Genomic DNA, 287,314 nt, shown 5'->3' with positions numbered 1-287,314 from the left:
CATCATTAGTGCTGCAGTGCTGGAGATGTTCACCTGTGAGCTCCTGTGGGCCCATATCCAGACTGGTAGCCTAACAGGTGAGGAGGAGCAAGGGGTAAGGACTTTCAGTCCAGAATAAGAAGGTTTTTCAGCTTTCATTTATGTTGGAAAGGTGATAGGAAAGGCTGGCAGAAATCTAACGAACTAGGACAGCCTCATGTTACCAATTTAAAAAGAGGCAGAGAAGCTTCTCCCATGTTTTTAGTGTCCAGCGCTTCATGCAGACTGGCAATTACCTCTCCAGCTGTCCTGAACACATGATCTGATGAGCTAAAAGGGAGCTTTACCCTGCTGTGGCAGCAGCAGCTCTGCTGCCTCAGCCAAGGAGAAAGCATGGCCAAGACATGGGGATATTCCAGTGCTGCATGGGGCTCTGTGGCACCCACAGAGCACCTGAGTATGGAGCAGCTCTTGTTTGCTACCCAGGAAAATGGGATTCAGGAAAGAGCATTCTTCCAGAATCCTAAAGCACTGACAGATTCCTGTACTCTGCAGGGAGAATAAAAGGAAATTAAGAAGAAACCCTGGCAGACAGATGACAAAAAGCTACAGCAAGACTGAAACTCTCTACAAAAGTAGAAGAAACCTGGAGGAAACTCCACCATTGGTTCCCTGGTATCTGTTAGCAGCAGGATATAGAAGCATGGGGGAAAGCTTCATTCCTGACAAGAAGATCTGAGGCACTCGATGGACCTAACACTCTGTGGGTAGCTAAGACAGAGCAGGCAAACTCCAAATCTGCAATCTACAGCAGCAAGCAGTACTCCTGCTGCATGAAAACAAAGTGTAGTGCTTCACCTGAGGGTAAGGATGTCCGTGCAGCCGACCTCTGCAGCCCCAGAAAAGCACTGGAAGAGCATGAGAAGAGGCTCAGGATGGCATGGAAGAGACACAGCAGCTTGCCTGCTGCGAAACAAAGTCATAAGTTACCTGTAACTGAAATAACGTAGCAAGGAGAGGAGTGGACGCAGCAAGGTGGACAGGTAGGTGGGAAAGAGCCTGAGGCCATCACCAGCTGGCATGCCTGATGGTCTGCAAACAGTCCTTGGAAGGGAGGGTTAAAAAGGGAAATTGTTGCAGAACCAGAGATTGCTCCCAGGCAGAAAGATCTGAGGCACGTGGGCTGCCAGTCTCGGGGAAGAGTTGGTGACACCTTCCAAGCCTGTGCTATTCCAGTAGCTCAGCTGTGCACAGCAGATACCTCTGACAACATTAGAGGCATTAGACAAGGCCAGTCTAAAATATGTAGGGACCTTTCTGACATTAAAATAATGTCTGTGCATGCTGTTGACCCCTGAGCTCAAAGCAGAAAACAGTTTGCTACCTCTGGTAAACGCTATTCCTGTAGGAGAAATGCAGTTTTCTCCTCCTGCTTGGCTGAATGATCTAACTAAGCAATCCCAGCTTTTGTGAAGGGTCCCTAGCCAATACAGAACCACTGTGGGCCCCCACTGCCTGATCCTTCTCCTGTGAAGTACCTCATTCCTGACCGATGGACCAAATCTTGCTGTAGATTCAGCTTTGGGGCTCCTCCTCCTCAGAGGCCTGATGCCCTCATAAGCCACCCTGGCTGTGCTCATGTCCTGTGCTTTATGGTGCGAGTTTGATGGTCCCTGCTTGCTTTACAGCCTTGCGTCCACTCCAGAAAACAACACAGCCTTGCTGCAAGCGAGCAGCATCCAGCTCCTGCTCCAGCAGAGCAAAGAGAGGTCACAGAAACTAGTCCTCTGGCACCTTTTCATCATAGCCCCCATTACAGCTGGTTAGAAATCCCAAGTGTCTGCAGGGCAAAGGAATGTGGCTATCGCAGGGGACTTCTTCCCGTGATGGTGGCTAGGAATTTGAAGCAGGCTGTGGTTATTGTATAAATAAGTCTCATTGCAGGAGGGAGCTCCAAGAACACCAGCCCTAAATACAGTTTAGGGGCCCTAAATTATTTTAGGAGTGTTTGTTTGAGGTCTTCTCCTCCTCCCAAGAGCCTTTCCCGTGGGTCTGTCCAGACCCTGTTCATAGTACTGGACTCTCTACCTTTCCAGCCCCTTTTCACACTCAATTTCCAAAGTAGGAGTCCAGCCATTTGCCATTTCAGGTTCCTAAACTCCAGCACGACACCCTGCCTTTCCAGCCATCCCAGCACTGCTTTCACATGGCTTCAGGGTAGCAGGGAGCGGCAAAAGCAGGGCTGCCCCACAAGGGAAGGGGAGTCAGGAGCTGATTTTGGTAACTTGGCGGCATGGAGGAAAAGAGATGGAGGTATCCGGGCAGCTGCTTGTCTCTAGTTTCACAACTGCTGGACTCTTTCAGGCAGAAGGAAGCTACCAGCATTGTGCAACCATGGCATCTCTTGCCTTTCTGTGGGCTGGCTGGATGCCAGGCCAGCTAGGCAGCTCACATCCCACCACCTCTCGTTGCTTGCTGCGATGGGATGCTGAAAAATGCACTTTTCCTGTCCCTGTTCTTACCTGCCACCCATCTCCTAAACCAGCCTGCGGAAATTCGTTTTGAGACCGGGGGTGATATTCAGCTGGGCTCTTCTTTCCTCCACAAACATGAGTATCTCTTTATGTTTCCTTTTTTGAAAAAAAAGTCAGGCACCATGAAAAACAACCTCTCCTCTCCCCCAAATGATGCTTAAGTAGTTGGAGATACCAACAGTGAGGCTGCAGCCTCCTTTCGAAATGTCACTGGAGTAGCTTGCACCTCTGTTCGCTTTCTCAGTGGCTGGTTATTCTTTACATTTTACCCTTCAACTCTGAATATGGCCCTGGAAACAACTCCTTCAGACAGCTAGTCCCCAGCAGCTCAGAGGCCACTGCTGCCTGTACAAGAGCAGCTGGACCCCCTCTGCATGCCTGCAAGGCTACCGTGGGCGGATTATTTCATGGGAGAAAATGGGAGGGGAGAGACCCATGGGGGCTTAACCCCTGCGCTGCTGGATCTCCCACACTGCTGTTGTGCTGGCAGCCTGGCCGGAGTGTGTGCTCCGTGAGAGGCATCCGTATGCTGCCTGGATGCAGTCCATTCAGGAAGAGCGCTTGGTAGGGTGAAAAGGGGCAAGTAACGCCAAGCCTGTGGCAGGTACCACGAAAAGTGGTACCAAGCAGCAAGGAAAAAATGCGGTGTCAAAAATACGCAGCTCCTGCAAGCATCCAGGAGAGAGAGCAGTCAGGAACCGGGGAGGGAGCCCAGTGGGGTGAGGGCTGCCAGGGCTGCCAGGAGAAGCCGGTGTGTTTCCCAGCCTAGGGAAAGAGATGCCAGGGCTGGGTGTCCTTCCTGAACCAGCCGTGTTGTGGTCACACGGCTTTTCAGCTGGAGTCTCCTTTGCTCTGTGAGTCAGGAATGTCCTTATTCCTGGAGCAGGTGACACACAGGACCCAGTGCTGTGACCACAGGCATGAGCACAGCAGCAAGGGAAAAGTCCTCTCCAGGGCCCTGTATGGTCCTGAGGGGTCTACCAGGCCCTTTGCTCGGCCTGTGGGGAGCAGAAACACTCTCGGGGACTCTGGGGAATTTGCTTTGTGCCATTGTCCACTTTTTCTCATTTCACCCCTCTGTCTGGTGGACTTTTCACTATCCTCAGCCCCAGCCGCTCGAAGTAGCTCCCCTCTCTGACACCATCCATTTCGCTTCCCCTCACCCCCACCCCCTTGCAACTCTACCCTCCAGCTGTGTGTTTGCAAGAGTGTGAGCGCAAGCTCTAAAAAACTGGTATGTGATGCTTTTCAAGGACACTTGTAGTGTCCTCCCCTTCCAGGTCACTCTAGTTCTTGCTCTCAGATACTCCCATTTGCTCCTGTACACCATGACGTGAGCGGGGCCAGTGTGTGAGGAGCGCAGTGTACCTCCAGGTAAGGAAAAGCAGCTCCACGTCCTATTTGCGGACGAGGGCTTTCCACCCCTCTGCGCTCTCCCGGGCCATGCCAGCCAGCACTGCTCCTCCCGCTGCCCGGGTGCTGGGATAAGGCCGTTCTGCCGGGCGCCTTTTCCTCCTGCAGGGACGGGAGGGGATGCACTGCAGAGAGCTCAGCCACGTGCCCTCCTCCTCTGCTGCCTGTAACGTTGCTGAGCAGCACCAGCGTGACAGGAGCTTTTGAGCTAAGCTGTCACAACAAGAGCAGGAAGCATTAGCACAAAGGGACTCGCAGCCCATGTGTCTGCCCACCCTTCCACCCAGCCCAAAGCTACCTCCTCGCTCCCTCCCTACCCAGGCTGCGGCTTGCTTACCGCAGCCGTTTCGCTACCGTCAGTGATCGGAGCGAGGCAGAGAGAGAGATGGGTGCGCAGGGGACAGATTGCCCTCCAGTGTGTGACCCAGAAGAGGGTAGGTAGCGACCTGACACTGCTCTGGGCTGCGTGGGCCTGAGCGCATCTTATATAACGGCTCTGGGATGGAGCCAGGGTGCTGTTGGTGAAGGGGGGAGGAAAACAGACCCCAGGAGGAGAAACGCCTCCTTGGGGTGACACCACAGAACGGAAGGAGGTGGCGCCCTCCGCAGCATGCCCCTTCCCAAAGGGAAGTTTCGGCATGTCTCACTCAGATTTCTTCACCGTCAGCCTTATCCGGAGTCCACTGCACTTGATGGAAATTGTTCAGCCAACTTTGGGTTGGACCTATGGTCAGCCGGGATCAGCAAAGCCTGACAGATGAGGTGGGAGATGCCAGCAAACAAGTACGGCCCTCTGCTGTCCCATCCTTCCTTTCTGGTTTCCAACCAAGTCATTGCTGCCTTTGCACTTTTTTTTTGCCAAAGATATCCTTCGTCTCTCCCTCCACCTCAGAAAAGCAAAACGTAGAGCGTCCTCCTGGATGCCTCCTCTCCCACGGCAGTTTGCGAGCCGCCACTGTTACGTAAGGCTTGGCATTTTTCCTTCTCCGCCTCCCATTTTCTTCTAACAATCTCTAAAATCTTGCAGACTCATTTATTTCCTCTGCTGCGCACCCGGGCAGAGATTTCCCTGCTCCCTCTGTGGCTGAAGCCTGAACGGACCCTGCCCGTCCCCTCTCCTGCACCAGCACTCCTCATGGTGGCAGCCGGACCCTTTCTGTCTGCAGCACGTCCTAGGCCGTATTTGCAGCTGCTCTTGGCCTGGTACTTTGGGCGGTACGGACCCACACTGGTGCACAGTGGAAGGGGAGAGACCTGATTAGTTCAGATGTTATTCAGTTAAAGGGCTTTTAATTCCACCACTGGAGTCCTGCAGCAATGAATGAGTCTCAGACTGACACAGCTGGATGCCTGGTCTACAAACACAAGCATAAGAGGTGAATTTCCTAGGTTCAGGTAATTTTTAATACATTTAAACACCAGCTAAGGTTTTATTTATTATTTCCCAGCGAGTGGTCTCATTTAAAAGCAAGAGAACGCTTTTTGCCATTTATTGTAGTAGTTAGAAAATGAGAGTGTGATGTAGGTTTGGAGGGCCAGGTTGTTTTCTAGGAGGCAGGGAGCTAACTCCCCGCCTAGGTCTCCCGTGTGAATACCGAACAGTCTGCAGCGAAGAAACCGCATATTGTTCTGCATATTACTCACCCACGAGGTATCTTTGTTGATGCACAGATTTCCAGCAGACAGCTGTCTTTGGTAATCCCGGCAGATAATGCTGCGGCCCAGGTTGTGCGGCATCGTGGCCATTTTCATTAACGAACACTTTCTGTTCAAGAGCGAGGCTGGTTCCCTGTAACATGGCACTAAGGCGAATTGTTCCAGCAGCAACCGATGAGGCCTGAGAAAACTCTGCACACTCGAGATCAGGTGAAATACAGGAATCCCTGACTGTGTATATTTTGCGCATTTTTCTGCCAGCTGATGCTAAATCCACATTAGTGAATAACAAAGAGGGAAGAGGTTGGCTGGCAAAGGGTGAGGTCAGGTCTCCCACTGGTCTGCCCTTGTCCTCGCTTGCAAGTTTGACCGTATTGTTGGAACCCTTAAAGCCCTTCTGTTTGCTTTTGGCAACCGCCACGGTCCAGCCCAGAGGGAGAGGGCTTGCTAGCTGAGCTGGAATAGGATTTTATTGTATTGCAGCTGACTCAGCTAGTTTATAAGGATGAATTCGGAGCCTAATTTACCTGCTAATGTTTCCTCAGATGTCTGGGGAGTCAGAGCGTGGGGGCAGAGCATCTGTCACCCCCAAATCAGAAGAAACACTTGAAAAGTTCACTTGGAAATTGAAATGTTCATAGGCTGGGGTCAAACCTTGGACTCTCTTACACTTGAATAAGCCCATATAGATTGGCACTGGCAGGAACCAGCAACCTCTAGGGCACATAGGCATGCCACATGATGCATCTGAAATGCACGGCCATGCATGAAGATTGCCAGTGTGAGGAAGAAACAGCTGCAAACAGAAGCACCCAGTTTTGATGGAGTATGTCCCATCCTTGATGGGATCAGAAACAAACTCACTGGGAGGAGGGAGGATTGCCCTCTCCGGTGACCTAACTTGCTACAGTAAAATGATCACTCCTCCTCCCACCAAGGAGGTGAACCAAAACATGGCCACAGAACCAAGACCCCAGAGACACCTGCAGGGGTTTTGCACGCTGGGATGAAGCAGTCCCAAGGACTGTCAGAAGCATCAGGGCACTAGCTGCAAGGAGAGAAGAATTATTTCTGAGAGGACGGCAAAACTTGTACATCACTGTTGGATTTGGGACTTTCAGCCGTGCTATGACGGTATGAGCTCAGGAATTGTCAGGTTAAGGGGAGCTTCTGAATGACATTTGGATGCCTCTTTTTTCTAAGACTGCCCCACCTGGGATGACCAAGAGGGGGTTGATTAGGATTCAAGTCTGTTCTGCTCCACCTGCAGAAGATGTAGGGTGCAGAGGGCAAAAAAAGGTGAGGGCTTACCTCAGCTGTGGCTGGATCTTGAGGAGGGGTTGATTCCTTAGGCACTGGTAGGGGGAGAATTAGGGTAGCAGCAGGGGCCTTACTAGCTGGATGAGAGTGTGGCTGGAGACTCAGTAAGTGATTTTAAGCCTTTGGTGTCAGGGAATGTGATGATAGTCATACGAAGAGCAGCTTCCCTATGAAAGATGCTGAGGTGTGGGGAGCTTGTCCTGCCTAGCGGTACAGGGGAGTGCGATTTAGTGTGAAGTTTGCTGCTTTTCCTTTAGGCCTACAAAAGGGCTTGTGTGTCTTCCAGCTTCCTCTTCAGGTATGTTAATTTGCCTAATGCTGCTTTTTCCTGCTGGCCTTGGACTGATTATAAGTTTCATGTGTGTGGTCTCCTGCTAAGCATCTGAAATACCAAGGTGGTGTTTCTTTACCCCTTCTTTCCTCCTCCTCCTTTTTTTCCCTAACCTTAAAGTTTAGAAACCTGTATTATTGCTACTAGGTGAAAGCTGAAGCATCTAAGGCCTTCTAGACTAAGAAGCTGGAAATCCACACCCCAAAAGCCCTACCGCATGACTGTAAAATGACTGGAGTTGGCAATGCTGCAGGTAAGGCAGGCCTGAGGCATCCAAGTTGATTTCTGAGAAGTTCCTCTCCTGAAACGCCTCCTCCTGATTCCCTTGTCGCTCTGCCGCATTTACATGTGAGGTTCCTGGCTGCTCTGATGTGAACGATCTTGATTAATGATGGAGAACAACGTGAGAAGACAAAATCGGCAGCAATCCCTAGGGATGGTTCAGTAAGGTAACAAATGCTGGCTTCCCCTGAGGGTTGTGTCTCTCTTGGTGATGCTGTGTGAGGAGGCAGAGGAACAGCTGGGGAGGAGGAAGGCTCTGGTGACACGTAGAGCGGTAAGCACCTCGGCTGCAATCCAGCCAGGCGGCTTCTTGCCTCCTTCTGTGTGGAGGGGACAAACCAAGCTTTTTGAGCAGTTCAGCCCATGAAGTGGGGTTTCTCACAGATCTGTGTATCCAGGTTGGCTTCTCTGCTCTTTAACAAGAGAACTGAAATGCAGGTTTTCAAATTGTAACACCCTGTGTAGGTTCCCTTCCCTTTCATAAGGGATATATGCATTTTGCCTCTCCCTTCTCAGTGGGGCTACTACCAACATCCTCTCTTCTTGTCGTCTCAGCTTGTAGGAACTCGGCACAGGAGGTTACAACTTTTCTACCCCACAGGCCCCAAATATACTCGAGGGTAGGACCATAAACCTCACTTCCCGAGGAAGCCAGAGCAACAAATGCACATTTGCCTCACTATGTGAGGGTTAAAAGGAAATGCTTGCGCCAGGAACCTGTTCAGTGTCAGATCTATGGCTGCTTTACCAGGGAGACGCAGGCTGCATGGAGAGGCCTGGAAATCGCAGACATGATCTAAACACACTTTCCATAGTAATTTATTTAAGATGCATGAGATCCTATGAGATGAAATGATGCCCTCATTAACTCACTCTCCCGTTCTCTCTTCACATTGGATGTGTTTCAGTGCTGGGAGAGATAACGGTGCGATAAAACAGCTTCTCAGTGTGGGCAAAATGGCAGTGCTCCTTTCACTGCAGAAGCCTGGCTCCTCTAGGATTCTCCTTTCCCCCTCAGTCCTGAATAAATCCTTGGACCTTTGCTAATGCTGCACCTCCCTGGTGGGAGCTGGTCCAAATGGCCACACTTCCACCCTCCTGACATGCCTGTGCAGACCATGCTGCTGCTCCTCTCAGCTCCTCACGGCTGTACTGGGAGCTTGTGATTCCAAGGGCTTCCCACCTCAGGCTCTACTGCCTGCTTTGGGAGGCAGCCCAGAATAAATGGTATGTGCATGGGATTGTCCATACGGAGTACATGACTTGCAGCAATGCATGCAGGCAAAATGGAGCTATGTGAAAGGCAGCACTGCCAGTGTGTGTAGTGGAACAAGCTCAAGTGGCATACGCGCAGTGAGGGCTACCTGTCTGAATATGCAAGTGCATGTATATACTGCATGCAGTGACATATGACTCTAATGAAACTTGATGTGAGCGCCCCCCCCCCAAAAAAAAAAAAAAAAGTAGTAGCTCTGCAGCACAAACCATTGGCAAAATGAAACCAGTTTGAAAGCCCAGCTGGAAAAATATGGCCAATAAACATTTCAGTTCTCATGTAATGAGTAATGTCTCCTGGCACCTAGCAAGCAGTTGACATCAAGCTAGCAGAAGTCAGAGTGGATGCTAAATAATCCAGTGTTCTGCAGTGATGTCAGGAGGTGATAATTCTGGAGGCCAAAAGAAGGCAGCAGTTTCCCAAGAAGACTAAAGATAATAATTGACTTTCTGGTACTCCATGGGTGGGCACCCATGGGCTCAGTGGGTTATGCTTCCCAGCCATACAGAGCAACTGAAATCCCAGGGCACTGAGAATTGTACAGTAAGGGGAGTGGAGAATTACTTAGATTTATCTGGCCATCCACGGCAACAGACTGTTGTTGGCTAATAAACTCTGCAACCCCTTTAAAACACTTACCTTTGTTACTGAGCATACTAATTGGCTATGTTACCACTGAACTTGCAGGCTCCAACCTGAAGGAGGGTCTTGCTGTGAAAACAACTAGTCTCTGTTTTGGATATCTTGCTGTCTAAAGAGATGAGATGGTCAAGAGGTGGGAGAAGTACAGAGAAGAGAGCTGAGGCAAGGTGAGGTGGCTCCAGCATACTGTGAGTGAGTTGTGTCTGTGGGTAGCTGCTTTCCAAAAACTGGGCACATCTGAGGTATCTCAAATTGGCAGCTGAAACCTCTGATCCCTTTGGAAATGCTTGGCATGAAAGGTGAGTGGGAGATTATAAAAGATGTTTGTAGCAGTGCTGGGAATCAAACTCAGATCTACTTGGTCCTGAACTGGTCTAGTGGGTACAAATGATACCATCTCCCTAGCATCTGGAAACATCACAGTATTTACTATGCCTGGCAACTGTACAGGCAAGCTCATCCAAGGGCCTGAGAAGGCCATGGAAAATTCTAAAAACCTCTTTGAGCTACTCCCATTTTCTCAAGCTCTTGAGCCTGACTGAACTGTGTAAATGGATCTTCCAAGTCACTTCTCCCTGCAACGTATTCCTTTCTCGTCAGGGTGTGACCAATCTGTATAACACCTCTGTGAGAGAAGGGCCCTGAAACATGTCATCTTGTAAACCTGAGACACACAAGGGGCTCATTTATCTACTTTTTTTTTTCTACGTTCCTCTGCACAATCTGCAGTGCAAGCAGATTTCTCCATAGCACTGTTCTTCCTCTCCTTGGGACTTTGCTCACCTGTAACACAGGGCAGAACTACTTGATCAAATTTGATTCCTATTTTTGGTTCTGGGTATTGCTGAGGGTGTTGTGGGATAGGCATTGGTATCTACTGTTTCCTCTTCTCTTTTGGTATAAAATTACATGCAAATCCAGCATCTCACCAGCTCAGCCCTGCAGCTGCTGCAAGAAGTCTGGCCTGTTAAAGGCACACTGAGGAAAGCAGTGGTCAGGCCAGAGGTTGGGGGATTTCACCACGGGGTTTCCATCACTCTGCTCTTCCCAATGCTTTCAGGTGGGAGGGAGGGCCCTGGTAGCCCTGATAAGGGAAAGATGAAGGTCCTCTGGAGTCGGAACTGCCTCATGTCAGGCTTCTGCCCAGAGCTGCTGCCTCTCGGTCTTGCTGCTTTCAAAGGATCAGTCTTCGGCAGTCAGTTGAGCTTCTGAAGTGAGATCATCCCTGAAGCCACAGGTTTGCTGCTCCTGCAAACATGTAAGGGAAGGCATGTCCCTGCTGTCAACATGGGAGCTGAGCAATAGCTTTCTTTGGGGAAGACACCCACCAAGCAAAGTGTCTTCCTCGTCTCTTTTAGAGGCCTCTTAGCTCTTTCAGAGGGGAGCTTGTGGCCCACGAACTGGTGCCTGGGGTGTAGTTATTCCTCTGAAGGGTGCTGGCCCTCTCTTGTGCTGGCTCTCTCTTGCTTTGGGGGCCAGGATCTTTCAGCAGCTCTTAGATTATTGGTTCTCTTGTTCTAGTCTTCTGGTCTTTGTAACCACCCCAAGGTTAACATATTTGGATCAGGAGGCTTTTTAGACACGAGCATGAAAAATGTTCAGGTTGGGAGGGATTGGTTTTAATTTCTCCTTCTGCTTTCTAGTGTTATCCAGAGATATATTTCCATTGGAAACTTTAAAAAAGAAAAAAGCTATTAAAAATGGTTTGTGATCTACTAAAAATCTAGGAGGTTTTATCTAGAACTTCAGGTAACTGTGCTTTTGAAGTATTTTCTAACTTGCTTGCTCTGCTTAAAGTTTGATGTGGCTTGAATGATGTAGTGAAAAACAATTGCTGCACTTAGTCATTAATGAAAAGAGGGCTGTATATCTCACTCATTCAGCTCATATGTCAGCACAGGCTGCTTTTTTTTTCCTTCTCTCCAGTGTTATGTTGTTACTCAATGCATTGTGCAACCACTCAGGCTTTAGAAGGACATACTTTATTAATTCAAATAACATGGTGCCAGCCTTGGAGCAAGGGGAACTAAGGACCTCATGCAGTGTCAGCAGTTTGTGTGCATTGTTTCCAATGCCAGCAGCTGTGAACATTGTCTGGTCAGAATTAGTGATGAAACTTGCTCTATTTGGGTTCCTTCTGGTGACCAAAAGAGCAAACAAGTAGCATGTATCCGTATTGCTTCATAGTGATAGAGAAAAGAAAAGCCTGCAAGTATATTTGTTTGCTTAAGCATTTTTTTTCCTGATGTGATTATACTGCTTTTTTCTGTGCTTTTGCAATATGAGGGATGTCAAGTTCTCTCTTATTTCTCACTGTTGTTGGAATACTTGGAAAGTACCAGAGGGGAGACCGATGTACAGCTATGATTCAAGGCTCTAAACCAATTGCCAATTGCCAGACCTGAATAATTCCCAGGTTCCTCTTCCTGTGCTCTCTCTAAATACAACTCTAGGACATACAGACCTTTGATACGAGCTCTGCTGGCAGCACCACCTGCTCCCTCCTCACCTGCTGCTCTTTCTCTCTTGGCATGAAATGTCTGGGTAAGGTTACGAGCACCAATGACCTAACAGCTGTTGAAATGGCTTATTACCTACAAGCAAAGGAGCTACGGAAGTAGAGGGACCAGTCCTTTATCTGTATTTCTTTCCCTCCAATCTGGGAAAAGCCATGAGAGTAAAATGCAAGAAAGGGAGATTTGTTTGAATTATTGGCTTTGTATCATGTTCCGTCTCCTCTTCCCTTGAGAATGTTCAATCTACATGGCTTCTGCCAGCCCAAAGGTGGTTCTTGGTACGTGATAAAACAGAGCTTTTCCTCTACACCAACAGAGTACAGCTGCCTCCACCTAGCTAACATCCTCTATAAAACAAGAACAGAACAGGCCATAGTGTACCAGTATGGGTTTTGACAATGTCATACCTGGGAGACAGCATCACATCCCTAACTGCTCTTCCCCTCTTAACTCATCCCCAAGTTGTTTTGGACCTTTTTGCAACCAGTAAAACAGGGTGTTTGTGTTCAGCCTGGGTTCTACCATGTTCGCCACATCCCCAGTCAGGACACCGCCTGTCTTATTCTCCCCTCCACTTCATACTCCCTCTTGTTAGTCTGGGACAAAACTCCTTATTGCTTGGTGTCTGTCCTTCTCTGTGGTTATATTAGTAAGTGTCTTGATTGAATGGGCCCGTGGCCAAGTAATCCAGCCCATGCCATATGACTCATGGTAGTAGATACTCCCCTGTAGCTTGTAAGGGTTTTTGCAGGATATGAACCACCTGGCAGTACTGTGCTGCCCTTGGATACAACTTTCAGACAGTACAGTATGATTATTTGCCATCTCTTCCTCCCTCTCTATGCTCTCTGAAAAGCAGATTTAGTCTGACTACCACAGCATTCCCTGCAGACCTGATGGACTTTGGTATAAGAATATTTATAAGGGAATCATTCAACAACTCCTACTTAAACTCTTCTTTCCTCTCCCCTCACATTCCTGACCTCTCTTATTCTTCCTTCAGTAGAGATTTCCCTCTTATCTCTAGCAAATACCCTTTGAGCAAGCCAATGGCATTGGTGAAGAGAAAGCCTGGATCAATGGAGTTTCCACACTTTGGATTTAGCAAACACAGAGATTACCGAAGGGCTCAGCCTGGTGCAGCAAGCAGGAGAGTTTACGTGTTGTCTAGATTACCACAACATATCTCCCCTTGATGGCTGGGCAGGGTCTGCCTGGAGCGTCCCAGTTCTGCGCCTGCAGATCAAGGAACCAAAAGGACTGGCCATTTCAAGTGTACTTTAAACCTAGCTATGAGCAGAAAGAGTTCAGAGACAGCAGGGCCACATAAATCAAGAGATGACCCTGGAGACACCTCTGGCTGTCTGGTTTCTGCATATGCACAACTAGAGGTTATACCTGTGGACAAGCAGAACTCAAGGGTCATCCTGAGTCAACGTTTGCCAAGAAGTGCTTGTTTTCTCATTCAGGGGGAGCTATGAAGTCCTGAACACAGGTGCTAGCAGATGGTAACCCCCCCCCATATAGTAACTGTGTATTTAGGAGTGTTTTCCAGTATAAATGCCTACTTTTTAGCACCATTTAGGAAATAACACTTAGGCTGCATGTAAAGAACAACAAACAGTCTGTTATCCTAATGAGAACAAAGCATGAGAAGCCAAAGAAAGCAAATACCCGTCTACTTATTTAGGGACATGTATATAATTTTGTGTGTGTGTTTTTGGAGAGACTGTTTTTCCCACCACAATTTAGATGTGTGGTTCCAGGGTGGAAAACAAGTAATGTCTTCAGTCTTTGAGCAGCTGAGTGTCACGTCTAAAGAATTGACATTTTTAAGCAGTTATCATTAGGCTTCAGAGTTAAGTGACCTAGTTATAACTATGAAGGCAGTACACATTTTCTGCCAGCCTGATCAGGGGTCGTCTTTGCAGCTGTAAGGTCAAAGTAGGCTACAGAGTTACTGTCATTATATGTGTTCATTTTATATGCCCTTCCTTAAGATCTCTCCAGGCCCTAGGCTACTCTCCTGTCTGACGAGATACTTAGCTCCTCTAAGTCTTGTGGAAAATAAGCAGTCCTAGAGAAGTCCAGCAGAAAGCATAGCTCAGTCAATGCTTGTGGCTTACTACACACCTGAGAATCTACTCATAGTCTTTAGGTCATACAGATGTCAAGGCAGGTCCATTTGCCGTGAATCCAGCATGATAGGGAACCTTGCAAACAGCCCGGACTGTAGCATGAAATCCAGAGCCCGCCACAACTGTGCACTAGCAACAGACAGCCGAAAGGATCGGTCACAGGCCAAGACTGAAGCATTCTGCCTAGGGAACAGAAGTTAAAACTATTAAGTAAAAGGTCAAAAGTAGATGTGCAACTTACTGAGCAGCTAAAATGCCTCTTCTGCCACTAACTACATCAATCAGCTGGCAGATGTGGTCTGCTGGCTTTTTACAGCCAAAGGTACCAGTGTGCTGTCTCTGGCATGGATGGATGATGCTTTGAACCTTTGAGCGTGTCTTTCAGACTGAAGAGCTTTGCAAGCTGTGCACGATGTATCACTGCTGTCCACACTGATACATGCAAACAGAGAGGTGCATGGGGGTGTTCAGAATGTCTCAACTTTACCCCAGGAATTGGTGGCAACTTGTGGGGCAGTGAGTAAGGCTCCCCTGCCAGCATGATACACCGTCCAACCACACCTGTGTTACACCATCTCCCCCCGCTTCATGAGGGGCACAGATATGTAGAAGTACAGCCAAAGGAGAGCAGGATTGTTCTTGCTCCCAGCACAGCTCTAAAGGCATCCTGTGGGACGTGAGGGATGCTTCTGGGGCATTGCTGCTCCTGCTAGAAAATGGACCACGAAACCAGTGAGCAGTGCAGATGTTGCCGACCTGGGGGCTATCAGCTCGGAGCAGAGGGGGTGCCGTCCCCAGGAGCTTCCCTGGCAGGAGGAGGCTCTGCAAAGCTGTGAAGGAGAAGACAATGACAGATTCCCTCTGCTGCTGGACTCAAATCAGCCTTGACATTCGGGCAAAAGAAATGAAACAACTTGAAATGTTCACCTGAGTGAGACTGTCTCCTACCTGAAAAATACAGGTGGAGGGGCAGGGTGGGGCCTCTTGTTAAATTGGCCATTATAACTGGGAAGGCGTAGACAGAGAAGATACAGCTCGCTGCAGGAGGGGATGGTTCTCCACCCTCTGTGCACCTTGTTTCTATCTCCATCCAGCAAATATTCCTGCCAAGGGCAGGACGTGTGGTAAGGCGGAAGCGGAGTGAGTGTGTGTGTGTGTGTTTCTCTGTCTCTGTATTGCCATCTACTGGTGAAACTGCCAGGAGGCTGTAGAAGATGACCTGTCACAGGAACATTAAGACCCCTGGGATATTAAAACAACAACCTCTACTGACCTGGCTGAAGATCTCTGTCACTAGTCAACAGGTCTACCTCTCAGGCAGCTGCCACTGAGAGGGAAGTATCCCGGGAGCAGTGGTTGTGGCTAGACAGGCAAGAACTCTTTGCGGTGGTCAAGTAAATAGCTAAGACAGGGGCCCTAGAGGGTCTGTGATAGCTGTTTGTGTGTGTAAGTCAGGGACTGAAGCCAGCATCCCTCAGAAGTGACACTGCTGAGTGGCCCACGTGGCGGCTGAGCGGTGGCTGTGGTCCAGCTAACAGGTGTGCGCCCCTTAGAGCGGCTTTATGGGTTCATGGAAGGACGGTTGTGATACTGGGAGGGCAGCTCCCTGTCCCCTAATCTGTCGCCCGTGCAAAGTGCCTGTGTGGGCACTTGTGTGCGTGCGAGGGCAGGCTCAGCCCCAGCCTGGGGCACATGGAGGAGGGAGGTCTGCAGGGCACTGCAGCTTCGCCAGATGATAGTGGGGCTCATTCCCCATGAGCTGATGCTAACTGTGAAGGCAAAAGAGCCCCTTAGTTGGCCTGCTGTTTTTGCTTGTGGACTGTGAGGGTGCACGTGCACAACTCGAACATTATTGCTTTGCTTCTGGGATGGGGACGAGGGCAGAAGAGAAAGCCAAAGAAAGTCTTAAGCGAGATGGGTGAGTTGGTGTTGGGGCTTTTCAGACTGAGCTCAGCTCTGCTCCCCTCTTAGGTTTTATTCCCCAGTAGGGGCATCTCTGTTGCCAAAGGAGCATGAGGGGTGGCATTTATCAAAGACATTCATTTTGTCTGATATCTTTGCAATGGATTAATCAAGCAGAAAAAAAAGCAGTGAGGAGAAGAAGCTTTAGCTCTTCTCTCTTTTCTTGTAGGCTCCGGAAAGGGGAGTCAGTCCCTCTGCCACCCTTGGATGTGCGTATGCACCCCCTTGTCTAGCCTGATTTCCAGTCAGTCCCACTCCCCCACTGGTGTTCAGGTAATCTCCTTCCCCTATCCCACCATCCCAGGCAGTCCTGGGATTTCCTGGGTGGAGGCTGGGAAACCAATAGCGTCCTGATGGGCTGCAGAGGAAACTTGAATCCAGCATGTGCAGTGTCCCCCACTGTAATTGCTTCCTCCTGCCAGCCTTAGGGTGGTTACTGAACCTCGCCACAGCTGGTATCTGTCCCCCACACTGAAGGGGGAAAATACATAATCAGCTCAGTTAATGTTAAACAGATTGTTGTTTAGGAAACTAATCACCAGAAAACATGTTACTGGTTAACTGCCCTCTCCCACACTGGCTATACCTGATCTGAGGACAAGGAGGGAAATGGCACTGTGTACTGCTGTTCTGTCTTCCCCTATCTAAAAGAAGTAGGTGTTTCTGCTGATGCTACATCATTAGATCAGCTACCCCTTCCTCCATCAGTACTTTCACTGTTTGGACTGCTGTGTGATTTGTTTCGGTTGATTTTTTTTCTCTCTTTTTTTTTTTTAATCTACAAGTACAGACTATGTGATGGCTTGTTAATAATAGTGTCTGTCTCTATCTAGGGAAGTCTCAGGACTTGTCTGAATCCAGTCAAAAGGCATATTTTAAAATAACTATTTTATTTTATTTATTTATTTTTAGCACAACAAACCAAAAATACTTCTGTTCCAGGCTGAGTTCATTTGCGCCAAGTTTCTGTCCACCTCACATTTTAATATACGAGCTATAAACCCTGGAGTGGAAGGGTGGTGGGAAGAACGGTGTCTCACAGAAATGCCATTAGACATGTGCCTGACAGCAGCACTGCCAGGCATTGCCGTAATCATCTTTGTTTCTTTGAGTTATGTAAGTAGCTACAGTCTCCTCATTCTCTGCCTGTCTAAGGGCAGGAGGGTGATGGTTCAATGGATGCTACTGTTGAGGCAGTGAGCAGAGAAAAAAAACAATGCAAAATTCATTGGCAAATCCAATGCCTGCACACAGAGCGACTGGGAAAAGCAAAAAATCTACAGCACTGTTTACACAGCGTTCAGTCAGCTCCGGCTTCAGCTGCCTATAATGTTCAGGTGTTCTTGGCAGGGGATCAAGGTCCTGTTTTGTGGTGTGTGTGGAGTGAGGAGGAGGGAGGGAGAAGGAGGTCTGAAGCAGGAAGCATCGTATTTGACTTGAATACATTGCACTCCGGGAATCGGGTAGGGTGCAAAGTCTGCTTCCTATTTGATGGGAAGGTGGCACTTGAACTTGATTCCTTATTGTGACCTGACCTCAAAGCAGGACAAACCCTGCTTGCAGCACAAAGAATACGTGCTCAGGTTGCAGGTTATTATTTTTAGGCACTCTTTAATTCTTCAGGTCAAAACTCCTCCCAGCACGGCTCTAGGCAAACATGCGATTTGGTGACTGCTCTCATTAAATTTTTTTTTTTTTCCTTCCGGCTGGTGATTCCCTGTTCCCTTCCACCCAGCTCAGCAAGACACTTTTTCTGCTGTTTGGATTCTTGCTTATGTTGCTTTTCCAGCTTTGCTCTCTGAAGGAACTGCCTCTTATTCCCCAAAACACCCTCTGCATCAATTTGGGCTACCCTTCAAAAAGGGAAGCAGCCAGTGCGAAGCATTCAGAAATCCCTGTGGAAGAGCTAAACACAGCAGAGCAGAAACCGGGTCAATAGCAGTTCTTAGGAGACTTTTAGCTATGTCCCTGGTATGGCACTTCTTCTCTCTCTCTCTCCCAACCCTTCTACTCCTGTGTATGGTCATACCTATGCCAGAAGGAGAGGGGTGCTTAAAATCTTAGTGTGGACAAGGCAAGTTGTATTAACCAGTCAAAGCATACATTTAGCTTTCCCTTAGAGAAAATTCATCAGTTAACACATTTAAAACATCTCCTTTCTCCACCCCTCCATTAGCAAAGATGAGGCCTGTCTGGTTTTCTTCAGGGTGAATTCTTTAGGAGTAAGGACCAGCTCTTATTCTGTATGTGTACGATATCTGTCACAAGGGGTCCATCTACGTGCTTCTACAAAATCAGTATGGACATTGCAAACCACAAGTGGAAAATAGCATATGCTTCCCCCTTCCTTCTAATTTTGGAGCCACTGTGTCATGGAAAAGTCCAAATGTTAGAACAACCCGGAAACTCAGATTTGGCATCCTTCTCTGGGGAATTTGAAGGGATTCATATCACAGGCTCCAGTTCTGGTTTGATTATACGTCCCTGTGATGTATAGTGGCCCCACTTACCTACCAGAGTGTAGGTCAGGCCACACTGATGGAGTATAGCCACTGACTGCAGCCCAGAGATTAGCTACGGCTGTGCTGCCACCCAGGCATCACGTGGACATCACGTTTGCCATGGGTGAACCATGCATTTGTATTCACCATGGTGATTTTCCACGTTGCAATGTGGTAGCAAGGTAACGTCATGGGACTGTGGTTAGACACCTCTCCTGAGCTGCTCTCCGCCTTGTGCCACAGCCCAAAGGCTTCCTGTTGGCTCCAGCCAACAACCAGATGTAGCTGTGACCACATCTTGGGCTCCCTGCTGCCTGGGCCTTGCCTTAACAGCTTGCTGGCGCCTACTTCCTGCCTTATCTCTTGTACAGTCTGTGGCTATCTTCAGTCCCAGGTTCCTTCTGCCCTCAGCACTAACTTTCTCCTTGGCTCCGTCAGGGGTCTACCCTTCAAAGAGGGTGGTGGGAGAAAGAGCCTAGCTAGCAGTTGCACCAGGAGTCAATGCTAGCCAGTAATGAGAAAGTGAGTTAAGTACAGGATGTTACAGTCAGTTGTGCCGTGGTGTCAGGTACAAAATATGTCTGAAAACGCACTGCTAGTGATATCTTTCCTGCTGCTTCTTAGCTGTGAGGAATTAATGTATGTTTTAACTTGTGCTTCAGAGATTCCCATGGCTTCAGAGAGGCAGGATTTCTGGCCAAGCGCGCTATCCATTTTTCATGATGAAGCTGCAGTAAAATGATGCCAGTGGGACAGCTGTATGAGTTTGAACATAACTGGAGAATCCTGATGGGTTGTGAGTAATGTTATATCTATGGTAGTAACCTTCAGTGGCTGTATAGAGCCAATCATTTTTAGCTGTTTGTATGCATTCAGTTCTTCATAGTAACACAAAATGCAACTAATTAGATGCTCTGTCCTATAACCAGTTCCTTAATTTGGTGCACATTGCTACAATTGTGATGTTACATGAGAATCTCGGCTTAAAAATAAGTTTATGAAGAGTATTTGGAATATTAATTATGAAATCTGACTTCTAAATGACTACTGTCAGTGGTTAGGAACGCCAGTGCTCAGACATGAGGAGCTTAGCTCACTGAAGCTGATTTGCTTTCTGGTGTTTCTACTTTTAGGGGCACTTGCTTTGCATTTTCAGACCTTTCCTCACACCAAGGCATTTTAAGGGCATTTTAAAATGATAGTCAAGATTCTCTTGCAGTATCTTGGTTCAGGAAGCTAGAAGGTTCAGAAAATACTCAAAACTGGAAGAGCTGGCAACAGTCACAATGTGGGGGGACTGGATTTAGGGCTGTGCAAGATGCAACACAAGAAATGAACTGTGTCCCTTCGAGACTGTCGTGCCAAAGTGAGCCATCGTACAGTTGGCTGCAGGTAAGACTCTTTCCCCAACTAAAATGCTCTTTGTCTCAGCCCAGGGCTCCTTGCTAGGAAAATCTGTACTCCTGCAGTGTGTGCTGCCTCGGTTCCACAGAGCAATGGTGCATATTCCAGTACTAAAATTCTGCATACAGTTTAATTCCCAAGCAATGTACTTCCTTATCACCTCATTGTCTTTAATGAAATAGCCCCAAAGAACCAGCATGGTCTTTTTCTTTTCATAATATGATTTTTTTATTAGTAATTTATTCAGCCCAGCAGATGCCAGCATGCAAACTATGCAAAGAACAAATCTCTTCCTCCAAGTGTCAATATTTACAGAACATATTCAATGGTATTTAGTACTCCGCAAACATATTGTCAACAGTTCTATCCAGACTCTTTCCTAATTGCAGCCTGAGAGTTGGCAGAGGCCTGTCCTCTGTGAAAAGAAGATTATGAAAAAAAGATAGTGGGCTATACAGGCTCTTGGTTTAATTTGACTGGAGTTATTTCAGAGGTGAATCTGGCCCATAGCAAGTTGTAGTAACTTGTAACTATTGCACACGGAGTTGGGGGTTGGATTCTCTCTTTTCTAGGGAGACAGGAGAGCAGCTTTCTCCCCAGCTCTCCCCCATCGGGGTGCGGGCCTGTCTTGCCACTTAAGTAAAAAGGCCATTACAACACAGGGCAGGGAGGTTCAACCTTCCACGTGTTTTAAGAGACCTAGTTACATCTTTTCTTAGATGTAACAAGAGGTATGTGACTATTCCTTGCATTGCATCCACGGGCTAGGTTTCTTTGAATATTCCAGAAGAGCAAATATGCTGTCTCCCAATCACCATCAGTTTTTAAAACAGAGGTGTGGTGTTTCTTAAACACAGACTTGCCTTTTGGTCTCTAGCTCAGGCAGTGCAAAATCCCTGAATGGGTTAATGTCTGGAACATAGCTTAACTTTATTGGAGCCATTTCTGTTTAAACCAATATCCTAAAATCTCCTTTACTGCACCTCCAGCCCAATCCCTTTTGATGGCATTTCATCACATCCCATAATCTCTGCTCTCTTGACAATTTGGAATAAATACAAACCAACTGAAAGATCAACAGTGGCTTAGCCCTCATTTATATTCTACGAAAACCTGCTATTGCCAGCATGTCCTAGCACCCCAGCTTTTCACAGGAGGCATGTAGAGTTGCAAGGATCTTTAAAGGCATTTCAAAGTAATGTCCTCTGGGCTACTCAAAGGGGAATAGCATGAACGGCAGACATTTCCCTTGCATCACAGGGAGAGAGGTGAGCAAGGGCGCTTTCGTGCCATTACGTTCTCTTTGTTTGCTGATCACGGCTCTTCCTCAGGACCTCTATTTTCCCCGGACTTCAATTTCACACCTGGGCTTTTCCATACACATTTTCATTTTTTTTCCAGAGACTTTTTTCCCCAAGAATGTGCTCATTCCCCACTACCCCAACCCCTAGGACCATCTGCCCTCCTGCTTGCTTACGTTATTTGCTCTGTTCTCGTGCTTGGTCCCATCAGATAATCTGTCCTACTGCACACAATCCTTCCGCCCCTTTCAACTGTCTCTTCTAATTCTCTTGAACTGTGGAGCTTCTCCCTTCCTTCCCCCTTCTCTGGGAAGGAGGGGGGGAATATTCCAGTAGATGTCACTATCTTACATGAATGATGGAATGATATATTGATATGATATATACAGACAGACACACTTTAAATTGAGATCTTAATATATAGTGCTGGCCAGCTCTCCATTTTGTCTGCTTTTTATTAACTGTCATTGCAGGGTATCAGCTCCGCCTCTGCCTCACTGCTCATTTCTAAAAGCAAATTTCTGTGTTCTAAAATTACATAGGAATGTGTGAATGATTTCACCATCACTTTCATCTATAGACAGACTAGCAGTAGCAGCTGAAATCCTTATGTGATTTGAGATAGCAAGGGCTTCTTCTTCACCTGTTCGATGTCACCGTCGCTATATAAAGCATCTCACAATATGGACTGTGCCTGTGCGCAGAGGTGTTCGCCACCCCTCGAAGATTCGGCCCTGGGCCACCTGCAAATAACCCATGGGAGCTGAATTCAGGGGGCAACGTGCTTGATCTAAAACGGGCCTCGAGCGCTTAAAGTCCTGGGTCTTAAAGTCCATAAGTCCCACACATTCTGGCATTTCATGGAGTCAGCCCCCTGCTCAGATGACACACACACATATACATATATATCTATGTGTGTGTGTGTATATACACAATTATATATGTATCTGTATATACACATATATACACAGCAGTGCATGAAAGGTTCAAAGCTCTGCTGGTGCTAGCGCTTTCCCTCATTATACACCAAAGCAGCTGGAGATAGGTGGTGTGCAAACTTCCAGCAGAAGCAGGGGCAGCATAAAGCAAATTCACTAAAAACAGCGAAATAGCCAACAAGGAGCTGATTGATGCTCTGTGTTTCCACACTGAATTCAGCAGCGCTCTCCATTTAAGCAACGCTGCTGCCACGGATCGTGCCTACCGAACCGGAGACTGGCCCAGTTTAAGGATTACGTGAGAAGAGTTAGGTCCAGGTTAGAGCGGCATACTTGGTCACTGGTGCTTAACCGGGACAACCGTTAGCGAGGCCGCCGCGGCCGTTGGTGACGTGCCCCAACGGCCCCCCGGCGCATGGGGTGGTCGCTCCGCCCCGCCCCGCCCTGCCGGGCCCAAGCCCCGCCCCCTCGGCGCGCGCCACTTCCGCCGGCCGCGCTCCCCCTTCGCCCCGCCGCGTCGGTATTTCCGGGGCGCCGGGCGCCGCTCTGCGCGCGGGGACGCCCCGCCCCCCGGCGCGGCGGGCGTGGGCGGGGCTCGGAGCGCGGGGCGGGGCGGGAGGGCGTGGGGGGGCGGGGCGGGAGGCGGGCGGGCCAACCGGGGGCGGCGGGGGGCGGGGCCGGGGGCGGGGCGCGGCCGTGGCATGTGGCGGGGCGCTGCGCGGCCGCTCTCCTCCCCGCGGGCCGCGCCGGCACCGGGCGTGCGGCCGCCGCCGCCGCCGCCGCCGGGGTAAGCGCCTGTCCCGGGGCCGCGCTCGGCGGGGCTCCCCCGCGGCGGGAGCGCGGGCGGCGCGGCGGGGCGGGGCGAGCCCGCGGGCCCGGGGAAGTTCTGAGCGGGCGGCGGAGGCGGAGCGGCCCCGGTCTCGGCGGGACGCGGCGGGTTTCCCCGCGGCGAGCGGCGCTGCCGGTGCCCCCCGGCCGGCGTCGAGGTGGCGGCGCCTTGCCGCGGCCCGCGGCGCAGTGCGACGCGCGCGGGCGGGTGGTTTTGTCCTCGGGGAGCCGCCGGGCCCCGCCGGGGAGCTCAGCGGCGGCGGCGGCGTGGCCGCTTCGGCCCCGTCTGTAAGGCCCAGCGGCAGGGCGGGTTGCTGGGAAGTTGAGTGCGCGCCAGGCTGGAGGCCTTGAGGGGCGCGGGAAGGTGATCCCTTCCTTAGGCGGAGGAGCTCGGCGCCGGTAGTGCCGCCTCGGGAGCCTGCGCTCGCCCGGCTTTGCTGCCGGCCCTGGCTGCTGCTCTTCGAGGTACCCGTCAGTGGTACGGGGAGTCTTTCTCCTTTTCCTTCCTTACAGAGCGCCTCCGAACTATGGTGTCTGTAGCAGATCGCTCTTACAAGAGACTCTGCATGTATGTAAAAAAACTCCTGTATCTAAACAAATACTGTAGAGAGTGTAATACTGAGGTTACCTTTGTAAATGGCATCCCCCTTTGCATGATACCGTACAGATGTTTTCCATCTTATCGGACCCAAAGTAAAGGTTTTCAGTAGGTTTGGTTGTACCCTGGGCACGCTAACGTGGACACGCTGCTGGATTCCAGTAAATACAGTTCTCTGAGCAAGCTCTCCCGTACAGCACCTCGTGGGGAGCGCCGTGTCCTTTGACATCTGCCTCTGCTCTCTCCCAAACTTTCTCTCCTAGGATTGGCAAAGAAAAACCCTGTCTCAGGAGCCCTTCAAGTGAGCTGCCTTGATGTCCCGCGTGTTAGCTGAATGAATGCCTGCCAGGCTTGGCCATGCAAGAGCGCTGCTGCTTCCTGATAAGGTGAGTTAACCGACTGCTTGCTGGAGAAACCCACCCCTCCTCCCTATAGAAATACTAACTCCCCACCTTGATCTAGGTTGCTGCCTTGCCGAGAGAGGTAAACTCGGGGACATTGAGTATTTGGTGCCCCTCCGACTCCAGAGGGTTTTGTGGCTGTTCAGTAGCTTTGAAAACTAGGCTATAAGATGCATGTTGATCACCTAGTGTGCATCTCTCACAAAGGCATGTATTTCTGTTCCAGTCATACTTTATCCACAGTAATCATGCACTACTCTATATGTTAATGCGGTCCATTACATGGCAATGGCTGCTTTAGAAGTGATCTGTCCATTTTTATTAAATTTCATGTCCATAGTAGATTAATGCATTTGCTGTGCGTGTCTGCTGCTTGGCTCTAGTTTAAAAAATAGATATGTGTATACACACCAAGGCATGCATGCACCCCTTTTGTGTTTTTCTGGGGACAATTTCAGGCTGCATGCCTCTTAATGCGTTGGTGTAGACATCTTCATTTTTTATTTTAGATGTAAATTCCCTGCTGAACTTATAAAACCATCTGCCAGAAAACAGACTTTGCATCTGGTTATTTGCTATTGAAATTCTAATTGGAACTTCCGTGCAACCTGCAGCCTTTGCCTTCTAAATTAAGTCTCCTGGCACAGACTTTTCAAAGGTGTTGGAAGTAATTTGCGGATGAAATTTCAAGCTTCAGTGATGAAAAACATCCATGCTGAAGGCCTGATAATGCATTTATAATCCCTGGCTGCATAACCTGGATTATAGGGCATGTGCCCTTTTAAATGTAGTAACTGACTTTTTCAGGAGTATGGGACTGACTAAATTTTCAAGGGAAACTGTTGCAGGGACATTTAGGAATGGAGATGCTTGTGTTTTAAGCAATGTTTGCTAGAAATGTCCAAGACTGCCTGAAGAAACTGGGAAGACGTGGTTTGTTAAGTAGTTTTTCTTGCTTCTTTTTATTTTACAATGGTACAGATAAAACTTTTCTCTATATAGCTTTAAGCATACAATTTTGCTGACATCCCCACTCACTCTGACACCAGGTAAAACCATAGCGTTCAACTGAGCACGTTCCGTATAGCGTCATCCACGCTCGAAACAGTTTTATATATTGAAAGCTCTGTAAAGTGGATCCAGTGAGGACTTATGCCACCATATTTACAGTGACATATCATGGGAGAGCTGGACATGAGAGGAATGAACCCGTTACTCCACTGTGCACTCGCAAACCAGAGGAGCAGGTGTATTCATCTGCTGCTTCATCCTGGCTGGCGTGCATGAGCTGGGCTTGGAGCGGTGCTGCGCTTACTGTTCAGAGCAGTCACACGGGTGGATGGATGTCTTGCACGTGTATTTTCTCTCGGCCCTAATCTCCCTACGGTACTTCTACGTTGCCTGCATGGGCGTGGTAAGCTGCCACGCTCGACTCCTGCTCTGACGTGTTACTAAATTGGAGGCCTGCTCCCATAGCCGGACCCCACACGTGAGCCTGTTCACGTCTGTTTTAGATTTATCCTTCCCCTTTAATTGTTACTTTACGTTTGATACAAACTTCTAATAGCCAGAGCAATTACGCGCTGGGAAAGCTGGAGGAAAAAGTGGTCAATTCGCCAGCGCTTGCGTGCAAATCCTCAGCAGCTGTAGATTGTTACAGCTCCCTTGCAGAGCAGTGACAATCTGCACCAGCTGAGTGTCTGCCCTTTGAAGTGTTTAAATCAAGATCAGATGTCTTTCTGAAAGAGATGTTCATCCCTATTAACACGCAGATGGCACAGAGTTCATTTATGTGGTAGGTGAGATGCCCCCACCCCTCCACACACTGAGTAATTGCTGGATGAAACTCCATGGCTTGTGCTGCACAAGCTGGATGATCTACGTGGCTTTTTTTTTTTTTTCTTCCTACCCTTAAAAATCTGTGACTCTAAACCATAAAAATGGGGTCAATGGGAGGTAATTCTATAGGAGAAAAGTGGCTCACAGCAGTATGGGTAGTCAGGAAAAAGCTGCAATACTCTGACTGCAGGCTGAACTTGGCAGTTACCATCTTCCCGCCAGCGTGCTGTGGCTGAGGAGCAGGTCTGCTTTCTCCTGGGCCTGGGAAGGGGCAGCGGCTGAAGAACCGGGAAGGCAGGATCCCCACTGCATGTGCTGTTGCCGGATGTCATCTGTGTACTCTAGCTTAGTGTGTTTGCTTCCCTTGCCAGCTCCCAGTCCATTCTGCAGGTGTAACCCTTTGTCATACCCACCCTGTCAATAATACCCAGCAGGTTGGATCTAGAATAACCCCCAGGGCACTGTTGACCTTGTTGGCTGAGAAGCCAACTAAACCTCTAAAGTAAACTGTGATGTTCCTTTAGCCCTTTTTCTTTGGAGTGTATGGAGTTTGCAAGCACTTAAAGTGCATTCGTTCCTTCTGTTAATTTTGCTCCCGTGGGCTGAGGTTACTGTTCCCTTTCTGTGAATCGGACTCTCAGGAACTGGTGGAGCTTGTAAAGCTGGCAAATTTGACTGCTAGGGTATAAGGATGTTGCTGGCTCTGCAGGGACAGTAGCAAGGCTGAAAATGAATGCAAGCAGAAGCTAGCTGTGTGCTTTGGAAACATCAGTCCCGGTTCCTGTAGCTTTTGACTGCTGACAATCCAAGAAGGTCGCTAGACCCCAGAGCGCCTGTGATAAGTTGCCCTTTCCTGGATGAGGTGCTGCATCTTCATCTGGTGTGATGCAGAGGCCTCCTCTCCTAAGGACCGTCTGCATCAAAGTAAGGGTCCCAGGGTGGCTTTTTCTTGCGGAGAGTCATGAATTTATGAGCTCTGGTTTTGGCTGTGTCACCAGCTTTCTCTGTGGCCTTTAGCCAGTCAGAATACGGTTCCCCAGTGAATTTGCTGTGACCTGAGAAGTTTCTGCATCTCTGCTTGCGATCTCTTCAATGCTGTTGTTTGGTGGCGTGGTGGGCTGGGTCAGAACAATGATCTACTTCGAAATACACCCTTCTTTTTTTTGCTTCCTCCCATTATGGCATGTTCCTGTGAACAGTTAATCCAGGCCCTATCAGCCTAAGCAGGTGACAAGAACTGCAAAAGTGGGTTTTCTTGTTCAGTGAAACTATGTTTTCACCTCACTGGTATGTGGAGAGGAGCTAGCACTTAACTGCTTGCTGTGGTGCTGCCTGGCTTCTTTGTTGCTTCAGTTCTTTAGGCTTATTCTTAGAAACTTTGCGCTTAGCTGATGGCATTGCTTTGTTGCCATTGCAGTTATCACTGAGATGAGACTTCTTCCAGTCATTTTGGGATGCAAATCAGCGTAGCTGCCAAAAATTCTGGCAGTCTTCTGTCACCTTTGCTGGCTTTGTTTTTTCTTTGCCGTTGCTGGCTGTGCCTCAAAGATCAGATCATGCCTTTCAGTGCTCGGAACCGGGGGTGTTGCTGCGCTGGCACTGAGCTGATGCTGTGCAATGTCATCTGGTGGAATGGGATCGAAATGTGCTGCTGTGCCATAGCTGCTACCACCTTGGCAGTGACGGCGTTGCCATGGTGGGAGAGCTGGTCTCTGAATGCGCTTTGCATAATGGGCTATGCGTGGAATAAAAGGCATTATGTGAGACTGGCTTTTCCATCGTGTCCGTTCCTCCCAGTTCAAATGAAGACTCGTTGAGTGCTTGAAAAACACATTAGGCATTTTCTTCTTCATTCGCTGTTCTGGTAGGACAATGTGGTATGAAGGGAGGAACAGGGCAGAGAGCCAGAAATACGGATTCTCAGCTTGGTTCTCATACTGAAGTGCCAAGCAAGTCAGGTTGGGACACTTCCACTTCATCTTTTTGGCAAAGTCCACGTTTAACTTCTCCCTCTCTAGATTGCCTACCTCTGTACTATCGGAGCCAGACAAGCAGCTGAGAAGATTGTTTAATGAAGCGTGGGAATTGTTCTACGCTGTTGCGATAGCTGACTCTGAAGGGCTCTCTCCTGTCTGGCCTAAGGAATTGGCTGTAGCTTTTTGGGTAATTTGCAGCAGAAAAAAAATGAGATGCAGGACCAAAGAGTTTGAGGAGCAGTGACAGAAAATGCAGTTTTTATGCTGTTGGATTCGAGGTCTTTGCCACTCAGTGTCACTGTCAGAGAGAAGATGGAGATGAGCCTGCCTCTCCCGTGCTAGAGGAACGGGCGGTTTGCAGCCTGCTGGACCATGCCTGATACTTGTGGCAGGACCTTGCAGACCAGTGGCACGTCTCGTCACCTCTGCCTGAGGAACCAGCTGGGGTTTGGATCTGATCCTTCATTTGGAAAGGAAGTTAGACCCAGGCAGCCAGTGCTGGTTGTAGTGGTGGGCCCGGTTTATCTCTGTGCCTTATTCCAGCTCCAACCTTTGCGGAGTCTGAGCTGAGCCTGTGTCCTGTAAAGGACAGCTGAGCTGTGCTCTGCTCTTAGTAGATGTGGCTAAGGAGGGCTGCGTTACCTACCCTGGCTTGCTGCTGCTTATTGCTGACTTGAAACTTCTTTTGCATCCGACTTCCTTCGATTTTGTAGTTGGCCAGCCCTCACAGCTACTTCCTTTATTCCCCAACTGTACAGAAAGGGAAGGGGAGGTTACCTGTGCTAAAGGACCTCTTTCCCCCGCCCCCTTCCTTCTTTGAGACACTCAGCAAGCCCTCTTCATGACCATCGCTGCTTCTGCTGGTGACAACCCTCTCGCCACTGCCTTCCGAGGGTGTGCGTGCTGGCGCAAGGCAGTCCCCGTGCATTACGCAAAGCGAGGCGAGGCTGCGCCCTGCCGCTGCTCTTCCTCCTTCCTTCCTCTCCCCCGAATGGGAGAGACTGTCCCCCCCTGCCGTGGACCTGGTACGTTTGTCTGCTTAGCTTGGTTGTGATCAGGGACTACGTCTGTGTATGCAGGCAAAGTTGGGCAGAAAGGGGCTACGGTCTTCACCGATTTATGTTTGTTTAGCTTGGGGAGAATCCACTTTAGCTAAATCTGTGTTTAAATCCACTTAAGCTAAACCAATACAACTTTTGTGTGGAGACCAGGCTGAAATCTCGTTAATTTTAATAGGATTAAGCATGTTCTTTTTGCTGGATCTTCTCCTCTATCTTTTTTTGTCTGGCTTCTCTGTATTAGAAAGCAGGATAAACCTTTCCTCTCCTCCATCTCTTTGTGAAAATGCTTTGACAGTCTCAGAGGAGTAGCTTTCTGGTTGTATACAATAATATTTTACACATTTTTTCCCTTATGCTTTCAGCTGTAGCCCTTCTGTGTCCAAGTTTATATTGGCTTTTGTTTCCCCTAAAGGCCCAATAACTCCTCCTGCCAGCAAGAAAACAGTTACAAGCGTTTGCCTGCTGAATTTCCACCCTCAAAATGATTTTTTTGTCTTTTATTTTGCTCCATCTGGGCTGATTCGAAACTGCTGTGGAACAGTCCAATAGTAAAGGGAAATCTTGTAGAAGTCAACAGGAACCGGGTATGTGCAGATGGGTGAGGGCGGAATTTTTCCCCATTGATGAACAGGACCTTTATTCACGAACGGGCAAGAAAGCGCCTGGTAGGAGCGTTACTGACTGCAGACTGGTTGAAGGGAAATAAGTATTGGGGGTCTGGTTGAGATCAATCAACGGTTAATTGGCGAGCAGGCTACTTCATGCATTTTTTGCTGCCTCTGTTCTCTTCGTTCCCTGACTTCTCCTTTTACGTTATCCCCCGGATGCTCTTCACCACTAGTTTTCCTTTGTATGTGTATGGGATTTATGGTTAGTTATGCAAACACTCCCTTCCCCTTCTTCCTCGGAAAAGATAAACCCCGCAGCACATTTTTTGTGGGTGTTTCTCAGGTGGATTTAATGACATTCTTAGTAAATGCATGCTTTCATGTGAAAAGTAGACTGTCTTGTAGCTCAGGCACTAAAGCTGCGTTTCAGGAGGAGTTTCTAGTTTCCAGCTCTGACCAGTTCCTGCTATAAACTATGGTCAAATCACTTGGTTTTCTCATGCCTCCTTTTCCCCACTGTGAGGTGAGGGAGGGTTGGTCTCAGTCTCACCTACGCCGTGGTGTTCTGGACTGATGCCCTGTCTTGTTATGGACTGACCTGGGTTACAAAGGTTACGCTGGTGTGTCTGTGTCAGCAAATCTGCTTGGTGAGAACGGTTTACATCATCAGCATATCTTTCCTGGTGGCATAGTTAAACGCCTTCCCTCTCTGACAGAAGGTGTATTGGCAGTGGCATCTGGACCTAATTTCCCATGTTTAATTAACAAGCGGAGCATGCAAAAATATCATGGAAGTAAAACTCTCCCGTTTCTACCTAAAGACTACTGGGAAATTGGCTTCCCTAAATGGGTTAAGAGTGGGAGTTTCTAATGGGTGAGAGATGTGCTGCGATAAGTTGAAGTTCCCAATGTCAGTGCAAAGAGCATACCCGTGTAGTCCCTAAGTCTCTACCCAGGGTCTTCTGGATGCTGGTCCAATTGTTAACTTAACGGTAAACCATAAACATTGTTCTAAACATTTTTTTTCTCCTTTCTCAGCTGTGTTGATCCAGGGCTTTTTCTGCTGAGACCAGTTTTCTTTCAGGTTATCACTTCCTCCTGTTTCTAAAACTGTTCCTATCCTAGCTGGTCTAGAAAGACGCCCTTGTCAACAAGAATTTGCAGTAACTTGTGTGAATCGTTGTGTGGGTTTCTGTCACTCCTTAACCTAAAGAAGCTTAATAAAGGAGCAGTGTGCTTCTCTGCATTTTCCTTAAAAAAATGTATTTTCAGGTTTCATTTTTTTAATTGCTGTTGTTTGGAAAATACCTCATTTGTGAACATGTGGAAAAGTGCTGGGACCGTAGGCATGCCCAGCTGGTCTGAATGTGAAAGCTTGATCAGCTCTGGAATGAGCAAACATGTTCTCTCCCCAAGCATTTTTTGGCATTGATCCTTTTTGCAAATGAATCCCGATTGTTATCTAGAGTGTTACAAAATGCACAAAACCTATTTAATCTTTTCAGTCTCTTGTATAGTGAGGCTTTTGTGGGATAGGTCTCAGTAACTTCCTTGGTTCGAGGTAGACGTGATGTAGCTTCTTTGTAATGCTTGTTTAGGCTTATGTAGGACTGTTAAGCCTGATGTATCCTCAGATGCTTTCCATGCCCGGCAGTGTCTTTGCTTGCAGGAACAGCAGCTCCTGCGTTGTCTCAGTGCAGTACTGCTTTGAAGAGGTCTTTCAGGAACAAGACGTTTAAGTGCTGTGAGTGGAGACTACTTCTCATTTTATAGTGAGGTGCAGTATATGCCCTTGAACTTTGCAGCTCTTCGTGACCATGCATTTAAGCCCATGTGGCCATTGGCGCAGTCCGTATGAATTCTCCTTCACTTCTACATTTGTTGAAGCTTCTATTCTTGGATTGTGACTTGTGTTTTGGGAGGAGTTGATGTATTTTTTGAATGCTGCTTTTATGAGGGAAGCCACAGTGTCTGTGTGCACAGAGGAAGTGCTTTGAAAAGGCAGATTTAAGTCCCTGAATTTTTACTTACTGCTAAAACTAAAGCCCCAAATAGTTTCTTTACAGCTATGCAGGTGCAGGGGCAAGTCTCAGTATGGTGTATTTTATCTATTTGAAAATGTGCAGACAGCTTCTCTAATGTCTAATTATAAGTCATCACTCTGGCCAAGCCACTTGATGTAAAATAAAGTTAGTTTACCTGTTGTGAAGTTAAAATCCCTACAGAGCTGAGACAGTCAAGAACTGTGAACAAGCGAACAGGAAAGAAACCTCTTGCAGGGTTACTCTGTTGCTTCTGCACAGAGGAACAATTCAAATTACCTGCTGTGCAGGAAAGGATGCCCCTCTCCCCTCTGAGCTGGTGGCCTTGCAGGAGATGAGGTAGATGCCCCTGTGATCACTGCCATGCATGCCACGAGTTCCCATTATTAGCCAGTCTCAGCACCACTCGCCACAGCAGCCAGCCTGCTGCAACTGCTTTGGTGTGTTCTTGCATGCTGTTGTGTTAAAAAGGGGTTATGCTTTCCCCTGCCTTGGCATCCAGCTGAAACCAGTCTGCTGCTAGGACCTTGAAGAAGTTGACCAGTAAGTTGTGCTTGGAGATACTTGTAGGGAATCCCTGAGGTGCTACATCTCTGCAAAAGGTTTTGACTTTTGCTACCTGATATGTCCACACCATCGTTTCTGGGCCTTTATTATAAATGTTGCAGTGGACCTTGAGTCAACATCCTGTAGGACTTCACGGTCAGTCAGCTTATTGTGCCATCCTAACAGACCTTAGGAGCACGAGACTGTCTGCGTGCGATAAAACCAAAGGTCTGTCTAGTCTAGTATTTGGTCTTCAACAGTGATCACTAGTGGTGGCTAGAGACCTCATCCCCAGGCATTTGATATCATGAGACCCTTTGGAATTAGTTGAAAATCTGATATCCTCTCACTCTTCCGTTTCTTCAGAGATCTTTGTGTGTGTGTAATAGCAGAGGCTCCAGCACAAGTCTCTGGAGCTTTGCTGGTAGCAACTTGTCATTGTGAAAACTGACTGTTTCTGATCTTTGTTTCCTATTCTTTTAACCCATCATCAATCCATGCAAAAGCCTTTCTTTGTATCCAGCAGTATCTTGCTTTGAAATGGTCCCTCACCAAAAACACTTGCAGAAATCCAAGCGCAGTACATCATTCGTGGGTTTCGCCACGAATGGCTTCAAAGACTTCTTTGGGTCTGAAAGACTATTTCTCGCTACAAAAGCTGTGTTGACTCTTCCTGAAGCCACCAAGCAAGGCAGTAATCAGCATTGACAGTTATATCTTTCTCATTAGCTTATTACAGTGTTTTTCAGTGGATGGCCTACAATTTGTATTTTCCTTGTGGATATGGCAGTGTCTATGCGCTCTGACTGCAGCGACCATCTCTGAGACAGCAGACTTGGCTAAACTAGACACCTGGTAAGGCTGGAGTGCATCACTGACCTTGTCTGGAGCACACCTGGCTAGTAAGCACGTTTCAGGCAGCAAAGCCAGCAGGGCAGCTTGTCATGACTGATTATTGCCGAGCTGTTAACAGGGTGGAGCGCTGACCCACAGCCAAAGACAACTTTATGGGCCAGCGGGTGATTCATGCGTGTTGGCAGTGTCTACTGGTGCTGTACCCTGATCCTGCACGGGTTATCTTGCACCAGTGAGCCCAGGCTTTGCAAGGCGAAGGGAAGGCGATGCTGCTGCACGTCACCTTTGCACATTGCTGCTTCAGTGAGATGCCGGGGCTGAGTGATAGAGACCGGTGCCAAATCTGGTCCAGAGATTCAATCACTGGATGCTGAAGGAGAAAGCAACAGCATCCTTCATGTCCATGTTTCCTGTTTCAGGTGGCATTTCTCACCAGGGTGTGTATATAGAAACAGTGTTCGTTTGGGTTTTCTTTTTCAAAAGGAACAAAAAATTCTTGCACAGCTAAGTAACTTGCATATTGATGTGACAACGAAGTGTACTGAACCTGCCAGCAGTTATGCGACTTCATTTTATGCAGTTCACAGGTTGCGTTGGTTCTGCTAGGCTTACTCTCATGTCTCGAGTTAACCATATGCTTCGTGTGTTTGAAAAACTGGCACCCAAGGCGACATGCTGCTGTGGAAAGAACTGATAATGTTCTGCTGGGGCACTTACTGCTTGAATTTTAAAGGAGCGTGTGGCCTGAATGGAGCCTTAACACATACTGCTTTTGCTACCAGCTGGCTTCAAAAGCGAAAGCGTAGAAGTTGGGTTGCATAGCACTGATTTTATTTTCTCTTTAGCAGACAGCTTTTGACCCCGGTGTATTTATAGATTCCCACTTGTTGCTCTTCCATCAGTTGCAAAGGGAACAGGAGTTTCTAGGCTTTAGAAATCTTGTAACATCTGGAAGCTGGACTTGTGCTTTTTGATTGCTACTTTGGAAGTTTGCCCTTGAAAATTGTAACTTTGTCCACAGATGTAAGATATTTAGTATATAATGTTTGCTAAGTATATACCACATTGCACTCAAGCATGCGTGTTTACGGTTGCACTTGAGCAAGATGCAATGCAATCTGTTCAGTGACTGCACAGCTGTAACAGAAGAGGATTTCATATGCTGATGACCCATTCTCGTAGGGGACGTCTGGAAGAAAGGGAGAATTATAGAATTAAATACAAACAAAATACTGATTTTCTTTGCCTTTGCCTTGCTGCTGGAGGGTTTGGCACTATTAGCAAGTTCGTTCTTTCTCTGTGGTAGGTTCTCCAGTTGGTCTTTGACCTCTCTGAAACCAGAAACAGATGTCACACAAACTGTTGTGGAGTGGGCAAGTTGTCCCCTGGGAACTGGCTGGAAACTGCAAACCCTTGTGCTAAATGAGCTCTTAGGTTATTGTATGTCTTGGGACAAATTCATTTATTTGCAAAACCAAATGGAAAGCAGATTACACCTGTGGAGATACCTTCTGGATTTAAAATATATGGTCTGAAATTGAGATTCATTAGGTATATACCACAGTGCATCCAAGCATTTACAGTTGCTACTATCCAAGATGCAATGAATTTCATCCAGTGAACATACAGCAATAACTGAGTGGATTTCATATGCTGATGATTCATCTTCATAAAGGATGAATGAAGGAGAAAATCTGTAAATAAAATACATGCTCAAATTTATCTTAGTGTTTTCTGTAAGGTGATGTGCAAGAGGTGGTGGAGAGCCCACAGGCAATTTCATTGCACTTATGTGTATATTTTCTTACCTGTCTTGTCACCTTGATAACAAGGTTAAGATGAGGAGGAGTGAGTGAGCAAAGAAGAACAATTAGGTGTAAATAGCTTGATTTAGTTTTTTGCAAACTAAAGTACAAACCCTCTCATTAGACAAAAATAAAGATTTTTTGCACAAATGTTATAAGAAATCTTAACCTGACCATTTCTATCACTGTATTTCAGACGCTGTAAATGACCTCTGTTACAGCAGCTTGGAGTGAGTTCGTAATGCTGGTTTAAAGCTAACAGTTTTATTTCCTTGTGCCACTTTATTAAAACACTACATACCACTAATTTGTCCTTAGTATGTCTGGCTGCTTCACTGCTACTTGAAGACATTAGTGTCTGAAGGACTGAAGGTGAGTGCTTGCAAAAAGGCCATGGTGCTCCCTTCTGACCCTTGTGCTCCAGAGGCACAGGGCGGAGTTAGGGATTTGTCTTCAGGTCTTTGGTTCACTTTTTCCTCTCGTCTTCTGGAAGGTTAATGCAAGAGAAAAGTGAAGGATTCTTTTTGTGCAGCACCTCTGAAAAGCAACAACTGAAATGGTGGGAAAATAGTTTAAGTGGTTATGGATTGTTTGATGTTGTAGACAGTAATATGTGGAAAGAGAGCACTTTCACTCTTGGCCTGTCTTGGCTGGAGGATTTGGTAAGCAATAGTATTCCACCCATGACTCCTCTTCAGGTGCCTGTCACAGTAAGTAACGTGGTGTGAACGTTTAATCCTCGCTGCAGGGCACTTTTTCTGCTCTGTTCTCTGCTTGGGCAGATATACCTGATAATGCAATTGAAATGAAAGTGCTCTCCTGCAAAGTGGCTCAAATGTCCAAGAAATTGAGTGCTGAGGAAGCAGTTGGATTTTGTTGGGAATCTGATGGAGGTAGAAGTGCCACTTTCCAGGGCAGAGGAAGCCTTTAACTTCTCCATGCTTTGCAGTGAAGCTTGTTTGAAAAAAAGCTCACTCCAGTGAAGATCTTCCCGTTGAATGCTGAAAGTACGAGTCGCTTGACTGCTGGGTTTCATCCACCCTCTCAGGAAAACGAGTGCGTTTAAAGTGTGAGTTGTTAAAATAGCTTTGTTAAACCCTTCTGTGGACACTGCCAGGGCAGATGACGTCTCCCTGCCCTGCTGCAGCTCTTTCATGCTCCCTTGTGGGACACCCCTCCTCAGAGCCTGTAGCTTTGTGTTAGCTGTGTTGAAGAGGAGTGAAAACTTCCAGTAACTTGGGCAGCGAGTGAGGCAGGGAGGGGGAGAGAACAACACTGTTGTTTTGTCTCAAATCTGAGACATTTCTCTTCCAGCCATGTTCTGCAGTTGCAATTTCCCTACAGTATAAAAAAAGCATCTTTGTTCTATGTTGATGAAATCCATTGAGCTCTATTCATCTTGGTGATTGTTTTTCAAAGATCAGACTCCTTCAAATGCGTATAGCTTTTAAAAAATGGACCCTCTTTTCACCTGTGAGGAGGAAACAGTCAAACTCTGAAGCTGTAAAATTCTGCTGTGTTGAAGCAAAGCTTGTAAGGCGAAGTAACGTCTTTTATTTGGTCATGTGATACAGTTGGGATAGGAAAGCAGACAAGATTTCGGTGATATAGAATCTTTTTATATTTGTTGATGTGCTGCTGGGTAAAAACTGAGGACTGAGACAGCATGGAGTCATCAAAGGGTGCTCTAGAAGGAAAGCTGCATGTGGACCCCATCTGTCTAGTAAAATGCTGAACACACCATGAGAGAAGGATTATGGGTGAAATGCAGCTTTTCACTTCCGCATGGTACGAGTCAAACTGGTGTCCGTAGTGGTTGCAGTAACCCGTTATGGTCAGCTGCTCTGCTGACTGTCTGTAGATGCCCGTGGCATGCAGGTAACCCCGTGGAACAGCTTTGGTGTCCTTGTAGCAGAAGATGAATAAATAGAGCTTCCGGATCAGGCTCAGAAAGGGTCACAAGAACCTATTACTGCATGTGCGGCTCCTCTTCCACGAATAAAGGACAAGTACAAGGACCTTTTTACCGGGAAAGCATTGAGGAGCTCAGGTTCAGAGCAGCAGCTAACTGCAGGCGCTCAGCACCGTCCTCCCTGCCTGTGTGAGGAGCTTACCAGTACTGAGCTAGGCTGAAGCAGTTCTTCAGGTGCCACCTCAGCGGCCACAGAGATCAACAAGAACTGTGTTCACTTTAAAAACATGTCAGGGTTAGAATAAAGAGAGTGAGGGAGAGGAAAAGGATGTTTTTCCTCCAGGTTTTGATGACTCTAAGTTGCGTTTAGATTGGTGCATGGCTTGGAGAAGACTCTTCCTGGCTACGAAGAACCTATAGCTGGGCAGGCCAGCAAGGGTTAGGAGAGCTGCTGTTGCGTTCGGTTCTCCCTTTGTTTGGGAAGAGCAGACTTGGCTAAGCTTCGCCACCCACCCTGCCCTGTGATTTCCACATCTCTCGAGCTGTATAAATCACAAAGCAGGGAGGCGTGTGGCCAGCAACCTTCATTTGTTATTGCTATAAATGTCTTCCCAGCTTTGAGAGTTTGGGAGGAATCTTTTGATTTGTGCCAATATGTATATGGTGAAAACCTCTCTAGTATAATACCAGCTTGTGATAAGCTGGGATGTTTTTTTATTGCATCTCACCTGGCAGCCCTTCCATATAAAGCTGCTACTTTTTTTTCTTTTTTTTCCCTAAAAACAGGGTTGTTGAAAAAGAAAAGAACCCTATAATCTCGGTGTCTCCAGGCTGTTTTATTTGGGGGAATAACTGCAGATGGAGGCAAGTATCTCCGATTTAATTCTCTGTTTCAGGATTTGCACAAAGGTCCTGCTTCCCTGCAGAGAGGGGAAATGACCAAAAATGGTCCAAAAGGTCCTTGCTCCCAATTCTTCTAGCACTGAACATAAGTTCCTCCTCAGTCCTTGCACTGGGACCATGTTCTGGCCATTTCCAGGCTGCCTGAATTTTTCTTCTCTGTTTCTGAGCTCTCCCCAGTGTTGCCTTATGCTTTTTTTTATTGTAGGTTGCCATCTCTTCTGTGCGTGGCCTTGCTCAAAACCATGCACAGGCTTAAATTCCTGAGCAAACTTGCTGAACTCTGTGGATGGAGACACATCCTATGTTTCTAAATGCCCCAGGTGATTATTATGGCTATATGAACCTGTAGAGGAGCTTCATGATTTCTCAGAAATCTGAGCTGAAAGATAGCATTTGAGAATATCAACTTAGTGAAATGTAACCTGACCTGTATTGGCAGGAAATTGCTGACTGTGGTAAAATTCTGCTGGGCTGGAGTAAGGTGAGGTGACCAGACTTTAATGCATTTCAGTTTTATTTGCTCCAAAAGTAACACTTGCTTAATTGTACCTTCAGGCTGAAATCACTTCTTGCGGAGGCCTCTGTTAACTCCAGACTTGGCAGCTTTGAATTTAACAGCAGCTCAGAAGCAAGTTATTCCACTGTGAGTGTGCACTGTGTTTTTCCTTGGGAGAGCCGGTTCTGGCTTCCAATGCCATCTCTCAGCAAGCGCAAAGCATCAGTGTTGCAGAGCATCTGCTTCTGCAGGCACGTTAAGAAACCCAAATCATGAGCTGGCCTCCCAGCCCACTTCATCTCCTCCCATGACGCTTGCTTGGTGGCTGCAGAGTTCATACGGGGGCCTGTGGGGGTGGTTCCCTTGGGGGGGTTTGCTGGAAGTCGTGTTCAATTTGAAACATGCAGTGTAAAATGCCCTACATGTGATCTCCTGTTCTCGTGAGACAGGAGCATGTCTGAAAATTTGCTGGCTTCTTTTGGTGCAGATCAGACCAGAGAAGGTTGCAGCTGAGCCATAGTGCACATTTTTATTCCTCGGAGGTATTTGTGTTGACAGATTTATTGTCCTGTCCCAGCTTTATGCAGTTAGCCTTTGGCAGTTCATTTTTCTTTATATTAAAACTGGATTGTTTCAGATATTCCAAAACAAGCCACATTTTCATAAATGAAACAGCTGCCTGGTCATTTTTCACAGGGAAAGTGTCCCACTGAATAGTACTTCTCACCATCTGAAATGCAGAACATAGAAGTGAGCAGGGGTGAGGGAGGATGATGGATGATGATGATTTTTTTGTTTTTTAGGCCTTAACATTTATTTTGTCAGAGGCAAAGTGTGATGGGCACAAAGCCTTGCCAATGCCAGTGAGCTCTCTGCATCAGTGGCGTAAGAAATGCATAGAAACTTAGCACTGAGGATGAGGTATTTTCTCATCAGTTTGCATGTAAAGAATGGGAATTGTTGCTCCTTCTTCTCCGTCCATCGCTACCAGCTGTTAGGAGAGTGGTCAGTGGGGTTTTTTGTTTTTGTTGTTTGTTTTTCTCCTAAATGCACTTGTCGTGCTCAAGCTCTGTGAAGGAAGTACAGGTGGGGAACTGAGTCACAGAAAGATGGAGGCAGCCTGTGATCTGGGAGATGGGTAAAGTTGATAAACAGCTTCAGAACAAAACTAGCTAAAGTAAAAACCGCCCACAAAAACCACTGCAGCTAAATCTGTGCAAGACTGTGAGTCGGTTGCCCTGCATTGCTTCCGCAGGAAGCTGGAAATGGAGAAGGGACCTGAACTCAGGTCTCGGCAGTTGTTAGACATGGGCTCTGACCACCAAAACCTCCTTCCTCTCTGGGCTCTTGATAGGAAAGGAAGGTCAAGCAACTTGCTGAAACCCCTGAAATTAAAGGGTGAAGTCCTTTAACCTCTGCACGCCTGAGGTCAGCTGCTCAGTTTGCAATTAATCCACCTGTTGTGTGCGAAAAGGCTTTCCAGGCCTTTTGCAGGACCGTGGTAGTATCGGTCTTGTGCAGATGCTTCTCCCAGTTGCTGTCCCCAGGGAGCTTGGCCCTGTGTAGTGTAACGTGCCTGTGTCACTGTGGGAGCCTCAAGTGCTTTGTAGTTGTGAAAGCTTCGCGTGTCAACCAAATCCCAACGCAAACACGCAGTTTCTCAGCACGCCTTGTGAGGTGTTTCGCCTCTTTGAAGGAGACTTTAAGGTGTTTATTCTTGTTCTGTTATTTTTGGCATTCACAAGCAGAAGAAATTACTTTCTGCAAGAAAATCCTGTGTGGCAGCTGAAGAAATACCGATTTTTAGCAGCTGCAGACTTCCTTCAAAGAGCATCATTCCTACCCCAAACTCCCGGGGAATACAGCAGCCAGAGCAGCCTTCTCGCAGGTGGTCCCCTCCACGATGCTGGTTTGTCCTTTGCTCTCAGGCTTAATAACTCCCACCTAGGACGGTCAGCGTGAATCCAGAGTGTGTTGGATGCTCTGAACAAGGATGCTCGGTTCTTCCGAGTTCATCCTTTGCAACTGTTGGCATGTTTTGGCTCTTCCCCGAAGCTTGTAAACGCTGCCGCAAACATTGCGATCGGCTTTACTGTGGTGTGCGTGTCGTGCAGACTGGTGGGAGGTTCAGCCATAGGCAGAGACTACGCTGCAGGCTGAGGGAGGTGGCTTGTGTTTAGGGCAGGAGAAGATGTATAATTTTAAGACTACTTAATTAAAATGTTTTCACTTATTTGGCTGTTCTCCTTAGTAGATTCCTTTTGATGAAGTTTGTGTGGACTCTTTGGCTTTGCAGGATTTTTGTTTTTGCTTTTTTTTGTGGTCATATATAGGGAAAGAGAGGCTAAACAGGAGAAACATCAGAAAAGGCAGAGCAGACTGAACCAGTGGTCCATCTAATACTATGTTCTGCCTGCTGCAGTAAGGAGTGCCAGCTGACATGGAGGAATGTGCCAACCCTTCTGTATTACTTAGCCAGCTGTGCAGTATTAAGCTTTAAAGAAATTGTGTGATAGAAGCAGTATAAATGATGTTCTTCCTGACCTGAGGAAGGTCATTTTAGCCTGGATTTTCTGAGGAGGTCGGATGCTTCACACAGTGTCTTGGGAAGCACAATCCGAGGAACTGTGTCCAGACCAGGGACCTCCTGCCCGGTCACCGGTACTGCTCTTCCTCCCCAGTAATCTCCAGCGCGCTCTCTGCTTCGCGACCTCTGCTCAGTTTGTCCTTTGCTGTTTGTAGCATGTGACCCTTGGTAGAAACAGGTTGTGCTCAGACGTGTGGCTGGTGAGTCAACAGGAGAGATGGGATATTTTAACAGCGGTTTTGAATTCACAGTTGAAGCTGTATTTACTTGCTCTGAGGCAGGGTTTTTTGCATAATGTAGTGAAATCATTTGCAAATGTTCTAGAGGGCCGGCTATTTCTGCTTTTAACAGTGTAACAAAGTGGTGGTGTTCTTGCGCGTCCCCAGGCAGCCTGCTTTGGCATTGCGTTGGGGCTGTTATAGTTTGTACGTGCCAGGCACCATTGTAGAGAGAAATCATGAGCAAAGCTTTATACGCTGGGATAAGTCCATGGTATTCTCCTGCCATTGTCCCCATCCCTCCTTCTCCCCCTGCTTACGCCAACGCGATTTGGAAGTCGGCCTGATTTACCTTGGTGCTGCCGCTTCTGTTTCCAAACCTGTGCACGTGTGCAGCTTCGCCTTAAAGGTAAGCTCGGAAAACTGAATGCTTCCCAGGATTGCAGCCCAGATCCTTGGCTCCTGCGTTCTGGCCTTGATTCACAACACAAAAAGTGCTTGTCTGTCTGTAGCAAAGCCTGCTTTAATTCTGTTTTCTAAAGACCAAATATAGCACTTTTTTGAGAGCTGACAATATAACGCTTTTTTTGCAGAGAGCTGACAAGCAACTTGAGACCAGGCCTCATGTCTTCTCAATTCGATGTGAGAGTAGCGTCACGGGTTGTGGAAGTGTGTCCCAGCCTTGTTTTCCCTGCTCTGTCGTTACACTGAGGCCCCTAGGATCCTGCACTGCGTCCTCTCACTTTATATCCCTGTAGGGCAAGGAACCACGCTGCGTTGCTCTCTGCGACTGGCCTGGCCTGCGGCTCCTCGGGAGCGTGGGCTGCGCGGATGCCTTGCTTGCAGCGAGCGAGAGCGTGCTCCCTGCGGCTGTGCAGCGTGCTGGGTCATTTCTAGTCCGTGCACCCTTGTAAGTATGAGTCTTTGGGCAGTGTCTGCTGGCTCCGCGATCACAGCTCAAAGCATCATGTGTTGCCCTGAATGATTTCCGTTCCGGTTGCTCGCTCTGTGCCTGTGATCTCCAAAGCACGCTCCCTCTCCTTCCTTGATTTTTGTCTAGTTCTGCCTCTCCCCTTTCAGCTTGCTGGGCTCCACCTGTGTTCGGCCACTGCGTGCACCTTGTGCCTGCTTAACCGGGAGCCACTGAGGCTGGCTGGGAGGGCACGGGGAGGAGGGTTTTATATGCCACAGATTTCACTCTCCTCCTGCAACACCGTCCCAATCACGGGCATGTTGTCTGAAGTAATATCTTGAGTTTTTTTGCGCAGATTCTTTGGCCTGAGAGCAGGGAAATGAGCACGAAGGGAGGAAGGCTTCCGAAGCCTGGCAGGCAGTGCCCTCTGGATGTGTGTGTACATTGCACAGTCATCAGTCATTCCGCTGTTGACTCAAAGTTATTCTGGCTTTGCAGTGTGCCTGCTCCCTGCTGAGTTATAGCTGCAGATGGTGAAAGTAGGCTTTGCACTCTTCTGAGTGCTGCCTTTTCCCAGGTGTTATTCATTTGCTTTCTTTTGCGGTTTGGTTTGACTTTTAATTTCCTTGGGGATGCTCAATAGATGAAGCAGGTTGCTCTCAAAGAGCGCGTTTTGCTCCAGTTTTCAGGAGCTTGCTGCTGATGGGGATGCTAGTGTTTATCTGCATTCGCGTTGCCTCTGACTAAGCCAGAGGATGCTTTCTGAGGAGCAACGTGGCCTGGATGGAGAGGAAGCTCTAGCTAGTCCTTCTCTGGGTTGTAGCTGTGTGGGGCAGATGCTCTGTGGAGTTACTAGGAGTCTCTGAATACAAACGGAGCCGTATGGGACTGGCTAGAAACGTGGGAGGGGAACGGGGAAGAAAAAGCCCGTTGCTTGTAATTATAAAAGGCAGTGGTTAAGTCAGGAAAAGCGATCTGTAAGTAATAATTGCAGCTCTTGTTCTGGACGTACGGGACTGTGCTGAAGTGGAGGAGGCAGGAAAAAACTTCTACTTGATACAGCATCCGAAGTGTCATCTGGGTTGCATTAAGGTATGACTGCATCTGATTATCCCTGTGCTGGGCTTGGAAAGGAGCTGTTGGCTTGTCTCTTGTATTTATAGTCAACGTGTTGTGTTTGTGTACTTCACACACACGCTCTGTAAAATGTAAAGGGACTACTATGATTTGCTAAACAACCTTTAACATTATTTTAAGCTTGTAAGTATGTATCAGTACCAAGGGCGGGGGGGAAAAAATGACTTGGAAATTATGCATATAGTACATTAAGCCAGTGCTTTCAAACAAAATAAGTAAACAATTTAATCTCCATTAAATAGGCCCTGCTCTGCCCTTTCCTCCAAACTGCTCCTTGCTTACCAGCTTCTGAGGGTCTGAATGTGTGCGGAGGGAGCACGTCTGTACTGTCTGTCTTTAATCCCGGGTCAGCTGAGAGTGGCTGTGGCTCTTTTCTACGGATCAGAGCTACTTTGTAGTGTTTCGGTTACCAGGACCCGTGTGCTGGGCACCAGTCATGTTTGGAAAGCAGCACTGCTTTTGGGAAGGGGATTAAGATTAAGTTACTGGTACTCATTTCAGCAGTTTAACACTTAACAAGTAGAAGGCTCCTTGGCCATAGCTTCCCTCTGAGAAGAGCTCGTTGTGGGCAAGGTGCTAATTTGGATGCTGAAGCCAGATAGACCTCACGTCTGTCCTTAGAGCTTCCCCAGTAACTGGTGCTTTCCTAACCTGGAAAGGCTGCCGGTCGCCTTGGAAGAGGGAAGAGGACTTTGGGCTTTCGCGCTCCCCTGGAGCTGTGGCGGTTAAGGGGGACCCAAGTCAGCTGTGATGGGAAGGACTTCTGGTGGCTTAACTTGGTTGGGGAATAGTGTGCATAGTGGGCAGACGGCTGTTTTAATATAACAGTTTCTAGACCTCGAGTGTGATCAACATGCGATCTTACAAATGTATTAGTTCTTGGGTCAGTTAAGATTGATTAGGATGGCTTTATTGGTCCTGAAGGGCTGAGATTTTAACTGTGAAATGCTGTGGTGTCTGCATTTGCAAAATGTAATTGGAGATGTTTATCCTTTGGGGGGTAGTTGCTATGACTACAAAGATATTAGTAAAGCAAGAAACAATCTATAATAATAAAACTCTATTTGTATTCATGAATTCATAGAAATACTGGATGCTGTACGTTAGGCTGATGAAGGCTATAAAGTATTATACATATAAGTCTTTTTCTGCTGAAAAGGTATTGCAAACATAAGCAGGACTCTCTTTAAAATGTAAAACTTGCTCTTTGTGCTGCATTTATTTATTTTTTCCTGATATTTACTAAATCTCTGCCTGTGGTCTGTGAACTTAACAAAAACTGCAGTTGTTTCTGCATAGCCTGATGGATGTGCAGACTGATAAATGGTGTTCTGACTGTCTTCGTGGGATACCTACAGTGTCAGTGAAGGAACTCGGATCGCTTACTGTAAGTTGAAGGATTCAGAGTTGAAAGTGCAAACTTGCTGTCCGTCAGCAATAAGGATCTGTCAGCTCGAGGAGAAGGTCTCTTTCAGACAGAGTATTTCCCATCCTCCCTTCCTGTCTTCCGTGTCTTCCCAGTTGGAGTTTGCAATGATTAAACTACGGAATATGTTAGGCTGACGGCAATGCAAAACGCTAAGGCAAACTTGTGGCAGCATCTTGTAATTCTTCTGAACAGTAGGGAAAAACATGAAAGTTTCCTTGGCTGAATAACTCAAACGCACATTATCCCATTGTAAAAGCGGGGCTGCTTTCCTGAGCAGCCGATCCTAGTGTACCGTGTCATGGGGGGCTGTGTTGTGTGTGTCACACAGGTTGTCTCCTCTCCCGCAGCAAATCTGTTGCAGCTCCAGCTAACATTCACTTGGAAAAGCAAGTGATGAGGCAGAAAGAGTAAAACGCAAATGTTGCTTTTCATTTTTTTTCCCATTGGTGCCTTTGGATCCTTGTGTTGGCTCTTGCTCCCTGTCTTAGAGGCAGATAGGCTGTCTCCATCTGTTTCTCGTATAAGAAAAAGAGAAAATCCGGAAGTCTGTGGTCCCATCAAAGAACTCCACCCCGTTTATCTAAATGCACGCACCTGCTCGGTGTCGGTTTGCCAGTGCTGTGCCTTGCATGGGGGCAGGTCGGGGGGTTTCTCGCTGATGCAGCGTGACAGGGCCGGACATTTGAGCTGGTGTGAGCGGGTCTGCACTGCGCATACTGGTGTGGAATGGGAGTGGGATCCTAGTCAAGCTGGTGCTAGCTGGAAAGCAGGCGCAGTCCCTGGCACGCAGGGCTAGATGGGGCTGGTGATCTTCCTTTCCCTGCCAAGGCTTCTCTTGCCAAGTCAGACTCGGAAATGTTTCTAGCTGCCAGGTGGGAAAACCAAGGCATGAGCCTCTGGCTGGAGAGAGACCTGCTTGCGCAAAGCCAGTGTGATGCTGCTGGTATTTCCTCCAGGGAGAAAGCCACAGAGCAGTGTGCAGGCTGAGGTCAGGGGTGCAAGTCCCCCACCATCCTTTCCTTTTCAGGCTCCCCTGATCTTTGGGAGTGCAGAAGATGTAGAAATGCTCAATACGTTTTCAAGGGCTTTTGGGTGCAGAATAGCTCTTTTTACCAGAATAAATTTAAGGTTGGCAGGAAGGCAGCTTTGGGGAGCATGTTGCACTTCCTTAGGGAACAAGTAGGGTGATTAGGGATGCTGAATTTGAGGCACTGCAATTTAATATCAAGTTTTGTCCCTATCTGTGACCTGGATAGTCCAATGTGGACTTGCATGTTGTGTGTCCTCTGTGAAAACTGGGCTAAACCATTTATACTTTGCCCTTTTCCAGGCAGGGTAGTTCTGAGGCTAAAACTCTGTTACCCTGTTCAGGGCTTTATGAAGCAAGGCAAGGATAAGACTTGGAAACAAAAGTTCAGTGGTTGAGACATCAAAATGTGGCAATTTGGAAATCGAAGCTGTTAAGTGTTACCTGGACTTTATTGGAATCCAGAGGCTCTAACTCAGACTCTTAAATTCACAAGTACAGTCTGGGCCAGAGAGAGCGCAGGGCAAACCTTCTTGCATGGATGGCTAAATCAGGGTCTTAATTGCCTAAGAGACTGGATGGTTTTTACTGTGCTATTTATACCATTCGTACATGCTGCTCATTCTCTGTGTTATGAACTGTGCGTCTTCAGCTGCAGAGTCATGTACCCTTCTGAGCTGTCTGGCAAAGCTGAACCTCAACACTCTTTGAAGGCCATGAGATTTCTTTTCCCAGCTGCAGCATGAGGACTGAGGCTTGCTTCGGTGAGGAGGAGAGTTGCCCTTAAAAGCTCCTTAGGGAAGAGACCAAGCAATTAGTCTGGTCCAGGCTGGACTGTTTGGAAGTACTCGCTTACATAAAACTTTAAAAAGTCTTGAAAACACCAGGGTAAATCCAGGCAGAAGGTGAGGATCTGCTCTGAAATGCACTGAAGTCCATGGGAGCTGCTCCAATGGCTTCAAGGGCGAGAGCCCATCTGTGGGGACAGAAGTGTCTTGTGTGTAGTGGTGATGAAGGAAAGACATTGTGTATTTACTGTGTTGTGTGGGGAAATGAAGACCACTGTGGGTGTGAAACTTCTTCAGTAGCAGCTGCTGCACCTGTGTAGTCGCTTAAAAGACATGAGTTTTTGGCTTTTGCTTGTTTTGAATTAAAAAGTTTTTAATAGCTTTTGCAATCAGCAAGAAAATCAAAGCAAGAATGAACCAAGCCTTAATGCTTGGTTTGACTGATTTGGTGTAAAAGCGGGGCCAGGTTCTAGGTATATTCCAAGCTTGTGGATCCCTGTATTATCAGTGTGCTCGAGCTGGTGAAAACCCTTCTGCTGAACCTGGGAACAATCTTTAAGAGCAAACCAAAAGCTAAGCCCCCCAGCCTGTCCGACTCTGAAGCCCTGATTAGCCATGTGCAGTTCTGCACCCGCATTAGCTGCCTCCTGTGTATTTGTTGTGTCGAGGTGTCAATTAACATCCCAGAAATGTGTGAACCAATTTCAAAAGAAGTATCCTCTTTCCACCTTTCACATGCTGCTGCTCCTCCTGGTGCTGTTTTGTAGCCCCACTAGGATTTGGTTTGACAGTAGTCAGGTAGATCCTCCAAATGAAATCGGAGTAACAGACAACAGAGCTCTTTCTATTCTGGATGGCGTTATTGACTGTAGAAGATGCATCGTGTTTCTTTAAAACTTCTTCACCTTGGGATCTTGGGGAAGCTAAAGGAAGACAGTATAACCTACTGCCTGCAGCTTTTGAGTTAAGAGTTGTTCTCTGTCGGGGTCTGAAGAAGGGAGAGCAAAGTACCCTTTCCAAAGAAAGATCCTCTGTGTGAATTTGGGAATAGTCTTTTCCGCTCTCTGCTTCATTGCCTATATATTGTATGTAATAATACTTGCCTTCGTTTTGCAAACCCTTTCATGCCTATTGATAGAAGTGGGTTTAATAAAACACTTCAGGTGCAAACTTTTGGTATAAATTGATTATTTTCTTTTTTAAAAATAGGTATATCACACTGGATCCAAGAGTGATATAGGAAAACATCCTCCTGTACTACCGGCTCCTGAGAAGAGAAGCTTCCCTGCAAGGCCAGCCTTGAAGATGTGGACTGCCATTGTGTTCTTCCTGCTGATTTCCTTCTGTATATGTGAGAACAGAGTTTCTGTCCTGAAAGAGAGAGGAGCCTGCGTAGTGCAAATAAACAGGCTGACAACAGAAAAGCAATGCAGGCAAGCTTGTAAAGGCCCAGCTGCTTCAGGTGAGGCTATTGCCCTTTAGCAGAAATTCCAGCTGGGTTTTTTTCTTCCTTAAAGGTCCCTTCTGCTCCCCTGACAACTATCCTTTCTAACTCGGGTTGCTTACAGGCATTTACAATTATGGCTTCTGTGTGCAGTCCTGTGGCACTAAATAATTTCTGACAGCTTTAGTTAAATTGAATCCAGAGCAACCATTTCCCAGGGCCTTTCTAGCTTCCGTAAGAAACAGCATGCATGTGCGCTTGGTGTGCGCTGGTAGCGTGCAAATGGTGTTAGGTCACTTAACTTAAAGGCTGATCGCTCCATGCCACCAGATGTTTGCAAGTGAACAGCGCTGTAGTAGACAGCTGTACTGGAATGAGTAGTCTTTTCTCGCTGGTATTTGTGTCCTTCTGCCTTAGAAGAAACCAGTTGTTAATTATCCTGCAACTGAGCCAGGGGTTAAACAGGACCAGGGAGATCAGAGTCTTCCTCTAGTCTTCCTCTGAGATGTCTCCCTCTGAGTTGTCTTTAAAAAGCTTTAAACTCTTAAATGAGTCCGAGGTGTTCTTACTAAGGACCCTAACTTACCTAGCCACATGGGAAGACTTCTAGTACCTGCAAAGAATCAGACTGCTATGGTACAGGTGAGAATTTAGCTCAGGTGGATGAATGTCTGACATTTCTTTTAGAACTCAGATTGATAAAACATCATCAAGATGCCTTTTTTTTTAATGCCCAGAGTTTTCAGACCTTTATTTTAACAATGTGGTTTTCCTCTGTCCCTTTGCAGTGGAAAGCACCATGACAAATTAAGCTTCTAGTTTAGGAGGTTAAATAGGAATGGATTTGTCTCCCAGGCATCAGAGCTCAGAAAACTTTAGCTTCTGCTTTTTCAAGTGATAAACCAGACAGAGATCACATGTTCATGCTGACTCTACTGACATGTAGGGTCTGTAATACTACATGTTTGTGTCCTCCACCTGAGAATCTGCAAACACTGTGCAAATGTCATCTTAACCTCACAGTATTTTTGTGAGGGTAGAAAAGGTGCTATCAGCTGCCTCTGCCGGAGGAGGAAGCTGAGGGACATAAGGAAATTAGTCTGATCAGGGTTGGGAAGGGAGACAGTCCGAGTACACGCTTCACCCTGTTGCTGACGTCAGCTGGTTTTCCATACTCTTCACCTTGTTCTCTCTTGACTTGGGGTTTCTTACAGAATGAGGCTAGCTGAGCGTTAGCTTCGGGCAGAGGTGGGTAAGCCTGTAGAATTAAGTGACGTGGGCCCCTCTTTAGGAAGCAATTTAAAATTAAACCCCAAAGTACAGCCTGTTCTTACCAGGTTTTATGTGCTGTATTGAACCAGCTGAAGCAGTTTCATTCCTGTCTGTTGCCCAAGGTGGTGTCTGAGGGAAGACTAATAAGATACAGACTCCCCACACAAATATATACCACGTGCTGAGAGATCATCTGGAGAGAAGGGCCTGGACTTTTTTTTTTTTTTTTTTAGGGTGTTTTGGTTTTTTATGATTAGCTTTAGATTTTAAGATCAACTTTATGGCTCTCATGCTCAGCTCCTGCCCTCCCCAAATGTGTTTATTTTTGTGCCTTTTTGCTATTTCATTACAAATATGAGGCTTGAGAGTCCTAGACATCAGCACTGAAACATATGTAACTGTCAGTAAAGGAGCAGTGGTTATTATTTTTAAAGTATTATAATTTTAAGTTCTAGGCCAAGTTTGTGTGGGGAGATGTCTTCATAGTTACGTTGCTTAGAGGAATGGAAAAATAACATTCCTAGCTGATTAAGCTCCCTTCAGTAGATGTAATATGCATCAGCAGACCCCTGGCTGATATAATATATCTAGCTTAGAGAAGAACTATAAGTATCACGAGAAGAGCCTCTTTGGCCAGTGCATCCACATCTCCGATGTGTGCTGCAGACAGGGGATGGTTGCTGTTCTAGCTATTGCAGCAAAGTCTTCTGATAGCCACACCGGAGGCCAAGGGTACCTGACTTCAGAAGCAGCTTTCTTTCCTTACAGAGACAGGAAGATGTCACAGTACAACTGTACCCATGTCATGAGACAGTCTGACACTTCAATTTTATGCTAGCAAAAGCAGCAAAACTCTCTAGGGCTGACAGCATGGGTAGTAACTCTGGGACCGGTATATGTTGTCTAACACAATGGATCGAAGCCTCCAGATGCTGCTAGGGTAAGTGATATGTGATGGAGAAAGTGCCCTTCTTGGCAAGGGTCTGGCAAACCGTAATTCCCAGATGCCTAATGAGCACAATTGAAACCACATTTGGGAAGTGGAGTAGGCTCGTGCTCTTCCCTTTGCATCCCCGGCTGTATTCAGAGTTCTCCCAAGCTTCGTCTGTGGTGACCAGTCTGGGTCTGTATGGGAACATCTCAGAGAGCAGAGCCACCTTGGTAGTATTTTTGGATCATCCGGTACCCTCTGGGGAAAATAAAGGGACGATATGACATGTCTGCACAAGCAAATATCCTTGCTCCCACCTTACTGCAAGACACCTGCATGCTTTGCATCCACCTGCCTGTGGGAATTTTTGCTATCCTGCTTTGGAAGCTGAGACTTCTTTGCAATAACAGCAGGTCTAAAAATGAAATAAAGTTAGCAGCAAGACCCTGGTGTCTGTTGCCCACATGGTGTCTTCTCAAAATGTCTTGGAATAGCTTTTGTTGTCCTTCCAGTTTCTTTTTTCACCCCACTCTCTTCCTACTTGGAAGCGAGCAAAAAAAGAATGGCTGGATGACAAGTGTCTCGCAATGGAGATATGATTTGGAGCCTCGCCCTGGATTTATGTCAAAGGGAGCATAGTCAGTTCAGCTGTAAAGAGATATTTGGTTGTTCTGGGAAGCAACCGTGAGATCTTGGGCAGCTGGATACAGTCCTGATGGCAGCAGAACCTGGGGTGCTTTAACCACTCTGACCCCATTATTGTCTTGACCTTTCTGAACTTAGATATGTAGCCAAAACAGAAGAAATGCTGCTGTTTTTTTGGTTTTGCCTTCCCAAGTGAGAAATGATATGATTTACAATAGATGGCCTGTGATTCTGCACTTGCATGGCTCATAAAGCGTGGGGTAAGGAGGTGGCATTGGAAATCAGAGCACATCTGAACGTATTCATTTCTATATGAGAAATGGATTTTAATTTGTTGAGGGCTGATGGTCTGTCTCCTGCTCTGTGCAACTGCTGAAGTTCTTCATTTTATTGCTTTTGACTTTTAAGTACCAATTCTTAAAGGGTTTGAATAGTTTCAGTCACTTGCTTAACCTTTTTCCAAGCCAGTAAAATTCCACTTTCCTGGTTTCTTTAGGGCTGTCAAAGCAGAATGCAGTTGGTGGTAGGGAGATCTCTCTAAGTTCATAAATTTTCCAGAAGCACTTTTAATAACTGTGGTAATGTAAATGTTTTATTATGAAAATTTCAAGCTCCCCATGGCTTTAATCCTCAGTGAGGTAATTGGCTTTGTAGATAAGAGCTTTAAATATAGCCAGATGTACCACATGTGCCTGTGCTCTGCCCTTTCTCACATTTCTAACAAAACACAAAAATGAATTTCTCCTACCATCATACACTCGAGTCCCCTGTAATCCACTGATGGGTGGCCACTTGGACACACATCTGCTTCATCCCAGACTGATCACTGTTATCTTCTCCTGTGTTTCCTTTTTACAGCACATGTTACTTCCTAGTACCAGAAATTAATTATATGCTGATAAGATACTGCATAGAATCACAGCATAATTTAGGCAGGAAGGGATGTTTTGAGGTCTCTGGTCCCTGCTCAAAGTAGAACCAACTTAGATCAGGCTGCTCAATGCCTGATGGAGAGTGTCCGGCCTCTCTGGGCCCCTGGTCCAGTGTTTGACCGCCCTGGTGGTGGAAACATTTTCTTCCTTATGTTTAGCTGGACTTTCCTGTGTTGCAACTTGTCTGTTGCCTCTCACACTATCTCTTTGCACCACCAACAAAAACTGGGCTCCATCTTCTCTCTTGCCTTCCACTAGGTGGCTGGGGACAGCAATGGGATTTCCTCTTCGCCTTCTGTTCTTCAGGCTGAACTTCTCTCAGGCTCTTCTTGTTCATCGCATTCTCCAGCCCCCACAGCTGTCTAGGTTACCTGTGCTGGACTCACTCCAGTGTGTCAACAACTTCTTTTCTTTTCTTTTCTTCCCCTCCCCGTTGTGCTGGGAAGCCCAAAACCAGGCACAGCGTTTGAGATACCATCTCAGCAGTGCTGATTAGAGGGGAATTATTCCTTCCCTCAAAGTTTGGTTGTGTGTGTGCAGACGCATACTGAAACAAATTAACAGATTAGAAGGGATGCCAGGAAAGGGAATTCCTGCTGTGATGACTTACATGAGCTGATTTAGCTCATGTTGGGATCTGACATACTAAAAGACAATTTCTGTGATGGCATCCCTGGACAATGGTATCGATCAGCAGATGAGAAATGAATTTCTACCCAACTCCAGGCACTGAGGTAAGAGCCATCTCCCGTCAGAAGAGATGGGTGTCACCTAAGGTTCAGCTCACTTTCTTTTTTCTTCTCATTAAGACATTTCAGATAAATGCAAGCATTTAGATGGAGTCTATCCAAGCTGTAGTGCTCTGTCTCTTTGTCCCTATCTGTGTGAGCAAATTGCCCTCTTTAGGGGGCATTTCTCCCAAGGAGAAAAGTAGGGAGTTCTGTAGATGGACTTGAAGCTGCTGTTGATTTCTTTGCTTTTTCAATTATTTTCACCAAGCTTGAGTCAAGATCCTTTAAGGACAGCCTTCCAGCTGTCAGCTTTTTCATTCTTCAATTTTTCTTGGTGTCACAGCCATGAAGTAGAGCATACTTACTAAACTGTGTGTAGCAATCCATTTTCTTATTTTGTTTGAAAGAGTGTTCTTTGGTCAGGTATGGCTTTTAATAGCCCTACTAAGGTAAATTTTATTTTGGCATATGGGATTTTGGGGGTTCAGTTTTGCTTAGCTGCTTATTTGCCCTCTGCTGTTTTTAGGTAATCGCCACTGCAATTGGTCCGTGCCCTACCAGAATCACTGTATCCTCTTGCAGTGTCGCCATCTAAGTGCGTGTCAGGATGCTGGAGAACAGGACATCAAAGATCTGCTTGGAGGTAATGCCATACTGCAGGTTCCTGCAGAATCTAAGATCCGGTGCTTTTACCTTAAATGCCTACACTTAGACCCTGGCTAGCTTCCAGCTGAGGGTAGATGGGTCATGAAATGCCTGCAGGATGATCCTGTAGCTAGACTCGGACAATGGGAAGAATTGCTTTTCTAGCCTTGTTGTAACTCTGGCATTTACATGTGTATGGTGTGTCTTTGAGTCACCTTTATTGGCCTCTCCATGTTAAAGGCATCATTTGTTCATGCCATTTACGCCCTACACTCTGTCCTTTGGAAAATAAAGGCATAGCAGATGTATTTATATTTTTAAGAGAAAGGGAAATGGCTTGGTGTTGGTTTTCCTGAGACTTCCAGAGGCAGCAGACTGCTTGTATAATCAGAGCGGGGTTAGTAGCAATTGTTCATTGTGACTTTCCATACCAGAGTCTTCGATTTTAATTAAAAGTGACACAGTAGCAAAATGGAACTTGTTGGTAATTGGGGAATCCATCTTCTGAAGTATGTTTCAAGAGTTTGCTGTACACAAGCTTTAAAACCAAAAAGCGAATGAGAAAAAGGACAGAGCTTGTTCAGGGTTCTTTTGGGTTGGCAGAGGTTTCTCTGGGACTTTGCAACTAGTTCTGTGATAAGTAGATGAGATTGTCACTAGAAATCCAGATCACTAGTTCTGAAGGAAATTCTCCTGAAGCGTACAGGTGTAAGTGGAAATTTCCAGTTAATTTTGAGGTGAAAAGTATGAATCGAAGGCTGTGTTGGTGCTATGTAACCATACGAGAGCTTGAGGAATCATCTCAGGAGCTTTCACAGGTCAAACTGGTGTTTGCAATGCTGCTTCTGTTGAGAAAATGCTTCTGCGTTCTAGCTCTGTAGCTCATCACACCCCTTTTGGGAATTAATTCCCTAGTTGGGAAAATGCCAAAGGTCTGTGGTGTAAAGGGTAACCCCAGAATTATGCGCAATAAAGGCAGGGGTCTGCGTTTTCATGTTCTTGCTGACTTCAGGACTGATTTATTCCAGTCGTGCTGCATCTTCTTCAGAATGTCTGTTCTGGTTTGCGTGTGGGCATGAGATCAGATTTGGACTTGAGAGCTTTATTAATTCTTCTTTTGAAACTCTTTGGTTTTGTCTTTTTAAAGAAATTGCCTTTAGGAAAAGGAAAACAGACCTGTTTCATCACCAAAGGTATCCAGAGCAGACAGAGGAGATGGTGAATGCAGTGGTTGACCAGCACAATGTAGAAAACCTGCTTTCCTCAACCGGTTGGACTCGCAAGATTCACTCAAGGCGGTTGCTTAGGGTTGTAAGAGATGCTAGAACAACAAACCCAGGGAAAACAACTGCAACTAATGCTGCCACCACCACAGTGACTACCAGCACTGCTGCAGCCACAATTGGTACAAATACAACTGTCTTCACTACAGCTCCTGGAACAAGTGTCAAGGCTACAAATGCCACTGAAGGTTCTGGTGGCGCCCTTACTAAAGCCATGCCTTTCACTGCCTCTTCTCCCACTTATGATAGTGTCGCTGCTTCCATATCCAACAACATTACCAAGCCTGTGACCACCACGGAAAAATCAGGAAATAGTTCAATATCAGAATCCCCTTCTCCCCTTGCTGTTGCTTCTGAAGCAGGTACTCAAATGCCTCCAACGGAGCAGTTCAAGCCAGCTACCACCACAGCCAGCACTACCCCCTCTGGTAGTGTCACCACTGTTGGAGTTGGCCCAAAGGTACAGAGCACAAAGACAGCAGCAACCACCCTCGTCCCTCAGGATGCCCAAACATCGTCGTCTGCTGCTGCTGCTCGTACTGCTGCGCTCACTACTTCAGCGAGTTCACGTTCCAGTAATCCAGTACCTGACATCACGTCACTAAATCCAGAGCCAGAAGAAAGTACAGCCACAACATCCTTGAATAAATCGACTACTTTTCTGGGCTCTACGACAAGTGCAATGGTTTTAACAACTGCACCTACGATAGAAGCTACAATTGGACATGAGATCAAGTCAATGTCTCACGTTCCCTCGACGAAGCGTATGACCACAGCTCCAGCGAGCGCACCTGTAACAACAGCTTCAGGCCTTGCAGGAACTCGGGATGCAGACAATGAGTATCTTCTCATTGCTGCTGAGCCTCTGACTCAGTACTTGGTAGACAAAAGTTCGCTTCTTGCAGTGCTTTTATTTGGTACGTTGTTTTTCATAACTGTTATAGTTCTCTTCCTTATGCAGGCCTATGAGAGCTACAAAAAGAAGGATTACACGCAAGTGGATTACTTGATTAATGGAATGTATGTGGACTCGGAGATGTGAAAGGGTGGGGATAAAACACGGGACAGAGATGGAAAGGAGATTGAAAGCCTGTCTGACTTGTTTTTCTTTCCCATTTGCCTATAAGACAAACTGAAAGTGCTTCCAAATTTACTTCTGGTGCAATTTAGGAGAAATGCCATGTACTGTATTAAGAACAAAAAGTATATATATATATATATTTTTTATTCAACTGTGCAACAGGTTGCGGTAGAAGAGTAGTCATTTATAAAACTTTTCCATAATGCAAAATAGCTTTGGCCATTATTTTTCACTGCAAAACGACCCTAACAAGAGGTGAGCTGTCATCCTCTGAGAATGATGTGGCTCTTTTTCAACTCTTTACACTGTAAGTTCCCTGTGTTTTGTTGGTATCACGTGTGCTCCCCTCTGTAAAATGGAACAGAGGGAGTTCTCACCTTTTGTGAAGTGTTTTGAACTTGCCGGATAAGATGTGTGAAGTATTGCTGCGACAGGGAACTTTTAATCCAGTGTGCACCATGTTTCAATATGCTTCCTGCTTGTAAAGAGATCTGTTTACAAGGTGCTGTAAACACTCTGTTTACTGCTAACCCAAGGTGGCTTTTCACCGTGGAGCGGATTATTGTGCCTCTGCACTCACATGATTATTTTTGTATTCACTCAATAAATGGGGCCCTGGAAGGGCATGTCTTGTTGCAATTCTGTTTTCATTGCTGTCCCTGCCAGTTTAGAAGCAAGAAAGAGGGATTTTAGGCTTGTGCAAATTAGCTCTACTTTACTGTAGACAGAGGCATTGAAGACAGCACTGGAAGTGCAGGCATGTCACAGAAGATGCTGATCTTCTTTCAGGGTTGGGCTTCTGTTCCTTGAGACCATAATGCTGCAAAGTCTCCCAGGTACACGGATCCATTCACCTTAGCATAGCTTATTAATTTTCATGCATAGACAGTCAGGCTTTCTTTTCTTTCTTTTTTTCCTTTTTTTTCTTTTCAGTACTGGCTCACAGTTGCTAGTAGCTGGGAATCCCTATTACACACACGTTCCAGCTGACCTCCTACTAGGATCTGCAGTTGAGAGAGAACAGAAAACACTCGATTCTTGGCAAGTATTCTGCAGTGATTACTACATCTTTTTTGAGTGAAATATAAATATAAATAGCAAAAGGCTGGATCAAGGTGCGGTGTGTGTGTGTGTGTATATATATATGTATATTTTTAAATAGATTTGATAGCCTTTGTCCTCTCTGAATGAGTTGCTTTTTCTACTTTATCAGCCTCAAAATTACATGGGAGCATGATGATAATAGGCAACCTGAAGACATGGAATCATTGGGTTTTGATTCAGTTATTTATCCCAAATCCCTTGGTTGTTTAGAATTTGGATGGAGTTTTACCCAGTGGAAGCTACCTTGTAGACTTCTAGTTCATCTTCAGGCTGAAAGTGCTATAAAGACTGCTGCAAATAGCAGAAGCAGTAGCAGAGGCAAGGGATAGTTCAAAAGAAATGGATGGGAGGTCGTTTCCTGAATCTCTTCCAATTTAAAAGGTGGTTTTGGGGACAATGTTTCAGGAAACGGAGTAGGGGGTATGTAGCTCGAAGGTGCTGAGGAAAGGGAAGAGATTGCTTTAAAAGTGAGCTGATCTGGTTGTCAGTGTTGGGTTGTGTTTTATGGTGCTCTTGTACTGGATGCATCCACATGCCAACAGGTTAGAGCACCTCTCCAGGTAAAAGGATAGTGTGGTTTTGGGAGCCTCCCTCCTTGGAAGACTTGAAGGGTAAGCCCCAAAATTCACACTGCTTTTCCTGGAAAAAAGTTTGCAGAACTGAATATATATGTATTTTTTTTATTGTACTGTACGGCTTTTTGGAATTGGTCCCTGTTTTCTGTGGCGGGGAATTAAACCCTGCTTTTCCCCATCTTCCAGGAACTGCCCACGTGCAGTGTCTGATGCAACCAAGTGTTGGGAACATCCCTGAGAGCAGCTGAGGAGTTACGCCCTGTTGAGATGGCTGGGACTGTTCACTTCTGAGCACAACCCTTTTAAGCTGTTAGCAGAGGTCAGGCAGATGCTGTTCTACAACCACGAAGTCCAGAGACTTACCTGTACGTTAATAGTCTCAGGCTTCACCTTAATTGCATGACTTAAGCAGGTGAGGCACTAAGCACAGACCCCTAAGCATGTGGTCTTTGCACTTTACTCCAGATACTGAGATAAGAGTTGACTCCTCAAGTCTCTGCCGTCTTCCAAGAGATGGGTGTTACCTCAGGTTCAACTCATTTCTCTCTCTTATTTGGGCATCTCAAATAAATGCATGTAGGTATGGTGGAGCCAGGCAAGGGCTCTCCCTTTGCGCTTTCTCCTGGCTGTGCAAGTGAATTCCTCTCTGTAGGAAATGCCTTCCTGTGAAAAGGTTCGATGCTGCAGCTCTTCTGCTAGTGCTCTGCAGTAATTTTCTAAAGCTCAGCTCTGAGCATCAAACTTGTAGTTGCTTATCCTGGGAACAGGAAACTTTTGTATGAACTTTTCACTAACTGCTGCCTTATTTCTTGTGGTCTCCATGGATTTCTTCATAGCAGAAGACCAAAATTTGGACCAAAATTTCCAGATTCTGTGGAATGGAGCAGAAGTCTGTGAAGTTGCGTTGGTCTTGTGTTCTCCTTTTTGAGGCAGTATCAGAGCCCTGTGCTGATATTTTGGGAGAGGGGAAAGAGAGAAAGGGTACATTACTTAAAAACAAAACAAAAAACAAGCAAAAAAAAATCAGTTTTGTTTAAAACAAGCACTTTCCAAAGCGTGCTTTTTTTTTTAAGCTTCAGGAATGATTTGAGTTTGTATGATATAATTACATAGCTGGAATAGGGTTACAACTCTGTTTACAAGAGTCTTAGGGAGTTTCTCATGAACACAGTGAGAATGTTACAACTGCATCACAGCTAAAAGAAACCACCACCATAAAAAAAAATCTTTGTGGCTTCTCAACAGGTCCTTACAGGAAGGTGAGTGCTCATCAGAAGCTTGTTGCAGTTCCCACAGCCTGCTGTATTGTTTTTAACTAGGTCTCCTGTTCAGATACTGGCACAGCCTGTCTTTTTTGTTCTTATTTGCGTTACCACACTTCCAGACGTGGATTACTGTCTCAGCAGAAACTGAAGGTTTTAGTGCAAGGCTGAGCACCAGCCCATGTCTCGCTCCTCAGTGCGTTTCTGCACACAAGGCAGAGATCTTCCCACTCACCGTAATGGTGTTTAAAGTGCAGTGCCAGGTGGAGAAATCGCGAGCAGGCTTTGCTTTATGTCTCAGTGGTTTTGTCTCAGACTAGCCCAGTTTATGCAATAAAAACAAAACAAAGTTTAAAAAAAAAAAAAAGGCAGGGGGGAATATTGGGCTGGAGCCTGGCCTCTGAAAATGAAGCTGTGTTTTCTGGCTTATGCATTGAAACCAGTAGTAAAGCTTTGCTGGTTCTGTAATGCTTTTGCATGTGGTACTCGTGGGTTTTCAAGAGGGAGGGCAGAGGGGTTGAAGATGGGTTGCACATGCAGTCCTCCAAAGGGCTTTTCTCTAGCAGTAGTTTGACATGCGAGTTGGAAGGAATTTGGGCTTCTTCCTTGCTGGCCCTCTTTGTGTTGGGGGTCACCAGTAGTCATTTCTACCTCAAACCTGTTGTTTCTGTCTGGAAAGTCTGCCTCCCAGAAAGGCTTATTTTGCTTTGGTTTTAAGGCTGCAAATGATGGCAAATCTACTGCGTTTCTTGGTATATTGTTGCCATGGTTAATAGCTAGTAAGGGGGACAAGGAAATGCAATACCTTTGAAAGTTCGTTTGCTGAATTCACAGTACAACAATAGACGGAGCCCTACCAAGTTATCTAGAAGACATCTGCCAAGGGACTGCCAAAAACAACACGCTGCTGCTGTGAAGCAGAGTACATCTGACGCACATTGGGTTTCAACCTGTTGCATAGCCTCTTTCTCAATAAAACACAGGAACATCCTGGAACTAAATTTAGATTTGATTATCCTGAATGCTACCTCCCTCTTGTGTAATTGCCTGTATTAGAAATATGTTGTTCTAGATAGTGGAGAGGAAAGGAAATAGTGGAGGGGTAAAACACTTGGAGGAGTAATAAGAATGAAGAACTCTTAGACTGAAAATCTGAGTTTGAGATATACCAAGTGGTGTCTGGAGAGATGGGGGGCATATGCTGAACTCTTAAGTGTGACCTTTAAAACAGCTAATGCACCTTGTAGGCGAACACTTGGGGAGCTCAGGAAACAGGCATCCATGGAATTGGTTTCTCTGGATTTGGCTGGTGGTTGCTCATTTCTGGCATCATAAAATCAAAACAAAAAACCTGAGCCCTGCCTGCCTGAAGCATTTGTAATGGCTTTTTCCACGGTGGGTTCTCTAGTACATAGCAAAGGCAAGTTCATATTGCAGCATCTCCCTTGACCAGGGCCCTCCTCGTTGTCTCCTTTCCGTGGCCTCTAAGTCTTGGGAAACCTTTGGAACTTCATTATCTTGGTTGCACTTGGCTAGAGTTGGCCAATGGGTTCGGAAGCAAATATTTTCTTTTCCACAAGGTGTGAGCTTGCAAGTTTGTGCTTTTTGAGGGGGAAAAAAAACAGGCTGAACAACAGGAAAAACCTAGACCAATACTGATTGCTATCTGTTAGAAGACCAAGGAGTTCAGGGTTACAACTCTGCTTGGACATTTTCGTCTTACTGAATAACTAGTTACTGTGGATAAAGCTGGTCTTTGCTCTACAGGATTTTGTTTTCTCTCTGTAGCTGCAGGTCCTTGGACCCGATAAAACGAATTTCCTGCAATCACTCTTCTGCTGTTCAATTTCTCTATCCAGCCTGTGTCAAAATGCCAGAAGCCAACTGTGGTTCAAAGGGGTTCAGTGGCAGGTTCTCCTCCTTCAGTGTTTCGTGTTTCTTAAACCCTGGTCTGTCTGTCTGTGCTCTTGCTAGGCTTGACACAAAGTATTTAGAGCAGTCCTGCTTTGGCTGAGACATGCCAGCAGGCTGTGCTGTGGGGCAGCTCTTTTGGAGCTTGTACTACTCACTGTCCCTCTGGCAGAGAAACCTCAAGGGGTCTGGGAAAAGAAGTGTCTCCACCTGAACTTGGATGTCCTGGTTAACCCTATGTGATGTTCATCTCATGCCTTGGCTGGCATTGTTTGAATTACAAAGTATGTTTAAATGAAGGGTCTTTTGCTGTGCATAGAGCTTACCCAACCTCTTGCTGGTCCCAATTAAAAAGAGTAAAACTATTTGGACAGGAATGTGCAATCTGTTTGAAAAAGCAAACAAATAACTTGTCTTCATGCAGGGTCATTGAATGTTTTAACCCCTTCAAGCTGGGACAAGCAAAGCTGCACTAGTTTGAGGGTCATAGACTTAGGTAAGTGATTGCTGTTCTTCAGTGGGAGCAGATGAAATTGCAGAACCTGAGCTTGTAAGGCTAAACACCATTAAATCTTCCAGTGTGACTCTGAAAAGACTAGGAAATGGAGAAGGAGAAAGGAAAGGGGAAGGATTTATTCAGCTGATGGGGAAAATACTCACATTTAGAGGTGACCGTTCATAGCTTGCTCAAAAACGTGGTCAATATTTAACAAAATTCCAGAGTTAATTGTAAATTTTGCTTTATAGCCTTGAGATTTCAGCCACTGCTGCTGATTAGAGGGTGACAATTTTCAAAAGTGCCTAAAAAGGGGACACACAATCCCAAAGTTATGTGTGATTTCTCGCATGTGCCTCCCCTTGCTGCAGGCATATTTCTGAGCAGCTTTGCTTGCTCTCGATCAATGCAGCTATGCTTACGTGTCAGTGCAACCAGGGCCTTAAAAAATTTCCCACTAAATATTACTGCCATTGCTTATGAACAGAAATATAAGGGGGAGGGAGTTTTTTTTTTTTTCCTGAGAAGCAACAAGCAAGTCTTGTTTTGACTTTTTTCCCTTAAGGTTTATGTTGCTGTCTTAATTTTTCTTCATTTCTTCTTTTTTCAACTTCAGAAGCAATAGAGATTTATATACTCATGGTTCCAGGACTCCAGTACTTGTGCTTGTGCACTGATGTGGTGGCAGTGGGATTCTTGCTTTGGAAGAGCAGGTAATTAGGAGTGGACACATCCCTGAATGTGCCATCCTTGTGATGCCCTCGGAGTCTCTGCAAGCCTGAGCTTGGCTCTGGAGCTGGAAGAGTATTAAATAAGGATTCCTGTTGGTAACAGAAGAGAGAGTGGTGTTTGTCCAGATGACTTAGGGAGGAGGCAGTCTGAATTCAGGAGCTGAATGCTGCTGCTGATTATTGTAAACTGCACCATGGGGCAAAGCCCTGTGAAAGTTCATCATGCTGTTGGGAAACTGAGACCCCTTTTTCTTCAAAGGGGAAACAGGGAGGTGCACAGTGGCTGCCAGCTGGGGTGGGCACCCTAGTGGGATAGGGGAGTAAGAGTAAGGAGAATAACCCTAATATGGTGTGATCCAGGTGCTGTCAGTAAGCAGCTGGGCCTGTGAAGCTCCAGGAAAGAGTCTGCTCAGAGAGGAAGCTTTGCCAGTGTCAGTGCACAGAGCATGACTGTTGGGGAGAAGCAGAAGTCCTTGTTGATGTCTTCATGCAGAACTAGGTGAAGCCTGTTATGCAGGTATGTACAAGCATGGCTTTTGAAGGTGCATGGGCTAAGTTGAAGATGCTTACATGCGCTGGCTGAACGTGCAGTATAGTTCTGACCAGCTCAGTTACCTGTTACTGGTAGAAGATGCCTCTAAACCGATTACCCTGGGCGGGTCCTGGTGAATATTCCCATCACTGAGAGATCAGCAAGGCTCTGTGTTGCAAGCAAAGTCTAGAGGTCCCAGCCAGAAAGGCTAGAGGGGGTGAAAACCAAGATAAAGAGGCATGTGCAAGGCCATGTGGCTGATCTGTGGGATAAGAGCCAGCTGTTCTAGCTTACTGTCCTGTTTGCTGGGTCAAAGTGTAGTGCAGGGATGTGGTAAGAGATGAAGGCAATTTTGTTTTTCTTTCTTATTTATTGATTTTACGTATTCCTAAATGTCTTCAATGTTTAGACTGTGCTTAGGATTGGCCTAAAGATTCTTCAGTAAAAGAGCTTCCTTTAAAATGCCTCCCTGGAGTGGGTCACTTTTCACTGGAGCTTTCCCCAAACTCCAGCCTCCAGTGGGGACTGGTGTCCCCAGTAGCTCAGTGGGGGCCAGGCAGGTTCATACTACAGTCCAGAACTGCTTCAAAAATTGCTGTGAAAAGGTTTGCACTTTCCTTTCTACTTCAATCTGAAAGGAGGAGGAGGAGGGAGACTGTTCTGTCCTGCAGAAGAATCTGGTCCCTGAGCAGTTTTGGTGACATGCAGCGAGCATCCCATTTTGAAGGAAATGGCAAACCTCGTTAACATGGTCTCCGTGCTTCTCCTGGATCACAGGCAGCCCTGGGGTCTGTTTGTAGCTGAACATAAAACTTTTTCAAAAGATGATCTCATCCATTTAAAACCACATGTATGTGAACTGAGGCAGGAAGGGGAGCAGTGGCTGACAGGGGTGGAGGGCCCCACATGGGGAGCACATGCACAGGGCTTACGCTGGGACAACCCATGTGTTCCTCCAGCCGTAAGCCGTGGTTCTGCCATCAGCGCGTGCAGGACTGGAAAATGTCGGGCTGTTGCAGCGAGTGCTGTCAAACTGTGTGAGCATCTTCCAAGGGAAGGAGTAGCAGCCCTGCAGGAGTTCGAAACCTTGAAGGCCCTAGCTAACGTAGCATCGGGAAAGTCCTGAGGTTGAACAGGATGACCTGAGAACTCTTCTGTGAAGAGGTAATGAACGATGGAAGAAATCAAGTTAGCTGGAGAGAACTGCGTATGTGGTAAAGAAACAAAGGAAAAGAAAAAGCAGACATTCTCATGAAGGAAAGAGTAGCTTTTTTCTTTTTTTAACTGGATTGGGCCTTTAGTCTTCATGCTTCAGGGCATACCTGATTGCTGGCCAGGTGAAATTCAAGAAATACCCCTCTGCATGCTTTGTTACAGAACTGCCTGCTGAGGGAATTAACAGTCAGAATAGAAACATTCTTTGAGGTGTCTGATGTTAGCACTGGAGAGATGTTGTGAACCCCGTTGACTCCAGTTGCTAGCAAAAAATACTGGGCTTTGCAGGTCGCTCCGTACAGCAGGGTCACAGAGCCGGTTTCTGGCTCTAGGTTCGTGCAAAGGCTTGCTTTGATAAATTGTGCTTCTCTTAGCTCAGCTTGAAAGCACCTTCTTGACTGCCTCTCACTAGAGAGAGGTCACTGAACAGGAGAGCTGATGTGTCTGTCTCTTGGCGAGCTGCTAGCCCACCCCAGCCACAAGGTGAGACTGCCTCGTGTTCCTACTCCGATACGTGTACACCCACGGCAGCCGCTCCTTCCCGCCCCGCAGCATGTGGGCACTCATGTGTGCATCTGTCCGTCTGGGAAGTGTCACCCCACAGCAGCTTTGAGGTGCATGTACTTCACCCATTGCCAGCACAGATGTCACTGCCCTTTTCAAAGGAAAACGAATGCCTCTCCTGTGAAAGAGGCATGTGTGAGATGTCTCTTCTGCATCTCCGAGTCTGTTTGGCTCAAGCTCTGAAGCCTGAGGTTTAATATTCCTTCATGTCTTGCCACTTCCTGCCAAAAGTGACCCGCAAGGTGCCATAGGGAGGCTAATCCTTATTCTGAGCCTGCATTACACCACCAAACCCCTTTACCACTGCTAATTACAACTAAATGCCGCTCATCAAATGACCACGTATGTTCTGCAGGGCTGCCATAGACTATCTGTTTGCTTGCTCCCTAAGAGGGTTTCCTGGTCATTCCAGGGAGCTGAGGAGGTCCTGCTGTAGATCAGACTAATAATAAACCTGCACCAAAAGCAGCTGCCTCATGGAAGAACTTTAAACCTAAGCGAAAAGCAGGCAGGGACAGTTTTAACCACAAGGCACTCTTTAATTGCAGCCTGGGCTGGAACTGACCTGCCTGCCTTGTGATACTGCGTGGGTTGGGTGGGGATTCGGGCTGCATTGTTAACCTATCCCTGGAATATTTACATAGATGTTTTTAGCCTCTGACAACACAAATAAGAATTATTTCCGTGCAACCTTTGGCTAGGGCCACCCACATGCCATGGGAGAGAGGAGGTCCCGGGAGCCAGCAATATTTCTCCATCCGAGTTCTCACGCTCCTGACAGGTAAAACAGTCACTGCGCAGGGGAGAGAAATACCTCAGGGGAAGGTGTATTTTTAATTCATCTCACCTTTTCCTTTGCTCTTCCCCTGGATAGAGCAGCCTGGCTGAAGTCATGCTTTTTCCAGTGCGGATTCTCCTCTTTTCCTGTGCTTTCCTCTGAATTACACCTGCCTCAAAAGTGTCTAAAAGTAGTGCCTCGAACAGCCAGCTTTGAACTGCACTGGCAGAGGCGGGGAAGGACTGACAGACGGAGCAGAGTCTGCTGCAAGTCAGCACTGAGATAACCTTGGCAGACCAACTGGAAGCCCACTGCCCTGAGACTGCTATATATATATTATTTCCAAGGTTTCCAAAGCACCTGGCCAGCCCATTTCAGCTATGACTACTATGCGTTGGGGATGTGCTGCAGCATCACCTATTTCTGAGCCAGCAGAGCTGAGAGGAAAAGGGGACATCTTGTAAGAAAGCCCACTCTAGTGAGGTCTCTGGGGCTGACTTGCCAAAACAGCTTGGGAAAATGAAGACTTCAGGTGCTGATTTCATTGGCACCTCCTGAGCTTTCCCCTCATTTGTGGGGAATGTGGACCACAAGCTAAAGCAGAAGGTTTCCCAGACACAGCTGCTTCTCTGCTTTGAGCAGGGCTGAGTGGTGGCTGCCCCAGCCCAGCAGCAGCTGTTTCTTATTTCTGGGGCCAGATAACAACTTCCTTTTCTGTGTGCTCTGGTGGCTCAGCACTTGTGGGGCCTTAGCTGCTGCTGCCTTCCCCCTCTGTGCTCTCCCCCGTGACCAAGCTGTGTGTGCAGACAGCTGAAGGCAGGGTGAAAAGCTGATTTTTTTTCTAGCTTTGATGCCAGGCCAGGGTTTCTCCTTTTGGCTCAGAAGAGAAGTGGCTAGGAGAAGAGGAGAGGGGCTGAGGGAGCTGCTGTTTGCTTTTGGGCCAGGTGGCAGCTCAGCAGGCAGAGGAAATGCTGTTCTTGCTCTGTAGCTCTCCCAGCTGCACTCGCTGGAGCCAGGGGAATGGCAGAAAGCAGGGAGTGTTCAGCAGGCTGTGATAAAAGTAGGAGAGCAGGAGGAAGAGGAGACAGGTCCCTGGAGTTTTACTGAGCACCCTGTCTGTTGTACTTTGGCTACCCACCAAGGAGGAGCCCGCCTTGCAGATAACCCAGCAGGAGCCAAGCAGCAGGAAGGTGACATGGGTTAGCAGCATGCTGCGGCAAGCAGGTATACATATCCATAGGGATGCGATACGCTAATGCCATTCCTCCAGAGGAGAATATTTCTTCATCTTGTTTGTAGAGCATTTGTACAGCCATTTAGCTCTTCTGAACTGAGGGGGTTTGAGGGCAGAAGCAGGGAGTGCTGACAGGCTGATGAAGAGCATCAGGTCTCTTCTGGCTTGTAGGAGTGCCTGAAACCATCAGCCTGGGCAGCTGGCAAAGCAGTGGCTGTGGGATGGGGGAGAGCACTGAGGGAAGAGCAGCTGCACCTTATTCATCCCAGATGTGATGCACTGCAATCACACACACTGGTGAAACTTGCTTCCTGATGGAGCATTTGCCAGGATGTGGTGCATAAAGTTGGCACAAGCCCAAGAAGTTTAGGTGTGCCTGAAAATGCCACTAGTGAGCTGTGCCGTGTGTCATGGTACGGTTGCTGTAGAGAATCCAGGCCACGTGAAACCAGGGGAGATCACCCTGTTAGCTTAGTGGAGTTGCAGCCAAGGCCAGAGAGTCCCTGTGACTGTCATTTTCAAATGTATTAATGGCACTGCCAGATTTCTGTAGGGCAGGTGCCTGGAAGTGTGCAACAAGTGAATTCAAGAGATGAGAGCCAGCTTTGCTACTCTATGGAGCACTCTATTACACCTTAGCGGTAGGATCCGTGCTCCATCCTTCTGTGCTGTCACTCAAAATCCAGAGATATTTATAGGTTTTTGGGATGGAAGAGCAAGAGATGCCTCATTAATACTGCACTTTCTGTTGTGTTTGACAAAGGGACAACTGTGAATGTACTCCAAAGCATTTAGCCTTCAAGTACATTTGGAGCAAGAGAAGCTGACCAGCTCCTCCAAACCAGTATGGCTTTTCTTAGTTGTTCTTTATTGATATCTTAAAAAAATATTTTAGCCATGCTTCCCATTCCATCAGGCCAGAAAAAGATATACAATGAGAGGGTGTCCCTGGCTTGAAGAGTTTGTAACCTCTATGGACTAGACAGATTTAGGGTAGAAAGAAAAGTGAAGTGAGAGAGAAGCAGCAACAAACGTAGAGGTAGAGGAGAACAGTGGTGAAGTCAAAAGAAGTGGATGGGCCTCTGGTTTCCAGATTACTGCTTTTTCTTCCCCCGGACTATATGGCTTCTGTTGTCTTTACACAAGCAGAAAGATCAGTGGTGAGGGGGGAGAAAACAGAAGCTCTCATGCTCTAGAGGCAGGTTTAGTTCTTCTCTGAAGCTTTCCATGAGGTGTCAGCTCCAAATAAAACTGTCCCAGGACATTTCCTCAGTGTGCTGCTCCGCAGCAGGCTGCGTTGGCTGTAACACCGAACAGAGCGCTTGGAGTGGTTTGGAAGAGCAACAAACTGGCTGCCAGGAAACACGCCTTCATTTTGTGGTGGGCCAGCAGAAAACTTATACAGGGCTGCAGTTGTTTTGCATGCAAGCAGCACTGGGCATTTTGATGAACCACAGGAGAGAGGGAATGTGGTACCAAGGCTCAGCAAGCCTTAAAAGGACAGTCCCTGGATGGTCTGCTGACTACAAAGTCCCTGAACAGAGAGATTTTCATCAAAATCTGTTTCTAATCTTGTCTGGGATGTGGGGAGCCAGGACAGGGGATGGGATCTTCTATCTCCTCTCCTTCTGATAGCTGGATGATAAATGTCTTGGGTTCAACCTGTGATTTCGTGCTGCTGTTCTGTCAGCTGTAGATCCAGTTTGAGGTGTTGCTTCCCCAGACGCTCGTTCCTCAGGGGTTACTGCGACTCCTGTTGTGCTGCTTCAGTGGTTTCTGCTGCTGGGCTCTCCGCTGAATTAACAGTGTGCCTTCTTGGGGGTGAGAGGGCGTTGCTTGCTTTTTGCTTTTGGGGGGGGAGAAGCTTTAAAATAAACTGGAATTGGCTCATTTCACCAGCGTGTGTTACAGCCGAACTGGCCTGAGTGGAGCTGTTAGCTCTGGGAGAGGGGCATGGCAGAGGAGGAATCAGGGAGTGGTAGTCAGCAGCTTGGATAGCTTGGAGTAACCTCTCACACCGAATCACGCACCAGTGGTAGCAAGCTCCAAAGATATAACAGGAGACATTTGGCTTTTCCTTCTTCTGCCAGTTTTCTCTTTCATGTTGGACTTCATCTCTCAGAGGTTCTCTGGCACTATGAGCTCTCTGGGTTGAAAGCAAAATATTGCTGTAGTCTATTATTGCCTGTTCCTGGTTTGAGATGATTCAACAGCCACCTTGATAGTTTCCCTACAAGTGTTTGCAATAACTCGCTCTTCCCTACCAGAGTCACCCCATCATCGGGTGAAACCCATCCACTGCAGACAGGTATCTCTCTGGGGTGGACTAGAGAGGAATGCCTTGTTGGCTCTGCAAAGCCTTGGGTGTGCTGTACTTCCTTATCCCAGGAGCAGGCTGTTCTCCAGCGTCATCCCTGATGGATGCAACCTTTCCTCTCAACTGCCTTCCTGTGTCTTGAGGAACAGGCTCTGCAAACTGTCTTTTCCAGCATTCAAGGACCACAACCTTCATCACCATTGCTGCTATTGAGTGATTATTGTTTCAAAAACTTGTCTCTGGATTTGCTCCTGGATACTAAGTAATGGATTCGGGGTAGTTCAGCTCGGTAGGCATTGACGTGATTCTGCTAACGAGATGTGTTTCCATGGAAAACTAGCACGTGCATGTCTGAGCCAATGTTAAATGTTCTCTCCCCTTCTTGGTGGAGTGCTGGATTGCTCAAGACAAGATGACAGATTTTTTTTGTTTGTTTTTTAACTTTTAAATAATGGCAACAGTTGTATTTTTCCCCGCCTACTCACTGCCTTAAAACTGAAAAACAGCTGAACCAAACTTTCCAAAAGTATTAGGCAGAAGCCAGAATGGCAAAATTCCAGCTGAAAAGGTTAGTCTAACAAAGTTGCTTACAACTGAAGAAGGCCATTTGAGAACAGAAATGATTAGGTAGCCTTAATGAGAGCTGTCCATACATACTTCTCCTGTTATAAACATTAATAGTAATGAGGGCTCAGGGTGGCCAAGGAGTGTTTTATTGGCCCTCCAGGTACCTAAGGAGATGCCTAAACTCTTGTTGTGTAGACAGGTCTTAACAGTATATGACAGTATTGCACAACAGCTCTTCAGAAGTGGAGAAAACTGGCTTCTGCCGAAATTTCAAGTTCCCTTTAAGTATGTAGAGGGAACTATAATTACTCCAGCTGGAGTATGGCCTGGCCAGTAGACCTTTAACACTTCGCCTGCTGTGAAAAGTGTCAAAAGTAGACAGGTCTCCACTTTGCAACTGGTGCAGGAGTGGAACCTCCTACAGCAAAGCTTTGCTTGGCCTTGTGCAAAGAGGCAGAGTTCAACCTGGAAAGGGAATCATCTACTGAAATGCAAATGCCACCTCTGGCAGCACTAGATATTTTTGGCGGCTGTTTATTCAAGTGTTGACTCAGACTAGCTTTTGAGATCTGATAAGATCAAGAGCCCTAAAAGGCTATGGCCATGGGCGTTAATAAGCAATCTTGCTAAGAGATAATTAAGTCACATTTATTAAATTCCTAATTAAGAAGCCAACTGTAAGTTTGCTAGGTAAGGAATGCTCAGTTAGGATTATTTGCTTTCCACACCCTTGCAAAAGGTTAAAATGGGGGGAAAAAACAAAAACAATCCCTCACCCTCTGAAATATAATTTTTATTTTAGGTGCAGTGTTTGTGGATAAAGCAAAGAATAGATCCTCTGCCCAGCTGAGATGTGCTGATTAATGACTGGGGGGACATTTCTAGAAAGTTGCCCTCTTTCTCCTGGAGAGTGATTGCACAGTGGGAGCAGGTGGTACTGCAGAAGTAGCTCTGCCTAGGTGCTGTTCCTTGGGAGCAAGAGAAATGCAAATATTAACATAAAAAGGGATCACTTATTCTCTGGTTGCTTTGCCTGGTTTCTTAGGCAGCTTGAGTTAAACTCAGCTCCACTGTGAACCCATAACCTTGCTGCTCTTCTAGCAGTTTCTTCAAGTCTTCACTAAGATCAGAACCGGAGTTGAACTGCAGGCTGTAAAAGCTGGACAAAAGGGGAGTGGAGAAATGAGATATTTTACTACCCCTGTGCAGAGGAGAGGAAAAATAGAACCTAGGAGGAACTAATGGCATATCTAGGATGACCTAGGAGACCATAGCTGAAAAATCCCTTTTAGACAAGGTATCCTCCCTCCTTCCTATGTAGACTGGCTTGTCATCTGTATGGGACACCGTGGTGTCCTCAGAACGGCTTTCTGCTCTTGTTTCCCATTCACTTCAGCTGTTCTTCATGGAATCCAAAAACAGGTCCATTCTTCTCTGGTTAAAATGAAGAAGAAAAAAAAGTGTGCTGCTGCATTGGTATTTCCTGGCTTGGGAACTTGGAAATCCAAAAGACAAATCTGCCAGCATTATCTTGGGTTGTGTGGTTTTTTGTTTTTTGTTTGTTTTCTTTTGACTATGTAGAGAGGAGGATGACGGGAGAGGGCTCCACCAGTGCAGGAGAACCTCTCACGAGGGCGCGGCGATCCTGGCGGGTAAGGCCGCACCTAAGGGAGTGGATGGCACGCAGCAGCGCAGTGTTTGGCCTGAGGCTCTAGGGCAGACTTCTAGGTGGAGCCTTATAACCTTCCCTTTCTGTTCCTCTTAGCTCCTGAGAGCAGTCCTGGAAACTGCGCCTGGCTGCTCGTCGGTCTCCCAGCCTGTGCTCCTTGCCTGAAAGCACTTTTGGAGCCCATCATTAAGTGTTTTGCTGCAGGGGTCCCCTTCCCTCCCTCCTTTATATCCATCTCTCGGAAGAGAGATGGACACATTCACAGCTATAGACAGCTTGTATATTTGGGCTGATTATGGACAACCTTGGAATTTGTTTTCTGTTATTTGTCTGGTTCAAGCTCCTTTGTTTCCTGGAAGAAGGAGATCCCAGCCCTGTCTCCACTGTGCCCACACACATACTAATGACCTCTTTCTTTTTTTTTTTTGCACGCCCCCTTGGTGAAATAGCTGGCTGGAAACAGAGATTTGGCAGCAGGCTGTGGAAGGCATTGCCTGGACTGAGTGCGTGTTTCTTTATCCCCCGCCTTTCATCGCAGCCAGCGCGTTTCGGCAGGGCGAGGGCATGCTGAAGTGTGTGTTCTGCGAGCGCCACCGTCAAGGCAACAAAAAGGCTGATTGAGCTATTGGGAAGGTTAATAGTCTGGGGCGCTGGCTGAGGTCCAGGTTTAGCTGCCACTGAACTGAGCGGCCCAGGGCAGTGGATTCCCGTCCAGGCTGTTTAAATACCTGGCCTCGCTGGGAGGAATTGTTTCTTTCGGCAGTCCCAGAGGAGCATTTGGAAATAGGAGTGTAAGGCTTCCAGACCAAACGAGGGTTATTTTCCTTTCTGTGGCTGGCAAATCACATCCTGGGCTAACGCAGATCAAAATCCTAGCTCGAGGGTAAATGCGACAGGCACATTATGTACCCAGTGATAAATGGTTTCTGGATGGTCTCTGTTCTTCTTTCGTCCCTTCAGCCTTGCCTAGTGCCTCTGGTTTCGCCCCTGATTCTGCCATTTCAGGTTCCGTGACCTATGACAGGACCTATAGGATTAATGATATTTTCAGCCAGAGCCAAGTCTGCTCCTTGCTCTCCTGAATCCAATAAATTGCTGTTATCAAGTTTCAGGCTTTCTTCGTCTTGCCAAATTTTGAGAGTCGCCTTGCTTCCAAAAACCTTGTACTTGCAGGCTGCGTTTTAGAGATGGCACTTGGCTCAGGGTGCTCCAGGACTCTTAAACTCCAGCATGGAGCTCCCTGAAGAGGGCTGGCGGCATGGAAGAGCTTGCCTAAAGCAGGCTGAAGCTCAGAAACATAGGGCTTTAGGCCATGTTTCCAGCTAGTTTTATGATTTTCAGGATCTTTTGCCCTTCAGCATTGTAGAGCATGCAGTTCAAGGGGGCTGGTCTTGCTACTTTGTCTTACCTTTCCCTGCCCAGGTGGTCTCAACAGAGACCTGGGGTGGGATGTGACTGGTGTTCAGAGCAGTGCTTTCTTAAATGTAGCGTGTCAGCGTCACATTGGTACCCCCAATGCCTATTTTTATTTCAGTCACGCAGCAAAGCAGTTAACACAGAGGTGGGATCTCAAATGGGATCAGTCTCTTCACCTATGGCTGTTCAGAGGCAGAAATCATTCTGAAGACCTGGTAGTGGCCACAAAATACTCTGTCAGTCTTGTCTCCCATATTGATCTAGGTCCATAGCTTGGTGAGAAGGGAGAGCCTCCGGTAGGAGGCAGAGTCGTCTCTGCCGTGGCGTGAACACTAGCCAAAACTGAAGCCTCCCTTCACACGGACATAAACTTATTAATCTGAATCTGTGCTGGCAGAAGTTGCTGGTCAGCTATGCAGCTGTAGGTTCACAAGTATAGGCTCACTTTTACATGCAAATAGTACATTTTTTTGCTTTCTCTCTTTCTCCTGCTTGTTTTCTCCACACAACTTCTTCTGATTTACAGAGATGCTCAGTCTGACTATTAAGAATCCTTCTTCTACCCCCTCCTCTTGCCTCTCTCATAGACTAAGCCAAAATATTTGTCTGCCACAAGAGATCAATGCCAGATTTGTTGTGTGGGCAGGACTAACACTGAGGAAGGGATAACAATGCAGAGAAAACTGATGCATTACTAAAATTAGGCCAGCTGCAGAAGGTAGAAACTGGTTCCTCATGTTGAAGCTAAAGGATAATTAATTGAGCAATTGGGATGAATTTGGAAAATGACTCTTGGTGAACCACATCCTTCCCGCGCTCCGTGAGCGTGTGTGCTCTAAGGGACAGGAGGATACAATTTTTTAAGTAAGCACAGCAGGGGTGAGAGGTGCTGTGTTTGCAGCTGCTGGTGACTAAAGCTGTCTGTTGTTCATTGTAAGAGGGCAGAGTGTTATTGTCCAAAGAGCCTGTTGGTAACTTCTGAGACCTTCCTTTTTGAGTGGGAAGGTATCGATGTGGAGCGTGGTCTCAAGTGCAGCAGACAAAGTTGGCAGAGACCGGGGGATTTGACAAGGTTTCTAGGCCTGGCCTGCTCAGTGTGTTCCCCTGAGCAAGCTGAAAGCATCCTTGTCTCTTCTCCTGCTGTTCTTTGCCCATCGTGCCCACTATCGAGGGGCTGTCGCTGTTCAGACAGTGCCAAGCACTCGTTTTAGTAGGGGTGTTAATGCCCCAAGGTAGTGGACGCTATTGGTCCGCTCCAGTGATGCTGAAAGTAATTTAGACTGAATTCAGTGCTCTGCACTTTGGATCAAACCCTGAAACTTAACTCAGTTATGCTATTGCATCCACTGAAAAATGCTCCATAATTTCATCCGTTGTCCTGTAGCTTGTGGTCTTTGCACATCTGAGTCTATTAAATCTCTAACTGTGGGATGTTTTCATCATTTTACTAAAACAGATCGTAGCAACTGATTACTGAGGCAGCACTTGCTGTTTAATTATAGCTAGTAGATTGTTAGCTAGAAGCATCACAGTTGCCAATGTGGGGAAAAAACCTGTGCCGGGAGAAAAAAGCCGTTCCTGACACCGGAGAACTGGAGGCTGTTGGAGGATGGGGCGCATACCTGGGTGAATCTGGCATAGTCTTGAAAGGAGAAGGATTCCAAGTGAGAATAAGGGTGAAATGACCTAAAATGTCCTCAGATGGAACAGCTTCACACTGCTTTTTTTGATAGTGTCCATCATTAATATGGTCACATATGTAACGGGATGACTCTGCGAGGAAGAGGGGCCCTGCTGCGGGGAGTTTGCCTTTCCCAGTTAGGCAGAAGCATAGCCAGGAACGGGAAGCACAAGGGGCTGGGGAAGGAAGAGCCCTGAGAAGAGCTGAGATGAGCGCGGTGTTCCTCGTTGACTGGAATGATGAGGCCAGAAGGGATTGCTGCATCTGTCTCATCTGGTCTCCTGTGTAACACAAGCCTGTGTGAGTACATCTATAAATTAGAGCCTGCCTTCTAGAAAGTTGTCCAGCCTTGATTCAAGAATTGCCAGCAGAGGAGAATCTACCACTTCTTTTGCTAAGCTGCAAAGTTAATAAATCCCCTAGTTAAAAACGCATACCTCCTCGCTAGTCTGGATTTCAGCATGTGGCTACTTGATTTTATTGTACCTTCATCAGTGATGAAGGCCCTCTATTATGAGATGTAGCTGCATGTAGACTGCTGTCAAGTCATCCCCTAATCTTCCATTTGACAGGCTAAAGGAAAGACGTGGCCAGCAGAAACCAGTAGGTAGACCGGTCACTACTCAAATTGTTTTTTTTTCTGTTTGTCAGCAATGAGGGAGAAAATTAGGGAGAAGGCTTGACATCTCGATGGTGGCAAAGTCCATACAAATCTAATGAAACCACTGGATAGGCAGAAGAGAAGAACACAGATTAGTGCCCTAACTGGGGAAGAGACCAGCAGAACTCGGTCGTGGTGGCGTCCCAGCAGCAGGTTTGCCAATGAGCAGGACGTGAGCTGACCAGCTAGCACATGTGCTAGGCAGCCGATCAGCCTACGCTTAACAGCAAGGCATTATTTCTTGCCTGGTGGGCATGAAACAGGGGAGCTGCAGGGTTGTTTACTGTGGAGGTCTTACAGTGAACATAGGATGCAGATCCCTGGAAAGAAAGCTGCATCTGTTCTGCTTTTCACAGAACAGCTTGTTAGCTTAAACTGCAACTTTCCTTCCCCTTTTGCTACTGGCTTCTTCTAGAATGGTTTATAACCGTTGTTTTTAATATTCTTACAAGGTTTTAGAAATACCGACTTGGTCAAATTTACTGTCTTCTGGGAGCAATTCTGACTCCCCTTGTTTATTGACACTTCTGTGCTTTGCATTCTTTGGCCCTCACTAATTTTGTCATTGGCATCTTGAATCCATGAGCTTGCTAGCCATGCAGGCTGGAAAAAAAAAGATAAAATCATGCAGTGCTTTCCTTTGTGCAGAGGTAGTATCAAGCGTACGTAGATCATCCCATAGACCATCCTGACAAAGATTTGTCTAAATCTGTTCCTGAAGGTCCTACCTGAAGAAGAATCTACAATCTATTTCTATTCTGCTATTACTACTGTAATCTGTAACTAACTTCATAGCTATGAAGGTTTATTATACTGATTAACTGAAATCCTGCTTATTATAAATTTAGCCTATTATATTTTGTTCCCCTCCAGATGGAGAGCAGCTTGAACATTGTTCTTTAATTTATAAATGTTACATATTTGAAGTGTTTTCTCATATTCTTCAGTCTTTCCTGTGTGAGGCAGAAGAAGTGTGTTTTTCCTAACTTTCTTGCTGGTCATACTTTCTAAACTATCAATATTATTCCTTTTCTTTTAACTTATTCATATTTTGGGTAAGCGAGAGACTGGGAAAAGGTTAAAATTTTGCTAAGGTAGAGCTCCATAATTGCAGAAAGGCACTTTCGTACTGAGTCAGACAAAACAGTTTAGGCCAGTATCAGATGTCTCACAATGACCAGTAATGATTGGGGAAAATAAAAGAATTGGATTACCAATACTGAAAATAAAAGAATCTGTGTTACTCTGTAACACTCTTCCAGCAATCAGCAGTTTTAAAACACCCTGTACTGGAAGTTGCATCTGTATCGTTATGTTTAATAGCCCTGATGGACTAATTTAGTTGGTTGAAAAAGAGGTTGAACAAATTTATATGGTTAATCTTCAAAGCATCTGGTGACACAGAGTTCCTCAATTTATGTGCTATCCATGCAAAAACCACATTTCCTACAGCTTGTCTCAGATGTGTTTGCCTGGCAATTTAACCGCTGCGCTCTCCCTTCTTATCCCCCATTAGCTCTTGTATTGTGAGAAATAGCAAGTGTTTGCTAGAGCTGTGGCATGTTTCTTTTCCAGTACCATACGTATACCACCCCTGTAGTCCTACAGTGAGACTTACCTTTCCTGGCCAAATTGTGGCAACTGATCTGCAGTCTTGTCTCTTGTTTGGTTCGTCATTTAGTCTGTCCTGACCCTTTTCTGCAGTGCCTTGCTTGGTCAGTCAGCCCCCTTTCTGTCTCGGTGCATTTGTTTTTCCCCTTGGTGTAGCCCTTCACGCTCTTCTTCCCCGAATTACATCTTTCAGGATTCAGAGTTATCCTGCAGGTGGAGACCCTCAGGAAGCAGCACTGTGTGTCTTCCTGGAGGGCACAACCCCATGTCCCAGGACCCAAACTCTCTGTCTTACAAGTTATGTTTAACCAACATTTTGCTTTGGAGTTCTCTCTTCTTAAACTGTCTGTGTTTGATGGAACAGAAGGAGAAGTCTTTCTCCATGAAGAAGCAACCTAAACTGAATCACTTCATCTGTGCCAAGGAATAAGAGCATGCACCTGGACAGTTACTGCAGTTTAGCTGACACGGTGATTTGATTTTGTGCCTGAACTTGGAGAATTCAGGATTATTGGTTCTACCACACTAGATGTTAAGAACTTCTTTTGTCCACTTTGGTTACTGTTTTCGCAAGAGAAAGCAATGATTAAATGCTGGCCAAATTAGTCTGCCATACTTGCATCATATTTGGTATTTCACCTTTAACAGTTCCAGCCAGCTGCACAAATAGAGTGATCACTTAAGAATCAAAGCTTTCAGCTTAAAAAGGCTAGGCCTGAGTAGAAGTGCTGGGAGATGTGGCTCCTAAAGGCAAATAAAAAAGCCTCTCATTTTCATTAAAAATTTGATTTCTTGAAAACTTGAGGAGGTAATGCTGAAATTTGATTTGAGTAAATTGCATTCAGATTGCTGAAATCCCTTCTTGGGATGCACTCGCATGGAGTCTGCCACCTAGGAGACTGAGCTGCTTGGTTTCCAGTGGTTGCCTGTGAGATCTGGATGGTCTGGTAACCTCTTGCCTTCTGGTACCACCTTCAGGCTCTGTAGCATCCTGCTGCACTGAGCCACCAGAGGGAGATGGAGGGTAAATTTATTAGCAGACCTTGTTTTGATTTTTTTTTCTTCAACTTTTCTGCAACTTTTCCAGAGCGCTGCTGCACATGGAGGACAGTCCCTGTGTTCTGCCCCAGGGATGGCTGCAGCTGAACAGAAGGTGCCAGGTTGATGATGCAGGTATTTCGTGTGCCTATACACATCACATAAAGTTGTAAACCAGTAAGGTGGAATTAGAGCTACAAACTGTCTACAACACAGGTTCTTGTGGTCTTTCACCTTTCTTCCTACTGTGGCCTGACTTAATGGCATTGATTGTGACTAAATAACCTTTGGCACTTCCAGAAGCGAGACCTTGCAGCTGAACAAAGCGGCATAGGTGTTGTTCAGAGAAATAAAACAGCCCTCCCCCCCCCCCTTTCCTTTCCAGGAATGGTGGTGCTTTCTTATTCCTTTCATGTGTTTTATCCTTCATCCTTATTTGCAAGTGTGGCCTTCATCCCACTGCTGCACTGAAATGCATTTAATACATCAGTTTCAAAAACTTTTTAGTGGGACTGAAGTGACCTGCAGTTTAATCATTGCGAGCTGCTCCGGAGGACTGAAGTGGTAACCACTGTGCAGGATAAGCCCTACTTTGTAGACTGTGGTTGGAAGGGTATGGTAAATATATTTTATGGGATTTTACAAGGCTTTAGGAAAGAGGTAGTTCACTGTGTAATTTATGAGGGTAATAAAAAAATCAGGAGGTCTGCTATGATTACAGTTTGGAGTGACCAAACCATTGTCATTTATGGAAATTTTGACTACTCCTTGACCCATTCCAAAACTTCTTTCCTCCTGTGTGCTTTTTCTCCCAAAATACAGTGGCAGCGGCTGCTCCTGCATTCTTCAACCCCACAAATCTCCTACTGAAATAGGAGGTGAGATGCAGCAGTTTCCTGCACAAATTAACCACAGCCATTTCAGCTGCTGAAGTAATTGCCTCCAGGGAGGGACAGCATGTAATTGGAGAAAGGATTTGCCTTCCTGACTGTGGGTAGTCCCATGCCTGAAGCCGGGAACTCAGGAGGGCTAGGGAATACGGCTGCACCTGCACTTGCTAACCTCCGTGTATTCACATCGTTCTTATGCAGGCTTGCTCACTGGTCATTTCTTTCACCTCAGTTACGTTACCGGAGGGGGTTACTGTACTACTTCTTCATCCGGAGTGATTTACAGTCCCTCATTCTGTTTCAGTAACTTCATGGGTCTGGCTCAGTTTAAAAAGAAAAACAAAAAAACATTTTTATAATGACAGCTCTATAAATAGTGTGAAAAGGTTTTGCTCCTCTGCCTCTTGCTGTTTATTCCACATATCTGACCTCAGGGAAGTTACCAGGAATCTTCCAGAGTGCACAGCTGGGTGCTGGAGATGATGTGAGCAGGGGGATGTAAAAACCATATAGTGGCCCTACCTCTATATTAAAGGGTAATAGAGTTGTGTGTAATACAGGAAATAATAGGCCAAAATGTTGACCACTATATCCTATGTAGATTTTACTGGGATTGGCTTCAATTGCCAACTGGTGACCAGAAACTAGGTCTGACTCAGTCGTTCTCTAAGGCCACCCACCTGGTGGCTCAGAGGCACTGGAGTAGGCAGTTTGCTTGTGGCCACAGCAAATGCTCTAGCTCTAACTCAGCTGAGCAGGAGACAGCATCTCCCTGCCAACGCGGAATGGGCTCCCTTGATCCCATCTTCCTGGTAAATTCCTGCTAGGTAGGAAATGAACTGGCTCCAAGTGCTGCGGTACTAAAAAATTTATATGTATTTTTACTCCCCCTTCTATGAGAAGAGTGCAAGTATCGGGTCTTGATGCTAATTTGTGAAACTCTGTGGAGAGGGCGAGTGGGAGGAAGTATTCCCAAACCATCCCTCCTGGCAACTTCTGCTAACAGAAACACCAACTCTCTGCAGCAAAGAGGCAGAGAAGCCCGGTGGGAGGCGAACTTTGAGATGCTTGCGGACGGTGTTTGGATCAGCTTCCATGCGCAAAATGCAGCTGCAGGTGCTCTAGTGAGTCCCGTGAGAACTGGGTTTTGCTGTCTAGGTACTCTGGGAACCCATGAGAACAACCTTTCTGGGATATGCGAGTGACTCACTCATGGTCAGGCACAGGGAGGGTGCAGCAGGGGCAGGATTGCTCCATACCCAATCTGTGTCATGTGCTTTCTCAGTTAACCACTGCAAACCACAGAATTCCCTATCGGCTTCTGTTTGCAGGAAGAAGGAGGCTGTGTGAACCTTTAGTCCGACCTAGTTCAGCTGTCCTTACGATATAGTTGGAAAGGAAAGGTGGAGTGACCGAGACAATGCGTTCTTAAGGAGGAAAAGGGGTTAGCTGAAACCTCTGAGAAGGAGTTTAGTGATAGGGTATTCTTCTCCTTTGATCTAAGATATTGAAGCCATTTTGGGAGCAGACTTGAGAAGACAGGGGATCCTTGCGCTCTTCCAAGCTAGTATAGTCATGTAGTAGTGAGCCCTGTACCTCTAAGCCACTTGTTTCTGTGCTCGAATGACCTTTGCCTACAAAGGTGACAGTAGAAATAGCATTTCCTTGTGAAAACTGAGGTTTGCATGAGAGTAATGGTTTTTAAGGTAAGAGGAAGAAATGTTAGCCCTTCACAGCCTTCCCAGGTTTGCAGGTTAGATGCACATGGCAGCTCAATTTTATATCAACTCTCCTGTATGGAGCAAGAGAAATCCTGGAGGCATGTATTTCCACTTGTGCACCCATCTACTTTGGCAAGGTGCTTGATATAGCGTGTTGTCCATGTGGCAATACTGCTGGGCTGAGCAGGAGAGCCAGGTAGGGGTTAAAACGCAGGGAAACTTGTTCTTTGGCTGTCAGGTTGACAGAAGACTTGTTTTTCTAAGCCACAAGAATTCTGGTGTTACGGGAATTAGTACCTGGAGATAGTCTTAATATGTACTGGCTATCCAAACAGTACTGTCCTCAGTAAAGGTCTTATGGGAAAAGAGCCTGCTCTTTGGCCTTCCTTTGCTTGGCTTTGCTTTCAGACTCTCCCTCAATTGTTTATATAATGCTAGAACAAACTTTGATAACTTAAATTGCTGGCCTGGGGCTCAGGCAACTGGAAGTTTGGTCAGGAAAGAATTACAGTGCCAGTGCTTTTCCCTGGCTGGTGACCACTGCTTCTCCTTAATTCAGGCTGTTGGTAGCTCAGGTTGCTCTTGTTCTTGCAGCAAAGCTTGCTGTGTGATAGCAGGAGAATTGAGCAGCAGAAAGGCAGACAGACGGACCTGATTAGCTCTGAAAGTCACCACATCGCAACAGGACACATTGAAATGTATTGCTGATGCCTGAACTCATTCTGCATGTCCTGGCTATGTCAATGGCTTGCATATGGGTTGTTTTCCTCTTGTGTGTAGCACAGACCACAGAAGACAACTCTCTGGGGCTCTTAGAGATGTTCAGATCAATGCATGTTGTCCCTGGGCTTCTCAGAGTACAGTCCACAAAAATCACTCTCATTGCTTTTGTGCCAGCACAGGCCAGTTCAAGACATGACTTTTGCAGCCAGACTAAGAGGTAAAATGTTCACTGGTCTTCTGCTCACAGTAGTTACCCAGCACTTTCCTTTGTGTTGAAACCTAAACTGAATCATGGGCTGAATCTTCCCTTGAAACCTAAACTGAATCATGGGCTGAATCTTCCTGAGTTTGCAGAATTGCACCTGAAATATCGTCAGCCCGGGCTTTCTCACTGAATGTTGCCATAATAGTTTCTGGGCAAAACCAGCAGAAGATATGATGCAAAGTAAAACAGAGAGAGGAGAGCTGTTCTCTGCCTTCCTGTTTCAAACAGGGTTCCACCTGGCAAAAAGTTCTAGCACTGTTCAGACAGACTCTTGTTTCATCGCAGTGATTTTTTCCTATCTCTACTTCAAACCATTCTCTGTGGTGTTTTTTAGCGGAGGAAGAATGTGCTGCTGCGCTCCACAGAAGCTACTTATAGCAATGTTCATGGTGCTGGAGGGCTGTCAGCTTTGCTGAGCTGTGGGGCAGGGGGGAAGCAGGGACTTGAGATAAGAATAGTACGTGAAATCTCAAATTTGACAGGCCTGTCAGGGAGGAAATTACAGCCTGGAGGAGGAAAAGTGGTTGTGTTTTGAATTTTCTGTAGTAAATATAAAGTCTGGGGGTTTTGGCGGTGAGGAGGCAGTTCCACCAGGAATGTGTAAAGCTTTGTTTGGGACATGCCTGCCACAGCTGTTTCCCATTATAAGTGAGCAAGCAAAGGACTTGGTGACAAGGAGCCCTTGTATACTATGGTGGAGCTGGTGTAAAAGGCACGGGGAGGGAGGCCGGAGGACACTGAAAAGCGCTTAAACAGCCCCGGTGGTACTTGAATGAGTTTGGCGTGCGGTTCCCCTTTCCTCCCCATCTCCACCGAAACAACAAATTGCTGCCTTCACCTGGCAATAACTGCAGCGCAATTCCCAGCTGTGCCAGCGGCTGGACTCTTGTCTCTTTACCGTCTGCGTTCAAGAATGTTGCTTGCTTTTTAAATTTTATTTTGAATTCTGCTCTCGGGCCAGCTTGAGCTTGTACTGTGGCAGAAGTGCTATTATTCGTGGCTGTTGCACTGAGTTTCTGCAAAGGTTTCTGCCACAGGGAGTGGAGGGCAGAAGGGGAGATGAGCAATGTGCAGAAGAGATCTGTTGTCCCAATTTAGTAACATGCCTGCAGGCATGCACGCACCATGACCTGCTGCTCACAGCAGGCAGAAAGGTGAGATGAAATGCCCAGGGCCACACAGCGGGTTGCTGTCAAAGCAAAAGCGGTGCAGCAGTGTCTCAGCCCCTCCCGCTGGACTGAGCTGCCCCTCTGGCTAAGCAGTCCTAGCAATCCCTCTGGTTCTCCATGTATAATATTTGCCTTTGGAGCATCAGCTTCTTTATTTTGTATGTCCAGTCTGCAGTATGTGTCCACGTAAACTAAAAGCAGTTTGGAATGAAAACAGAACAGAAGCTCACCCTCATCCCCCTCTTCCCAACCAGGTCTCCGAGAGTGTTTGATGCCATGGTGGTGAAAAGGCCACCAGTGCTATGTTCTGCTAAGAGAGGATTTGGGACACTAGAAATGACAGTACTGCAGTCAAAGGTTGTTGTGGGCCGTGTCTTTGAGTCAAACTCTGTGTGTCATCACTGCATTGGAGCAAAGTTGTCCAGGACAGCGTCCAGGACAACGTCCAGGCTAATGCTGAGATGCTTCTTAAAAGCTCACTATGCAGAAGGCTTCCATGAGGGGGATAGGAGCCCTGTTCTCCAGCTCCTGGGCAGCTGCTTCATTTCAGTTGAGTCTGTGTTTGTACTGGCTTCTGCGAGTTGTCTTCGCCTCAGCAGATATGGGCTGGCTTAGATCGTGGCAGAACCTTCCCGAAGGGAAGAGGGGACATTTCCAGATGGTGCAAGTGGTAGCAAAGTGGGGCCAGGTAGTCTAATGCTGCAGTCTAGTAACTGAGCCGGCTTGACCTGTGCAGATTCTCTGAAGTCTAATAAGAGCTCAGGTCCTGCCTTCCTTTTAGTGGGAATACTAGTAAGGTTTCTCTCCTCAACCAGCCCGTCTGTTTCCATGAAACTTGTACAAACTTGGTATCTTTGAGCTCTCTTCTCTTCTGTCAAAGCTGACAAGCAGGTTAAAAGATTTCAGGAGGAGGAAGAAGATGGCTAGTTGACAGGCACATGTAGAGTATGGTCATGTAAGCTGAAAATACAGTTCTATTTCTGACCAATTGTGGCCGTTTAAAAGGGATGTGACCCACTTTGGCTTGTGAATGTTAGATATCAGGATATTCCACTTTACTCTTCCTAATTGCCCTTCTGTTTTAAGAGAGGGGGTGAATGATTTTTGCTTCTAAGCAAGACTCTTGCTGAGCGCTGGTGATGTCACGCAGTAGCAGAAATACCAATTTACTTATGAGCTCTGTCTTTCTATTCAAAGCTGTTTGCTCCCAGCTATTCCAGGGTGAACTGTGCCCACAATTTGTAAACTCCTCCAGAGACCTTTTGGAAGACTTCTTACAGCTGCAGAGCGAATACAGGAGAGTTCTCAGTGCAGATGGCAGGGAAATAAGAAAATTAAAGCCAAAAGCTGGACTGCTCCCTGCGGGGACATTGGCGTGATAATGGGGAGCAGGGTAGCGGATGACTAACCGAGGGCAGTGCCAGAAAGCCAGCCTGATGGCCACCGCTCCTACCAGGGGTCTGGTGTTGGCTTCTTGAGGTGACATCATGGCGCCAAGAGCTTGGGCCAGGGGCAGTCAAGGAGCCAAAGTAAATGTTTAAGCAATGGCTGGTGAGCATTGACTGCCTCTCTAACGTCATGGGTTTCTTGGAAAATCAAGTGAGAAGAACTTAAGCTTTTTCATTTCTACCATAACAACCAAGTCAACTGCTCAAATATCTCCTCCTTCCTTTCCTCTTTTCCCCTGTCCCTCCTCCCCCAACTTTTTTCTAGGGTCCCAAAGCACCATTATCAATCACTCACAAGGCCTAAAAGTAAAGGAGAGACATGGGAAGAAAGCATCCAACTGGTGTGGGCTGGAGCACGGGGTTGGGCTTTGTGTCCTCTCTTCAGGTGAAGACAGTGCAGAAAGGAGGGGCTGGTTATGATGCCAAAGGAGATGGCAGTGATAAGGCACTGCTGAATTTCAGAAGGATAGTTTGAGAGCCTGGCTGTCATTAATCTGCATCTTTACTCTCTTTTGACCCCCCCGAACCAGGTTGTAATATTTAAGTACTATAGCAGATGTGGTTCCCATTTACCAGGCAGCTGAAATTGCATGGGATGTGGCTTCTTGCTTTTCCTCTCCTGTCCTCCAGAGACCAGATTTTCATATTCCAAATACAGCCACTTCGGAGAGGAGGCACAGGCAGGTTTCCCCGCACCCACTCTCTCCGAGCAACTTTTAAGTGCTCTCCCTTTGACCAAGCAGTAGTACGCCGTGAGCACGTTCCACTGCTTCTTGCTAAAATTAACGGCTGTGGATTTAGCTATCGCTTGCTTGCTTTTAATTGCAAATTGCTCACAGAGACTAAGACATACCTGTTAGTTCAAGAAGGAGGAGCACTGATATTTTATACTAAGTAAACTCATGACCGTATTTCAGCCTGTAGTTTTCAGAGACTTGGACATGAACACTTGGCTTTTCTCAAAGCCGAGCTGCTTAATAACCTGTTATAGCCTATGCCTACTAATGCTCTCAGACACAGCGCTCTTGCTGCTTTATAGGTTGTTTTTCTCCCTGGCATGCCTTCTTGAGGTTGATCTTTCAGACTTGGCAGATAAAGCACAAGCTTTTTGCTTGCAAGTAGCCACTTTAAGCTTTCCATTTTGGCTTTTTACTGCCCAGTTGCTAAGAATCCTTTATTCCTGTTGTGTTTTGCCTTTGCTTTCCATTTGGTTTTGGTAGTTCCTAAGCTTATGGTGTCATCTTATGATAATAACAGATGTCAGCGTGGCTTCTCTCCTGTCCTAGACTGCGCAGAGCAAAACAGTACTGCCCACTGTTGATTTGGGCCTGTTCACATGAGCTGCTAGCTGGGCAGTACATCATAAAAGCCCTTTACCATTTAAGAGAAGATGGAGGCAGGCTGTGATTTAGATGCAGGGCTGCTTTTGCCTGCCTTACTGATGAACTGATGAGACTAGCGTGTAGCTATTACATAGTGTTCTTCATTGGTGGACTTCAAAGCGGTTCAGAGGAAAGTAAGATTTATTCCCCCTTTTATAGGTGGGAAAGCCAAAGCACACAGAAGGCAAAGTTATTCAGCAGATGAGCTGCTGAGCTGAGGATACAACCCAAGTCTCTAGTGTCTTAGACCGTGCCCTATTCATTAGGTGATCCTGCCTCTGTTTTCACACCATCACTGTCCTCATCTGCCTGCTGGTGTCAGGGCTCTCGTTACACGAGCATTTTGTGGGCTAGCAGAGCTTCCCTGGCTTTTCTCAAAACAGCCCTCCCACAAGTCTCTCTGGGAGGTCTCGCTATTTTAAGCATTGGCCAAAGTCTCTGCTCAAGCCTAAACTTGCCTCCTGTCCAAGCTGGATACAACTCCACAATTAGACACACAATCAGTGTGATTTCTGGACAACATTGGAGCCTGTCCTTCTGGGGTCGCTCTGCTGGTTGGGTAGGGTTGGAGGAAGGGGTGGAAGGATTAACGTACAGATAATGCCCAGGGTCTGGAGACCGGAGCCCTGAGACCGCAGAGGCAAGCGTGTGCCAAGGCCCGATGGACTTGTTTCACCTCACAAATGCCAGCCCTTTGGAGCGTGACAGAGCTCTTCCTGACACTGTGGCTTGCCTCTCCCCTGTGCAGAGAGGATTTAAGCAAAAGGATGATAAAAATGCTGGGAGGCAGCGCTTATTGCTTCCGTGGAAGCTAACATTGACATGTGGTGATTTTCTGAGGTTTTTGTACAGCAGTGGGGGAGAAAAACAGGAAATAATGGAGAGGATTAGAATGTGATTACAAAGCTGTAGCACTGACAGCTGATCAGGGTGATGTGGTAATATAAGCAGAAATGCTTGTGAAGGGAAAGGAGGGCCTGAGAGCTGCTCAGGTGGGAGCAAGGTGAATTGCTCAAAAGCTTGCACTAAAAGGCACGGGATTGCTTGCAGGGGGTACAAGATCACGTGCAGGAGAAGGAGGGATGACGCGGGGGGAATCCTATAGCAGGTGCCACAAGGAGTCCTGAGCCAGTCGTGCGAGAGGCGTCTCGAGGATCTGAGCGAGGGAAAAGCAGCGCCGAGTCACTTGTGGCAAGTCCAGGGTCGCTCAGGAGGGGAGAAAGGAGGCTCCTGGATCAGTGGTTGGTACCTGCATGGGGTCATTCTGGGGCACAGGCACGGAATAAGAATGCGTTGGGCTCCCAGAAGTGGAGGAAAGAGATGACAGAAAGGTAAGTTTGGAGAGTCTTGTTTTTTCTCACCCTTCCCCTTCCACCCCTGCATCTGCTCTGCCCTCTGAAATGGCAGAGAGAGGTCCTGAAATTACTGAGATCTCTTGTTTTCCTTGCAGGGTATTCTAAGAGATTGTATTTGGAATTGGTATTGCCCCTTCTAAAAATATATTTTTACTGAGGACTGAGGTTACTAAGGTCAGGTCTCCTTTTTTTTTTTTTTTTTTTCTTTCTGCTGGTGAATATTAGATTATTTTCAGTCTGGGCAAGAGAGAGAAGCTTGCCTAGTCTTTTAAAACCTCTGGCAGGAGTGATTCCTCAATCTCCTTTAGCATCTATTCCAGCTATCCTTATCACTATAATGTTTTTCCTTGTGTCTAACCTGGACCTTCCTGGCTGTGATTTGAGCCCCTTGCTTCTCATTCTGTTTACCAAGGCATGGAAGATGGATTATTCCCTTTCTCTTTACAGAAGCTGGAAGATTCTTCTCATGCCTCTTCTTGGTCCTCTCTCTTTTGTTTAGACCAGCCAGTCCTGCCTCCCTTCCCTCTTTCATCGTAGGTCAGGTTTTACTGGACCTCTACGCATTTTTGTTGCTGCTTCTGGAAAATCAAATGGGCCGTGTTACTCTGACATATAATACCCAAAACTTGACATGAGATTCCAGTGGAGGCTTGTACCAGTTCCGCACAGAGAGGAAGAGTAACTCCAGTGCATTGCAAGCAATGCTTCTGTTTACACTTTTTGGTATGATGTCTGGCTTTTTTTAATAAGAAGCTGATAGCATTGATTCATGTCCTGTTTGTAAGCCACTCAACCCCTGATCCTTTTCTGTGGAGCTGTAACCAAACCTGTTGTTTACTATCCGGTGTTCATATAACCAAATATTCCTGCCTAACTGCAGAACTTTGCGCTTTATTGTATTGAATGCATCCTCTGTTTTTGAGACCAGTGCCCCAGTTTAGGATCTTTTCTCATGCCTGTCCTGCAACGTGCAGGCAGCCCCTGACAGCTTGTTGTCGTCTGCAAGCACGTCATGAATATTCTCTAGTCTGTCTTCCAAGTTTATGATGAAAACAGTAAAGTGCCAGGTCCCTGAGGAACTTCCCTTAATCTGTCCTTCCATTTTGGCATCGACATATTGATAACTACTTTCTGAACATACTTTTCCAACAGACATTGCAGCTACTTTGTAGTATTTTCATTCAGCCCACGGTTTGCTAGATTGCTTTCTAGAAGGTCACAGGGAAATAGTGTCAAAGCCCTTAGCAGAGTCAGACTGTGGGTTCCCTCATGTTTGTCCTCTGTGTACAAGGCCTGTTTCCGAAAGAAATTTAAACCTATTTCAGGTGATTTGTTCTCAGCAGATATGTGTTGGATGTTACTTATCTCCTGATTACCTGGCAGGTACTTCCAAGTGGTTGGTTGGTTTGTTTTTTCTTAGAATTGAAGTTAAACTAAGCAAGCCATAATCCTGACTCTTCCCTTTTCAAAGACACTGTCTTTACATTTTTTTCTGTCTTCTGGAAATATTCTGGTCCTCCGCAAGCTGTCAGAGATCACAGCTGATGGCTCTAATGGTTCTCCTAAACTTCCTAGGATGAATTTCTTCCAACTAAAAACTATGTAGCTTATCTATTCTGTTCTTTCTGAATTCTAGCCTGAGGTTTTCTCCTTTCTTGCTGATGTTATTTGTATTGGCTGTCTGATCCACAGTGATTTTTTTTTTTAAGTAGACACTGAAGCAAAAAATTCATTAATCACTACCCTTTTAGTTACATCTGTCAAGAGCTTTCTCTCCCTCTTAAGTAGATCAACTCTTCACTTATTTTCCTTTTGCTATTAATGCACCTATGGAAGCTCATTTTTCTCCTCTGTGCTACTTATATTTCACTTTCTGCCGTGGCCTCTGATTTTTATCTCTTCACATCTGTACTATAGTTTATAAACCTCATTTGTAATTTTATCTCTCTTTCAGCAATCTGTATGCTTCCTCCTTATGGTGAAGGTCATTGAAGAACTCATGATTTAGCCAAATTTATCTTTCTTCCTGTCATTTCTCTGTTAGGACAGTTAGTGTCTTTAGGTAAGCTTTGTTTAAGGACTGGCGACACTTTTGAACCTCTACCCCTTCCACTTCTTTCCCATCATTTCTCTGAATTCTGTTCATTTAATTTTGTGTTCTTCACAACAGTTTATTTAGCTGTTCTCACTCTTTCCTCTTCTAAGACTGAGAGTTTTGATGGTTGGTCTCACCCAACTTACTCTTCTGCTTTACAGTTTCAGTGTGTTCCAACACTGCTACAGTCAAACAGCACAGACTTCGCTCCCCTGTGTGGTTTCACAGGACTGTGCATCTGCAGCATTTCTCCTCGCATACTACAAGAACTTGCTGAACAGTCTGTGTTCTGCGACGTTCCTGTCGCTGTAGTCCCTTCCTTCTCCTAGCAATTACAGGTAACCATTAACGTGCTTCAGTTTGGCTAAAGTTTTGTAACTTCGTTTCTAAACTGTTCTTTTATTGCCTGAGTTTACAATTTACAATTCTTCTAATCTCATAGAAATCCAGAAAGTAATGAAACCTTAACACTTTTGTTTCCTAAACAGAACACCGTATGTTCTCTATTTGTCATGTTGATGCTTAATTAATACAGACATTAGTCTGGCATAAATTCTTGTACATAAGTTGTGAACTCCTGAAAATTTAAGCTTATGATCAAATGGTGCTTCAGCATCATGGTCTGATGCCTATGTGTTGTGCAGTATATCATTCCGTCAAAATGCATGTCCATTATGTATTTGTGTTATGCAAGTGCTATATGTTTATGTTAATGCATACTCTTGGTATTGGAGAGAGATGGGTGAAGAGAAGATGTGAAGAGTCCAGAATATGCCAAGCGTCTGACCAGATTTTCAGCTTCTCTTCTGGACATTAGAGATCTGTAATGTGCAGACTGTGCAAAGAACTACATAGATGCTAGGAAGGGAAAATCCAGCCCAAAAGCCCGTTCATAAAAATAAACGGTTAGAGGACGGAGAAATAGTGTTGTCATGTCTGCTTACCAAGGTGGATGCACTCGCACCTGATCAGTTCTGCAGTTTTTGCAGCACAAATCCTACAGGTATCTGCTGGCATGGGGGAGCTTGACATTGAAATGAACTCTGAAGTGATAACCAGTGGTGATTGTTGTTTTGTATGACCAAAAATATGCTGGGTTTGTATCTAATCCTCCACTGGTCAGCTTCATTCAGTCATTGTGTCCACTTAGACCAGATCCAAACCAGAAAACGTCTTCTGGTATAGACCTTCTGCCAAACTTTGTGGTGTAAACTGTATCTACAGCAGGTGAAGGCATGTGATCTTGTGTGTAAGCACTTGAAGTACACTCTGCTGCAAAAGCGTCCTACTAGTATAACTGCATCAATGTCAGTAACTTTTGTCAGTGCACAGATCCGTTACAGAAGAAAGTGCCCACTCTCTAAGTAATGCTGACAGAGCAATGGATTGGACCTCACATTTTGTCTTCTCTAGAATCTTAATTTATTGTGAATTATGAATCTCTCAGGGATAGCAGCAATTTTTATTATAGCTAGATGGTGCCCAGTGCAGTGAGTCCCTTACTGTTCATCGGAGTTCCCATGAGCTGCTGAAATAATTCTGGTTTTGTTCAGACCTCTATTGCTGCCAGGCCCATGTGCTTTGTCTAAGATGGATGAGAGAGAAAAATCTTAATTTTTGAAGAATCACAAATGATGAAAAGTAAATTAATGATGAAGAAAACTGCTTTCCGCAATCAAAGGTGCTACAAAAACTTCGTATAGAATCATAGGTGTTAGGTTGGCTATTTGGAGCTGTGGTTTAACTAGTGGTGCTCACCAATGCTGCCATCTACAGGATGTTATTCTCTATTACGGAGCTTCAGACCCATTTCACACTGTTGCATCACCAGAGAAATAGTTTTGCTGTATAGGAAGAGCATCAGTCATCTGATTTGCCACATAGCAAACTCAGTGACAGGCATGTTATAGGTACTTATTTCTTAAAAAGTGCAGACCAGATACTGTGCAAGATCATACTAAATGCAGTAAGCTTGTGTGTGTGTGTATTGCTGTGTAGTAATATTTAAATCTTGTATGAAACTTTGTAATCAAGAGACTTTTTTCCCCACAATTACACCTGTCTGCAACTTTTCCTTACATAAGACAACTTCCTTTTTTTCCCCCCCTCCCTTAACTCCCATCTCTTTTCCCTGGCAGCCAACAGGAACACGCAATGTAATCCCACCAAGAACTGCTCCAAGTGCTGTCAGCAAGCAGATGGCAGGTACAGTTTACGGACCGGATTGCGCTCTAGATCATTTTCAACATCCACTATTTTAATATCTAAATAGTCCCAGCACTGAGCCATATCATGGGGCCTTTCCCACTGCCTGCAAGAAAGATTCCCATCTTGTCAGGACAGAGCAAGTCTTGCCTGGCATCTTAACCGCCCACAAAAATTAGTCAGCCGGTAACTAGTAGAGCATGGCTTCACCCCAGCTTACAACATTTTTTATCTTGGGCAGCATTCAAAGGTAAGAGACACTTCTTTTAATGTTGAAAATGTCAAAGAAACAACCTTAGTCTGTGGCCTTAGCTATAATGAAGTTATGGTAACGTATTACCACTGGGTTGTTTTCATACTATTCCTACATCTTTTAATTCTACAGTACATGACCTCCTGACTTGGGGATGTGTTTAACAGTGGAGGAGAGCTTTGTCTTTTAAGGTATGAATGAATGAATGAATGAATGAGAGGCATATGCCAGTGCTAACAGGTCATGGTGTTTTGGAATGTTTCTTCCATAAAACCAAGTGCTCGCTGAAAGGGTAATCATGCTGTAAAGGCTGCATGCTCAGTGGCATGCCACCCACATTGTAGAGAGTAGCTGGTTACCATTATTTTAGATGTGCATAGCAGCCACACTTGGGTTGGGGATAAGTGAAGACAGGACTTGGCTATTGTATGAATAAGTATCTCTCTGAAAGAAGCCTGGTTCCAGAGTTGCCTCCTGTGCTAGTAGAGTTGTGGATTACTCAGCTGCTCATCTATGACTGTGTAGGGTTTGCCTGTTTGCTACCACCACCGTTAAATCGATTTGCCACCTGTAACAAACCTATGGAGCATAGAGAAGAGAAGGCAAAAATACCCAACATAACCATTTGCTGCAGTGAGTTGAACGTCATGATGCAAAGCCAACTACCGTGAGTGGGTGGATGGGAGTTGTGGAGTGCTCATTTACATGCAGTTATTGTATAATGCTTTTTCTGTAAGCAATGAGACGGGGTTACCCGGCTTTCAGGTTCTTTCAAATTAATCTTTTCTTGCTCTACTTGGTACCAGGCACCAGTGCAGCGCAGAGCTGCTTGGAGCAGTGTACGGGCATGTAAAGATGCTACCCTAAATCGTGGCATTTCTCCATGACCTTTTCAGCAGCTGCTCTTACATCCTCATTATCTTAAGATGAGCCCTCTCTCTGACTGAAGTATCGATCAAAGTATCTCAGTTTACTCATCTTCTTGTGTTATGACCGAAGCTAAACTACTCTTAAGGGATTCCCCTGTGCTGGATAGCACTTCAGCGAGATTTAGTACGTATCACTTGCTGACTGCTGTAGTGAGCCCTCAAATAATGTCTTGTAGCAATGGGTGTGTACATTTTGGTGTTTTGGATCCCTGCAAGCACTGGGGGAAAGGGGGTTCCTAGCTGTTCAAACAAGCCTACTGGATTGGTTACGCAGATGCAGCAGAGGCTAGATTGAATGATCTCACAGCCTGGGAAAGGGAGAAATGTAGGGAGGAGAGGATACAAACCATATTTTCTTGTTGTGCTCAACTTCCTTTATTTGCATTTTTTTTATGGGTAGTGTATTTCATTTGGGGATTTTTATTGTTACTTTAATACGTATCATCTCTGTGCCTGCTGTTTAATTTTTGCCTTGGAGTTGCTTATAGTGAGAGATGGTTCCTCACAAGGAACATAGGGCTGAGGAGCTCCGGGGAGTGGACTCCTGCTTTGAGAATCTGGAGATGGCAATCTGCTCCCTCCTCTGTGGCTGACTTTCCATGTCCCTTCAGGCAGAATCACTCTTCTTTTCTTTCATAGTTTCCTTATCTCTCACTAAAGGGATATTTCCTCTCTTTGATACAGAAATGTGGTGACTAATAGGTAGACACAAAGTGCTGCTCCAGCACCAAGAAGGGTTAATTTTGTGAGCAGCTCTGCAAAGATAGCTGACCCTGACGCTTTAAAGAGAAACTCTTGCTTGTACAGTACAGGGAAATGCAATGACCGCTCTTCTGGTGGCTGTAGCAGAGAGTTTAGCTGCGACCAGAAAAGCATTCGGAGTCCAAGAATCACCACCAAAAAAACCCGCTGAACTATTTTTATGTTTTCAGAACTTTTTATGGTGACATGTTTCTCTTCCTCAGGCAGTGTCAGCCCCTCTGTTCCTGAGGCTGCTAGCCAGCAGGAGGCTTTGGGAACAACTCTTTACCCTCGCCACCTCACTAGCACAGTAAACCCTTAAACGGCATTTCAAATGATACTAACAGGACATTTTTCATACTTTTTTTTTATATCAGTTCTCCTCTTGCAAGCCTTTTATGTCAGTCATCTCTCCTTAAACTCACTTCTGCCAGGAAGTCTCTGTCCCATAGCACTCTGATCTCTTGACTTGCAGTGTCTCTAGATTTTCCTGTATTTGAATTATTGGCGTGCGTGTCCTATTTGTCTCTGTTAGAGTAGAAGCTCCTGGCAGATGGACTCTGTGTATTGTGGAAAACCTTGAGCACTGGCAGATTGCTCTTCTCTGTCTTTTTTTCTTCTGTAGTCCCACCTAGATTACTTGCAGCACTTCCCTCCCCTAAAATCTAGCATGTCTATCTGACAAAACCGAATTTTTGGCTGGCTCTGAGCCCTGTTTGTAATTGCCATAACCTCACTAGGGTCATGACACTGCTTGGAAATGGCTGCACTAGAAATGCCAGGGTTGTAATCCTAGGCATGGCATAGGAGCTCTGTCCATGTAGGAAAGTTCTCCAGTTTATATATGTATAATGCACACAAGCTCTTCTGCATGGCTGCCTATGTTCTGGATGAGTAGCTTCTCTGATGTTTAACCTCAAACCTTTCCTGAGCAACCTAAGCCTGTGGCTTTCAACCTTTTTCAATGCTTGAACCCTTAAAGCTTTCCCAAGAGGCATATTGAGTTCTGTACAGAAAACTTAAACGCACCGAAGGTTGGCTTGTTTTTTTCATTGTTACTGTCTTGAATGTCTTAAAAGTAGCATATGAACCATAGACTGAAAAGTCACTGATTTAAGCTCAGCTGAAAAAAGGTCACTCCTTTTTGTGTCTGCATGGCAGGTTGCGCTGGTTTAACTGTTCAGTTCATGTTATAGCTTCTCTGGGGAAGAGGGAGAAAGAAAAGAAAGGAAACTGCTGTGTAGACAAAGTCAGGTTGCTGAGATATCTGAGGGAATAATCTCCCCGAACAAAATTCGCTGTTATCCTTGTGCAATGCCAGGGAAACTGCATGTATAAACAGAGGTATTACTTGTCTTACTGTCACTTTTGCCTTGGATAAAGAGGTGATAATGGTAACGCTTTACCACCCTGTCAGGCAACTTAATTAGTGCCAGTGCAGTGATTTAAGGTTTTAAGCATTAAGTATTGTTTAATACTTGAAAGCCACCTTTTTTTAAAGCAGTGCCTAAAAGCCCCATGCGACTTCAGGCCACTATTGCAGTAGCCTCTAATGAGAAGAGAGGGATGTTCTGAACAAAGCAGGTAATGGAAGAGTGAAAATGCAACATATGCAGGTAAAAGATGAGTAGCTGATGTTGGAGGAGCTGCCGAGTGATGCCTACAGAGTCTGTGATGGAGCTGGAGACTAAACCCAGATTTTCTGAAGCATGTCCTGGAGAGTCCATGACCAAACTCATCCATGCTAATGATACTCCTGAATGGATTTTCTTCACAGGGGGTTTGTAATCTTAGTTGTAGCTGTTATGTGTTCTCCTTAGCATGACTCTTTATTGGAGCAGATGAGGGAACCTTTATCCAGGGGGATGGTGCTTTCCTCAGTCATTTCCGACTCATTCTAGATTTCTTGTAAACTTTTTCTCTTGTGATACAGGATGAGAAAGAATAAGGATCCCTAACAATGTTTAGTTTGAGGCTGCTTTCTAGTTGGAAGCTGGTTAAGGAGGTGTGAAGAAGTGTATCTGAAACACACTGGAAAAGGAAAATGATGCTGTCCCAAGGCCTTAGAAGCAGAGAATGAAAATGTTTGGTGCTTTGTTTTCTACTGTTCACTTTACCTCCCCTTTGCAAAACACTAAAGTACATCTTCAGCCTATCTGGATCTAGTGACTTCATTTTGGCTAAATAGTGCTGCCTCAGAGATATATAGAGAGAGATATGTCTTGGTATTGATATTCATCATAAAATAAACCTGAATGTCATTCATAAGGCAGTAAATTTGCTTTAGGGGCTTCTGCAGTTGTCATTAAGCGTTTCCTCTACGGGAGCTCAGACAGCTCTGGCAGCTGGGAGAGAAGGATGCTGTAAACTGGGGTGGGTGGGGAAAAATCCACAAGGAGTAAATATGCAGAAAACATTTGGAGCATTTCAGTCAAGCCAAGTTTTCCAGCTGTAGTGGGATGGCTAGGTTATCCTGGAGGACATGCCTAGGAGCTCAGATACAGCTGGGCTCTTTGTTATCCCTCCTATGGCTCTGCACTTCCCTCCTTTCTCCATCGGTGATGACAACGATGGCAGAAAGCAAGAATTGGCTGGCTTGAAACTTGGAGGGGAAATGCTGGGCTGGCAGTCTGGATTTTTCCTCCCTCCTGCAGCCAGGTCCCCAAATTGCTGCAGCTTCCTGTACACTCCATGCAGAAAGGATGGAAGTTAGGAAAATTATTCCCCCTGCCCTGCTTATGTAGCAGAAACTGAGGAATGCTAGACTGACTTACCCGGGATTACACAAGAAGTCTTTGGTGAAAGAGTGTTGGCTCTGGTTTTGGAGCCCCATTGGGTGCTGTGAACATATGACCTTCTTTAAAAGTAATCCATCTTTTTTCTGTTAAGAGAAAGGGAAAGAAAAAGTGGGGCTCACACTCAGTTTTTGCTTTCCTAGAAGTTCTTTTTTTTTTATTTTATTTTTTTACTGTTCTTTACTTTATTACAAAAATGTATTTACCCAAGATTTCAGGAATGTCAAAGCCTTGCCTTCTCTAGTTTTGCTGAATGATTTTTTGCAGGACTGGAAAACTGGGGTGAGAGACAACCTTCTCAGTACACAGGTCTGATTTCTTTCCAGAGTTGCTCACATTTAATTTTCTCCAAATACTCTTACAATATATTAAGTGAGTTTTAAGATAGCTGGGTCCAAGGAATAATGCATAAAACTGTCTTCCCTGGTTGCTTGTTTCCATGGGCTGGTCTCACTCCTCTCTTCTTTTTGGCTTTGAGTCTGTTACCCAATCTTTTAATTGGGGTAGGCCCAGTCGGGAAGGAACAAGATACCAGACAAGAATGTTACACTCTCCAAAAAGGAGCTTTTATTTCAGATTTTGCTACTGTGAAGAATGAGCTTCGATGTGATAATGAAACTCTGCAGTTTATGCCTGTGAATAGTCACCTGTCACAGCAAGGCTGGTGCGTGGCTGTGATCAGTCACCAATGGATCTTTCTGGTCTCAATAGCTCTTATGGCAGATACTGTCTTTTGAAAAACGTGCTTTCTGTTCTCTGGCGAAATGTCTCAGTCTAAATCTTTGACAGTCAGTCTCTTCTTTATCTCTTTTAGTCTCTTTCACTTTTGTATAAAATATTGCTTCTCTCTATGCTGTGGCCAGTCACACACTGCTATTTCTGTTGGTATAAAATGTTGCCGAGCCTAAATTTCCCGTGCAGTTTGACAGTGCCATGATGCAGCCTGGCAGATGCGGTGATAAGCAGCACTCTGGATGGAGCAGGGATAACAGCAGCCATGCTACATCCTGCTTTTGGACCACAGGCCCCAAGATATCAAGCGTTAGGAGCAGTTGCCAGCCTCAGGAGAGAAAGTCCCTTCTCTTCTCCAGCAAGCTCACCCACCGGTGCCTTGTTGCTTGCTTTGGTGCTACAGGTGAGTCATCCCGGCCCTGTGTTCCCCAGCCCTGTGAGGGCAATGAAGAGGACGGGGCAGGGAACCCGACTGCCCTGGTGGCAAGAGGAACTCGGGTGATGTTGGTGCTGTCCTGGGACAACCCAGCTCTCCGTGGAGGCTCATGAAACAGTTTTGTGTGTGGGTGCTCCTCTTCTCCGACGTAACAGCTGAAGGGGGCTCGAGGTGTTGGTCTCTGTGCACAGTCTTTGCCCTCTGCCTGCTGCGAGTGCCACTGTTTCCTGTGCCTGTCCTCTGGCTCTGATTTGAATTACCCCAGTTACTGTGATGCCAGAAGTACTGGGTGATCTCCATGATGCAGGAGGTCAGACTGGTCAAAAGTTGGCATGTAAAGCCCAATTACTGTCTTAACAAATCTTTCTTCTGGTTCCTTGTCTGGTGTTGAACAGTTGTTTAAACAGATTCGAAACAAAACCCTTAATCAGCTGGTCTTCGCGCAAAGTTTTGCCGTTAATGATTTACAACAGCCCAGATTTGGGCTCCACTTTATTACAGGCCTTCTATCAAGAAAGACCAACTTCTGGTTTTCCTGTCTTCAAGGAAGTCCAGATTTTTCTAGGTTTTAAATAATACTGAGAATGAACCCTCTTTAAAATAAGTGTTCTTTATGCATTAAAGAAGCAGCAAGATAGAGCAGAAACACTTTATTTTCCCTTGCAGGTCAATTTTAAGGTCAGTGCTTATAAGCCCTTTAACTCCTTGAATTTTTAAACTGCTTTCTTAGGTAAGTTGACTACCACTGACTTTAAAAAAAGAAAGAAAGAAAAAAAAAAACCCTAACCAGAATGATATGCCCTTTCCCCTTCCCCACCAAGTCTGAGGAAAGTCTGCATTTGGGTAACTAACAGGACCTAAAAGAATTATCGAATACTTGATCCTGCTGTTTGAAATGGGCAGGGATCCATGGGGCACCAAGAAGTAATCTCAGCCATTGCTGTAGCACCTGCAGCAAAGCAGCTAAATTAGTACATTGCCAGAGACAGGGAAACCTGAAACTTGCTCATCTCTGAAATGAAGAGCAACTATTAAACGAAGCACCCATTTGTTAAAATACGGGCTTGTGATTTACAGCCCCTGCTCCTGCTCTGAGGCTTGCGAAAATGTTTTAAGGGGATGTCAGACCCTCTTCACTTCCGTCTGGATACAAGGCAGTCTAGCAACTTTTTTTCCTGTTGCAGAACTGTGTTAGCACTAGGGAAAGGGGAGACCCCAATGGAGCCCCTTGGCCATGCTGTTTCCATTCACAGCCCGGCTGAGGCGGTGGGTGCAGCATGTACAAGTGGGGTGAGAAGGGTGTAGGACACGCCACGTCAGCTGGGCACTGCTCCGCTCATTGCACTGCTGGGGAGAGCCCGGGAAGGCCTGGGGCCCCAGGGCCTGGAGCTTCTGCCCCCGTGCCCTGGGCTGGGGTTTCTGTGGTGAACTGGGAGCAGGTTCAGGAGGGAAAACAAACAAGGAAACATTGTTGCTGAAATACACCTTTCTTTGAAAGGTAATGCTTTATGGGAGAGTTGCTTTTTAAGAAAACACTTGTTTGTTTTGGTGTGGGAGGAGGAAGGGAAAGACAAACTCAGATCTGGGAAGAAAACAACCCCCCTTTTTTCCTGCGGAGGGAAAAAGGAGTGAAGATCTGCACACCTGATTTTTAAATCAATTAAAGAACTGTTTCTTTTTAACCATTTGGTAAGCAATCTCTTTCCCCCCTCACCTGTTCCTAATTTTGGAGTAAGGGCAGTGCTAAGCTGAGGGGCCGGGGCTGTGCGAGGGTGGTTCCCCAGCAGCCTGCCCCTGCCCAGGTGCCGAGCGCTGGCCCTTGGTTCCCCTCGCGCGCGGGCGGCCGTTGGTGCGCGCGGGCGGCTGTTAGCCCCCTCCCCCCGCGCGAGCGCCGGCCGTTGGCGGCCGTTGGCTCCCCGCGCGGGCGGGGGCGGGAAGACCCGGTGGGAAGGTGCGCCCTCGCCCCGCACGGGGAGGGGAGAGGCGGGCCCTTGCCGTCCGCTCGGCTCCTCCCCGAGCTCCGGGTGCGAGCGGGAGGATCCCAGCCCCCTTTCCTCGCGCCGGCGGGGGCACGGAGCGAGCGCACGGAGGAGGAGGAGGAGGAGGGTCGGCTGCAGCGCCTCCCCCCTTCCCCGCCTCCCTCCCCGCCGAGCGCAGCGCCCCGAGCATGGAGCCTGCCTGAGACACTCCGCGGGCTCCGGCAGCTGCTGCTGCGGCACAACATGGAGGCGGCGCCGCCGCTCCCGCTGCTGCTGCTGCTGCGGCTCTTGGCCGCCTCGGTGCTTCGGTGCGAGCCGGGCTCGGTCGGCGGTAAGTTCTCCTGGGCGCCGGGCGTCGCGGGGCCCGCGGCGGTGGGGTCGGCGGGGAGGAGAGCGTTTTTGCCCCTTTTGTTGTCGGACTTCGCCAAACTTCCCCCTGAAGTCCGCCGCGCGGCGGCGGCGGCGGCGTGCGGGGGCCGCGCAGGCGGGAGCGCAGAGCCGCGGCGGGGCGGGGGTGGGAGCCGGAGCCCCCTTCGGGGCAGGGGGCGCGGGCGAGGCTCCCGCGGGGGGAAGGACGCGCACATGGACGGGACGGGACGGGACGAGCGGGGTCTCATGGTAGGGGAGGAAGAACAGGAGGGGGGACGCGTCCCTTCTTCCCCCCCCAACTCTTCCTTTTCTTCGCCCCTCTTTTTTGTAAGAGGGGCACGTGGGGGGGGCAGAAGGAAGAGGAGACGAGGTCTCCCCACCCCCTCCCCTTGGGGGCACGTCCTGGCAGCGAGTCCGGGTGCAAAGCTGCTCCCTCCCTGGGGACGGAGTCGGCGGTGGCTCTGGCAAACGCGTACAGTTGCAAAAGAGAGACAAAAGTTGCTCCCCCCGCGCCGTGCTTCCGCGGTCTCAGACACGGATTTCTCCGGGGTTTGGAGGAGCTGGTGTCGGGTGTCACTCACAGGCGGAATCAAACTCTTGGCAGGGCCGGGAGAAGGGGGTGGGGGGAAGGGGAGTGCACCCCCCGCATCTCCGTTTTAGGGTTGGAGCGGAGGGGTGGGGGGCACGCAGCTGGCCTCGTTGACTCGGGGAGTTAGCGCGGCGGCGGGAGGAAGCGGCTGGGAGCAGCGGGGGGGGGGGGGGGCGGCCCGGTTCGGAGCGCGGGACGCGCGCCCGGCCCGCGGCGAGCCCCGCCGGGCGCTCCCGGCGCTCGGCTTCCCCGTTCCGGCGGGACGCGCGGCCTCGGACCCTGCGCTTCGTGCCGGGCACGAGGGCGTGCGGCTTTGGCCGTGCTGAGACGTGGGCACCACGGCTGCTCTTGGCTTCCTCTTCGCAGTACTCCGCAATACTGTTTTGAAATGCATTAATCCTTTAAAAGTATAAATAAACGAAGGGAGGGTCCTGCCCGCAGCATCTGCGGAGAAAGGTTTGGGGTTCGTTCCTTTCCTTTCCTTTCTCGGTGCGTGCTGCTTCAGTCTTGAATTTGTACCACTGGCGATGAGGACCTAGAGCTGCACGTGTGAAACTTCTGGTTTATTGCTGCTACGTCTGGTCTGCTCGAATACATCACCTCAGCGCTTAGCAAACTGAAACCTAATTGTTGCAATTTCCTAGGTAGTTTAGAAAACTCGGCAGTGCGGCCAAGGCTGGCAGAACATCACCTCGGGCCCTTTTTTATTAGGCCACCCACCTTTTCAAACCATCTGTAATTATCAGAACTGTCATTTAGCGCAAGAGAACTGACTGATTTCTGCCGGCATCATCGTTCTCTATTTTTAGTTGGGATTCTTGGTAGGTGTATATTAAGCACTGCTTATTCTATCACAGTTATATGAAAAAGATGCCCTTTGCATCTGAATGCACCATCTCCGTACAAGTTGCCTCAACCTTTTAAAAATATTTCAGAAAACATGAAGTATGATTTGTTCCTTTCTGAGCGTTTGTTTGTGTTCCTACTTGACTAAATTGAACTATGTATTTTTAGGAAAAACAATCAGTTTGTAGGAGTCTCAGAGAGAACACACTGACAGTATAGCTTGCGTTTACTCACTGATATAATGGATAGTTATAAAAAGGAATATTTAGAAAAAGAAAAACTTTACTTTTGGAACTCTTGGGGAAATAATGTGATTCAGTTCACATTAAAACTAAGACATAAGTTGTAACTTAAAGTTTGATTTGCATTTATTTCAGTTTAAGGACAGTGGTTCTTTTAATATAGTATGTCCTGTATTGATAGCCACCTTTCGCTCAAATCTGCATGGAAAAACTCCTCTCTAAATGTGCTGTCTTTTAGTAATTAGCTGAAGAGTCTTGGTTATAAATCCTAATGACATTGCTTTCATTCTGACTATTTAGTACGAAGGTATGTGATTCTTTGTTAGGTTGATCTGGATGGTGCTTCTAAGGAGAGCTCACCTGTCCCTTTAGGATGAGCGAGAATGTTCTATGAAAGGCTCTCTCCTCATGTTTTCAGTGAAGTAGTCTTTTTTTTTTTTTTAATTTTAATGATGGTATATGCTATACTGTAGTCTGTAATATGTCCAAAAAGTGTAATGTGTACTGTATTTCCACCTTCCAGGCATTTTGTTTGTAAAACTGTAATTCCTGTAACTTCAAAGAATTACAGCTTGTTTTGTATTTGTATGGGACAGACTGGTTGTGAACATTCCTAAGAGGCTTGTGCTTTAAGCTTCCATTCCTGAAGACCCTGCCTCTGTAAAAGCTATGCAGGTGCCTGACTTTAAGGGACCCTTTATCTCTTAAAAGTATTTTGATGTCCTTGTCTTACAAATATGTAAATATCTCTCTCCAGTATTGGGGATGGGCTGGAACTTCTTTCGTGTTAAAGCTTCGGCTAAGTTTAACATATTATGCTAGATTCTGAATACTTTGACTCTGAAATAATTTCGCTGTGGAGCAAAGTCCTTGCTCTATAGGTGGAGATGTCAGGAGTGGCTTTATTTACATGGCTTAACATAGTGATAAACCTGGTTGAGATACCTAGAGGTAATGGGCTATACTTAACTCTCCTTTCACTGAGATGAGACAAAATGATTGTTGCATTTGGTGCTTCCTTGAGGGGAGGAATCTCTTGCCTGCATGAAATATTCAGGAACAGGACAGTTGTGGCAAGGACATGTTTTTGTCTGAAAATATTTTAAGGTCTGAACATTTACTATTGCATAGCAGATGTTTTATGTGTGGCTCTTAAAACCTAGAAGTAGTTGAAATCATTCTTCTTTGTAATTGCTTGCCTAAATTCACAAAAGTTTGGTTAGCTGTTGTTTGTGGTATACTAGAATGTTTCCCCGAATTATGAAATTGTATCTTAGTTTTCTATAGTGGAATAATTCGTTGCCTGATATTAAGACCTATAACATAAAGGGGAACAGAGAAGAATGATGGGATCATTACAAAGGTTTGAAACTAGTGATGCAGCATTAAATAAAAAGATATATTTGAGCACAACTTCAGAATGGCTTTTCATTCGTAATGTTTTTCCTCTGGTAACCTAAAGCCAATGAAACATTGCATTCTATGTTTAAACATGGAAGGTAGCAAGATAGGACACATGCTTATTTTAGGAAGGGGGAATGTGTTATGTAGGAGTCCTCATCTGAATTTCAGTGCAGTTTCAATCTGTCTATCATAGATTTAGGGGTCTGTTTTCCTAGTAACTACTACTAGCGTGATGTGAGGGTCTGTCACAAATTATGGTCGTAAATCCTCTGAATTAGTGAGGAAATGGTGAAACTTCAGACTGACTAAAAAGTTTAAGTTGATATTTTAAGAGCACTGAATATCCTTTCTCCAGACAAAGGATAATGGCTTTAACTGTCCTTTAGGAATGATGTGTGAATTCATTTGTTAGTTCTGGATGCTTTAAAATTACTCATGCGGTAGATGTGTACATAGTACGTAAATCAGTATGACACACAAAGTCAGCACTTCAGAAGAGTGTGAATGTATTTCATCAATAGCCTAGTGTAAATTACATCGTTGCCTCTTGCTATTTTGAACCATTTTTTTCCTCAGCTGCTTTAACTTTTAACTTAGGAATTTGTTACTTGTTCATAATGTAGTAGTTAGTAAAATGAGCCTGGTTTTGTTCCAGCTGTAAATTTTATTCAAGTAACAAGCAGGCCTGAGAATGCATTCTCCAAGCCAAGGTAACTTTGCAATAAACACAGAGAATTGTTTCTGAGAACATAGTATTGCTTGTTGTTACCACAACTTCGTGTACCATCCTGGTAGTATAACAACAAATAATGTTTTACACACCACCCGTGGACTCGTATACTTAGTTGACTTACAAAAAAGCCTCAGAAGAGGGTCTAATATAGCTGTGCTTCTTGTTAAAACTTAGCCAGTAACACAGAGTTAAAAGTAGTTGCTCTCTTTTTGTCAGAGCAGAACTAAAAGAAGTCTCGCTGTTCATGAAGTAGTTAGCTTTAATGACAGCAGTTTAGTTTGTTTCGTGTTAGGTCAGTACTTTGTGTGCACATACAGCATTATTTGAAAGTGACGTGCAATCATAAAGTTAAGAACATTGACTAGGTTTTAAATTCGTTGTTAGAAAGAAGCCTCTGCATTGTAGATAACTTTATTGCTTTTCATTCTAAGAAATCTTTCAATTTTTCTTGTCTTTAACCCAAGAGCTATTAAACATTCAAAATGTTTGGCTTATGCAAGTTCATAATTTCTCATGGGAGTTGATATGGCTGAAAACGCACAGTACTGAAAACACTTGAAGGAAATAGAGTTGCTATTTTGTGCTCAAGATCTCTGCAAAGAACTCAAATAGGTGTCAGCCCGAGCCTTGAGTGAAGAATGGCGGTGGAATAGGTATCCTCTCTGTTCGTAGCACAGGCCAGCAACAATGCAATGCTGTTATGCACAATGGAGTTATCATTTTGTTTAGAAACTTGAGGCGTGTGGAGAGTTTTCCTTTTAAACTTGGAAACTCTATATTGCTTTCCAATAGAATGTGTCCATCAACACTGAAAGTTCGCTTAGGGCATGGCCAAATAATTAGAATATTGGCTGCGGACGTTGGCTGGCCAAAGCCACGTGCTGTTTGGACACTTGGGACTTTCTGAAGAAGTCACAGATGTGCTGTCTCCTGACAGTGCACAGCTGGGACTTCTGAACCGGAAAAATACTTCTGGAGAGCCCTATACCCGTTAGGTTAGGCCGTGGAAAGACACATAATAAAGGATATGTCAGGCAGTTTTTGAGATTTTGGGTGATGAAACAGTCCTGGTGACAGGAGGAGAGAAAATTGGAAGTAACTGTATACCCCACAAAGCATGGTTCAGTACTGTTGTTTGTTAGGAGTTTATGGGCCGACAATTCTTCCAATTCCTTCCCTCTCTCGGAAAAATTAGAATGTGGAACTCAACAGTGTTTCATCTTTGTGGTTTCTGTTTACTAAAGAATAGATGGAAAATATCTGTCAAGCCACAAAATTCTACTGGGAAGCTCCAAGAAGTTTAAAGAATGGGTGAGGGGTTAGTGAGGGTGTTGAGGGCCTGTGTAATAAACAGGTTTTCTAATTTATCTGCTGCTTCCTTTATTCTTGCGTGACTTATGCTTCACCTGCCAACATGGGCAGCCATAAAGCTGTCATTTTATACTGACATGGTTAAATCTGTGGGTGACTTTTGTAAGGACACTAGTAAATTGATGTATACTTGGTTTATATTCGTTAGCTTGCCCTAAGTACAAAGGAGTTAAATCAACTGAAACTTCTTTTAAAACCAATAAATACTTTATATGAGTGTGTTGCATTAGATTAGCTTAACCAGGGCAGTCTTGCATACAGGCAGGCCTGTTGGGAGGGGGAATGTATTGAATATGCATCAGCTACAGAATTGTTGTAATTCTAACAGAAGAGGTTTTATTGCAATAAACAGCACCAACAGCAGAAGCAGCAGTGAGTTCCTGGTGCAGCTGTCAGTGGTCTGAGAACCTCAAATGCTGGCATATATATTTGCTAATGCCCCTGCTGTTGTGACTTAATATAATAGTTGTTGAATACGGTTTGACACTCTGGGTTTCTGAAGTGCTATATAAGCATTAGCTAATTCTAAATATTCTGCTAACATACCAGCTATTATTTATCTTTTATACATAAAGAAATTGGACTATCTCAGGTTAAGTTGACTTCCTTTAAACAATTATAAAAAACCCCAACTGTCTATGTAGAAGGCAGAATTAAAATTTAGAGCTTTTGTGTTCCTCTTGAGACTGTACAGGTAAAACAGGTAATTGTTAAATAAAACTATGCAGTGTGTTGTTCCCAAGCTATCATGAAAAGTGATGTAACACACTGTTTTGGGAAAATGCAGTTGCGAATGTGTTAGCTTGTAATTCTCCCCTCTTCTGTGAAAAGTGGAAAGGTGAAAATTGTATTTCTCCCTTTGTCATAGCAGAAATGGGTAGTGCAGTTATAAGATGGGCTTGATTTCTGCATTTTTCTCAAGGATTACTGTTAAAGTGAATGTACTGTCCTGTGAAAGTGCGGTGCTCTTACTCTGGTTGTTCTGTCCTGCTTTCGTTCTTACAGGACCCCAGTTGGCCTGAGAACATTTTGTAATGGTGATTCAAAAGGTTCTCTTTTCCCCTTTAAGTTGTCTTGAGTGTATATTGACTTAAATTTCACAGTGTTGCCACGTTAAATTTATTAATACACGTTTAAATTAATGTATCGCTTTTTTTTTCCAAGCAACTCTTTAGACATGATAGTGGAGATGATAAATTAGCCGTGGGGGACTCTTGATACTCAGTCTGCAAGAATAGGTTAGATCGGAGGTAGGTGGCTATAAATGAAGACAGAAGCTTGGCCTTTTCTTTCCGTGAATAAACAACGATTACGGAATGCCTAAATGACAAAATATCTTGTGGATCAACCCAAACAAACTGCCTTTGGGAGAATTATATTGCTCCAAATTAGCCAGTGCATAGGATATGCTGACCTAGAACTTTTAAGCCCGTGAACTGTGCTTTATTATGTCACACTTCTGGCATTCTGTTTTATTTAGATGCTTCTTAAATAAAGATTTGGGTTTGGCCTTGCTGTAAGCGATAAAATGCTTTTTCAGTGACATCTATGTGACAATCCACTACAACAGCGATGTTCCAAAGTACGTGACCTCTGTCACTTTCTGACCCAAGCTCTATATCTGTACATTGCTGTCATTGCCCCTGCCCCATTTTTGTTTTGTACGTGCTCCTGGAGTAAGGAGCTGGGTTTTGTGTGGTGTAGGTAAGTGTTTTTGCAGAAGCGTGATACATTTCTGTGAGCTTTTGACCTTCTGGAGTAGCTGGCATGTGCCATCTGAGGCTTGCTTTCTTTGTAGTGTGGATTTTTTCTTGTTTTTTCAGACTTCCTAAATAAAGTACTGGTTATGTCTGGCCGTTCAGGTAAAACGGAAGGCTTTTTTTGCCATTGACTGAGTGGCCTGCCTGGCTGTTCTGAGGTTTTGCACTTTCCTGCACCCTGTGGCTCTTGAGCACTTTGTCATGTCCTTATCCATCAACGTGTCATTTCTGGGATGCTGTGTAAGCAGTGGCGTATTCCTTGGTCAACAGACTTTGACTAAAGAGACTGTTGAGGGTTGAACTCTTAGTGCTTAAAATTTTAGAAAGGCTTCTAAGGTGATTTCTCTAGCTTTAATTTTACAAGTGGTATATACTCGATATTTTAGGTGATCTGAAAGGCCCCATGTCTTTTTTATTGTTATCCAAGGAATATATCCAAATAATTGGTGAAGGGACAATTTCAATAACTTTATGCAGTTATAAAAATCAGCCCTTTGGGGCAAAGACTGACTGCTTTAACAGGAACAATCTCTAAGCCATAGCATTTGGAGTAACCTAGGGAGTGTTGCTGCTGTGTATGTGCCTTCAGATACTGGTTTCTCATTAATTGCTTGGATGAGTGTCTTGGTGAAGCCACAAGTATGTTCTGAAATATAAGTGTATTTGCATATGTCTTATTTTTCATTGTGGAGGAGGAGAAAAAACAAGAGTTTGACTTTTGAATAGGAAACTTTCTCAAGCCTTACGCTGTTGACAGTGAATAATTCAAGAAAGAGGAGTGGAAGGTTATCAAATTTATTCTCTGATGTGTAATTAACTCTAGGGGATGTCTGTGTGACATACTTAACGTTCTTTCTTAGCACTTGTAGCTTAATACAAAAGCCAGACTGTTGTTTCTAGAACTTTTTAAAGCAACAGAATTTAAAAAACCTGATCCTTTGTTTTATAGGAGGTGTCGCCTTTGACAGCTGAATCATAAATTGCTCGGCGTTAGGTGTGTTTCAGTCGCTATTTGTATTGTGCGCATTTTGCTGTAGTTTGAAGTAGCTTCTGAGGCTCTAATTTACATTACTTCAGTTATTTCGAATAAGGTGTAGCTTGTTTCTGAAGTCTATCCCATTTTAAGGAAGGCCACTCACAGCCATAGATTTACCAATGTTCTCTATCACACTGTATTTTCATTTCAGTCATTGAAAATTTTCTGATTCCAGAATGATTGAGAAGCTCAGATGAGCGTTGCCTGCCCTACAGGAATGAATTATGCATGTAAAAAAGTTTTTCTCTTGCTCTGTGTTTTTTCTCTGGTTGCCTCTCCTATTTGGGAGTTGGCAGTGTGAGGTATGATATATTTAAACTTTTTTTTTGTTTTTTGTTTTTTTGAGGGGAAGATGCATTAACCTCGGAAATCTATATTGGTGACTTATCTGGATGTCTCTCTTGCAAAAGCTATGAAAGCAAATTAAACTGCTGCTTTAGTGTTCATATTCTCAAGTGAAAGCCAAGAGGGTGAAAATGCACATGGGTAGCGTTTTCCACTTAGAAGGTCTGAACAGCTGCAGATGATGGGAGAAAAAAAAAAAAGTCCATACATTTTATGCTTCTTCAATAGCTGAGTAAAAGAAACCTGTAGCTGTGGAGAATTTTTGTCTGTCTGGGTTTTAACAGCTTGTTTTTACTGTCTGGATAAAGTTAAAAATATTACTTACTCGTGTTCCAAAACTCAGTTTGCAGGTGTTCGCAAGCTAGAAAGTGTACATGCAGAAATAGTTAAACATCTGGACCTACTTAGGCAAGCTGCACAGGGAGATTTTAGGTAGGGTGTGGCAAATGCAGGCAAAACTATAGTGAAGCCTCAATAAATTGAACTTTAATCATTTGCAAGTCTTTCCCTTTGCCTCCCCCAAATACCTGTATGATCCTGGATTTTCATCTCATCTAATCTACTTCCTTCAAAACTCCCTTCTTCCTCCCCACCCCGAGCCACAAAACCCCACTATACTAGATAGCAGCTGTGACTTTGGAATCTGTGTGCAGAAGGAGAATATTTTACCTCTGAGACCATTAAAAAGGTGTGTTTTTCAATTGAGAAAGTCGGATATGGCGACTACTAGAAGTGCACGTGAACCATGCAACCCTCAAGAGTCAGGAAATATTCCTGGAGCCTTTTTTTGTACAGCGTAAATCAATTCCAAGGGAGCTCAGTATAACTAATGACATGGCTGGAAGAAATGCACACAAAACAGCAAAAATTTAAGTGAACATTGGCTGATATATGCAGTAAGTAAACATTTATTTGGAGGTGTTCTGAAAGAGCTATCGTCAACCAGGCGAATAACTGCAGTGAGCTCAGTTAACTTGCCCGCAGAGAGGATACATACCATTTGAACTTCAACTTGTCTGCTTGAAACTTAGTATATGAACAGGCTGCTGCCAGGTCTTATTTGCCTAATAAACTTTGACAAACAAGTTCTACAGATGGTTAATATTTTTTTTCAGAGGAATTGCTGTCTGTTCACAGCCAGTTTGTGGCCAAAAATGTGATGTATGTTGCGAGTACATTTTCTCTCTGAAATGTTTTCATGGCTCTGGTCATTTCTACTGTTGTTACTATCACATCTAACTGCAACTGAAAAATAAAATGCTCAGCTAAGAAAACTTTTTTTTTTTTAAAGGGCAGAGAGTTGGCCATGGAGTTACCCTGGGCACTTTTCAATTTCCCTTCCTCGATCAAACAACAGAAAGCAACATGTTTGAAAGGTTGAAGGGGGCTAACTGCTGTGCTTGAAGGAATCCTGAATGGTTGTGACAAAATCCATGTGTTGGATGTCTGTTAATGCTGAGATCATTCTGCTGTTGCAAATTTCAGTGTTTTACAGAGTCTTTAAGACAGTTGTACAAAGTGAAGATATTTTGTATGACCCAGAGGACTGAAAAATGCCTGGATTTTACTTGGTGACTAGTAGTTAGTCGGTGTTTAAATTTGCTACCAGAGCAGTTAATTCCCCAGAGCAGAGACAGATTTGCTCATAGTTCCCAGAAGTGCTGACATAGGCAGAAACAGTCACTTAAGGGATGCTGGCTAGCTTATGCTAAGCTATGTACTGTGGAAGGATGAGAGAGATTGGAGTGGGGGGAGCTATGTTTTTTATATATATGTACTTAAGCATTTGGTTAACTAGTTTTTTCTGCTCAGACTTTTATTTCATTCTAACAGTTATATTATTGACTAACCTCCCTTTTCTGGAAAAAAAAAAAAGAAAGCTTTTTGTCTAGACTTTTAACTCCTGCTGTTAGTTCTTGATTCATAATTTTAAGGAGGAAGGTTTCACAGCCACTAGGTATGGGGGTACTGGAATTCAGTATGTCTGGGATTTGTTCTTGGTATTGTTACTGAAGTATGCCCTTAAGTCTGAACTCTTAACTTTTCATGTGAGAGAAGCTGACAGTAATGCTTAAATGATCTCTCTACGTGCATTTTGGAGTGTTTTACCCGAGAACCACCTCAGAGTAATGTTTTCCTATTTTCAAAATAGCTTTCTAGTAATAAACCCACTTTGTTTGACTCTGCTCTCTCAGTGAATGGTGCTTCATTAGAAGGGAATGAAGTTGTAAACTGGCAGAATGGTAGGTAAAGTATCACTGAATAAGTAGGGAGACCTGTGTTTTACTAGTCAAAAATTCTATACCAGATAATTTTGTGCACCTAAGTCCTTGATCTTGCCCAATCTCTGCTTTCCATTCCTTATGCAGTCTTCTTATTTTACCATTTCTGCATGTTGTATCTTTCTCCTGTTTTGACAGTTTTTCCTCTCAGTTTGTAAGCTCTTCTAGGCAGGGATCATGTGTGTTGTTATTCTTTTCGCCTGCTTGCTTTCTGGTTTTTTTCCCACTGTCTGAAGAACCAAGATTGCTAAAGGCTGTAATGTGTGTAGGTGGGTAATTAAAAACAGTGGTCAAGAGAACTCTTGGAAACTGGTTGGGTTACTTCTCTAAGTATGATGATGAGGCAGCATCAGTCAGTGAATCTCCCCCCCCCAACCTCCCCAAGTCCTCTTTTCTGGCTGTTTCAAGAGACTGCCTGCTGTCCTCTTAGCATGTGGCTCCACTGATGTTGTCTGCCCACAGTGGAATGGTAAAACTGGAGTAGCTGCACCTTAGCCTCTGTTTGAGGATTACTGTTTGGCATTCAGCCTAGTGCACAATGCCAAGAAGATGAGCAGGTAGAAGTACTTTACATTTGTGACCTCTGTTCCAAATTATCTCTCGACTTACATGGTCCCAAATTAAGGTCTTCGCTGTTATCTGCAAAAACTTTAAGTGATCTAGGATTCATTTACCTTGGAGATTATCACCTCAGCACATCCAGGCCTTCTCCATCCTGCTATAGTAATTACAGCTGATGGAAAATAACTCTGGTTGCTGATCCCCAGGGTGTGGAGCTCCTGGCATCTGGAGATAGAGCACATCTGGCGCTGGTCCTCGGAGGCAGAATTCAATCAGCCAGAAGCTTATTGCATGTGGGGAATGATGCAAGTGACTTGTTTTCTCTGAACAATGGCTATGGGATCTTTGTAACCATTGGCCTCTCGCCTGGTTATTCTGAGTCTGTGTTTTTTTTTTGTTTTGTTTTTTCTTTTTTTCCTGAGGAAGTCTGTGTGCAGTGAGGGAGGATATGAAGTACTGTGAGCTCTTGGTGCAGCCAAATCAGTACTCCGAATCGTACTTACTCCTTGGGGTTGTAGCTCTTAAATATGCAAAGTGTGTGTGCGTGTGTGTGTAAAAGCTGCTGTGTTGATTCAGAAAGCAGTCGGTAGATGCTGATGCAGACTCTGGCATGCATTTGTGCTTTTCTGATTCCTAGGATTCTGTGGGATCAATGTTGCAGGGACATGGAAGAAGGGAGTTTTCTTTTCAAAGAAGATGCGGTATAATGCCAGACTTTGAGGAGTGTGTTGGGATCTGTTTGTATCACCTTGCTTGTGAGATTATGAGGCTTCTTTAGGTAACAAAACTTGCCTCATTTGAGATAGAATATGAATTGAAACTCTAACAAGTATTCCAGAATAAATTTCCCAAAGGTGCTCATATTCTGGAATGATTTCCACACAGAGACCTGTTCTGGGATACCTTATTGCAGTCCTTTCCCAGGATTAGCCTTGGAGCTCATTTACAAGTCTGCTGTATGAATTGTGGCTGTATAACAGGATCATGTTAGTGAATCTGATCATCTTCTGGTCACATCATGATTCATTATCGTGGCTGTTTATAACACAACAACTATCCATCTGCTTCTTGACAGCCTTTGTCAAGACCCTTTTGTCCACAAAAGCTACTTTCTGAGGGAAGATGCCATCTTTATGCACTCCTCCTCTTAACAGCTTGCCAGGAGACTATAAGAACCATCTTTTGGGTCATGCGGCAAGAGTGTTGTCTTGATGCATGTTTTCTGGGGTTTGGTACTTGTTAGTACCCTTTGTCATTGCCTGAGGTAGGTGGGAGGAATGTTGGAAAGGATGACAGTAAATGCACTGCTTTGCTTTGGAGCCTGCACTGCAGGGCAGGTGCACTCAGACCAGTGAAATAATATGTGATAGAGTTTGTTTTTCCACTTGTAAATTCTGCTGCTCTTCAAGTGCTTTAATTACTGCTAAATTCACCAGCTGTTTGTCTGTATTGCAGTTTCCTGGCTATTTATTTGTAGGAAGCTACTTTATACTTACTTTCCTTTGCTTCTCCTGATACTTTAGCAGCAGTTCCTTTTCTTCTTGCTATAAATAAAATCTTGCCCTGTGTTGGAAACCAAAATGACTTCAGACCTCTCTTTCTGGTTGTGTGACTGTCATTGCTATTGCAAACAACTGTGTCGACAAACCCCGCCATTGGTGTGGTAAAGTTCATAGCAATCAAGAGACTATGTACTAATGCTAATGAAAAGCCTTTGCACGGTTTCTGGAGTCTTGGGCATCAATAGGCACGTGTGGAGCTTGACGAAATAAAAATGTTAAGTTGCAAGCTGCTGCACTCTGGATTATAGCTGTATGCAATGCTTTGTCCTGCACGACTCTCTGCAGCTTTATTGTGAGATAGAAGCAATATATTGAATTTTACAAGAATCCCCCAAGCAGAATTTTGATAACTTTTTTTTAAACTGCAGTGTTTGTATGCAAGAATAGAGCAGTCAAGTACAGTGAGAGATGGGTAAGCATTACGTGCACACAGTTACAATTGTAAAAAGAAACTTTAGCACTAGTTTGTTATTATAAGATCTGAACTAATGCTGGCTGTTTATCAAAAGGAATGGACTTTGCAGGTTTTTTTCCCTATTTAAACATCAGCAGGACACTGGGAACAGATTACTGTATCTGAATAAGTCATGTTTTCTTAGTGTGCTTGGCAGCATTCTTTCAATGCAAGCTTAACTTTCTGAGCCATCCAAGTTCAATTTCAAAACTTTGCCCTTAATCAGGAAGGTAAGATGGCTGGAAAAAAATCTGTTCTTTTTGTGATTATTGATATGTATGATGTAGATTGTCAGATTACAGTTGCATATGTGGCCAGAAATGATTGTGTTTTACTATCTTTATTTAGAAAGACTTTTTGAAACAGGGAATGGCAACTTATTCAAAATGCTGTCAGAAATGCTGCTTATTGCTGAGAGAATAATTTTTGCTGGAGTGTTCCCAAAACATTATCAAATAGGTCAGTCTACAGCGGGTAGCATTATGTTCCTGTCTTTCTCCCAGGGTCTGCTGAGCATATGCCAAATGTATGATGAGACTCTCTTTGGTAGATACCACAGATCTGGCTTCAGTTCCACCTGTTGCACTGGCTTCAGTGATGCATCTCTAAAGCACTAATGTTTTCAAAATGCTTCCCAGTGTCTGAAACAGCATGAAACTTTCTAGTTCTAACAGTTGTAAACTCATGTTAAAAAACTGGTCTCAAAACAAGAATTCCTAAAACTTGACTATTACTAACCTCGGAACATGTCTTGCCTTTCAATAGAGTATAGTAATATTTCCTGAAAGCTCTTGGCACCAACAAAAAGGCTGTATTTGAATAGTACACAAAACTTTACAGGCAAACCCCAAATGGCCCAGAATTTGGTTTATCTGCAACTTACTGTTTAGGTTTTAATTAATTTTTTTCTTCCCCAGAGGCTGACTTGATATTTAAATTGAGCTCAACAGTCGTTCTGTTATTACTTCCCAAGTCCTGTAGAAGATTGATTTTTTTTTTTTTTTTTTTAATGACTGAAACAATATTTGGGCATAGGTCGCTGCAAGTGAGGTTGCAATAGTGTAATTCCATTTAGTGGATTTACTGATTTCTGTAATCTTCTTGAAACCTTTTCTTGACTAACTGTGTGGCTTTAAGCCCAAATGAAGAGGAATTTAGTTGCAAAACCTGGCTTAGATTAAGAAGAGCCTACATTTCTAAGGGAGTATTTTGTCCAGTAGTTCTGGTTTAAGCAGCATCCAGTTTCCATACTGTGCTCCATCCAGTGACAGCACAGAAGTGTTTTGTGTGACTATATGGTAAACTAGATTAGAGGACTGACGGGGCTGAAAGTAACTTTTTGTTATAAAGGTTACCTTTTGTTTTGTGGGGTTTCCTTTTCTTGTTAGGTAACCCCCCCCCCCCGCCAAATCTTTTTTCCTGTCTTGGTTAAGCAGGGTCTGCAGAAAAATATGACAGCATAACATATAGTTTGGGACCAAGAGCTACTGGGTGAAAGGTGGTTCAGCCGCAAAACTGGCTATGTGTATTGAGTATCTCCAGACTGCAGGTCCTTCCTTCTCTCTGCCACCCACCTTCTCCCCAACTGCCTTTTTTGCTTCAACAATAATATATGGACTGACCAAGTCACTGTAAGCTGATGCAAAACATTGGTTTGAGGGGAAGTGAGGTGTGTCTCTGTATGCACGTAATGAATCACAGTATAAACATGTTTACACCTCTCAAAGCAGTTTACTGTAATATTAAAGCCATACAAGGCTGTAATAGGATACTGGTATTGCTGCACAGAAACTGTTATCTGCCTTGTTCAGTTCTCAATATTTACCGTCTTGGAAAGAGTATTTATAAACAAAACCAGAAAACCCTTGAAATCAAAGTTCTGAGAATCTTTAAATTACCTTTCCTCATTGTCCTGATATACTATGCATCATTTATTGTTGGTGAGCAATTCCGTATTAGTACTGAGAGTATTCACTAACATATCCATGGCACAAAAACACCTGTAATTGAATGACTGAATGTTGCAGGCAGATGCCTGTGACTCAGTAAGAATTTAGGAAGATTATGAACAACAACTGTGCGTAGAGGTGAAAACTTAGCTTAGAAATGGCCTACTCCAGCTTTGCCAGGTTCCCATTGCATCCTTTCAAACTTAATTTCTGCGAAGCAAAGGATGATAGGCCATATATAGCTAGCCTACCCTTTCTGGGAATAAGAGATGCCATATTTGCCTTGTCAGTATTTTGGTGGTTGGAAAGCAAAAGCAGTACTTATGGTGTGAGTACAGTCAAGAAGCCATACATCAAATGTGTTATTAGTAAACACCTGCATCAGTAGAGAAGGAGGCTGCTTTATGATACAGGGTAAAATATGATTTAAATCAGTTCTTCTCTAGTCTCATAAAACTGTGATACTGAAGACCAAGGGTTTGATGAGTCTGACATAGTCAGCTTTGAAGGAAGGGTAATGCCACATGTTTCCATACAGTTCAGATGTTACACAGCCTATGATGTTTTGTTCTCTGTGTTTTGTTTTGTTTTTTTTAAATCTAAATTCAGTGTGTTATTTTTGCAGATCTTTAATTGTTTGTTCTGCACCTCATTAGTGACAAGAATAGTATCTTGGAGAATCTTCTAAGCATCACAGAAATGGAGCATGTGTTCGCATTTATAGTGTGGTGTTACAGAGGGTTAATTGTATGGATTAACAGTTATGCAGGAGTAGATAGATGTTTTCTCCTTTGATGTTGTGTTGTTTTGCGGTGTCTGTGGACAATTACTGCATGAGATGACATTCTTAGTTGTGAAGCTTCAACATAAATAGCCTTAAAGAAATGGCCAACAATGTTTGGTGTCATTTGATGTCAAGTGTTACCATACATACACGGACACACACAGAGACACATATATGCACATTCTAGCCATAGTAGGGTTTTAGAAAGGAAACGACATAATGCTGTAATTGGTGCAGCACGTTCTTGAGAGGTTTTCGATGCCCTAACTGCCTCCAAGTAAAACACAAAGTTGATGTTTTTCACATGTTGAGGATGTAGAGGAAGTAAGATGCATCTTCTCACTTCAGTGCTTCATGGTCCAATTATTGAGAAGAGGAAGTAGGTTGATGATAATGATGTCTAGTCATTGGCTCCTCAGTGACTTGTATGAAATGAGTGGGTGATTTTGAAACTCATTCCTGTGGAGTGGTTATGTGTATCACACAGTACCGCTCTACATCACAAGTAGTAGTTGCAGCAAAGGAGCCCAAAAAACTAAGTTGGCCTCAAAATTGAATTACTTCCTCTCATGCAGGTGAGGTCTGTTGATGGCAAGATTGACCCATATTGTACATGGTAATTACTAGAAGATTGATATGAGCAGTGGGGTTTGGGATTTTAGGTCCTATTTTTTAAAGCAGAAGAAAACCGTCATTTCCTTTTGCATCTTCTTGTGTTTATTTCTGCACTAGATGAGGTTGAGAAAGGAATTGAGTTATTCATTTTCACTCGGTACTACTTTTGCTCTTAACATAATGTTACAGTGCTTTCTGTCAGCAGAAAGTGAAGGTTGCTCTAACTCTCAGCAAGTATTTTTTATAGTAATGAGATAGAAAAGTTTAACATAGAAGTGAGATGCTTCTGTCACTATGCTTCAAGTTTGTGTGTGCTTGGTATGGAGTTTTTGGGGGGTTTTTTTGAGGAGGAAGTGGAGTTTTGTAATACGAAACAAGGAATAGAAGTGCTTTTGTGGTTCAGTTCAGTTTACATCTAGTTTTTAGGGAAGGTAGCTTTTTTCCTCTTGTTTGCCAATACTCTGGTTGTTTGGTCTTCTCTTTCAGACTGCTTCTAATGCTAAGTGGGCTTGAAAGTGGAATCATACAAAATCTCCATGCAGAGACCATGCTTGCTTTTCTTGCAATTTACTGATGAGACTTAAGGTGTCTTCTATTTTTTAAATTAATCATGTAAGGCTTATAAGGGGGTCATAATATATATTTTTAAAGATGTCTTCCACCTTTAGCATATAGAAAGAACAGCTGTTCCCTTTTGCGTGTAAATGTGCGGGTTAAACTGAGTTCATAAGCTCGTTGTAATCTAAGAGGGTAGCCGTCTGCTTCTGTGTTTTGCTGTTATAGTTCATACCTGGAGGGGAGTTACTTAAACGGACAAGGTCGTTTCTTGCATATAGTTCATGTTTATTTACAATTTGCTGCAGAGTGTTGTTCAGAAAAAGTTAAAATGTAGTTTGTTAATTGCTGATAGTGTACAAGTGTCTGGCGTGTTGAATGTGCCATGTCTGGCACATTTCCAGATTTGAAATGTGATTTTAGGCTGTGGGTCTGTAGCTGTTTCTATTAACTGGCATGCGGTGATTTTTGTATGTAACAAATCTGCATGTGTTGCTGTGTAGGGCAGAATCCAGGACATTTCAACCCCCCAAACAGGCTGCAACAACTGGAAATAGAAGAGATGTAAATATGAATTAGAATAAGCTTACTGTGCTTAAAGGGTAGTCGTTAGAGAGGGGCTCAGGGCACAAATGCTTGGTCCAGCTGTGAGTGACTATTGGCATGTTAAATGTTAGGCAGTGCATTGCAGTGCTGGGTGTATTGACTGTTCTGCCGTATTTAATATTCCCTGTCTGAATATTCCCTCCTGAATCACAGCAGTTTTTGTTTCTTTTCCTCAACTACAGCATAGAGTTGCAACTGTTTGCTGAAGTGTGCTTGGTTGTTGTTTGGAATACCATCTCATCTGAAGCTGGATGTTTTCCAAACACAGAGGGAGAATGCTTCCTGCTCTGAAAGGCAAGCAGTCCAGGGTCATGTCTTAATTGCTAGAACAAGTGTAATTATTACATTGATATGGCAATCTTGCCATGAAAATCCTAATAGAGACAGAGCCAGTGTACTCCAAGCTACATGTAGCTGATGAAATTTCAGATGAGGAGTGAATAAGAGTCTGGCTTTTACTTGACATAAAAGTTTCATTTTGTCCACTGGTGCTTATCTCAACGTAATTATTACATCCTTTTCTTTAGCAATGAAGCCACAGCCAAATAGTGCAAATGAAGGGTGGAGGAAAGGGATCCAGTGCACAGAACAGTACGATCAGATCAGCGACAGCCGCACATTGTTTGAGTTAGCTCTGTTTTAGTGCAAGCAAATGCATTTGGCTCTGTTCTGATACTGCTTCCTTTTGTAATGTTAATAGGCTTGTAGCTTTCCTTCTGCAGAAATGAGCGAGTAGCTTGTGGACTAAATTAAATAAAAAAAAAGCCTTTTGTCACCTCATTTTTTGGGCAGTTTCAGAATTAGTGTATTTTAATTTGTTTGTAGGAGAAAAATGTCTGTACTCCTGGTTTTTCTGTCTATCCTTCCAGCAGTGTACTGCTTACATTAGTGGTCCTCTGATTTTGGAGCTGAGCTGTGAGTCTTTTGCGTCTCTAAAGTGACAGCTCATATCTTGGATTTTCTTTTAACTGTGACTGTGGCATTTTTATCTGTTTTATTCTGTATTTGAACCATTTCTGTTATAGCATGGCCCTGGAGTTATTTCTTTTGGCACTTAAATTTGTTGAAATTGGGGAGTGGAGAAGATGGAAAAAAACCTTATGCAACGTGGCTAGAAATAGGACTATCAGGAGTCCAGTTTATTATTTGCAGTGCACCTTGTCTAGGCTGCCCAAGGGATGGGAGTGCTGGAGTGGCTAAGATTGTTCCTAATCCATTTGCCGTAGTAAAATGTGTGCCTTTCTTGCTCTGTTAAAGCTCATTTGTAAGGTAGTGTGACAGTAAAAAAAAAAAAAAAAAAAAAAAAAAGGCTGTAAGTTTATTCTGTCTGGAGAGAGACTATGTGGCATTATGGTTCAGTATTCTACTTTGTACATTTGGGTTCTCAGCTTGCCTCCACCGTGGATGGCATGAGTAGCCACAGGCAAGACCCTAAATCAGTCTTCCATGTTCTTTCTTTCCTTCTTTGTCCTGTGTATCTAGACTGCAAGTTCTTCAGCTGTGACAGTCTTTCACTATGTGTCTACATGGTGTCTTCCATGGTGGGAATCTCAATTTTGGTTTCTGGGTGTTACCATAATTTAAGTGATGACTATATTATGTAAAGCTTGTGTCTTTTCCCCACATAGTTCTTTTCTAGGGAACACATTGACTTTCCTCTAATTTTGCACCTCTTCCATGAGGAACTGAAAGCCTTTTAGACATTCATCTCCTTTTTAATTTGGGAAAGACAGATAGTGTGTTGGGTTAAAACAGTAATTAGGCTCGGCTGTTTATACAGGTGAGGAAATTCTGGGCAGAAGAAACTTACTTCTCCGAGTGAACAGGGAGGATAATACTTTTTCTCCCTTCTGCCTGCTGCTGAAGTTGAGTTGCACAGAACGTTTTAGTCCCTTTCCTACTTGCTGTTCTGACACTTAGGTGTTTCTGCAACATGAGAGTATTTGACAGCATTGTGACAGCTTCTCTTGCTTATGCAATAAAGACAGTTAATCTCTTATGCCAGTAGGATGTTATTGAGACTCAAATGAAAATTTCAAGAGTTAAATAAGCACAACCTTAAAACTAAAGATGACTGATAGTTGGTTGTAGCTCTACATGGAAATGGTTTGAAATCTGAAGTTTGTGAATTTTTTGGTGGCTACATCTATGCTAGGAGATCAGGCTTGGGTTGTCCATACCTGTTCAGACACTTCAGAGCAATTAATTCACCCGTCTCCTGAGCTTGTTATACAGCTTGGCTAGTTTTAACTGAGACACAAATTTGTTTCTTGCCTGCTCAGACAGCATGCTTGTTGTATTGATGTATTCTGATGTGGGACTTGTGAAATGAATGGCTTCAACTTGATATGAGTGGTGGTGCTTGTGTGCGTGGCAAAGTCCACCCTGTTACTCTCTCTTTGCAAGGTGGTGCAGTGTGCAGGAATTCCTAATAGGATTGTGTTTCTATGTTTGACCTAAAGAGCTAAGTTAGGAATAGATATTCTTGAGGTCATGGGACTGGAAAGAGGCTTGGCAGGTTAGGAGTTGATTTCCAGACTTACCAAACCATCCTGTGGAACCACTGTTGAAATATTGCACCTCTTTGCATTCGTTCTGTAATACTGACTACTTTCGCTGTCCTGTCGGTGAAACAGGTTTACCTTTTGATTAAGGATTTTTTAAAACACATACTAGTATTTAATATATTAAGGCACTAGTTTTAATTCCATAGCAGTGTTTACCATTTTCAAACCACGCCGGAGCTGTCAGCTGACTCAAAACAGTTTTCTCTGTGAGAATTAATACGGCACTGTGTTTGTAACCACAAAAAATGGAAGCAGCCTGTCCGTTGAGATTTCTGGTATTTATTGATTTTTCGAATGAGCAGAAGTGGCATTGAAATAGTGTCTTACGTGGTATTGCAGTTGGGCTTTGCCAAAATGGGTAAATGCAAGGGCAGTGTTTAAAAATAGGGATGGGGGATGTGACAGAAGAAAACCATACTTGGATGTTTCACATTCTAGGATGCAGAGTACATGACAATAATTTTGCTGTTGTTATTTTAAATGTAGTAGGCATGGATTCTGTTCTCTCCCACCCTCCTGTTACACTCAATGGAATTTTAAAACTACAGAAAACATTGAAGATTTGTCTTATTTAGGCATAAATGGGATTAGAAAAATGCAGAGGAAGGGGTTACTTCCTTGAACACCTAAGTCCTTGTTTTATTTTGAAAATGTTTGGGTCAGTCCATGAATAAAATAAATTAAACCCACAGTTGTGTTGCCTTTTTAGATTCTGGATACCACATGCGTGTGAAGGGAGCAAGGTTCTTTTCTGTTTTTTTGCAGTTTATTTTATTCTTCCTTGGTTTGGCAGATAGCTACTTAGCCAATAATAGTAGATTATGCAACGATGATGGTTCCAAACTTTTAATGGATAAAATAGGGGTTCTACATCATTTGGAAAATTTGGCTTGCAAAATTTCTCCAGGACTTGGACAAATACAGGCTTGACAAAGGTATGCTTGTTTCTGATTTGCATTGTTTCCAATTTCCAGTTCCAGTTCCAGATGTTAGGTTCAGTTAACTCCAAAGGACACCAATCTTAGGAAAGCTAGAAAGAGACTTTCCAGTTCTCTCTCCGCTAAATGTATGCTATGTGGCCTTGAAAATGTAATACGTCTGTAAAATGTAGAAAACCGTTCAGAAGCTGCATGTGCCAGATTTCACTGGGAGCAAATGTTATTCGTTGGGACAAAAGCATAAAAGCAAGACGGTTGTGGAAGACTGAAACGCAGGTTCCACAACCTCCTGTCTTTTTCTTCTAACAGTTAAGAATCTTCCCATCTAAAACCATCTTGTTAAAGAAAACTTTCCACATCGTGCTGTGCTTTAGAAGGTGTGGTGCTGAGGGAAATTTTTAGTGAAAAGTTGTGAACAGGACTTCCAGTATTTATGCAAGTCTCCTGACTGTCTTCTAGCCAGGCTGTTGGAGATGTGCAGAAGCCATAGTGCACGCTTTCCTCAAGCATGGTGAATTTTAATTTTCAACAATTGCAGCACTGTTTAAAACAAAACCTGTTTACCGACATTCATGATATTTAAGTTTGGAAACAGAAGGTAGAAACCTACCAGTAATGTGAAATTCAAGATTTGTTTTTCCTGACGGCTTGATATGAAGGAGGGTAAAAAGGAGATGAAGTGAAAAGAATCATTTAAGCTAATGAAATCTGTAATATTTTGCTTGTATTTATATCACTGCTTACACTTAATTTGTCCCCTCTGATGTAGCAAATAAATACAGTAATCTACTCCAAGCTTTGTAAATCACTTCTTGTTGGAGATAATTCTGCTTTAGCCAAGAACACTGATTAAACTAAATTCATTCCTTATGGCTCCTTTTTTCTCTCTAAGGTCAACAGTGTTTGTCCTGCTGGAACTACATGAAGGGAGATTTTCTGTTCTCTGCTTTATTATTATTATTCTATAAATCTGACTGTTCTTCAGTATTTTGGATGAAAATGCACTGGAGCTTCTAATAATTTCACTTTTTCTCAAACATCTGTTCAAAGATAGTGGATTTGCTGGGAGAAAAAGGCATGTTCAAGATTTTACTAACTTTTCTTTGCATTGTTGAAGTTTGCCAATGATCTGAAAAAAAAAAAAAGTGACTTATTATTTGATTTTGGGTTAAAGTGGTCATAGTAAATTGTAAATCGCATAGAAAATTCAACTACTCCAAAGCCTGTAGGGAGTCCAGTGTTCCTTAGATTAAAAAATGAGTCAGTTGGAGCAATTTTTGTGATTTAGATGGGATTACCAATTTTCATTACTGCCTTGAGTTTCTTTGCTTTTTCAGAATGCATTAAGTCAGTGATTGTATGTCCATTTATTTTACTACAGTTGAAAGAATGTATGGATTAATATTTAAGATTGTAAAGATTATTAACTCAGTTGTTACATCTGTAGCAGAGGTCTGAAAACCATACTGCAGATGAAAAAGTGGGGTGAGGGGAACAGCTGTTATTTGGATTGCATCAATTCTTGCATTGGCAGATGTGTTAAGTGTAAAAAGGCATTGAGAGGACGTTATCTGTATGATTTCTAAAGCAGAATTATTCAAGTCTCTCTCTCTCTCTCTAGTTAAATTCCAGACTTAAATTTTTGTTAGCTTTATGAATTGCAGGTGCTCCTATTAGTTAAAGGGGTGTCACAGTGCCATTAGATATAACTGTGTTGATAAAGTGTTTTTATGGGTCTATGGTGATCAGTGTATGATTTTTATGAACATAATGAAACAGGATTCTATGCTCTTTAGGGCATGCCTGCACTGCGCTGTTAATGCAAATTAACTGCAACATTATCTTGAGTGATGTTACAGTTCACACGCATGCAAAGTGTTTGGTTAGCTCCAGTTTAACTGAGTAATGTAGGTGAGTGAATACTGCTCATTAACTGATGTATTTGTTTTAGAGTGTAGACCACAGGCTATTATCATTTACCTGGCAGCCACGGCCTGCAACCATGCCACGTTTTCTTCCCTGGGTCCATAAATCACGGCTAGGGTCTCCCACTGGTGGCTACATTCTACTTCAACTCTAAGAGCAACAGGATCTTCCTCGCAGGGACTCTTAGTACTGAACTAGGATTTGGCAGTATGTTACCGTCAGAAGAGCTTGAGTGATATTTCCCTGTGAAGTTGTTTTGTAATATCTGCAAATTCATGAGGATCAGTCTTGACTTTAGACTGGAAATAGGCAAAAGCTAGTCCTTCTGTTATGAAAGTATGCAAAGAGTCCTTAATAAAGAGCAATAAAATTCCAAGTACAAATGCCAGAAGAGCTGAAGAAATATTATAAAATAGTTGTCTGTGCTATCCGTCCCTCCAAAGTGTTGAACTTAAGGACATTTCAGAAAGCCAGTTGTCACTTGCATACAGGAGGCTCTCCAAATTTGGCCACGTGTAGATAATGCTGAACCGAAAGCAGATTGTGTCAGTCTCCTTGTACCTACTTCTATAAGCTGGTAACCTGTGTGTGCAAGAAGGGAGATGTGTTTTGGAATGTAGTCTCGGAATGTCTTATTTCCTTTCTTAGAAAAGATTTTGGAGTCTAGATAATTAGATAAAACTAACCTTAACTAAAGCAAATCTGAGAGAGACTAGAAATTTAGGGTCTTGGGGGTCTTAAGAGATGAGTTACATAGGAACTATTTAATAGTTCTGGTTCTGTTGTTTTTACAGGTGAATGCTGTGCATAATCTCATGGTTATGAATTGTTATTTCTTCTGGTGTTTGCAGACTTGCACCTGTAGTGTGATTATATGAATGAGAACAAAGCCCAGATATAGGTGGCATGAGAAAGCTGAGCAACACTGAATTCAAAGGTGACACTGAGACTTGGAAATGAATTTTAGATATGCTGGGATGTGACTGGTAGAAGAGGAAACCTGAGGCCTTTTGGGTGAGGCTTTGGCACTGGACTCAGTTGCCCTTCTTCTGTCTGTGTTTTCTCTTACCTTTGTCCTGTCGAAATAGGCAAGTTTTTCTGAACAAAGATTAGCTCCTGTTTGCGCTGCAGAATGCAGAAAGGCTTCATTTTGGTTCATTTCTCCCATATGATATTTTTCTTCAACACCTAGGGTAAAAAAATAAAGCTATCAGCATGTTTGGGTGTATGCTCTCAAAAAGGAGGCTGAAAGCAATATGGAAGAAGTGGTGTTACTGTGTACTCAGGGACGACTGTAAAAGTTCAAAAAGCAGGACAGTTGGAGGGATTCCCCAGCCCCCCCCAGGCAGTGCACTCTGTAGTATGCAGCTCCTGGCCAACACGGTATTCCAGACCAAACCGTGGGCTGTGTGCAAAGCAAGCTCCAGCCACTTTGTGAGAGAAGGCATCTTGATTTAAATGGCCTTTGTATTGGGCTGGGTCAAATGTGTTTTGTTCTGCCTGAAGCTCTGTCTGGTTGATTTTTTTTTCTTTGTCTTTTTTTTTTCTGTTCCTGCCCATTTCCAGCTGCTTGTTGCTCTCCCTCCCCCCCCCCCCAAGTCCCTCTCCTGCCTCTTAGATGTTTCAGTGCCCTGAAATCTGTCAGCATGACTGCACACGTAGTTGCTCTCCTTGAGCTACTTCTGTCAAAAGGATCCAGATTTTAAAAAAAAAAAAAAGAGGAGACAAAAAATGTGCTAAGGCAACTTCTTCACCCAGCTCAGCTGCAGACAGAATATTGTCTGGTTGCAGCCTTGCAGAGCACTGTCTCTATGCTGCTGTGTCTTGTACACAAAATGCTCAGTGGAGAGAACTTTGTGGGTGTTTTTGTGCTAAAAAATATCTGGTGGCATGCACAGGTTTGCTTTACTCCTGCAGGAAACACAGGAAACATTTTACTGTTGCAGTACATTTATTTTGAAATTACTATTTAGTTTTTATTTAACAAATGCTTTGCAAGCTGTAGTAGTGCTGCCAGTGCTGTAGTCTCATAAATGGACCTTATACCTGACCTTGAAGCAAATGTGCCTGCCATCAGCGACGGTATTTTATGATGATGTCTTCTCAGTGACTTGCTGAATGACTGTTTCCTCAGCCTTCTGAACTGTGTTTCTAGCTGAGGAAGGGTCACCGTCGGCTATTGTTTGAGAGAGTTTAAAGAAATGCTCCTCTTCCCTCGGTGTAAGTAATTTGCCATTAAAGATTGCCTGTGCAGCTATTGCTAGGTTTTGGACCCGTGGTTACAACCTTGAGTGCTTGCTGCATCTCTCATTCTTACAGATGGCACATTAAAGATCATGGTTTTGTGTAGGCAAAGGAAGTGAGATTTCGATGTGGTGGTCTGTGGAGTATCTGGAGCTGTTTACTCCTTATATTTTGAGACAGCAGCTGGTGTATGAGGCCTATGACAGCCTTCATTGTATCATGCTTTTCTTAATTTAACATAGAGGGGATTTGGAGGCTAGCTGCAGCTGGCTGTGATTGGGGCCAGTGTTTGGCGCGTGCATACGTGATGGTTCTCCTCTGCTATCCGATTCCTTAGTTTGGATGCGGTGACAGGCTCAAACATCCAACTGCTTTTACACAGGACTAAGTGGAGTTCGTTGCTCAGCCCTTGAAGCTGCTGTTGATTCCTCTGGTGTGCAGGTATTCTGCTTTGTATGAGCGTGCAGCGTGGAGGACAGGAGCCAGGCCCTTGGGGTCCAGATATTATGATCCCTTGAAGATTAAAAAAGCTGCAGGGTGAAACTGGAAAGGGGCCAGTTTTAGAACAACTTAAAATGAAATTTCTGCTCAGTGGTAAAAAGGCATCTACGATGAATTAGGTAAAGTATAGCAGAGGACTGGAGAGAGGTTTTTTTCTTTTTTTAATGAGAGATTGTAATCAGATATGTGTTGGTTTTTAAGCTAACGTAGCTCCATCATTATTTTTAAAGGTGTCAGCCGTTCTTTTAGGCAGCAGTAAGTATCTTAACTGATATGCTAGACCTACGAGGTACTTTGTCCAGTGGTTCATAGAGAGTCCGTAAAGTTTTTCAGCTCTCTTGTGGAATGTCTGGAACTTACTGTCTTCATTTAGACTGATTTTCAGTGGAGCCTGGGAGCATTGGAAATTTGATGGAATTTATCAGTTTAAAGTCTTTTGGGATTCATTGGAAATTCTAACCTCTAACCAATGCCCATCTCAATAGCGGACTTTTAAGATTGGAGGGTGCTCAGCTAACAGTGGTTCTCACAGTGCTGGTCTTGAAAGCTTGTTTTTGATTTTTGTTTGGAGGAGAAATGTCTTAATCCCAAGTAGACAACATATTTGCATTTAAGCTGTCTGGCGCACTGTGATTCTTGAGCAGCAAAGTCCTATTATGCTGTCCTAAAAAGTTTATGTAATGATTGCAACTTCAGAAATACTATGCTTAAAGTGACAAATTGCAGCAGAATCCCCAAAAGAATGAACAAACTGCTATGAATAATATAATTTTGCTTTTAGTATGATGAAACTGGGAAAATCCTATGGATGTTTTACCCTCTGTAAATGCTCAGATGGAAAACCTGAGGTCAGGAAGAGGTGGGGATTTAGACAGATACTATCTGTTTAGCATTAGCTAGTCAGAATTGCATGAGGCTGCAGTCCTCACAACTGTTTGGCTGAATACCAGTTGTGCAGTGCATAGGGAGAGATTGCCAAGAGCCAGGAGTTTTGCAATAACCTTTAGAAATTTCCTCTATTTAACGAAATAGACCAGATGAAAATTACTTTATACCCTAGTGAATTTGTCTTTTCCTTGAAATAAAATGGTAAATGTGCTGGGAGTCTTATCTGACAAGTATCTCAGCAACTTCATAAAAGTGCCCTCAAACCTCTGCTGATACTCTGTTTTTTGTTTAGTTATACAGCAGATCTCTGAACATGTTCTGTATGCCGCTTGGTGGTCCGTGGATAGTTGGCTGCTCTCATGGACTTGGCTGTCCTCATTTCCAGCTGCTAAACTGTGTTAAAAGAAAATGAAATACGTTGTTCCATGTAACCAATTTCAGTATTTGCTACAAGGATATTAATGACAATGTGAGAGAGCCATTGCCTTGTACACCAGGAGGGGAGTTCTTGTGGCATGCTTGATGGGTGGTCTGCGGAGGAAAAAAAAATAAAAAATAAAAAGTTTGAGGAACCCTCCTTTTAAGTAATGTGTCCATAGAAAAGTGATCCTGAAGACCCATGAGAGAGCTGTTCCTGCCTCTGCAGTGGTGGAAGTGTACTAGATTATGCACACTGAATCCAGTCATTTGACTTTTCTAGTAGCTGAAGGTTTTTACTTGTAGTAGGAGATGCAGTTAGGAGCAGGACAAAACAGGAATGAATAAGTTAAGAGTGTCCTGTTGGAGGGTTTTAAAACGTTTTATTGCCATTGCACAGAATCTGAACAAATCTTAGAGTTTTATTACTTGTATAGAGCACCTTTGGTGGACTTTTTCAGAGCATACTCTTCAGAGGAATCCTTTGGCATCTGTCATCCAAGGGAAATGAACTAATTCAGGCCAAATGAGATGAAATGCTATATAATCAGAGTGCTATATTTTGTTGTAAATAATAATGTTAGCAGTAACAAACTGCAGGCTGCCAAGGAAAACCAGAACTCTGAAGTAAATCTCTCGTCTTCTTAAAACCCTGTCATTAGTGGGGGGGAAAAGCCCTATACAACTCAGAAAATGTAACATGCACTTTTAAAAACTTACTGCCTATTTATTAAAAAAAAAAAAAGGTATCTAGTAGTTTATGTAACATAATATTTTAATGTTAGTAGTTGATAAGGGTACTAAATTCATCTGCTTCAGGAAGGTAAGAGGAACAATGATTTGAATATTATGTTACTGGGAGCTTTTTTTAAAGCTGTTTTGTTTAAAAACAAGCAGACGAAGCAAGCCGCACCGCACCACTGGAATCCAGATTTTCAGCAAAGCTATGTGGGGAGTTCTGTCCCCTTAGTTCCTTTAAGAGTAGAGTCTTCTCCACCCCCCCGGGGACCTGATTTAATTTATTTTGAAAATAAAAAAATCAGGCTGGATCTCAAGAAGCCTAGATGGAACTCCTTCACTGAGGCAGGATTTGTTTGAACAAAAACCAGGTCTGGGGAATGGCTCTCCAGTTGCTGCTTTAAGATCACCTGTTGCAGGCCATTCTGCAGCTTCCTTAGTGTGTTCTAGTGTCTTCAGCGCCTGTTTCTCTCTGTGCTCCCTCCCCCTCACAACCCCCCCCCAAAGCCTGATCTCGTCTGATTTCTTGAGCGCATCCTTTCTCCAGTGGCTGAGGAGAACAGTTGATCTTCACCCTCTGATAAAAGCTTTTACTGGTTGGACGCTGTTACTTTACTTCTCTTTCTCTTTCCGCCCCAGCTCCTCTCCTAGACAAGCAAAACAAATTCCTTTAACCTTTCTTCATATGTTCTCTGAACCCACTTACAACTTTTTTTTTTCTTTTTTTTAACTTTTTCTGGACCCTTTCCAACTTGCTGATGCTAAACCAGATGGACTTTAAACTTGCAGCTGATTTGCACCCCCTCATCCCCCCAGCGTGTTTGTAGCTAAAGCTGCACCGCATGTTGTAGGTATGTCGCTGAATGAACAGACTCCCTTTTATCGCAGCCTATTGGCAAATAGATCACCGAGATCCAGGCTGTCTCCTAGTATTCAGCAATATGACACTCAATATAATACTTAGCGTATATAAATAAAACTGGCACTAAAAATATTTCATATTTTGGGATACTAGTGTGGATTGGATTACTTTGCGCTGGTTTGTGCCTAGTGTAACCATGTAAACAATTTAAAATATAGGCTGTTAAAGAGTAAAATTTACAAAATTGCCTGACATCTGCTACAAATTCTATGTATAAATATGGGGTATTCTTAGTGGTTTAAAATAACACCCCTGTATCCCCCTGAATTTTGAACCTTGATTCCACCTAAAATAAGAGAAGTTGTAAATGAATCCTCCTTACTTGATAACCAGAACATTTTCTTTCACGGTTTGGGGAGGGGAATTATCATCAAATGGATTTAGCTGGAGGGTTAGAGGAATGGGATGGAATGTGGGGGAAGGACTCTCTTTTCCTCTTGGAGAAGGTCTTTAAACCAGCCATCCCTGAATAACTGTTTCTTTTTAGCTCATTGCCCCCCATACTCCCTGATTCACAGAGAGGAGTCTTGGTAGTGGCAGGAATGAAATTCTGAACATGTCACGGAACCTTCTGCTGGATGAGCTTGAAGGTCCTTGTGAGCAAGCAATAGTTAGGCTTTGCAGCACCCTTTGAGATAGTTAGCAGAAGAAGGAGAGGTGTGTTGGCTGTGGGTGGAATGAGTCTCACCAATGGGAGTGATAAGCAGGCTGCTGAAGCACTTGCCCAGGTTCACTGAGGTGGGAGTAAAAGTGAGGAGTGCTGATTTTCAGTCCTGTGCTCTACAAACAACCACCTTCCTCTGTGTTGCAGCAGAAATATTCTATAATTTAGTAATTACACTGGGAATTCACCTTATCCAGAATAACGTGTTTTGAGGATGAAAGTAATAGTTCTCTATTCTTTGGAGGACTGTACCTGGCAAGTTTAAACTCGGGTTGAATATGTGCAGTTATTACAAGAAGATCAACTTTTAATCTATCTTTTGAAGTTGGTGATCAATGGATTTCAGATTCTCTGCAGCAGCAGCAGCTGTCAGTAAAAAGGACTGGGGTGCAGAAGACAGAGCTTAGGGTTTTAAGAAAGGGAAACTTTTTTGTGCTGAATGTGTAACAGTTGTATTCAAAGAGCAAAAGAAGCTTGTGTGTGGTTTATGTGGTTTGTACATGCCATATTCCCTTCTTGCCTAGTGAGGTGTTGTAGAATGGGTTTTTGGTTGTGCTTGGTTTTAGGAGACAGGTTTGGCTAACCTCTTGATTCCCTTTGTTTTCCTTCCATGTCTGTATGTCACTCCTCCTTACGTTCTCTCCTTGGTCTTTATGGCTGCTGTAGTGATCGGTGTGTTCTTGAATGTGGTCTGCCTGCTGCTGACAGCTGCTGGCTCCCCTAGACCTAAGCCGTGAAAAATTGGGATAACACCCAAAGAGAGGACAGCACATGGAGTAAATTATTTCCCTCAGTGTTTGGAAGAGCCCTATGCTGAGCGTCAAAGGTCTAGTCTCCTTATGTTCCTAAAGTTGAGGAGCTGGAAAAGAAGATGGATCACTTTGTGCTGTAGAACTGGTTACTCTGATGAATTTAGAGGTGGTAGGACCCTACCTACCTGCTCTATTTCTGGGCAGCAGCTATTTTTAAAGTATAGAAAGCTGTTGCATGCTTACTCCATATCCTGTCTTAGAGTTTCCACGAGACTGTACACCCTTGGGTGCAAAAATTTTGACATGCTTGTTTTTACCAACTTGTGGGGGGATTGTTTTTGTTCTACAGTAATGAATGTTTGTGTGGTTTGGGGCATTGACTGCTGCAAGAATTATATGCTATTCTCTCTGTCCAGCAGTACAGACAGCTTAACCACAGAGGTCCCCTATGCCATTGTCCTGTTAAGAATTGATATATAATATTTAAAATATAAGTTGTTGCACGTACTAAATTTTTGGATAGCTATTTTAGCTTGTATGCTTATTAAAATGAGGTCTTCGTGCTGTGTTGTGAACCAGGCTCCCATGATCCTTGGTCACTTTTGTTAAAAGAGCAGCTAAACCTTTCCTTGGCCTTTAGCCTAGTTTGCTGTTTTAAGAATTGTTAAGTAAGGCTTTTCTTCTCTGCTATACGTAGCATTTGTGTGTGTTCTGCACTTTCGGTGCTTTCAAGAATATCGCTGTAAAAATCATGTTCATGTCTAGTATTCTCATATCTTTCTACTTCAGCTTTCAAGGGGAGCAGACGAAATGTAGGCATTTCTACAAGTATGAATATCACTGTTTAAAACTATTGCTCAGCTTGTCTTAGGAGAACTATTGCAACTTTGCAGCTGACCAACTGCTGGTAGCATATGCTCTGTCATTATTGCTTTGTGATCATTTTAGTCTTAAACTGTAAATGAGTCGAGCTGTGTGGAACTGGTTTTCAGAAGTATTATTGAAACTAATAGCAAATGCAGTTTCTGAAGATCATATAGGACCATTTTCAGTTGTTTGTCCCATGTTGCTTCTGCTAGGGCTAATGGCTGTCCATGAAGCACTTCATAAACTTTAAATGCTCTAGCTAGGATTGGTAAAATTAAAACAAAAATGAAAGTAAATGACTGAATTCAGAAGCAAGTAGCAGATGGCTGTAGACTCCCCATACTTCATAGAGCTTATTTTCTTAATAAAGATGGATGGAAAGCAGAGGAGAACAAAGATTTTTACTGCCATTTTAGGTATGAAGCAAAGTGCAGAGGTGTCTTAAGCCTCTATGCATTTAACATATATGCTTATCTCCATCACTTAGGAGTGTGATAGAGATAGCGGTAAGGGAGCTGATGTAGACGTGTTAACACTGATACTGCTTATAGTGGCCAGTCTAATGAATTATATATGAGGTGTAAAAATGCTCTAGTGTTATGTCTGCACAAGAAGGCTTTCCTGATGCAAGTAAAACGATGAACCTGTAGTAGTTAAACCCCTCCTAACATAGACAAGGCACGGGAGATTTGTCCAAGAGCGCTCAGGAAATCTAGAGCAGAGCTGGAAATTGAACCTGTGCTTGAGTCCTGACCACTTTGATCAGGATTGTTTTCTTTTCTGCAGTTAATAAACTGATGAGGAGCTGTATTTTCACACTGTATTTTCACCCTGGCTTATTGTGGAATAAAGCTCTGTGTAGTTAGCTCCATCATCAAGCTAAGGATGTGTTTTCCAATTAGCAGAAAACCACTGGAAAATTAGTGTTTTGGGTTTTTTTTCCAGATATAAATAATACCACTTTCTAGAATGAAGCGTTGTTGATCAAGCACTGTATTATCCAAATTAGACTGTTGAATTACTACAGGAAGTCTGTAACTTTCCACAGTTTAGGCTGTTATCTGTTTAGAGTTCATTTGATACAATATTTATGGGCTTTCAGGTTCTTTTTTTTTTTTTTTTTTTGTTCTGTCCAAGAACTGTGAACTCCAGCTATGTACAGAGGTTTTAAATATTGCCTATTATGGAAAAATATGAAGTGTTCTAATTTTACTGAAAAAAAATACATTTTTTTTTTTTGGTAACAACATTCAAATGTTGTCCTTTCAATTGGGTGGTAATAGGCTGCATATAAACGGTTTGTCCTCCACATTCATCATTCATTCTGTTACTGTTTATTCTTTTCCCTTTTCAAAATAGAAGTCGGTTTCCCTTTTCAAGCAATTTGCAGTTGTCAGGAGCATCGCTGATCAAAATGGAGCATAGAACCAAGTGTTCCTTTGAGAGTCTGGTAACTTGCTAACCATGAAATAACTTCTCAAGCAGGGGATGTTGTATCTGGTGGTGTAACAGAAAGCTCATTTGAAGGTCAGCAGTAATCAAAGTTGTTGCTAGTTTTTTGGGGGGAGGAGGGAAGAAGATTTCCCCCCTCTCCTCCAGCTTCCCTTAGTAGAAGTGTTAGAGGTTTCAGAAGAGCTGGGAGTGGGATGCAGAGTGGACTGACCTAAGGCAAATGGGTTTTGGATACAGCCTGTAGTTACAGAGTTTACAAATTGTTGCTTTCAGTCAGACTGTAAAATCAGGAGAAATGCATTGGTCTCACTCATTCAGCATAATAAACATGACAGTTTGTGGGGTGAGGAGGGAGGAGACAGTGATGAGAAAAGAAACTGGTATTAACTGACTTTCCAGTTTGCCTTGTCAAGAGTTGCGCAGTAAAGACTTAAATGCACCAAGGATAAAGTGTTCTCTGAACCATCAGGCCCAGTTCAGGATTGATGCATACTGGCAAGGCAGGATGATTCGAAAGGAGATTGGTCTGTACATTCTTGGAAATGAACCTCCCATTCCACATACATGTGGGACTAAAAGCAAACAAACTTGCACCATGTATCAGTGGGATGATCTTGAATCTCTGGGATGGTTTGCTGATGGCACAGCAAATCAAATTTATGGTCAGCGTTGTTTGTTTTGTTGCTTTTACAGCTTTCTCTGGTTTTCTTATTCTAATGCCTTAAAAAGCCTGTTGGTTTTCATGCTCACATGGAGTATGAATGTATCTTTTGAACTGCTAAACTGTTGAGTTTAGTAATTTTGTGAAGCTAAACACTGTGTAGTAGTTACCAGCGTATTAGGACCTTGAGCTGAGGTGTAAGGCACGTATTTCTCTCTTTCCTGGATGTCTTAAAGCCTGCAAAGGTTGCAAAGGACTGTAGAGATATTAGTCACAGGTCGTGTTAATTGCCTGCAGAGTGGTGGTGGTCTCCTCCTCCCCCGTCCCCTTCCCCACCTCTGGCTTCTCTGGTTAACAATTCAGTGGATTGTTTAGAAGTCTAAACTGGTTTTTCTTTGGTCTGGACAGTCTGAGAAGTCAGATATATTTGACTATCAGAAGGGGTCCATCTCAGCACTCTGAAAGACTGATACTGTGTATAGATTCTGCTGTCTGAGCTGTCCCTTTCCAGAAAGGGGTCTGCTTTCCGGGTTTCCCCCAGAAGATTTGCGAAGTTCTGTAAACTTTTGGGGGGGACTTTTTGGAGGTTGTATTTAGTTGAAGCTTCAACATTAACAGAACCAACTTTGCCTTCTGGTGAACTGTCACATTGCCACTGCCTTCGAGTTCTGACCTGACTCGTTAAATGCAAGACCATGGAAATGGAGCAGTTAATCACTCTTCTGGCTTTTGCATTATTTGTAAGGTCAGGAGAGCTTGTGTTTCTTCAGCAGCATTCCAAGCAAGAATCAATCTTGAGAACCAGTTACTTGTTTTGATCACTGTTTTTTTTTCATACCAGCAATGCTCTAAAAGGGCTCTGCACCCATTTTTGTAAAATGTGGACTGAATAAAATAGGCTGGCAGGGAGGAGCAGAGAAATGAATATAGTTTTCAAAAGCAGAGTTCTACCAAATCTTTCCCCCCTGCCCCCCTGCTGGAAATTGAATACTCATTTGTTTTTAAAAGGAGTGATCTCTGGCCGTTTTCAATAATCAATCAGTTTGCATCAGTGTATAAACACAGTAAAATTTCAACACAATTGCAAGCAGGACAGTGTCCTTTCCCTGCTGGGTGTTCATAGCCAGCACAATACAGCTGCACTTCAATCAGGATGGCTCTGGAGCGGAGAAGTGACAGAGAACACAGTGGTTAATGTGTTATCTGTATGCTGTTGCCCTACCGTGTGCATCAGTGGGGAAGAAATCTCTTGAAAGGGATGAGGAACTGGGATGATATTGATACTGATTGAATTAGACATTGTTCATGTCTGATCTTTAGTTAAGATGCTATTGAATTCCTCTGCTGATGACTGGACTTGATATTTCAGGTTCCTTTTTCCTTTGTTGTAGTGGTAATAATGGCTTCAGTGTGGAAATGTCTAGATGAAAATCCTTCTATGCGTATTCCTCAAAACACATTTTTGGGACAGTATTTTTTCTAATTTGTATGTGAACTTTTTTATGGCTTTGATCTTAGTCTGGATATGGGACTGGTTTGGTGAAGCAGCATGCATAACTGAAAAGTTCTCAGCCCCAAAGAACCTGTGACTTAAACAGAGCTCTCTAGCACCAATCTTTTCAAGTTTTCGGATGGTTTGGTACAGCGCCACTTAAAATATATATGGTTATAAGGACCCACTAAGTTGCAGAGAATAAAATAAGCACTTTGCATTCTAGATGTTTTTTCTTCTGTTTTCAATAACTAACCTGTTGAGCTTTTGTGATGTTATTACTATTGTTTTTAAAGATGAAGGAGAGAGAGACTTGGCAAGTTTGGAAATGAGATGGGAGTGCTACTGGGACTTCATTTCCTAACAAATAATTCTCCTCAAGCTGTATAAACTTTCTTGAGTTAAATACTGTAGAAAACAAAGATATTACATTTTCAGCGAAACATTCACAGTAACAATTGTCTGTGTCTTTGCTGTCCAAGAGCCTCACCGAAACCACCAGCTGATTTAAATTTTCCGTATTACTTTCATCAGTAGAGACTTCCTCCAAAAAGAAAAATAAAGCCATCTCTTTCCTGACTTGGGGTGGAGGGGGGAAGGCCATGCAGAATGATAATAAAACGGGCTGAAATTTTATGCATGTTTTAAGTTCATCCGAAGTTGAGTTGTAGATTCTGACTGAGCTCCTTGACCCGCACATAAATACATAATTTTTTGTCGTAAGCGTACTTCACTTTGGCCTGTGCAATGGCACGCACTCTCCATGAGCATGTAGTTGGAGCCAGAGTTCACGAGAAAGTCATCAGCCTCTGTGACAAAGCTGCCAACATAGCAGACCTGCAATGCAGAACTAGTATATGCTGTCTGCTTTCTAAAGTGCAGAAGGAATTGAATCTGAAAGACAATATCAAGAGCTAACTTTCATATATTATATACAGTAACATGAATTTGAAACTGAAGGTATTTATATCACAGGCTTGAAGCCATAGAAGATGAAATAACATATCTATCATTGCTGCTCTGTTGTGTGTGTTGTTCCTTGAGCTGAGTGGCAAGTTTTTGGACCTCTGCTGAGTGCATATGAGAAGCAGCAACATCAACCAGAGTGACTGTACATCAAGCTAGGAGTCAGCAGTTGATTGGCATAGACCTCCAGCAGCTGTTGCTTGAGTTGGAAAAATGGAGGTGGGAGTAGTGGGGTTCAACATGACAAATAGTTGGGGCAAATTAAAATAGATTAGATGAGATAAGATGTTGTCATTCATTAGATGACATAAGATCCCTACCATACTTTGGCAATCTTAGGAAAAGCTGAGCAAACTCCATTACTTCTAGCAACTAGTACCTTTTTTGAAATACTGCCATTCTCATGAATTGTTGGTGGTGTTCACAGGCTTGGCCAGTATGGTGGCATCATCGTACTGGGCTGTTGCCTTCCGAGCCATGTCTGCAGATAAGCATTTTTCTTGTTTTCTGCCAGATGGGAAAGCAAGACTCCACTTACAGGAGAGATGTGAAGTGATTAATTTGGCCATCAGGCTGGTTGGTATGTCAGGAAAGAATGTTCTGTAGTATGTCTACTTAATGTCCTCTTTTGGAAGAAGCAGCTGGGCTTAATTGTGCCTCTGTCTGTCTGAATAACTCCCCCCCCCCCCCCCCCCAATCAGTGCAGTGTGTCCTTCAGAGGATCTTACAGTCTTATGTGGGGAGGGCTGGGAGGGACTGCAGGACTCTGACCTTCACACCTTCCCCTCCCTCTCAGGGTGGAGGGACAGCCTCAATAGGCAGGCACAGATTTATCTTTTTCTTTGAGGACAGTGGCCAACAACTTATCTTTCACAGCAGACCTCGTCCTGTCTATGTTAAAATCTCTACCAGTATTTCTGCTGCTTCTGTATGTCTTGTTGTCAGGTTAAACTCAAATAGGTCGATTTCCCTGCCTCTCATGCTGAATCTCACTCTTAGCTCCTTCCTTTTACTTTGTGAGTGCCAGCATCATCCTCCCAGATAATGACATTGTTCAACTGGACCTGACACCCAAGAGATAAAATCTTGCAGATACTGGTGGGGTGTCTCTACAGCTGTAGTTTTGATGTGTGTTTAAACTTCCTTTCCTTTTTGCACCAGTCACAGGTTAGTTCCCCTTTCAGAGCCTATCTTTACCTATTCCCTTTCATTCAGTAGTAAGACTCCAACTTCTCTGGTGCTGGCTTCCACCACCCACTAGAGCTTCAGACAACAAGAGTCTTTGTGCTTTTGCTCTTGTTGCCTCTCATAGCTAACAGCAGTTCCCCATAAACTTCCACAAACTGTATCGTTGTCTTCCTTCAAACTCGTCCTTGAATCTCTCTCTCGTTGTGATGTCGGGAAATAAAGACAGTAGTTCAGGTCCTCTATCACAGTGTTTGCCATCTATGAGGGCACTTTATAGCAGTGTTTCAGGGTGTTGTAACTAGTACTGTTAGCTTGCAGCCTGCTACTGAAAGATATCAGAACTTGCCTTCCCTGTGTCCTTGCTACTTCTGTTCGACTTGGTGATATCTTTTAAACCATGAAGACTTAATTTGTTTTATACCCAAGTTTCTGGATTGACAGACAATACCTGCACATGTGATCTTGGGCATTCACAATTTAACTGGAAGCTGAGTATGTGGCCAAGTAGTTAACTTTTTTTTTTAATGTAAACAGACATGGTGCCAACATTAACACAGGAAATACCTTGCCTATGTTAGTCTTTATGTAAATGCTCTTTTGCCTCAGCCCACTTGCTGATATGCAAAAAGGAGTTTTAACTGAGTTTGGCCTAAATTTTGAAAGGCAACATTCTGAATGCTTGACCGTTTGGAAGGCCCTGTCATAGATTCAGATTTGGGCCTGCTCTTTCCTCTGTCTTTTCTTTCGTGCCTTTGTCCGACACGTGGAAGCAAGAAGTTATGGGTAGCGTGCATTTCGCTCTCATGTGAAACTTTTGTGTTCCTTCTTAACTGCCTGCCCTGCTGATCTGGGAGAAGAAATCCTCCTCTGTTGTATTTATAGTCATTACTTTAGCATCTGTAGATGCCAATAATATTAATATGGTTTCCTTTTTCCTTCTGTAGCATCTCCCTTTCTGCTTTTTGCCAACCGTCGGGATGTTCGACTCGTGGATGCTGGAGGCACGAAGCTGGAGTCCACTGTGGTGGTCAGTGGTTTAGAAGATGCTGCTGCGGTTGACTTCCAGTATTCACAAGGCATCGTTTTTTGGACAGATGTGAGTGAAGAAGCCATCAAGCAAACTTACATTAACCAAACTGGGAATGTGGTACAGAATGTCATCATTTCTGGTCTGGTTTCCCCGGATGGCCTGGCATGTGATTGGATTGGGAAAAAGCTTTACTGGACGGATTCAGAAACCAATAGGATAGAAGTAGCTAATCTCAATGGAACATCTAGAAAAGTCCTCTTCTGGCAAGACCTTGATCAGCCCAGGGCAATAGCTTTGGATCCTGCTCATGGGTAAATATTAATTTGGCTTAAATGCTTAAATGGATACGGTGGTGATTTATGTTGGATTTTTAGTTCTGTAAAAGAGACAGTCTTTTGTTTCAGTTTATATTTTCTCAAGGTATTTTTCTCAAGATCTGTAGCTGAACATATGTTTAAGCTTAAATATTTTGTGGCAAGAAATGACAGTCCAGACATAGAGCCAGAAAGAAAAATACAGCTGTTCTTAGGTGCCAAGTCAAATACTCAATCAGTCTGATTGCCTAACTTATTCCACTGTACTTCTGAAAAGTAGTTAATTTTCCAAGCATTTTTATTATTATTCCCTCATTTATCTTGTCTGATAAGTTAACATTCATTTCAGATGTGATATGTATTTAATATGTCTAGTCAACAAGGTGTGTAAATCTGAGTCAAAACAGGAATTCTCACTTGCTATGTTCTGGTAAACAAAACCAGGATATTTTTAAGTGATGATTTTGAAATAATTACACTTGTGCTGACAGGTGAAAGAAGCCAAGTGAAATCATGCGCTCTTAATGGCTTGAGGTGACTAGGTTAGGAAGTAATAAGAGAGCAGGCAAGATGTGGCGTTATAGCCAGTTAGGTGCTTGTAATATTCTTGAAAATACTTGTATCTCTGTCTGCTTCCTGCCGCCTTCCTCAATACCCCCACCCCTACACATGTGCTATTTACTGTCCCTGTGCATAAATTATACCAGTGTTCACTTTGGGCCCAGTATTCATTGCAGTGATGACTGAAGGTCTCTTGTGCTAGCACTGCAAGGGTGTGTGGCAAGTCAGCGTCCCTTGCCCCAAAGGAAATCGTACCATAGACAAAGATGGACCACGGATAAGGGGAAAAGAGAAGCGGTATTATGCACACAAGTGAGGTGACTTGCCACTAGTCTGCTGCCAACCTCACAACTCTTTCCTACCGGTCACTTTATCTTCTTCTGGTGTGTGGTATGTGTAGTTAGGTGAACCCACCACCACCTTTAAGCAAATCTGGCATCAGCTGACATTTTCATGGAATCTAAGCCCTTTGCAAAGGGATGTTGAGCAAAAACAAGGTCATGGGATAAACCACAAACATAAAGTCATTTTACTGCATTTTAGTAAAATGGAAATCACCGTGTACTGGGAGACAGGCAATCTCTTGAGAAATCACCTTCTTCACTTGTGTAAGAAGTGAAGATTGAAACTGAGCAACAAAAGAGGAAGGATGACTTGAGATTGCCATGTCAGCAACTGCTGTGCTATAAACCAGAGCTTTGTCAGGTTATTTTTGCAGTGGTTCCTGTGTAAGTCTTTCCAAATGGTCTGGAGGAATTATGAGTACATATATGATTAATATCCAAAGGACACAAGTACTAAATAAAACAGTACCCTAAGAAACAATACCCTTAGTTTTATTGATGCACCAAGTGCTAGAGCTGCTTGTATTCTCCAGATAACTGGTAGAGAGGTCCAGTAATAATCAGGGAGAGGGGACCGAACAGCTTTTCCAAAGGGACCTTGTCTTCTAAATCCTGGCTTCACTGCTGCTACTGATGCCTTTAGATGAAAGGAAGAGGGAGGAATTCAATTCGTGGAACATCAGGAGATGGGAAGTTCACATCACAGTATGGATTTAAAGAAAAAAGTCTTTAAAACCTGAAATTGGCAAAATTCTATCCATAGAAAATTGCTGTTTGCAAGTATTTTAAATGAAAATATCAGGAATCCTGTTTGTATCCTTACAGCAAAAGGTTAAAGTAATTCTAGTGAATGCTAACTCTAGATCTAAAATTCAGTGGTATAATTTAAAGAGGGAACATGGTGTTATATTGAGTTTTTTATATTAAGGTAGATCAGAGATAGTGGGATGGCACTTTCCATTAAATACTAATGCCAGGTCAGCATCTCTTAAGTGGATGCAGTTCCTCTTAGCTTTTGACCAGTTTCTTTAGGGTAGCTTAAATGTTGGTGATGCCTATTCATTTCATGCCACGTTTGCGCTTTTTGGCTTGCATGATTTGAAGACTTGGATTCAGAAGTTAATGACAGGGATTAGCTGGGGATTTCTGGAAGCATATTGCTCCTCTACTAGAGGAAGTGCTAGATTATTAAAAAAAAAGAAAAAAAAAAAGAAGAGAACAACTGGCAGAGAAAGTGGTGTTGATAGAGATGGAATGGAGAGCTTTTCTTTAAATCTCCAGTACTGTTGGTGAGGTTGTAGTACTTCTGCATATCTAACCTTTGTTTGCATTTGGAAGGAGGAGGGATACAGGCATGGTTTATTTTGTGTGACTTTGGAAGGCAGTTCTGTGCAGCAGTACAAATACTCTTGCAGAGCAGATGTGCGCTAGTTCTTAAACACATACATTATCCGGTAAGTGTAACAATAGAAGACATTGTTTCAGGCTTGCTTCCTGCTGCCTAGGAGTTTATTATGTTCAGCTCACTGTTCAATATTGCTTTTTAAGAACCGTGTTCAAAAGTTAAGTGTAGAAGTCTGGCACATAAAGAAGTTACCCCACATTGCTCTCTGATATGTGTTAGGTAGCGTATCTTGCTTTTGCCTTTCCACAGGTCTGTGGTACATAGGTTTTTTCCTGGAGGACTTCTCTACTTCCAAGTATCTTGCGTTTATACCTCTAAGGAAAGTATGGAATGAGCTAATATAAGGAACAGGATTTATTTGTCAAAACTTTGCATGTCTGCATGTGAGCCAGTCACTTCAAGACTTTGTTTTTGACTGACGTAACTGCTTGAGATGAGAGAATGACAAATCTTTTGACTTTTGCTCAGGTGGGTTTCTTGGATTGCCAGTGCAGTTCTCCTGAGCGTTACCTCTTTTTGCACTTGGCTTGAAACAGTCCAGTCTGTAAGGATTTCCACCCCCCCCTCCCCCCTGCGCAGTGGTAACAGCAGCCTTTAACTATTGATTTTAACTTGTGGCAGACATTTTTAATGTTTAGCCCATTTAATTTGCATGTGTTAATTCAGTGCAACACAGTAACATAAATAAGCCTTAAGTGGTTCTGTGAAAATGAATTATGAAGATACATGTATGCTTCATAATTAACCAGTTCATCCCCTTATGGTCTATTAAAATCAGCCTCCATAGAGCTGCCATTCTGAGTTAAGTGACAAATCCCGTATTCAGTAATTGCACAAGGATCCTATTGAATTAAATGTAGGTTTGCCCAAATAAACTATGCCAGTTGGTCTAATATAGTGAAATTAATCAATCGACACATCTCACATTGCATATAGTTGTCTGTGGAATAAAACATTCAAGTTTACTGTAATTTTACAGCCATTTCATTTCACGTGGGGGTTCTGAAATATTTTGTAGGTGCTGTCTTGTGGGGTAGTGGCCACTACTTTTGTTTTAGGCACAACAGGCTCTGGGTTTGAGCTCCCCTAAAACCAGTTGCTCCTTGCTTTCTGTTATTTGCTGGGAAGGAAAAGTGGGTTACACTAAGACAGAAAGAACTGTTTAGTGCCTTTGCTTTTGTCCTTGTTAATAACTTTGTGTAATCAGATGGGTAATGCAATTATTACTAGTGGCAAAAGACTACGAACTTGTGCTAAAATAGAAGAGAACAGTTTAGAGCACGTCAGCAAGTTTGTGGGTTGTTTTGAAGTCATGGAATCTGATGAAATGTAGCCTAGAATTCTTAAAACTGCCTGGTGCAGTGTTAAAGTTGCAAGACATTTGCTTTCAGCGCGGAAGAGTCTCCGCTAAGCACGATTTGGGCTTTTTACCAGTTTCTTCTGGAGGAGTGGGGCATCTTAAAAAAAGAGGAAGAAAATTAAGTGTAGACCAGTCAACTTCAGTTTCCAGAAGAAAAATAAGGCAAATCAGCAGTTTGTAAATGCTTAGCTAATACTTGTAGACAACATGAATTTGTCAAGAATACTCTGTACCTGGTGAAAAGGTTTATTCCATTTTACCTGCCCTTCTTCTTAAAAGCCTTTAGAGACAGAGACTCCACGACCTCCCCAGGCAGTCTTTTCCAGAGCTTTAAGTAGCCTCACCATTTGAAAGCCAGCCTAAATCCCCTTTGCTGTTTGGGTGGGTTTTTTTAAGCTTAGTACTTTCTAGTCAGGTTTACTGTGGACTTATGGAGTCTCTATTGCTAAAGACCTTTAAGAACAAGTTATTTGGTCATCTGTCAGGAATGTTGTAGGTGTAATGGACCAAGCCTTAGGGTGGGGGAGATGGACTGGCTGACTTGAGAGGTTCCTTCCCAAGCCTCTTTTTCTGTGATTGCAGGCTCAAATTCAAAAGCATGTTTTCTAAATGTTTTGGCAGGCTTGCTAAATAGTAGCTTGGAAGTTTTTGGCATAATGACGTTTTTAAAGTGAACTTTATTCTTTCCACACTCAACCCACCATGCTTCTGTAAAGCTAATGGTCATCTAAGGGCTTCTGTGTTGTGGCAATGGATTTTAGAATATCTGAATACTCTGAAAGTTTATATGACATCTTTGTAAAGGGCCAGTTGCCTGGAGAAGGCAGTCTTAGAAAAGACAGAATGAAGCAGCAGTAATAACCAGACATAGTTGTAACTTGAAAGAGAGGTGTCCTTGTCATCTTGTGTCTCCCTTTTCCCCACTAGAAACCATCATTCAGAGCATTTCTAAAACTTCTTTCTTTTAAGGCGGACTGTGAGGGACTGTTTCAGACCATCTCTAGGTCTCTGTAGACGAGGATTAAAATACAGTCTTCAAAGAGCTAGTGAAAATTATTAATTGTACAGGATTTTCTGATGACCATAGACAGTATCATAATAACAGGCAGCTGTTTAATATATAACGTGGCATTCTTTTCCATGCACCTCAAAGCCTTCTTGCGGGATCCACTGTGTGTTCTTGGAATCAGGAGAAACTGAAAACATGCTACACCACTTGTTTTGCTTCCTTGAAATTGAGGATAAGCTAAGTGGACAGCACAAAACATTTTTCTGCAGATTGGTTGGCAATTTGGTCTGAGCATCCAGATCCCAGACCTGGTGTGGGTTGTATGTGAAGCTGAGTTTATTTTAATGGAAGATGTGTGGCCAAATTCTACATGCTATTTTGAAAAACATCAGCATTTATATACTCGTATATTCTTGCTAGGTAAACAGCTGGTGGGAGATTCAGTAGTCTGTGTTTTATTAAGTTTGAGTTTGCACTTTTTGTTTAAGTATTTCTGTGTTTTCAGCACAACAGCTTCTACCAAAACTCAAGTTAGTGTATGTAAAGTTTTACTCGAGCCTAAAGAAAGCTTTTGTGTGGCCAAGTGAAAAGAATGAAAATATTACGAATGTTGTGTGAAGAAGCAAGAAAGCATTTCAGTAACAAGTGCTTACTATGTGTTCAGGCAAGGAAACTTGAGTTTCCTCAAAAGAAAAATTTTTAAAGAATGTGTGAATGCACAGCCAAAACAAGTGAGTTAATTTGCAGTTACGTAGGGAAGGTCTTGGATCTGAACAGCCTAGAATGTGCGTTGGCAAGGGACATTAAGTCTAGGGCCTCTGAATCTAAAACATGAGACTCTGCTGCCTTTGACCTGCAATGCATGGCTCCGATTCTGAGAAGCTGGAGCTCATCCGCAGACCTGATGTTCACTGCTAAGTGCCAGTGAAGGTAAGTTTGGGACACCATTTCAAGTAAGGTGAATTAGTTGACATTATTAAAGCCTACAATTTATTGGAAACATCTACTTTGATTAATAAAAATCTTGAAGTTGTTCCTGGTTGTTTGACGGCTGTGGCAATATTACGTAGAGCAAGCTTGCTGTTGAAGTTTAGCCTGTGTTTTCTGTGTTATGGTTCATTCAGCAGAGAATGCTGCTTAAGAAGTTTCTGCCCCATCTCTCATCTGACTCAGCTCGTTGTGCTTCAAACCTCTGTGAAATGGTTTAAAAAAAAAAAGTAAAAAAAAAAACCACCTAAAAAAAGTGCTGTCTGGTATATCTTTGTGCATGTGTGACAGCAGCGTTGGCTTGGTGTAGTTACTGGGATTGCTGAGTTGGCATACCTGAGCTGGCATGCTCACCCTGGTGCGGTGTGCAGGAATGAGTGGGGATGTTTGTGAAGGAGGAGAGCAAGGACCTTCAAAATGGTTTGATTGGCTGAAGGAATTGCAGAGGAAAGCTGCAAACCTAGTTGCATCTTTCTATATTTCCTCCCTCATTTTAGTTCTTAATACCACGGCATGAAAGATATTTTGTTCTGCTGGACAATGGGATCGCCAGTAGGGTAGCGCAGTAGCTAACTTGATTTATGTAGCAGCCTTCCCTTTTTGGAATGACGGAGGCTTTCAAGGAAGGAAATGAGAAAGATGCAAATTAGAAAACAGCAATTAAGAAATTATTGGCTACAAAGGATAAAGCTATTAATCATCATCTTTGGCATATTGCAGAATGGTCATTAGTTTAGAGGTTAAAACAAGTCTAGTCAGGTTCTGAACAGTGTTAAGGAAATGTTTGTGTTCCCTGGCTTAGTCTAACTTCTTCAGGTTCCTTATAGTACATTAGCTAAAATCATTAAGCAATGACTGCCCTTGACTAAGAAGTTGTATTTTGCCATTGAAGAAAAGAATGGGATGACTAAGTATGACAAATGTGGGTTATAAAAACATATTCAGAAGGGATAATATCAAGATTAGAAAGCTCTTAGTTTGAGTCTGAAAGGAGAGGTCTCAAATGTACCTAGCTGTTAATCCAGTGCTTCCTCAGTGTCGTGATAGCACCATGAACCAGACCTCTTGCTGTTCTTATATAATTCACAACTGTGTTTACAGCTGCACTTAAGTAGAGCCCTAGTGGTGTGTAGTGCTGATTCACTAAGATCTTGCTCCCACACAACACTGTGCTGCATGATTAAGGTTAAGCATGTTGGCTTTCCTGTTCTGAAATCATTGGGATCATCTGTTTGCCAAAGCTTGTGTTTATATATGCTGTACGAGACTGAGGCTTTGAGTATTTTGGTTTAAGCTGCTTTGTATGGTGAAATGTATTTTAACAGTGTATCATCAGTCTGATCTTATCTCTTTTGAAACCATTGAGAGGAGAGAGAATACCGATACAAACTTCTAACTATTAAAAATATAAGAGAGGAAAAAAATTAAACATGATATGGGTAAAGAGTATGCTTTTGAACATCTTTTATTTGTGGCTACTTAGTTAAAATGCAGAAGATGCCTTGTTTTGAGTGGAACTCTGGATTACTTCTCAGGAAGGCAGAGCTTAACTTATATCCTCTGTGTCTAAATAATTGACTTGAAGTATACAATTATTCTGAAGCTTTTGGTTAATTGTTTGAAACACTCTAATGGGAATGAATGTATGAGTAGCACGGTTGTTTTCTAATAATGTAAGAAAAGTACTCAACCATAAAATTGGTTACGAGTCATATCCAGTCTCTTGGTATGGCTGTAATTTCTGGTAGTTGGAAAGCTTTTGATACGTTGTGTGGCCAAATAGCTGCAAGTGCATGAGAAACTTGAAGTTCTTGTGGGAAGTGTTATTTACTCTAATTTTCAGATGGATGCCCTTGATGGTGACAGCCTCGCCGTAAATGTTTCATCGTTCTCTTTTGTCCCCCTTCCCTCCCTCCCTCCCTTCCTGCTCATAGGTATGACTAAAGGGCATAAATTATTCAAAAACCATTTGCCTCATTTGGGAGCAGAGCTGCCTGTTCAGAGGGGGTAGAAGAAAGTGGGATTTTTTTCCAGCTGGAATTGCTTGAGGAAGAAGTGGAAGCCTATGGACTCCTTTAATAACCCCATAAAACTCCCTCTCCCATTAAGCACTCCCTTTCGAGTTCTGTGGTTCCTCGTATGCGAATGAAGGGGCTGAGTCCCTGTGACTGAGGCTTCTTTGCCCTGTACACGTTTAGCCTTCTTAAGTAGTTTGGAAGCCATATGAGTCTTACCTTTTTTTATTTCTACACCATTTTTAGGCGAACAGAAGGAGGTTGATTAATGCAACGATGGGATGGCTTCAGTCGTCTCAATGCCAACATGTGCTGCTTTGTGCTTCTCATGTGAAGTCAGGAATGTGGTGTATAACTGGAACAATTAAGAAATAATGTAGAAATGACGGCATGCATGATGTATTGCTTTGGCTGGACTCGTGCCATTCTGCCAATCATGGATGGGTGGCTCTGGTTTAACTTTATGTATATTTTTTTCATGTAAAATTAAGCAATAGTTTAAGCTGAAGTAGGAATTTTTCCATGCAACCTGTTGAATGCATACTTAAATAGTTTTTTTTGGTTGGTTGGTTGATTTTTTTAAAATTGTGTTTAAAAATAGGATGACTTAGTTCACTAAGTCATCACTGAGTCCCCATTTGTAATCAGCAGAGGGAGGGAGGTACCTCTGTAATCTGATGGGGAGAGAGTTTAACAGTTTATTCTGCACCTTTCACTAGGTGGATCTCCTCTGATTTTTGAGGTGCTGCAGTATCTTAAAATGAGTTGAATGTTGTGAGATCTGGACTATTTTTCCCTTTCTTAAAAGGAAAGATTTTTCTTTTTTTAAGGAAAAAAAGGAGCTGGGGGTGCTGATGGACAGACGGTAAGCTGAATATTAAATTTAATATTCAAAGATACTGTCCCAGTTTCCAATTCTGCTGCAGTTTTTCTTTGTGACCGTGGGCTAGTAAAGTGTTGTGTATTTGTTTGGCGGATTAGCAACTGGCCTCGTCCCCTTACCCCTTACAAACGCAGTGTTTCTTTTGCTGTGTGACGTATGCTCACTTAGGTCAGGATCTCCCGGCTGGGGGCCTGCAGCTACTAGCATAGCTGCAAAGCATCCTGATGCATTTTATCACCTGCCGTTGCTGCCCAGACAGTGTGTGAGCTGCAGCTTTTGCGTTTCCCTGAGGATAAGGAATTCTGGCCTTTTGCTTTTTTTTTCTCCTTCCCTTTTTTCCTTCTTCAGTTATGCTAGCACAAGGTTTCTGTTTTGTGTTGTGAATGAGTTCAAGGAGCTATCTTGTTTAAAAAGGCTTGTTGCCTTTGAAAACGTTTGTAAGCCGTTTGTTTAAGGAAATCAGTTTCCTGATTTATTTTATAATGCTGCTTTGCTAACTCTGGTGTCAGCCTAGTTGAAACGTGGTTTCCTGAGAGGACAATGGTGAAGTGGAGGCAGGAGTAGCTGAAGTCAGATTTACTCCCAAAGATAACTTATCAATGAACTGCAGCCTAAGAGACCTTTTATCTGCAGTTCCTCCAGTGCTCCGTGGCCCAGTCCCACTGATGTGTGCTCGTATTCCTGGGATTCTGATTTCTGAGCGGGAAAAGATTAGCTGGAGATGATTCTTGCTTCCCTTCCCACTATGGAAATATCGTTTTATAGTGAAGCAGCAGTAGTTTCAGGTTGCTGTAGCAGGTTGCGTTGTAAACTGTGGATAAGCAGCTGATACCCAACAGCTGAGCTTTCTCTGAACTTTGGGGTAGGAATTGCTGCTGTTTGCTCGAGTTAAACAGACCCTGCTTGGGAAGGAGAACATCTGCAGGATTGTACTGTTCCCTTTCAGAGGGGAATGCATGAGGGTAAGAGGAGTTTCTGCAACATTATGGATGCAGGAGACTAAATGACTTTTTGAAATTGCTTCCAGACTTATTTTCTGTAGTCCATAGTGGTTTCTTGATTAAAGACTGTCCTCAGAATAAAGAGAGGTAAGTTGCATCAGTTGGGTTGTGCAACTGCAAGATTATGATAGCATCGGAGATGTTCTAGCTAGGGTCTGACTAGATGGTTTGTCTTCTGAAAAAGATGTCCATCTAAATTATACACAAGGGGGAAAAAGCTCTTTGGTTATTGTACTGTCTTGCACACAGTAGTTTGATAGGATTACCAGTTCTGCATATGGAAAAGAAATAAAAACTAGATCAGTTTTTTCGTTTTCCTCCACAGCAACAATTTTGAAGGCTCTTTTTTGTCATCTGCTCATATGGTATTCATGGTAGCTACTGAATCCAAGATCCGTATTGGCCAGAAAAACTTGTTTAACCAGCCTATGTCCTTTCTTTCCATTAATAGTTTTTTATTTATAAAAAGCTGTCTTTTAGTTATTTGAGCACTGGACAGGGAACCAGATTCCTCTTCTTTTATAGGCCCGATTCTAACGCTTTTCTCACTGTGTGGCCTTGGATAAAGTGCCAGAATGTGGGACCTCAGCTTCTGCCTCTGCAAAATCCTTGCAAAGTGCTGCATCTGGGGAGGAACAGCCCCATGCACCAGTAGAGGCTGTGGGCTGACTGCCTGGAAAGCAGCTTTGCAGAGAAGGATCTGGGGGTCCTGATACTCGGTAAGCTGAGTCTGAGCCAGCAGTGTGGCTTTGCAGCAGAGAAGGCCGACATCCTGGACTGCGTTAGGGAAGAACATCACTAGCAGGCTGAGGGAGGTGATCCTCCCCCTCTGCTCAGCGCTGGTGAGAGCGCGTCTGGAGCATGTCCAGTGCTGGGCTCCCCAGTGCAAGAGAGACATGGACCTGTTGGAGTGAGTCTAGCAAAGAGCCACAAAGATGATTAAGGGACTGGAGTGTCTCATACGAGGAGAGGCTGAGAGACGTGGAATAGTTTAGCCTGGAGAAGAGAAGGCTCAGGGGATTTTATCAGTGTGTATAAATACCTGATGGGAGGGGAGTAGAGATGGAGCCAGACTCTTTTCAGTGGTATCCTGTGAAAGGACAGGAGTCAATGGGCACAAATTAAAGTTCAGGAAGCTTCATTTAAACATTAGAACCCTCTTTTTCGCTGAGGGAGTGGTCAGAAACTGGAACAGGTTGCCCAGAGAGGTTGTGGAGTCTCCATCCTTGGAGATATTGAGCACCTGACTGGACATGGTCCTGGGCAACCTGCTTTGAGCAGGGGAGTTGAACTAGATGATCTCTGGCAGTCCCTTCCAGCCTCAGTGACTGTGTGAAAGTGGGGCCTTTCTGGGGTAGGGCTCGTGATCTCCCAAGGTCCTTTCCCTGCTCGTTTTGTGAGGTTTCCTGGACTACCCTAGAGCGGTGGTATGATGCTGAGTGGCTTGCAAAGTGCTGTCAATACGAGATCATTTCTTTTAAATATTATATTTTTTCGTCTCTTCTCAGGTATGTCTGGGAAGAATACGTGGTATTGCATGTTTTTCTTGTACCTTATCTACTGACTGTGAGATGTATTTAAAAGGAATATGAGGACTCATTTTAGCTCCTTAAGACTGTTTTTCTGTAGAGCTTTTTGAGTAAGAAGAATAGGCTAGACATTTTTTGAGGGGAAGGTGCTTTACCATAACACACAAAGCATGTGTGACTCTCTTCTTTTTCCAGGAAACTCTACCCATGCAATTTCTTTTTCTCAAAGTACCGGAGAGGTTTGCAGTCCTATTGCGTTCCAGGTTGAGAATTCTGTTCTTAACCTTGCTGAACACTGCAGCAAATATCTCCTTACTGCTGACCTCCTTCTCTAGCTTAATATATTTGGAAGTTTTCTTGAGGGTTCTGGGATTGTTTGCACCCTCTCTCCAAGGATCCTTCAGCTTTACGCTGTGTCATGTAACCTGGCTTTTTAACAGGGTTGAAGCTGTTGAATACATGCTTGTTTGCCTTTGAGAAATCACTAGGGCATCTTACTCCTTTCCGTATGGGTGAGCAGGGAAAGACGTGATCTCTCTTTGAAAGCACTTCATTGCAATAGGGTGTGACCACTTATTGGTTGATAAGCAACCATGTTTCATCTTACTTCTCAGTCTCCAAATATTATCCTAGATATATATATATATATTTATTAAAAGATCAAACCTGTGCAAATTAAAGAACTACTGTAGGAAGGCCATAGTGGAGAGGTGGTTCTTGGGATGTTTGTTTTGTTTTGTTTTAAATATATGTCTTTGAACATGGGTTAGGTATAGGGTACATATTCTTGGTCTGGAGTAGAAAGAGCTTTTGGTGCCATGTGTTTTGTAAAGAACATCCAGGTTGCAAAGTTCAGTGCTTGTAAAATATAAGATAACTTGAGCAAGTAATTTGCAGTTTAATGCTGTGTAAGTATAGCCTTCTTTTCCCTTCTTTTGATGATCAGCACTGTGTCATTTCGCAGTCGAATTTAGCTGACATTTCTGATCCCTCTTGTCAGTTCTACAGCTTCTCATTCCTGGGGTTTTCTACCCCTTTTTTCTTTTGTTTTCTTTTTGTAACTTCAATGATAGGATGGAGGAAGTAAGTTTTAAATGTGCAGGAACCTAAACTTCATGGCAGTTTCCTGGAAACTCCTGTTTTGTGCCCTGGGCTTGTGTAAGTTGGAGAACTTTGTTAAAATCAGAGAAGTTTGTGCTGATTTACATCCTCTGTGCAACTGGCCCTTTTTGTGTAAGCAGGTTGTATAAGATTTGGCAATGATACTACATTTGGGGAGATGGAAGCAGTGTTTGGGCAGTGTGGGCTCCCCCTGCCCGCCGATGATAGCTTCCAGCTCAGATTGCTGCTTGGCTACTCTTTGAGGGCATGGCTGTGATTTCTGCTCTTGTCAAAAACGTTGACAAGAGGGATAAAGTACCAGGAAATAAGAATGACCTGCAGCTTTAAAACTGAGGGGAAATATGGTCTCCATCCTGTTTTTGCTCCTGCACCTGGAATTTTAAAATGAGTTAAGCAGGCAAAAGTAAGGCCACTGGGGTGCGATTTAGCAACTTTAAAATCTGTTTATTTCACTAGGTGGCTTTCGGTCCCCTTCTGATGTTACTGAAGCACCGTTTAAGCCCTGATTCAGTGGGGTAATTAAGTATATGGCAAAATCCAGTGGCTTGCTGACCGTGGTTGGGCTGCATGTATCTAACTGTCTACTGACTAGAAAGCTTGGTAGTGAAGTTTGGAGCTACTGTGCTTACTACTATTAATAGATGAGCGACTGAATCTTACAGACTCCACTGAGTCCAGTAAACTTTTGGCTACCTAATTATGGACTCGATGGTCTGTTAGTGGTTGTGTGATCAGAAGGAAGCACGTATTTCTGTCTTCTCCCTGGTGAAGCTTTGGCTTTTGCTCTGCTCTGCTCCTGCTGTCTGTTTGGTGTAGCAAAGTATGATTAACCCTAGGGACAGAATTGGTGCAATTGTTGGGAAATAATTATTAGAGGTTAATCTCTCTCTTGCTCTCTCTCAAGACTAAAAAAATAATAATAATTAAAACAAAGGTCTGGAGGTAAAGGGTAAATCCCAGTAAGGGAACACAGTAAATGGTACTTAAGCATCCCCAGAGAACTGAATAAAATAAGCTGAGAGATTGTCCCATAGCTGTTTTTTGTTCTGTGCTTCTCTAGGGCTCTGTGGTTTTTCTCTTAAGAGTATTGATTTGTGATAGTTGCTTAGCAGTGAATTTTGCTTACTTTTTTTTTTAATTAGTTCTTTAGAAATCAGTGTTTTTATTTTCTTTTACAGCCTCAGTGTTGCTCTGCTTTCCTTGACCTGTTGCTGCCCAGGCGGGATACAAAACTCCTGTGATGCCGAATCTTAGTCCTTAAAACACAGTTGATCTAATGTGTGCTGAGATACTGGTCTTTGTATTTTTAGCTCCTTACAGTTGTTAGTGTGCCCTAGCCCAAGGAAGTTTAAAACTGTAATTAACCCTAAGAAGTAAGAACAAAAAACCCTACCCAAGTGCCCATAGCTCTCCGTTATTGTTGAACATGCATCTTTTCAACAGGCTTCCCAAACGGAAAGCATTTTAATGGTGCGGATAATACTGGACTGATGTTCTTTGCATATTCTAGTGAATGTTCCTGAAATCCTGTCTGGGCTAAATATTCAATTAATTTTTTTTTTTTAAAATGAAATGAAAATGATACCTAAGGATTGTTAAAATATGGGACACCAGCAAACAAGGTTAGATTTGAAGAACAAAAACCAAGCCAAAAACATCAGCTATCACTGAAACACTTGATGATGGCAAAGCTGTTGTGAAGTTCTTGGTTTCTGCTGAGGACAAAAAGAAATGAGGACTTCTGAGCAGTTTAAAAAGAATTGGCATGTTTTTATTCCTCCATTGTGTGGAGGCTCATTGTTCTCTGATGGGCCCTGTAGACATGTGTCGCGTGAAAGGGAGGGACGGAAGGCCCTTCCTTATCTTTATAATTTACGTTTGCCTGCCAGAGCCCCCCTGTTTGAGGACTTTCCCTGGGTCAGTTTCGCAAAGTAAAAAGAATAAGATTTTATTAAAGCGACAGATACAACAGGTTCGGAATTGCCGTTGATAAATGCACTTGCTGCTACAAATTTTCTTTCTATGAGCTCAAACTAACAATTAAGCGCTTTCAATAATAATATATTTTCCCGGGTAACGTCCAACGTTTGTCGGAGGCGCGAGTCTTACCAAAGAGGCGTCCCTGTTTGGGGGAGGGGAGAAGGAGGCTCGCTCGTCAGCAATCTCCAGTGAACAGGTCGGCGGTTCAGTTTTCTTCCCTTCCAGAAACTTTAGTGAGCTCTCCTCTGTTTTATAGTTGCTGAAGGTGGGATGTGGAAGCGCGGCAGACATACTTCATTGGCCAGATTGCCATTTGCGCGGTTATTGGGGGTATGTCCCCCTTATTTACATATCGTTATGCAGCAAAGGGCGTGATTTTTAATATGGTAAGCAGGGATAATGAGGCTGGGGGTACTATAGGTCAACAGTTAGTCTGTGAGCAGCAATTATTTTTTGGGATGCAACCCTTTGTGGTCAGGGGAGGACCGTGATACCTCCGTATCGCTCCCTCCTCCGCCGTGCAGCTGGAACAAACTGTCTGGCCTTCACCAGCTAGTTCGTTACCCATGTTGCAAAAGGGTGGTGTGCTTTGGCTGCCACGTACTGTTTTTCCCGTGTGCCCCCTTATCTTTCTCCCTGAATTCTCTCTTGTTCCCACAACATGAACAGATTTCTGTAGTTTTGATAGAAGACTGTAAATTTCTTTAGCAGATCCATGTGTTATTTCACAGGTAGACATGAAACCTTTGGCTTTCTCTTGCTAGCTAATCACATCAAGGTTTGTTCCCCCTGCCCTGAAGGTTTTTTCTTGTGGTGCTTGACCAACGATTCAGCCTATCTATATCCTCTTATACTAAATAAATATCCTGAAGGATGATTATTTTTAATTTGCTAGTTTACAAGTTGTGCTCTTGTTGAATTGTTACTTTACTTTAGCTTCTTTGGCTGGGAATTTCAAGCTTCTGGGTAATTTCCCTTTTCTTGCTGCCTTTTCTTCCTCTTCCCCCATCCCTTTCCCTTGGTGCCGTTGCTTGGTTAGCTACGATGCTAGTAGTAAAAGGCCTTCTCAGTTGGCTGCTTTTCCACACCACTTAACTTGATTTGTGAGCATGTCACTTCCTTAGACTGCCCAAGGATTTGGGAGCTTGTTTCCCAGCCCTATCCTGACCTATTTTAATGTTTGACTCCTCTGATAAACTCTCCCTGTAGTAGTATTGTTCCAGTAGAGTTTGCTAGGGGTGCTGTAGCTAAGCTTGTGTCATTCTTTCCATAATAACCATGGATTTTTTCCAGGATTTATAACTTGCCCAGAAAAATTCTGTTTTCAGCTGAATCTCAGTGGAGGATATCTCAGCCAGCATAATATTTGTGCTTAATTTGGTTCAAACTGGCTTTGTCACTCATAAAATAGAGGAGGGTAAAAAAGGAAAGTTTGACACTGTGTGTGTTCTTGAAAATCCCACGAAGACAGGCATTTAAAACATGACATTTTATGGCCTATTAGTGTCTTGCATGAGCTGCTGGGTTGTGCCTTGAGTTATTTGACCAAAAAAAGTCAAAACAGCCTAGATAGTATGGTGGGAGAAGGAGGATCACGGGGACTGCCCTAGCAGTTGTGGAGCCCAAGGCCTAACTTGGGAGTGGAGCTGACTTGCCTAGGGAAGGCTGCAGTATGTGTATTTTTTTGTGGCAAACGCATCAAATAATTTTGAACCATGCATGAAGCTGAAAGTGCTAGTTTTGTCCAGTAATCTCTGTGTGGCCATGGGTATCCCCCATGGGAAACCACATCAGCTATGAAATAGAGCCGCAGCTTGCGGTAAGGGGGCAAATGTTGAGCCGGAGCCCCTTTAATATCACAGAAAAGACAGTTGCTGACAGAAAATACTTCATCGGGGCCCTTTGGCTTCCAGACTTCTTCATCTGAATTCATGGAGCTTCAGGGCAGGCTGCAAAGCTATTTTAGGGCTTTTGCTCAAGGGTAATTTTTGGTGCGTTTGGGATACTTGTTCATCCTTTTTGTTTCAGCCTGCTTTTAAGGTTTGACTGGACTTAGCTAGTTCTGTCTTTTTTTTTGTTTTGCTTCTAAATAACTGCCACAGAATTTCTGATTTTGGTGTAAACTCCTGTATAGTCTGCATTTATGTGTTTAACTATACAGGTAAATGCAGGATTGTCGTAGCTGTATGATGCAGCCCAAAGTCAACTTTTAATAGCCAGATTTTTTTTTTTTTTACGCGCACAGTCAGATTCTCGACTGTTCTGAACTGATTGTTAGGTTAGTCTTAAGGAACAGAGCAATTAAATTAACATGAATGTGGTGAGCTTGGATGTTTTGGCATGAAAGCTGTCTTTCAGAACAGTGAAGATTTGTCAAAATAGCCTTGTCTCGGTTGGGTGTTTAAGAGGCCAGTTTAATTCATATTAAAGAGCACAGCAGCCTAACTGAGAGTGGTTAGTCACATTTTCAAGGCAAGTTACCTATTACTAGCTTTGAATAGATCTAGAAGATAACACTGGACCCTGTGTTGTCTTTGGGTGTGTTTCTTTTAATAATTTGTGCCCCGTCTAAGATCCACTGAAGACATTCCAGTGAATTTAGTGAGGTTATAGCCCTGTAAATCAGCGAAGATGTAGGAGAGAAGAAATACTTTGGTTTTATAGTCTGAAAATTCAAGTGCAGAAATTATGGGGTTCTTTCCAGGAGCAGGGAGTGTTGATGCTGGGACAGCTGTATTGAGCCTCGTATCTGTCCCCTGCTCCTTTTGTCCTTCTTCATTTCTGCAGAGATGGTTCCAGGTGTCCTTTGAATACTTAAAGCTAGTGCAGGTGGGCCAGATCAGAGAACTAATTTGACTGAAAAATGACCTGGCCAAAAATAAATATTTGGTCGGATCAGTTTCTCAGTCTGATTCAGCAGCTGCTTGTGCAGATCGTTTCTTTTGTGTCTGCGTTTCTCTGCCTTCCGTTGTTTGTCAATAGCTGCTTCATTGCACAGCCTGGACTGCCGCAAATTACAGACCGACTTGTTAAGGAAAACCAAAATGAGTGGCACGTTGCATTCATACGGTGGCCTGTGAGCTGGGGCAGCTCAGCTGCTGCTGCTTCTGCCGCTTCAGGAGCGATTGACCCACGTATATATGTATGTTTTTATATATATATATGTTTTTATATATACACACATAAAAGCATAAAGGAGCCCCCTTTCCCCCCCCCCCCCCAAACAGGATAAACAGAGGCTAATAATGATATATGCTGCTACGATCAGAATGGTTTAAATAAATGCTGTGGCTCAGAACAGAAGAAGCTCTTGTGGTGTGCCTAGGGCTGTGCTAGAACTGGAAGTCCGGCTTAATCAGGGTGCAGTACGTACATCTAGACCAGAGCCTTTTAAGCCTAAGTTTATTCTGAGGCACATGTGCCTGGGATAAGTGTACAGCTGTCTGTTCCTCCTTTGCTGAGATGATGGCCCAGCTGCCTGCGAAGCAGCTCCTGCAGCTTACAGCCCAGCATCTTTTTTTACGGAGGGGAGAGCAGGGCATCCTGCAGAAGCCGAGAAACATGACAGTATTTACAAATGTTTCCTCTTCATTCCCAAAGTGGACACCATTCTTTTTTGTAAAAGAAAGCGTGAAGCTTTTTCTTCTCCCATGTGTGATCAGAACACACATTGATTTCCCTGCTCTGAGGCTCGTAGCGCAACTGCGTGGCCCGTGCTGTATTCTTCAGGGGATCTGAGGTGCTGGGATAAACCCGGTTATGGAAACTCTGGCTAAGCATGGGCTCTGCAAGACCAAATAGATGCCTTTTCACTCTGCTTTCAGAGCTCCAGTGGTAGCAGGACTTAGCTGATATGTAAGTCAGTGTAAATACCCAGCCGGCGCCAATCCAATGCTACTGGTCTAATAAAGCGCCAGGAAAGATACCTAACTAGTGTGGTTGCGAGCTCATTCAGGTCAAGCCTTGCTAACACAGGCAGAGCGGAAAAGGCTGTACTGGCATGGGGAAGGCAATATCGTTGTGTTTCTCCGACTGGCCTGAGGAGCCTGTGCCTGGGGATGGCTGTGTTGCGTTTGTACCCCTGGCAGGACTAATCTGCAAGCTGGATGCATTTCTCTGGGTAACGTTTACCAGCTGGCAGCCGGGTGTCCTCTTCTGAGCAGACAGTTTCTCCTAACTGTGCGCCCTCAACTTTTCATGGCAACTTTTCATGTCGCTGCCCCTTTTTGATCTGGTCCTTTCCAGTTGATAACTGCTGCTAATGTCTCAATTTAGGCTACTTAAATTGCCTCCATGCGGGTAAGTGAAATGACAGGGAAAGCGGGGCAGGGATGGGAAGGGGAAAAGCATCCAGAATCTTAATCTGATGTCATTCTAAGTCTGCCTACATTCATATTTTTATTTATTGAGAAAAATGAACTTCAGGTCACTTAACTTCATTCTTTGCTGTCTAGAGACTTTAAAAAGGAAGTACATTTTTAGTCTTTGTGGAAATTGCTTACTTGGGTGGGTAACTGGTTGCTTCTGAATGTGATTTTAGGATATTACATTGAAATAACTGGGCACACAAGCATGATCTGCAGTTGTAAATGCTTGTGACAACCAGGCTGCTGTCCAGCTTTGAAAGATAATGGCAATACGATATGTGGAGGCAATACTACTGAGAGATGAGCTCATAAAGGACTTTTTTCCACCCTCTGGAATTGTGGCTTGGATTGTTGTATGTTAATGTGTTTTGGGGGCATATAGATCTGTGCATATGCCGCCCTATGGTAGAACAGAAAAGAAGCAAAATCAAAACAAAAACACCCCTGGGCTTCACAAAGAGCTGCTATCCCTTCTGTTCCTAAAGCCAACCAACAGTTATTGTGATTTAATTTGTGTGCATCTCTGCTTTCTTTTTTTTTTTAGATACATGTATTGGACTGACTGGGGTGAAACCCCCAGAATAGAACGAGCAGGAATGGACAGCAGCACCCGAAAAATAATTGTTGATTCAGATATTTATTGGCCAAATGGACTCACAATAGATCTTGATGAGCAGAAACTTTACTGGGCTGATGCAAAACTGAGTTTCATTCACAGAGCAAATCTGGATGGTTCCTTTAGGTAAGTTTCCTTTAGTTAATAATATGTTGTGAATCATTTCTCCCCCAGCGTTCATTTTGAACTGAGGCTTTTACAGTAATCTAGAATAAGGCCAGAACCTTATTGTTCTTGCTAAACCCAACTGTTAATAACCTTGCAAAAATAAAGCAGCCTCTCACGCTCATAAAACTCATTTTAAAAATGAAAGTAAGTATACTTGTATCATGATTTCACTATAGACTATTCATAGCTGCCTTCTACAGCATGGTTTTTCTTTTTTACGTTCATATTTATCTTGAAAATAACTGGAGGTGCTTATCACTGGCCCTAGGCAATCCAACATTTAACTAATGCTTCTGGGATTTTACAATATTGTTACTGTAATTTTTTCGACAGTATCTTGAGAGATGCTTATCCTTGGCCCTGTCCAAGGATGTTCTTTGTGGCATGCCTATAAATTAACCAAATTCAGCTTATTTCAGACTGAGTTAGCTGGAAGCTGCTTTTCCTTCAGGCTTGATGGAAAGCACATTATGGCTGTTTTGTTCAGTGGGCTCCGGTCCCAGTGCCCCTGTTGACTTTGGCGGCTGTAGAGAGAGAGATGACCCTTCAGACAGGCCAGACCTAGATGTTTCAGTTTGTACCTTAAATTCTCTCCAGTGGTCGATGGGTAGGTTGTGCATCATCAGCCAGTGAAATGTCCTGCCAAGGAAGCAAATTTCTGCATCCTGGACCAGCTCTGCTCTTCAGGTAGTTTAAAGGAATAGTCGGTGGTTTACTGAGTGCTACACAGCAATTGGTTTATATATGATTAAAAAAATGCTGCTTGGTCTGATTGGATGAGAAAACGAGAATGATGCCTTCTTAAATATGACCTGCTTAGCTATTTTTATCGCAGGCTCTGGTGTTCAAGAAAGCCCAAAGTAAGTGCTTGGGTTCCACTGAGAGTGAGCTCACAGTGCTAAAGTCTTTCTGGAGATGTAATTTGCTGTTCTTTTTCTGAAAAGAAACCCACACTGTATTCTCGCAATAAAGTAATGCGTTTTCTAAAAAGTGAGTTAGGCAACTGTTGCCCCCACAGACGAGAGTGGAGTCTCTTGCTCTACTGAAGTAAAGAACAAGAAATATTGAGAACTCCATTATCCTGCTTGAATCTTCTTGTCCTGAAACAGCTTCGGATGCTGAGATTTTGGCACTCGTTCTAAAGAAATCTGTCTTGAGGAAATAAACAGCGGAATGTTGGACTATGGCAAAACACAATTTGAATGGCGACTTGTCTGAAGGTTGCTATCCCAATGTGTCAACAGCCCCCTAAGGCGAATTGGAAATTACAATGACTTCTATATAGCGCAGATCATCTATGTATTTTAAAGCATCTAAGATTTCTCTCTTATGGAATCACTTTGCATTGATGAAAATTGGGATTTTTTTAATGTGTATCTGTGTAATAGAATAATATGCCTCCCTGCAAAAACACTGCATTTTTCATGGTCTTTTCTAAATTTTTTTTACAGAAATGTGTTCTATGCCTGATTTTCACACTCATAAAAGACGGATAACAATATTGACATGCTTTATAAAACACTCTAAGTTCGATTGATAGCACTGTGTAAGAGCTAAATAATGGTGGCATTGTAATAAATGACAAGTACTAAGTGACAGTCAGAAGTACAGACAAGGGAAAAGGCCTTTTCAGAAGGGAATGGGAGCTCAAAGGCATGGTGCAGGTTCATAGACCAAAAGAAAATGCTGTCTCAAAATTGAAAATCAAAAATTTCAAACATATAATGTAAATATTTTTCTGTAATTTGGGGGTGGGTGGCAGAGGGGAGAGTTTCCAATCTGGTTCTGCAGTTCTTGTGCACATGCAAACTGTATAAAAGTTACTTGAAAACATATAAGTTTCACCCAGACTTCTCAACAAAGAAATTTTGTGGTATTTCAAACACTTCTCCTCCTCCTATCCCAGAATCACTTCAGAATTCAAATAAAATGGAAATTTGCATTCTGTGTAGTGGATTAAAGTTAGTGGAGCAATCTGTCTTTTCTGTGTTAGCAAGCTTCGGTATGCAAGTATGTCAACTGGAACTGTTTCAGTAGTTCCAGGGACCTAATTATGGGAGAGGGGGAGACTTAATATCTGGAATGGTAGAAATGGGGAAGATATATACTGGAAAACAACTGCTACAACACTAGAAATTCAAACAAGTTCAGCCGTTGCTGTGAGTAATATAGAAGCAACAGCAAAGGTGAGAGTGGAAAGGGAAAGAGAAACCCGTATTTCTATTTTTTCAGCTGTGTTTTATGATGAGAGAACCAGTATAATTTGAAGGACAGAAATTTCAGAGCGGTTTTAATTTTCTCTCTGAAACAGAAGGTAGAAGAATTGTTTTGTTTTCTTTTTCTTGCAAATACTTGTTTGCATATGTCAATCTGTTGCAAGCCTGACCTTTATGGGCATGACACGTGTGAATACATGAAGAATTTAGGGGGGATTTTTTTTCCAGGAAAGTGCAGATGCTGCCATTGCTGGTAAAAATGAAACGGAGTCCTTTCCCTGTCAAGTGGTAGCTGATCTTTTTTAACCTCTATGGAAACAATGCAAATGCAGATCTGATTACAGGTGTATGAAAATGTGTTCCTCACTGTCCTTTGGGATGATGCTGAGACTTTAGCTTTCTTAAAGTTGTGTGATGAAAACTCTGAATACTGGTTTACTGTGTCAGAACACTGGTTTGGAAGGTTTATGTATGCCTTTGTGTTTGTACAAACGTCAAAGGCATGAATTTTGTGAAAATTGAGTTCATATTATTTTTGACTAAGAAATTGTCAAATTGTCAAATAAGTGTGTTTTCACTTACTGAGTAAATATCCCAAAATTTCAGAAAGTGAATTACACCAAGTTATTGCAATATGTGGATCCAGTGCATTCAGATAACATGTTGGAAATCTTGTATGATTTGTGACTTTCAGTTCAGCTCATAATAAATGTCAAAAAATATGCACCTCCAGAAGAGGAGGAGTGTGGCTGAAGTGGGGGAGGCGGCGGTTGAGAAACATCTCAAATGTTTCTGATTTATATCCATTATAGTTAAGTCTTAGACAAAGTGTAAGCGCCAGGAGACAAACTGGTGATTGTAGCATTAGGAAGAGCATTCAAAAATGAAGAATATGGTTTTGAATAGAGTCTGGATTTTGTGATGGATGACATGAATTTTGTCAGTTTGCTTTATGGCAGAGCCTAATGCAAGTGAATATGGTTTCATAAAGGATCTTGTGCATGTGAAGTTTTCTTAAATTTGTAGCTTCAACCCGAGTCCCAGGGCCCAGCCTTCCACAGAATTACAGCAGAGTGAAGAGCAGGTACTTTCATTCAGGCCCAGGTTTATTGTGAGCCACGCCAATAAGAATATCAGAGATCCTGCAAAGTCTCTGGTATTTCAAATGTCTGCAGAAACACTGCTTGAGAAATAAACTATCCAGACTGGAAAGGTTTAATTGAGGGGGCAGGGGGAAGGAAAGAGAAGAGGAAGGATGTTAACAGAAATCTGTCATTAAGTTTGAACTTTTTAGGGGAAGAATAAGACATTGAAGGGACTTCGCCACACTCTGAGCTTTCAGAATTGCTACGCTGGCTTTTTTTCATGCAACTCTAAGATGGCATGGGCCACTGCAGTGGGAAGGAAGTTGGTCTTGGTAGTAGGCTAAATACAATTCTAGATGCTGTTAAGTAGTCTGTGATTTTGTGATTCTGTAGGGAGAGTTCTTGCTCTGCATTTCAAAACATAATCTGAGAAATACTGGTTTCTGCTGCTGATCAAGCTAAGTGGAATAATTTAAAGAGACTCTCAAGGCATTGCTTTCTTTTCCTGCTCTAAGAAAGGACTGGGTACAACTGATAGAGCCAAAATGTGGAAGTTTGAGGCAGTCTTGGGCAAACACGGCATATGTTGCATGAGAGGACAAAAAAAGTAACGTGTTCATTGGGAGGAGCGCTCTTCAGACCTGCTTCCTCCTAAAGGTGATTGTGTTTGGGTATTTGCACAGTCCTGTTAGGGAACTTTGGTGTGGCCTTACAGAAGCCAGTGTATAGCTGAATCAGATATCTTGTTGCTATGAAACACTATATTTGTTTCCTTATTGCTATGAAGGAGCTAAACAAAGTCTAAATTTTCATTTCTACATTTTGCCTAGCTTACTGTGAGGTGCCTGCCATTGCGCTCCGTGAGCATGCTAATATGGTGCAACTTGTGGTCACTAAAACTGTCCTAGAGATTAATTGTTAAGCTTGTACTACTATAGCTGCTGATAGCAGTGATTTGTTTGAAAGCATTTTCAAAATGAAGGTATTCTAAAAGAAAAACTTATTTTCAAGTTGTAGACTGACAAAAAAAAAAGTCTATGATTGAAGTATGAAGGTTTGTGAATGTTTTTAAGATGCAGCAGAGGATGACATATGCCAAATAGTTTATGAAGATATACAAATAAATGCATCAGATATGCATTTCCTCCAGATTACTGTAAAAACTTGTTCTAATTTTTCTGTGTGCTTATTACTTTTATCACCAGGTGAATCTCTGGTTCCAATGTATTTGTTTAAAGAAGATAATTCCTGCATGAGTCTTTTAAAATGCAGACATTTTTTCTACATGTACCTAGTGAAAGCTCTATATGTTAATCCTTGTTCTTTCTTTGATCTAGGCAAAAAGTTGTTGAAGGTAGTCTTACGCATCCATTTGCACTGACATTGTCTGGAGACACTTTGTATTGGACGGACTGGCAGACGCGCTCCATTCACGCCTGTAACAAAAGGACGGGAGAGAAAAGGAGAGAAATACTGAGTGCCCTCTATTCACCCATGGACATCCAAGTCTTGAGTCCAGACCGACAGCCATACTGTACGCTTTACTTTTCCCTAAACTTCTTGAATGACTGTTTTATTTATTTGGTCATGAAAACCATTAATCATAAAAATGTTTAGTGAATCAAATTTTAAGGTTTCAGAAACTTGCCAAGAAATTAGTTTTTCAAGGTGTGAGTACCTGGGACTGTTACTGTTCTTTGAAAATGCCAGCCTGAATTGGTGTGAGCTCATTTATCATCCCAGTTGGTAATAAAATCCAAAATCCAGTGCAGTACTTCGGTGACATCTTTCTGTTTGGATATCTGAATGGGAATGATAAAGACTTGCCCATCCTCTTTTAAAATACCATTATCTTAAAGGCAGCTGAAAAAATGCATCTCATTACATATGGTAATAAATATAATGACAATAAAATATATAATACTTGTGTTGCTCTTATAAACACGATTTCTACAGTCCAGAATTGATCCTGATTATCTTCAATATGTAACAAACAGTTAATGAATGTTTAAGTATGGGAGGGACTTAGTCCTGAGCTTTTATATGAAACAGATATTGTGCCTCTATTTTTTTTCCTTTGTGTATGATGCTTCTTCAATAGATGCCATGTGTGGAGAATGTAGAATTGAATGAGCCTGTATGTATTTTGGGTATGCATGTGGTTTCTAAGGGTGATTTGTCTAGGCTTGATTGGTAGGGTTGTGAGAATGAGACTTAGGGGCAGCAGAAGCAAAGGCAGAGATCAAAAAGCAATAGAGTGGAAACGTATGTAATGCAGCAGCCATGGGAAGAATCATCTCTTGCTTGGGGGAGATACTCTTGCCATTTGGATTGGCTTATTCATTTAGGCCAACCGTAAAGTCTGCTTTCCTAAAGGTAATGTTTATAGGAACAGTGAAGTGTATAGGATGTCAGTAAACAGGTTTGAAAGTAAACAAAAGGAGTTTGGAGATCCTCTTGGTGATGGAACAGGTGCAGGTTTCCATTGAGGCTTTCAGGTATGCCCAGCAGCCTGGTTTGCCGCAGAGCTCCGGACAGGAGTCTGCATGCCGAATGCTTGTCATTGCTCTTAGCTCCGGGAATGTCCCGCCCTTGGGTCACAGTATTTCTGGGCCAGTCACAAAGAAAATGTGGTACATAGGGAAACAGCATCTGCTGAAAATAGCTCAGATGCCACTGACTTCACTAAGATCAGGTTTGGCTTCTTTCCTCCCTCTCTTTTTTTCTGTTTGTGACTGCTGGTGGAAGTAACCGACAGATGTGAAGGTTGGGGGCTGCCTTGGCTGCAGTGACCATGAGATGGTGGAGTTCAGGATCCTGCGAGGAGGCAGCAGGGCACCAAGTAGGATCGCAACCCTGGACTTCAGGAGAGCAAACTTTGTCCTCTTCAGGGACCTACTTGGAGGAATCCCATGGGTGAGGGCCCTGGAAGGAAGGAGTGTTCAAGAGAGTTGGTTAATATTCAAACATCACTTCCTCCAGGCTCAAGAGCGGTGCATCCCTATGAGTAGGAAGTCAAGCAAAGGAGGTAGGAGACCTGCATGGATGAGCAAGGAGCTCCTGGCAAAACTCAACCAGAAGAAGGAAGTCTACAGAAAGTGGAAAGGGGGACAGGCCACTTGGGATGAATATAGGAATGTTGTCAGAGTATGCAGGGATGCGACGAGGAAGGCTAAGGCCCGTTTGGAATTAAATCTGGCTAGAGATGTCAAGGACAACAAGAAGGGCTTCTTCAAATACATCAGCAGCAAGAGGAAGACTAGGGAAAATGTGGGCCCTTTGATGAATGGGGTGGGTGCCCTGGTGACGAAGGATGCAGAGAAGGCAGAGTTACTGAATGCCTTCTTTGCTTCAGTCTTTACTGCTCAGGCCAGCCCTCAGGAACCCCAGACCCTGGAGGCAAGAGAGAAAGTCTGGAGAGAGGAAGACTTTCCCTTGGTGGAGGAGGAGTGGGTTAGAGATCATTTAAGCAAACTTGACACCCACAAATCCATGGGCCCTGATGGGATGCACCCACGAGTGCTGAGGGAGCTGGCGGACATTATTGCTAAGCCACTCTCCATCATCTTTGAAAGGTCATGGAGAACAGGAGAGGTGCCCGAGGACTGGAAGAAAGCCAATGTCACCCCAGTCTTTAAAAAGGGCAAGAAGGAGGACCCAGGGAACTACAGGCCAGTCAGCCTCACCTCCATCCCTGGAAAGGTGATGGAGCAGCTCATCCTGGAGGCCATCTCCACGCATGTGGAGGAAAAGAAGGTGATCAGGAGTAGTCAGCATGGCTTCACCAAGGGGAAATCATGCCTAACCAATCTGATAGCCTTCTATGATGGAATGACTGGCTGGGTAGATGAGGGGAGAGCAGTGGATGTTGTCTACCTAGACTTCAGCAAGGCTTTTGACACTGTCTCCCATAGCATCCTCATAGACAAGCTCAGGAAGTGCGGGTTAGATGAGTGGACAGTGAGGTGGATTGAGAACTGGCTGAATGGCAGAGCTCAGAGAGTTGTGCTCAGTGGCACAGAGTCTAGTTGGAGGCCTGTAGCTAGCGGTGTCCCCCAGGGGTCAGTCCTGGGTCCAGTCTTGTTCAACTTCTTCATCAATGACCTGGATGAAGGCACAGAGTGCACCCTCAGCAAGTTTGCTGACGATACAAAACTGGGAGGAGTGGCCGATACGCCAGAGGGCTGTGCTGCCATTCAAAGAGACTTGGACAGGCTGGAGAGGTGGGCAGAGAGGAACCTCATGAAATTCAACAAAGGGAAGTGCAGGGTCCTGCACCTGGGGAGGAATAACCCCATGCAGCAGTACAGGTTGGGAGTTGACCTGCTGGAAAGCAGCTCTGCTGAGAAGGACCTGGGAGTGCTGGTGGACACCAAGTTAAGCATGAGGCAGCAATGTGCCCTTGTGGCCAAGAAGGCCAATGGTATCCTGGGCTGCATCAGAAAGAGTGTTGCCAGCAGGTCGAGGGAGGTGATTCTCCCCCTCTACTCAGCCCTGGTGAGGCCACATCTGGAGTACTGCGTCCAGTTCTGGGCTCCCCAGTACAAGAGGGATGTGGCACTACTGGAGCAAGTCCAGCGAAGGGCCACAAAGATGATTAGGGGACTGGAGCATCTCTCTTATGAGGAAAGGCTGAGAGAGCTGGGCCTGTTTAGCTTGGAGAAGAGAAGGCTGAGAGGAGATCTTATCAATGTGTTCAAGTATCTGAAGGGAGGGTGTCGAGAGGATGGGGCCAGACTCTTTTCAGTGGTGACGAGCGACAGGACACGAGGCAATGGGCACAAACTGAAACACAGACACTTCCATCTTAACATGAGGAAAAACTTTTTCACTGTGAGGGTGACAGAGCACTGGAACAGGTTGCCCCGAGAGGTGGTGGAGTCTCCTTCTCTGGAGATATTCAAAATGCGCCTGGATGCAATCCTGTGCAATGTGCTGTAGGTGACCCTGCTTGAGCAGGGGGGTTGGACTAGATGATCTCCAGAGGTCCCTTCCAACCTCAGTGATTCTGTGATTCTGTGATTCTAACAGAAGCCAAATTAACCGTAATTTCTGTATTTTAATATTAAAGCAATTCAAATGTTCATTCAAAGCATGAACGATTTGGAGAAATTTTGCATAGCTTGTGGTCTTTCTTTTTTTTTTCTTTTCTCTTTTTTTTTTTTTGTCTGACAGTGTTCTCCATAATTAAAGGGGACAGTTTCATCTCTTGCAGTCATTTTTGTTTCAAATAATGAGAGAGGTCTTTGCTCTCTCCCCCACCCCCAAATAAAAAAAACCAAACTTAAGTTTTCAAAATTGCTGAGGAACTGAGAGGAAAGATGAAGTATTTGTCATCTGCTTTTCCTAAAGTTGAAGTAATATCTAAGGGGCTTTGCATGTTGCCTTTCTGTATTTCCTGGTAATTCAGGGATATGTCTTATTGTGGAAGGTTTGTGGTAGGAAAAGATCTTTCCAATATCCAGAACTCCTGCAATGTACAAATTCCTATACTTTTCCTTCTTTCTCAGAGCTGTACGCTTCTCCACTCACAATGCCGTTCTTTTTTCATGCTGCTTAGCAGGCCAGGCTTTGACAAAGTAACTGGTGTCCAAAGTTCTTAGCAATGTGCAGCTTTAGAAACATTGAAAGAACTGTATAGTGAGAAAGTGCTGAGCTGCCAGTTCTTTCAAGATCATCTTTTGAACATACATCTCAATTTTTAGGACATCCCCCAAGAGTTGCTTTTGCTGGGGGGGGGGGGAGGAGGGCAAGTATGACATACTCCTTATTTTGTGGTTCCTCTGTCTTTTAGCGCTAAAGCTGGTGTCAGTCAGTTCAGATCTGTAATGTCTTCCTTATGGAGGGAGGAAGGCTTTAGGATTCCAGTAAAAAGAAAATAAAAACAAAAAAAGTTTTTTATTTGTTTCTTGAAGTTCACACGCCATGCGAAGAGAACAATGGTGGCTGTTCCCATCTGTGCCTGCTGTCTCCGAGAGACCCCTTCTACAGTTGTGCCTGTCCCACGGGGGTGCAGCTAGAAGATGACGGCAGGACTTGCAAATCAGGTAGGAACTTCTTGGGTTTTCTACAGTAGCAGCATTGGCTTGAGTCGGTTTTGCTACTTAAAAGTTGCTGCTTAAAAGTTGATTCTTAAAGAGATGAGTTGAGAACTACCTGACACACTGAAATTTCACGGTGGCCCAGGTGAAGAATGCAGGAATTCTGCCTCCAAGTCTCCTACCAAGTTAAACGCGCAGAGGGTGATTTTGTGAACTGGACTCATGAATTGCATTAGTAATTGGAAGCTCTTGTGCCTTTTGACCATGTTATGTTTTGCCAGTTCTCTGTAGGAATGAAGTTGTATGTGAAGGCCATTGCTGATGCAATTTATTACAAGGAAGCTATTGTAGGACTTCTTACTGTTTGGGTAGTGGACCAGGGGCAGAGCTTTGCTCCTTCCCATTCATTGGCCAGTAGCTACCCATGCAGTAGCACTGACCCAACTGTTGCCTTCCAGTTGCGTCTCAAAGAACAATTTGCTTGTGACATGTTCTGGACACAAATGTGCCAGAACAGTTGGTCAAAGCTAAGTCTGTGCACCCCTGTGCTATTTCAGAGGTAACCCTGTAAGTTGCCCCTGCTTCAATTAGTTTTATGAAGAAATAATCTGTATGGAAAAATGCTAAATTAGGATTTAAACTAAAAATGTCATTCTTCTGCTGCTGAAGGTTAATTGTCCCTCTCTTTCCCTTTGGGCTGCTCCTTGTGGAGAGAGATACGAGGTAATATACAGGGAAAACTTTCTTGCTGGGTCTAGTTTGGGTTTTCAGGCCTTTTATTTAATTTTAATCAGAGGCAAGGCTTTGTGCCAAGAAGCTTGTAAAGTTTGCTGCTTGATATAATTGGGCTAGAGAAAATAGTGTTCTAGATGGCCATTCCCTGTCGCTCAGAGTAGAGGGCGAGTCTTGCGTGTTACCAATAGAAGTCTGTGTAGAGAACAATAGCTAGAGTATATGCTTGAATTGAAGAGTACAACTATTTTGTATCCATACACTGAGTGAGTCAAGCTGTGTGCTTGGAGAGCTTTTATGTTTTATTTCTTTTAACGATTGATCAGGAAGCCTCTTTTAAAAATGCATCTTATGAAAATGAGGGATTAACCCTGGTGTGGCTGGAAGGCTCTAGGAGGTAAGGTTTTGAAGAAAGTTCTGCCAACAGACTGAAGAACACTCCGCTGCCTGTCTCTGGTGCATTTTCACAAGGCTAACCAAAGAGTATAGTCATTTTCTGGTGTGGCTTGATTCCTCTGAGTACTAAAGCAAGCATAATAGACTGCTTTCATTTACGAACTTGAAGCAGAATTTGAACACTGAACCTACGGGGTTTAAGGGCCAGCTTCATTAGCTCATCCTGCCGCAATTGAAAGGCTTATAAGGTAGTTTTTGCAGCTCCTGAAAGACCTTTCTTTCCCCTTCTTCCAGCCTTGGAAAGTTTCCCTTTCACAGCTTTTAAAAAACATTGCTGAATGCTCAGGACAACCTTTTAGACGTTCATATTGACCTTGTGTTTCTGGCAGCGGGGAACGAAGGTCAGCCTGCTTTTGGCATTTTGGCGGATAGCACAAACAGGAGTGACTGCTTATACTGTGCTTTCACCTTTCCATTGTCGGGCCAGACAATCTGTCAAGAGTGTTCTGTCAAAGGAGGGCAAAAAAGTGGGATGGGAACAGGAAGTCTGGTTTTGCATAAGAATGTGGCCTTTTGGTTCAGTTTTATGGATTATTTCTTTCCCAAGCTCCACATCTTTTGTGGTCCTGTCTGCCTTATGCCAACATCCATGTGCTTCTCTTTCCACTCTTATTAATTAACTCCTTGTTTGCAAGGAACTGACTTTTTGTTCTTTGCACGAGTCCTTTGTAGTAAAGTTGTGTTGGGAGCTACGGATGCAACAGTGTTGACCACCTCTCCATTTTGTTCTCTATTGGCTTGGGCTAAAGTGCAAAAGTACTAAATCACTTATCAGCTTATATGACTTTAGGCTTTTAAGTGAAGTGACAAAATGGTACCAGGGATTTATCTGCAAGAGGAAAAGGCATTCTCAGTCCTCAAAATCTGTGCCTACAATGGGGAGTTTACTGGCACAAATATAGCTATATAATGTTACTGTATAGCTCCGTCAGTAAGTAAGTATTCTTGTGTAGAAAAGCCCTTTTAGGCTTTTAGGTGATTTCAGCTCTCTGGGTCCTGAAGAGTATACATATACAGAATATTCGGATGTGAGAGCTCCGTAGCTCTTTGCAGAGTAAGCGTGTTGGATGGTGATGGGCCTTGGTAATCAAGGAAGCAAGAATTCAGTGGCAGGCGCTGCCGCTATTTGCTTTGTTATGGGTTATGTCTTTATGCATCGAAACTCCAAAACTCTGGATTTTTGCTCTAATTCTAAATGTAAAACTGTTGGTTTGCTGAAGCTATGAGAATTGTATCTACATAAATGAATAGTTTCTTATTCTCTAGTTTTGGCTTCCAGCGTTGATTCGTTCTTGCTTTCTTTGTGGTTCTACGCAGTTACTCTGTATATATGGATGGTTTGCAACTGGCATCGAGTACAAGTTGCTTTCTGGGAATGTCTGCTTGTTTTGTGCAGGTAGCTGCTTTGGTGTCACTTCTCTCCAGACGTGTGGTATTAGTCTGTTTTGCTCTGTTTGTCTGTGGTTTTCCGTGTTCAGTGACAACATGAACCAGTACTTATAAAGTACCCAGAGAACTGCTTGCATAGAGCTGTTTGCAGTGCAAGAACAGGTTTTGTACTTGAAAAGGGGTAAAAGGCCATAATTACAAGGTTAGCAGGAAAACAAAGTGCCTGTTGCCTGAAGTTTTTGTTATTTGATTTCTCCTCTCCATCTCCTGGTCCCCCTCCCCCCCCCCCCCAACCTGTGTAGCTGAACTAGTAGCAGAGGGAGATGAGGGTGGTATTTGAAAGGCGTTAGCAATGTGGTTCCAGTCCCTGTCCCAGTCTGGACAGGCTTGTTTGGCAGTGTGTTTGCATTCTGAAGGTACAGCCAAGGTGAGGGTTTTCCTGGCTGCTGGAGAGTTGGGCAAAGAGGGGCCTTGGAGCCCCCATATCACCGAGCAGATGCTGGTAAACTTGGAATGCAAATCAGCTGCATCTGACCATGCCCTTAGTAAAGTAAGCATTCAAGCTAAGATTTTGGGAATTATTTAAAAGTCGTGTTGGACAACTCCTTACCAGAAGGAGGGCAAGGAGCTCTGCTAGAACCATGGCTGGAGATACTGCAAACACCTAGGTCCTAGTCAGTGTAACACTAACAGCTGGGAGTCTTGCAAGTTCAGTGCAATTCTGAGGTGGTTTTGTAGCCTGTGTTGGTAATGGCAGCTCATCTGCAAAACGGCAGTAATGTTTAGTTACCTGACAGGTGGTGTGTGAAGTGTAAAATCACACGCGCCTCTGGGATCCCTCACTGAGAGGAGCTGTGTGCAAACTGAGATGATTCTCCCAAGCTGTTCTTGCTGTTGCCCTCTGCAGAGGAAGGCCGGTGGTTTTGGTCAGGAGTGAATGAATGAAAGCAATGTGTGTGTGTGAGGGGAGCACGCTGATGTGTGACCTGCTTGTTAAGGTCAGCAGATTTATCACAGTGTTTGTCAGTAAAAGGTTGTAATGCTCATAACAAAGTTAACCTGACCCAGTTGCCTATGCAAAAGTATTTTCTGTTGCTGTGAGCAAGAGTTAAGTAGCATGAGAAAAAATGGTAAGAGTTTTCCATTAAAAACTTCAGTGTTGTCTGTATGCCTTCCTTCTCCTTTGTATCCTAAAACTAGCATTGTTGTATATTTGAAAAAAGGCCTTTATTCCCAGTTGGTCAAACTTTATTTGAAAACCAGCGTTTTATTTTTATACTGCAGGTCTCGGAACTGAGCTGTAGCAGCAGTTGGACTATTTTTGCTGCTGTTCTGATTTTAAAATACGCTCTTTGTGGATGTGTCCAAATACAGAATTTCAGCAAAGTGTCTGAACCTGATCTTGCCCCTTCAGAAGTTAGTGAAATCACAATCTGTAATGCCCAGCAGAGCCCCATGACTCTAGTGTGAAATGCCTGTGGAGAGCAGCCTTGAGGAGCAACTGTTAGGACCTTGTAACTTCCAGGAAAGACTGAACTCTGAAATTTCTTGTTTCAAAACAGGAGCTTCACCTCTTACGTTAGATGGCTTTCATGGTTTTCATGAGCTCTCTTGCCTCTTCCCATCTTTTTTTTTTCTTTAAGCTTTTGAAATAATGGTAGGATGAAAATTTTTTCGGAAGAAATGAGGCAAGAGAAGCTTCATGCCCATAAGGAACACTTTTGACAAAGTTATGAGCTACTGAAACAGGAATTTGTAGTGGAATGAAGGTGTAGCTGAGATTTGATTGCCTTATGGAATATGAATTTTATTGGAACCAAAAGCATTCGAAGTTCAGTCAACCGATTTCACAAAAGATTTGCTCATTATATAAAGGTCTGATGTCATGTGGAATGTTTATCTTCACCAACCTCTTTGGGATTTTAATTGCCTCTTAATAAGCAACCCCTCTGGCTTTTGCTGAGGACAGCAAGGGAAAGGTAGGATTATTTCATTAACAGTTTCATATTGCAAGGTTAAGAACTCGCTGACTTTTTAGGCAAAAATAGGTATGTGCATCTGTTCAACAAGTTCAAGTTTCTTTAAAGGCCAGAAGACAAAAATACAATGATCTGGTCTTGTATCCTGTATAATGAAGGCGACAGTGTTACCTGCATTTGCGCTGTCCATAACTTCTGCTTGAGCAATGGCAGGCATCTTTGAGAAGGGAACAAGGGCTTGGTTGCAGCCATTTAACAGGGATGTGCAATGCTACCTAGTTAGCTCTTTGTTCATGCAGTTATCACATTATAAACCTGCTTTAGTTACTCTTCAGTTTCTTATTTTGGATGCTTTGGGATGTAAATGATGGAAGACTTAAGACCACAGTAAAAATTGTACATGTTCCATGCATATTTTCAGAGAAGCAAAGTTTGGTTTGATCAGCAATAAACAAACAGCAGCAAATAGGCCAGTTAAAAAAGCAGAGGTGAGCTGAAGTATAGAAATTTTGAATGCTTGGGGACCTTCCTTTTGTCTTTTTGCTGACTTGTAACTGCCCTGAGGTTCTTTGTTTGTTGAAGCATCACATTTATCTTTAACAAAATTGTTTTGATTCCTGGGTCTTTTTCATTTTGTCTGTGAGGGCTCCTTTCACGAAGGTGTTCGTTCTCCTTCTGTCCTGAGGTTCCCTTTGTAGGATTTAGTGAGTTTGGTGGTTGACCCAGAAGTGGTTTGAAATGTCGGGAGAGAGACATAGTTAGTATCATGTCTCCAATAGTAAACCATATGAATCTTTCTTACCCTGCAGTGCAGAGTCTTGAGGTCATAGCTGCATGTCATCTCCTTTGGTTTTTAAGAATGAGCAGCTTCATCTTTCTCATGCTTTTTATTCTGGCAGTCTTTGCTCTTGGCTCCTTTTCCTTGGTACACAGTGAACAGAATGAATTCATCTATTTCTGACCACAGCTCTGGTGCAGCTTTGATATAATTTGCACCACTCAATGTGAGTATTCCCAGACAAAATGGAAACCAGGATCTTTCCATCTTGTTCTGCTTTTTTGGAGTGGGTTTACTTTGCTCTGCTAGAAAGAGGTGCAGTCTCAAAATGTTGGATGACTCCCCCTGCTTTTTCCTTCCCTCCTTTGGCTTGCCATGTGGTTCAGTTTAATCACATTCAAATAAGTGTAGAGGATTGTGGTATATCTTGTCAGCTAATTATGATTAAGCCCTGATTGCAGTCTCTCATACTATAGGTCTCTGTATGCATCCTTCCAAGACTGAGTCCCTTTTTGTAAATAGTGTTCAGCAGCCTAGGTTTTTTTGCATTTCTGGAAAATACATGGTTTCTTTTTGCTGTGTTCAGTGTTGCTGGCATAGAGCTATTGCTGCAGGCCTTCTAAACGAACATCAAAAGCCTCATCTTTTTTCTTAAAAGTGGATATGGCTTCTTGTTTACCAATAAATGGTCCCTCTGGCTTCTTAAATACCCTCCTTTGAAAATGCAACACGAAGCAGCAAAGGATCCCGCTCTCATTGCATGTCATTTTCTGGTATCATGATACTAAACAAGTCAACCTGATTTGGACTAAAATTACTTTAACTGAATTTAAAAACCTGTTATCTGTGGCTGATAGCACAAACTATTTTGAGTGAAAGCTCAAATACTGCACCCCTCCCACCCAAGTTGTAGCTATGACTACACAGTTGTAATGAGTAGAGAAAACTAGGACTTCAGCTAATCTTATTTATAATAAATCTGTTAACTTCAGTAGAGGCACTCAGAGCTATGTAAGCTGAGAATTAGTCCAGGATGCATGTAGTTTCTGAAAGCTGCATACCCCAAGGCTTTAAAACCATTTTCCAGTTTCATTTTGTTTCTCAATAAATGTGTAATGCTGCAGTATATGGGTAAAATAGTTCAGTAAAAACTACAGAGCTTTACTCATTACATAACTTCATTATAACTGTTTTATTTGGCCTTCGTATCATTAGTTTTTGATCCGTTTTACTAAAATGGTGTAAACGGTAGCTCTGACGTTTTTATCTTGCCTAAGGTTTGGAGGGAAGGGATTTGCTTCTGTGAAGTTTTCTTTTTAATTTTGCAGGTTACCTATATTTCACTTCCCAATATAAAGCAAGTTCCTTTCCACTATTTTATCAGCTCATTCTGTACTGGGTTGTTTCTGTTTCCTGTGCAAGCTGTGGCTGGACGTACTTCTAATAAATCAAACATTCCTCTGAATGTTATACCCATTTGTTATATCTAAATTCCTCTCCTATTAAATTTAAATCTCCCTTGAGAGGGGTGTTTTCATGCTCGCTTTCACAAAAAACCCTTTTTGTGTATTTCTGCAGGCATCGTTTAAATTGAAATCTCTTGGAAGTTTAATTTTATACTGACTTTTTTTCTTTTCTTTCCATCTGTGTAAGGAAAAACCATGAGTGTCTGCTTTCTCGTCCTTGAAAGCAGGAGGAGAGACCTGTTGATAAGAAGACGTGGAGCGGTTGGGCTGTAGGTGTGTTTGCATGCCATACAGACAGCAGGTTGTGACACTGTACATTAAGTGCAACTGAAGCAAGCCTTTGACAGGAGGAAGCCTTTGGGGGTGTACTGCACCAGTAGTCTCCCCTCCTCGTTAGACTGCTCCTGTCTTCTGAGGTGAAGTTCAGGCCCTGACCTTTAAGGCCATTAAGAGCTTGATGTCCACCAGTGTGAGAAATCCCCTCTTTGCTCACGATCTCCGAGACTGCTGTGCTCTCGGAGAAGTGTGCTCGGCGTGGCGACGCTGTTGCACAAAGGAGTGATGCATGGAACGAAGGGCAGTGTCAGCTACGGTATGTAATTTTAATACTCTGAGCACTGCTGCAGTATAAATCTAAGTAGACTGAGCACAACCATCCCCCGCAAGTGCTATAAAAATGTAAATGATTTTCTGCAATAACTGATGACAAGGAATTCGGCTGCAATAGCAACAACACAGTAATGGTACCGCAGCTTCTACTTGCTGTGGTATTATACTGAACTGGGAAGAGAAACTGTCCCTATATTTTGGACAGCTTTGCAAGCTTGATGCTGCACTTAAAATGCTTGATAATAGTGTTTTTTTCTATCAGAGGTCTATCCCCAAGGGATGTGAGAAAATTTTAGCTGGTTAACGTGTTGGGGATAAATGTCAAATTATGTTTGCTCCTCTTGGTTACTTGGTTTGAGATTTAACAGAGGGGGACACCTAGGGCAGAAATAAAGGGAATATGAGTATTTACATCCCTCGAATGCACAGGTCCTTTTAGTAACCACAGCTAAATACAGATATAGAAGATGCACTCATACAATGGTGAGTGCTTAGTTGGGCCCTTAAATAGATGAACGATACTATTTTTGATGTTGACGCTTTTTTTTCTTCCTTCCTTCTCTGAAGTTTCAGTTCTTTCTGGATCCCTGTTCTCAGATGCTTTTGTATGTATTTATGTATAATCACGTACAGGACCCCTTCGAGTTTACATTTCTCATTCTTAACCTAGAGATAATTTGGAGATGAATTTAAGTTCAGGAAAGTACATGGAAATATGTTTTGGCTGTTTTGCCATGGAGGGGACAGCTTGACCCTACCGAGATCAGTGGAAAACTCCCATAAGTTTCACTGGGACTAGGGACTGTGTCCAAGATCATCTCTGGATATTTTGTCATGTCCTCTGATAACACTAAAGTGTTTGTTGTTGTTTTAAATTTTAAATTCCTTGCTTGATCTGGAATGAAGGAGAATCATCTTTCCTGTGTTGGAAGGAATTGGCTTAGAAGTTAGGTATGAATGTTTCAAACAGAAAAACACAGTGTACGCAATAAATGCTGAAGTGAAGAGGCTTAGAGCGTTTGTACGTCACAGGTAGTATTTACCTGTGATTGGCCTCCTGGCCCAGCTGGCAGGTTTGAGATTGAGATAGATGCCTGAATTCTCTGTTACCTCAGTGGCTTCTTTAGCCTGGCGAATCTACCTGTATAGAAGAGAGGTTTTATGTTACTTGGGGAGCAGAAAGTAAGTTCTTACTGTATGTCAGCGCGGGCATTCCTTAATGCCAGTGTGAGAGTGGCTGTCATGTCTTTAACTTTTTGCATATTGTGAGTCAAACCAAAAAAAAAGTCACTTTTATTTTCAGAATGAGAAAAGACTGTTTGTCTCTTCGCTTAGGTAATTGATGGTGGGGTTTGTTTGTTTTTAAGTAGTAATGAGGAAAATTTCTTCCTTCCCCCTCACCCCGATGGGTGGCGGGTACTTCCTAGAAATCTGGTTCCTTTAAGATGTCTCAGGCTAGATGTTAAAATGGCTAGCTGCTTTTGCTGAATCTTGTCCGTGGTGTGTCAGAACATAAGTGGTCATTTAGGACAAATGGCATGTTGACCTCAACACACCAGAGAAACGTTTTTCCAGCTGAGAGCAACTGTTACCTGTTTGAAACTGGGAGACCTTTGTCTGTTGAGCGAAACTCATGTGGTGGTAAGAGCTGTAGGGTTTCTGCTGGGAAGGCAGAACGTCTTTTCTCAAATGAACTAGGAAATTCTGCTTTCTCAAAAGAAAAACACGTTTCATAATTGGGGAAGAAAGCAGTAGCTTCTGGCATTTGAAGAATCAGCTTCCCTTTTTTATCCCTGATCCTGTTGTTGAAGCAGTTGATCAGGGTTGGATAATATTCCCAAGTTCTCCTTGCCGTTCTTCACAAAACATTCTTCTTGGAATCTGCTGGCTAATACTGCAGGGGTCATAAGTGTTTATGTAGGAGATAACATTGCTTGCTTCAATGCTATGCTGAGGCACTTTCTGCTCATCTCCTGCGTGTTTCTTGGTACACATCATACATTTTAAAAATATGGTGTTTGCAGTTCTTTGGCTGAGCAGCCATCAACTATTTGAGCAATGAAGCCTCCAAGCAAGAAAAGCAGGCAGACAAATACCTCCGTTGTAAAATATTTCTCCCTGTGCAATTTAACTTTTATGACCACTATAGGAGAAGGTCCCTTTGCTAATACATCTCCTTCTGAGTAATAAAGAGAAACAGTGTGGACAAAGCCAGACTTTCTGATTAAGTATATCAACTGCTAATTAGAGATGAACTGCCTCTTTGTGAAAGGGAAGGATTAGGGAGTCATTTGTCATTTGGGATAATTGCTGTAAACCAGCGCTCTCAAGTATCTGAGAAAGCTGCTGCTGGCATTGTATGAACAACATAAAGTAACTGTCAGGAGTCTTCTAGCACTTGGAACATGCTGGAAGAGAAATCTCACATATCAATATATAAGGTTTGATTTTATTCTAGCCTTGATTTTGGTTGTATTGAGAAGGACCACTCATGTACTACTCTGTTTAACACGGGGGAAATGAAGAAACAAAAGGAAAATCCTATTTTCTCTTATTCCTAGAGCTGCCTTGACTGCTGCCTGCATGGCTGCCCCCACCCCCCCCTTGTCCACTCCTATGTTTGTAATACGACAGTGGAAAACCCCAATCTTTTTGTTAGAAAATACTTTGACTTCTTTGGTGCCTTGTGTCCTGTGCTCAGTGTCTGGCTACCAGAAGGAGATTCTCATCCTGAAGTTCTGCAGGGCTTTTTCTCAGTCCCCCTCTCCCTACTGTGCTCCTCCCAATGGTGTATTATGCTTCCTTTGCCAAGTTCGCTGTTCGCTTTGTTAGACCGAGCGGTGACTTCTTCGAAAAATGAGGTGATGCAATTTTTCATCCTCTGAAGGAGGGGTTTGTGTAATTGGCATCTCCCTAAATGCCAGCAGTCACACTAGTTTCATAATCCTATTGGGATGTGATTTTTCCCAAGCGGATGGTCTGGTCAAAGGCCTCATCTTTGGGTGTTTTGTGTTAGACCAGAACGGAGGTTTGGATCATAGGCGTTTTTCCCCCTCTATTTCTACTCCATTTCATAAAAATGTCACGAGTGGTTTTTTCATTCATTTGTAGGTCTTGTTTGTCATGAGCCTTTTTTCCCTTGCTCTTGTTAGTTTATGTTTATGATTTTATTTGTTCTGTATGAAAAGGTTACATTACTTTCTCCTTGTAGCAACTTTTATCCTCCTAAATGGGGAGTAATTTGTGTAGCAAAAATGAAATAACCTCTTATGGAAATAGCTGCCTTTAAAATTTCATTGGATAAAAGCCATGTTTTCTAATGCTATAAGGAACGTCATCTTCTAGCTGTGTTTTCAGTGAGTTTACAGGACTGTTGAATGAAATTGTTTTTTCAGTCTTGGTGCATGTTTCAGATTGACTACTGTCCTGGTCTCATAAACACGTCTAGTTGTGTGTGAATCACACCCTAAGTCTGCACCGAAAAGGTTTACGGGTAAACTTGGTTATCTTGCACTCACCATGGGCTGAGTACATAGACATGAAAAGCTCCCAAGACCCAGTGATAACTTGCTACGCTGCTGTAGTTTGCCTGCATCTTCAAATGCTCTCTGGCAAAGCTCTGTATTTTGCTGCAGCAGTAAGGTTGAGACGCTCCCTAGCTTTGCCAACCCCAATTTACAGTTGTTTACAACTTTTCCCATGATGTTTACCCTTTGGACAGATGATGGTGTTAGCTCAGAATTGAATTTTCTGTGGCTCCATAATATTTGGAACATAATAATTAACACTTAAACTTCAAAGGATGGTACAGCTATTAACCTCAGAGGGGGCCTGTGGGATGTAAAGTATTTATTCCTGTTTGTGTAAAAGAAGAAACTACAGTGCAGAGGAACTAATATGTACAAGGTCTCGTGGTGAGCTGGGAACACATGGAATTGGAACTCGAGAACTGGGATTGTAGTAAAACCATTCTCTTTCTGGTCAGTATTCAGAAATGTGTTCATTATGTGTCTTGAGGGGTTTTAATGGGTTTTTGGTTGACTGCATATTTGAAGGTGTACCAGCAAAACTCTGTTTAACAAAAACTAGGCGGTAAAATGGCTGAGCCACTTTTGAGGGCAGTGATTTCATACTCTGAGCCAATACGGTTGTATTTCTCCAGCAGAGAATAGGTGATTTACAACTTTTGGGTCTATGCTTTCCAAGGAAATACCAGTGTACCCTTTCTCTGCCACTGGGGATTCCTCACAGACTTTTTCTTGGCCCATCCTTTTTCCTATGGGTTGCTATGAGCTGTTATTAAGAACTCTGTGCGGAGGAATGTTAACTTTTTGTGCAAATGAAAAGTAGTCGCTGGGACTAAGATATCTGTGATCTAACGTTCAGGTATGCCACACGTATAGTATAGGCAGACCTCAGGATAAGGGGTAAGATTTAATTGTTCATGCTCTTTGAGGTCTTTGGATAAAGTCTCTGTAAAAATGCCAGTTGTTTGCTTGGTAGAGCGATGGCCAGTTGTGCTGATCTTTGATTCTGGTTGCCGCAATGCAGTTATGACTGATACACTAATCCTGGTTTCAGTAAGTCTTCATGAGAATTATCTAGTCCTCTGTCAGTAGTAACTTTATAAAGTCTTGTGTTCACAAGTGTAAGATTGGATATGTACAAACTTAGGTTGCTTCACAGAACCTCAATCCCGTCAAATAATATTAAGACTACCGGAGTAGGGTAACTGTCGTCTGTGTTGCAACAGCTTTCTCTGGAAGAGAAACTTTACATCCAGCTTAGTCAGCTGTTTTGTGCTAATGATCTTATCAGCTGTAAAGTTTAATTAATATTCTGTTTGAGGGTTTCCCCCCCCCCCCAGTGGCCATGTGAACATGTGTCATAACTCTGTCTGCAACTGTTTTGTTTTTTTCCTGATTCAGGGAAAGTAGCTATGAGAAGTCTGCCACAGAGATGATGGAAGAAACAGTGGACAGTAGCTTTTCAGTGCAGCATGCAGACAGATATGATGTAATTTATGAGTGACGTGAGTGTGCTGGCATTTCCTTTCTTTGTCAGAAGTGTTAGCTTTCCGTGTGCCTGCTTACCTTTCGATTAGATCGAGTTCTGTCTGAGTGAGGTCACGCAAAACATTCTCTCAGATAAACCTTTCCTGGTTCTGGTTGGTTGGTTGCCTGCTCCCACCATCTGCAAAGTCTCTGTTTTAATCGGTAAACCTGATGTGGGTTACAGGCTCTTCCTAGTCCGCAGTGGCAAGTAGGAGAGTACGTTCCTCGCTCTTCCCAACCCAGAGCCATCGCCCCTGCAGCATGAAGCAATGCTCTCTTCCGCTCTAACTGGGCGATAAATCAGGAACTGAACTGGGACACAGAGTATTGCTAGTGTTGCAGCTGGTTCTGTTAAGGTACCAAAATCAAGGAGAACACACAAAAAGAATTTCCATGTATCTTTAGATATTACCACAGTTTGTTTCAGCTCCTGAAGTACTTGTGTTTCCAATGGAAGCTGAATTCCAGGCATGGGGCTTTACACGGTGCTGTTGATACTGGATTGGAACCTCTTGTAGTGAGTTGCGTTACATCACTTTTCCTGGGAAGTGTGGCTCACGCTAAATGTTTGCGTGAGGTGTTGTAATTGTTTTGAATATTGGCGAGATTATTAAACAGCATGGCAACGTTTCCTGTGTTTCATGTACTCCGTGCAGGATAATGAAGTTTTCTTCCCTCCTTTCTCCCCTGCCTTCTCTCTCCTTTTTGCCATACCCTGAAACTTTGCCAGATAACTCACTAAATTGCTTCAACTAACAGAATCCCTTGCTTTTCTGATAAATCTGTTTGGTTTATCAAGAGTGCTGAGATAGCTGTACTCAAGCAGCTTGTAAAAAGTCGCCTACAGTCAAAGTATTTTTAATGCACTGTTTTCAAAAAGCGCTTACTATTTTGTTCCTTGGAGAAGCACTAAAAGCTCGACCATTTCTACAGTTTAGCAGATTTTTCCCACAAAAATAGGGATTCCAACCAGTTGCCTGGAAGTAGCCTGAGCGCAGATGTGCAGATGCATGCACATGCGCATACACAAAATTGGGGGAAGAGAATCCCACAATAGAGCATTGTTCCAGCCTGATTAGCAGCCAGACAAATGGGAAGGGAATAGCATGGCGCTTTCTGGCATGGATTAGCAAAGGCAACCACTGCAGCCTACATTTGTTTAGGTTGGGTGAATAAATTGGAGCATTTGTTACTGTATTATGGATGTCTTGTCACTTGTCAAATGTGAAGTGGGCCAAGGGAAGAATAAAAAAGGCCCTTGTCAAGCTGGTGAGATGGCCTGCTTCATTGCTGTCAGCTCTGATTGGAGTTAATTTTGCAAATAGAATACAGCTGCCATTTTCAGCACTGAAGCATGAATTTTTATTAATGGGAGCACAAAACAACAAAATCACAGCAAACATTATACCTACCATGGGCATTAAAAATAATGGATTACTAGGTGTGGGAGGAAAGTATCACATGTACGAACAAAAAAAGACTCTTAAACTGTTTCTGTAGGGTTTCTTGATTGCAAAGAGAGAATATAGTCTTTGGGGAGTGAGAATTAGCTTTCTTGAACTGTATTATTTTGTTTTCTGTTCTGTTTGTTTTTTAAATTCAGATATTGTTAGCATTGGTTCTGCATGTTAACCAGAACAGTTCATGGGCTTGTATGGCTATTAGACATACTCAAACGTGCCATGGAAGGTCTGCAGAAAGCTTGAGGGGAATTAAAAAAAAAACTAGAGAAAAATAAACATTTCAAAGTTTAAACCACTTGGAAAAATAAAACAACAGTTTGGACTTGGGCCTTTTTAAATGCTTTCTAAATGGAAATTTTAGAGGGACCTAATTTCTTCTGTTTTTCTGGTCTATGGTTGGCACAGAAGACTTTACATAAACTTCTGCAGGAGTGTTTGGTTGCTGCAGTTGTGATGTTGTAGCACTTAGAACAGTTTGCATTCTCTAAAAGGAAAAAAAGAAGGCTTTTGCTCACTGTGAGGTGTTACATATGACCATGTTTTAACAGTAATTCTGCTGGGAATCTCTTGATCATGTGATTAAGAAAGTGACTGCTATGAGAGGTTTTTGAAGACTGATTGAATTAAATGCTGTAGAACTTTTTAGCACTAGGTAAATAGCAAACTCTATTAGACAGGCTATATTTAATATTATACGAGACATGTCACAGCATAACTCTTCTGCAGCCTTCAAAACATTCTACCAACGTTAATAATCAAAATGCCTCCATGGCAGAGATAAAACTAAATGAGCCAGAGAAGTGTGTTTGTCCAGGTGCAGAGAGCACCCATGACGGTGCTCAGGTAGGTTCTCCTCTCAGTGCTGTGCTCAGAGCCTGCTGCCATAGTCCACTCTTTTTTTCTAGCAGAAATAATAAATGAAGTAAAGTAATAATCAAGGCAAATATGCATATAGCAAACACTGTGATTTCCGGCTGCATTGTGATACAGGCCAATATTTTTGTGCCTATCACAGAACTGGCCGCAGTAATGATCTTTGTACCAACCTTCAAATGGTGGGGCGGGCTTAATGAGACATGCTGCGATAACGTTTTCCCTGTTCACATGTCTTTTAATGTCTAAGGATCTGGATACATGGCTGTCAAGAAACTGGTTGTGTAATAATTCAGCTTCATTAGAAGCAGATGCATCTCTGAAGCAGAAATTGCTAAGCAGCCACAACTTCAAATAGACCAAGGAGTTCATTCTCCTTATTATTTCTTTTCCACATAAGTTGCAGTTAAAGGTATGCTAGAAATTGTAAGAATTTTCCAAGCATTCAGTGCAACTACTGATAAACTGTCAAGATTTTCAACTGGAGTGGAGATTTTTTGTGGTCTGTTATGTAAACAGAGAAAACAGCCTAATCCTGAAGGAGAAGGCGTGGTTTTCCTTGTCCACATTCATTTTCAGCCGTGCTCCTCCATGGGACAGAAGAGTGGTGCATGCCTGCAGAACAAGCCCCAGCTGCTGAATAGGGCAGAGGCAGGGTCATGTTTCCCTCTGCATGAAGGCTGTAGTTAAAGTGGAGCTGTTGCTCAAGGGGTAGTGGCTCTCCTGTTACTGCTCTCTGGCCAAAATATCATTTTGTGGGCAAGCATGCGTGTGTTCATAGGCACAGGTGGACACATGACAAAGCTAGATGAGATAAAGTTGAGTCTGGTTATTGCTGTTCTGAGGCCTCAAAGGCTGCTTTGCTATTACCTGTGGATTTTGGGGGGATCTTAACAGTGTCTTTCAGCCTGTTGCCTAGCCAGCATCCGCCGACATGATTTGGGCCTTAGACTTTCATCTCGCGGTTCCTCCCTCTACTACATTCAAGCCTGACCTTGTTCACGGTGAGCCAATGCGTTGTGCGAAGAGGCAAAACATACGCGTGTTATTCTTATCTGTCCGCTCCCGTGCAGTGACACTTGTAACGCTGGTCGTCTTAGAAACGCGTATAACATTGGTGATTGCTGCGTTATCAGTTTGCAAGTGTGCCTTTGGTGCGTCTCTGCTTCGCGTCACATTGCCTTGAATATTGTCATCGCAGGCACGTTAACGCATTGGAAATCAGAACGTTCAGATGGATGTGAAACAGAGCGCTGTGGGTAACTGAACAGCTCCAGGGCTGCTCACTTCTGGAGACAGGAGAACTGAAATAATGTATCCCCACTTTTCTGGTCTGACAGAACGTTTTGATGACCAAACGCATCCTCCTTTCCATATTGAGTTTTGAGGCCTGAATCTTTGCCTAGCTTGGACTAAACATAACATTTTATTTTGAGTCCCAGAAATGAGTGATTCTGAACAGAAGTGTAGAAGCAAATGAAGCAAAGAAGTTAATGAAACAAAACAGATCTAAAAACCTTTCTATTTGAACAGGCTTCATGAAATCCTTGTTTTAACACAGCATTATATGTCAATTTTGAATACAATGCTTTTACTATGCTGTAGATGGTCCCTTTCTGTTTATGTGGATTTTCTGCACATTGTTTGAAATCAGCATAGCTGTTTGTGTGACCTCTTTTCTAACCCAGCTTCGGAGATGTCAGCATAGCCCAGAAATACCGGTTATGGGGCAATCCTTGACGTAGAAGGGAACAGAATCACAAGCTAGGGACTTCTTTTGGTCCCAGATAGCTTTTTAAAATACAGGTACAGTCTGTATATAGGTACAGCCTTTTGCCTGTTTAAAGATACTTATATTGCATTTGATATGCTCCAAAATAGCTGACGTCACCTTTTATTCATGCCCCTTGCCATTATATATAGTTAATCTTTTAAAGATTATTTCTCTGACTGTGCATTTAGCCAAGAAGCACAGTAGAAAAGGAGGTATAAACTTCATATTTGATTTCTATCCATCACAGTCTTTTTTAACAAAATGGTTGATTAATTCATTTTCTCTGTTCAGAAGGGATAACCATCATCTCCAAACATGATGTAGAATATCAAATTCCGTTATTTTTATTTAGTTGAAGATGTTTCTTTCCAGGAGACTCGTAAAGCTTTTAAAAATGAATACTTCTGCTGGAAGTGCCTTCTAATGACTGCTGACATGTGTCCCTTAACAGAAAGGAAACTGAAAAAATGAAAACCTTGTTGCTGTGTTTACCTAAGGGGACGGTGGGAGAAGGAAGCCTTAGAGGTTGTCTGGTCACCTGGGGCTGTTCCCTCTCAACTTAAGCAACAAGTTACTAGTTTTGATATGTCTAAAGAAGTGATAAGAGCTTTGAAGCGTAAGAAACTCTTCCTGAAAAAATGTTTTTATTTTGCAGCCTTTGAGTTTAGAAAATCTGTTTTAAGGAAATTTGATGGCCGACTGCTCTCTCACATAGGCGTAGCTGTCCGGGACATGTGGGCTCTCCCTCCCCCGTTTCCCCCCATGGTTTCTGTGCTCTCAATTATTGTTGCTTTCCTTCTGCCCGAGCCTTCCCTCAAAGTTTGCTGGTACAACTGATGCTCTGGAAATCAAACCTTGTCAGCTAGCGTTGACTGTGTGCCAGCACACGTGTTCTGGTCTGGTTGAAAACTTACACTGATGGTTTTATTTCTGCTGAGTTGTTTTTTAGTCGGATCAGCTCTTTGGTGTGGTTTGCAACAAACAGCCATGCTACCTGTTGCGCTTGCACTTGAGAAGGGGTGGTGCAGAAGTGAGTACGAGCAGCCAGTGGCAAGGAGAAGGGCAGCATCACTTCATTCAGGAGCTGCGGTGACTTAAGATAGCTCAAAGTATCCATCAAACCGTGTCCTCTGTGCTGTGTAGGTGTTGAATCTTGCTTGGGTGATGTAAGACACTGCTTTTCTAGGTCCTTCCTTTCTTCTTAGAATATGCTTCCAACCTGGGCACTATTTCTTCTCAGAGCTTTGGAGATGGTATTGGGAGACTAAGCTATTATATCCAAACCCAAAGCAGATAGTACAGTCTGCCCCCCAGAGTGAACGTGAATTTGGTTTTGATACACAATATATTAAACTTCAGAGTCTCTAAAACTTCTTACGCATGCCTAGGTAAAACATTTTCCTAGAAGGAGATTCTCATGAGGATTTCCATTTCTGTTTTTCTTAGTGGGCTCAAAAGATGTTCCCATGCTGGCCATTTTCATTCAGTCTGGGCTACTGGTGGGAACTGAAAGCTGCCACCTCCTGCTGGTGCTTGGATGCCTGGATGAAATGAAGCAAGTGACTTTGTTCTGGGTCTCAGTTTTGGACCATTACTAAACCATAAAAATTACCTTGTCAGTGTTCAAACTCCACAGCACTGATTTAGTAATGGAGTAGGAAAAAGACAGATACCCTTTCTCTTACTTCTTTTTTTGAGCAGAAGCATGCATTGGGTGAATGGGGGGAAAATGTGTTAAGCAACTGGATTATTTTTGTTTTCTTAGTGATAAAAGAAGTTGCCAGGAAGACAACACTGGAGACTCCATTAGTGTTTGAAATGTGCTCTGGGGTTGTTTTTCACCCTTTTTACCAGCACTGAAACTCTGCAATTGGGAGGAGGAGTAGGGGAAAGAAAAGAAAAATCCTGTTGCCTCAGAGTTGGTTTTGTGTCAGTTTTGGGCAGATGAGATGTACTTGCAATATTTGCAACTTGCTTTCTCTTTGGACTGTCTGGAACAAATCATTGATGTAATTTGTTTACGAAATACTCTTATGTTACTCCTGTCATTTCTTCCATAGGGCTTTTGTGTGAAAACCACATCTAATGTGCTCATACAGCTAGTGGGGAGGTTGGCTGAGCTGGAAAATTCTATACAGCACCATTAAATGTCTGGTTGTAACCCACCAAATTACTTCTTTGGTTGATGCTAATAAAGCGAATGTCATTGTTTTGCCTTCAGCCTGGTGTAATCTAACATTTTGCAGTTTTTTCCCTGTTATATCTTTCCTGACAATGGATAAAGTACCCACAATGGATAAACCCACTTTATATAACTGGTCTAAAAAAAATCCAATTCTTGCTTGCTTGGAGGGATGGCAGGGACAAGGACAGGGTTTGATGCCAGCAGCTTTTTCAGGGATGACTTTACGAATATTGGTTTGGAAACTTGGTTAGACCTGGGTCAGCACAACATTCCTACCAGCACTATTTCACCTGTGGAGACAGCAGCTTGCTAATGTTGTGCAGCTCTTGTTTTTTACTGGAGAATGTGGTAGGTTGTGGTACAAGTTGAAAGTTGGAGCTAACTGTCTGCAGGCTGCACCTCTGCGTTGGTTGGAACCCATTCGAGCTGGTCGTTGATGTGGTCTTTGAGGAATCATCTGCATGTTAAATTTTACTTGAGTAAAGGAAGGCTGCTGGTTTAAAGTCCATCAGTTGTCCCCACTTAACTACCTAGGTGTATGCTGTCATTCTGGATAGAGAACGCTATGTTCCGTAATAGGTTAGCAGCTGAGATAAAGATGCTGTCACTGTGAAATAAGGGTGTGAGTGCAGCTAGCTTGTTGAGAAGAAGAGCAACAACAAAAAGATACCATGCGTGTTTTTTTTTTTCCCCAGGTGCTGAAGAAGTCCTGCTGCTCGCTAGAAGGACTGACTTGAGAAGGATCTCCCTGGACATGCCAGATTTCACTGACATTATTCTGCAGATAGACAATATCAGACACGCGATTGCCATAGACTACGATCCTGTGGAAGGCTACATCTACTGGACTGATGATGATGTCCGGGCAATTCGTCGGGCCTACCTTGATGGCTCTGGAGCACAGACTCTGGTAACCACAGAAATCAACCATCCGGATGGAATTGCTGTGGACTGGGTGGCAAGGAACCTGTACTGGACCGACACGGGAACAGACCGCATTGAAGTGACCCGCTTGAATGGAACGTCAAGAAAGATCCTTATCTCAGAAAACCTAGATGAGCCCCGAGCAATAGTGCTCAATCCTGTAATGGGGTAAGTGGGGTTTTTTTTGTTTGTGGTTTTTTTTTTTTTTTTTTTTTTTTTAAATGAGAGAACTGTGACAGGTCTTGGGGTCCTGTTTTTGGTCTCCTGAAACTGTTATAAAAATCTGCAGACTATCAGATGGTGTGTATATTAGTTGTCAAGCGTTCCTTCTGTTCTACCGGAAATCATTGACTTTCCCTTGCTTCACCCCTTTAGCACCACATATATAGATGGTGACTGCTAAGTATAATGTTATTCAGCAAACCTATACGTTGCCTATTTGTTTTAATATCTTTTTTTCTGCAACTCTAATATTATCATAACTATTAAAGAATTGGGCTCCTGCACATTTTTACTAGTTTGATTTTATTTAAACCTCAAATCTGAGATCGACATCACTGGTTATGGTTAGAATCGGTTTGTTTGCTGTTCCTGGATCCAACCTGGAGAACAGAAAGTGAGCAAGTTCTTTCAAAAGTGGAACAAGTCTTGATAATTTTTGTCTTGCACATTATTTGCATTGACTTTTTCCCTCCTTTTCTTTACAGCTACATGTATTGGACAGACTGGGGTGAAAGTCCAAAGATAGAATGTGCTTTTCTGGATGGCTCAGAGAGGAGAGTTCTGGTGAATACGTCCCTAGGTTGGCCTAATGGCTTGGCATTGGATCTTGAAGAAGACAAACTTTACTGGGGAGATGCAAAAACAGATAAAATCGAGGTGAGTAATATAGCAATAGGTGTGTACATTCTTAGAAAAAAACCACTGTTCTTATGTTCAGGTTTAAGTCTTGGATCTATTTATCCATTTTTCGAGAAGTTTATTGTCCTGTTAATCTGAATATTATAGTTAACAAAACAAGACATTTGGAAAGAAAGGAAGCACATTCATGTGCTCTCCTGGTTCAGAAAACTTTTGCAACAAATGTTACATTTGTTATGTCATCGGATAAGCATTGGAGAAGATAACACTCCTGCACTTGTACTGGGTATAATTTAATTATTTAAAACCTCAGGTTTTATCTGAGGCTTTTGCAACAAATGGGGATACTTGGGTAGAACCTATCTAAATGGTGTTTTGACTTGGCTGTGGTGCTTGGTACTAGTATCTGAAATTGCTGCATGCAAAAGAGCTGGTACAAGGTTTGTATACAGGAGAAGATGGGTGCGGAGGCCCTAAAGAGCCGTATTTCCAGACCTCAATGGATTATGTGGCGTCCAGACATGTGGAAGAGAAGTAATTTTTCATGTACTGTGACACTTAAAAAAAAAAAAAAAAAAAAAAAAAAAAATCTATTCCGCCTGCTTTGAAAACAGTGTAGCGTTCTACCTCTGAATCTGTGGAGCAGGAATCCTCCTCACAATGTTGTATAAACATTTATGAGAATATTTAATATTTCTTAATTGTTGAAGAATGTCTGATAGAATATGGCGTGATTGCCTTGTGCCCCCCTTTCTTTGGGAAGAAACATTTAAAAAATGCAGTATGTTTATCCCATCTATCTACTGCTCAAACTTTTATCAATCTAATGCAGACATGTTCCTGTACTAGTCAAAGCTGGACAAATTATTCATCCATTTGCTATAATATGCTCCCAGGAGGGAGGTCAGGAATTGTCCCTGGAGATCATAATTTTTCTGAGATTCATTGCTTTAAGTTTAAGATATGATCAAAGCAGGCATCTGTACTGGTCTAGTCAGGTACTTTGGCAATGGCACAGGGGAGGCCTGAGATGTACCAAGAGACATGTTCCTAAAGGAGATGCCTTTTTTGCTGTTCTTTTCCGTTAGTATCCTAAGATTTAATCTTAATCTAAAAGAATGATTGTGAAGTATGCTGCCGCAGAAATAAATCGTGTCTTAGATACAGCTAAAGACAAAGGTAATTCCACTGAGAACAGAAGGCGATAGATTAAATAACTTAAAAATTTAGAATCAGGTTTTGAGGCAAGGTTTTTTGAGCTTCTGAAAATGAGTTCATGAACTTCTGGAGTTTCACTGAATTGTGAGCAGCACTTTTTGACTGAGAGGAAATTCAGCAAATTGCTATAGCTTGATAATACCATGATGGAGAAGGGCATGGGGATTCTGTGTAATCTAGAAACACTGATCTACAATCACTTTATAAATTTCGGTGGACGTGTTCACGGAGTTGCTGAAGTCTTGTATATAGTAGTGGGCTTTCCTGCACGAATGCATCTCTCTAATTAGAGGCAGCCGAGACGGGCAAGGTTGAGATGTCAGGACAGGCGGGAGGGCATCTCGGTAAACACAGCACAGATGCAGCAATACCCAGCTCCTGATGCCTGTTGAGCAAACTTGGCCTCTTACCTAGGACAGAAATACTGTTTGGCAACTGTTGCTGTAGGAGCAACAAACAGTTTAGAAGAGAGCTGGCAGTAAGGTATTGAATGTGATGTTAGTGACAGAGGTGCCGCTGTCAGGCCAACCGCTGTAAGTTTTTCACTGTTTTTTCATGGCTAGCAGTAAAGACATGGAGGGGGATGCAAGTCAGCTAAAAGGATGCTGGGGAGATGACTGGGAAGAGAGAAGCTCTTCCGAGGGGATGCAGAAGGATCTGAATACAGCCAGGTCTCGCAGAGGAGGCTGAAAGAGTTGCTTAAGATCCTGTCGTGTCTCCCCAGCCCTTCTCTCCCAAATGCTTAGTTTCGAAATCAAGTAGTTACGATCTGCATCTGGTCACTGGGTGCGTTTGCTCATATTTCTGAGAAATGAGGAAAAAATGGGATTTTGAGCCTCGCTCTAAGCTTGTTACGGTAGGTTATGATGAATTTCAGGGTTTGGGTGGCAGCATGAGACTTGAGCTGAGGTCAGACAAATTCAAAAATTCTTACTCTATTATCATTAGATTGTGAGATTTGTCACGCAGACAAATGTTCTTTTTAACGTCTTGTTAAGCTCTGGGCATCTGGTGGCAATAGTTTCCATCAGCTAATTGAGCTGGGCTGTTAATATGAAGTAGTAGCCTCTCCTCTGCAAAGATGGTGGAAAAACATTTTTAAAACTAAAGCTGCTAAACGATTAGCTCTGGTGATTATTTCAAAAGGGAGTTCTCCAGGGAATTTGAAAGTAAGAAGAGGGGAATAACCTAGCTAATTGAAATCAGTTCAGAAACAGGATTAACAAAACAGAATGTCAGAATGAAAGAAAAAGTTTTCCCTCCTTTAAAACATTAGTTAGAAGTTTTCTTCCCGTGGCGTAAACTAGTTGGCTGAAGTGGCGTTTGGACGAGGCTACTAGCTAGGCTGCTCTAGCAGTCTATTTCTGTACCGATACCCGTGGAAAGAAAAACAGAAACTTCACCCGCGGCCATGCCCTGTGAAGGCCATGGAGCTCTCCTGTCGTTCGGGGGTGTAGTATATGCTGCATTTTTGGATATATGAATTCTGCGGCTTTTGGAAAGAGCTCTGCTCTCTCAAATTTCCACGCTCAGGAAAATGGGAAGCAAGACTGCCCCGTAGCTCCAGAAAGGTAACTTTAGAGTTTGGCAGCGGCTAAGCACCGGGACTAGCGGAGCAGTCCTCTCCCTTCCTCACCTTTCAGCCTGCAGGGCAAAGAACATTCCAGCTTCCACCTTTTAGAGCTGGGGCCTTCGTTGTGCAACCCATTTCACTTGAGTTAAGCAGTCTGTTCAGCCTGTCTTCACTGTAAGACAGGGAAGCCAATGATACTATTTAGTTTGGCTTCAAAGTTTAGGAAAATCAGGGAAGCCAAAGTAAGGGATTTTTATTCCCCCAGGTTTTTTTTTATTTATTATACTTACTTTTTTGTGGTTCTTTTCTATTTTGAAAAATTGAGAGAAGAAGGTGGTTTGCTTGGTCTTGCAAACAGAAGATATTTTTTACATGGGATTATGACATTTGTAGATATCTTGATTGCTACATATTTGGCAACCTAGTTTTCATTGTTAGCACCAAAAACTGAATCTCAGGCCTCCTAGCAATTGGTTCCACATGCTCTCCGATTAAAACAGGTATAAATAGTCTTATTTTGAATTCCTTTTTTAACCTTGTTCTCTGCATGCTTGGAATTTACTTTTGCTAGCTATCATGAACAGATTCCTTCTGACATTTACAAATACCTAAACAGGCCCATTTAGGACATGGTGGGGAAAAAATGTCAGGAGTCTTTGTCTGGAGCTTGGAAGAGTCCTTTCTGGACTGGCTTTGCGCAGCCGTGTGAGTTAAAACTGCACTGGCATGTTATCAGCAGAAATGGCTTATAAATGTCTATTGCAGAACTTGCATCAGAAAGCAAATTTTCAATTTCCATTTTGGAACATGTGTCAGACACGTTTGCCTTCTCCTGTCTGCTTGGGAAAGCACTGCACGACTTAACCCGTCGTTGACACAGCTCAGATATTGGCCAATTCCAAACCGGTCTCTGGTAGACCTTCTTTTTGTTAATATTGTGCTGCGTGATCAAATGAGTGCACTCAGGAGATGTTCTGTAATAGAAGGAAATTTATCTGATAGGTTGTATTGCCACACTTATTGCTCATCTTGGTGTATTTGTACCCTAATGGGCCTTTCTTAAAACGTTTGTGTGTTTGAGGTTCCTTCAATATCCCAGATTCCCCTAGTAAGCCATGCTTCATGCTGCTTTCCTACCTGCTAGCTACAGTGTGTTTGAATCTCCCTGTCCGGTATATGAGGTGGGACGTTTCTGGTAGTATTTTATACTTACCGTTGAAGCTACTCTTCACTCGAACATGAACTCATTCTCTCGTGCGTGCGTTCTGTTGCCAAGAACATGCCATTTAAGTGGCTAGCCAACGCAGCTGGCGTCTTGGTGATTCGCTCTGTATGTGCGTGTAGGTCTGCTGCATCTGCAGTTTGCCAAAAACAAAAAGCAGCTGGCTGCGAGTCGAGGATGCGTGTTTAATATTTTATGCTATTGTCGACCTAGCTGGGTATTAGGATTCTTTTCTTTTTCCAAGTAAGCACCTAAAACTTCCTAAGGGCGAGTTACTGCCTAAATCTAGTTATCTTAACATCTAAAAACCAGCCTAGGTAGGATGGTAGGCAGTGAGCTGCCTCGTAATGCATTATGGTAGCAAAAAAATAAAAGTTGATGAAGTTTTGGGTGGTTTTCTCAGTTGCTGCACTGAGAGAAGAGAGTTCCTGGTTCATCTAAAATAACATTCAGATGTACGTTGAGCACTCCTGAAGGAGGAAGGCTCCTACGGGTTGGAGGGTCCCTACACAGTTTTCCTAAACGCTGCAGCCGCACTCTACTGCAGAAGGCAAAGGAGGTAGCACGTGGCCGGTGGCATGTGGGGGTGTCTGTGTGTGTGCTGCTGTGTGTGTGCTGAAGATGGTAGGCAGAAGAGCTGGGAGAGGGACACTGACTGGGCCGGAATAGCCAGCCTGCGTTGGTGTAGTGGGCTGCTTAGGCACACGCTCTACTCACACCCTCTTCTTTTTAGAACAAGTTTCTGCTGGGTTTTTGCAGTGCTGTCACTTGATAAATAGTTTTCTTATCTAAAAGCTGCAGTCCCAGATTCCTGAAGCAATTTTAAATCTTCCAGGGACCGAGGATCTGCAAAAGGTGTAAGGTAAAGGAGAAATTCCTGTCTCTGTCATGTTCCTCTATCCATCATCTTTTACCTGCCACAAAATGTCCCAGTCTTACTGTGTATAAATTGCAAAGTGGAATAAACTGAAATCATAATTTCTACTACTTTATAGAGCATAGTTGCACTTAAAGCCTGTGAAGGGGGGGAAATAGTATTAAGTCTAATGCCTGATAATGTGAAAAGTATGCTATTAAAAGCATGTAGCTTTTCTGGAGCCTTCTGAAGACTGCTTGTAGGAATTGCTTTCATCATATAATACATATTCAACTGCTTTCTATTTAGAAAGAACAAGAGCGAATATCGCTTGTGCCTATTTGTGCATCTCTCTGCTTGCTATTCCGCTCTGGTTTATGGTATTTTAGATCTGCAGGGAATCATCTTACTCTCCCCAGGAAGGCCTCTTTATGTACTAAGTTCTTAAACAGACACTAAACTTTATGCAGCTTGGAAATTTGATAAGCCAAAGACATCTGTCCTGTTTTTGCTAGACCTTGGGTTTGTAACGCATTGCGAATGTGTCTCTTTTTTAATTATTATTTTTAAGTAACATATCTTGCCATTCCTTTTTGGGTGCAGTCTTCAACAATCGGAAAAGAAACGCTGCAGAGCTGTTGAGGGTACCAAGCAGCGTCCTCTACCAGGAGAGTGTGTTCTTATTTGTGTGCGTAAAGCTTCACGGGGTGAAAACAGCAGTTACTCTTTCCTGGCAGGCACCTTCCCATCTGCAGCATTCAGCCGCAATACAAAGGGCCCAGTCACTTTGCAAGCGGTTTGCATCCTGAAGAAACCATTTGGCAAGACTTGTCAAACTTTGCGTGACAGCAGCCTATGGGGCTTTCACTGCAAATTTGGCACCCCGCGGTAACATTGTTCCCGGCTTTGAAAATTTCTTGCTTAGTTTGGCAGAGTCCGTGGCAAGGAAAAATATATAGTAAATTTTGAGTCATGTCTGTTGAAATCGTGCAGTTGTCCGCACAGCTTCAGCTATGAGTAAGGGGCATAAATTAATCCAACAGAACTTTGGATTTTATTGACAGAGAAAAGGTACTTTCCAGGAACAAACACTAGATTAATAAGGATTACAGGGTTCCAGCAGAGAGAGAAGCAAAGACCCAATGGCATCCACGTGGAGAATTTCCTAATTCTCCTTAAAAAACAATTTTGTGGTTAGCCAAGTTTTCCATGTACTATTTCTTCAGTTTGCTTAAAGTGCCTTAGGTGTAATTGCCTAATGAACAATTACTGAATTCTCAGGTGGTTGTTATTATGCATGCATTTGACTTAAGTTTGTGCAATGTTCTTGGAATAAATGTTACAAAGAACATCCCTTCTGGCAGCTCACCCTTGTTGTACACCCCTCCGCCCCCCCCGCTGTCGACAAATGCCCTTCATTTATCTTTGAGGAAGACTCATAATTCTGTGCAGTAATTTTTTGCCATTTTGTAGGATGTTCAAGTCTGAAGTGTAGGTCAACGTCAGATGACAATCCTGCCGTTCACTGAAAAGTTTTCCAAGATGCAGGTATTAGGGCTGTCCTTGAAAGTTAAAGAAACAATCATTGTAGTTAGTTTGTTGTTGATTATATTCCATATAAATAGTGTGCAATGTCATTTGAAACAATTTGCTACTTAAATTGGGGTAGGCTTTAGCAGAAATTGATTGTACTCCGGAGAAAAATTAATTATTAATCTGTGTTAAAGCCGCTTTTTCTAAACAAGCCTGAGTGTACTTCACATACTACAGTTTGACTTCCAGCCATCTGACCTGAAAAATGCAATATGTAATTTCTATATGAGAAGTTATAACTGATACAATTTTGTCTGCCTGATTTATTCTGAAACAATTTATTGAGACAAACAAATCTCATAGAGAAAATAACTATTGTAAACTTATCTCCAAACGCTCATTAGACTGATGTAGAAAACTTGACGTATCAGGTCTCTATAAACGTGAATATATTTTAGGGAACCTAGTTTATATTAATGTAAATAATCCCCATACTACGTATCTGTATTAATGCATGAGAACAGAAAAATGAAATGGATCTAGAAATGGGAAATACAGGATCTGTTTGATGTAAAGAGTACATGTCAGTCTAAATAGACAGCTGCAGTAATAAAATCACTTAAATTGATGATAGCGAGGGAGCCTTCAATTCAGTGATTTTAAAACTTTTTAGTGACGATTTGATTTAGAACTGTGGTGATGAAATGGCAGCTAAATGTAACTGTTAGAAATAAATTATGAGTCAAAGTGCTTATACTTTGGTGCCTAACATGAAATACAAGTTCCGACTTCCAATACTTCACTTTAGGTAGGCTTTTAAATTGTACCCTTTCTAGGTGCGAGTGCTACATATCTAAAGCCATATGATATGTTAATCTTGAACAGCACAGAACAGAATTGGGCAATCAAATGACATGTCCTTTCCTACCGCTTGTACTGGTCTGTCCAGGATGGTACTCTTGCAGCCTGGGGTGGTGCTTTGAATACTGCCATTAGTGCCACTTCTGGGGGATTTGTTTTGGGTTTGTTTTTTGTTTTTTTTGGAATGCACTGCTCTGTGGGATTAAGCTCTGTTGTTCGAGGAGTCGCATATAGACCTCTGTCCATTTGTGGCCATTGGGCCCATTGTTCATTGCTGGAAGTTGCATATGTAATTTGGGAGCATTACTTACCACTAGGTTTTTAGTACTTTCAAATAACTTTTAGGCTCCAGTATTGCTATGTGTTGTACTTGAAGCATCAGCAAGCACAAACACTGTTGTAGATGAATTTTTTTTGAAGGGAGCCACTTGGTATCTAGGCAGTGAACATCGTTGCGTGAGAGCTAGATTTGTTGCACAGCGTCCGATAAACTAGTTTATAACTGTCTTTTAAGATTCTGAAGGAATAATCTATACTAGTGAGCTTGGGACCGAATTTTTGCCAGCAGCCAGATAGTCATAGTAGACTGGATAGTCCTCCCGCAAATGACTCCTCCTATCTTGAAATGTTGTCACAGGGTTACGGCAGTTCTTGGACTTTGTTAGGACTGATGACAAATGAGATATGATTGCCTTTCCCAGAGGGACATTGCTGGAATGGAACACGGGCTTTCTGGGAGGGAAGAGAGCTGTATCTTTGACATCAGTGCTGTAATGATGACAATTATAAATATCTGTTGAGAGCTGCATAAAAAATAAAGCAGATTCTCACTAATCCTGAAAAATGATGTAAAGCCTAACAGGGCTTCTTTGGGGAAAGGAGGAGTGCAGCTTTAGGAAGAAGAAAGAAATCCAGGAGCTAGGAGGAAAGACTCTTTTATCGTTTTCTCTTCAAGAATCCCCCGTCTCTCATCTGCCTGCCTGCTGTGTTCTGCTTGCACCATCAGGCTCGTCATCAGATTTGGAGGCAAGAATAAACACCTCCGTTCAGACCGCCAGGGATGTTGGTGGAGTCTCAACTTCCTCTGCTGAATGAATTTTGAGTTTTCTGCTCAGGCATATTTGGCATGATCTTTCTTAACTAATTTGCTGCTGTTGAAATGGTGCTGCAGTTGGAACCTTGGACACGCCAGGCCATAGTTTTTGAAGAGGGACCACTGAGGTGAAATGCAATCCTCGGTAGCGTTCAGCAGGTCAGGCCTCTGAATGGTTGCAAATCCTAATGGTTTCTTCTGAATTTAAACTCTCTCCGTTTTGTTATAAATTTTTAAGACCATCTCTGATTCAGGATTTTCTGGTGTGACACTGCCTCTTTCTGGAACACAGAAATATAGTCAGGCTCTACCTGCTAACACAAGATGTCCATGTCATGTTTAAGAGCGTAGAGCCTTCTTGCTCCACTCTCCTAATTACGAGACTAGTTGTCTGGATTTGCTTACTGTTTAATTAGGAATTTCCCTGTGTTATTTTATACCTTGTACCAAGTGAGCTTTGTTTGCTTTTGAGAGAACTGTTAGCAAGTATGGAAGCTGCTGGAGAAAGTGAGATCCAGGTTTATACCAAGTGAGAGGCTCTAGTTGATCATAAGTTTTGCATCTCTCTGCTCTGAACTATGTAGTAAGGAGAGAGAGAGACTCACCTACCAAATAGCAGAAAATAAACCGATCAACATGAATTTTCTCCTGTCCTCTTTCAGACTTTCAAATTAGCTACTAGGTGAACTTATACCTGAGAAGGGGAAAGGTATGACAGTGTTGAGGAGGAAAGTGGATTTTTTTTTTTCTTCATACTTCAGCAGTCCCGAGTAAAACTTTCTGCCTTTCCTGATGGGATGGGATGTGGGGTGCCCCCGAGGGTGGGTGACGACCTAGCCGCAGGCATGCTTGTCTGGATCACCTTTTGCAGCAGCCTAGTAGAGGGGTGTGAAGACTTCAGGACTCAAGGGAAATGTCACAGACCAAAAATGCTGTACTGTGTCTCCTCAGCAGCATGTGGTGCTGGGAGTGCGTTCTTAGTTTTTTAAGCTGAGTGGTCCCAGAGAATTTCAAATCAAATTGAAGACCCCCAGCTCTTTTCTTCATGGTCTAGGGCCAGCATATTGAAAAGACAGCTTGCTGATCTGAGGTGAAGACTACAGTCTACAGTACTGTTGAGAATAAGTGTATTTTCCACAGTAAAAGTGAGTTTGGTCTATAGTAAAGTTTTTCCTAAGGGTTGTGCTGAGACACTGGAATTAAACATACACACACACACACCCCTACCCCCAATCTGCAGGACCTAAAAAAACCCATCAGTTCAGTACTCTGTTCCAAGTGCAAGGTTCCTATTAGTTGTCCTTGCCTTCACCATCATAAATACCCAGGAATGTACATCTGTAAAGAAGTAAAGCAAAACCAACCTTGCAGCGAAACCCTGTCCCGTGGAAACAGGCACAGCATGGGCTGCTTTTCCCAAACAGAGGGTGCAGAACATGATGTGGCATATGCTAGTCATACCACTTAATGCACTAGTAAAAGACTCTCAGATAATGATTTGATTAAATGAGGACCCTCTGTAGAATATTCTTGATCCAGGGATTCTCCCAAACTTTTTATGCCCAGCTTGATGTTTCATCCATTAGCTTGACAATGAAAATCCACAGATACTGGCAGCTGCAAGTTGCAATACTACTTTGAGTCTCTCCACACAGTGGAATCTCTACTAGTATAAAGTTATTTTCCTCTACAACCATTTGTGATTTATTACGGGTTGCTGCATAGTCATAAAAACCTCTAAATCTTGTCAATTTTCCAGGGACCATATAGTTTTGTATTTTTTTTTTTTAAGGGAAAACTTAAAAACTGAGCAGCTGACCAAGAGCTGCTAATTTTGGTCTTTGTGGAGTGCTCAGGAATTACTTCTGTATGTGCAGCTTCTGCTATATTTATCAAGAGGAAATCCTGAGGATGTATTAAACTACAAAGTTGAAGAATTATTTGAGTTTTACATGCTTGAGGCTCTCCTTTCTCACTGAAGAATTATTTTAGGCTATCTGATATCAAATCACCTTTTTCCGCTTTGTTAGGGGGAGAATTCTGCTTTGCTTCCCCCTACTGGGATCAACTTTCCGTATTGAAAAGAGGGATTTTGTATTCAGCTGTATGAAGGCTTCTGTACCTATGAAGTGTGGCATTGGGGACATGCCTCTCCCCCCTTATGAGAACCCAATATTTTTTCTGGCTCAGCATAAGTATTCCAGCTGCTAAGAAGAAGGTGGCTTCTGTCTTGCTTGTAACTTGGAGTTCCTTTGTCAGGCTAGCAGACGTGATAGTTAACGGGTTTTGAATTTAGTAACTTTAGTAATCTAGAATTCACTTGCCGTGTTGTTTGCCAGTAGCTGTGAGGTTGTGTAGTTCTCTTCTCCTTTTTGCTTTTGTTTTCTAAATTTCACCTTTTTATTCCCAGAATAATACAGAGCATTGCTGTCCAGCTCACCTCTTCCCTGGGGGAAAGATAAGGAGTTGCTGCTAGCGATGCCCCATGAATGTTGTCCTACCACCGGGTCGAAAGAGGCGGGTTTGTTTGATCTGACCCTGTCACATAGGTCTGTTTGTCACCGTAGTTTGGAAACTTAACTTTTCACTGGGAAAAAGTCCTTCCCCTGCTGTTATTTTCCTATTGCTGTTTTGGAAGGAAAGTATTGGAGAAACTTGCCCTTTCTGTGTCTGGCACTCTCCTCCTCCTCGTAGCTAACCCTTTGAACGCGCTGGGGAGGACACCGCACCCTTTTTGGTGTTTATTGACCTTAGGTGTGAGCTTTTCAAATGAAAAGCACAGAGTTAGTGCCGCAAACGCAGATTTTAGCATTCTTCCGTTTCAACTGCTACTCCTTTTTGGAAGGGGAGGTTCTGCCCTGGTGATGGTATTTCACAGTGGCATGGAAGCTAGTGCTGGAAAACACCGGCTGGTTTGTCTTTCGCTCGGCTGCTGTTTTGTCGCGGCAGCGACTGCTCTGGGCTGTCCCGTTTAACGTGAGAGCAACGCAGTGTGCCGCTGTCGGGAGGGCAGGCTGTACCTACCGGCAAAATCTGTTACCTCCCATCGGGACGCATGTGAGCCTGGGTGCCGTTAGAAGCGGGAGCCCTGACACGATGGGCTGGCCTCATCCAACACAGGGCTTCCCGCGTTTCTGAAGAACGCGTGCTGAGAACAGAGAGAGGTGTCTCGTAAGCCTTGCTTTTGGTGCCGTGTTGGATTCGGGAAACTCTGAAAGCCGTCAGTACCGTTTTTCGACTCGCGTCACGTGGCCCTAATGAGAACGAAGCTTACCGGCCAGACCTGACAGCCACCACCAGCCTGCCCAAGTCTCCCAAGGCTGCCTGCGACGGTGGGAAACTTTCCTTACAAATGTCTGCCGTGTAGACGAGACCAAAGGGTTTTGTGTCTATTTAGCCTTTGGAAAAACCCTTCAGTGTGCTGAGGGGATAGCAGTCACTCAAAGGAAGACTTCCTTTGCTGGCTTGATTGACCAGAGTCACTCTGTGGGAAAGGAAGCTAACTTATTCTCAACTGAAGGTGACCCTTGCCTTTTTGTGAGCAATAAAGACATAATAGAGGCCCCGTTTGGGTTCAGGGGAACCCCCACAGCCATCTGCACACTTCATTGGCAGAAGTGGCTTTCACTTGAACTTGCATTTGACAAGTGTTTTCTGTCTCTTTCTCATTCAGAAGGGTCCTTCAAAGCCAACTAATTGAAATGCTCTCACCCCTCACTCCTTTCCCTCCTTCCCCCAGATTCCCTTAGATTGCTGGGCGCTAGCATTCAGTCTTAATGAGTAGAAATGCGGGCGCTTCCAAAGCTCGCGTTTTGTTGTTTTTTTTTTTTTTCTCCCCCCTTTCCACCGGGACGTCTCTAAAATCTCTTTTCCACACTCTCTAGCACCGGCTTCATAAAGGAAAAGTTGGAAGAAGGGGAGGAAAAAAAAAAAGAAAAAAAAGAAGTGTTTCTGTTGCCTGTTGCATTGCTATTCCTCGCTCCCCCCTCCCCCTCGGTTTTTCATAGCGCTGGACTTTTTGAAATGAAACACAAATCAGGTCTCTGGAATAAAAGGTTGCGAGTCTGCCTTGTGGCATTTGGAATGAGACTATTCACTGCCTGAATGACTATAAATAGCAAGCTAGGAGCTGCGTATTTCTCAGCTCAGGCTCCCTGCAAAGAAGCGCCCTTCCCAGTAAAGGGTGACTTTTGAAAGAAACCTTGTTCCTTGTGCTGAATTGAATTGCTCCAGGAATTCTTCTCCGTGCGGCTCGCATAAAAGGCGTTAATCTCTAATTTATTTCTCCTTTTAAAGGCAGCCTTCTCCGTAATAAATATATATTCTTTAGCCGCGTAGCCAGATATGCCTGTCTTGTCTGTGCAGAGTTTCGTGTAAAAGTCTGAACGCAGAACAAACATTGTTCTCTGCGTTTTGCTGCTGAAAGCTTTCTTTTGGCTCTGCTCCAGCTGTCGGCTGCTTTTTATCTTGTGTTCATTCTTCAGTAAGAAGGCTAAATTAGTGGCACTCAGGTTTTTTTAGAGTCTGAGGAACAGAATGGGAATTGTGATTGATTTTTATTATAAAAGATTTGATTCTCCCAACAGACTTCTGATGTTGCCGACATAAGAACCCCAGTAGCTTACTGTTGCAGTTCTGCAGACAATTTGTTTGGCTGATTTGGCTGTTAAAAATGCTCATAAATCCCCTGTGTTGTGCAGTTATGCAAATCTAGTGTCATCTTTTTTTTTTTTTTTTTTGCCCTCCCTTTTCAGAATTACTCTTGGTATTAAAGAGAGAAGCACAGTGGACTGGAGAAAAATGTTTGACAGGTTTGTGAGTTGGCAGAATTAAAGATTCTTGCACCCCAGTCCAAGTTGTTGGACTGGCTTTTTTCTTTTTTTTTTCCCTTTTCTTTTTTTCATCCTAACACACTGCTGTTTTGTGCAGAATTATTTTGAAAGCTGCTTCTAATTTTCTCCTTGGACCTTTTGTTTCACAGTTTTTCTGCCTTCTAAAACCGAGAAAGGATAGCCTTCTTTGTAGAAAGCTTTTTCTCTATTCAGAATATTTAAAGAATGGTTCTATATATTTCTTACATTGCTGTTTTCATTACTGCTGGATTCCTAGCTTTTATTGTTTTTTTGTTTTTTTAACAGAGGAATGAAAAGGTTGAAAAATACCCCCCCTGTATTTTAGTCTGTTCATGGTTTGTAGTGGAAAAGTATATTTTTTCATTAGTGTTAACATAAAATGAAAGCAACAGCTAACAAACAGGTAATAAAAGGAGTAATATGCAGTTGCTGTTCATATAAAGTATTTCTAATAAAAGGAAAAAACAGCAGAAAAAGAAATGTGCTTTTCAGCAAGCCTAGGAAAGCAGATTAAGGGGTCTCCAAACAGGCGAAGGAGGGAAGAGATTATATAATTTGTAATTTATTTGCAGTTTTCTAAATTGTAATTTCCTTCACTTAAAGGCTACATTTCTACCAACTCTAATTGGATTTTTCATAGCTGGACATATGAGTAATAAACTCTATAGAGAAATGCATTCAAGTTGGTCATTTCCTTCTCTTGATCCTGGCCCTTGGGACATCTCGATTATCCTTGTCATTTTGTCTGGGGGCTGGTTTCAGTCTGGGGCTCCATATGTTTTCCATGTCACCTTTTATTGTGTGACTTCCTTTACCTAAGAGGGGCCCCTGCTGTCCTTTTGCTTTTGCAGCTAGCGTAGGTATTTCTGTCGCCTTTTCCCTTTCCCTTGGGAGCCTGTTGTGAGCCATTGTATGAAGACACTGGCTTCTTTCTGTCGGTTTTCATCTTGCCTCGTCTCTGGTGACTTTTGTCCGACGTTTGAGGCCACTTTGTAGATGTCACCTACCATCCATTCATAGCTGTAAAACTTGCTTGCCGCTATTGCCATCTTAGCTCCTCACATTATGTATCTGTCGTTTTTTTCTGCCTGTTAAGTGACTGCTGCATGGAATGTTTTGCCTTTATAAATCTTCTTGAGCCTAGGTCTGAGTTTAGAAAGACAAGGGATTGTTCAGGTTATATTTTGTCAGTTATTTGTCTGAGTTCCCTTTGAGTTCTTCACTGGAGTTAAGGCTACTTTCATAACTATTTCTAACAAAAAATGCAGTGTTTTTCTCAGCTCAAATATTGCATTGACTTATTTTTAATAATGCCCACTAGTTTATAATTATGTGAAATTTTGAATTGCATGCTTTTTTCTTATTCAATAATATATTTTTATATCTCTATGGTTATTTAACATATATTTAATAATTACTTATGTATACAATCTTGGGAAGTAAAACACTACAATTTGTAAAATGGGTGCTGAGTGCAGAGTGCACCTTTCTCCTAGCTATGAATGTGGTTGTATTCCTTGTTAAAATATCAAACGTTTTTGGCAAATCTTTGAACTTGGGGAAAGAATGAACTTCCCAAGAAGGACGTCATTAGAACCTAGGTAATTCCTTTCTGGTATATGTTTTATTAACTGGGATGCCTGAAACCCCCATTGCTCCCACCCAGCGGGTAAAGCACAGGAGAGCACCTCTGCTTTAGAAACCAACAGCCATAAAAGCTGTGCCCCTGGAAAGCAGGCAAGTGAGATCTGTCTCTAGGAAGCAGGATTGCTTTCTGTTTGCCTCCCCTGGGCTGCTTCTATCTTGAGCTGGCTCAAAGGGGCACTGTAGACCAGCTGCCCGTTTATCGTCTTCCAGGCCAGATGAACATGAATCCTTCTGCTCTAGCCCCGAGCAGTTAGCGTAGACCTACATGAAGGAACTGCCCACTCAAACCCCTTGTCTCCTGAAAACATCTCAGAATGGGTCCGCCACTTACCAAGTTATCGGTAAGATTTAACAAACAGTTGTTATCTGGGTCTTTGAGATAATCCTAAAATGTCTTGTCAGTGGAGGTGATTATAGCCGTTTTTGTTAGTCATAGCTTCATAGTATTAATCTGAATGACTGGATGCCTATAGATCAATTGGAATCACAGCTTTTTTGGGGCATGATTTTGTTGGTATAAACCGTGCAGTCTCCCTGAGGGCTTATACCATCAAGTCCTCTGGGTGAGATGCAAGAATACAGTTCAATCTGTGGAGCAGAGCTCATGTTCCAATTTTAGTGCATCATACAATGTCTCCAGTGAAAGATCTGTTTTGGTTTGAGGCCTCCTCCCCACCTTACTCAGATGACAATACAGAGAGTTTTACAAATTGTACTTGAAGAGTGTGGATAGTCAGTCTTCTAGTTCACCCCCTCAGGTTCCTCTCTGGTCTTGTCATGTGAGGTTTTCCTAGCCCAGAAGCAATGAATATTTTAGACTCATCCCAATTCTATGCTATAGTTTGTGCTACTGACAGACAGACTTGCAGTTTGAGCTTCATCTGTTATGGAAGAGGCGCAGGGCTCTGAGCAGTAATGGCTAGGTAACTGCACTTGTCCAGTGATGTACGGTGTAAAAAAAAAAAAAAGGTTGCTTTTGCTTTAATACTGTTTTTCCTGTGTACTTGTGTGTATTTGTTTTTTTTCATTTGCTTTTCTTCAGTCTAACTTCAGAAGGTTACATTATCATTAACTCTCAAGGCTCAGGGTTTCAGTGCCCATAGGAGTCAGAGAAGACTTTCCTCTCGCATGTGACTGAGAAGATGTATTCAGCTTGTCCACGCCTGGAAGCGTGACACTGAATGAGAGGTCATGGTCTGAGGGGATGCAGAAAATCCTTCTCTAATATGTACTTGGTGTGCCTTATTCATATGCGCAGAGCCATAAGGATGACTTGATTTGGGATTAGGAAGGAATAATCTCCAGATTGCTGAGAATTTGCTGTCAAGGCTGGTGTAAGAATCTCTTACTCTGACCATTGGATGGAGGTGGGAGCCATGGGTGTACGTGGCAATATTGGTGCCATCTGCTCTGCCTGTGGCATGCAGATTAGTCTTCAGGGCAACTAGAGGGAGCTCAGGATGGAGAGATGTGCATGAAATTCAATGGACCCTGCTTTAATAGCCGGTTTTGAGTTTGAATTCCGTGAAACATTTATTGAGGTGGTGGTTTCATGTTCAAACTTCTTGCTTGGAAGGCAAAGCAGATAACGTTTCTTTCTGGCAGAAAGTGTTCTCCGCTTTCCACTCTGATAGATGGTGTCATCATAGGGCACAATAGAATAATTGCATATTCCCTGTTCTCACTGAATAACAAGGGGCTGTCTGGGCACTGGACTTGCTGATGCAGACTCGTGCTCCCTGGAAATAATACAGCCATCCAAGTCTATTGTCAGAGCAAGCCCCCTTCCTGTGTATTAATGGGAGGCATATTATTAAATCAAATGAGTCGAATGTTTGCGCTCAAGAGAAGCTACAACCAGTTTGAAAATAGAGCCAGTACTACTTGCATGTAGCAACGTGAAGCAGAAGCTGGACTGAAAGCGTGTGTATTTGTTAAAAGGTGTAAGTGAAATATTTGTCATGAGCATTAAAAAGAGAATTGCTTGGTTTTGTTTGTACAGCTTCCACAAAAGCAATATCAACTTAAGCAAATTTTTGACACCCAGCTTGTCACTACCTGTGACAGCTTGTGTATAAATTACTGCAGCTGGGAAATCTCTTGCCTGTGAATTTGTACTTAGGTTAGACATTACTCCTGCAGACTGTGCCTCGCTTTGGAGATACCATTTTGCTAGTGCCAGATTGATGCAAGAGATGTACTTTGCCCTGCTGAACTGCCACTCTAAAATGGCAATGTCCAGCTTAAGCTGTGGTGTTACCTTAATGATTCTGAAATATTAGGCACAAGGAGAATGAGCAGTTAATGCCAGCTTATGCAGGGGGTCTGTGAGATGGCAGAGGTCAGAACCAGGATCTTCTGCAGATTATGCCAGTGTGGTAAGTATGAAACTCCGGGTCCTTATCCCTTGAAGGCTGGCTGCATTCTAAAGGCCCAGCAAAGGTTAAATAAGGCCCTATCTTGGCTTTGCTCCCCCTCATTTTTCTATTGAGACTGGAATACTCCTAGGCAGATACTATATTTTGCAGTGACTTTTTCAAGAGCATCCTGTGAGGCAGGGGAACACCAGTACTTTCCTTTCAGAGGAGGATTCAGCTTTGCTTGTTGCTCTGCTACCCCTCCCACAGTACTTGTACAAGGCTGAAGAGCTCTGTAGGTAGGGAGCATCATTGCCCTTCACGTTACAGATGATTAAATTGAGACATGTTTCAGTTAAGTGAATTGCCTCAAGGGAGTTAGGTTTGGGACTTAGGCCAGCTCTATGAGTTGGGCTGATGAAAAGTGTGCAAGGTGTCATGCCCCTCCACCTATGCTAGAGCTTGGAAGGTCATTTGCTCGGAGGGCGCATGTCACTCGGAGAGCACCAGCACACCCTCTTCTGGTATGGGAGGCTTCTCTGCTGGTGGGCGTTGCTGGCAGAGGCGTGCTGGCAAAGCCTCTTAGCATAAAGTCCTTCCCTGGGGGACAAAAGGAGGTGGTACCTGTACTGACTTGCTGCAAGACCTTGGGTTGGATATTTCAGCATCATGTGCCCCTGCTCCTTCTATCTGTGAAGGGAGGTTAGTGTTTTCCAGCTTGTTGAAGCCTTACTGTTTCATGTTTGTGAAATACTGTATGGATGCCAGGAAGTGGGAGACTGAAGGCAGCTTTGCGGGGTGCCACTGCCTTTCCTCTGGCCTACTCTTTCCTATCTGTGGTTTGTCTCCTGCCTTTAACGTTCTCTTCACATGAATCCACCCCTGAGGATTTGGTAATAGACCAAATGTCAAAATTCTTCTCAAGTACCAGCATTTCCTTTTCATCTTGTTTTATTACTAGGCTTCTAGCATTGTCAAACAGACAGCTAAGGAATGTCTTCCCTTCATTGCCTTTGACACTTTGCATTCGTGGCATTGTGGAGTATGGGTCTGGAGCAGTCGTACGGGGCTCGTGCATTCACGGGATCTCCTTTTGGTGTTAGCTTAACACCCTCACAACGGCTCTACCTCGCCCGTCACCTGGTTGTTCCTGCTACGGGGGTGGTTCCCAGGGAAGAGGAAGCCCATTTGTTCCACAGCACAGTGTACTTTGTGCCCCCCTTGTGTAGTTGAGAGCTCCTCGTCCATGCTTTTTGTTTGTCTTCTGAGATGGGAAGGATCTACAAGGTAACTGGTCTTTTTTCCTTCCTTTTCATAGTCTTCAGTAACCTGTTGCTTGTGCTAAAAACGTATAGAAGTCAATGCTACCTGCTACTTACCAGCTCTAGGAACTGATCTCAGGTTGCATTAGTTTGTGCCTTCGTTACCTATTTCCTGGCTTTGGAAAGCCTGCACGTGTGATCCGGATAGGGCACCCAGTACCACAGGACAGCTTTGTCAGTGCACAATTCAAGTTACTTTTGTTGGTGAATTTCCCAGCTTGCTTAGATCTTGCGAAACAAATTTCAAGCACGTAGCAAATGGCTCAAAAAAGAGAAAAGATTGCCAGTGAGGGCTGGAAAGGGGAAGGTGTGCTGAGATCAAAGGTAGTCTATTGCTCCCAAACCAAATGATTTGCCTGTTATTATCAGTGTGCAGCAGCAAATTCTGTTCTTAAACTTGTTAAATCAGTCTAGTCTCCAAAGTGGAATGGGATACCTCCTGCTATGAAGAATGCCTGGAACAGCTACGATTGTTTCTTTTTCTCCCAATTTGGCTATAGCGGAGCTTGGTACAAATCAAGTGCTTTGCTTTTCAGCTTTTCCAAGCCTAAAGGAGTGCTTGTAGGAAAGGCATGGGTAGAGTGAAGAGGTTCTGTGCATCTATATATGGTATTAAAATCTGACAAATTTATGTCAGCAGGTTAGGCTCAGGCAGCTGGTTGCATTAACATCCAGCTCTTTGCCCTTCTTTGAGTTCTTCCCTTGGTGAATCAACTTGAGAACCACTGTGTTTTTCAGCCTTGGTGCATTAAGGCAAATTGACTTGAGCTTGTCCGTTAGAGCCCCCAGCAAAGAGTGAAATGAAGTTCATTTCAGTAAGTTCTCAGATTTCTTCTGCTTTGGAGACGTGAATGCTGGATAGGCAAAAGGCATGTCTCTTCTCGACTTCTGACCCTGCTGCCTGCCCAAATAAGTGGGTGAGAGTTTTCACCCTAGCTTTTGGCAAGTATTTTTTTTCTCCGTGTTGCAGCTGCTTGTGACAGTTCCTTCGAGAACCAAGTGAGTGGGCAGTGCCAGCTGTTCACGGCCAAGGGGGTAGGGCACAAGTCTGTTTTCTGGATATACAGTTGGAACACAGAGTGACACTAAAGATACGTGCGGTGGAAGGTCATGGGAAGTCTCCTATTTCTGGTCAACCCAGCTTCAGCGTACTTGGAGAGTAACTTCCCTTGAGCATCTAGTAGTAGTTTACTATGTAGCAACTGTGTAGTCCAAACGTCTCTGAAATCTGAAGTACTTTCAATGTAGAAATGTCAGATTCCTTTTTAAAACGAGTTGGGCTCGGATGTACCAAACAAATACACCACAGGCAGCGTTTGATGAAGTTACTCCGTTTTTATTAGCAATTGGCATAAAACTGACAAATATAAGCAGCGCGATCCAGAGCAGGAAACTGCCTTATCCCTAGCACAAACAAACAAACAACCCTTCCCTCTCTCCAGAGCAGCCTCGCAGACTATAAACTGTCAAGTCTGAATACCCTCCCAAATTTAAACAGGAAACTGGTATTTTGTAGTCGCGGTGGCTGCCTCCTCCCATGTCCTCAGGCTCAAAGAGAAAAGGAAAGCCTACGTTTCCAGTAGACATACGGAACGGTTGTTATAAATGTCAGGCTCAGTAATTCTGCCTGTACCTGGCTGAGCGCACAGCGCGGGGTACAAAGCTCAGAGGCTGACTGTTTTCAGGGGATGCTAAAAGATGTTGCTCTGTTAAAGTGCCTTTTCTCCCAACCCTGTCAATCTCCTTCCTTTCCCCTCTACTTTCACCCAAATAATTTCTTCGCACCAAAATGCTGTAATCACAGAACGGTTGAGGTTGGAAGGCACCTCTGGGGATCATCTAGTCCAACCCTCCTGATAATTTAGTGATTTAACTTTAATGATTTAAACAAATCTGTCCAAAAAAATGTTTGAATAAATATGAAGGGAGAAAAAGGTATACTGCAAGCAGAAGATTTGGTCTGAAAAAGAAGCACTGGCGAGTCCACAAAATCCTTTAAAAGTTCTTCTCCCATGGTAAGTGGTCAGATACAGTAATTTTAAAAGATCTTAGTGTTGAAATAAGTTTTGAAGCAAGGATGAGAAGACCTTCTGATTCTAAAATGATAAAAAGCTGTTGCACTGCTCTCAAAATGACAGCTGGGAGGTAAAACTCACTTTGGCAAGACAGATTTGTTCTCCAGGCTTTCATATAGTGGGAGCTGGTGCTCAGTGAAGCTTTACCTTACATGGAAGTGAGCTGCTCCGAAAATTTTCTTTAATGAGTTTTTTTCAAAGCAGTCACCCGCCTCTTGGGTACCGGGTGCTTGACCTTGGCGATTAGCAATGGGATATCCTTTACCTGTATTGTAAAGTTGCAGTTGTGTTCTTGCCCCTGGCATAAATGCCTAATTTCAAGAGTGTATAATAATTTGTAAGTGGACTTGGAGCTTCCGAAGGGAGGAAAAAGTAGTGCTGTGGTCTGTGTGTGTCTCTCCTTACTCTCCGTGCACAGTGCTTTGCAGCCCTTGGAAGCAGGAGGAGAAATGGGAGCCACACATGCTCCTCTTGTTAATTTTTTTTCTTTTTTTAAATTCCTTCTAAAAATGTCTCCAGTTAAATCCTCCCCCCAGCTTTGTTCTTCCTGCCCTTGTCTGCACTGCCTGTCAGGGATGTGAAAACTAGGGATCATTTTGCTGGTGGTTTCTGTGTTTTGCGAAATGCATGGGCGGCAGTGTCAGTCTGGGGGCAGCAGTGGGTCTTGGGACTCTACTCGTAATGCTGCATTAACCATGTGGGTGACCTCCAGCAGTGGGTGGCAGTTGCCTGCCTCGATTTCCCTGCTTGCAAGGCAGAGATAACCGAGAGCTTTCTCTCCAGAGTGTTTGGATCTGTGGATGGAAAGAGCTGTAGAAGAGGCTAAGTTTTGTCGTTTGAGAGGAAAATTGACCTCTAGTTAGCCTCCCCCCTCCTCCTAACTGCACCCTGTGTTTGTTTGATAGTGGAAATCTAATCCTTGGGGAAGGACATATTCCTATAACAGCTCTGATATGTATAAATAAAAACATATTCCTCATCACAAACACAACTTCAAAGCAATTGCGATATGGATTAAAATACACAGCCCCCCTCCTCCGTACTTATGTGCAGCAATGCAAAGTTCAAATGAAGCCATTAGCAGTATCTCCAAATATTTGGCAAAGGCAACCACACTTGCGTAGCTACAGGCAATGAAAGTCCCTGCTACGAAAAGGGAGGGGCAGGGGGAGTAGCCTGCATTGATCTAATTAGTCAACGAGGCACAAGTATGTAAAAGCTCATTATATATCACCAGGAAAATTTGGCTTGAGAAGTAAAGAATATGTAACAGATTTGTCCATGGGTGGGTTCTTCGTGTCTTTGAATCTTCCAACAGGAAACAACTTTTTTGAAAACATCTTACACACACACACACACACACACACACACACGTATATGTGTATATATATGTATGTGTGTGTGTGTGTGTGTATTGATATATAGCCAGATCCTGGAATTCTTTCTCAGCCCTTATGGAAGGGATGCTTTTATGAGAAAGTTCCTGATAGGGACAAAGTGAAGATTATTTTTTGATTCCTAATGAAGACTGTGATACTTGCTAATACCAGTCACAGCCTGAACACACAGTGTGTGGCTGTTCCAGTATTACCAAACCCAGATGATGGGTTTGTCCCATTGCCCCAGGCAGTGTAGCTTGCACATGAAACAGCTCTTCTCCCTCGAGAAGATTTGCTTAAAAATGGGGACGTAAAATGACTTTTTGTAACTTGCCTTTTGCCCTTTTCTTTTAAGCCTTTCAGGGATTCATGTTGCATTTTTAAAATTTCTCTGCAACCAAGAGCACTTGAAACAGTTACATGAGAAATTAAGCCAAAATTCCCACCCAATCAATATGTCTCAGGAGCTGGAGGTTTAAGTAAAACACCAGATATAAGTTGCAGAAAAAAATAACCCAAAACAAACAACAAAAAGCCAGCAGCCACCCGCTAAGCTCAGAAGCTAAACAGACAAAACGGAAGGGGAGAGGGAGAGACAGAGGCACTGAGACGAAGAGACTCGTTCAGTCTTGCACGTGGCCAGTAGCAGGGAAAAATCCCATTTCTTAGACTCACTGAGTGAAAGAAAAGGTTTTGCAAGTCTCCAGGAGTTCATAAAATCAGAAACTGCAGGTTCTGCGGGACGCCCTCACTTCGCTCTTGATGAGCTCTTTATCCCCAGAGAGAGAGAACGAAGAAATGTTCCTGGTCTGTTGGAAAGACTGAATTCTACGTCCCCCATTTTTGCAGCATTGTGGGGAAAAAGTTGCGTTGAGGAAAGACCGGAGGTTGCCGATTGCCCACGTGGGCATCAGCTTGATGCAAGAAGGGGGGTTGGGGTTGGGAGAAAGTGATGAGTGTTATCACTGCAGATGCGATTAGTGATTTAGTTGTTGTTTGCATGGTTATTTAATACATATTTAATATTGGCTGTGTCTCAACCAGTCTGTTTTGTCCCTTCCCCTTTCCTCCTCCTACCCATGCTGACAAGGTTTTTATTTTTTATTTTTTTTTTAACCGGGGCTTGAAGAAGTGGTTCGCATTCTTTAATTTAGATGTTAAAATCCCTTCTGACCTAGTCAGGTTCTCTTCTATCAAAACAGGATGGTGGTCACTACTTTTCCTTGTTTTCTTTCTCAGCTTTTTAGTGCGTTGCTCTTAAATACAGAGAACTTGGATGCATCCTACATCCTTCCACATTTTGTCCTCCATTTCTACCTACCCTGCTTTAATAAACAAACATAGTTCTGGAACTAATGTACAGTTCTACTGGGAAATCAGGATTTTTTCCCCCTCTTTGGTAAGCGAAGACCAAGGCCAAAAACTCTCCCCAGTTGCCCCTTAATAGGTACAAAGATAATAATTAACCTTTTAAAGGGTCTGAGGAGATGTTGATGGTCTCAACAGCTGTGTGTGCAGACATCCTGTGAAGCACAAGAGGGAGTTACACATGTTTGAAATGAGTTTCATCCCAGTTTATGAAAGAACTCTTACAGCAGTTACGAACATTATCGTTCCCCTGCCCCAGCTGCATGAAGTTTAGCTCCCTGCCTGCTCCAAGTGCTCCGTTCCCTGTCCAGGGGAACAAGATCCTTCCAACCTTACAGAGTGTGTATAGCCACTGTGTTACATTGATCCTCATCTTTTTAAGTCAACAACAGCCTTACTTGCCTGTCAGGGCAATAAACTGTTTTCACAGCAGCCACCCTTCTTTGTCCTGTTATGCAGCCCGTTCTTCTGGAGATGGCACCTTCTGACTGAGAGGTCCAGTAGGTCTACTGCTCCCCCGACTAGGCAGAAGAACTGCAGCTGCTTAGTGTGTGGCAGTCTGTGTCTTCCCCCTTTTCTGCCCGGCCAGGCTGGTAGATTTATTTTTGCTGGCCACCTTTAGACTCTCACTCCTGTTCTGCTTGGCCTTCCTTGAGCTCTGCTGTGGCATAGCAAGTTCTGCACCCAACTCCTCCTTTTACTTTCTTTTTAACTGAGGATGTGATGTGGATCCTGCCACAGGAAGAAGGGCTGGTTGTGTCTGAAGTGACTTGGTGAAGAAGAGAAATATCTTGTGGCTATCGGAAGTCAAGGCGAGCACAGTCAGATGCTGGAGTTCTGGCTGGGCACTGCTTGCTAAACTGGCAAAAAAGCCTCTTCCCAGGGGGTACTGGTGCTTCCCAGCTACTCTGAGAAGTCTCTGCCCTCTAGAGAAGGGCGAACCACGGTATGGAGGATCTGTAGTGTAAGGTGTTTGCTGGTTTCCGTGAGCAAACCTCTGGTCCTCGGTTGCCCTGTCTGATACCTGTACCTATCTAAAGACTGTTTTCGTGCAATGTGGGGGAACCATATTTCAAATGTGTTTGCTGTGCAGCAAATATCCAAGTGTCTGCTTGCACATACAAATGTGACTATTCTTTGTTTTTGAGCTTGCAAGTCAGCTTCCTCTTTCCAAAACTTTGATGTGTGGAGCTGAATATCACAGTGGATTTTTTTATGCCATTTTTTCAGTCTGCATTAGAGTACGAGTCTGTCTGGTGGTCTTTGGCCTGTAATTGCCTGTTTACATTTTGTCCATGTGAGGAGGCACTAGGAGTACCTCAGTTGAATCTGTTGCATCAGATAAATTTACTTGCAGGATGTGATGACTTTCTCCTTTTTCAGAAAGGCACCCAGATGTTCGTGTGCATCACTGTTGGTGCTCACATCACTGATTAGTTGCTGATGCTTGCTTTCTCTCTATAAATGGGGCTAAGCAGAACTGCCTCAAGATGCTGGCTTCGAGTTTTGTTTTCTCTCCACAGACAGTGGGGCACTGAAAATGGTGTTTTCTCCTTAACTATTTAGTCTTTTTCATGGTGAAAGTGGATATGGTAACAGTTTTTTCTTTCTCAAAGCATGATGTTATGCTCATTGCTTTGTAAAAAGTGAGCTGCTGCTTGGATCCCCAGAGAGCCTTCTGAAAGGTTTGTCTGGTTGAAGATTGCCTTCAGGACCACTTTATTGCACGTTAAGGGTGTGTATTTTTGTTTTTGCAGTAACACTTGGTCAGTGTTCTATAGCTATTTCAGAGCATTTTTCGATAGAGTCTTGCTGATGACATGGTGTATAGAAATGAACCCTTTTCAGGTGATTATGAATGAAAAGAAAACAGATTGTGCTGCGGGTGGACATCCAAGGACCTAGCTTTTTGAGGAGGCCAATCTCATCTCCAAGAAATCTTTTAGCCTTTCATTGTGTGACTCCTGTTGACTGGCCCGGCAGCCTCGAAGCAAGAAGGGCTGCGCAAGGTATTAGTTCAAAAACAGAGCTGGAGCCATTGCAGGAATGCTGAGCCCTTTCTGGAACAGGGGTAGCGTGCTTCACAAGTGCTGAGGCCCTGTGCTTTGAGCCAAAATTTAAAGCTAACTTTAGAAAAGAAGCTGAATATTTGTGGTCGTGAAAACTGAAACCAGGTCTTTTTGCAGGTCTGTAAACTTGGTGGAGATTATAGTGAAAAAAACCCACTGCCAATTACAGAGTTTGCTAAATGTGCAATGACTACCATGTGGGGCTGGCAGAGATTTGGGTTAAGATGGGGCTCCATGGCCTGTTAATGTACTTCAGCTGGTACTGATAGTCTCCCACCTAGAGCCCTGCAGGAGGCCTGCTTTCCCGAGAGATGGAAGTCTGCCAGCCTTCTCTGGAGTGGGACTTGGCGCTTGAGAGATGCAGGAGGGAGTGATTTATCCACGTGAAGTCCGAATGCAGCACAGTGTCTCATTCTGAATAGCTGGTGTGCTTCTGCTGCAGACCTCTTAAACGAGCAGGCAGAAGGTAGCCGGAGCAGACTGTCTAGCCTTTTTATGAGCTGCCTTTAACACTTGAAATTTAGCTGGAGGAATGAGTGGAATATTAGCTGTGGAAGGAAGATTGCGTCTTGACTAAACATTTGAAAAATGAGCTTGGACATTTGCTGGCAAAATTCACAAGGAGAGCGTGGCAAGTGCAAGCCCAAAAAGCAGAGGTTATCCTTTCCTATTTGTTTGTTCCCATATAAAGATAAGTCTTTTTTTAGAGGAGAAACACATTTACATTGTCTGCAAATGTACGGATAAGGAGGTACATGAGCATGCAAATAATGGGCGAAACGTGTCCTGTAGTCCAGTGTCCAGTGAACAGTACACTGGGAGCCACGGAGACCGTGGTCGTACGCTAAGCAAACCACCCACCCACCCTCCCTCCCCAAATCCCGGGCTTTTTCTAGAACTAAGATCGCACGGCACCGAAGTCTGGTGCTTTCTCTAACCACAAACCCTAGGAAGGACAAACTTAGAGTGTACAAGTTCTTTCCTTAAAATAAAATAAAATAAATGCTAAGAGGAGAATACTGACACATCTGAGAAATATTTGTTAACTAAAGGTGTACTCTCTGTTCTTTCAAAAGCTGGGTTTGATAAAGATGCCTCACACTAGGATCACAAGACTCTTCTGAACCTTTGCATTGCTCAGTGTGCGAGACCTGGGTTTTTCTCTTTGATACCAGAGTTTGGTGGTGTCAAAAGGTCATGGCTCTTTGCATCACGCTGGCAAAATTGCATCATACTAAGGATATCATGGACTTAAAGCATCGTGGTAGTTTGGCAGATGGTATGCAGGTTGGCCCACTACATTACAAAAATCTGAGGAACTGTTAATGTGATACAGTGAGCTTTTTTTCAGGAATTGAACTCAGGAATCGCATAGATTTGGCCTAATGGGAAGTGTGATGAAATCTATGATAAAACTGCACAGGTACTTCCTCTTCTATTACTAACCAATAAATCAACTCTATGAAAAGATGTGGGACCTTGCAAGGAAATTAAGATTTCAAGAGTCTGTCATCTGTTATGGGATATTCTAAAACATACTTACAAACCATGTCTGTATAGATGCAACTCCTGGCTACGTGTAGAAGACTCCACACCTACGAGGTGGTTATAACCTATGGATGGCAAAACCAAACAAAACTTACAGATTGTTAACCATACATATACTTTAAAGTACTACCAGAAATATATGTGAAATCTAAAGATTTTTTAAAATTATTTTATAAAATTAGATTTTAAAAGACTTTTTTGAATCTAGAAGGAGAAACTTAAGGATTCTGTAACCCAACTTACCAAAGTGCAGCTTATTTTATATTGTTGCACACTGCAGTATCCTTTGGAGCCTGAATTAGGATTCAAGTTCCCAGAGTTACTTTTTTCCCCCTAATTAAATCAGTCTAAAGAAAATGCAGAGTAGTTTTTTTGTTATGGTTATGTTTGCGGCTTATTAACATAATTGCACCAAAACTGGGATTGAAGTTTCTTGTTTTATAACAACGTTGCGGTTCGCAGTGGCCACCACAGCTGGCGAATTGTCTGTTTGCAATGCGTTCCATATGTGCGGGAGACCACAGCGTGGAGGAATTTACAGGGTACGCGATGGAGTGCAAATAGTGGAGGTGGGAAGCACTCCTCTCTCCTTTTTCTTGCACCCCATCTCTCTGACTCTCCCCACAATCCATTTATAAAAGAAGCTTGTTAACGCAGCAGTTTCCATGTGCAACCTTTGAATGAACGTTGAAATACAATTTAATTTCAGCCGAGGGATTGGCAGAAGGGGTTGACTGAACTGTAGAACTATATTGGACTTTACAGACTACGTGGAAATGTGTTTCATGTAATTTAGCTGTTGTTGTCCTTATTACAGAAAAGAAGTAGAAGAAAATTTAGTATTGAATCTATCTACTTCAAGTTCTGTGTGACTGTGCTATCCAAGAGTAATCAGGAAAAATGAATATATATTGTGTATAGTGCATTATACCCACGAGAATAGACTGGTGATCATTTTTATATAGTTCTACTATATAAAACTGCTGTAAAACTCACGGATACCAACTGAACCCATCATTGCTTTCTTAGCAAGATTGGTGGATTGAATTCATAAGGATGCTTTACTTCAGGTGGCTGTGGCACTTTTGATCTGGAAATGGGCACCTTCAAACCAGATTTACACAGAAGTGTTGAGACTGGTTTAAGGCAGCACTGTAGCTGAGAGAGACGGGAAAAGAAGTTAGTTTGATCCTGAATGAAATCCTTGATCTAGTTAACTGCAGAGCCACAGCAGTGCATCTGCTGGCACAGAAGGAAGAAGAGAATGAGCTGCAAAGGCTGATGTAGGCGAGGGTCCTGGACTGTCTCTTCTGGCAGCTCAGTTTGAATTGATAATGAAACTACAGTGCCATTGTGTCACAAAATTACGGCCTCCGCTTACCTGCTTCTGTTGAGAGAGGTAAATTAACAGCCTAAACCTTTACCTCTGGCTTAAATTCTCTGGAGTACGTGGAGCCAACTGTTCAGAGCTGCAAGCTGGAGGAAGGTCATGTTGAAGAACTTTTGCCTAGGAAGTGTATCAGATAGTTTTGCAGTGGCAGCAATGAGGAACCACAGTTTCTCACCTGCACATACCTCCGAAAGAAAGAGAGGTAAGAACTTGGAAATCTAATAGCTATTCTAGGGGGTAGTAATGAGAGAGGAATTAATACTATTTGTATTGCCACACTTCAGCTTTTCTTGGCTAGAAGATAGTAAGGTTTTCAGTGTGTGTGTTTTTTTAGCACAAAAATAGTTTCTATGATCATTTTTCTTCAGTCATTTAACTTTTTTCACAGAAGCAGCTCTTGGCTTCATTTTCAGGTAGACTGTGAATATTTTTACAGTATTAGTTGTCCGATTCCTAAATGAAATAACTGTGCGATATCTTTCCACTGTGCCGTTGACTTCTTCCGTTACCAGGTGAACTCTTTGGGAAGTGCAGTTAAACTGTGCAGCTGGCGTGAAGCCTGTTCCAGAGAGGTCCTCTCTCTCCCCGCAGTCCCGCGTCCCCACTGTACCAGCGCTTGGGGGATCTCGGCAACTGGGAAAGTGGAGACCCAGATTCCTTTGTGAGCTCTTTAATGCCTTATTTAAAAAATGAAAAAAAAAGTTTGTGATGCCTTCATCTGCTGCACTGAGATGAACCACTTCTTTCCGCTGAGCTAGAGTCGCGGTTGCAATAGCTGGGATTTCTATGAAACGTTAGTAAAAGCTGTCGTTCCTAGCTAAAGCTAAACCCCTAATAGCATCCACGATAATGGATTAGACCAGCCAAGGAGGCTGATTTTAAAATGGCCTTATTTATTGCCTTGGTACAGTTTATAATGTTGAGAGTGTGGAATTTTACTATTTTAACAAGGTTAAAATAATTATCTATAACATAGGTTGAAAAAATTGCTTTCAAGATTAGATTTAACAGAGTATATTTTGTTTGTAAATCTAAGTAGCTGTAGCTCACATCCTTTTCAGAAGTAACTGGTGATTGCTCACTTTTTTGGTTAAAAATATAGGTATTTCTTGCAGAGTTTTAGATTTTGTATAAGTTTTCAAAGGAAACTTACCCATGATTTCTTTAAGCTTTTTTTCTTGCAGTTAGAAGTTCCAGCAGGTTTAAATAAAGCTCAAACATATGTTTCTGATTAATTTGCAAGCTTTCTGGAGGGATATGGGAAAGTAGACTGATAATGTGACTACAAATATTTTTGTTTCATTTAGAATGCATGCTTTGATGCTTTTGAGCAGTGTAATGCTATATATTCTTAAAGGTACTTGCACAGACAAGTGCTGGGGTTATGCTTTTTTGTTAAGGTAGCAGACAAAAGTTGCATCCAGGTTGAAAGCTGTTCCCCTCATTGCTGTACACGCGTACAGTATTTGGCAGTCAGTGTTCTTTTTAGAACCCTTTTTGGTGTGAGTTTCAAAGTTTTTAGTGTTCTACAATATTTGCATGTCTCTAGTTCTCCCCTCCTTTCCACCCCCTTATTTAGCCATCTGCTGATCAAGTATTAGGAACCAGAAATGTCACATCCTGTCTGTATGTGAAAGCTGCCTGATGCTAATGAGAGAAATAGCTCTGGGTTTGCACTGATCGGTTACAGCTCGCTCTTTCTGCTTGCGTTTGAGAGTTGTGTTATTTGAAAAGGCCTTAATAATATCTCAGCAAGGAGAGGTAGGTGCATCTCGTGTGCTCATTCCCTTTTCCTTGAGAGCGTGAGTACTGCTGATGTTGTGCTTGAGCGCAAAGGCAGAGATGATCGTAATATGGAGACTCTTCCCCTTCTCATTAAAGTCAGAAGGTAGGAAACACCTTGCTCAAATGATCATTCCCAGTGTTTCTTTTAAGTCGACTTTAATTTCTTGTTCTCTTTAGGACTTCCTGTTAAGTTATTGAGTTAGAACTTAAAAAGGGCATCTGGGCTCAGGCCAAAATCCGTCTACCCCAAGTACCTGACTCCAACAGTGAACAAAACCAGATAACTCCAAAAGAGCGAAAAAGCGGATGGTTGTGTGCTACTTACCTGAACTATTCCCCCAAGCTCCAAATGCTTTTCAGCTCAGGGGTTTTCCCTTGACATGGCAGGGCAACAGTTGATCCAAATAGTTGGGATGCCTTGTGGCTAACTGTTTAGTGATCACCTTTTCCATCTTTGCCCTATATCTGTTTTAAAATTTACTCTTGGAAGAGCGTATTTGTGGCTCACCTGGAATGCTTTGCTTTTGAATCTGCTACCCCCTCGCTGCTATTCCAGCCTGGGCTTCCATGGTCGCAATAGCAAGATGTGAATGAGTTGGGTTAACTGCGCTAAGCTGGAGCTCTTTGAAGCTTTATCCATGCTATGTGTGCTATAGAAACAACTATTGTAGAAACGAGCAGCCTTTTAAAAACGAGTCTTCCGCCCCAAAACCATAACACTATAGTGACTGTTGTTTCGTTGTCCTTTTCTTTTTAGTCCAGTCTTCCATAATATTGGGTTTTCAGCTGGGCAGACCTTCAGGGAGGGAAATATTATCGTTAATGAATTCTGTAGAAATTCTTACAGTTCAAATTCGCTTAGGGTTTTTTCTCTTTATAATCAAATCCTGATTTTCAGCTGGACCTTTCTGGGCTTAGAAGCAGAGTGTTGCAATCTCTGTTCGGAAAGATGAGGTTCTCCCCTTCTCCAGTGTTTGCAAGGTCAATGGAACATAGGGCAGAATGATAAATCTTGGAGTGCAAGCAGTGGGAGTCCTTGCCTCCTCTGCAAGGTCAGGGTGAAAAACAGTGTTTTTTTTTATCCTGATGTCAGGCTCCCCCGCTTTTCCTCTATGAGAACTTGAAGCTGAGCCTGGAGTTTGGGATTTTAGTTACTGCAGGAGTTGTTAGTGGGCAGCTTATAGGTGAGAGGTGGTGTGTGGTCAGTTATTTATTGCTTGGCTTTGCAGACACACCCTGTGGGTGACTCAGTTGCGTGTGCAGCTTCCGCTGATTGTATTTTATCCCCTTTTGTCTGGGATCCAGTTGGCTTTTTTTGTCTTCAAGCTCTTTTGGCTTCGCATTAAATATGAGCTTTTGGGGGGCATTTGCATGGGAATAAGGAAGCACAAGCTTTATAATTTGTTTCTAATTAACTGTCAGTCCCCTCAGGTACCGTGGTCAACCCATAGTTCTCCAATTATTTAATGTATTTATTATTTAAGAATATGGCCCCCAATTAATTTAAAGTATAAAATCACTCTTGCTGTTCCAGAAGGAGAGCTCTCCTGTTACCCAGTGATGTGAAAAGATAGTTTTCTCATGGGTCCTGTATTACATCTCTGAGGACGCTATTTCACATGTTCTTTGCATCGGTGCCTGCAGGCAGTCACCTGCCCTCGCTCCGACGGTGCGTTTCTGCCCTGTTCTGTGTGGCATAGTGGTCTCCGAAGCCACGTGGCAAACCAGAGCAGGGAACTGATCCAGCTGGAAAATAACCCAGCTAGAAAGCTTTATATTTCTCAGTCCCCACTTGCCGTGTGACCACACAAGTAGTTGTGCTGACATAGCAAGAAGGTGGCAGTACGAATACTGGAATGAGGGGCCTGGGGCAAGGTGGCCTCTGCTTGAACTGGCCTGAGCGGCACAGCCTGCCAAATGTTAAGCTGTGCTCTGAAAGAAATCTCAGCTTGGCTCTTGCCTTTGGTATTGAGAAGCAGTCTGAACAGACAAGGCAGGGTTCAGGAAAAGGGAAGAAATTTTATCCGTGTTCTGCAGATGGAGAAGTGATGTTTGGAGAGAGCTGGTGGCTTACTTGAGGTTACACACTGGGATCAAACTTTGTCTAATATTCCAGCCATAAAGCCAAACCTTCCTCCTGATATCTGAGTTAATGTCTCAAGTTAGAATAGAAGGGACTCTTAGGTACTTGTCTTCTGGAACAGAGTGGTCTTGATTGTGACGACCAGCCTCATGATGCCACCAGAAGAGGCTTGCAAGTTACATTTGGCTGTAGCTAACTTCCCAAAGACCTTGTGTGGGTCTACTCTTCTGCTATTAGTAGGTGCTAAAAAGTCTCATTTACTTAGGCTGGGAGGGAGAGAATCACCCCCTAAAAATCTGTCATGTAAAGTGGAGGGCCTTGTTAGGACAGTCTAAATCTCGAGGGTCTTATTAGAACAGCCTAAATTTCAGCTAAACCCTTGACTCCCCTGTTTCATATCGGCTTAATCTGGGAAGCTCTTGATGAACAACCTCACTTAGGTCTACATTCAGGGGCCTTCTACAGATGTCTCACACTCCCTGCTGACTACACCTATGGCCTTGGATTGAAAGTAAGCTGTGTGATATGGCCTGAAGAATTTATATTCTCCTAAATGAAACCAGCCCTGTATATGAACCTTGGGAAAGCCTTTTTCTTTCTTTCTTTTTTCCTTTTTTCTTTTTTTCTTCTTTTCTAATAAGTGGAAAATTTTACACATGAACCTTACTCAAAAGGTTATTCCGCCTGGCAATGCTCTCTCTTCATAAGTATGTGAAGGGAGCCACTGCAGCGTGGTGAATCCAGGGTTAGGTTGGCCCTTCAGAAGCTCTGTGGTCTCTTCTCATTCTTGCTTGATGATTTGAGGCAACTGCTTTCCTGTGCCTCTGTTTCCCTGCCAGGAGAACAGGCTAATGTTGCTTCCCTTTTTGTTGAAGTATGCTGAGCTCATCCAGTGAAAAAGTCATTTAAGAACGGGGCTGGTATTGTTAGCTCATGCAATTCTAGGGTCTATGTGAAGAATGTAATGTTCAGGACGCTTCAGCTGAAGGTCTGAGCTCCAGAGAGGGCTGCTACGCTGAAGAGAGGGTTGATGTGTTGGTATACCTCGCTCTGTTGTGTTTACCCCACAATAGAGCTGGAGCTTTGGCTGCAGAAGTGGCACCCTCCCTATGCAACACCACAAAGCACATTCAGTACCACAGTCTTTCAAGACAGGGACTTCAGCTCAGGATTGGGTTTCCTGTGGTGAACCTAATGGGTTGAGCTTCAGAACATCCTCTGAGGTCTGTCTGTTTTGTCAGGCTTTGGCCTGAGAAGGAAGGGTAGCTTTCTTTAAAAATAGCTGAAGGTTATGCTGGTCAGAAAACATGTGTTTTGCATTTTAATGATTTGGAGGGACCAAGGAGCATCTGCTAACTACATTTTAGCAATAAACTCTGAGTGCTACCCAGAACAAATTACTGATATTAATTGTAAATGGGATTGAATTTTATAAGCGAGAATTATTTAGTGTCTCCAATAAATATGATTGATAGGACTGCTTATCCGAAGTGACAGTGGAGTGCAAGCATCTTATCAAGGCAGGAAGAGAAGAGTCTTGCCGGGATCTGTTCTTTCGAGTGATAACATTTCAGTTGTGAGGGGGCTTGCGTGCAGCAGGGCTTGCTTTGCAGAGGTACCTGCTTTAGTTCTGCAGGAGCTAGCAACGTTAGTGCAGTATTTTAGGTTAGGCCCAGTACAGCTAACTGTGGACATGCTAGTTTGGGTTTCTGTGCATGGCTTTTGCTTGTGCTATGTGGATATATGCCCTATGTGGTGACATGCAAGACTGGATTTGCTGTTTTACTCATAATACGGAGTTTCTAGAAAGGGTGAAAGAAGGAGGGAATCATGAGTAGAATTTACTGTTAACTTGAGCCAGGAGGCTTCACAAGATAAGAAACCGAATGGATTCTCCTAGATGCATACAGAAGACCTTACTTTCATTGCCTTCCTCCCAGGAGGTGGTGTATGCCTGCTGCCTGGTTGTAGTGGTATTTCATATGTCTCCCTCTGATATAATTATTTGTTTAATGAGAGTGCTTTGGTTCCTTTCCTGAGGAATTATTAAGGAGTTGCATGAGGCTTGGCTAATCGATTATTAAGTGGGAATGCAAGCATCCATGCTTCAAAGCGTAGCGCCATGTATAGATGGACGTGACAACTCATCTAGGGTCTACTCTCTTAACTTTTGACTTCCAATGGGATTTCCATACGTGACACTTTTGGTGACTTAGAACGTAAAGGATTTATCAATTGGTTCTCTGAAGCACTATTCATGCATATCTATTGCAGTGGGAAGAGGATGGAAGAACGACAAGTGGCTGCTGCTATTTGTGCAGTGATGAGGTTAAGAAAATGAAAATGTTGTGAATCTCCAAGGACTGGGAAGCAGATTTCCAAACAAGAGTTCCCACTATTCAGGACAAAACACTTCTAGCCGTATCTTAGCTTGCAGTGGACAGAAGTTGACTGCATGAGACCTAGAATCACATGTTAAATGGAGATGGAAGGGGGGACCTCAAGTGGGAGTCATGGCTAGACACATGTTTCTCAGTTAATCGCTCATGGATCTCTCATTGTCTCTAAGATAAAAGGTGATGCCTGAAGGAGGGTTTTTTTTGTTTTTAATCAACATATATTTGAGTAAGCAAACAAACAGGAAAGAAATAGCACTAGTAAATACATCTAGTGTAGTTTTTATTTCATTTCAAATTTAAGTTAGCATGGCAAATTGCACAGGGGAGCCAATCTTTTCTTTCAGAAAGGTTGAACAGGACTGATGCTGTCCTGTACTTTAAGGCAAGATCAACTGTAGTTGTTATTCTTGACATCCTTTTGACTTTTTAAAAGATTTGTGTTTGGCTGTTTAAATTGCTGATTTGTTTTTCACATTGAAAACTTTGCCAGAGATTATTTCTCATATCAAGTTTGCTCTATGTTGTTTTTTAAGTCTGTTTTATGTTGTAATTATAGGTTAGAAATGTAGGTGCAGTCCCAATTTTGTCAGCAGGAGTACAGCATGGTAAATATTTATATGGTATGCTGTTCCACAGAGTTTTAGGTTTCTGTAGTGTTGGGAAAATGTTTGGATTTGGGAAGGAGAGGATAAAAATCTGATAGAACTATTTAAATCACTTTCAAGAAAAGGGGAATGGGGGAAGAAGTGAGAAGAATTAAGGTGCATGTTTGTTTTTTAAAAATATTACAGTAAAATTTTTGAATTCTTCCTCTTTCCCAGACTCGTTAGCTTGCTGTTCAGAAGCTGGAAATGCATATTGTTTTCATAAAGGATGTCAGCTAAATTTCAGAGTTGTTGCGTGCTCTTTGAAACTTAACTAATGGCGGTCAGGGTTTCAGAACAAAAAAGCGTATTTACAGAAGGTAAGATTTCCCTGAAGGGTATTAAATAAGCAGCTTCTACTTAAAAATAAAACTGAAATACCGATTCAGTGCATCTTCCATGCACAGTTGTAAGGTCTCACAGCCAGTTGCCGTAAATTATTTTGAAAAAGTTTGTGTTCAATATTTTCCCCTTTTAAGGAGTGCAGCGTGCCGTAGTGTTGCAGTTCCTGGTTATGAGAGAGAAGTTGCAGAACTGACCAGCTGCACCCTTAATCCTTTGATATCCTGTAAGCAGAACAAAGTTCTGGAAACGTCAGGCTGATGTAGCAGGACTTCATATGGAGAACATTAGCTAGTCCTAGATTGGATTCATAAAACATAGGCAGGTTCAAGATCGCAATCATGTCAACGCAACCTTGCCAACAAGAAGAAATCTGTCCGTTGATCTGTCTCTGTTAGAGCTTGTTATATATGCTTGAGTTTTGAAAAGCCTGTCTGCAAATGCAGTGCTCTTTCTGGAACTAATAAGATTTTGTGAAGTCCTGGGTGAAAATCAGGTGTGGTAGTTTTAGTGATTTCATATGAAAAATATGAACAGAAGTACAGTGCAAATAAATAACCACCTCACATGGTGATAATATGAGCATAAAAGCTATTTATTTTGAGGGAAGGTGACCACTGCAATAGGTATATATTTTGTGTATATTATTCCCAGAGAAAACAAGAAATCACTATAAACTTCATAGGACTCTGGGTTTTTCATAATGTAAATTTATGTTCTGTTACATTTGGCTTCTTTGTAATTTTTTGAACAAGTGACTACTTAACTGTCTTATACACACTTGGAAATGAAGTTTTTAATTTGCATGAGACAGAACAAATTGAGAAAGAAAATGTTCTGGAGTTGTAACTCTTGTTTTTTGGAACAAACAGTTTTGGAGTATCCAGTCAAGAAGGCAACATCCCTAGAATCCCAGTCCATTAGATATGATTTTATACTCATCTGGAACTTCTTCTTAGTGTACTCTTTTTCATCGGCCTAAACTATTTCTTCACAAATATTGTTGTCAAATTTAAGTAAGCTTCCCCCATTTCCACTAAAAATACTCTTTATGTCCTGTGACATGATACATGAGAACTGCTAAGCTGTTGGTTTCTCTGCCTATACTGTAGCACCCCATGTGACAGATTTTGCATCTAAATGCTGATGCAGTCTGAAGGGTCTTCAGCAGTATGTGTTTCATGCACCTTTGACCATTTCTGTCTTGTAGCCTGTAAGCAGTAATCTGATAGACTCTGACACATTTAGGGAAGAATTAATAACTCCAGTTGTTTTGGTCCATTAGGTTTTTAATACATTTCCTCAAGCTGAAGGTACAGTGATTTCTGGGGCTGTGATTTTCCAAAGGTGTACTGTGTGTCTCAGACTTTGTGCCATCTTTTGGACTTTTGACTTTACTGCACCTGTTTTTCACCTGCTCTCTTAAAACAAGCTGTTTCAGCCTAAGAAGGAACCAACCAAGCCAGGTCTCTCTTGACAAACAACCTTGTAACTGAGTTGAATTAAAAAATGATAAGAATGAACTACAAGGGTGTCCCCAGTAGTGTTCTGGGATCTCTAAAGCATAAATGAAGGGATGTTAGCAGCTGTTTCTGCTCATGAAAAAAGTGACAGTATTGTGTAGATGGTATGAACTGAAAATGCTTTTGGAGCCTAGCTGCACCTTTGCCTTAGTCCACAGCTAAGTCATTGGGCAATGTTGTAAATATAGCCTTTGTCCTGCAGTTTTAGATCCTGATTGCTGGGTCAACATGATCTCAGGGTTGGAGCTGTTGTTCAGAGATGTTCTGAGACAAGCTTCTCTCTGGTGCCTGGAGAGGTTGTCTGAGCCTATGTGAGCACAGCGCTGACCACTTCTTCCTTTGAAAGACATTGGCATCTGGCCCTGCTTTGGTGGCGATGCTGAAAGCAGGCTTCTGCCGGGCAGGAGGCACAGCCCGCTGTGCCCCGGGAGTTGCACTGGGTGAGGGGACCAGAAGTCAAGCTGAATAAACTGTGGGTGAAATCCTGGCAAAACTTCAGTATCTGTGGTCAGGACATGTTGATTGCTCCTGTGGAGCAGTTTTGGTCCTGTAGGATGAGATTGGGAGGGGGCAGGGGGGACAGCAGCAATCTAGCTGGATTTTAGTGACTTACTTGACACAAAGCTGAGAAATTACTCATTAAAAACAAAACCTATCGAGGGGAAGAGAGGGAGGATTGATCAAAGCTGTCGATTGCACGTGGCTGTTAGGCTGAAGCTGATGATGAGCACTGAATTCAGCTCAGGACCTGCACCTTCAGAGCTGGATGTTCACTTTAAGAGGCATTTTATAGTAAGTGGAAAGGGACAGATATGTTCTTGTCATGATCCTCAAGAGAGCCGATGGTGCTGTGATATTGTCTCTGGGTGGAGTTTTTAACTGACCCGTGGAAGTGTGTGACACCACAGAGCGTGTGGTTAGTAGCTGAGAATTTGGGTTTGGGGTTTTTGTTTTGTTTTGTTTTTTAAGACTATCGGAAAGCGTTTGAGGGAGGGCTCTTTTTCAGACTGCTTTAGTTTGGTATTATGCACCAGCTCATTTGCTTTCCGTGTCTGTGGGGCTCGCGTAGCGACACAGCTGCGATGCGGAGCCCGGTGGCAGGGACTGTCTCCTGTTACTGCTGTGTTTCAGCCGCGGAGGCCGTAAAGGCACACGCAAATTTGCAAATTGTGATACTTTCTAGATTTGTTATCCCTTGTTCAGTAGGGGTGCTTCACTCGTTATGTTGTATAGACTCATTCTGCATGCTCTCTTGGTTCACAGCTTATTCTAAATGTGGGTAGGTGCCGATAGTTGGACTTTTTAAAGAAAAAGTAGGATTGCTGAAATCTGGCGGGGGGGGGGGAAGTAAACAACTAAATTCTTTGCAGTTGGCAACCAACATGGATACTTAAGCAAGGTGACAGTTCAGAAAATAATAAAGAAGCGTGTGTGACTATATCAAACCTTGATGATATGAGAGTGATCTAAAAGAAGAGTCGTGGTAGAATGATTAATCCATGAAATGTAATGACAATAAAAACCCATTGAACTTTATTTATGATGTATCTTTTCCCAGACAGCCTAAATGTTGTCAAGATGGACTGGAATTATTGCATGACAGTCTTTTCAAAATCATTTATGTTCTCGCAGAGTTGACAGAACAATGAAGAGCTGCTTTCTGGATTCTCATTCCTGACCCAAGTGTTTGAGCCAACAGCTTGCTAAGAGACTCAAGTAGTCTATTTTTGTGGAAAATGGCCAGCCATATTTTCCTCTTCTCTCCCTTTCTTTGTTGATATGTGAGTTTTGGTACTGTTTGTTTTTAATTTTATTCTCTTTTCTGCTTGCCAGCATCTGCCAATACATGCCTGGCATTAAGCCCCTTCAGAATGAAAAAAAGGAATCCACTTTTATCCTGAAGTGTTGATGAAAGGTGGTTCTATTTCAGCTGTTGGAAATGTTAACGAATGGCTTAAACTCAGCTGAATATAGACTGTGGTACAGCCTGCTCACAGCTGCTTCCCTCTTCTCTCTCTGGGGCAGGGTTTTTGACCCTCTGGAGTTTTCCACTTCTCTCCTTTTTTTCCTTCTGTCTTTTTTCTTTCCCTATTTACTGCCGCCTCCATGGCTTATGTCTCGCAGGTCCTTTCCCCAGCCAAGGATGACTGGGCACAGTTCCCTTAAGATGCCTTTTTAGAGTCTTCTGGGGAGGATTGGTAGAAGCCATTCAAGTTGCTCTCCTCTTCCGCAGGCCGAAATCCCACTCTCTGGGAAAACTGTCATCGACTGGCAGCCCAGCCAACTCGTGGCTCCCTGACTGTGTGCCGCTGACATCGTTGTACCGGGGCCAGCCTGCTATATCTGCTTACCGTTTGCTTAGTGATTTAGCTCAGTCCAAGAATTGGTTTCCATTTGCCTCAGCTTCATCTGTAGCAATTGAATAAATTGTAGTTTATCTTAATGAATTAAATAGAGGAGCAAGGTGTCCGAGTTCGCTTTGCTGTTCTGTCGGGAGACGTTCTGTATGTGTGTCGAATCATTGTTCTTTCACAGATGCGCCTGAAATACAAGCCAACTACATGAATCACATTGATGTGTAGAATTTAATTGCATTGTTTTACTTTAATCTTCTTCAAAGCGCCAAGAGCTTTTGAGTGTTATATTTGGAAATATTCATTAAATCGTTTTGCATATGCTGCAGCAGCAGCATCTAAACAAAATCACACCTTATCACCTTACCATGCTTTCTGTGTAATTCAGTTCATTAAGGCGTTTGATGTTGATTTTATTTTGCCCATGATCCATTTTAGCTATGCTTGGTGATGCCTTGTTAAAAGATTTATCACTGGAGTCTTCAGAGTAATCAGGGGCTTTTAGTGTGTGCCTCCGTTCAAGGGGGCCTTGCAGCGTTTTGGATGGAAAGCACCGCAGATTTAGTGTTGCATTTATCCTTTGACCCGTGTCAAGATCCGCTTATCAGTTACGGAAAGAGGAAGAAATTCCCGAGTACCAAAAGCCTATTCTGGCCTCAAGATGTTTTGAGGAAAAGTTTTGGATAATGGGGGGGGGAAAGGAAAGCTCTTTTATAAAATTATGTGCTGGTACCACCTAAGAACAGTGCTTAAGGCCAGGGGGCCTCTTTCCTGCTCTGTTGCATCTTCTTGCCCATTTACTTGTACTAATACTAGTGCTTGTGCAGCCAAACGATGAATCAGCTCAAGAAGTTGACTCTGACCGAAAGCTGCACCCCAAAATACTGTTTCTTTTCACGGATCAGCTTGTGCATGGGTTTGCTATGCAGTCCGGCAAGCGGTTAATATCAGTGCAAGACAGGGAGTGGTAATGCAGCTGCCTAAACTGAACAGAGTTCTTTGTATTTGAGACAATGTCCTTAGCTACTTGAACCTTGCAGAGAGCTTCTTAATGCACTTAAGTTTCTGTGGATAAGGTTATCTTCCTGCTAAAATCTGCATGCACCTCAGTAGCTTCCCTTGGGCTGCAGTCGGCACAGCTGCAAACGTTAAATGGCGAGTTGATGGGGTATTTATTAGCTGTGCAGTTTTAAGGGGAGGAGTTGTGCTTCTGGCCACCTTGTGAGGCCTGTTTGTAGATTAACTTCTTGTTTTGCATCCTCATGGTTTCAGTTCATGTGCTTTATAAAGAGGAGGTGAGTCTCTGGGAAGATGGATGACAGCAAAATTCAAAAGAGAGAATATGCCAGATGGGTAGGGTTTACCTGCAAGATTAGTCTCATACCCTTCTGCAAGTCAGATAATGTATATATGCCTATATTGAACTGCACGTGACCATTCACCGTTAGTTATCCGAGCTTTGCCCTGGCTGCTACTAGAAGATGGTCTGATGGTCAGCCCGTCCTGCCTGCTGACACGGATTAGCTGCCAACGAGAGGGCCCGATTGCCCACCATGGAAATATCATCCAGATCCAGATCGTCCTCCTGCATCTGAGTAAAGGTGCCTGGATTCCTTCGCTCCTCTGCCCACCAGAATTTTGGGGGGAGAAAGAGAGAGAAAGAAAGAAAACACCTACTCCATCTCCCTCTTAGCCAAAATATAAGCCATTAGATGTTTTTTGCTGTCCAGTACCTCATTTTTGCTCTCCCGTCCCATTATGTTTCCTCAGTGGTATAATGTAGGACTCGTTCTTTACTGGGACAGAATAGGACTAGATTGCCCAACAGGCTTTTCATTTCGTAGCTTCAGTGGTGACCGTGCGAGTTAACAACACGCGCAGATGTGCGTGAATATAAATAACGTATGCTCCTGCATCCTTGGATGCAATCCGAGACTGCTGTATTTTAGTCGACGGGGCTAATATTTGAATTATACAGTCCATCTCCACTTAAAAAAATATAAATAAAATAGTAGTTTGCAATGTGCTAGTTTGATCATCGTCCTGCCGATGCCTTGTTGTGTTTGTAAAGGAAATTGTGGCTTGTTTACTTAACGTGGCACCGGTTTGGCTCCAGCACCTGAGTATGCGCGCTGAACTCTTGAACCCGCAGTATTGCCTGTGGGATTGATACTGCTTTAAATAAACGAGCATTTGGGGTTTGCCTGGACATGATGTAATGAGATAATTGCAGAACCATTTGGCTTTTAACCGCAGACATAACCTTTTTTTTTTTTTTTCATGTACTCTATTTAGCTTAACTAAATAAAAAGACATTAATCTTAAGTCTCTACTACTTTGCCCAGTAGTAGAGGAATTATAGCTTGATTGGTTGACACAAAACTTCCCCAAAACTTAATAGTAAGGAATGTCACTGTTATTTTTAACTGTCTCCAGCAGGAGGCTTTTTATCTGGAGGGAATCCGTGAATTTACCCCTTTCTCATAGTTTCAGGGTGTCTGGGAAATTTCTCAGCGCTTGCAGATGATGCCTGTGCACGTCTTCTCCACTTTTTAGTCTTCAACTCTTTTTTTTTCTTGTTAATTAAAAAATATATATATAAAGAAGAAAAATTTGAGCCCTTTCCTTTGTCAAGAGCACAAAAAAGAGGCACAAGAGGTGTGTGCTGATTCTTGGGGCTTCTTTCTGCTGCGGACTCCTTGACGGCCCAGAGATTTTTGTGTCAGGGGTTTCTAACATTGCAAAATTTGAATATTTTCTTGTTTGGAGCTTCATATTTGCTATCTCACATAATAAATTTACATTATAGCATGTGTTCAAATTCACATAAGCTGCTAGATGGTCTAAAAGTTCTGACGAAGTTGTTTTCAATCATCTGTCTTTAAAGACATCTGCACCTTAATAATGCAAGATGACGACTGTGTTATAGTGATGATTTTTGTGAATAGCACAGATAAATATAGGATGCAGTAGCTGATTGCTCCCCTCTGCTGTTTGCCTGGTGGTGGCTGGAAGATCTATCATCCGTCCCATGTGTGCTAGCATTTAACAATTTTTTCAGATAAAATTCATGTAGCAGGACTGGTGACGACATCTTCTTTGAATTTCTCCAAAAAGGAAACGTTGTGCCCAGGTTAACTGCCTCATGGAAGAAACGCATGGTGTTTTCACAAATTTATAAGACATTGGTTAACAGTAATCAGAGCTTCAGCTTTCAAACTGCAGGTTTCATTTTAAAATTTGGATACCTACCGTGGCTATGCATGCGCCTGTTGAAATTCCAGTGCTGGTTTAATAAGACACGGTGATTGTCATCAGTCACACTGTTAGCAAATTGTGTGCATGCTCCTGCCTCTTGGCTCGTGGATGATTTTGACTGCCCAGTGTATTGGCAGGCATTTAATGGATTAATATTGCATTGCCTTTAAATTATAAACATTTTTAATCAAAACCAGATACTGCTTAAACTCTTAACACTTTACAAGCTGAGGGAATACGGTGCTGAAATCACCGTAGCTGTCTTGAAATCACAGAAAATAGAGGCGGCGTACGGGGAAGACAGCTTAGTTTTCTGCAAGATACAGGTTAAACATCCTGCATCTGAATAAACAAGTAATTTCCAAATGATGGCAAAGAGGAGATGGCTTAAATTTCTGCCTCAATCACAGCTTATGCATAACCTAGGTCAAAGCACAGCAGTTGTCCACCTGTGAAGCGTCTCTAGCAACAAATGGAGGTTTGATTGAATCACACTGGAAAACAGAGTCTTAAGTGTGGTCGTTGTTTTGGTTTTAGTATGAAAGTGAACTCAATGCTGCCCACAGTCTAAATTTTCAGGTAGCACTTGAAATAAATATATATAGTTACGTTGCAGCTATCAGTTGCAAGAAGTAGGGTGGAGAGGACTCTGGGTTTTGTCTGCTCCACAGAGGGGACTGTCGCGTGAAAGGGAGGGACGGAAGGCCCTTCCTTATCTTTATAATTTACGTTTGCCTGCCAGAGCCCCCCTGTTTGAGGACTTTCCCTGGGTCAGTTTCGCAAAGTAAAAAGAATCTGTGTAATTTACATTTGCCTGCCAGAGCCCCCCTGTTTGAGGACTTTCCCTGAGACAGTTTCGCAAAGTAAAAAGAATAAGATTTTATTAAAGCGACAGATAAAACAGGTTCGGAATTGCCGTTGATAAATGCACTTGCTGCTACAAATGTTCTTTCTATGAGCTCAAACTAACAATTAAGCGCTTTCAATAATAATATATTTTCCCGGGTAACGTCCAACGTTTGTCGGAGGCGCAAGTCTTACCAAAGAGGCGTCCCTGTTTGGGGGAGGGGAGAAGGAGGCTCGCTCGTCAGCAATCTCCAGTGAACAGGTCAGCGGTTCAATTTTCTTCCCTTCCAAAAACTTTAGTGAGCTGTCCTCTGTTTTATAGTTGCTGAAGGTGGGATGTGGAAGTGCGGCAGACATACTTCATTGGCCAGATTGCCATTTGCGCGGTTATTGGGGGTATGCCCCCCTTATTTACATGTCGTTATGCAGCAAAGGGCGTGATTTTTAATATGGTAAGCAGGGATAATGAGGCTGGGGGTACTATAGGTCAACAGTTAGTCTGTGAGCAGCAATTATTTTTTGGGATGCAACCCTTTGTGGTCAGGGGCGGACCGTGATACCTCCGTATCGCTCCCTCCTCCGCCGTGCAGCTGGAACAAACTGTCTGGCCTTCACCAGCTAGTTCGTTACTCATGTTGCAAAAGGGTGGTGTGCTTTGGCTGCCACGTACTGTTTTTCCCGTGTGCCCCCTTATCTTTCTCCCTGAATTCTCTCTTGTTCCCACAGGGACTGATAAAGATATTTACTCCTTGGCATGGGTAACCACTGTTGGGATGATTGAAAAGATTATTGCAGTTTGTGCTGTAGATGGATGCGAGTTTAAGCATGGGGGATTGTAACTTAATGTCGTATTTTCCTATCTTGCCCAGTGACCACTGATCACGGTCAGTCTGTGTGAATCTCTTTCCTTCTGTGTCAAGCAAAGTGGGATAGTGCAAGGCCTTTGTAGTGAGCAGCTGTGAAATAATTACCTGACAGCAGGTGTGTGTCTGTTCCCCGTAATCAAGTCCCAAAAGCCACTCTAGCAATCCAACCCCATGATCAAGTGCTAAAGGCCACTCTAGCAATCCGTTGTTTTGGGGAGAGTTCGGAAGTGAGACCAAGACATGAATGAAGATGGAAAATCCCCTGAACCTCACCCCCATCCCCAAAAGCCCTGCCGTTGCAGTGGCCTTGGCAGGTTTGAACTGATGTCATGTTGCTTAGCTTTTACAGTGGATAAAGGGTGAGATTACCCACTTGCAGGCTCGTCATCCCATCGGTTTCTCTTTGAACAAACCTACAACTATATTGTTTTTAAGGAGGCATGCTGTGCATCTTGGGAGGCTCATGTGTAAAAATGGAGGAGTTGTCAAAATATGATCGGTATTGTCTTTTTAATTGCAGCCACATCAGAACTGATTATTTTTTCCTTTTCTCCTTGTGTGTCCCGCAGGTCATAAACGTTGACGGAACAATGAGGAAGACCCTCCTAGAAGATAAGCTTCCACATATATTTGGGTTCACGCTGCTGGGAGATTACATCTACTGGACTGACTGGCAGAGACGAAGCATTGAAAGGGTGCACAAGATAAGGGCTAGCAGGGACATCATTATTGATCAACTGCCAGACTTAATGGGCCTTAAAGCAACAAGTGTTACCAAAGTGTTTGGTAAGCACAAGCAGTCATAGACTGGATTTAGCGTAGTTTCCAGATGTGCTTGCTTCCATTAAGTAACTTTTTAGCGCTTGCGATGAGAATAACTATGGTCTTGTATGTTTTAATGATTTTTAAAGGAAAACTGCACCTCTTTTTTGTGCAGTTGGGAAAGCAAAGTATTTCAAAAGAAGCATTTGCTTCCAGTTTTTAGTGACACTCAACCCAAGTCTTCCACGGCTTCCATTACACTGTCTTTGTCTTTTTGTGGAAAGAGTCGGGGCTTGTATTTCATTCCTGTCTCTAATCCATAGGAAGTCTGGCGTCATTACTTCCGGTGCTCACAGAATTGCTCCATTTTCCGTTGTTTTCTTCTTCCAGTACAAGGTCTCAGTGTTCTTCAGTTGGCAGGACGCTCTCTGCCGGTTAGTGTGGCATAGTCACAGGTAGTGGCCATTACGGTCTTGCCTGGACGCAAAGGGAATGCACTTAACTCTTGCCCCGAGCATGACATTAGAGCGTGAGTTGGGCAGGAACTATCCTCACCTAGCAGGAGCTCTGTGTCCTTCCACTGCCTCTGATGAAACTTGCAGTGTAAAGAGGTGTACGGAGGCCGCTGGTTTAGGGCCCCAGCTTGCAGAGCGCGGCGGAGTAAGTCATGGGTGTTGCCAGGCAGACCGAATTCCTTCGGGCTTCCGTAATATCTCATGACAGAGGCATATTCACCGCAGATCTGTCTGCTACCTGGAAGACTGGAGCCTGGGCATGGCAGTAAATGGATTAACTGGTCGACTATCAAAACAACTGATAATAGTTGCAATTACAGAATGACATATAGAGTGTTGCCAAATTACACCCTGCCAGTGCGTGGATTTCCAGCCTTTCAGGAAGTTATACTTAGAGCATAATAAAATCATCATGTTGCAACTTGATACACTGTGAAAGGGGTTATTCCTAATGGTAGTGGGTGTCACAGCACCACGGGGGCATCACAAACTGTATTTCGTACTAACCTCCCCCAGCAAAGTCAGGACAGTAGGTACAAGGGCGATCTTGAACTTGTTTTCTTATACTGTATAATGTGAAACTTCCATACCCAGGCCCCAGAGCTTTAAGTGGGTCCGAAAAGGTGTGGGTTTGGTGGGGAACTCAGCTCTCAGAAGACAGCTTTCTTGCCTTCCAGTGGTGGGTCACTGGGGCAAACCAATTTGATCCATTGATTTCAAACGGTTCTAAACAAACTTGTAAAAGCTCAGGCATCAGTCTGAAATCTGCACATCCTGAAAGGGAAAATTAAAAGAAACCTGGGTGAGACTGATTTTGGAGATGTCCTTGTGGTAACAGTCTTTAAATAGCTAAATCCCTGGTTCCCAGTGATGGAGAAAGGCACTCCTTTGTCTTTTGACACTTACTTCCCCCCGCACATTCCCTCCCCATTTAGCAGTTTTTGTTCACATGAATAAAATAAGTGTGAAATTGTGCTGATCTTGTTGGAATTGCTTCTGCTAATGAAACTCAGCATTAAATTAAGCAGCTGGGAAAGAACTGCAGTTATCTAGCTCTTCTCACTATTTTGTGTCACTGAACTCGAGCACATTTTAAAGTTGACGTTTTCAAAGAGATGCAACGGTTGGTTACTTGGCCAAAAATAGCCAGGTTAAACATATGTGTAATTGCCTGCCTTCAGTGAAAGAATTTAATCTTTGGGGAAACTAGGAGGACATACTTGTAGCAGCTATTTTTGCTATAGGAAGGATAGGACCAGCCTCTTAATCTTTGGGGAGAAGGAAAGAACTAGTTTTGAATGGCTTTTTCTGGAGTTCCCTGTTGACAACCCATAGGGTTAAATTATTTTGAAAATTAAACTACATTTGCACTCAGCCTGCCCCCTTCCTCCTTTCTCCCTTCTTCCTCAATGCACCAATATCTGTTTTGTTTTGTTTTTAAGGAACTAATCCCTGTGCGGAGAACAACGGAGGCTGCAGCCATCTGTGTTTCTTTACACCCCAGGAGACCAGGTGTGCCTGTCCCATTGGCCTTGAGCTGTTGAGTGACATGAAGACTTGCATCATTCCTGAAGCCTTCTTGGTTTTCACCAGCAGAGCAGCGATTCATAGGATATCCCTCGAAACCAATAATAATGATGTTGCTATTCCCCTTACTGGAGTCAAGGAGGCATCTGCTCTGGATTTTGATGTGTCTGATAACAGAATCTATTGGACTGATGTTAGTTTGAAGGTATTACTGACATGCGAATTCCCTGAATATAAAGTCCCAGAGCAGTTCTTTTGATCTAACAAAGGTCTCTGTTACACGATCTGTCATGCAGTTGCTAATGTTGTCATTGAATTGCATCCAAGGAGACTCTTGGGGATGAAGACAGTTGCATTGTTGAATGCACAGTTGGGTGACAGGCATGCTCCCGCTTCAAATAAAAACCCAAATTGGTGTCTGCTCATACCAAATGTCTAAATCTCGGATGCCGCGTGTGTTGCATCCATATATGTATCTATTGTAGAAGAGCTGTGTTCATGCCACGTAGCAGGGAAATTTAAACATCAAGCTTGGCAACCTCCTGAGCTTGCTAACCCCTTCCAGTTTTGACTTGGAAGACAACCTTATTCAATATTAACATTTGGCAAATGAACCTTTGGATTAGTTACTTTTAGCCTGTGGCTCCAGCTTGGTGCGATTCAACTATGCGGAGGAGGCCAAGGAGCTTGCCTAGTCCTCTCCACACTGTGTCGTCCCTCCAGTTTTATGTTGGAGCGTTCCCCAGCAGTTTGAAATTTGATGTGACATGTTTGGTTCATATCCAGGTACATGCTAAAGAGAGTGTGTGCCATTCATCAGTGTCACTTAACTTTTTAAAGTGAATTAAGTAGTGGTAGAAAATGGCAGATCCATTTCACTGGGGACTAAATTCTTCTGTTTAGCCCCTTAATAGGTTTTCTATGAGCAGTCAAATTTTCCTTGCCAATATGCCTTAGCCATAATAGGGCAGAGCTCACTTAGCGATCGCGGAGGTAGTGCAGTTTCCATAGCCTCTCTGAAGACTAATGAGGGTTGTGTGTCAGTGTTAACAGTGCAGTTTGTGATGCAGATACCTTTCCTCGAAGAACAGTGCCAAGGCAATAAATTAGTGTGCTGCAGACACGGTTACTAAATAAATCTCACACAAGCATGTGGAGAGTTAGGGCTAGGGCTGTCTTAACCGTTTATAGTGGAAAATACCTTTCTTCCACTGAATCAATGAGCAGGTCCCAGCATCACTGGATAGTGCAGAACTGGAAAGCGTTTTAATTGCTTGTGGCCTCCTTAGTCATCCAGTATATTGTATTTTCACACATGTGACATCGGGTGCCTGGGTTTTCACTCCCTCTGCCCTTAACCCTCCCGCAGGCAGCGTAACTTCAGAGCCGCCCTCCTCTTTCCCTAGACCGCTTCCTTTCCTGCGGCAACTGCTACATCCCTCGTGTCCCATCTCCCTCTGATGCGAGGGCTCGCTTTCCAAAAGGATGGCGTGTTTTCCGAGGTGTGGGTTATACCTGTGAAAATCTAGTACGCAATTTGTTTTTGACATTTCCCTTTAAAAATGTTAAATGGCTGTTATGCTGGTATGTTCGTTTCTCAAATGACGAAGAAATTGATAACTGAAACGTTAGCCAGCGGTTAGGAATAAATGTAGAATGATTGCTCAGTGTTAATTTGGTAACAGGAGAGGGGAATCGTACATAGGTCCTGGATGTTACTGGTGGTTTACCTGGGGACCATTTCAGTGCTCCCTGTTAGGAGTGGTTTATTTATCCGTACACAGTCCTTGTCCCACGACTTGTTTTGCTGAGTGCGTATAGCTGAAATGTAGATGGGATCAGCAAACTTGCTCACGGTGACTGATCACAGAAAACAATTCAGTTCAAATTTCTCTGAAGTGAGATGTGTTCCTGAGACTTAAAACATTACAAAGAATTAAGTACTTTTAAAAAATATATTTACTTTTTATGTGCAAATGGAAGAGAGGAAGAAGGGACAAGGAAGCATGTGCAGATGCATAGTGCTTTCTGAAAATCGTGTCCTTTTAAGATGTCTTGGACTGGTCGTCAGAAACTGCTAGCTTTTCTGAGAATAGAGGCCTTTTTATCTTGTGAATTGATGCATCTTTTTTGACAGCAGAAGCTTATTTAAAAAATGTAACACTGGCTGATTTATCTTTTTATAACTTCTTTTTTGTACACTAACTTCATAATCGCTTCTTTTATTTTGGTGGAGCATCCATAAAGCACTGTAATAATCTTACACAATTGTTTTCCAGACCATAAGCCGAGCTTTCATGAATGGGAGCTCTGTTGAACACGTGATTGAGTTTGGACTAGATTATCCAGAGGGGATGGCTGTGGACTGGATGGGAAAGAACCTCTACTGGGCAGATACTGGAACCAATCGAATTGAAGTGGCCCGCCTGGATGGCCAGTTCAGGCAGGTTCTTGTGTGGAAGGACTTGGACAACCCGAGGTCTTTAGCTCTTGATCCTACCAAAGGGTAAGGGGCTCAGTTGTTTTTCTAAGCTTTGTTTGCATCTACTTGTATGTGCTTAGATACCTGACGTTTTCTATAGCTCCATTTCCTCAGGCTTTTTGAAATGTGATAAATATTTTATGAATTCCACAATCCTCTGGGCTGCAGTGGAAAAATTAAGAATTGTCAATCATATTTTTTTTGTCCTCCTTTAAGAAAGGAGTGCAGTGAAATACACTGATTAACTACACATAGCCACGTGGGTTATTCCCGTTTCTTTGAACTGAACCGAAAATAAATTCAGAAAAATCAAACCCCGGAGCTGAGCTCAATCTCACCTAGTTATCGTAATCTTTTTCTTCCACTTGTCACTGCAGGTACATGTACTGGACAGAATGGGGAGGGAAACCTAGGATTGTTCGGGCATATATGGATGGAACAAACAGCATCACTTTGGTGGATAAAGTGGGTCGTGCCAATGATCTCACCATTGATTACGCAGACCAAAGGCTATATTGGACTGACTTAGATACAAGCATGATTGAGTCGTCGAATATGCTAGGTAATCTGCTGTTATATTACGCCACAGTTACACCAGCCACTGCAGAAATATGCACTGACCGCAGTGAAGGGGTTGAGTAGATCTTAGAGCATTTTAATCAAACCTTTGGAACTGTTGTCCACAAACTAACCCTTGCCTTTTTGAGAGATATTCCATAATTAAGTGTTAAATCACCTAGCTTTTTCTCTAAGACGTTGACTGTGTTAGATTTATTAGACTTAAAACATGTATGCTACTAGTTTGTGGTGACTAATGTTTTTGAAAATTGAAATAGTATGATAGATGAATATGTATATTTTCCTTTTGAGAGTAAGCAAAGAGCTAGATGCTTAAAGGGATAAAAATAAGCTTCCTAAATTAATAACCATACTTTTAAAAATATCATACCAAGGAAGTAAAACATAGGCTTTCAGATGGGGAACAACAACGTGAGATACGATGTCATTTTAACCTCATTTCTCTGTGCTGTTATTAAATTGAATGTGTTTTACCAAAGCAGAGAGATGACCTCAGAATTCCTCAAGGTGAGGATAACTTACAGGCTCACTGTAAACCATCCCTGACTTTTCAGTCTGGACACTAACTTCCTGTCGAAGTATTATCTAACTCCAGATCTTCGTTTCCAGAGTCCAACTTTAGAGTATTTTTATTAGTTCAAAATCCAAACAAAAATACTGCTTGCACTGCCTGCGCTCTCAAAGGGTAGCTTCTTCTGCAGTGTATCATAACATTTTTTTGTTCTTAACCTTACGCATTTTCATATCTTCCATTGGGATTCCAAAAGATGTGCAAAAGGTTGTGCTAAGATGTATAAACTTTTACATTAAAATTGACGTGATAGCTAATTGGTAAAAGAAGGGAGTTTTCATTTCTGCAGCTGACAGAGCTTTAGCATCCTCCATAAGTTTCCAAATGCACACAGTGAATCAATGACAGGATCAGAAATGGGATCTGGAAGTTCCTGACCTGGGATCTTAACGACCGAGATGCTTTTGTTAGATATGAATTAATCCTCTGGGATTCCAATATAAAAAGGAAGGTTTATGTGGCTGAAGACATGGTATTTAAGCAAACTCTCATAGGACTGTTGCAGTAATGCTCTGGCTGATGACATATATATCATCCCTGCAACTCACTTTTCATTTTTTTTTTAATCTTCCATGAAAAGCTACCCTTTGAATGAGTTTTTTTTGTTTTTAAGGCGTTTTTGTGCATGCATGTCTTCAGAGCATCGAGAATCTACTTGTGCTTCTACAAGGTTTTATGGGCTTGTATTCGTAAATCTCATGCTCTAGTTAAAATACAAACCCTCCCCTCAAAAAAAAAAAAAAAAGAAAAAAGAAAAGAAGTAAACCTGGAAAAACTGTTCATGGGGGAAAAAGGATCTCTGGTATGTTTTGGAAGGACTTAAAAGAAAACAGTTGAGCGGTATCAGTAGTTTGACTTAACCTTTGCACCTTTTTCTGCTTCTCTATTAATATATACACTGAGCTGCAGGACTCCAGTTCAAGCTGATGACCAAGATATGTTGAAATAAATGCTTCCATAGTTTCTTCGTAGGCTTCTGCATGTGTGCAAGAAAAAGAAAAATAGAAACAATCACTCGCTATTCTGGTGATAACTGTATATCAGCCTCGGCTTATGGATGTGTTATCTTGTTCTCTAGCTACAGTGAAACACTGCTGTTTATTGACAAGCTGATGTTAGAGGGTGATGTTTAGAAAAAGCATTTTCTGAGAAGTTTAAACAAAAAGGATTAAAGCTCTGGAAAACAGACATAGCCGTACAATTTTGGATTCCAAGGCTATCAGTGATTTTGCATCTTGCTTGTATTCGTTGCTTTGAGATAAGTACTGGTGAATGGATGTTACTGTTTGGAGATTGCAATAAGGTTGTGTCTTTCTCCAGAAGGTGTTTTTTTTTCTTCATCCAGAGTAAATGATCTGTCAAAGCGCTCACTAAGCTTCTGCATAATGCTTAAGAGAAACAAAATAGCCACAGGCAAACTTGGACTAGAAACTGATTGTGGTATTGAGAAGAAATATTCAAATTGTCTGTGATAAATTAAACTGGTTCTAAAGCTGAACCTCCTGTGAACATTTTTTTGTGGTGGGAAAGCAGAAGGAGGACTGCTGAAGCTAAGAGTGATGTATGTGGTCTTTGTAGTTAGCAGAGTGTAAAGACTCGGGTAGACTTCCAGCAAGTGGGCTGGTTGGTTAAGGAAAGGTTATTAGGCTAAAACTTGACCTGCATTATGCCGAGCCGGACTCCTTGCCAGGAAAGGATCTGAATGGGAGTTGCTGGTAGAAGCCTCTACCCTGTCAGCAGTAAATGAAGCGCTCTGAAGTGGATGAGTGATGCTGTCCCAGCTTGCTCTTTGACATGACAAACATTACGCAGCAGGCAAAAATCATCCTCTTGGGAGCTTTTCCTCCATCTAGCAACTAGCAAAGTTCAGTTAGGCAGCTTAGCTGCTTCCTTCAAAGGAGCCTGTCTCCCGAACTCATCACCGTGAGCCAGAATTGCTTTAAGAAGTGCCCAAGGGTGTGCAGGACAGTGGTGCTCTTAACTTTACACTTTTGATGCCTAAAGGTAGTTGGGAAAATTGCCTCTGCTCTAGTAATAGTTTATAGGAAAATGGCTTCATGTTCTAGTTTTTACGTTTTTCTTTCTTTCTCCATTCTTGGCCAAATATGAGAGGGCATGAGGGAAAGGAGGGCAAGGCAAGAAAAAAGGGTGTTCTATAGAATCGAGCATAGGATGTTGTTTGAGGCAGGAGGAGATGATGCTGATGATTAAATGAATATCTTCATTTAATCTAAAATGGCATAAATTCATGGAGGTTTGTGCTTGAAAACGTTTAGGAATGTGACCTACAGTAAGAGTTTATCTACTTTAGTATCGGCTCTCTGGCAATGGCCATATAATGTTCTAGAAGGTGTTAAATGTGTTATGCATGTTGCTAACTGAGCCACAGAGTGTGGGAGTATTGGGATTTCTGCCAAACAAATGGTTTCCTAATCCCATTGGGTAGCTGTATGTTAAATTGTACTGCAAATGGTTTTTGTTTCTTGAGTGCAACGCCATCATTTCTCAAAGCTCTTTCTCTGTGAATCTCAAATTTGTTGTATGTTGCTTTTGTGCTTACCAATTGTGTGTGGGTTTTTATTGGCTTAAGTGATTTCTGGAGTTCATGGTGTTCTTGAAGGTGTTTTCTGGTGTTTATTTGGGATGTTAAGCATGTGACATAGAGTAGTATTTATTTAAATGGCAATACGCTGGCACACTTTCAGATTGCCCTACAGGAGAGAGGGTATCAGGATAAGATTTTTGAATGCACGTATTTCGGTTTTACATCTTCAGTAGATACTGCTTAATAATGAAACTTTAATCCCCCAACGCTGACCTGGGAAATGAAGTTTTATTTTAAGAATGGAAGAAAAAAAAATTCTTAATAAACACCACATTTTCCATTTCATCATTTCATCCTCCATTTCCTCATAACTATCCTTTAGTTGATTATCCTTATTTTTGCAGGACAAGAAAGAGAAATCATAGCAGATGATCTACCTCATCCATTTGGATTAACCCAATACAGTGACTACATCTACTGGACAGACTGGAATCTTCACAGTATAGAAAGAGCAGACAAGACCAACGGGAAGAACAGGACACTTATTCAGGGCCATCTGGATTTTGTGATGGATATATTGGTCTTTCATTCTTCACGCCAGGACGGCTTGAACGATTGCGTGCAGAACAACGGCCACTGCGGCCACTTGTGCCTTGCCATACCGAACGGCTTTAGGTGCGGCTGTGCTGCTCATTACACCTTGGATCCCAACAGCAGGAACTGTAGCTGTAAGCCTGTTTGTTTACTACTGTATTCTTCAGTACCTGGGGCTCCTGGCCGCTTGTATTGCTTTTAGTATAGAACGGAAAGGGATATCGCATGTCCAAATCAAAGGTTCTGGCTTTAAAGGTGATCTGGAATAAGAGGTCAGAATGTGGAGTTCTTTGTCCATTTTTGTGACACAAATAATGGCTGGAAGATTTGCATTTAACATCTTAGAAATAGCAGCACTGTCAAGTGTGGTCTTTTCTTGTTTCACTAGAAGTGCTTGCTGAGGTGATTCAGCTGTGTAAAAGTAAAGACTTTCCTAGTCTTTACTTGAGCGCGTGTAGGTGGGTGGAAGAGAAATTCTAAACAAAGACATCTTTTCCTCTCAAGTGTTTTAGTTAGGCAAGTGTTAATAAAGTCAACAAAAATAACACCCAGGAAAACAGCTTCCTAAATAGTCTGAGCAACATGCACATGCACTTGGGAGATCCCGTAAGTTCCTTTTCCCCATCCGTGTAGTATTATGTATATATGTATTGTGTAGTAGCCTGTCAGTTCACCGGCTGTCCGTAGGAATCTTAAGTTTCTGATGAAAATAGCAGACGAATAGAAAATGTGCTGTTGACTTAAACAAACAAACCGACCTTCAGACATCCTGGCACAGCAGCTTATAAGGAAATTTTAACCGGATGAGAGGATAATATGTAAAAACCTGTGACTCTGTATTTCACAATGTCACTGGTGTTACCTAAATCCCACATGGATATTATTTCATAATATAAAATGGAAATACTGTCTTGGTGTGTGGGTGTGTGCATTTGCTCTCCAAAAGGATACAGGAAGACTTTTTCAGCTTAATAGCAAAAATCGCAAGCTATAATTATCTTGGTTTTCATTGTGAATGTTTTTGCCTCTTTGGGGCTTTGCTCCATGTATTCTTTGTCTTAGATGTGTAGGCGATTGCTACCAATACGTTTGACAGTGTCTTACGCATTTTGTTTTGGCTTGTTTCAGCCCCTACCAGCTTCCTGTTGTTTAGCCAGAAGTCTGCAATCAGCCGGATGATACCAGATGACCAGCAAAGTCCAGATATCATCCTGCCTATGCACGGTCTAAGGAATGTCAAGGCTATAGATTATGATCCCTTAGATAAATTGATCTATTGGGTGGATGGACGTCAGAATATTATAAAAAGAGCCAAAGATGATGGCACTCAGGCAAGTTTACATGGTGTAGATACACTTTTGTGCAAGCCTTTTTGTGTGCTTTTTTTATACTTTATACTTTCCTCTCTCTCCCTTGCACCAAGGAATCATTAGTTTAAACTTCAGTCTTGCCAGCACCTATTCATGTGCTACCCTGCTGACATACAAAAATTACCAAAGGCTTTTAAGATTGTGATTTTAGTTTGTACACAAAGTAGTATAATAGAATATGACAGTGTATATCTGAAACTATAAGCCTTGAACTGCAATGTTTAGTTAAGGATAGGTGATGAAGTAAGGCAGACTCGCTATCTCAAGGCAGAGAAATTACGTACCAAAATCAATATTGTGCATGCCAACTGTGTGATCGTATTGTCATCACTGTAAAGCTCTTTCAAAATGAAAACTCTCTCAGCTCTCCAAGCTGTACTTAAACCCTGATTCAACACAGAGCTGATTGCTGTGCTTAACAGGGACAGACTTATGCACACGCTTGATTGTTTTACTGGCTTGGGGGCTTAAGTCTTTTGTGCTAGTTATCTGCACAACAGTGGGAAAAAAGTGGGCTGTTCTTCTGGGCAGCACTAGGTGTTAACATAGCTTGACTCCCAGGACAGGGTTACAGATCCTTCAAAAACTACAGTTTGAATAAGAATATAAAAACAAACGGAGAATGAGCAAGGCATATTTCCCTTGTTCTTGGCCAGTCATATCTAAACAAAGTGACATGATTTCAGGGGAACTGAGCTGGTCTCCTCATACATCTAGAGATTTAGGTGACTTTATGGTATCCTTTCAAGAAAGAGATGTCAATTTTATTTTTGTGGCCATTACTGTTAAGATTGGGGGAAGGTACGTTGGGATGAGTAACTAGCTGGGTTGTGGATGAGTTTTGAAGAAGTGTTGCTCTTGCTTTTTTGGATTATGCTAGGTGCTAATTGTTGGAGTCTGGCTTCTCTTTGGTACTCGCTAGGTGCAAATTGCAATGGAGATTCATTTGCTCTGTGTTTTGCATTACCCTGGGCCCGCAGCTTTGAAGATGCAGCTCCTCAGCAAATTTTGACTTTCCAATTTTCACTAACTTTATTTTTACTGAATTTTGCTAACTAGTGTTTTTTTGTAAATGATGCTTATGACTTTCATTTCGGGGTAATGTTGTCCTTGATATAAGGAAAAGAATGATTTCTTTATATTTCGAGGCATGCTGTCAGGACAAAAGAGGGATAAAGGTTTAAAGAAGAAAAGCCCCTATATCACTACATAGAATTACAGATTGTGCTGCTGTGGCCAATTCATTTGGCTTAAGCTGAGCACGGGATGCTGTATTCAGCTTTCTTGACTCATACAAACTTGATCTGGTACTGTTTTTGTGTTTGGACCAGGAGTGCTGCATTAGGACACTTAAGAAAGCCACCACTTTCCTCTGACCGTTATCATATGGCCAGAGGCATATGGAAGCTACTGCAGTGTGACGTGGGGAGTCCTGGCAGCAGGAACATCATCCCAGCAGCATGGGAACTGGCAGTACCCTAGAGGAGCCACTGTAATTTTAAACAAACAACAGAAAGATTATTTTCCTTCGGGGATTTTTATGACATGCTTTAGTGCTGCTCTTAGAAATAAAGCATAAAAGTTTATGTTAGTATTCAAGCTAATATTTCTGAGGGCAATGACAGAGTTCCAGGATCATCGCCTTAATAAAAATGTCAAATTTTATAAGGCTCATCATAAAGGCATGAGAGTAAAAGCAAGGTAACGTTGTTGATGTGGGCATGAGGCAGAGTTGTAGTCATTTGACAAGTTAAAAAAACTTCACCTTTATCATACTTCTTATTCTTGTTGTTTCTTGGTGATTCGGGATGCTTCTGGACCTTTGGGTAGGTAAACCATGCTTCCTGTGCTATCGGTGGGTTTTCAGAACGATTACCAGAAATTGTTTCCCATGTTTTGTCTTGCAGCCGTTCACTGTCATGAGTACTCCAAACCAAAGCCAGAATCCAGAGAAGCAGCCACACGACCTCAGCATTGATATATACAGCCACACGTTGTACTGGACCTGCGAGGCCACCAATTCGGTCAACGTGCATAGGCTGAACGGCGAGTCGATTGGCATGGTGTTGCGAGGGGATCATGACAAGCCCCGAGCCATCGTAGTGAACGCGGAGCGAGGGTGAGCGTCCCTTCTGCATTTCATACAGAGCACATCTGGGCTGTAGCTGTGTATGCCAGCTGTGTGTGTGAATCACTCTATATATTTTTTAAAGGAGAATCTTCTGTGTATTTAATTGTTCACGATGTAGATGACTTTGCAGGTCTGATTCTGCCTTTTAAAGGTATCCAACTTCCTCTTCCTGCTCTTTCCTTTGCTGCCTCCTCTGGTGTGCCGACATAGATGTTCACACGGTGTGGCTGGTTATAGCGGGGAGCTAACCCAGGTGGGGAAAGCAAAACGAAACAACTTTATCCTGTGCACTGTGTGGGCGCACGGGCAGCATCACCAAACAGGAAAAAACAGGCCAGTTTACACTGTGTTTGCATCTGGGGATCTGGCTCTGATGTTTGTTCATCGTGAAAACAGTGTTTCTAGAAACAATTTGTATCTCTCTTTTGACAAAACTACTCCTACCTATGGAATAGTATAAAAAAAAAAGAAAAGAGAAGAGATTTCCCTTATGTTCTAAGCCTGTACGATTTTAGGTCAGTTCTGCCTTCATGTGTATCTCAAAAACGAATGAATGAAAACAGGTGGGATGCACTAGAGTGATTTCCCACAAGAATAAAATACATTGTTTTGCTACAAAGTAATTCTGGTTAGATTTGGCATACCCCATCTCCAGTTCAGGAAGTTAGTGACTTCATGCTTAGAGGTCCAAGTTGGCCTTTTTATCGTTCTCTTTAATAAGTTAGATGCTTAAACCCCAGATTACTAGTAAAATGGCTTACCAGGTGTTTGACAGATATTGAATGATATTATTTCATAACTGGGTGGTTACATGAGTACCCAGACAGTCTATCTGGAACATTTGCAGGACTGTTATTTTATTCAATGCTCAGTGTACTATACCCATCTCATAAGCTGCTGTGGGAAAGAGGGGGATTAGAGGAAGGATTCTAATCTTACTGCAACTAACTCGCTTGAACATAATTTGTATTTATAAAAGCTTATCTGTTTCATCCATTAAAATGGGAGTTTGGGTTTGTTGATTTCTAAAACACCCTTGTAGTCAGTTTTTCAAATTCTGTAAAGATAAATCTGTTTTTAAATTAAAAGAGGAAAAAATGGGGAAGAGACTGTGCTGAACACTATGACTACCCGGGAGAGGTGAATTAGTGATCTGAGCACTAAACTTCTCCTGCCATAGTTTCAGAAGTCCTTCCCTCCGGCTTTCCCTTGGCTGCATGTTGTAACTGCTGCCTCTCCTCCTTTGTGCGCTCGTGAGTGGCTGTGAAGCAGTGTAGCACGCTGTATTAGGGACCTTGCCCAAGCTATCCATCGCTTAAAAAATGGTGGATTTTTCCCTGAGTGATACTGAAGAAATCGTGGATTTTTCCCTAGGTGAGTTCTGTGATCTGCTTCACCACGTGGGTGTACAAACCCTTTTTTGCCTATGCAGAGGAGCGCAGAGACTGCTTCTGCTTGCAGCTGAACTAGTGTAGGCAGATTTAAAGTGTTCATGGAAGTGTGTCGTCAGGCATACGGGGCATCCTCAGTCGTTCTTCCTTCTGTGATCTTTGCTCTTCTCTAGTTTAGTTGGAACTCCTTGCTGACAAGGAAGGCACCCGGGAGGAGAGGAGACGATGGTTGATGGTTTTTGTCAGGAGGAGCTCGTAGGCTTTGATTCACAGGTGGGGAGAGCTTGACACAAGGATGGTTGCAGAAGGTCTGTGCTACTGTCTCACGACACCCACCTCCACTGCAGAACACTCCGCTGCCAGGGCAGCAGTGCAGAGTCACTGCGTTTTATGGCCTGGTGTATTAAGGTTAAGTTTTATTGATTTCAGGCTATCTCAGTACGCCAGCTGGCAAACATTTGTGGTTCTCTAGCTAGCAGATTTGGATCTTTGCAGCTGGGAGCAATAGTCACCACAGCCATCCCTGTATAAACCATTTCCATTTATGACATGGAACCTGTGTGTGAGGGGAAAGTCTCCCTTGTCTTCTGAAGCTCTCCCTTAAGCACCTTGTATCTTTGTTCTCAGGTACATGTACTTTACCAACATGCAAGAGCGAGCTCCCAAGATTGAGCGCGCTGCCCTTGACGGCACAGAGAGAGAAGTGCTTTTTACAACTGGGTTGATCCGGCCAGTAGCACTGGTGATTGACAACAAGCTTGGGAAGCTTTTCTGGGTGGATGCAGATCTGAAGCGCATCGAAAGCTGTGACTTGTCAGGTATGTGGTATGCAGTTTAAACATTTGCGGCAGTGTATGTGTATCTATATGACAGCGTTTCTTCTTTGATATTGACCCCAGTAGCTTCTCCTAGCTCCACAGTTGCCAGTTCTGTGTAGGCAGTCACAGATAACAATTGCTGGTGGGCTCCCGTCTTTGATGTGATTGGAATAGACGCGTCTGTGACGGCTGCCACTGTCCAAGAGGGACGTTTGACTTGTTCTGAAAGCAACTCTAGCAAGACCAGATTGAGAGAGGTGTTGCCAGTCATCAAGCCCCTAAATCACAACCCCACTCCCCCTCCTTTTTTTTTCTGTTGGTTTGAAAACTTTGCATAACTTCAAATTTTTCTTTCTCTGGAGTTTGCAGCCTAGAATATCAAGGTAGCTGAAGAGCAAACAGAAGGAAGGGATTTCTTTTAAGCTGGGTGATAAGGCAGTTTGTCTGGAAAAACAGTAGAGAGATGTCAATTCATTGCACTTTCCCCATATTAGTAAAACAAAAACATTACTCCAGGCCCATAGCAGCAGCAATACATGGTTCTTACAGAACACCATTCATCATTGACTTTTCAAAGCACTTGACAGCGTTGAAGACATGATGGAGAAATGTCCTTGCTCATTAGGTGAGCACTACAGCACGGACAATTTAGTGTCCATGTTTTCTGTCTCATGTTTCATTCCCTCATCATCAAGAAATCAAACTCCTGAAAGAACTGCAGAGAGAAGTAAACTTTAGCCTGAGGAAGTGGAAGCTGGGTTGATCTCATGACTAGCAACTGCTATAAAAGGCTTGTTCTCCAGTTTCTGGTGGTTCTTCTCTTCTTTCAATGTAGTCCCATCCCTTCCCTTATGTTATAGTAAGCCAATTCAGGAGTTAAAATAGGAGAAAACTGTTTGCTTTTTTGCAAGGTCAGTTCAGTGTTGAGCACTTAGAACTGACTCAGGGTCAGGCCTCAGGTCTCTTCTGCCAGAGTGGGGATGAGAACATGAAGCTGGGTTTGGGAAGAAAAAGCAACCCATGCCTTTCATCAAAGGTAGTTTATTTAGCTGGACAGGGTGGTACTATCGGACTTGCATGCATAGCCACAAAATGTCCAGTCCAGGACAGGTGTTGGAGAGCACGCAGGACTCCATAGGGGAACGGAGGACAGGAGGGAAGACAAGAATTGAACTACGAAACAACCTATGTCTGAAAGGTTAAAACAGTGGGACACAGAATGCATCAGAAATACTGAGAGCTTCATCTAGTGATGAAAGGAGGGCTGTAGGAGGAAAGCCAGCAGTGAAAGGAGAGGAGGTTAATGCAGCGTGTCATGCAGGCACTGGGGCTAAAGTGTAATCCAAAAAAGAAGGGAGAGAAGAGGCCCCAAGGAAGATGGAGGGGAAGTCAGCTGGTTTGGCACGAGGGAAACGTGCCAGGTAGAGGTTTATGAATTGAGAAGGGAGGAGAGGACTAATTATTAGTGCTGTTACTGGTGAAAAGGTGACCTCATGTAATAGGAAAATTGATTTCTTAATGAAGGTGTAGCTGTTCTTGCTTGTCAGGCTACTGGTTGGAAGATGGACTGTCCTTGCGTGGTACAGCACAAAATGCCCAGCAGCCTGGAAGCAATTATTGCAGTTAAGAAATAAAATGCACTCTGTAGTCCTTCAGATGAGACACATGCTGGCTTTATTTTTATTGTTTTAGAGCTATGTCTTGGAGAAATAAGACCTGACAATAGGACTCAGGTAAAGTGATATATGAATACATCAGCGGCTAGGCCATTACACGGCGGTAGTTGTATCCTGCAGCTGCAACTTCCGCTGTATGCAGTATGCATTCCTCATTTTTCTGTGGCTTGGAAACACCATAGGAGATATGCTTGGAAACTGGATCAACATTTTAATCTAATTCTTCGGATCTTTTTACAGTGAAAACTAAACTTTCTCTGGTTAATATTGAACCAAAGCTTTTAATGCACATTTATTTGATGGAGTCACAGCTAAAGACTCAAACCCTATAGGTAAGATAAAAAGGAGGGAGGAAAGCTACAGGATTTAAAAAAAAAAAAAAAAGTTTATTAACTGCAGGATATACCATGTAGTCAGAAAGTTGTGGTTGTATTTGATCCAGCTAAGCTCACCATAATTTGATCCACTGACCAATTGATTTTGGTTAACAAGTTAACAGCATATTTTTCACTTAAAAATATTTTGTGGTCTCGTATCACAACTTCAGAAGAAATTTAACAGCCAGAAGTATCTTGAAGTTTCTCTAAAATGTTTGTTGGGCAAAACATTTAAAAATAGACATGTATTAGCAAAAGGATTTTAGTGTAAACTGAGGTTTTTGGATAAACTAGTGTCTAATTAGGCAGTTCCAGACAATCTTATTCCCTCGCAGGCTTTGGGAGATGACATGTTTATGGAGGTTGTGGAAGCTTTCACTGCGCCCAGATAGTTAAGAGCAGCCCGCCAAAGGATGGATTAACCTCAGCTGTCCAGTGCTTAACTTTCAGAGAAGGAAGGCAGAACTACGAACCAGTCTGTAGCGCGACAGGTTTCTTTGTAAGGTGGTTGCCTTTTTCAGTTTGAGGTGCTGATGCTTTTTAGAATCTCATAAAATATTTGCAACTAACTTTAGTCTGTCACATCAGTCAATTAAAAAGTAGTGTTTTATATTATTGTTAAAGTGACTGGAGAAGCTATAAAATTGTTAAGGTGAAAGCAAATACTTTGTTTTCAATTAGGCTTTAAGTAGTGTGTGTCCTTCCAGCTTAATGTTCATTTAAATATTAATTTCCACCTTGAAAAGACAAGGCATCTATTTCATACTGGAAATCAAAGTATTTAATTACTATGGAAATTCAACACTTCTTTGCTTGTAACGTGTTTTGTTTTCTTTTTTTTAACATATTTATTGAAAATATTCTTTTATTCATTCAGATCGAGCTTTTCATTTTGTTAGTTCTTCTGAACAATAATCTAATGGTGTCATCCAGCGCTATAGATGCCCTTTGCCTCTCCTTTTAAAATTATTAGTTAATAACTTGGACTGTCGGTTACTCAAGATCAAATCCAACATAATTATAATATAGATTAATCACCTTATCCCATGCGATCTCCAGCAGCTTTTCACATTGCCGCTGTTCAGATTTTACAGATGAGGGAGGAAAAAGATGATTCTTGAAATATACCCCCCAAACCATTAAATACAGCCTGTTCTAGGCCTGGATTTAGGAGACTGTTTGAAAAGGCTAGTATTTTAGCAGGTTTACCAGCTTAGGCGTGTCACCTGGCACCTCACATTCCATGATTTCAGGATGCCTTAGGAAGTCTTTCAGGACACCAGTGATCAATTTAGCACTCAAAGATCATGAAGGCAGAGGGAGGTTCCTTTATATCAAGCTGTAAGTGAGGCTTTCCCATTCTTGTGGTGTCTTGAATGCAGCTGAAACTTATGCTTTTGGGTCAAAATTTGAGGCTGTTTGGCAAAATGGCAGCCTTCCTTGCGAGGGGCTGGGCAGTCCAATCCTGCTGAAGTTCATAGCGCCTAAGGGTGCTCAGCAGGTTGTAGAGCTAATGAACAACTTACCCTGTGCTTTGTTCACCAGGTACCTTCCTCTGTCAAAATGTTACATGTGTAATAGTATTTCTAAGACCTGTATGTTTAGGAGAAGATAGAGACCATCTGAGGGGTTGCACTAGTAGAGAGTAGTATTGAGGGTCAGATTTAAGTGCATATTTAGTGAAATCAGTGCAGGCACATCTGTTCTGAAGTGGGCTTTACTTTCCAAATTTTTGGCTGAGCCTGTTAGAAGAGAGGCGCAAGCTATAGGTGAGTGTTTACTTTCCTGCAGCAAGCTGTGCAGTTCCCAGCTGCTGGCTGGCTCTAAAAGTTCCTTTGGTGCTTTGATGTTCACAGGGGAGGAGAAAGCTCTTTGGACCAGCATCCGTTCCTTGGAAATTGTGAAACCTGCTTCAGCAGTGGGAATTAGATGCTTCTCCTAAGTGTTGAGGTTAAGGACATCCAGGGCAAACTAGGGCGAGCTCTGTCCTTTCATTGGCCCCAGGCCTTTTGACATGGACAGTAAAGAAAAATGAGAGTGCGTATTGCCATGAGCATACAATGGTAAAATCCAGTGGTACCTGGAAATATTAAGGAAACTTAAAAGGCCTGGGTTCTTCTTAGCTTTCTGATGCAGTTTAAACGCTGCAAATGAAGTCTACGTATCAAGGGGTCAGTCAGCTGCTTGTACATCAGGGCCCATGAGCGGTAGATTGCAAATGTGCTTTATTGTGTGCCTGGGCCTACGTTTCATCTTGTCCTCTTCGTTTGCCTCCCAGTGCTATAGGGTCACTCCCTCGGTAGTTCAAGGCAAATGATGCAGGCTCATTTAAAACCGGTCCTGGACAAGGATCTCTCTTCTGTCACCTTCCCAGTGCCCCCCTCTTCCCCCAGGGGTGAGAGTTAACAAAGGCCTTGATGACTTCAGGAAAATTATTATTTGCAAGTTCAAGAATTCCTGACTTTATACATACATACGTACATACACACATGCATGTTTTTATTTTATTTATTTATTTATTTATTATTATGGGCAGTATTCATCATGGCAGTCAAGTAAGAGTCACTGCAGGCAGTAATTTCCTGTGCGAAATTAATAGCATCTGTAATTGAGGTAAATGTTACAGTCGTATGCTTGGCTGAGCTCTACATAATTTATGCAGCAAATTAGTTGAATCTATTGCTCATTAGCATTTTTACTGTGTATCCAAATTCTATAATCTCATTTAGTGTAGCTATCCAAAAACTTGTTCTTAATGCAAGCAGACATAAACTGTTCTTATCCTAGATGAATACCAGAGCAGAGATACCACCAAGTTATTATCTCTTTTGCGTTCCTCATTTTTAAAATCAAATATATCTGGTACGCATAGGCATGCACAGTCTAAAAATGGTTTCTGTGAAATAATAGAATAATTTGAAATCTCTTGTTCATTCTAGACAAGAATTAAAAAAGCAACAGTTAAATGCCACTGAGTGTAGTACAGCACACAGTAGAGGACTGCAAGCAATTAAAGTTAAAAGCAGTCATAAATTCTTTTTTTATTTAACCTGATTTTTACATATTGATTGAGACTGTTTTGTGGAACAGTAAACTTGAGCATTTGATGATGTTACTGTCAAAAAGCATCTTGAGTTACATTCTGTTTCTTCTAAACATGGAAATTGGTTTTCTGGTTGGTTACGGAAGAGAAAAGAGAAGGTGAGGAAAGAAGTACAGTTCTTAGAATATGGGCGTTTTTTTGTGATCGTATCCTTATGGATGTGGTTTAGCATATGACAGGATTTGTGGACTTGGCCTCTTGCTTTGCATGATCACTGCGTTTATCTGAGTAATTCTAGCAAAGCTTGTGCAATATCACTCATGGATTCCAACCAAGTGTGCCGGTAAGTGTGCAAATGTAGTAAAGACATTTTGATCCAGGAGCTGAGCCTTATATCTGTGACACAGGCTTTTAGTGATTGCACGCAGTTGTAAATAACAGAGCGCATCAACGTGATGCTGATGATGGCTGGCTGGTTAGCCAGGGCAGACAAGGAAGAGCTATGTTTTATATTGTATCTGCTTGCCCTGATGAAATGGCAGTTTATTGCATTTACCTGAGGTGAGGCTGAAGAGGCAGAGCCTTGGTCTGCAAAGACAAATGAAGCCAATGACCTTACAACTAAATAATTTCAGAATTCAGTGGAATTGGATTCAGGAACCTCAGAAACTATCTTAGAGCATGTTTCAGGAATGAGAATTTTTTTTTTAAAAGAAAATCTATGAGAGTTAAACATTGATTGTTGTAAGATCGATCTTTGTTTTTGTTGATCTCAGGTGCTAACCGTGTGACCTTGGAGGACTCCAACATCCTTCAGCCAATGGGACTGACTGTGCTGGGTAATCACTTGTACTGGATTGATCGTCAGCAGCAGATGATCGAGAGGGTGGAGAAAACCAACGGGTACAAAAGGACTAGAATTCAAGGCCGCATTGCTCACCTAACAGGCATTCATGCAGTGGAAGAGCTCGATATGGAGGAATTCTGTGAGTTCGTTTCAGTATCTGATGTCCCTCACTCTTGGTCACTCTCTTTTAAACTCCTGATCCAGCTGAACAGTTTAATAACATTGCTCTGTGGGCTTAAAGGGAGCCATGGAGTGCTTTCAACTTGGAGAACTGGGCCCCTACAAGAGGAGGTGAAACAAGTTTCTTATTCCTGACCAGAGGAGTCTTTCTGCATAGCTAGAATATATGATTTCATAGCACTTGGTTACCTGCTTTGTATAAACGCGTGTGATACTGAATTCACTCCAAAAGCTGCCGCGAATCGTGATTGTTAATTTTGTAAGTACAACCAAGTAACAGACTTGGAAAAACCTTTAAAAGGAAAGAAAAAGGACAGTACTTGCCTTTCCCCCAGGGGTTTCAGACCTCTTTGTAAAGCATGACTGGTTTGATTCAGCACAACTGATGATGCAAAAGCCTCCAGTAAGAGAGGGGCAATGGGCAGGAAGCTCCCCGAAAGGTTTGTTGCTGATGGGGAATTTCTCTCCCATCAGAGGTGGAGGAGTGCAGAAGCCTCTTAGAGTAGTACTTAGGAGGTCATCTACTTCTCAGAGTAATAACCTGGGAGCAGCTCCTCCTGCTTGACAGCCCTGCTGAGAATATAAAAGCACAAACAAGATGTGCAATGCAGAGGGCTCATGAGGCTGGCCTCTTTAAACTTTGTTGCCCGCGATGGGTTGAACTTCCCATGTTGCTATTCCATGTAGGGCTGCAGGTATGGATACTAGGGGGAGAAGAGAAACCTTTTTTCCCTTCTCATGCTGCCTTCTTCAAAGAAATGTGCTGACGTGACAGCCGCTCCAGGATGAAGCACTGGCGTGATGCAGTGCAGCAGTGAACACTGCTTAGTGAACCCAGTCTCTTTTACATTTTTTCCCTTTCAGGGCATCCTGAATGCAGGGTAGCTGAAACTTCGGAGGAAAAATATGTTTACTTTATCTTTGGCAGACAGTAGCTAATAAATCTTGTCCCCCCTTCCGTTTTCCACACTGCCCTGTGGAAAGATGCAGAGAATGAGTCTGCAGGATGTCAGAAGGAGGGAGAGCGAGTCTGAGGTCAGAAGTGGAATAATGCTTCCAGTATGTGCCAGGCTGGGGGGTAGAGGTCTTTTATAAGGAAGGTACCTTTACGTATAATGGTTTAATTTTCAGAAGTGGTTGCACCTAGCAACCCTTTGTGCCATGTTCATTAGTTTCTCTGATAGCTGAAACAAGTTTCAAGCTTGCCTACATGGGTAAATTTTTCTTTAAATCTCAGCACTGTTCAAAAAAGCAAGGGATGATATTGTATCCCATGTGTTTTTAAAAAATTGGAGATTTTTTTAATGGCAAGAGTACTGTTTCTTCTGACTCGCACTGAAAGGAATCACTCTTTAGAGCTGAAATCTATCCTATATCGGTGACTTCTATTACAACAGGGCAGTAAAAATACGTATGTGCCCACACAAGTATACCTGCCTGCACATTTTCTGCCAGCAGCCCATGCCTCAAACAGTAGTGTCTCCAACACTACAATAAATTGAGGAATTTGTTAAAGGTGAAAGCAGATTTCTGAGAAGCCTAAACAGATGGAAAGCGTATTTGGCACAGAAATAACAGTATCTATATGGTTTCTGCTTTGTGGAAGTTCTCAGTACTTCCTGAGTACAGAACGCGTTGTTCAGCGGCATCACAAATAAAACGGGCTGTAGCCCCACAGATGGCCCCAGGTGATGCTCGGCTGCCAGCACGTGTAGGGCCTGAGACGAGCAGTCAGGAGACTGGCTCTCTTCTCACTCTGCCGGGCCGAGGTTCTCAGACAGCGACTTCACCTCTCTGTGCCCACGTTTCTTGCCCATCTCATGTTCATTCAGGTTGACTCCCTTGGGAGCTCTCAGGCACTCAGTGCTTCCGAGTAACTGATTTGGGAGCACAACCATGCAGCTTCCTGTCTTTAAAAAATAACAACTGTGTGTGCTTGTATTGCGGTTTTGTGAGGAGCAAGGAAGTGGGGGGCATTAGGTGTTAAGAGCTCGTCAAGATTAAAGACTTCTGTGGGTTTGGGGGTTTGGCATTCTGTAGTAACATATGTCACTTTTTGATGCCTGGCTAGCCTAGGAACGAGGATGGGATGTCCAGGAACCTTGGAAATGTGACCTTCTCAAATCTACCTTCTCGCTTCTCTTTGCCTGGGCTCCCAAATTCTTTTTAGAAGTCATTTAAAGGTGTTTGTATCACTGTGACCGGGAGAAATGTAGTTCTCATGAAGTAGTAAATCAGCTTTTGAGCACTGACCTGAGAAATCTTGCATTTACGTTTCTATTCATTCATAGTGAAATATTGTAGTTACTTTCACAGAAGTGGTTTGTGAATTTGCCCTACCTAGGAATGGTGGTTTTTTATGCTAATACTCCTTTCTGTGTATTTGTTTCTCCAGCTGCGCATCCATGTTCTCGTGACAACGGTGGGTGTTCACACATCTGCATTGCCAAAGGGGACGGGACTCCGAGATGTTCGTGCCCGGAGCACCTTGTGCTTCTACAGAATCTCTTAACGTGCGGAGGTGGGTTACATCTAACAGTAGTGCTAAGCAGCATACATTAAAAAAGATGTGGTTCAAGGGAACTTAAGACTTAGAACCATTGGAAAATCAGGTGTGGGCATGATTATGTCACAGGCTGAAGCACTATTAAGTGAGAGAAGCGCAATGAGGTGGGTTTTTTTTTTTTTTTTTTTTAATTCTCTTTCTGGAGAAAGATGTTTTCAAAAACTAATTGAATGAATGAAGCCAGTGTGACCAGAATCGGTAAGGGTACCTGATGCCAGAAACATGCCCACAAGGGTATTTGTGGCTTTCACATGGTATAAAATTATACCACCTTTTCTGCAGAAGGTTACATACAAATCCAGAATATGGATTTACACACAGTGTTTTTCGTGTGTGAAGTGCGTTGCCTCATGAGTTAGATTTGGCCTTTGATCCTTCTACCACGTGTTCTCTGCTTCATTTCTTGGACATATGTGACTTTTCATTATGAGCAGAATGCTCGTTTGACCTTAAAATACTTAGAGAAGTCTCAGTAGAAGATCTTAAGTATATGATGTGATAGGTTTGTGCTACGACCGAATTCTTGTAACATGATGTTGCATCAACCCACGATGACCTAGCAGCAGAAATTGTGCCTGTGATTCCCATAGTGTGATACTTGACAGCCTTTCAAATAGATTTTGCTTGAGAACCTGAAACATGGTGCTGTCTAGTTAATGAAAGGTAGGCCAAAAGCTCAGCTGCAGTCCTTTTCAGTTAAGGTAAATCTTCTCTTCCCACATGATGGACTTTGCTTGTAGACTTCCTTTCACAGTCCCAGGATTTTTGAAAATTGTTGCACTGCACTTGCAGTGAGGATTTTTAAAAAGCAAAAAATATATATATTTTTTTGGGGGGGAGGCATCATGGGTTAAATTTGGCTTAAATCGTTTGGCTCTGTTGGTCCTCCTGTTATTTTTATGTATTCGTTTTGCTGTGGATTTCATTTTCTGGCTGAACCCTGACCTCCCTAGGGACGGTCATTTCCATTATAAACTGTTTTCTTTCCCATGACCACAACACACTATGTGGTTTCTGAGTAGCAGTGGTTACTTCTGCAAGGGAAAAAAATAAATCAATCTCTTTATACTTCTTGCTGTGCTGCTGTTGCAAGACGTTGCCAATGAGAGATTCTTATGTCCCACTGCTTCATTATCTTCAGCTATAAATCTAAAAATTCAGGGGCCTCCCTTTTGGTCTCTATTCATCTTTTTCATCTTAATCCTTCACTAAGCCTGCTACGACTTTTTAACCTATCTTGTCTGCAGTAGTGGCAGCCCATAGCCAGTATGTCAAAATAGATTAATAGCTATTTTGGGTGGAGAACATTTGTCCATGTACCCTTATGAACACTCTTGACAAGTTTTTGAAGGCAAACTTGTGCCTGCTAAGTGCAACCAAGTGCAACATTAAATGTGGCTGCAAATCAGGAAATAATGGTCTATCTCTTGAATTATCTAAATGGTACATTCAAATCAAAATTTAATTCAAGAATTATCTTGATGTGTGTATCTGGCATCTTTATCTCATCTACAGCTGCCAGGTCCCTGGCTACATTTGTAATTCTCAGTATTGCTGCACCCAAGCAATCATAAATCAGGAACTTAAAAATCATAAGATTTTTAAAACTAAAACATATTTGGATTTTTATTTTGCCTTTTGTTTTTCAAGCTTTTGATTATACTTGGGTCTTTTTCTTGAACATTTCTCCCTGATGAAGAAGGATAGTAGCACTTTAAAAATGGTTTGCCCCTGTCACACTGACTCATTTATTTAAATTGCAGTGATTTGACCCAGGAACTTTTGACATGAGTGGGAATGTGTCTGTTGGCTGCAGTGGTCTTTTGAGGCAGCTTCCTCACTTTGAACATGTTGTTGCTTTGCGACTAATGAACTATAACTAACTGCTGTAACGAGCACTGATAACGATTGAAGGGGCTAATATGTTGCCTGCTTCTTTTGTGGATACTAGTGGTGAAAAAATGTTTGCTAATTTGCTGTATGTAAGAGCTGGGAGCATTTCTTTTTTTGCAATAGATTCTTGATCAGGATCATCTTTGTCTTTTGGTTGTTGCCATTCAGAAGAAAACAGCTCTGATTATCTTTCTGCAACATAATTTTTGCATCTCTTTATGAGCTTGTAGCTGCTGCTTAATGCTATCAGTGTTTGATTGCAACCTGAGCAACAGTGTGGGTGTGGAATGGATTAATCCCAGGATTTTAGGGTTCATGAAAAGTCAAATTCCAAGAAAGCCCCAGCTTTCTTAATTCTAACGAACACAGAAATGGCTGTGCCAAAGGTTCATCTGTCCCAGTGTTGCAGTGAAAGCATGTAAGAACAGGGCAGGCATGCAGTGCTCCTCAGGATACTCTGTGAGCCCAGAGACTTTCTGAGCAAGAGGAGGTAGCTTAAAGTTTAATAATCCTTGACAGGTATTTTTCTCCATTTGCATCTTTCAATTCATATATAACTCAGAAATTTATCTGAGGAGAAACCATGGGAGAAATAGAGAAACAGACAGTGTGGAAGTAAAAGTTATATAAGTTTTAGGTGTAGTAATTGCTGATTGACCCAACGATTAACCCAGTTTTATATGAAGATTATTTTAAGCTATGATTAGATTTGTTCCAGGCTAATATAATGCAGGGATTAGAGTTGTGCAAAATGTGGTTTGCAAGCAGAAACTGAGTATTCATTTAATGCGCATAACAATGTCTTCCAAAAGGTGGTTATTAGAGCCAAAGTAAGTATTTGGAGTTCCTGCCCTTAGTCCAGCGCTCGCATGCTAAAGCAAGCTTCTTCCATCAGCATGCATCCAGTTTTTGTTGCAAGGTCGGCAAAATTTCATTCCTTATGCAAAGTGATGTTTTTCTCTTTGCTGGACTCTTACCATTTTCACAGAAGAACTTCAGTCCAGCATAACTTTTTTTTCCCATCTGTGGAAAAAGTCCGTCACATTTTTAACCCATCGAAAGGGCTAAAATTGAACGTGCAAATGCGCTTTGTTTTCTTTTTCTCCAGAACCCCCAACTTGCTCCCCAGACCAGTTTACCTGTGCAACCGGAGAGATTGACTGCATCCCAATGGCGTGGCGGTGTGACGGATTTCCCGAGTGCGACGATCAGAGTGATGAAGACAGCTGCCCCATATGTTCTGCGTCCCAGTTCCAGTGTGAGAAAGGACAGTGTATCGATGCTCACTTGCGGTGTAACGGAGAAATTGACTGCCAAGATAAATCTGATGAAGCAGACTGTGACAGTAAGATACCTTTTCCTGGACTCGCGGTTCTAACACAAGCACCCACTTGGAATTCAGATTATTCTTGATTGTATTTCTGATCTTTGGTTTCAAATGGGAAAAAGGCCTTAAACGTAAAACTAGCTCAACTATCCACTGATTCTGCTTTTCTCTCCATCCTCTCAAATTAAACTTTCCTGTAGCTACATAAATTATTGATCATGTATCTGTAGTATTGGAGGGGGGGAAACACCTTTGCCCATACTCAGAAGGCCTAAACAGGAAAGGAACTGGCAGGACTTCCCACGTGCATTTTTTTGCTGCATTACTACCATTGCTGCTTGCGCTGTTTCCGTGGTGTCCAGTTCACCTTTGGACAGTGGCTATTGCAAGGTGCCATGGGGAGGAAGAGACGGACTTTGTTCTTTTGGAATAACCAATAGAGTGAAACTTCCAGGATTGCTGGCAACTGGCCCTTGTAGGAAATCTCTTTACTGATCATTTAACATGCTTTGACATAGCAGAGGTTCCAAAGTTCAAGTCCCTTTTGCTGAAACAGAGGCTTCTGGATATAGACAGGAAATTTAGGGTTATTTAGCAACAGCAAAGCAGGTGTCCTGCTGCCCATGTGGCTAAAACATAAAATGCACTATGGCTTCATGTCTCACATCTTTTGGTTTTCTTAAGAGGCCCAAATGCTCCCATGCAAGTAGTAATTAATCTTTTCTGTCTTTCCGTGCAGCAATCTGTCTACCCAATCAGTTCCGATGTGCCAGTGGCCAGTGCATCCTCCTGAAGCAACAGTGCGACTCCTTTCCAGATTGCATTGATGGTTCGGACGAGCTCATGTGTGGTGAGATGTCTTGAGATTCAAATGCTCTGTGTCCTGGCGTAACGTCTTGCATCCTTGCCCCGCTCTCTGCGTAGCAATACTCCTTTAGGAGAGCCAGTGAATCTTGGTGGACACTCACAGTTGTAGTTGACATGCTCTTTCAAGATGATTTGGTCTGTGCAGAAAAAGGAGTGTGAGGTGCAGCAAGTCCATAGTGCCATTATTCAAGATAAGGCAGTAGCAGCAGTAGTGAAGATCAAGTAACATCTAGATTTCAGTTCAGGCTAGTTCTAAAATGCTGTATGGGATGCAACAACTGCCTTGTTTTGATTTATGGCTATGCTTTCAGATCCATGCCCTGAGGGACCTGGTTTCAGTTTGCTGGGTGTCTTGGAACTTGCAGAGCTGCTGCCAAGCTTGGGACGACTTTTAAAATATGCAGCCCTATCCACTGCAATTACAGGATCAAGCTGGGGGTTAATTATGGGGAGGAACTAGCAGGCAGTGAGCAAGTGTCTCACAAGCTTGTATTCTTTTCCTGCCTGTGCTTCAGGAGACCAGAAGAGACCTTGATTTTTCTGGACAGAATGGTCCATGGCAGTAGGTATATGCAAGTTACAGGGACACTGAAAACAGTTCTGAATTTTTGCTCTTAGTCTGTAGCTGGGTTCATCTGGGTGACTAAGTGGGACCATCTTTTTGCCCCAGCTGGGTGCCTGGTGCATGAAGCTCTCGGGCAGTGGGGCAGACGAAGGGAGCGTGTGGTAGCTCACGAGGGGTTTAGCAAAACCGAGCTGGAACGTAGCATTCCAGAACAAAGGTAACAGAGGTGCCAGTCTCTCTGTAATTCATTCTAAACTGATAGCATGTGTTGGGTTTGCATAGAAAAATGTTGCACATGCTTAATAATATTGCCTTTAGGTCACTGGCAAATTGCGAGGTTTTTAATACCTGGCAATTATTTTTTTAATTTTAATACCTTAGAGGTCTGTCAGGTTTTGAAGCTGGGAAGAGAGCTGTCAGAGTGCTGTGCAAGTGCAGGGTATTTTGCTGGGACGAGAGGAGGAGTCAGCAGGTCTGGCCAGTGTGTAACCTTGTTTCTTCCCCCCATCCTCATGGGGGGTACAGCAAGGAAAGGTACATTGCATGAGCAGGAGTACTGAAGAGAAAAGAGCCCAAGTGGTTAACAAAAGAGGCCAAAAGAGAAGTTTAATAAAAGAATCTGTTCAGCTCTCCCATTGGAAATTTCAGGCTGAACGTGCTTCTCACGCTTCTCCCACATCTTCCATTTATCTCACGACCCTCACCCAATTCTCTCCAATTTCCTGGATCCTGTAAAGTTGCTGGGGGTTTTTTTAGTTTGTTTTCTTTGTGCATTTGGCAGAGTTCTGTGCTATCAAACCAATGCAGTGGTTTCCTGTTTGCATTTTGGGTCCAGTCCTGCAAATAGGTCTTAACTGATTTAAATGGGTCTCTATGTAGACATAGGACTTTCTCTTCTGGAATCTCTCTGTGGGACAGAGCCCCTTGTGGTTTCTTGCTTGACTGAGGGAAAGAACTCAAGTAGGGAGTAAAAATGATTGCTACTTTCTAGGTAAGGCTCTTGCATTCGAAAGAAGACAGGTTTTACCAAAATGAGAATTTTAAGTTGGGAATATGTTTGAATTTTGACTGCCCTTTCTTCATAGTCTGAATCAATCTGGATATCAAAAGTTAGATCCTTAGCTAACATAAAAGCTTTCCTGCATTAATAAGTGTGAAAAGCAGATGAAGACTTTAAGACAGAAATGAATTCTTGATGCTGAGCTGTTAAGAGTTTATTCATAGATCTTTGTATTTCCCTTACCTTCCTTCTCTAATTTCAGTTGTTTTTCATTCCCATCCAAGAGTCATCTAAGATGGCATAAATCTTTCTCCAGAATCACTGGAGAAATATTATGTATGTTAGGTAGCCAGGGTTTGAATAGTATATGAACCATTTCACTTTTTAAAACTTCACTAAGGGGATCTATAGGTTGAGCTGATCATGTAAAACTTATAGGCCTTGGCCATGTCTATTTTGAGTCTTTTACTTTGTGCACATACACTTATATATATATGTGTGTGTGTGTGTATGAATATATATATATAAATACACACACACACACACACCCCCTATATGTATCTGTGTGTATTTGTGTGTAAATAAAGGAAATGATAAATGTGCAAACAACACAAAAAAATCTCTTTTGCTGGAGAATGTCCTACATGCAAAATACATAGAAGTGTCAGGTTTATTTGGCAAGAATTTGGAACGTGTTACCCACAGTCAGTGGGAGATGTGATATGTAGTTCATCTCAAATACTGCAGCATTTTTTATTATTCAAAACTGTGCTGTGCAGAGAAAAAGAAATAAGTAGAAAGTGTTTAAGATATTACGGATTGTGTTTTCCTCCCAATTTGTACTATTCTTTTTAGAAAGCAAGTCATTTAGAATGCTTTTCCATCCTAAAATGTCACTATTTTCAGGGGTATGTTAGCTAGGAAGATACCCAATGCTTGATATATACTGTTGCTCTCCTACCAGTAAATTCTTTCAGTGTTTTAACATTATTGCTAGCCCCAGTGGCTTTTGAGAGACCAGATTCCTCTCTGATTAGGGACTTAATGTTTCTAAGTATCCTTTATCTTTAACCAACGTAATTTGAGAGGGGAAAACAAGAAAACTTTTCAGGCTATTACTGCATTAAGATGATTGCTTGCAATTGTTCTTAAAAAAAAGAAAAGAAAAGTTTTAAGTGTTAAAAGCAATCCTCTTATGAGATGAACTGCTAGAAAGAGAGGACCTTGCTTATACTGCTCTTTGTGCATGGAAGGCCTGAAGTTTAATGCAGTAATTCAGAATACATGGAGTTATATATGCATGAGTTTGATGCAAAACCTTTCAGAGATACTGTGTGAATCATTGTGAGCTGACTGGCTGCACGTGCTCCAGGGCAGCATCATATACGTCGTCCTGTGTTTAACGACCTCCTCTTTCTTTTTCCTCTTTCCAGAAAAAACAAAGCCAGCCTCAGATGAGCCACAGCCACACAGCAGCGCCATTGGGCCCGTCATTGGTATAATACTGTCCCTTTTTGTCATGGGAGGAATGTATTTTGTTTGCCAGCGAGTAGTGTGTCAGCGCTATGCCGGGCCCAACAGCCCTTTTCCACATGAGTATGTCAGTGGCACCCCTCACGTCCCACTTAATTTCATTGCTCCGGGCAGTTCTCAGCATGGCACTTTTACTGGTAAGGACGGTAAGGACCTTGCATCTAATCAATACCATTACATTTTCTGGATCTGGGGTTTTACAGGCTATTGGGAGTTGTAGAGGTGGGATTTCAAAGGGCACAAATTAGAGATTGCTGACATGCTGTTGTGGGGTTTTGGTGTAAATCTGTCATTTGGGTCCGATTTGCAAAAACTATTAGGTGCCTTTCACTAGGCACCTTGCCAGATTTTTTGAATCCCGTTTTTGTGCTAGACTACATCTGCTCACATACCTAAAAAGACAGAAATCTACAATATGTTGTCTTTGAAAATATCCCCTTTAAATAGTTCATTCTGGTGTACGTAATGAAGTCTGCGTTTTGCATAGTGCCTCTTACCTAAGGCCTGCAAAACGCTGTGAAGGTGTGAGCTACGCACAACGTTGGAAGCTAAGAAGGTCTTGCGCCGTTTAGGGTTGCAGTGAGAGCTCTGTTCAGTAGCTCTCTGCATCTTGTACTCAATGTGCTGTACTCAGATGTCCTTGTTTCTGTCCTGTCCGCAAACATCTTGCTTTGCTGTGAGAGCTCCAGAGCTGTCCTTCCATCCCAGTTCTTGGCACAGCTTTCCCCCGGGGGCTCAGGACAGAGAAGTTCTTCCACAGAGGAAAGAAGTGAAGAGCAGCTCGGGTTACTGTAACACCAAAAACTAGGGAATAAACCTCCCTCCTCGAAGCTGTAACAGAATACGCGCAAGAACACAAGCAGTCTGGGTGTGGTTTTGCAGTCTGGCTAAGTGTCTCTGCAATGAAAACATCCCCTTTGGTTTAGTCCATCTCGGAGACAGATTTCCTGTTTGTTTTTTGACAAAGTGTTTATTCTCTCTGAGAATGCTTCTCTCATCTGTAAAACATGCTCCTCTGCCTCACACAGGAATCAAAACATGCATTCAGAGAAGCGCGTGCAGCTACTACATTGAGATAGCAGGAGGACTTAAAGCACGCGGGATGTTCAGCTAACAAATAACAGCTCAGGAACCTCATGTAGACATCAAAGTAAACACTTAATTTAAAATACATCATTTACGAATGTAAAATATACATTTCACAGAGGAAATAGCAGATTCTTAAATACAAAGCTCTGGAGAGAAAGAGCGTTTCTTCAAATTATTCAGAAATTTGCAAAGTAAATGGTCTCCTGTAAACCTGCCAGACGGGGTCAGAATACAAGAAATCTGTAGCTCTGCTGAGCGCTTGGAGTCTGCTTTTTCCCGTCAGCTGAAAATCAGATACAGGATAAGCTTAAAGACAAATGAAAAAATGTGGCACTTCTTCCTATATGACAAGTTTTTGAATGTGCAAACTATTAATTTCTTCTAGCCGTGGTTTTGAAAATAGCCAGATACGGCTTAGGTTTACCCTTTCATGCGCCTTAATGACTGTGGTCAGCTGTTCCTCCTTCAAGTATGGTTTTATGGTTATCGAGAGGTTTTGGGGGTTGGAAATAAGATTTGAAGATGAAATCTCTGCAGGTGATATCTTTGCAGTGATGTTTTAAATTTATATGGATGTCACACTAAATTTTTCTTAATTGAAGCAAGCATTTCTGTTTAGTGGTCTTCCTTTGTACCTCTGTATATGCTAAAGTAAGCTGTTATTTCTGATTCCCATTCCTATTTGTTAGCTTTTTCTTACCTAGCTAGAGTAGATTTTCATGGCTCTGTTGTTGCTATGACAATTTACAACAGCTCAAAATCTCACCTTGATGTTGATGCTCAAGAGACGATGTAGGTTGCTAATACACAGCATTTTCAAAAACGAGAAATGCTACTCAGTGTGGCTGATTGTCAAAAATAAAGTCACCTTGCTTATAATAAACCCTTCCCGGGTCTGAAAAATTTCCACAAACTTCCAAACTAAACTCTTGTGTGAGCACTGAATAGACTGACAGGAAGAAGCTGATATATTCTCTGATTTAAGTGCATGCTGGTGTTAAACAGATTGGAGAATGTTGTCTTCCCTTTTTCCCATCCCCCACGTTTCCTTCCTTTTGCCTCTGTCAGTTTTCAGTTTAAGCAGTGATTTTTTTTTTTTTCAGTAAAAATAATTCATTTTTCTTGTTCAGATACTTGCAATTGAATTTCTTTGCATGGAAATGAAGAATTTTTCTTGTGCAATGTATAATGCTTTTTGCAAACGACCAAGCTTGTTTAATTGGAAAAAATTCTTAGTTAAGAACTCGGGTGGAAAGTTTGGACCAACTGTTCTGGAGATTCCTGTCTCAGCAGGCTGTGAGACCAGTCTGGGGGGAGCTCAGGGCCGTAGCGCGACAATGGGCGGTTTGGGGGTGAGGTTTTTTGTTTATGTAATTTCAAGCTGAAAATATGTTGTTCCTCGTAATCCTGAAGTTGTTATATAAAACATCATTTCCAGAGTGACAACCGGTACAGTTGCCAAGGGTTTGCTAAGCTGAGGATCTGTTTTTTGTTTCGTACTGGTAGATTAAACTGTGGTTTACCTAACCGTGGTTTCCTTTCCGTCTTGCTGCAGGCATCTCTTGTGGAAAGTCCATGATTAGCTCCATGAGTCTCATGGGAGGAAGCAGCGGTGCCCCCTTATATGACAGAAACCATGTTACCGGAGCCTCTTCTAGTAGCTCGTCCAGCACAAAAGCCACTTTCTACCCACAGGTACGTCTTGAAAATATACCCGTGAGTTAGGTGTCTCCCACTTCTGACAGGAAAAGGAAGATGAAAAGTTGTGTGACTAAATGTAATGCTAATAACGGTTGCTCTTAGGAGCTACTGTTGGTGAACTACAGGCCCAGCCCAATACCCACACAAATACCCAAAGCACAAGGGCTTTGTTTTAGCCCATCAGTGTCGCACAATGCTACACGGCGTCTAAAATTTTTTGTTATTAGAGTGATACTCTGCTAGGTTGTTCCTGGGCAATGCCATTCTTCTGTCCTGACTCCCTTGAAAATGCCACCTCTGTTGCTCTTCGTGAGCCCTGATGTCAGTGGCCCGATGCCATTTTGCACCGCAATATGCTGCAGGCACCCAGGGGATGAAAAGACAGCAAGACATGAGTGGGAATAAAATGCATAAGAAATAAGCTTGGCTTGCAGTTTATCTGAAGCGCTCATTGCTGATTCAGAAAACCAAACGTGAGCACAAGGAGAAAACACTGGTACCAGCATATCTTACTGGGCTTGAGTTTTTTCAGCTGTATCTTGTCCCCATTTATGTTTTTGAACTGTTGGATGTGACAGAATTTTAGTCCCCAAATCAGAGTTTCATTAATTTGAAAGATGTTGGAAAAATGGAAAAGAAGATCTGAAAATGTGTAGGAGAGAGGTACAAAGGTTACTGTTGCCAGCATTTTGTCATACAGTTGTTTTTCTTCTCACTGCTGCTTAGGAATACATTCATTCACTCTGCCGTTTACACAAGCTTGCAGTCAATCTGCGAGGAACTGAGGTGCTTTGTCAATCGTATTTAACTGAGAGCCCACATGGTGTGTGGGTCTATGTTGCATCTGTGCTTACGTGTAAACTGCTATGTTATGTATGGGCATTTTGATTGCCCGTGTTTTGCCCAGTGGCAACTGTGCTCTCTCCCCTTTGCTTCAGAGGGGGAGAGGGGATGGTGAGCTTATCTGTTGATAAGGAAATATTGGTTAGATTATATTCCTTGTTACCTTCTCAGAGAAGCCGTTGAGATTAGCAGATGTTTGGAAGTCTAACACAGCAGCTTGCCTCGCTTCTGCCTTTAGTTTGGCTCGTGCTTCCCCAGCGTCTCTGTAACTCACTGAACGGTTTCATGCTAGTACCTGGTTGGTGTTGTCAGTGCTACGCTAAAAAGGATGTATAGAAAAAACTGAATCAGATTAACAGAAAAAACTTACTTATGTAAATCTTGAAAGAGCAAAGAAGCCCAAGAGCTGATCTGTTTCTGCCATTCTATGGGATCTGGCCAGGCCAAAAATCCAGTTCTTCCATTGGATTACTGGCCTAAACTAACCTGCCTGTGGTACTGGGAATCTTTTTCCGCGTTTTCCTCTCAGGGCCATGTGATCTGGGGCCTGTAGGGATAGTGTCAGCCTTTTTTTTGGGAAGGGCAGCATGCCAGATTCTCCTAAGGAAGCTGTTGTGCAGCCTTTGCTCCACTGAAGTTACTGCTTGATCCTGATACTTTCGTCAATTCTACCTGGTAGCTAATTACCCAATTTTATTTCAATAATTAAGAGGAGATCTGAGCATCTAGCTGCCTTGGCTTTTCTCTTCTGTATTTGTTCCTGGTACTGAGCTCACATGGTGGTGGTGTTGATGGGTGGTCCTTGGCAGAGGATGAAGACTAGGGAGGAGTTGATGTGGAGCTATGCCAGTTTGGTTATCTGAGAACTTGGCCACGGGCATCCTGACTGATGCTGTTTGCTGTATTTCATCTCAGTGTCAAGTGGTGCGTTGATGCAGCTCAGGCACTAGGAGGAGAAGAGCCAGGAGTAGCATGCAAGTGTCCCTCCAAGGAGGAGGACTTCTGGAAAATACTCCTGGGGCAATTACTCATCATTGCCACAGCTGGCAGTATGTGATATTCGAGCTTGTCTCCCCTCTCCTCAACCTGGACGCAGGGCTTGTCAGTGTTGCTAGTATCATCGGCATTATTGTAGGCAACACGAGCTCAACTTAATGGCCAGGAATCATTACGCTGCATGTTGCACAGTGCTGACCAAAAGGGTCGTCCCTCCTCCAGCAATCTTAGGCTATTACGAGAGAAGGGCACAGGCAGAGGAAGGATGCGGTCGCTACGGCAGGCCGGGGCTCAGCCCTGGACAGGCCGCGTACGAGACGCCCACGTCAGCAGCAGCGCTGCTTCGTGCTCTGCGCTGGAAGCGAGAAAGCGCCCTCCTTGGGTTCAGGCCAACGTCCTGCTGGCCGTGCCAGCGATTCTGCTTCCTGGGTGATAAGCAAAGTTCCTTATTTATGAGGTGGGGAAGAACAAACCCTAGAGCGCTGCATTTTTCTTGAAGCATAATAAACCGTTTTCATAGGTGTAAGGATTACTGTGTATGTGCGCACGCAGGCTAGGGCAAGTTATAACTATTTGTAGCTGCTGGGCTCTTTGCATTGCTAACTTTGCCAAAATGATATGTTTATGTAAGGGCAGCAGAAAGGAAGTGTTCAGGGAAGGACGGAGTCCTATTAGTTATTGCAAAGGAAGTTGGCCTCCTGACCCTATATTGATAGGGGTATGTTTAGGGGCTGCGGATGGAGCAGCCTTTGCTTCCTATTAGCATCTGCTGTGGATGAGGTCAGCCCTTATGTCCAAGGAACTGCATTGAGATTCAGCAGAACTGGGTTCATTTTCCCGCTTTACTCCACCCTTCCTGTGTAACAACGGACATGGCTCTTATGTGGTAAGGAGGAATAATTCCTACTGTGAAAACTTATAAGACCGGCAGTGTACGTAAGCCCAGGGAAAAGAGTCAGAATGAATTTCTCTGACTTCTAAAAATGCATTAATCCATCCAAGCTGCGAAGAGAGGAAGCTAAAGTAAGGATGAGATGAGTCACCTGTTTAAGGCATAAATAATATTTTAAAAATAAAGAGAGTTTTAGAATTAACCCAAACTTTTGCACTGCTTGTTCTTAATCTTCCTAGATCTTGAATCCACCTCCTTCCCCAGCGACTGATCGCTCCCTGTATAACACAGAGATGTTCTACTCCTCAAACATTCCTTCAACCACGAGATCTTACAGGTATGGCTCAGACGAGGAGGTTTGGTGCTTTTTCTGTCCTTTCGTTCTGGATATTAAGTAAATGTTCTTGTTCAGACTTTACCTTGTTAAAAAAGAAAACAACTTTCCCCTCTCTTGATAAATGACCATTTGAATGGACATATTCCAGTTGCCATGTTAAACATTGGCTTTATATGTGTTCTAATTTTGACACACCAGGGTTTGATGCTTATCAGTACAGTGTTGCTGATTAAGAATGCAATATAAATAGATTATATAGCTATTTAACGGTCACTAAGCATCCAGTGTAGAGAAAGGTAGTGTTTTCCGTTCAGTACATCAAGCATGGATCAAGACTCTTTGATGGGTCGCTCAGTTTGCTGGTCGTTAGTGGCTGGGCTGAATGGTCACAGTGGTCCTCTCCGGCTGTCCAAATCACAGGTCTGCTTTGGCCAGAGGCTGGCCGTTGAGCATGCTGAGGGTAGCCATGCCATTCAAATTTAACGCAGTTCAAGCACTCCCCCTTGTTGGGTTCCTGTGAAAGCACCACCATTCATTTGCAATCTTTTTCTTTCTTTATTCCCCAAATTGCAATTAATGCAGATGCTTCCCCCCCCCCCCGTTTTTTTTTGCAGACCATACCTTATACGAGGGATAGCTCCACCCACAACCCCGTGCAGCACAGACGTGTGTGACAGCGACTACACGACAAGTCGCTGGAAGGCCAACAAGTACTACATTGATTTAAATTCAGACTCGGACCCTTATCCCCCTCCCCCAACACCTCGCAGCCAGTACATGTCGGCAGAAGAGAGCTGCCCCCCGTCTCCTGCCACGGAGCGAAGCTATTTCCACCTCTATCCCCCTCCGCCCTCTCCTTGTACAGACTCCTCATGACCTCAACAGAAGGAACTTTCCTGTAAATATTTTTAAATATGAACAGATTTAAAATATATATATTTTATGATTTAAAAATAAATAGGGGTGGGAATTTTAAAAAGAAAAGAAATGTGAATAAAAATGGGTGGGAGGGATGGGGCTGTGAAAAATTGTACAGAGGAAGAATATTTATAAAATTGATTTTTTTAACTTAATTTCCATTCTTTTGTGCCATATTTGCTGTTTTGAATTGAAGTCATGAAAGTGACTTAATCTCCAAAGCATTTGGGGAGGGAATGTTGAGCCTTTTTGCATTTTTTTTAAGTCACCTTTTTACTTGTAAAGTATATGTAATTCTGTTTATTAATGTGAGAAAAGAAAGAGAAGGGGCTTGTGGGAGGAGCAAGCTAAAGAAAGACTAAGATTATTCCCAGAGGGGAAAAAAACACTTTTAAATAAAAATTATTTGTCACTATGTCTCATCCCCCTCTGCACCCCTGGGAGCAAAACATGCCAAGAATCCCCCCCTCGGATGCTCCTGGTTGCGAGGGAGCTAAATGCTTCCCAGCAGCGCTTGTGTACTGGGACCTGGCTTTTGAACGTGCCCCGCCGTTTGCTCAGCATCAGACTGGAAGAGCTGCTTCTGGCCATGCCTTCCAGCTGAACCAGGCCCACCGGCATCGCGCCCCAGCTCGTGCCAGCGCAGCTCCTTGCGTGGCCAGTCCTGGAGCTGATTCAGGCTAAAGAGGTAACCAGGCGGCTTTATCGCCAGCGCGCTCCCCGGTCTGAGCCCGCGCAAGGCTGCAGAAGTGGTCGTACTGACCGGCAGGTGGGAGCACGGCACAAGTTCAAAGCGGTATCGAAGCTGCAAGAAACGCTTGACAAACTATGGCGTTGGTTAGCCTCACTGTTTTGGTGTGACGAAAGCAAGCTCCTTCGGCCTCTCCAGCGGCCGCTTCCTGGAGAGGCTGTAGTGACCATCCAGGCAGGTGCCGTCAGGGTCAGCTCCATCTCGAAAGGCAGCGGCAGCTCTTTTTCCCAGAAGTCCATCAATTCACTCGGTTGCATCTCTGAGCTGCTCCAACCGATCGGTGAATTGCTTCACTTCAGATGCCCATTTCCCAAAGCAGAACGATATGGTCGCTTTTGTTCATTTAAATGAGGAAAGGTGTTTGGTTTGTAGTTGATGTGTGTAGAAAATGGTATCTGCCTAGCTCAAAAACAAAATCCATGCCATTCAAACAATTCAGCTGTGGTTTCATGAAAATTTATCAAAAAATGAGTTCAGTTTACAAATAGAGAAAGCATAGGGAGAAAGGAAAGGAGACAAAATACTTCTAACTGTCCTTAAAAAAAAAAAAGAAAGAAAGAAAGAAACTCTTTTACAAACTGCTGCAACATCAGGACACCATGATGAGTAAAGTGCTTGTGCAACCTTACCGAAAGCCCCCTTGGGCACGGGGGCTAGCATCAGTCTCCTTCACAATACAGAACAGCAATTTTTGCTTTGACTCCCCTCTTGCTGTAACAAAAGGCCTCGAGTACTGTATAAATTCAGCTCTGGTGCTGATAACGCGAATGCCTGTTGGAGACATCAGAGGGAAGGTCTGAATACGCAGACCTGCACCTGTTCCTGCAGCTGCTGCATAACAGATGTGTTGGGCCTTTGACAGCCTTAATATTGCTGGCAACAATGAAAACGTTCTTTTTTGAACTTAAATTGTATTTGGTTTGAGTCGTGGTTTTTTTTTTTAGCAAGTCTTTTGAGAGCACTTCAGAGGAAGCCCGCAACCCCAGGCCAGAGGTCTTTGTTCCTGGCGGTGGAGGGGCCGGGACCACAGCGTTCTGATCCCGCCTGGGTTTTCCGATTTGTTAGTCCAGTTCTGCTCGTCCTGCCTTCGTTGTCCCAGCGCAGGATGTGTCGTCACCGGTGTGTTATTAAAACTCTTTAAGTAGCTTTCATTACCTTCACGCGTAAGGTTCGTTGGTTCGCTTCTGAGATTGAGATGCAGCACAGAGATGCCTGAGTTTTGCATGGAGAAAAATACGGTACTGGAGAATACAGTATTGGAGTTTAAGGATGAGTTATCTTCCCCCATCCCCTGTCAACATAAGTAATTCTGCAGCATGCCAGGAGTGACATGGTTGTACTTTGTTAATCTCAGAGTGACTTGGGAGATCATGATTTGGTGAAACAAAAGAGCACTTTTCATGTGATCGTGTTTCAGTCAAATTACGAATATAGGTGCACAGGATATTTTATGTATCGCATCCATCATATAAAGGAATGCTTGTTCTGCACTACAGCAGTTTGTAGTCCAATTTCACATGTCATATTTAACTTTGTGCATGGTAACTATTCACCAGGTATAACGAATTCATTATTTTAGTTGTTTCATGTTACAGTTATAGTTTAAAGAATGCGGCACATTAATTTTCCTGTGTTCCTGTGATGACACTGGATGCAAAAGTACTTTTTTTTTTTCCTTACACCACTGATCATCGTAACAATCTTAACTGCTTTATCTGAAGACTCGTATCCTATTACAAAGTTTGGAGTTGAGCACAAGAAAATTAGCAGTCTTACTGAGAGCTAAGCTGTCTTGAGGGTCAAGCTCTTTTGGACCTTAGGTATTCAGAAGGTAGGAGGCGCTTTTGGCTGAACAGGATGAATTAATGTGTACAGTTTTTAATTTCATTTGGACATTCAGAGCCTCTTGCTGCTGGCATTGGCTGAGAAATTACCTCATGTGAAACACCTGTGGTTGGCGATCAGGATCTAAGCCCCACACCACTCCGTAATACTGGCTTGGAACTGGTAGACTCGATACGCTTTAAAAGGGTTACTGCACTTCTGGTGCCAGAAAAGACCATCTATTTGAGTAAGAGGAGTCACTTCGCTCTCCAGAAATACACTCTGTGTGTTCCTGGTAAGCTGTGGTTTGCATCCTGTGAACTTTCAGGCTAAAGCTTAGAAACTGGATGCTGTTTTCTTCTGTATCAGGATGGGGGAAAGAGTTAGATAGACTTATTGCATGCAAATGACAAGTTGTGGCAGTTCCGGGTTGAACAGGAAATAAAATGGGGAAAAGTTATGTTTTGGTGGGTCTTATGCATAGGTTTACTAGTGCAAAAGTGTGCTATGAGAAAGCGGATTGAAATTTTATACAAGTTCTTCCCTGAGATTTGTTTGGATTATCTGCTTGAGCTTGTGAGTACTTAAATTGGTTTATTCAAATATTTTCTGTGCTCATTGTGATTGTTTATTAGCACTTGAAGCAGCTCATAGCTGCTGATAATGGGCAAAGTGTGTGGTTGATTCCGTGTTAAATTTAAGGGACAGATTTCCGAGCAGCAAGCAGCTTACCTGTCTTCCAGCTCAGTCATGAAAGCGGCTACTCAGGTCCTCTCGTCTCCTGGGGACTTTGTCCTAACTGCAGCACAGAGGTAGCAGCAGTGTGAGCTGTAAGGAAAATGGGCAGACTTGTAAGTCAGGATCTTCAGGAGTGAAGTAACTTTGAATTCCAAGCAAAGACTCGGGTAAATTATAGCTTTGCTCTGCTCGAGCTAGACTGGCCAACAGCCGCTGCACCCTGCAGTTTGCAATGTCCATAATAAACTTGTTCCACTACTGCTGGATGATTCTGGGAAAACTTTGCTAGCGCTGTCTCTACCGTCTTTCTGTTTCAACTTCCCTCTGTCTGGAGGGAACTCTGAAGAGCACTAAAGCAAAGATTAGGCTAAATTTGTTCATATGACAAGTTGTGGTATTTTCTTTACAATAGTGTCATAGTACCTAACACCCCAGGTCTAAAAATGAGACCGCGCCATCACAGCCAGGTCCAAAGAAGTAGGCTGAAATGAGTGGAACCATGTTTCTCCTTTTTGAATCATAGGTTTGATTTTTAATATACCTTGATGTCTCTGGCTCGCAAAGGATGCAAGTGCTCCCCTGTGGATCCCAGTCCTTTACAAGCGTGGTCAGGCAGACTTCACCTAAGCTGCGCGTCTTGTTTGCTTCAAGCGTATTCAGAAGCAGATCTCTTCTGGTGTCAGTCACTTTGACGGGGTATACGTCAAGTCAGTCCGAATGAGTAGCTGTGCTTATAATTGTGCTACAAGCGATCTCCATTAATGTCAGGAAATGAAAACAGAAGGCAGGTATGTTCCCAGTAATTAATAACACACAAGAGTGCTTGGCATGGAGCCCTGAATTAGAAATAACATTTTTGCTGTTACAGTGCTGAGGGACATGGTATAAATTTCCATGTTTGGTCTGAGCCTTAGACAAGCCAGCGTCAAAGATGGCAGTCATTTACAGATCAGTTATTCAGTTGTTTCTGTGTTTAAATGAATTTTGAGCACAGCGCGCGCTGGAAGTTTGACTTGTCTGTAAAAGCCTGGGGGAAGGTTGAGTCCCAGAGGCTGAGAGGTGTCTGCCGGTTCTGCTGCAGCTGTTCCCTCATGTACTGCAACAGTTTCTGTTCATCATTAAATGGAAAAAACCCTTTCTTCAGCTATTGTGAGTTTAGCTAAACAGCTTAAGGCTATTTACCACATGTTAAATGGAATATTAATATACACAAATATTTTTAATCTTGTCATGTCTTCTAGCTCTACTTCCTGTGAACACTTACTAAAGTTTTTGTACTTTAAAGGGTGGTTGGTTTGGTAAAGGGTAGGGGGGTTGTTTTTTTTAAGTTGTTTATTTTGAGGTTGTACTACTTTGTGGGCCTTTTCACATAAGATCATATTCCCTGGGGCGAGAAAGGAGAAATCAGTATTAAATCAGTGTTAAGCCTGCTGACAGGAATGATGGAAAGCAGTCTGACCCAGGTGGCTTCCACGTTTCACAAGAAGCGCCCCCAAACTCCAAGCGGCGGCACGCTGACGGCCCGCGCCACGTCCCCCTGCCCGCGCGCCGCCGGGTCCTGGCCGCTCCCAGCGCCAGTCGCAGAGCTGATCGCGGCCGACCTGGCGAGTCGAGCTTGCTTCCCCCCACCAGCACAGACCCAAGCTCCTGCCGGACGGAAGGTCTCACCAAGGGGGTGTTTCGCGTTGGCCAAACAAGTGCAGAGAAGACGTCTAGACTGAGTTACAAGAGAAGGAAAGCAAGTCTGCCAGCTGCAGCAAGTGACGGGCTGCTTCACCTGCATTCACTTCCCTGAAAAGCAAATGCTGCCACTGACGCACCTTCCTCCAAATCGAGAAGTCTTCTCCCGCGCCGGCCCTCCCGCACGTCGCTGGGGTGGCTGCTCCACCAAGGGAGGGACATTCGGCTTTGATTTATACAGAGATCCTGACAGAAGTGCAGTCTGTAAATCAGTACTCGAGTCTCTTGGTTGCAACCAGCAATACAGTAGGAGCAGCACTTTTTGCTGTTGTACGTGAAATTTGGAGGGCATTGGAAACAAAACGCGAACCCAGACTGCTTTCTTTCTCACCTAAATGTATCACAATTGCTGCTATTGTACATGTACAGGAATATACAAAGATTACCAAGAATTTTTATGATTAAAAAAAAAAAATCCCACGCAATCTTACTTTTATATGAAAATGTGTATCCCGCAAACAGCCTAATTATTACAGCTTTATGTGTGTATCATTTTGTAGAATTCGTTACTACAAGAGGCAACGAAACCCAGTACTTAAGTGCCTTGGGAGTCCTAAAAGCTCAGTGTATTGACTGGGGGAAAAAAGCAAAGCCTTAAATCACAAGTGCCCCCGGAGTCACACGTTGCTCGTACTCTGTTGGTTTTAACAAAGCTTCGTCTCATCCTTAGGGGTCTCTTCATTTAAAATAAGAACATTCACAAGTCGTGGAACTAACTCAAAACTGCTAAGTTTGCAATTTTTTTAGAGCATATATGTCTCGAGTTTGTAGTACGTTGGAGTTTCTCTCAAACGCGTTGCTCCACATGAACTTTGATTTATATATCCGTACCTATTTCAACAACAACCTTGCTATCCATTAAAAATGCATTACGTTAAAAGCAAACGCCAGCAGCTCACGGTATGTATTTTGGGATTAAATTGACATTATTTTCCGATGGTCACTACAGTATTTCTCATTAAAGCCATAAAAATTTTGTCTTGTTACAGAAAGTCTTTACCAGTTATTTTTCAAAGTACAGTTTCCTAGCATAAAAATGGAACCTTGTGAAACTGGTTATGAAAAAATTGAGGCTTTCATTGCCAGCGATGAAACCATTTCATTTTCAGGTCTTGAAACTGCAGTGTTTCTTCAAGGCAACAAAACCCAAATCTTATTTAAAGTAACCGTTGTTTTGTATAAATATCTGTAAAGTTAACAAACTCTGCATTTGTACTGTAGATTTTGTGGATTTTGTTTTATAATAAATATTTTTGAAAGATTTGATTCGCAGCCCTTTCTGTGAGTGATGCTGTTTCATCATCTACAGTAGAGACAGCCAGGCCTGTATCACGATTTGTTTTGGACACTGGGACAAGGGCAGCGTTGCCATCTCCTTACTTTTAATTTTAAAATGTACAATAACAGCAGGAGCAAGGAGGCGAAGAGGTTGATAGGATACTGATCTCCTCTCGAATAACAACTCTTAGGCAGCTACAGAACTTACTACAACTTTGTCAGGTATCTTACCCTGTCAAAAATGTCGTACTTCATAGGAATAATCCATGTGTTTTGACTAGACCGGGTCAGTTTGGGGCTTTTTCAATTGTATGGTATCTTTTAAATTATAGTATCTTTTAATTCGTTCTATAGGAGGTAAATCTTTTAACTTCGACTAATTTTTTTTTTTTTTTTTAATTAACACACTTGAAAAGTAGTTCCGTCGAGGCTAGTCTGGTCTCGTGTTCCTGCGGTCAGTAGAGATCATCTCCGTTTTGTGAAATTTGTCATCTTAACCAAAATAATCTTTGACCAAGACGCCCCTTCTCCTGCACGCTGGTTAGATGAGCCTCGGAACGAAGGGAGCAGTTCTGACCAGTCGTCAACGACCCTGGTGACGTCCAGTTCCTTTCCTCTGGATTTCTCCAGGATAGAAAATACAGCGTGCAAACAGAAGAGCCATGCTCCTGCTTAGCTGCAACGCCTTTCGGGTTTCCTGCTGTACCGAAGCAAAAAATGGCTGAAAATTTATTTTCTCTTGGCCAGATTACCCTCGTTAGCAATACTTAATGTAAATGGACCCTGGAGCAGCCATGTGATGGATGCCTTACTGTAGGGATTTACACCATGGCGAGGATTAAGGTGAGGTTACGGTTTGGGGAGGAAAACGGGAGGGTCTGGACTTATTTATGGTGCTGTGCACAGCCTGGAACAGGTCATCCATCATCCTGTTGTATTAGCAAAATCAGACCAAATTACCCAGAGGAACAGGAGGCTTTTTAGGATTTCCCGTGGCACATAGCAGGGTTCTGCTTTTCTTCTGCAAGCTGCTCCATGCAGCTGGGCCTCCCGACCTGCGCAGATGTGCAGGGTCTGTTTGATGCAGGTACGGCACAAGAGGAATACCGTGCCAGACTTACCATTCCTGCTCCTCCAGGGCCTCCATCCCAGGTGTTTTGGGGCATCTCTTAAAACTGGAGGAGGCAGTATTTTCTTCTAGCTCAGGAAAAGCTTGCTTGGCTGTTTGACTGGATCTGTGTATTCTTGCACTTCCCCACAGCTTACCGATTCCTTAACGCGTTAGCTGGGAAATCTCTCTGTTGCATCATTTTCCCGGTGGAATTTGAACATGTTTCCAGGAGCAAACCTGGGCTCACGTGGAAGGATGTCTAATCCCAGCTCCACTGGTCCAGATCTTTTAGGAAGTCGCCCCAGCTGTTAATTTCCACTGTGGGGCAGAGCGGCAGGTTTAGCTGATTCAGTGCAGCGTTGCCATGGCTTCGGGTGGATAACAAATTGCATCTGGATCTGCTATGACAGAGCAGAAGTGGTCAAACATGTTCTCCAAGAGCCTGGGTGACCTGCAGCTGCGCTGGGGAAGCTCCTGATCCCAAACTGTGCAGCCATCTGGATCTCCTTCTGTGCTTCCACAGGGCTCTGCTGCCAGCCTCAAGCCAACTGGGAGTTAGGCGCCACCAAATGAAAGTGTGTCGACGCTATCTGTGTTACAGAGAGCCACCAGGCTGCCCATGAAGACTCACGGGAAGAAGCAAGTTCTTCACAAGAAACTAGCACTTTTGGGGATGTGCAGTCACCAGGTATGTCTGCCTTTCACACCCCCCCCCCCCCCGAGGGGTTTGTATGGGGATGTCCTGTGAGCGAGAGGAAGGGGAATGGCGGAGCAGCAGGAGGGAGGGATGGTGCTCGAGCGCGCGCGCTCCACAGACTCAGCAAGGGGGATCCACGCGGCCTCACCGGGCAGGGCCTGATGTCCCAGTGGGAGTCCGCGTGTCCCTGCTAACGCTGTGGAGAGCACCGGTTACCCCAGCCTGTCTTGGAAGAGTCCAGGTTGTTGCTGCAATCTCCTGAGAAAGCACAGACGGGAAGAGGGCTGAGGGGCGCGTGCACGGTAGCTGCGCTTTTGTGATTTCAGACAGCCAGGCTAAGTCAGGCTCGAGGCTGGGGTGAGCTTGGTGTCGGTCAGGCAGAGCTTGGCCTGCTCGCTCTGGCTAATTCGGACAAGGCTGTGGTTAGGCGCAGGCTGGTATTCAGGTTAGTGCTGAAGAACCAGAATCTAATGCTCCAAGAGCCCAGGTTAGCGATTTGATTTCTGTGAGACTTGCAGAGATAAGCAGTGGCCTGGGATTGATCAGGGCAAATTGCCAACTCCTTAACATTGCAGGCATTGGTTTCTGGGCTATAATTAATGACTGGAGTAGGGTTTGGGATATGAAGTCTGGAAATTAGTTGTTTTTTTGTGCAGCCAACAAGGAAATGCCTGGAATACCTGGGACATGGGCGTTGTAAAGAGACCGACAGATTTAGGGCCCCAAAGCCTCCTCACGGGGACTGGAATTCCTTGCAGTAACTTCAGTGAGACGTAGGATTGTAATTAAGGGTTGGGGAAGGAGCGCTTGAAGAGTCAGGCACAGGACAGCCAAAACTAGGGAGAGGGCTGGTGTCGATGGGGCAGCATCTTCCCTTCCTGTTTTCCTAAAGGTTTTTTTCCTCCGGCTGAAGAAGATGAGTGATAGTCTTTTTAAAAGAAATTTTCACTTCCTTCATGTGTTCTGTGTCATCCAAATTTGCCTGAAATGCTTTAAGTTACTTCTTTTGAAGATGGATTAGTGATGGGGTTTTTTTTAATTGGAGTTACATGTTCTCTCCCACATTCTTATGTCATTCTCTTTTCATTTTAGGAATCAGTCTAATTCTATTTCATAAGATTTACAGCTAGACAGGATTATCATGTGATACTTTTTCTGCAGGAACTACTGGGAAGATATTCTATCACCTGCTATGTAAGAGATCAGACAGTTCATATTTCCCTACTACACAAGTGAACAAAAACATAGAGACACTTGATCCTGGCACCATCTTCCAAAAATCAGCAACTCTTAGCTGTCTAGAAACATTGAAGTCCTCTGCATTACCAACAACATGTCCCATTCAAGTGGATTAATTTAGTTACTGTCAGCTTAAATTGTATAGGGATAGCAGACCCCTTACTTCGTTGGTCCCCCTTTGGTCTACAGGGCCAGTGCCTATGTCTGTGCTGTTTACATAAATATAAGTGGAGTAGCGTTGAAACTCAGTGTCTGGTAAGCTTTGATAGGGATAACACTGAGTTCTCAGTATTAAACATCACCTATTTTCTGAAGGTTTCTGTGCATCTGTGAATTCATAGAAATGAGATGGAGGATTTATTGAGAATAACTAGTTCTGTTGGCGTGTAACTACGTAGCAAGGGAGAACTGACTTTGCTGAACAATGACAAGGGAGAAAAATCAAGGAGGAGGAGGAAGGACCACCGTTGTCCATGAGACAGGCTCCTTAAAGACAAGTCAGATAAGGCAACAGGCTGGAGAGAGGAGACAAGCCCCCAGAATACACAGACAACATCTGTCTGAGATCAAAGCCTGCAGGTACGGGAGAACTGGTCTGCTAAAGCAGACAGAACTTCTCCCCTTTCAAAGACTTGGATCACCTCGCCAAAAAATTTTATTTTAATCTGCTTACAAGCATTTAATATTTTGGATGATAATGTCAGCCAGTTGCATCTATTTAGATAGCGAGTTTCTTAGCAGACTGATGTCTTCTTCCTCATCAATGAAAGATCACTCACAAATTAACTATGCATCTATAGTAAAAAACAAACAAACACACACACACACACACATATCTTCTCATAAGGTAGTAGTTCCAACAACAAATGACATGTTGTAAAGTCATATGGCCCTGAGTGTCAGCCATCTTGAAGCTGCAAAGAAATTGAAAATGAGAATCTGGCTTTGGATATCAAAAATCTGCAGCATCATAGGATATTAAATGCCTGATGGGAGATAGAAAGTTACTTAAAAAGCTAGGGAGGAGATGAAACATGTGAGCAGGAAAGAACAGTGATGTACTAACAAAATCAAGTTAGAGGGATCACAAGTGCAAAAATAATCCAGGCCAGTAATCCCCAACCAACAGCCCATGGGCCAAATGTGGTAGCTCAGCAGGCGGGGGCTGGCCTGGGCCACATACAGGTACAGAGAAGTTCAGTGATTTGCCCCAGATGGGGTTAAACAAAGAACTGGGAACAGAATCCCATTTCCAGGGGTCTGATGCAGTAACTGGACCATTTCCCCTTTTGCTTAAAGGCTGTAGCATCCCCGTGAAAAGGGACAATTTCATATGGGCACAGCCAGCAGGAGTAAACTCAGGATCACCACAGCCAGTGTCCACTAGTGGGGTTTAGAGAAGGTTCCCCATAACTGGCTCCAGGTGGCCTTCCATGAAACTTCCCCTTTGGCTTTCAGTCCAGCAAAGGACCACGGGTGGAAATTAGTCAGGTGTATGAAGCTCCTAATAGATGTTAATGTGTGACGGTGGGAGTCTTACTTGAATTTACCAGCAAATTCTGTAAATCTTTATAAACATCACAGGACACGGGAGGTTCGAAACACATCACCCTTTCACGTCTCAGCTGCAGCAGGATACGTACCCTCAAAGGTCATCGCGTGGCTGCTTTCCCGACCAGCTGAGACTCCTTGTGGCATCTGTTGATGGTTTGTTTTCCCTCCTAAATGTGGCTAATGGGAATGGAGAGTTTCCTCCTCCTCTTAGGGAAGTGTAGGCGTGATGTTTCACTGCTTTCATCTCAGCTTTTCCTTTTTGCTGCTCTTGCCCTCTGCAGTCCCAGCGGCCAAGGCCAGCCAAGCCCTCTGCTCACTTACCTGGCTGCTTAGTTACCTAACAACAACAAAAGGACTTAAGGGCAGTTAAACTTCTCCTGCCAGCCCTGTGTGGTGTCACCTCAACTTACAACAAGCCAGTGGCATGTTTTGGAGAACACAGCCTGGTCCTTGAGCCTCCATCCTTCCTGTACTGTTTGGTAGCATTGCGAGCCAAGAGACCTTGAGTTTTTCTTCATTTTGCCACTGATCCTGTGACCTTACTTCACTTCTGTGTTTCTGCTGGCCTCTCTTCCCTTCCTCCATCCTGGAAATGGAGCGGGCTGCTTCTATCCATGCACGGAGTCTGGTGCTGGGGACCTTCCACGTTAAGACTGAGGCCACCAAAACAGCTGCCGGCCTTTCTCTAGCACAGCTCTCCGGCCAGCGCAGCACGGACACAAGGATTCACCGGCCTGAGCTTTCCCAGCGGAAGGGGCAGAGAGGTGATTTGTGACAGTGCCTCTGCTGGGGAGGTGCCAGAGTTTCAGGTGACTCCTATAAAAACCAAGTGCAATGACCAAAGATCATCTGACCTCCAAGGTTTCAGGTTCAGAAATACCTGGAATCAAGTGCCCTGCCTGCAATATAGCAGACGATTACTCACTTCAGGTGCTTGCCTCTCCCTTTGCCCTGGGAGGTTGACTCGGGCATTTGGGCAGACTAAGATAGGAACTGCAGCTATAAAGCTTTTGCAGCTGACCCTTGTCTCTTATAATGACTCTTTCTTGCAGTACTACTGAGTATTTTTTTTCTTGCTATTTCACTAGATATTGTGTTTAGAGGGGGCATCCAGATTAAAAAAAAAAAAAAAAATCTTACTTTAGATGTTAGCACTAGACAAAGCCACAAGGTGGCACAGTTACCTGCTGTGAAGCACTCCTTCAGATCCTCGCTTGCAGCACGTCCCGTTGGAAACGGCAGAATAAAGCCCTAACACAGAAATGATTACAAGGCAACAAGCTTTTTGTTGCTTATTTCTAGTTTTCCTCCGCCCTAGACATCCTGTAACAACAAAAGCCCTTTTTCATGGGTGGAAGCAGGATGTCTGCCAGGCAATTTTGCCTCCATAGCTATGGCAGCAATTCGTTTGACGTCTTACCTAGGTTTTAATACTATGGGATCAGCGTGGTTTTATATTAAAATTAAGTCCATCAATATCTCCTGCATTTTCTTCTTCAGAGGGATACGTGGAAGGTATAAAAATCCAGAGGTGAGAATCAGGAAAAGGCAAACACTCAGAATGATCAAAGGATCTTTTGGAAAAAGAGGATGCCCGTGTATCTTGTCTGCAGAGACACCTGCATGGGGAGGCCCGGGGGGAACTCAGCATTGCAAGGAGGTAATAGGCATCCTCAGCCTGTTTTTCTCCCCCCCTCTGCTCCCTGCCACCATAGGATGAGTGCCGGCACTTTGGGCTACTCTTGCTCGCAGGCTGTGTGCTGCCTGCCCGCAGCTGGAAGTCATTTCCCTCGCGCGGCCTGTTGATGTTGCTCTTCTCTAACAGGAAACGCGCTAGCGCCTGGACTGCCCGCAGGCAGCCAGGGCCTCCGGTCCGGGGCGGCCCGTGCTTCGCCGTGCGTTTCTAAACGAAAGGCGTTAGTTTACCCAGAAACGCTGCGTCTCCTCACTGCTGCTGGGGGTTCAGCTTTGATAACCGGCCGGTGTCCTTTGGTGCTGCTGGAAGTGTACATATACACACACATATATATCTACATACATATATACATATGTGCTTAGACGGGAGTGCTTGGAAATCCTGGGGGATGAACTTGCTCTCCTTGCCTCTGCTCAAATGGTACCAACTCCTGCACTGCGATCCAAGCCAAGGTAGATGCCCAGGAAGAAAATATACATTTACTTCCCTTACATCTTCTGTCCAGAGGGCTGGGATTTGAGTTGGCATTTGATGCCTTTGCTTTTCTAATTAATGAAATAATTGAAGGCCTCCTCCTGCTTGCACAGGAAAGCAGAAGCGTGAAATGTCTGCAAACTCCCTCACACCCTGAAGACGAGGGCTATGGTGAAGCAGCATCCAGCTCCTCAAATGAGAACACGTAAGTAGCTAGAGCCCAGTGTCTGCTCCTGGCTCCTGCATTTATTTCCTTCTGCACATTGTATGACTGACCCTTTCAGTGGCAGCGTGAATTTATGACTGCTGAGAATAACCCCAGTCTCCGACTGGCCATGCTTGTGAAAAATTAGCAAGAGGGCACCTCTGCTATGTTATTTCTTTCCCAAACTTTGTGCATCCTCCCCTTCCCCCCGCAGCAACCCGACGGAGCTTTCCTGATCCAAACATGCCACCTGCTGTTTGTCAGAAGGGAGATGTTATATAGGCGATAAGGCCAGTGCATGGATTAACCAAACTAGAGGCACGTTTGCATTGCCAAACCCACACAGGTGAGTGTCTGCTCTCCAGCCTGGTGCAGGACTCGCCCTGCAACACCATGCTCCAGACCTGAGAACCTGCATGTCGCACGGGAGCAAGGCCAGAGCCTGAGAAGACCTTTCCTGCCGCCACCGTGTTATCCAGAGCTGAGGCACCTCTCCAGCACCGCTGCGACAAACCACAGCACAAGTAAAGAACCCTTTGCCACATCCTGCCGAGGAGGGTTTCTGACCCGGGGCAGGGATGGGGTTAGTGGGGACAGGACAAACCGGTGCTGAGGTGGTGGCGGGGTTGCAAGGCAGCACGCAGGGGCTGTTTTGTAAGAGCAGTGGTGACAGAAGAGGTCCCCGGGAGGAAGCAAGGCCTCCGTCAAAAGGAAGAATAGGAGAGGAGAGCCTTGAGGAGAGCCTTGAGGAGAAGCAGGAGGAATAACTGATTCGGTGCCCGTGGTGCTGGGTGCAGCTGACAGGCCAGCCGCGGCTCAAACACAGGCCGCGCGGGGCACAGGGGCCTCCAAAGTCCGTGGGGGGAACAAAAGCGTCTCTCAGCTCCGGGCCCAGGAACCTCGGCCCGGTGTGGGACCGTCTCAGGCTTTGGGGGCTCACCTGACCCACGCGAGCCCTTTCCTACAGTCCCAGCCTCTGTGGCTGAAGGGGCCGTATCCCCGAGGAGAGCCGGGCGGAGGCTCTGCAAAGCGGGAAGGGGGAGGCCAGGCCGGGCCCTGGGACGATGCTTCCCGAGCGGAGCGCACTGGAGCCCAGGCTGGCTTTGGCGGTGGGGTCGGGGTGCCCTCCGGTGGCAAGCGAGCAGAACAGACCCCTCTTTTTCAGCCTTTGGTGGGGCCCCCCCACTTCAGCATTGCCACCTTGATCAGCACGGAGAAGGCGTCCGAGTCCTAAGGCACTCGGCAGGGGAGCCGCAGAGACACTGCGGGTGCCTGGGGAGAGGGTAGGGCAGAAGGGGTTAACGGAGGGAGCGAGGGGCCAGGCCACAGTTAGCAGATGTCCAGGGCTAAAAAGTAGGTCACCTATTTCGGCCTGGGGGGGATTTGAAAATTGACACTACATCACTGCGCAAACAAAGCCAAGTAATTCAGCGAGGAATAAACCCGGGTCGCGGAAGCCTGGCAGAAATCCCCCACGTACAAACCTGCCATATGCAGCTATTAGTTTAGACTATCTGGCTAAAATAGATATATATATATATATATATTTTTTTTTACCTGCATACACATCTATACATTCACAGGGAGGGGGAGGCTTCATGTTTAAAAAAAAGAGAGCGAGAGAAAGAAAAAGAAGAAAATATCCACCACTGCCCCCAAAACCTTCAAACACAAGAAAAGCAGAACTTCTCTTATTACCAGTGTACAGGGGTTGGACAGATGTGGCTTAAGTCCAGGTTTCTCACAGTAGCTTTAGGATCTTTCAGGCCCAGCTTCTCAAGGAACTTGAAACGCTGACACCTTTTTTTCTTTTTTCCTTTTTCTTTGTATCACACTGTAGTTACTAGGCACTCCTCAAAGCTTTCCAGCGCAGGAGCTTTCAAGCCCAACCTCTAACCTCCTATCCAAGGATGTCCTCCTATATCTTTTACACCAACAGCTTTACTCTCGGGAAAGAAACTCTCAGACGGAGTCCACTAGCCCAAAAGATGAAAATAGCTAGCTAAAGCTTAGACTGGATTGAAAAGAAAAAGAAAGAAGAAAAAAAAAGTCACATTTGCTACAAGCCAGGTCCTTAGCGAGGCTGGCTGAGTTTGGAGGTATTTGTTTATGAAAACAGGGAGAGGTTTGCTCTTTCCCCTGGTCCTCTCTGCCTGGTCGAAAAGGTGGCGCAATACAGAGCTAAACTCTTGTTTTAGCATTGCAGCATTTAAACCTGGTACAAGTTTGCATCTTGACCACAGATCCTAGCTTGGGGGGCGATATTCCCTCTTCTGCAGCAGACTAGAAGGGGAAGACAGAAAAAGGAGGGGAAGGTTCGCAGTGAGAATAAATTGCAACTGCTGTTCATGACGCACACCTGATTAGATGACTGTTCCTGGTGCTTGCCTGGGTGATCCAGGCTGTTTCTATCATCCCTTCCAGCCCTGCGCTACGGTTTCGCAGAAATGTGAACTCAGCAGTTACCAGGCAGCTGTATCTTGGCTGGCTGGGAAGTGACACATGATATACAGACTCTGCACGCTTGGAAAGCACCTTCATTTTCCTAGGAGAGGTACCATGCAAGTCATTTCTCCACCTTGTTTTTCCTCTGTGCTCAGGCAATCAGCTTAGCTATTAAAAGATAACAAGGGTTTAGGACTATCATTAGTGCAGAGCAGTCATGTGGTTGTGCTGGTAATTAGCACCGCTGCTGAACTCACAGTGGGGTTTTTTTTAGATAGGTAACTACACAACAACAACAGCACCTACCCCACACGTAAAGGGGCTAAGAGCGAGAGAAAAAGGCAGGCGTTCCCTCCCCGATCCTGCATCTAATTAATTGTTTAGCAGCTTTCTTCCCTTTTTCCTCTGTGATATTAGAATCTACATCCAAAGCATTTAACTGCTTGAAATGGGATTAAGACACTTCAGCCAAAATTGCAATCCTCCTGCTCAGCTGCTCTGGAAGCTTTAAGGTATCAAAAATCCCTGGGAGGGTTCAGAGAGGGCCGAGTAGCTCATGTCTAAATCACGACGCAGAAACTGTGTCTTGCCTGGCCCCGGTCCCTGGGAGCCGAGTTTGGTCAGCAGCCCGAGTCCTAGGCGCGCGTCCAGGACACTGGGCTCTTCACACCTCCCAGTTCTTGGCTATGGTTTCTTTTGAAGCACAGCCAGAGGGAGAAGAAATGGAGATGGGTGCTTCTTATGCACAGCAGTCCGGGGCTCAGCCCGCTCGGAGCGGCTGCAGGATCCCTTCCCTTTCTTTGCCCACGGGAATTTCAACTCCCCCCCCTCTAGTGTGCCCACAGCCACCAGGGCGCCAGCTCTCCCGAGGTCCTGCTGGCCTCCTGGTGGGACGGTAGGTCTGGAGAAAAAGCACGGAGCAAGGGCCGGAGCACTGCTGTAGCCCAGTCGCTGAGGGAGCTTCTCTTTGTCTGCTCTGGGGGCTGCTAGTGTATTTTGTCTGGTGAATGCTTAATGGATATTTAATTAAATTCTGCCTGCCTTCATTCCTAGCACGACTTGGGTCTCAGTCTCAAAGGTCGGAGACGTTCACAGATTGCTGCAAAGAATTAAAAGATGGAGAAAACTATAACCTCAGGCTGGGGGGGTGGGTAGTGACATATGCATATGCTAGGAAGTACCATATCAGTGTACTTCAATTCTGCATTATATCCAGCTCTAGAGGCAATGAATTCACAAAACAGCTGGAGAAACCTAAACCTGATTCATCGCAATTCCCTAACAGTAATTTCTCCTTGGGAAGGCACCATGCAAAGAACGAGGGTGCAAGCAGCAAAGGAAACACTGCGCTACGGCCACGGAAAAGGATTTTGATGTAAAGTAACGCCAGAACCTAAGTGCAATGAGTGGCACGCACCAAGCATCCGTAAAATCCTGGCTCCACTCAGCAAAGTAGTGATTTGGAGCACGCTGCCAGGCCTAACTGGAGAGATGATGGAGTTTGTGACAAACGCGCTGCCGGGACGCTCAGCCGCCCTTTTCTTGCCTCCCCGATGAGCTACTTGGTGATCCTCAGCAAGGCAGGCCAGGCTTCACTAGCTGTGCTCCTGCCTCCCCAGTTAGTTATCGCCCAGGGAAGAGGCTGTCTATCGATCTGTATGGTACCCGAGACAACCGAACCACAGGCCTAGCTGTTATAATGCAAATGCATACTGCATGTGGTCTGTTTACAGGGGAAAAGCGAGAACCAGCCTTCCAGGCTCAAACTGAAGTGAGCAGCTGTGGGCTACGCAGAAAGTTGAAGCTAAATTCTTCAATATTTGTGTCAGGCAAGAAGTTGCAACAAATTCAGATGAAGTCACATAAATAACTTACTAAAAGGCTGCGTTCTGCTCCCTGCACAGTATATCCCATGCGCTGTTTGTCGCTCCGCAAATTTTCATTGTTGTCACATGTTACATTGGGGATTTACAGGAGGTGTCAAGAGGGAAGCTGGAAAATTTTGGCAGTTGCAGAAGTCCATAGAGGGATTTTGGCATCTAGAGAAGGCAACAAACATTTCCAAGACTACTCTAACCAGATCCTTAATTTTATCACCCATCTTCTAGACAATCTGCATCTGCCGCTTGTAGCTCAACATGTGCACTAACAGCTGCTAGACAGAAGCAGGCTACTTCATGTTTGTTCCTTTGATATAACAGAAATGTGTATTTTCCAGGAACATCTGGATTTCTGCAGGAGTTCAGCCCACTGCTGCGGTCCAGCTACCTTGTCAGAAAGCTGAAAGCAACGGAGCAAAACAGTGGACAAGAATCAGCAGGCTGGACCTCACCTGGCAGCAAAAAAAGATGACAACATCCCCTTGCTCCAGTAGTTGTCCCTCCACATCACTAAATGAATCCAGAGCGAGCGGGCAGGAGAAGTATCAGTAGGACTACCAGGAAGCAGAAGGTAAGAGACCAAGCTTTATGCTGCACCTGGAGCTGCAGATCTGGAAGGGAAAAGTCATGCTTCCTCCCACTAAGATAACAGCTTTTCATGACTGCAACCAGACATGCATCCTCGGTGGACTTCATCCACGAGCTATCTAGCAAACTTGTCAAGGTGAAGTTGTCATCTGAGAAATTAGAGGCCAGTGCTGTGCTCTGTTTCCCTAGGCTATCCGAATTCAGTGCGTCCTCCAGTCTGGCTTCATAAGATGCAAGGGTGATCGTGTGGATGTTCACCTGTTGCTCAGAGTTAGTTTGTGAGCATATTGACCAATTTCAACCAAAATCATAGAGAGGGCAGAAATCTCAGCACTGAAGTTCTGCGCATTTTCTGCGGATTGGCATGGGGGGCCAGAACTCAGGGTCTAATTTGGTATCTGGTGCTAACAATTAATGTAACCACGTCTTCCCCTGTTCCCTGTATTTCCCATTAGCATTTTGGATGGGCAGTAAAAGGTAAACACCTAGCTCTTTGTATTTGGACAAAGCCACGGGTCAAAGAACGTGCCTGGAGTACTGGGGATCCACCCCTGATTTCTCCCCGGGGTTGGTGGTAGCACCAGGGAGCAATGTTCACGATCATCAGGCTTCCCTTTCTGCACCCATTTTACCACATAATAAGGTGCAAAGAGTCTCAAACAAACTATATGAACTTGTACTGCACAAACAGCTTTTAACTATGCTCTGCCCAGTTCATCACTGTTTCCTCTGCTCTTTTAGAAAAGACATAGGAAGAAATCATGAGAGATACTCAGCCCAATAACCATGCTTTCTTACTATGCATTACATGAAAAAGGCCATACGTGTATACATATGTCTGCGTGCATACATATATATATATATATGCTAAAGCTCTTGTCCAGTGACTTCTAGAACAGGAAACACAGCAGGACAACACACAGATACCTCAGATAACTCAAACTCTTTAAAAGGACTATATACCACAGAGGTGGTAACGGGACAGTGGTCAAACCTGCCCGGAAACGACTTCTAGCTCTTTACTCCAGTCAAATTCACTGCTCCTAGCACACTCTGCAGCCCTTACGCTTACCAGAGAGAGGACATCCCAGTTTCCTGCCCACTGAGGATTTTCTACGGGGGGGTAAGACATACTAACAGTTGCAGGCCTTCATCCATGGCGGAGTAATCACTGTTCATGTGAGTGTGGATGGAGAGAGTGAGAAAGCGAGGAGGAATGGGTTTCTGGTCTCTCTGGGCATAACAACCCTGTTGCAGAGCTCGGTAG

The 287,314-nt window shown here is 43.6% G+C and overlaps 2 protein-coding genes and 1 long non-coding RNA gene across 6 annotated transcripts; all 3 read left to right on the top strand.

Moving 5' to 3' along the window:
• Positions 1 to 22,964: 22,964 nt before the first annotated feature.
• Positions 22,965 to 55,765, top strand: C4H11orf24 (chromosome 4 C11orf24 homolog). Of its 3 annotated transcripts, none has more exons than XM_067295937.1 (5): positions 22,965 to 22,980; positions 23,883 to 24,005; positions 47,372 to 47,624; positions 52,644 to 52,760; positions 53,910 to 55,765. In XM_067295937.1, the coding sequence occupies exons 2-5, from the start codon at positions 23,958 to 23,960 to the stop codon at positions 55,085 to 55,087; spliced, it is 1,596 nt and encodes a 531-aa protein (XP_067152038.1). In that variant the 5' UTR covers positions 22,965 to 22,980; positions 23,883 to 23,957; the 3' UTR covers positions 55,088 to 55,765. The 3 variants fall into 3 exon arrangements, with proteins under 3 accessions (XP_067152038.1, XP_067152037.1, XP_013808467.2); XM_067295936.1 differs by lacking the exon at positions 22,965 to 22,980 and adding an exon at positions 23,305 to 23,589; XM_013953013.2 differs by lacking the exons at positions 22,965 to 22,980; positions 23,883 to 24,005 and adding exons at positions 44,218 to 44,305; positions 46,027 to 46,138.
• Positions 55,766 to 57,140: 1,375 nt separating this feature from the next.
• LOC106493056 (uncharacterized) lies at positions 57,141 to 61,589 on the top strand. The gene is made up of 3 exons (XR_001294095.2): positions 57,141 to 57,170; positions 61,091 to 61,187; positions 61,566 to 61,589. It is a non-coding gene; the product is annotated as an uncharacterized lncRNA (long non-coding RNA).
• Positions 61,590 to 97,795: 36,206 nt separating this feature from the next.
• On the top strand, positions 97,796 to 268,234 carry LRP5 (LDL receptor related protein 5). Of its 2 annotated transcripts, none has more exons than XM_067295934.1 (23): positions 97,796 to 97,937; positions 135,797 to 136,193; positions 155,304 to 155,501; positions 160,182 to 160,378; positions 164,760 to 164,891; positions 184,339 to 184,735; positions 185,275 to 185,446; positions 230,462 to 230,678; positions 232,612 to 232,901; positions 234,976 to 235,202; positions 235,556 to 235,740; positions 239,278 to 239,601; positions 240,596 to 240,798; positions 242,745 to 242,956; positions 244,987 to 245,177; positions 251,050 to 251,259; positions 253,696 to 253,821; positions 256,868 to 257,104; positions 257,826 to 257,936; positions 260,952 to 261,188; positions 263,696 to 263,835; positions 266,812 to 266,909; positions 267,524 to 268,234. In XM_067295934.1, the coding sequence occupies exons 1-23, from the start codon at positions 97,850 to 97,852 to the stop codon at positions 267,783 to 267,785; spliced, it is 4,851 nt and encodes a 1,616-aa protein (XP_067152035.1). In that variant the 5' UTR covers positions 97,796 to 97,849; the 3' UTR covers positions 267,786 to 268,234. The 2 variants fall into 2 exon arrangements, with proteins under 2 accessions (XP_067152035.1, XP_067152034.1); XM_067295933.1 differs by having other exon boundaries at positions 260,952 to 261,197.
• The last annotated feature ends 19,080 nt before the right edge of the window (positions 268,235 to 287,314 follow it).

This window comes from Apteryx mantelli, chromosome 4, assembly GCF_036417845.1.
Source record: "Apteryx mantelli isolate bAptMan1 chromosome 4, bAptMan1.hap1, whole genome shotgun sequence".
Classification (NCBI taxonomy): Eukaryota; Metazoa; Chordata; class Aves; order Apterygiformes; family Apterygidae; genus Apteryx; species Apteryx mantelli.
The sequence above is the reverse complement of the archived record's forward strand: the minus strand, read 5'-3'. Positions and strand labels throughout refer to the sequence as shown.

Coding starts and splice junctions, on each gene's coding strand:
- LRP5 (XM_067295933.1), top strand. CDS start 97,850: ATGGAGGCGGCGCCGCCGCTCCCGCTGCTGCTGCTGCTGCGGCTCTTG. Junction 235,203..235,555: donor GCTCTTGATCCTACCAAAGG/GTAAGGGGCTCA, acceptor TTGTCACTGCAG/GTACATGTACTGGACAGAAT. Junction 257,937..260,951: donor TTCGGACGAGCTCATGTGTG/GTGAGATGTCTT, acceptor TCCTCTTTCCAG/AAAAAACAAAGCCAGCCTCA.
- C4H11orf24 (XM_067295937.1), top strand. CDS start 23,958: ATGCCTGCCAGGCTTGGCCATGCAAGAGCGCTGCTGCTTCCTGATAAG. Junction 24,006..47,371: donor CGCTGCTGCTTCCTGATAAG/GTGAGTTAACCG, acceptor TTTTAAAAATAG/GTATATCACACTGGATCCAA. Junction 47,625..52,643: donor TAAAGGCCCAGCTGCTTCAG/GTGAGGCTATTG, acceptor TGCTGTTTTTAG/GTAATCGCCACTGCAATTGG.